The sequence below is a fragment of the Sorex fumeus genome, unplaced genomic scaffold (genome assembly GCF_029834395.1).
Source record: "Sorex fumeus unplaced genomic scaffold, SorFum_2.1 ptg000151l, whole genome shotgun sequence".
In the NCBI taxonomy this organism is placed as follows: Eukaryota; Metazoa; Chordata; class Mammalia; order Eulipotyphla; family Soricidae; genus Sorex; species Sorex fumeus.
The window spans coordinates 3,379,243-3,665,905 of NW_026606208.1; the positions used below are offsets into that span (position 1 = coordinate 3,379,243).

Consider the following 286,663-nt stretch of genomic DNA (forward strand, 5'->3'; position numbering starts at 1 on the left):
TAAGCCTTAACTCACCCCACAGACTTCTGAAATCAATTACGCGTCTCCAAAATCGTGCATTTCATCGGGAAATTTAAATTATGCCTAGGATGGGTGTGGTTTTAATTACATGGAAAATGTTTAGGGTAGGGTTGTTAGTGAAAAAAAGCGAATTAGAAAGCTGGAACCCTTTATGAGTTCTGCTAATACGCTCAGGAGAAATCTGGCTGGACAAAATGATTGTGGATTGAGTTGGGGCCCTATCCTGATATCTTTGTCGTTTCCAACAGAGTCCAAACTCTCTCCAACAAGCCTGCTTTTTCTTAGACTGAAAGTAATCTTTCAAGTCTTCTCAGACATTATGTTAGATTTATAAATTAGTGATGCTTTCCTTTTTTGGCTTTTGGGTCACTCCCAGTGAGACTCAGGGGTTACTCTGGCTCTCCACTCAGGAATTACTCCTGGCAGTGCTCAGGGATGCTGCTGGGAATCGAACCTGGATTGGCCGAGTGCAAGGCAAATGCCCTTGCCCGCTGTGCTATCGCTCCAGCCCCTCAGTTCGTCTTTAAATGTCATACAACCCATCTTTTCAAAATGCCTTTGCTGAAGAACAGAACTGGAGCAGGACTGCATTGAGCACCCACGGGCCCACTGGATATGTTGTTTAAAGACAAATAGCCAGGCAGTCACCTGGTCAAGATACCCCTCCGGCTGCGGGGTCTTCCCGAGTCATCGCCTGTGCACTTCCTCCCCACGAGTCACTTCGTGCTCTTGCCTTTCTTCTCCTGTCATTTCAGCTCGCCCCCTCATTCGCAGCCTGGAAAACTAAAGATGGATCTGACTGGGTCATGCACTTAACATGAATGGAATAAAATTCTTTTTCTTCCAATTTAAGAATTGAGATTTACAAAATTATTGATAGCTGTGCTTTAAGGCATAGGATATTTCAACACGAATTCCACCACCAGTGTCAACCTCCCTCCACCCGTGTTCCCAGATTTTCTCCCACCCCACCCCACCCCACCCCACCCCCTGCCCCATCCCCGCCTGTCACCTTGACAGACACGTTACAGACTTCCCTTGGCTGCAGCTTAGCCTCATGTTTTCAGTGCTGTCGAGTCTGTGTTTTGGATATGTGGCTGTACTCCTCACCCATATCACCAGTAAAACCGAAGCCCTGATGCCTGTCCACTAACTGGAATAAAATTCCAAATATTCTACTCTATCTGACTTCTTTCTTTGTATTATCACTACACGTCTCACAATGGGGACATTACTGGACCCACTCGAGCAAATCGATGAACAACAGGAGGACAGTGCAACAGTGTTACTATTTGGGAGAGGGATTTGGATATTTAGGCCACCCCTGGCAGTGCCAAAGATTTACTCCTGGCTCTGTGCTTAGAGGTCTCTCATGGTAATTATTGGAGGACTATATGCAGTGCCAGAGATGTAACCAGCTTTTGGCAAGACAACACCTTAGTCCCTGTACTATCTCTCTAGTCCCCATATTTCTTTTTTTTTCTTTTTGGGTCACACCCGGCGATGCACAGGGGTACTCCTGGCTCATGCACTCAGTAATTACTCCTGGCGGTGCTCGGGGGACCATATGGGATGCTGGGAATCGAACCCGGGTCGGCCGCGTGCAAGGCAAACGCTCTACCCGCTGTGCTGTCACTCCAGCCCTATTTTTTCTTTTTTAAATTTTATTTTCCCTTATACTTTATACAAATGCTGTGGTTTACAATTGTTCATGATCATTTGTTAGAGACATTCAATATACCAACACCATTCCCTCCACCACTGCACGGTCCCTCCACCATTATTTCCAATTTTCCCAGCCAACCCTTGAGTCTGCCCCCATAGCAGGCCCTCAGTAATTTATTTTGTATTATTGCTTGTTGTACTTTGCTAAAAGAACGATCAAAAAATATTTCCTTAGAAGAAAGTTAGTGAAGATTGTTGTGTCTTACCATGGAGCTATTAAGCCCTTGCATAAGAGATTACTAAGATGTTGTTACAGGTTATGTCTTCTGTGTTGATATTTTGTTAATCAAGATTAGATTAACATTGCATCCCATCTGATCTGGTGTTAATTTTTAATGAGATGATACAGCTGGAATTAATTTTTTTTTAACCTGATGGCGGCTTTGGGGTAGAGGCATAGACGTGCAGGGCTTCCAGAAGTACAGGGAGATGGAGGGAGGTAGCCCATCCCTGACTCTGTGAGGACCTGGAGATTTCAGTCACAAAACCCTCATACCTAAGTTTCTCAGCAGATTAATTTCTGGACGAGGCTCGTCCCAAGCAGTGGGTCTGACCAGGAGCGTGGTGATGATTGTGGAGTGTGGAGGTTTTAGGCTACAGGGTCTCTGTTTGGCCAAGTGCTGAGTTCACCTGCACCTCCCACCCCCCACACAGAAGTCTCAGCCTTGTGCAGGTCTGGAAGAATCTCTACCACTTGTTGATCTCTTTTGAGATTCATTATGAATCTGTGGATCATGGCTGGTGAATGAGTTTACATGGTGCCAGAACCAGTTCAACCCCAATATTTATTTATTGGTTGATTTTGGGGGGAGTGTCATGCCTGACAGTGCTCAGGGATTACTCTTCACTCTGCTAAGTGATCATTCTTGGCGATGCTTGGTGCATGGGAGACCATCTTCAGTGCCAGAGCTTCAAACCTGGGTTGGCTGCATGTAAGGCAAGTGCCTTACCTTCTGTGCTAGCTCTCTGGCCCCTGTTATTTATTTATTTATTTTTAATGTGCTATTACTTTGTAAAGGACAGCGGTAGGGCGTTCGCCTTGCACGCAGCCAACATGGCCGACCCGAGTTCGATTCCTCCACCCCTCTCGGAGAGCCCGGCAAGCTACCGAGAGTATCTCGCGGGCACGGCAGAGCCTGGCAAGCTCCCCGTGACGTATTCGATATGCCAGGCACGGTAACAACAAAGTCTCCAATGGAGACGTTGCTGGGCCCGCTCGAGCAAATCGACGATCAACGGGAGGGCCTTTACCTTTACTTTACTTTTTAAAACTGCCCCATCCCTTTTTGGGTTGCTGGTGCAAGGACCAAAGGAAGCACACACGACCACAGAGTTGGTTGTGGTACCTCAGATCCCAAAGAGCAGAGCCACTGCAATTGCACTCACGCCTGTGGAGTGGTGCTGGGAATTGAACCTGTGACTTCACAGACTTCACACTTATAAGACAGGTGCTAGGTCACTGAGTCTGGCTTCTTAGATGAACAGGTTCCTAAGCTACATTGCTTAGCATTGTAGTTACTTACTCGTTTTGTTGCTATGTGGGAATTTCAACATAGGACTCGGCTAGTTTTTATTTATGCATTCTGCTGTGAAGGATGTTTGGGCTGATTCCAGATGCTGTCATTGTGAACTGTGTCTGCTTTCAACACCCCTGTCTGTGTCTCCTGGGGCACATGCTCTCCTTGGAACTGATGTTCTAGCTTCTAGGAGCTGTCCTCTTTGTGCTAATGAGGTGTCTGCCCATCCATGGCCATCAAAGGGGAAGATAATAAAGGCCCTGGGGTTTGAGTCTCTGAACTGTGCATCTATCTTGTCATGGATTGGATCCTATTTGTCACAAATTCAGATTTCAAAGGACTGAAACCCTAGCAATTTTCTTAAATGTCAGAATAAACCTGCTGTTATTTTAAGAGCATTAAAATTCTTTTAAATGGCAAGCATTCATCTTAAAAGACTTTCTTTCCTCAAATTATTAGCATCTAAATGTGAAGGTCTTTGTGACTAATGAAAACACTTGCCAATATTCCAAATTAGACACTTTTGCTTTCCGCCAGAATCAGACACAGTGAGTGGGGCTGGGGGCTACTCCTGAGGACCCAGGGGAGACCTACATGATGCCCGGGATCATTTAAAAATATTTATTGGTCACTATGAAATTATAAAACAAAACAAACACTGTCCTCCCGTTGTTCATCGATTTGCTCCAGCGGGCCCAGTAACGTCTCCATTTTTTTGAAACTTGTTGTTACTGTGTTTGGCATATTGAATACGTCACGGGTAGCTTGCCAGGCTTTGCCGTGCAGGCGAGATACTCTAGGTAGCTTGCCGGGCTCTCCGAGAGGGGCGGAGGAATCGAACCTGGTTTGGCCAGGTTGGCTGCGCGCAAGGCAAACGCCCTACCGCTGTAGGATTGGATTTCAGGCATACATTGTTTCAGCACCAATCCCTTCACCAGTACTCACTTCCCTCCATCAAGTTCCCCCCTGCTGCCTTGGCATCCCACCTGCCAGTCTGCCTCTAGAAGGGAAACTTTTAAAAACATTTGTAAGGTTTTCAGTTATACAATGATCAAGTACCCATCCCTCCACCAGCGCCCATCCTCTACTACCACAGGTCCCAGCATCCCTCCCCCCATCCCCCCCATCCCCCCCTGCCTCTGTGGCAGGGCATTCCCTTTTGTTCTCTCTCTCTCTCTCTCTCTCTCTCTCTCTCTCTCTCTCTCTCTCTCTCTCTCTCTCTCTCTCCCCCCTTTTGGGTCCTGTGGTTTGCAAGAGAGGCATAGAGTGGCAATCATGTTTGGTCTATAGTCTACTTTCAGCATGTTTCTCCCTTCCTGGGAAGATCTTCCCAACACCCTTTATTTGGTGCTCCCTTCTCTATCTGAGCTTCCTTTTCCCCTAGCACGTGTGAAAGTCTAAAAAAAAAAGTAATTTGACTGAAATGATGAAATAGATGTTATACTACTGGAAAAAAAATAAAGAGAAAATCTTGAAATCAAAAAATAAAATAAAACAAAATGAAGCTCCTACTTCATTTAATTATCTTATTCTAGATAAATAGGAAAATAAACTGAAGGGATTTGTTGAAAATTGTAAACAAAACAAAACAAAACATTTGTAAGGTTTTGCACTGCGGCTTACTGTATTGTTGCCAATAGGGTTTTGTACATACACCTTACCAGCTTTCAGCACTCCCTCCTCCTCCTCCTCTTCCTCCTCCTCCTCCTCCTCCTCCTCCTGCTTCCCTCCACCATAGTCATTGTCCCCTCCCTGTTCTATTCCCCGGTCTCTCCCATGGCATGTTTCCTACTGAATCATACCAGTTCTCATGTTCTTTGTTTCCTCTGGCTTTGGACATTTATTATTTCACCATTGTGTTTCTTCACTCCCCACGTAATGAGAGAGATGGCTCCGTGTCGCTCTCTCTCCCTCTGACTAACTGCATCAGCATGATACTCTCCAGGTACCCCAGATGCCAGCCTCTACCCTGGACCCCTTTGCCTACCAGGCATGTGTTCCCATCCTTCAAGCTCTCTCCAGCCCAAAACAGGCACATCTTGGAGCTGGAAGAATCCTCCTCCCAGGCACCCTCTAGTTCAATCCCTTCGTTTCTGCAAATGAAGTCTTTTTTTTTTTTTTTTTTAAGGCTAAATGTTTTTCCAAGGTCATGATGCGCTAGTCAGTATCAAACAAGGACTAGAACGAGGACTTCTGTTTTCTGACCGTTTACATTCTGAACTGCCCTGCCCTGCCCCACATTACACAGGCCCTTCTTTCAAACAGTGGCGTGTGTAGAAGACCGAGGATGCTTAGCTGCCCAGATCACCATCTTCCTAGTGAGGGCGTTGGTGCACACACCTGCACAGGGTCCACTGTTGATTTTCCTGAATCCTGTTTTGACCATGGAGGGGAGGCAAGCTGGCGTGTGGCATGTCACATGGGTGAACGGTCATGTTTTAATCCACTGGCCACAGACAGCTGTAAATTGTTCAAGTACTTAGAAGTTGCAGTTCTGAATGGACCTGGCCCATTACTCTTTTTGGAACAGAAAAGCTCCCGAGAGAGCAGTCATTTGGAACCGTGTGCCCTGGTAGCCCAGTGCCAGCCTGAGACCGGGTACTGATTTTGGGTGGTCATTTTCTCAATCAGTGGGAATGCGAGGGGAAAAAGGAAAAGGTAAACTTACATTGTTCAGCTTAAAGGGACTGTCTTAGGTACTAAGATACGTCATCTCTATTTTTTTGTGTGTGCATTGAAATGTGCTTACATGAGTAATGTTCTGTTGCATTTATACTTTAAAATACTTTTGGTCACTAAACCTGAAAGCTTTGTAACTTTTCCCACAGTGATTCAATAAATAAATATAAGAAGAAAAAAAAATAAAATTATGAAAAAAGGTGGAGTTCATGCCCAGTTCAATCAGCTAATCAGTGGCTGAATAAATAGCAGTACTCCTACATAAAATAAATAAATAAATAAAATACAATACTTTTGGTCACAGTTGTATCTCAGTGTAATGCCTAATATATAACAGAGACTAACAGTATCTCAAGGAACAGGTGAAAGAGATAGTAATCCTAATTTGGCCACCAATGTGTGTGTGTGTGTGTGTGTGTGTGTGTGTGTGTGGTGGAGGTGCTGTTGACTAATGCCTGAAGTCCAGTTGCTTGTCTAGATCCAATTGCCCCTCCTGAGTTTCCATCCCGAATGCCTAGGGAGTAGGTTTGGGGTACTCCCCACTGAATTTGCACCTACTTGGAACATCAGAATATGACCGTTTTGGGAAATGAGATTTTGGCTTGATACAACCTAGTGCAGATGAGATCGTAATGGATGAGGGAGGGCCCGGCCCCGGTGACTGGTATCCTTGTTGGAAGAGGGATATGTGGTTCCAGAGGCAGAGAGGAGGCTGTGGGGTGAGACTGGAGGGCCGTGCAACTCCACCGCCAGGAAACTGGGTGAGGGATGAAGGGATTGACGGGATCCCATCCTTGGCCAGGGAGCTAGCTGTGCTGAACATGCAGAAGGGCTTGAGCATGTGCTGTCCATGCAGGAGGCCCCAGGTCTATCCCCCGCTGGATGTGTCTCTAAGCACGCTGAGGTATGAGACCCCAAAATAAATTTTTGAAAAAAGGACCCACACTCTAGATGACTCAGATGAGCACAGTCCCATGAACACTTTGAGTTTTCCCTTGTAACTCCAGAATTATGAAATAAATTTTGCTGTTTTGAATCTCCCCATTCATGCTATAGCAGCTCCTTAAAAAAATAATCTTTTGAGGGTTGACAAGAGAGGACAAGGGTTAAGGCATTTGCACGCAGTTGACCCTGGTTCGATCCCTGGTATCATGTATGGTTCCCTGAGCACCAACAGGAGTGAGCCATAAGCAAAGGGCCAGGAATAAACTCTCAGCGCTGCTGGGGTGGCCCAACACCCTGTCCCCACTAGTAATCTCACGAGGAGTCCAGGGGAGGAATTGTGGGGAGAAGGGTGAGTTTCCTAGGGGTCGCTGATGTCTTCTATAACCATGCTACGGCATTTGGGGGCATAAAGCAGCTACTCTTGCTGCTGTTTCAGGGTAGAATTCACGACTTTACATCTGGGGAGGTGGGATCATGATTCTGGATGGTTACTTTTCTATTTTCACTTGTGGAGGATTTCAGGCGTCTGCTTTTGGCATGATGTGGGAAACGCTCTTTTTAGTTACAAATTTTGACCAGAAGAGACTTCATGCAGTTGGTTTCGGCAACCGAGAAACCAACTATGTTGTCTAAAACGTTGGGTGTTTTAGAGAGATAGTATAGGAGTTAAGGCACTTGCCTTGCATGTGGCTGATTTTCGTTCCACTCTCCACTCTCCCCCGCCCACCCATCCCCCACTCCCGCACTGAATATAGTCCCCTGAGCACTGCCAGGAGTGATCCATGAGTCCAGTTGGGTATAGCTAACTGTTACCTTGGTCCACCCAACACCACTCAAGAGTTGGGGATAGATTTCATTTTTAAAGTCTTGCTTTCTTGCTCATTTCTTTCAAGCCTTTTTGGGCGGCAACTGGTGGTGCTGGGGCTGAGGGCATGTGATGGCAAGAAGGAACCCGGGACTTTCACACATGACGTCTGTACTCTGCACTTAAGGCACCAGCTCAGTGCCTCAGTGTGGTATTTCAGATTTATGAATACCATAGGACCCCAGCGTTTAAAACACTTATATGAGAAATTCATGTGTGAAAGAATAGGGAATACTTTGGGAAAAAATAAGCTAATTATAACTTATGTATCTGGACTTTCATGCATCCTACCCGCCAAAACAAGAACCATCTCTACTGCTCCACCAAAAATAGAACCTACTATTTTTTTGGGGGGTGGGTGGGAGTGGGACTGTAGTTTGGGCTACACTTGGCAATGCTCATGGGCTCACACCTGGCTCTGCACTCAGGAATCACCACCCCCAGGGGGTGCACGGAGGACATATGGGAGACTGGGGATTAAACCCATGTGCAAGGCAAGTGCCCTATTCATACTATCACCCCAGCCCCAGTAGGTTGTGATTTTAACTAAAGATTTCAAAAATAGTAACGCCTATGCATAACTTTCTTCGAGTATGGGGGATAAATGGTGCCTACACACAAAAATTCAATAAATACTTGTTGAATGAATATTTGAGGTAACTTACGTTATGATAAGAAGTAGGTGAGATGGTGTGGACCTTTTCTTGCTCTAGCACTTCACAACTGCATAAACTTTTCTGTATATTTCTGTGAGGCATGATGTAAGAAATTTAAACAAAAGAAAGATTGACAGAATTAAAAAGTGGGCTCAAATCTGAAGAGCTACCAAGCTATTATATTTATATGGTGTGATACAGAAAAGGCCAGTGGCTGGCGCCTGAGTGATAGCACAGAAGGTAAGGCATGTGCCTTGCACGTGGCCAACCTGGGTTTGATCCCTGGCAACCTATATGGTGCCCTGACACTGCCAGGAGGGATTCCTGATGCAGAGCTGGGAGTGAGCCCTGAGCATTACTGGATATGGTCCCCAAACAAAACAAAACAAAACAAAAATGACAGTGGTAATGTAAACTCTTCAAACTGTGGGAATGGTGTGTTTTGGGAGGGCGGGGCAAGGCTTAGAGATCCCAAAAGGCTTCAGCTTGCCAGTGAGCAGGGATCAGAGAATTTAGTTTGGCCTCCAGGGGCCTGTTGCATGCACTAGACCAGTAATTTGCTAAAAGGGCTACTTGTAGTTAAGAAAAAAAATAGTGAACAACTTAGACATCTTAAACCACCAGTAGCTCAAGGGATATAAAAATGTATGACTATGATTAGATCCCTGGTTGATCATGGAAGAACTACATGTATTCCATTATATATATCGCATCTTTGATTTTATTTCTGGACACAGGAGAGCCCTTAAACAATTTGGATCAAAATCAAGCTAGTTATCAGCTCATGGCTCCATTAAAATTCCATCTGCTTATATTAGAAAAAAAAATTCTGAAGGTGGTTTTTTTAATCTTAGATCTAAGGTTGCAAACAGCATTAACCTGAATGCAGAACATGGTCAGTCAGTTATAAATCACATGGCATTAAACAAACCGTGGCAGTAATTGAAAATTATGTTCTCCTTTCCTATACTTAGCTGTGAAAATATTTTAACAAGTTGGCATTGCTACTTGCAACTTTTACATCTGTTGTTTCTTTTCAGGATTATTTTTTAGTATTTAAAGACGGGATTCTTTGAAAAGCATGGCGAGTCAGAAACGTGGTGTTAGATAGTACATGTGGAGCACTTTACAGATGGGGACGTTCGTGAATCGCATGGCTTCAGGAGACTGGCTTATTCCCCATTCTGCTGTTAAGTAGGAGAGGCTGCTATTTCCTGGGTGTCTGGAAAACATTTGTCCTTTACTGAAATCCTTTCCTCATTCTGTGAAATTGTGTCGCGTGGATCGGCTTTGCTGGTGTGGCTGACGGCAGGCTCTCAGTGCGACTCTCACTGTACTCAAATTTATCAGCATCTTTATCAGCATCTGTCATTTGAGCCTTGAGGCTCCAGCTGTTCTCCCTCCTGCTCCTCTCTCCTGCCTTGAGTCATTTTCATGGAAGCTTTGGAGGTGGAACGAGAGATGGGACGCATTGCTTTTTCTGCTTCCCTTTTGACTGATTTTCGGGGACAGGCAGTGAAATGTGCTTTCTTTTCAGATCATGGACATTATGCCTGAACCAAGTTTTCTATGCAGAAGTTATATTCTGCATTCTTCCCCACTGCTCCCACTTCCGATACTTTCTGATTTTTTTTTTCCAAAAACAGACACCACACCATGCTTCTCCCATCCTCATGGTGTTTCACTAACAAAAATTTAAAAAAATGTAAATGATGGAGAATGGGCACTGGTGGAGGGACGGGTACTGGATCATTGTATAACTGAAACCCAAACACAAAAATTTTTAAGTCTACAACTGTACCTCATGGTGTTTCACTAATAAAAATTAAAAAAAAAAGTGAAGGATGGTTACATAGAGGCTGAAATTAAAAAAAAAAAAAACAAACAGGGACCTCACCCAAGGAGCCTGGGAACCGGATGTGCTGGGGATTGAACCCAGAGCACTGCTATTTGTGCTCTACTGTATGTTATCTCCCAGGCCCAACAGACAGTGTTTTCGAGGCTAGAGCGTATTCCATTGCCTTCGTGTTGTGGTAATTTAACGTTGTCCACTATTCCCCTCCTCCTATTTCAGCAATCCCTCATACCCAGTTTGGAGCATATAACTTTCCATCCTGCTTTATCCCTAGATTCTGGGTACTAAATTCTCTGAGGAATGTTCTTTTTTTCTTAAAAATTTTGTTCCTCAGAGGGAGGTGTTTTGGTTATAAATACCTTTAAAGAATAAACAAAATTCCCAGAGGATAAAAAAAGGCAGAGCCGTGGTAACTGCGTAAAGCCTAAATGACAGGGTCTAGTTAGATGAAGTGCAGTACTGTAATGTCTTAGAGATGATGCAAATGGACAGTGGGCTAATGGTGATTCTGATCAGAATGAACTTAAGTTTGTTAGATTAGTTAAGGAAACATGCCCCATAGGAAGCAGCTATGTGGGTGTTAATATATGTTTATGACCATAGCCAAAATTAAAGAGGTTTGTAGGAAATCAACTATAAAGCAATGAATATAAAGACATACGGGCTGGAGCGATAGCACAGTGGTAGGGCGTTTGCCTTGCACGCAGCCAACATGGCCGACCCGAGTTCGATTCCTCCGCCCCTCTCGGAGAGCCCGGCAAGCTACCGAGAGTATCTCACCCGCACGGCAAAGCCTGGCAAGCTTCCTGTGACGTATTCGCTATGCCAAACACAGTAACAACAAGTCTCACGATGGAGATGTTACTGGGCCCGCTCGAGCAAATCGATGAATAACGGGAAGACCGTGACCGTGATGAAGACATACAAATAGCTCATGGTTTTATACTGAAATTCAGCATTTTAGATTTTTTTAAAATTCAAACATAACTTTGAAATTCAATTTGAAATTCAAATTTAAACATAAAATGACTTTTGCCATTTTTCTTTTGAAGCCTTAACCCCTTGGTCTCATGAAACATTTTCTTAATTTTCAATTCAACACTTACATATTTTTATTTATTTATTTTTATGGCACATATTTTTAATTAGGTAAAATTAAAGTACATTTTTTTATTAGGTGAAAATTAAAACACATTCCTCAGGAAATATTCAGTTTTCTTTCTTTTAGAAAATTTCACCCCAAGCCAGTCTCTATTGTCTGACTTCCTAGATTAGGGAAGTTCCCTTATTGACCTTCCCATGACACCTTCCATATTCCCCTTCCTTACGTCTCTCTCTTGTTGACTGTCATGTTTCCTAATCTAGCTCCACCTAGATGGAGAAATGCCTATGTGTTTATTCAAGTGCTGAAACAGTGACTAGCATGAAATGTTCATAATTGTTGCGTTAATTGACTAAATCCTACCTATCTAGTACTCTCTCTCCTGGGAGAATGGACACTCCACCTAATTAAAAAAATGTCTGCCTGTTGAATTGAAAATTAAGAGAACATTAGTTTCATGAGACCAAGGGGTTAAGACTTTCAAAGAAAAATAAGGAAAGTCAGTTTCAGGTGTTTTGTGAACTAAGAGAAATACTTGTTACATTTTTCTCCTGGAAGCCTCCACCACTCCTCTTCAATGACATTGTGCCCATCACACAAAAACAACTTTCCTTGCCTTAGATATTTCTGTTGTAATGGTGCTCTGGGACCATACGCAGGGCTGGGGATCAAACCCAGGTACACCGGGTAAAGACAAGTGCCTTACCTGCCATCCTCTCTCTCCAGCCCCGCCCTTGCAAACATGATTTCTTTTTATCTCTAAGTTCCAGTCGCCCCCTCCTCCCTCCCTGCTATCTCTTCGGTGCGACTTTAAGTTCCGGCAAGTTCCTGGATAGTTGGTAATTGAAAAAGTTTCACATGTGCAAATCCAGACTTATGAAACGATCTGGAGGACCGGCAAGGGTCACTAAATTCTTTAAAATCGTAAGCAATCTAGTCCAGCCTGCAAGAGAAACTGCAGTTTATCAAACCACACGGAAACACGGTGGCGGAACACCTCTGCTTTCTGAATGTTGAAGGAAAAGAATAAGGAGAATGTCAGGCAGGACGAGCTCATGTCCTATGCCACCAGGCCTCTGTTCCAGCTTTTCTTCTTAACTTCCCACTGCTTTCTCTGCACCCAAACTACCTCCAACCTTAAGAGCAGGCGAGGGAACCGAGACCTCAGACCTTTGTCTTTTTCCTTCTCAAACTCAGCAGCAGGGGAAGATCGTTTCCGGGGTCAGAGGATTTCCACCAATTACATGCTGCAGCTTTACAAGTTAGAATTTCCAGACACTGCCGGTCTTCCCTGGCTTTGGGGAAAAAAGAAAAAAAAAAACGGGGAAAAGGTGAAACCGGCGCAGTGGCCCGCCGGCTGCTATTCTGTGGGTACGGGGCGTGCATTTGTGCCCGGTCCCAGCAGGTGAGGACCGGGATCGTCCTCCGTCTGGAAGTTCTTCAAGCGGGAACTTCCCAGAAGCAAGGGCAAAGAAAGTTTCTTTTTTTTTTTTTTTGACAAGCCCGGGAATCGGGCGGGCTCGGCAGAAAGTTAAAAGGAGAAGAACTTTCCTCGGGACGGAGTTCAACAGCAGAGGGCATAATCCCTTCGGTTCTGGGCCAGCGGTGGGCGGCAGGGAGAGGGGCGGGGAGGGTGGAGGGGGAGGGCCTCGGGGCGTGTCTGGGATTCGTAGTTCCTTCCCGGCCAGCCTGGCCGGGTCCGCACGCGCGCGGAACTACAACTCCCAGCAGCCCTCGCGCGGCGGCCCTCCGCGCCCCGCCCTCCCGGTCTGCGGCGGGCGCCGGAGCCCCCTCCCTTTCCCCCTCCCCTCCCCGGGGGCCCGGGCCGGGCCCCGCGCCGCCCTCGCACGCACGCGTCACGTTTGTTTACCCCGGAGCCCCGCCTCCCCGGGCGCCCCTCCCCGCCCCCACCCCCCACCCCCGGGTGCCCGCGCTCCCCGCGCCGCCTCCCGAGCCCGCCGCCGCCGCCGATGCATATGCATGAGGCCCGCGAGGCGGTCCCGGCGCGCCGGCGGCGGGTGATTAATATGCAATAAGCCGGGCTGCGCGGCGGGTCCGCCCGCGCGAGGCAGGGGGTGGGGAGGCCGCGGGCGGGAGGGCGTGTGAGCGCGCGCGAGTGTGTGAGTGTGGGAGCGTGCGGGAGGAGGGAGGGAAGGAGGGAGCGCGCGGCGGCGGCGGCGGCGGCGGCGGCCGGGCGTTGCGGGATGGAACCCCGGGCCGGCGGCCGAACGCGCCGAAGCGCCACATAATCCCCCTCGGAACGGCCGCGCCGAACGCCCTTGGCTTCCCCGCGCCGCCCCCCGCCGCCCCCGGAGCCGGGGGCGCCGCGCGCAGCCCCCCGGCCATGGAGCCCGTCGCCGCCGCCGCCGCCGCCCCGGCCGCGCCGATCGCCGAGCCCGGCCGCGAGCCCCGGGCGGCGGCCCCCGCGGCGGCCGGGGCGCGGGCACAGGCCCCCGGAGAGGCGCCGGCGGGAGGCGCGGGGCGCCGGCGGCGGCCGCGCGGCGGCGGCGGCGGCGGCGGGGCGGCCCCGGGCCCGGGCCCCGGCGGCGGCGCCAACTCGCTGCTGCTGCGGCGCGGGCGGCTGAAGCGGAATCTGTCGGCGGCCGCCACCGCCGTGTCGTCCTCGTCGTCGGCGGCGGCGGCGGCCGCCTCGCGCTCGCCCTCGGCCGGCCTCGCGGCGTCCGGCCCGGCCTCGGCGGCGGCGCTGTGCACCCGCAGCCTGGACAGGAAGACGCTGCTGCTCAAGCCCCGGCAGATGCTGCCGCTGCAGCCGTCGGACCGCGACTGGGTGCGGCACCAGCTCCGGCGCGGCTGCGTGCACGTCTGCGACCGCCACCTGGCCGCCACGCACCTGCGCCCGGTGCTCTGCACGCTGGACACCACGGCCGCCGAGGTGGCGGCGCGCCTGCTGCAGGCCGGACCCCGGGGAGGCGGCGGCGGCGGCGCGCTCAAGGTGCCCGGCCGCGGCGCCCCCGACGTCGACGTCGGGGTCCCCCCGCGCGCGCCGCCCAACGACCTGCCGCTGCCCGGCTGGCCGCCCCGCGCCCCCCGCGCCGGCCCCGCCGCGCCCTCGGACTCTAGCCCCGGCCAGGCGGGCGCCCCGCGGCCCCCCGGCCCGGCCTCCGACGCCGAGAGCTTCAGCCCGAGCCCCGGCGCCGAGAGCGCGTCCGAGCGCCTGGACCCCTGCAGCGGCGGCGGCGGCGGCGGCGGCTCCTCCTCCGCCTCTTCCTCCTCCTCCTCCTCCTCCTCTTCGTCTTCGTCGTCCGAGGAGCTCGAGGCCGAGGCTGCCCCGACGGCGGCGGCGGCGGCGGCGGCGACGGCCCCGAGCCCGGCGCGCCCGGACGGTCGCTGCGCGCATCCTCGGTCCCCCGGAGCGGCCGCGCCAACGCCAACGCCAACGCCAACGCCAACAACGCCGCCGCAGCCCCGAGCCCCGGGGGGCGCCGACGGCCCGGCCGGGGCCGCGCGGGAGGAAAAGGGGGCGGCGGCCGAGAGGGCGCCCCCGCCGCCCACCCTGTACGTGCAGCTGCACGGAGAGACCACCCGGCGCCTGGAGGCGGACGAGAAGCCACTGCAGATCCAAAACGACTACCTCTTCCAGCTGGGCTTCGGGGAGCTGTGGCGGGTGCAGGAGGAGGGCATGGACTCGGAGATCGGCTGCCTCATCCGCTTCTACGCAGGTAAGGACCTGCCCCCCGCCACGGGTGCGCCGCGCCCTGCATCCCAGGGGCGACCCCCTCGCTTCTCGCCCCCGTCGCCCAGCCCGCGAGGAAACGCGGGGCCCCGACGGGCTTTGTTACTTCTTTGCAGCTTCCAGGAGCGCCCAGCCCGAGGGACCCCCCCCCCCCCCCCCCGGCCTGCATCCTCCCCAGTGGTCCTCCAGGGCTCAGGGGGGTGGGGAGCGGGGTGCTGGAGGTGGCAGGGACCCCCGGGAGGCTCGGGCGCCTGGGAGCAAGAGGGAGCTCCCCTTTCAGGCCTCTCCTCGCGGGCAAGCTGGGCTGGCTTGGCACAGACACGCAGGGATTTCAGGAAAACCCTCTCCGTCCTGGGAAAGGGACCGAGGCAGAGAGGCCCCTTGAGGTGGCCCCTCGTGGCTTACTGATGCTCTCCTTCAGCTTGTCCTGCTCACCCCCGGGCTCTCGGCCGAGCTCTCTTGCAGTTTTCTCCGCAAGTTTCATTCTTGCAGCAAAAGTGATTTTGTGTCTTTTCGCCCCACTTCCTCCCAGCCGGTATAGCCAGCACTGGGCGTTTTGCAGTGCGATTTGTGTGCTCACAGTGATTTCAAAGGGTCACTCTCAGAGGTGTGATCTGAAACCCTACACACACTCGTTCTTGGTTCTAGCTTGACGTGGTAAAAAAATTTTCATGCGACACATTCATCCTTTCCAGTTTTATTAATAGGCAAGGGGAGATTCTTAAGTGGCGTTGACTGATGTTATTCTTTGCACTCAAAATGTAGCCGATAGTATATTCGGGGCTCCATTTCCTGATTGTCCTCAGCGATTGCAATTTTGTTTAAAATAAAGTGGAGTTTATCCAAATAAAGTCAGGAGTAGTTTCCCCAGCTTCCCTGTCCTAGGTTGCCGGTGCTGGAGAAACACTTAATTGCCCTTGTTAATTCCATTCACGTATAACCTGCCACATTGTAGCTTAGTGGTTTGGTCCCATTTGTGTCTTAGTTACAATTTACTCTGCCAGGGAAAGAGAATCTTGACTCCCTCACTGAAATGTGCAAGACTAGGAAGCGTTCCTCGGAAGAAGTCCCTTAAAGTTTCACTGGTGATTTTCTCTTAAGTCTTTCAGTGGATTTTTTGTTGTTTCTGGCCACACCCATGTGTGCCCTGTGGCTACTCCCGGCCTGGTGGAGAAGGACTGTTTCAGGCCTGGGCATTGAACCCGGCTCCCACATGGCAAAGTGTGAGCCATTTCCCTGGCTCTTCGAGCCATTATTTCCCTGGCCCTTTAAAGTAAAATTTAAATTAATTTTTCGCCTATAAGGAAAGCCGGATAGTAATAGAACTGCATATGCGGTATCTGAAGGTAATAGTCTGGCTGGGTGACATGCCTTTGAAAGTTTTTGATGTTAGGAAATACGTGATTGTGTGTGTGTGTGTGTGTGTGTGTGTTTGTTTTTGGGTCACACCCAGTGGTGCTCTGTACTTAGTCCTGGCTCTGCACTGAGAGGCACTCCTGGCGGGGCCCAGGGATTGAGCTCAGGTGAGCCTTGCGCAAAGTGAGTGCCCTACCTGCTGTATGTTGCCCTGGCCCCTCGGAAGTAATTGATTTAAAAAAAAAATGTCAGCGCAACAACTGTATCCTCCCTTACAGCTCATTAATTTCTAAAATAGTGTTTTACAGAAGCATGGAATGGTAATCACAGTTGGATTATGTAATTATATGAAACTGAATGTAAGAATGATTAAATGCTATTTAACCAACCTTATTTTATTGAAAGAAAAAATTATATATTTAAGAAGGGATATATTAAATAAGGAACCTTGAATATACTCTTTACAAAAAGAACTTTACATTCCTTTTGGCATGATTGATGATGTAGTTAATGATAAATGTCATGAGAAAACACTTGGGGTGTCAGTCATGAAATCTGAATCTTTGATTTCCTCAAAGTGTTATTTCAAGAGTGTCTGAAAATTCTAAGTGGGTGATAGGCAGTTAAAAACTGATATTAATACAGAAGTTATAAATTCTCTTGTTAAATCTTAATATCTTTTTTTTTAAACAGTGGGAGTTGTGTCTTTTTGGACTTAGTTGATGTATTTTTGTATGCACAAGATAAAAATCCATAGGCCTCAGTATATGTGCGCAAAAAGTAGCTGAAAATGTGGGGAGCCACATGGACAGCCCAGTCTCTTCTCGAATTGGAAGCGCCTGTACAGGTGTCCGGCAAGGGGCCCTTGGCTTTGTGCCTGTTTACTTTGATTTTTTTACCAATTGAGCCTAAGTTACTACACCAGACATCTCATTGGCCGTAGAGCAAAATTCAGCATATGGCAAATCCACTTGAACTGCAAGGAAGTTTAGTTGCTAATCAACAGAAAGGCATTGTTATAAGGTGCTCCGACTTCAGGGACGTGGTGAGGATGTGATATATAGTGAAGAAGCTCAGTACCAAGTTAGAGCTTCCTACAGATTATTTTTATGCCTAGTGGAGGGACCACTTTGGTGTTAACTTTTTTCCTTATGAAGGACTCTTTGTTTGAAATTACCCTTTAAGTGTATGTTGTGTTTATACACACATAATAATTTCGCATTTACGTTTAAGTGTATTGCTGCGTTTTGCATTTCTTTTTATGTTGGCTTGGGAGTTGCTGTTGAATTTCCAGTGTTTAACTTGAATTTATGCACAGTGCTGTTTTTCTAGCCAGCTTTTCTTTTCTTTTCTTTTCTTTTCTTTTCTTTTTCCGACATGTTCTTAATCAACAGAGAACTTGAACTGTCTTGAGGGTCACCTTTCTATTAAATTTCACTATTGATAGCCTGATTCTAGATACTATTTAAAGGCTTTGAGTGCTATTTGTGATTGCTCTGAATATTTATATATTAAGCTGGGTGAAGTAAAATGAAAGTCTCCAGTGAACTAGAAGGAGTTGGACAAAGGCGATCTCTGATTACAGAGCTATTAATGAAAACTTGGTCTGAGACTGGCTGGAGCACCTGTCTGAGACAGCCATTCTCTGAGCTGACTTAAACTACGAAAACATTCACTGACTTCCTCTGAAGTTACTGATGTTAAGGATGGTCAGCACTTCTGCTGTTAGTTTTCTTTAAAAAGAAGCCATGTTAAATCTTATCTGAAGGAGAGTCTTTTTGTCTTTTTCTCTTTTGAAGGATAGTCATTTTGCATGAAAAAAATCAAATAACCTCTAGTGTAGGTTGCCTTATCTTAAGTTCTGGCCAATTACAACAATGAACGTGTGATTTGAACTTTCCATAGGCCATGCCACTGATCATGAACAGTGTTCACCTGCCTCTTTCATGTTTTTGGTTCAGATTCGCCACCTTTGGCGATCTAATTTTCTAGCTGTCCTAGTTCAAACTGCAGTGGGGAGGGGAGGTGTTGGCAGAACCCACTATGCCGAGTGGGTCTTGGACAAGACAATTTCATGTGTGATTTATTGGAATTGCAGAACAATCCCTTGTTCCTCTCAGGCTTCTTCTCTTTCTTTTCTTTTTTTTTTCTTCCAAGAACGATCCAGCTTTGCGTGGTTTCCTCTGTGGAAGCCAAGAGGGGTGGTTCAGCATTAGGCTGTAATATTGACGAGCGGGCTCTTATTACTGTAATTACAGCAGTATTGAGTAACCTGCTCGGGAGTCTGTGACACCAGTCTGTGCTTGAAGAGTCCTTTAATTTTAAAGAACAAAGGTCTTAACGTCATGTTTGCTGGTTGTATATTTAAATTTTATGTTTGTTGTTCTTATTTTAATGCAAGGTACAGGCTGTCTCTCCCTGAGGTGTGATAACATCTATTACTGTGTTGGGTCGTTATTCCCTAGAAATCTTGCAAGGGCTTTCACCTAAGCGGTCTCATCTGTCCCTCACAGCCCTCGCTGCGAGGAGGAGTAGATGTGAGCTGTCTCAGAGGGAGGACTCCCTGCATGGGGCGAGGTCTGACTCTGATGCCGGTGGTTCAGTCCTTGGTTCAGTCTTTGGCGGAACGGAGAACAGAGGGTTCAGACACTCCGTTTTGCAATTCATATCACTTTCCATGAATTCAGGCTGAATTTCATTTGCTCTTGAAATTTTCACTTACTTGCAGGCATTCAGAAAACGTTATTTTTGTTGGTAATGAGGTGCTATTATACTCTTTGTCCAAAGTGATATTCCTTGTGAAGTGTGGCTGGGCCTATTTTTATCTTGCTGCCTTATAATAAAACTTCAAGAACTGGGACCGGCAGATCAGTAACAATGCAAAAAGATTAGTAAGTGTTCAACATATAGCAGTTGTAAGTAATCATAGGAAATAAAGTTTACCTCATGATTTATTCTTTTCTGTAAGCATACCGCTTGTTTGCTGTCAATCTTTGAGTATAGTGATTTAACACTTGATCTGAGAAGTAGATATTTTTCTGAAGGTGGCGATATGATAATTGAAGTTCATTAAAACATAACTTTACATGTGAAGTATTGGAAATCGGCACCATGACTGGAATGCCTATTTTGCTTGCAGGAGGCCTGGATTTGCTCTCTGGTGCTGTGTGGTCCCCAAAACAGCACCATGAGCAACCTTGGCGGCCCAGAGCACCAATGGGTTTGGCCAGGCCCATCCCCCTCTAAAAAATATTCAAAGAAACTATCCACCATGAAAGATTAAAAACATTTAAAATATATAATTATTTGTATTTTGGTAATCAGCAGGGCATAATTGGCATTGGAGTGGTTTTGTCCAATTTTTATAATGTATGTGCCGCCGAGAACCACAGCGTAACCTGGTGTTTCTGGATTTCATGGGCATTTCTAAAATGGTGTGTCTTTTGTGTTTATTAGAATAAACGCAGGGAGAGGAGATGAGTGTAAATGAGTTTGTCAGGTGTTTGGTTAGAAGCCGGATCATTTTCTTGCCGTAGAGTGGTAGGTTCAAAGATTATTATTTTCCATAAGGTTTCAGGGTGTTTGGTTGTCCCTTATCTCTCTTTTCAGAATCTTGAGTTAGCTTTTGGTTTCTCGGGAACACAACATCCATTAATGTTGTAGGTGAAGCCAAGCCTTAGTATAATACTTGGTATTTTGGCTTAAACATTTGTCGAATTGACTTTGTGGAATTTTACGAAGCAGCTGTTGGTGTGTGCTCTGATTCTTTTGCCTTCCATTCTGTTTGGGTCCCAAGGGATGTGCTCGGCACACAAATGCATAGAGGCATTTCTCCTGTGGCGGAGATTGTAGCTGTGCCACATGCTATTAATATCTCCTAATTCGTGTGAGCCAAGATCTCTGTGAAGTTTGGGAGAGCAGTTCTCCAAGTTATCTTCAGTTTAACAGGTGCTCCCCACCCCCATCACTGGCACCTTCAACGTTGAGATTGATTTAATGAGACACCCATCCAATGAAGCATTTAGGTTTAATGATTCTGTTATGTCCCAGGGTTGAACACAGTTCCGTTGATCTGAACTGGAGGATTTTACTGTGAACACTGTGGAAGTGGAGAGATCCCAGAAGCTACTTGAGCAAAGCTTTCCCTTTAAATGTGCTTGACCTTTGCAAAAAAAAAAAAGAGATGTTATCAAAATGTCCAGAACAGCCTGGGAAAAATGAAGCCTTCAAACAAACAAAATCTCTACCTTCTAAAATCCACTTGGGCTCGTTTGTCCCAGGCATCTGGTACCCGAGTGGTTGTGAAGGGTTTTGAGCCTGGCCTTGTGGTACAGTTCTTTGCCCTTGTTCACATGAACCCTTGGTTTCCTAAAGATCTGATGATTAAAACCAAGAAATGAACCACATGGAGTCTTTAGACACGCAAGCCACTCATTTCTGAAGTCTCTGTGATTGCTTGTGTTTGGATTTTTCTGACTGTTAAGCTGAGACTTCAGAAAGTTTTAATAAATTAAGACTCAGGAATCTAGAAAGAATAGACTTTAGTGATACTTGGTTAAAGATCAGTCTTGATTAAGATAATTAGTCAAGGATATCTGAATAGTGTTTTTACAGTTAGGTTTAGAGGCGGAATGATTTTGTGACAATTATACTATACATGCCTATTATATTAGACAAAATGAAACTCCTACTAACACATTCATCCTGGACTCTTATTTCCACCTTATACTTCTATTTTTCATTGAATCACTATGAGCTACAGAGTTATTCATGATTGCGTTTCAGGCATATAATGTTCCAAAACCAGTTTTCATGAGTGTCAACTTTCCTCCACCAACATCTCCCGTTTCCCTCCTGCCCCTGTCATATTTTAATATTTGCGATAGCGTGCTTTAATTCGTTGTGACATGTACTCAGTGATGAAATGTATTGTTGAGGTCCATTGGCCTCTCAGTCAGGGACCTACACGATCTCTGGAAATGGAGTGAAAATATTCTATGTAGGTTGTGTATATTCTGGAAGCTTTTGTAAAAATATTTATACTTTTACAAATGAGACTTGCTTAAATGTGAACTGATCCGTCTTCCAGTTATGAGACAAAAGTCAGTTCGAAGATGAAATGGAATTTCAAAGTTGGTTTTGGACCATTTCAATAAGTGAGTAAAAGTGCTCATTAGAAATTTGAAAGTTGACTTGTATTGATTGCTGTTTCTTCTTTTTTTTTTGTCTGTATTTTTTATGTAGGAAGAATTTGTACTTGTTGCTTTTTCTACTAATTTTCTAATGAAGAGCAGTTGGTTGATTTTCTTTTTCATATACCTGCCTCCATTAATAATATGTCAGAATGTTTAGGCTTTTAAAATATGAGGCATGATGTTTTTAATAAAGTGAAAGAAAGAGCTGTACTTATTTTCAGTGGCCATTTAGTAACTCTGGATTTTATAGTTAATGCACTCCTTTAAAGAACAAAATTTTATGTGCAGAAACCAGTGTTGTTCAATATTGTTCAGTATCATGAGAAATATCTTCCTGGAGAATTTTCTTTTTTCTTTTCCAGATCTTTGAGGCTTGGATTTAGAGAAGTGTTAAATCTGACAGTTTTTGAGTTTGATTGACGTGTCAGGGTAGGTAAAAGGAAATCTTGTTCATGTCAAAAACAACCTTGGACAAATTTTATCTTAGACTCACAGAGAGAATGATCTGCCTTTTAAAAATTTTTGAATTATTTTCCTTCCTTTTTATTTTCTGCTATCAGGGATCAAACTCCAGGCTTGACACATGGAAGTACCATATCCTTGGCACCAGAGTTGGCACCATAGTTGAAAGAAGATAGTCTGAAAGTTGGGGAACTTGGTATGACTTGGGCATTCATTGTAACGTGCCCTGGGCTTTAATTTCCCATCTGTAGAAGTCCAAGCTTGATGTTTGTGGACTCCGTTACTAGCCTGTTCTTCGAGTGGGAAGTACTCAGAGCTGTAGTTTTAAGTTCTGTAGTATATCGCCCATGTCATTAAAAAGTCAGACTCATCGCCTTTTCTCTTTGAGAAACTGGGTTTCCATCGACACCACACAAGCCAGCCAGAGTCTTGCCAACTATTGTATACAACCTTTTGAGTATAGATTAGAACCAACAAGAAGATAGGTATTTGTTCACTTGCTCCTTCAGAATTCTTCAAAATAGACAGTAATCAGCATACTGGAGATGAGTTTCAAGTCTTTCAAAAGTTTGAATTCTTTTTTTCTTTCTTTTTCGGTCATACCCGGTGATGCACAGGGGTTACTCCTGGCTTTGCACTCAGGAATTACTCCTGGTGGTGCTCAGGGGACCATATGGGATGCTGGGAATCGAACCCGAGTTGGCCGCATGCAAGGCAAATAAATACCCTACCCACTGTGCTACTGCTCCCGCCCCCCAAAAGTTAAATTCTTTTCTTAAGTTATAAGGCAAGGCATGTTCAAAATGCAGTTTATAAACTTTTTACTATAATGATAACTATATTTGAGGGAGCCAAATGTGCAAACCATACTTTTTTTTTGGGTGTGGAGAGGGGGAGGTGTGGTTGGGCCACATCCACCAGCTCTCAGAGGCTACTGGGGTGGAGTCTTGGGCCCATGCAGTGTTGACTTAGTATCTGTTTTGATTTGTTGAGGAAAAATAGGGGGAAGGACAAGTACCTTGCTCCATTTTCACATTTCTTTTTGTATTCCGCTTTCCTGGTAACTGTTGCCATTACTTTGAGGGTGGCTCTTCTGCATGTAGCAGATTACTCTTTTGCTCTGGATACTTTGTGGTTTCTACGTAGCAGGGCTAGGAGTGGGATTAGCTATTGGTATAGAACTGCAAGCCCCCTCCCCCTCATTTGCCTTTGAAATTTAGAACAGTGAGGACTCCACTCCCCGCTAAAATTCGTCCTCACTGTTAGGGGTGCTGGTTCACGCACAATCATGATAGGATGATGCCAGTATGATGCTCAGTAGCTCCCTTAGGAGGCAGCAAAAAATGGCCCGACTGGGGGCGGAATGGTATTACTGTTGGGAGTGCATTTGTCTTGCATGAAGCTGACTTTGGGTTCAATCCTCAGCATCCCATATGGACCTCCGAGCACTGCCAGGAGTAATTCCTGAGTGCAGAGGCAGGAATCACCTCTGACGTTAGTGTGACACAACAAACAAAAAATAGAAGAAAGAAGAAAAAGAAAAGAAAAGGTGCTACTGGGCCTGGTGGTCTTATGGTACCTGTGGTGTCCCGTGCTGCTGGTGAATGGATTTCTGGAAAAGATGCATGCAGTCATTGTAGTGGGGGAGGTGACATTACGGAATGTCATTGTCACTGTCCTCCCGTTGTTCATCTATTTGCTCGAGCTTGCCCAGTAACGTCTCCATTGTGAAACTTGTTGTTACTGTGTTTGGCATATCAAATATGTCCTGGGTAGCTTGCCAGGCTTTGCCGTGCGGGTGAGATACTCTCGGGAGCTTGCCCGACTCTCCGAGAGGGGCGGAGGAATCGAACTCGGGTCGGCCGTGTTGGCTGCTTGTAAGGGAAATGCCCTACCCGCTGTGCTATCACTCCAGCTCTAAGAAATGTCATATATGGCAAAGTCAGGTTAGAGTGGATTGCCTTTGGCAAGCAGGTGTCAAGCCAGGGACTAATTCTTTGTCATGGAATAGCCAGAAGACAGGAATGGTACTGTGCTTGGATTTTTGATCGGTTTCAACACATCAGCACCGGGGCAGCAAAGGCTTAGAGATCGCCGGGGTCTGGGCTTGCGTTCTGCCCTGCCTCCTGCCCCCGGCTCTCCTGACACCCACGTGTGTCCAGGGTGAAGGTGCCTCACGGCGGTGCCGGCTGGGCAGAGGGTGGCCAGGGCTCCGGGGAGGAAATGTACCCGGGCACTTGGCTGGGCTGCTACCTTACCTGCCCTGAGATGTGTAAGGAATCTTTAGCCTTTCATCTCCTTTTATTAGAGAGAGGAAGAGAAAGGGTGACAAAAATCTCAGCGCACTTGGTGAACTTCCGATTCGGGGATGTATGTGGAAGTGCTTTGTAAACTGTGAGCTGTTATACAAATGTAGTGCGGCTTGATTATTTTTAGCAATGGTAGATTGCAGGAATGTTAATTGGAGTTCATTAGGGCTCATTAGGGGAGATGGCGTGTTCTGTTTGCTCTGTGACACTGGTGGACCGTGTACTTTCACTCAAGCATCCAGCAATTACCCTGCGGCTCTGTGCTGCCAGAGGTGCTTTTGATTTAAGATTGCTAATTTAAATTTTCGAGGGTCCCTTGAAGTACAGATTTGCGGGCCTGCTTGTGGGAACAAAAGAGCCAGCAGATATGAATACCCTGGAAGTGAAAGGAGTCTTCAAGGCGGGAGGAGGTTTGCCGATGACTGCCGAGCAGAGGAGAGGCTCTGTCGGGCAGTGTGGATTCCCAGGAGACCCTGGGGCCACGTCTGGAAGCTCCAGAGGGAGACTTGGGTTGGAGAGAGCGAAGAGGAAAGGCTGGCGCCGACAGGACTGATGGCGACGTCGACAGGACTGATGGCGACGTCGGCGTCTGCCTTCAGACCTCCCCAGCACCTTCCTAGCTAGCGCTGGGGCCCTCTTGACCCACCTGAACTCTGTGGGCTTCTTTTGGGGTCATAGTTTATAAGAACTGTTGTTTGCTCTCTCTTTTTCTTTTCTTTTTTTTTTGGGGGGGTCACAACTGGTGATGCACAGGGGTTACTCCTGGCTCTGCCCTCAGGAGTTACTCCTGGCAGTGCTCAGGAGGCCATATAGGATGCTGGGAATTGAACCCGGGTCAGCCGCGTGCAAGGCAAATGCCCTATCCGCTGTGCTGTCTCTCCAGCCCCCTGTTGTTTGCTCTCTTGACAAGGGAATGATGCAGATATGCACCTGCTCAGACTGTGCTGAAAGCTGGCCGGACGAAGAGAATATTGAAAGATCCGTCCTTCCTTCCTTCCTTCCTTCCTTCCTTCCTTCCATCCATCCATCCATCCATGAGTGTCTCTTCTGAAGGCAGGAATTTCCTTTGAGATTCGTTACATGTCAAGTGCATGGATGTAAAATTTGAATGAAGATAAATTGGTCTTAGCCTCATCAGATTTTTAGCTTTGCCCGTCTGCTGTTTTGAATCCTCATCTATGGCGGAATTTTAGAAAACATTGTGTGCACCAGGGGGACACACAGCCTTTAAGACAGTATAAGTTGGGGTCTGAGCGGTGGTACAGCTGGGAGGGCATTTGCCTTGCATGCGGCCCACCCATGTTAGATCCACGGCACCAGGTATGGTCCCCGAGCACCGCCAGGAGGGATTCCTGTGTGCAGAGACAGGAGTAACCCCTGAGTATTGCTGTGTGGCCCCCGAATAAAAATAAACACAAAGAAGGACTTAATGTAAGCAAAAACAACCCTTTTAGCTCATACCCATGGTTGTAAAACCTGTACTAGACATATGGCAAGTTAAGTTTTCACTAATGGGTCTTTGCAGTTTTTGTTTGTTTCAAGCAGAGGCAAATTTCTCTGTGAAATATGTTTGTATGTAGAAACGGGAAAGGCGACTTTAGAAAAAAGATCTGTTTTAAAATTGTGACAGATCTGGTGGTTAAAAACAAAGTTGTTCAGATTCTTTCTAAAACCCGTCTTGCCTCTAATTCAGATGGAAATACTTCTAATTCAGTCCAATCAGCATTTAGGTTAATTACCTGCCAATGTGTATTTTCCATGGTTATTAGCACTTTTTTTGTCCGCTGTGACAAATTTTTGCAGAGACCTCAATTAACTCATTAGAGCAGCATCAACAGTAGACGAGCTGATTTTCAGAGAATGTTAATAGGAGTGTGAGCAGAAATATAATTATAAGACAGCTAGGGGCCAGAGCGATTGTAAGGGGATAAGGTGCTTGCCTTGCCTGTGGCCAACGGGGTTCCCTCAGTCACCACTCGGAGTGATCCATGAGCTCAGAGCTAGCAGTAAGCCCTGAGCACTGCTGGGTGTGGATCCCCCTTCTTTCTGCAACCTCCCCCCCCCCCCCGCCCCCACTCCTCCCCCAACAAACAAAGACAGCTGGTTACTGGCCTTTGAGGTTGTAAAGTAGCCTTTAAAATCTCTGACTCCGTAACCCTTACTCTGAATAAGCGGGACTTGGTGTTTTTTTCACCAAAATGTGATGGCAAGTCTCATTGATAAGCAAGTAGGTGATGACAAAAGTTCTAGGAACAGACTCTCCGAATTGCTTAAGTTAGAACAGTGTCATTCTGAAGGTATCACACAAAAATGTGGCCAGTGGGGTTCAGTCGGTGTGAACGCTTCCTCTCAAATGCAAGCAGGCTGGCTGCTGCAAACGGAGCCCTGGGAACTGCCCTTGTTGCCCTTGTGCTTAGAACCCCACATGTGGTTCACCAACCAGCCCCCAACCCTGGTTGATGGCACTCTTGGTTCTCAAAAAATGGCAGGAACCTGAGAAGCATCAATGAGGGAGAGAAGGAAATCTGGGTGTTCATTTATATTCCAGGTACTGTCACAAATACGAATATTCCTTAACTCCTGCACTTCCTTCCTTCCTCCCCTCCCCTTCCTTTACTCCCTCCTCCCCCCACCCCCCACGTCATTGCCAGGGATCACACTTAGGGCCTCATACTTGCAAGGCAAGTACAGCTTACACCCCTGGTAGTATCTTCTCTTTACCTTTTAGAAGTGCTTGAAGTATGGGATCGACTAAGCCAGAGTGGTCTGGATAATGGCTAGGTTAGAGCCTGTTGAATTTGCTAATTGAAATAATATCTGCGGTATATTAAAACTTTGCCATCCTTTACAGGCATAAAAGGGGGTAAAGGTAAAGGTAAAGGCCCTCCCGTTGATCGTCGATTTGCTCGAGCGGGCCCAGTAACGTCTCCATTGGAGACTTTGTTGTTACTGTGTCTGGCATATCGAATACTCTCGGTAGCTTGCCGGGCTCTCCGAGAGGGGTGGAGGAATCGAACTCGGGGCGGCCATGTTGGCCGCTTGTAAGGCGAACGCCCTACCGCTGTGCTATCACAGCCTCATATGTAACCCCTGGAGTGCAGAGAATTCTGTCTCGGAGGGATTAGGGTGCATCTGCTCTAGTTTTTTTTGACTTAGCATTGAAGTCTTTCCTTACCATTCCTCTTAAACCATACTGCTCATCTAATTCTCTGCTTGTCAGCTGGTTGCTGGACGTTTTGTTCCACAACGGCTCTGAGCGGAGCTTTGTACTTTGACATCTGATTTATGGACCTAAGCACCTTCTCGGATTAGGTTGGAAATGCGTAGTCTGGGGCTGGAGCAGTAGTACGGCAGGCAGGGCACTTGCCTTGCAAGCGGGGTCAGTCCCCTACACCCCCTATGTTCTCCCAAGCTTTGCCTGGGGTGATCCCTGCGCTCCAATCCAGGAGTAAGTCCTGAGAACCTCTGGGTGTGGCCCCAATACAGAGAACAAAAGCAAAGAAAAGCAAAAGCCCTTGTGTAGGCCGTGTGGGCAGGCGCTGGGCCCGTGGTCCTTACGGCCATGCCTCGCTGGCTTTTCTGTTTCTTTGCCTCTCCCACTCTGGGGAAGCCCGTGTTTGCACGGTTCAGTGAGCTACTGCCCTGGACCGGAGAGCTGGAGACACACGGAGTGACTCGCTGTCCTGGTGACATCAGTGCCAGGAGGACGCGTTTCCACGGAATGATGGGAGACTTGTGCGGCAGTTCATGAAACTCGGTTGCACAAGGTTTTGCGGAGACCACCGGTGACGGATGGACTCAAGTCAGGCCTGAGGAAGCGTCCTGGCAGTCAGGAGGTGGTGGTGAGAACGGTGATTGGATGCCTCTCACTCTGGGCACTGGCAGGCGGCAGCTCGGGACTGACCTTGCGGAGAGTGGGCTTGTGTGCCCGTGCCCCGTAAGCAGTTCCCCACCCCTGCCCCCGTTCAGAGGGGACAGGAACGGCTCCTCAGCCAGCTTCCCCCTCTCAGCGATGCGGTTCTGCTTTCTTACTGCTGACCCCACGTGCTCTCTCTTCAGGAACGTGTTTTTAAGTGTTACTTGTTTGGTTTTCTTATAACGGCCATTCCCTCCCGACACAAATGATCGTGCCGACTCTGGCTATGGAAAGAAGTGAGGGGTCTAAAAGTATTTACCTTAAATTTCGGAACTCACAGCATCCAAGCCAATTGAATGTAGAGGTTTCCCTGTATGGTGTGTGTGTGTGTGTGGCGGTGGTGGTGGGGTGGTGTGCGATTTAAGTAGACAATTAGAATAAAAATTGAAAGTCAATTATGGTGGCATTTACAGAGTGCGGGGGGAGCTCAGAAATCTGACAGATCAACCAATCCGAAACCATGGAATGTTCTGGAATGGCTGCTGAAGAAGAATCCTCTTAGCGAACGCGGGAGACTGGCCTTGCAGGGAAAGGGTGCGCCGGGAGCTGAGGCATGAACGAGGGAGCAGGATGCTGGTGGGCGACTCGAGTGGAGAAGTGTTGGGCGATGCAAGGCAGAAAGAGATCCGGACCACTTATCACTTGGCCGTGATCTGATGAGCGTGATCTGATGAGCGGTGGGAGTGACTGAGCGTTTCCAGCCAAGCAGGGCGGGGGCGGGGGGGGGTGTGTGTGCCACGATAGGTTTATTCTCCCACATCAGCCAGCAACCTGCACCAGGGTGGATTGGAGAGCGCAGCTTTGAGAGGCTGCCTTTGTGGGGGTCTTGAACAAGATTCAGAGCACTCCGTTGGGAGCTGGGGAGTCAGACCAAACAAAGGTGACCCTGCCTCAGTCACTTCAGCCCAGGCCTGGGAGAAAGAATCCCGGAAAAGAGAGCGGACGGTCTTCCAGGCTCTCCTTCCGAAAAGGGGTTCATCTCACTGGAGTGGGGTTAGCTGGGAGACGGCTGTGAGAATTTGAGGTGACCAGGGCTAGAAGTCGTAGCTGGGAAAGGATGTTTCCATCAGGGCGGAAGGCCTTCTCAGGAGGAGGACCCAGGCCCGGGACGATGCAGTAGGTGGCCAGCTGCGGGCACACTGTAGAATATAGAATTCTTGGGTCTGACCGGATGGTTTCGTAGGGGAAGGAGTAGTCCAGAATTTGTTATTCATCCCCGAACTAATTTGACTGTGTCTGTCATGTCAGGAAGGGTGTCACTATACTCCGAGTCAGGGAGAATAGTGTAAACAAGGCGAACAGGATTTTGTGTGTTGGAACGACTCGGGAGGTTTCTAGTTTGGTTGATTGAAATCTGATTAATCCGGGGCAGGATGTAGGGATTGGCTTTAGGGTGAGGTAGATTTTGGCTCTGCCGAGTTTCAGGACCTGCAAGGATATTCAAGGTTGTCTGAGAGCTGGGAATCACCTGTGTTTAGGTAGTGACTGGGAGTTTGGCTTTTTTAAAAAAGAATTGGTGGTAGTGGGGGACACATCGGCTCAGGGGTTACTCCTGGATCTTCACTGGAAAATTACTCCTTGTGGGGCTCTCGGGACCATATGGGATGCTGGGGATTGAACCTGGGCTGTCTGCGTGCGAGGCCCTCCCTACTGTACTGATGCTCCGGCCCCATGGTTGTTCTGCAGAGCGAAGAAAGCTCTCAGTGTTCCTGTATGAAATATAGGAACTGCTTATATTTAAACAGTGGGATTGGGTTTGTTGCAGCACACAACAAATAGCATGTGCAGATCAGTCTAAACGCACGATTAAATTGTGGTACAGGTCATTTAGGGTTATAACTCTTCAGGGGAATATTGATAACAGGCAGAGTTCTTCGTTTTTTAGTAATGTTCTTTGTATGTGTCTGAGTTTCAGTCCTCTGAGGATGTGCACATACAGAAGTCTGTTGAAAGTTCTCTATGGTTTGTGTGCTTTACTAGGTGTAAAATACACAAGAGCCCTAATTTATATCCCAGCAGATGGGCAGTGATTCTGAAGGAGAAAGCTTCAGAACGTTGTTTCTATTCTGAAAGGAAGGAAAGAGAAGGAGAAGCCAAGGATGACTAAGGCCAGAGCGTAGAAGAATCCACAGGGAAGCCCAGGAGGAAATGAGCGGGGTGGACTCCTGTGTACTCAGGAGGGAGGAGTTCGTCGTGGTGGGAAAACCAGCCTATGTCTCTGGGCTCTCAACGACAAAGATAAAAAGATTTCACAGTTCAGGAAGTCGGGCCTTAATTTTCTTAGAGAAATAGAAGGTAAGGGAATCGTCAACATGGAATAGTTATTGTAATGTGCACAGATTAGCCAACTAATCAGAGTTTTGGCCCTTTTTCAGGGGGCAGGGCAGAATGTGATACTGATTCCAACATCAGCCCGCTTTTTCCTTCCTCCCTTCCCATTTCTCCCCTTCCCTCCAGGAAGTGGCTCGGGCCACTGACCAGGACATCAGGCTAGGATGAATGCACACCCATGGGCTTTGCTGCCGTAGGAACAGCACCACCGCTGAGATGTTTCTCTGGACTGTCTGGAGGCACCTCGCCGCCCTGGATGGGGGAGGGGCGCTTGTCAGCCAGACGCGGTTGGTGGATGCAATGTTTGCTAAACTTGGGTTTACAGGCTGGGCAGTGTTTGTATCAGGCACATTTCTTTGGTAGAACAGTTTTTGTTCCCTTGTCCAGAAATCTTCAGAACTCTTGCAACTAGTGACAGAGCGACAACTGCCACTTCTAGTGTATAGTTTTCTATTTATAACGTTGGAGTAATAAAACTTCTGAGGGTTTGCTGTTTTTCCCTTATGACCCAATTGATTATATTTGCTCGCAGAGATAAGAACTGGTTCTGAAGACTGTTTTTTTCTATTCTTAGGTTCTCAGAGTGACCTGCTGCTTCTGTTTCTAAAATGAGCATAAAAGACAAGTTATTCCATTTTGATAGCTGTATGTTATTGTTACAGACAGCGTACCGAATAGAGATCGTATCGAAACCTACAATTTTTCCTCTCGTTAATCGTATTAAGTATTGAATTTCTGTTTTGTACTTACTCCTGGGCTGGATTTCAAGTCGTGGTTATCAAAACAAATGAAAACCGAGCAGTTCAGTTGTTTTAAGAATAGAATTGCTCAGGTATTTTCCAAAGTCTCTAGCTGATCCGACTTGTAGATTTTGTTGTGTGAATTTTTTTTCGTTTGTTTGTTTGTTTTTTGTTTTTGGGTCATACCCAGCGGTGCTCAGACTTACTCCTGGCTCTGTGCTCTGGGATCATTTCTGGCAGGCTCAAGGAACCATAGGGGATATTGGGGATTGAACCCCAGTACGCTGCATGCACAAGTGCCTTACCCTCTGTACTATTGCGCTGGCCATTTTACTATAAATTCTTCTTCTTTTTTTGTTTTTGGACCATACCTGACGATGCTCAGGGGTGACTCCTAGTAGTGTCCACAGGGGACCGTACAGGACGCCGGGAATGGAACCTGGGTTGGCCACTTGCGATGTGGATGCCCTCCTTGCTGTACTGCCACTCCAGCTCCTGCTGTAAAGTTTTAATAAATATGTTTTGGGGACTAAAAAAGAAAGAACTGTAACTATTTTTTAAATTAATTAATTAATTCATTTAATTTATTTATTTTTGCTTTTTGGGTCACACCCGGCAATACACAGGGGTTACTTCTGGCTCATGCACTCAGTAATTACTCCTGGCGGTGCTCGGGGGACCATATGGGATGCTGGGAATTGAACCCGGTCAGGTACATGCAAGGCAAATGCCCTACCCGCTGTGCTATCGCTCCAGCCCCCAAGAACTGTATCTATTAATGCTTCATATCAAACAAGATGATTTACCAGACAAGATGATTTACCAGTCTAATGTTGGGAGAAATCAAGGACTTTCAAGGAGAGTCTAGTGGAATGGCAGTAGAGTTGTTTCAATGTTTTTTCTTGGTCAGGAATGTTGTGTTTCTCTATGCTGGAAGTTCTGGTATAAAATTCTGCTTATGGGACCAGAGAGATAGTCCAGGGGTAGGCTGCTTGCCTAGCATGTGGCCAACCCTGGCTGGATTTCAGGCACTCTTATATGGTTCCTTGAGCATTGCCAGGAGTAATTCTTATATGCCGAGCGAGGAATGCCCAGTGAATACCGCTGGGTGTGACCCCTCACCCCTAATTTTTTTTTTCTGCTCACGTAAAAAACTTTTTAATTGATATTTGCTTGTTTTGCATTTTCTGTTTGAAACAGAAACTGTATATGGGAGGCGGTCATTTGTTTATTTACTGACTTGCTTGTGGTGCCAGAGTTGAACCCTCACACATACAGGGTACATGCTGTCCTGCCCTATGAGCCCTGGGCGGGGATGCTGTCTCTCACCCACACCGTAAGGAACTGCGAAGGCCGGGAAAAGGCGAACCAGATGCTCTGCCTCCAGGAGCTTCCTTCCCTCTTGGCGCAGAGACACAGAGTCCCGTGTGACAGAGCAGAGTATGACAGTCCAGAGCACGCTGTCCCTTGCTGCACATAGTTTTATACTTTGTGTTTACTCTAGCCAGTCTTGAGCAGAAAACCTGAACAGCTGAGGTCTACCCTTGGCTTCACGGCAAGGAGACTTGTCCAGTGTAGAGAAATCACTGTCATTGTGATTCCGTGCCTCCCGGTTAAAAAATAAATACGTGTGCATATCTGTACATAGAACACAGTGAATTCTTGTTTAAGCTAGAACCTGAGGGATGCTTAGTAGTTTGGTTGATTTTTCCTGGGAAAAGGGGTTCAGATGGGGAACCAGGCGTGTGAGGAGCGAATGCTGGGGACCCAGCGCGTTTGAAGACCTCAGAGCCGAGGTCGTCAAACTTGTTTGGCCTTTTAGTAAAAGTGTCACTCATCGCCCGCCCCTCCTTTATTTCCTCCCTCACTGGAACTTCTCATCGATTGAACAGAAAGTGTCTCCCAGTTGTGTCTGTCACTCCCGGGGGTGGTGTTGCTCACTTTGGGAAACCGAGGAAGAGCCGAGCCCTGTGGGCTGAGCGTGGCGCCAGGTGTGGTCTGGGCCAATCTCTCTGGCCCTGTGCCGGGTCCTGGCCCCGAAGCCAGCACCCATGGGGTCGGGTGCGCCCCCCCCTGCGGCCAGGGTCCCCTCGGCCGCTGCTCTTGGGGCTCGGGATTGCTTTTCAGAACAGGAAACTGCAGTGAGTCAGCAGCGGCTCCCAACTTTGATTCCCCTCTCTCGAGGATAGGTGCCGTGGCTGTCATCTGAGAACTTTCATCTCGCAGGAGGATGGAGGGAAGATGAAAGTAAAGGGCCTTTCAATATTCACCGCCTTCTGCAGGCTGAGAGAATGGCCACTCTGCGGCCCCACTTACGTCTGCTGCTTGCGGACGCTTTCATCCCTCTCGCCTGCCAGCGCCACCCAGTTCCTTGACCTCGCTGTCTTGACCGCCCAAGAACCCAACACGATAGAATAATAGATAAAATAATAGGATGGTCTAGGATAGCATAGTCTGTTTCTGGTTAAGATTCAGGTTGAGTTTTACAGAAAATGTTCTTCCTTTTCCCCACCGCAGCCCACGTATTTCTTTTTCTCATAAAAGAAAAGTGACTGTTCCTTGATCGAGGAGCTAAGTGTTCCCTGTGGTCACTCCAGCTTCCCCGTAACAGACTGAGGAAAGCCAACACTCCAGGTCAGTGTGGCCCATGGGCCCTTTTGCAGCTGACCCTCTGAGTGAAGTGGGGATTCAGGACCACTGTTTTCATGTCTTTATTTGTGGTTGTTGTTTCATTTTTAATTAAAAAAAATTTTTTTATTGAATCACTATGAGCTACATTTACAAAGATTTTATGATTGAGTTTCAGTCATACAGGGACCGAACATCCATCCCTCCACCAGTGCACATTTTCCACACCAGTGCCCCCAGCATCCCTCCCAACCCCCCACCCCTGTCTCACCCTTCCCCCTGCCTCTGTCAGACAATTTTCCCCATACTCTCTCTCTACTTTTGGGCATTATGGTTTGCAATATAGCCACTAAGAGGCCATTATGTTTGGTCCTTTATTTTTTCAGCACACATCTCCCGTCCCGAATGATACCTCCAACCATCATTGACTTAGTGACTCCTCTATTCCAGCTGCCTTCTCCCCGACCTCAGGAGGTGGACGTCCAACTGTGGAGCAGTATTCCTGGCCCTTGTGCCTACTGTCCTTGGGTGTTAGCCTCATGTTAGGTTATTTTATACTCCACAAATGAGTGCAGTCATTCTATGTCTGTCCCTCTCTTTCTGACTTTATGTACTTTTAGGGAAATGTTTGGTGAGATGATGACAGTTTGTGATTTTTCTGTACTTTTTTTTTCCTTCTTAACCCATAAAGGAGAGAGAGCCCCTATAGAATCATGTATGTGTGTCATGCGCCGTTCCCTGTGTGGTTGGCTTTGGGCCACACCCACTCAGCGCTGCTCCAGGCCAGGGGTGTGGGGAAGGATTGCCAACCTCCCACATTGCCCATTATTTTTAAATTAGGGAGAGGTTCATTTGTTTTTTGATGGTTGAAGAGATTACACTCGAAGGTCCCCTTTACCTCTCTTGGTCTTTACCTTTTGCATAATTTTCCAGCTTCTGATGAGTTCAAGTGATGGTGAACTGGAAAGAAAATGTTTCTGAGGGGCTGGAGAGGTAGTACAGCAGGGAGGGGTCTTACCTTACACGTTGCTGATCCAGGTTTGATCCCCGGCATCCCAGATGGTCCCCTGAGCCCACCAGGAAGAATTCCTGAGTGCAAAGCCAGGAGTAAGCCCTGAGCATCTCTGGGTATGGCTTAAAAACAAAACAAAATTGAAAAAAAATTTTTTTTTCTTTAAATTTTGTCATGGAATATTTTCAAACATTTGAAGAAGCAGACAAATAGCATAAGTCCTCGTGGACGCCTTGTCCCACACGAACCAACATTCTGTTGCCTCCGTCTGGCTCCTCCTTCACTCAGGTTATTTTGAAGCAATCCTAGACATAACTTAAGATGGCATGTGGAGCAGGAGAGATGGTCCAACCTGAGGTGCTTGCCTTGTGCGGACTGACCTGGGTTCCATCCCCAGCACTTCTGTGGTCTAACCCGAAACTCTCCAGGAGTAATTTTCTGAGCTCAGAGCTAGGAGTGAGCTCTGGGAATCACAGGTGTAGCTCTAAGACCTAAAAAAGTGTGTGATCTTCTTTAAAAACATCCCCAAGGGACTGGAGAGGTGCACAGTGGGTCAGATGCTTGTCTGGTGGGTGGCAACTTGGTTCTGTCTCTGGCACCACGTAAAGGCCCCAGCACGCAGCCGGGGGTGGCTCCCTCCCAAAGAACCCCAAAACCAATCTAAAACAACAACAGCAGCCACAAGACCTTCATGTTGTTAAATTCCTGTCGTTGTCCTCCCATTGTTCATCGATTCGCTCGAGTGGGCCCAGTAATGTCTCCATTGTGAGACTTGTTACTGTGTTTGGTATATGGAATACGTCACAGGGAGCTTGCCAGGCTTTGCCAGGCTTTGCTGTGTGGGCGAGATACTCTCAGTAGCTTGCCGAGCTCTCTGAGAGGGGCGGAGGAATTGAACCCGGGTCGGTCGGGTTGGCCGCGCGCTAGGTAAATGCCCTACTGCTGTGCTATCCCTCCAGCCTGATTTGTAAACAAATATTGGGGCCTGGATGATAGAACAGCAGGTAGGAATGCTTGCAGCTCACGCTGCTGACCGGGGTTCATTCCCTGGCATCCCATAACATCCCTGAGCTCGCCAGGTGAAATTCCTGAGTGCAGAGCAGGAGTGACCAACCCCGAGCACCTCTGGGTGAGATCTGAGCAGAAAACAAACAGAACCTTCAAAGGATTGAAGCAGTGATATTTTGTCTTATGTCCCTTCCTTCCTCCCTCTGTCCATCTGTCCTTCACTCTCTCCCTCCTCCCTCCCTGGTGCCGGAGATTGAGCCCAAGGGATCCCAGTCAAGGCCAACACTCTCCTTTTGAACACCATCCACACCCGGCTGCATCTTTAGTTTGAGTTATGATCCAAATACGGCCCATGCCTCATGATTGGCTTTCATCGCTTTGCGTTTCTTTTTTTTTTTCGGTTTTCCTTCTGTCTCTTCTTCCCTTCCCTTTTGCTTCCACCCTCCCCTTCTCTTTTCCTAGAAATTTATTTGTTGGAAAAAAAAATACAGGTTATTTGTCCTATAATTTCCCCGAGTTTGGAATTTTGTCACTTCATCCCCGATTTAACAGGATTTCATTGTATTTAAAACTTTGGTATGCATTTTCCCCCCCACTTAAATATTGTGATTTTATTGTTTTGGTTTTTGTTTTGAGCCACACCTGGTGGTGCTCAGGGCTTGCTTCTGGCTCTGCGCTCAGGGATCACTCTCGGTGGGCTTCAGGGACCAGATGGGACACGGGGGATTGAACGTGGGTAAGCTGTGTGCAGGGCAAGTGCCCTCCCCACTATCCTATAGTTCTGTCCCAAATTTTACTCTTAATAAAGAGGGTTAATCTGAATTTTTATTTGAAGGAAGCAGTGCAAATATTCGTAACCAGTCTCATAGACAAATACACAAACCTGTTTTGTTTGGTGAACATGGTTTACAAAAACACACACATACACACATATATATTGGTTTTTGTATTTCTATACCCGGCAAGCTACTGAGAGTATTCCGCCTGCACCATAAAGCCTGGCAAGCTCCTCGTGACGTATTCGATATACCAAACACAGTAACAACAAGTCTTACAACGGAGACGTTACTGGTGCCTGCTCGAGAAAATCAATGAACACTGGGAGGACAGTGACAGTGACTCGATGCTCAGGGGTTACTCCTGGCTCTACACTCAGGAATCATTCCTGGTGGTACTTGAGGGACCATGTGGGACACTGGGGCATCAACTCAGGTCAGCTGCATGCTTGTCTAGGCCCTACCCTCTGTACTATCTCTCCGGCCCCTGGTGTTTGAATTTCCTTGCTAACAACTGGTGTTTATTCAGATAGTGGTCAGTGTATTAGCTGATGTTCCCGTGTGCCATTCGTATGACTTACTACACTGTATGAATTTGTCCTCAGACCCCTGCAAATATGGGTTATGTATAGTTTCAAGACCTAACAGAATACCTGGCACAGAGTAGGCACTCAGTGAATTCTTGTTGAATGCATGAGAGAAGAAAGGAAGCAGAAGAGACAAACAAGATAAAGAAAACATAGGAAGAGAAAAGAAATCCTGTGATACATAGTGATAATGTAATACAAAGAGACAAAACCTGTTTTTTCATACTGCACTATAGAATGTTGGAAATCACTTCTGTTGTAAGTATGCAGATATTTATATGTTATAATTATATGGACATAAAAGACATTTATAAAAACATTTATGTATTATAAATATAATTTGTGTATTCATAAGAGGATGCTAGTTTTGAGTATGCAAGTGTTAATTTTATATATGTGACTTAGGATGAGAATTTTTTTTTCTTTTTGGGGTAACACCCAAAACGCACAGGGGTTACTCCTGGTGGTGCTCAGGGGACCATATGGGATGCTGGGAATCGAACATGGGTTGGCCGCATTCAAGGCAAACGTGCTACCCGCTGTGCTATTAATAGCTCCAGCCCCCAAGGATGGGTTTTGAGGGAGTCACAGGCACTGTGCTGGGGCTCCTCCTGGCTTTGTGGTCCTGAAGTTGCTCCCAGGTAGTGCTGCAGGAACCAGGTGATACCTGGCCCAGTTGCTGGAGCCTGACTCTTGGATGCAAATAGCATCTCCTCCAGCCTTTCTGTTGCTTTGGTTTGGTTTTGGTTCAGGGCCGGCTCTGCGCACAGGGCTCACTCCCTGCGGGCTCTGGCGACCGTATTACCGTATTTTCCAGCATTCCGAGCCGTCTCCCAGCTGGCCCGAGGATCAATTTTTTTTTGTTTATTTTGAAGGGGGTCACAGCAGTGCTGGGGTATGGGGCTTACAATCCGAGGTCCCCACTTGCTCCAGCCCTTTGCAGTATTTCTTGCTCCTCAAGATTTCTTTCTTTTTCTTAGGGGGTGGGGTGGGGTGGGGTGGGGCTGGGGAATAGGAGTCCTCTTGGTGGTGCTTGGGAGGCTGGGGCCCCCTCCTGGTGAATCTGGCCAACCTGACTGTTGATCCAGTGCAGAGAGCCTGATGCTGGGGAATCCGTGGGCCAGCCCAGAGGCCGGGGGCCTGTATCTGTGATGCAGTGAGGACGGAACCAGGGCAGGCAGCACTGCGCTTTCAGCCGGTACCATCCCCTGTGCCCAGGGTACATGGACAGACTCTGTCTCGTGCCTGGATTGGAGCCTGCTTCAGCCTGGGCTGTGGCTCCATCGGCTTGCGGTATATCCGAATGGGAGAATTGCAGAACAGCTTTTCTTGTAGTTTATGGGTCAGCCCCGGTGATGCTCAGGCCTTACTCTTCCCTCTCCACTCAGAGCAAGCACCTCGCCCGCTGTGCAATGATTGCAAAAAGTTTTAAGTTTCTTGTTTCTCTCTTTGGGTCACACCCAGCGATGCTTCAGGCGTCCTCCTGGCTCTGCACTCTGGGATCACTCCTGGTGGGCTTGGGGAGGATCACATGGGATGCGGGGGATTGAACCTGGGTCGGCTGCAGGCAGGGCAAGCATCCTCCCCTCTGTGTAACTATTGCTCTAGCTCCTCCCCCCCCCCCCCCTTTTTGGATCACACTCAGCGATGCTCAGGGATTACTCCTGGCTTTGCACTCAGGAATCACTCCTGGCGGTGCTCGGGGGACCCTATGGGATGCAGGGAATTGAACCCGGGTCGGCCGCGGGCAAGGCAAATGCCCCACCCGCAGTGCTATTGCTCCAGCCTCTGCTCCAGCTCTTTAAATTTGTTTTTAAGTAATTTGTTTCGTAGTCGATTATCAGCATGCCAGTCTTTGTATATCAGCTTGCCTGGGGTCCCGTGGCAGTTTCTCAGGGGTGAAGAAGGGTGAGTAGAAAGTGTTTCAGGAGCCTTGCGGAGGGGACAGGCTAGCTGGCCTCTTCTCTTGCTTCCCAGGCCTGGAGGCCGCTCACACGGATGGAGCCCGCGCACTTGGGGGTAACTCAGAAGGTGTACCCCGTGTTACTGGGGAGGTCTTAAATGGGACATTCGGATATTACTGCAAACAGTAATTTAGAAAAATTATATCTTTGAGTTTAATAATCTTATTTTTGCTGTACCAATATATACTTAAAGGTTATAATTGAAGTTTTCATATTTGCTGTGGGGCAAGCTTGTCTGAACTCTGCTTACCTTTAAAAAAGCCTTTAAAAAAGGGTGAGCGAGGTCAAGTTAGGGACACGGGCTGGCAGGGTTGTATTAAATTTGTCAGGACTCGAAGAGGACAGAAAAATAGAAGCGGTTGGCCAGGAGCATGATTGGAACTGCCGGATTCTTAGTCCTTGGCGGTAAGGTATGAAAAGTAGGTCGAATCATTCAACTATCAGTCAATAAGCTTTCGTTAATTAGGACCACTTCCTGCAGTTTTTAAGGTGAACTGAGAGCAACAAGTGGTGCTCCAGAAGTTTCTATCTGGGGGCTGGAGTGAGAGTGCGGCAGGGGAGGGCGCTTGCCTTGCGCATCGCCAAACCGAGTACGAACCCCGGCACCCCAGATGGTCCTCCTGACGCCGCCAGGAGTAAACCCTGAGTGCTGCTGCGTTGGGGGCCAGTCTCTGTGCCCCGCCCCAAGGTTCTGTTTAAATGGACTTGAACAGTATCGTGCCGAGTGAAATGGGTCAGAAGGAGAGGGACCGACATAGAACGATCCCACTCGTTTGTGGGCTATAAAAACGTAGTATGAAAGTGATACCCAGGGACAAGTAGGAACACGGGCCAGGAGGACCAGCCCGCGGTGGGAAGCCTGCCTCAAGTGCGGGGCCAGAGGGCAGCTGGGATGGAGAAGGGACCACTCTGGCAGCGAGAGTTGGAAATGATCACTCTGGATAAGAACTGTGTGCTGAAAGTCGGGAAAGGAGCAAACATGAGAACCTTCCAGTACCTGTTTTGCAAACCATGATGCCCCAAATGGGTGGGGAAGGCAGAGAGAGCGAATGAGTGGGTGAGAGAGAAAGAGAGAGAGAGAGAGAGAGAGAAGAAAAGTGCCTGCCATGGAGGCAAGCTAGGTGTGGTGGGAGGGAAACTGGGAATACTGGTGGAGGGACCAGTGTTGGAACATTTGTATGACTGAAACCCAGCCACAAACAGCTTTCTAACTGTGTGGCTCACGGTGACTTAATTAAAAAACAAAATTAAAAAAGAAAAGAGTCAGCAGTGGTATTAGTGTGTGGTGAGCTGCTGAGCGCCTGTGCAAGCCGGCGGAGAGGCAGGGAATGGGGAAGTGAGTGCTGGAAAATGTGTGAGCCTTTTTTTTTTGAGTAAATAGTTTGAATCACAGTAATAAGAATGATACCTGGATAAGTGTCTCTGGATAATTACAGAATTTTTATATTTTCAGAGCATTTTCAGTGCTGAAATATGTTACTGTGAGAATTTTATGATGAAAAGAAACATTCTGAATCGATAATGCCATATATCTCGTAACTTCTTGAAATCTTAGTCACCTCTAGTAAATGTTGCTTGGTTAGTGTTTTGTTTCTCCCTAAAGATGCAAAGAAAACTTGTAGGAGAAGAGTCTGTACAATTTGGAAGGAAACAAGTTGAAGTTAAATAAGTTGAAATGCTGTAGCTCCAGCAAATGGGTGTATCGGAGGGCTGGAGAGAGAGCACAGCGGGTAGGGCGTTTGTCTTGCACGTGGCCTACCCGGGTTCGGTTCCCAGCATCCCATAGGGTCCCCTGAGCACCGCCAGGAGTAACTCCTGAGTGCAGAGCCAGGAGTAACCCCTGTGCATCGCCGGGTGTGACCCAAAAAGAAAAAAAAGTGGGTGTATCAGAGGCTGCCAGAGAGGCTAATCCAGGGAGCCGGCCACAGGCTTTCTGTTTGGCTTCCCCAGAGGAAGACGATAATGAATGCCTACCGATTGCTTTCTCGTTTTATGATTTCTAACAGGGAAAGGCAGCTGAAGGGCAACCAGTCATTGTTTTAAAGTGAGGTTTCTTCAGGTGTTCTTTCATGCTGTTGTTAAATAGCCATGTTTTTTGTAATGGATAAGTAACTCATCAATTTGGAAAATTTGACTTTCATTCCCTATATAGTCCTCATATCAGCTTTTTTTTTTTTTTGGTGGTGGTGGGGCGCGGTTCTGAGTCACACCTGGCGGTGTTCAGGGAGCCCTATTGGATGCCGGGGATAGAACCAGCTTGGCCATGTGTACAGTAGTCCCCTCTATACTATAACTCCGGCCCTGCATCAGCCTTTGAAAGCTGTAAGAAAGATGAACAACTAATGGAAAAACGTGCTTATATAGCAATAGGTTTAATTAAGACAAATTGAGAGCAGTATAAAGTATATCTGTGTTAACGACCACCTATTTTCATTAAATCTACTGTTTTGCACTATTTGTTTCAACTGCGATCTTTTTAGCAGACGTCAACTCGTGTGTATCTCATGATCTCAGCATCCTGGCATATGCTTTGTGTGATTCATTTCTCTCTCGTGTAGATTGTTTGAAGTGATGGAGTCAGATTTCGGAATTTGTTTGCTGTGGCATAGCAGTGCGATTCACTTTTGCATTTTGATTCTGAATACAGCATCCATGATGAGCTTTGATTAGTTTGAGTGGCTCTCATGTGTGTTTGCATTTCAGCCATAGACCCGGTAAGTCAACCATGTCTCTAACAAATTGGGAATGTAAGAATCTTGCTGAAATGGCTAATATTTTATTTAGTATTGTTTTATTTCTGCTGTGCCAATGGAACTGGCTTTAGCTCCCCCAGGCAGGGTCTGGTGGTGCCCCAGATTGAGCTCGGTGCTTCTGAACACCCCTCAGCCCGCTGACCTAGCTCTCTCCCCCTGTATTTCAGTCTGGGTTTCTGACTTGCGACGTCTTGTTGGGACTGTGTCTCGTATCCTGTGCTGCCATTGGTGGTGGTGGAAGGCGCTTGCCTCGCACGCTGCTGGCTGGCTTCAACCCCCAGCAGCCCTTAAGTTTCCCCGAGCACCGCCAGGAGGAAGACTGAGTACTGCAAGGGGTGCCCTCAAGAACAAACATGGACAAAGAAAAATATTGTTCCTTGGGAGCTGGAGAGATAGCACAGCGGGTAGGGCGTTTGCCTTGCACGCGGCCAACCCCGGGTTCGATTCCCAGCATCCCATATGGTCCCTTGAGCACCGCCAGGGGTAACTCCTGAGTGCAGAGCCAGGAGTAACCCCTGTGCATTGCTGGGTATTACCCAAAAAGAAAAAAAATTGTTTCTCGACTACCTCTAATTCCTGGGTACCCAAAGCGAGAATGGTCTTTTCTTCTTCACTGAGGATGTTAACTGTCACTTGGTTTCTGAGTTTCTCTGCAACTGAGATTTGGGTAATCCAGGGTGAATCTTGGGTAGATTCTTAGAACAGCTGCATATCATTGGTCTGAAAAGGATTTCTTCTCTCTCCCCCCACCCCCGTGTGTGTGTGTGTGTGTGTGTGTGTGTGTGTGTATTTGCTTTTTGTTTTTGGGCCACACTCAGTATTGCTCAGGGCTTACCCCTGGCTCTGCGCTCAGCCATCACTCCTTGGGGGAGGAGGGGTTCGAGGACCACCTGTGGTAACTGGGGGTCAATCCTGGGTTGGGCACATACAAGTACAAGCAAGCACCCTACCTGCTGTACAACCCTCCCGGCTTTCAGGGATCGTGAAAGATGACTGAATGGAAGTATATAGAGTATTTGTGGGGGAGAGAGGTCGTCTTCTCTGACCTCTTTCACCCGTGCCGTTTCTTTACATGGGAAACCTAAAAAGGAGCAGACTTGAAGGTGCACCAGAATCTGACCTCTTAGTAAGAGATAATTTGTACTTCTTCGGGAGAATGGAGTAAATGACTCTATCTAGTCCGCTTCCTCGCAACGTGTTTGTCTAAGGCTAAGAACGGCACGGGCTCACGAGGAGAAATGCAGGGCATGTAGAGAGGAGTCACCGCTCGTTAGCGCGTCCAGCGCCTTGGGGGAGGCTTTCATTTGTATGCTGTCGAATTAGACTGTAAAATAAAAGGCTGAATGCATTAGAGAGCCAGCCCTTTGTGCTGCTCCTGAATTCCTTTAATTTAGCGGCTGCATAGAAGCCTTATTCAGAGCATTCAGAAGCCTGACTATCTTTCCTGTCGCCTTGCCAGGTCCTATTCAGGGTGTCCTTTCTGCAGGAAGTCCTCACATTCATTGGAGGGGATCTGGGGGTGGGGGTGGGGGGAGATGGGGAGGGGGGAGACGAGGCAGAGGATTATGTGGGTCCCTCCCCCCCATTTCCTGCTCTGCTCCTTAAAAATGAAACAGAATCACAAACAAAAAGTAAACTCAAGAAGATAGCTCTAAAGGGAGTTCTCAAGTGACTCAGTGGATTGATAACTCCGGGTCAGTCACAGAAATGTTGAATTTGCCCCTGATATCTATTCACAGATGGCACTGAAACACCCAGAAGAAGCAATTCAGGTCAGAGGAGGGTAAGGGGCATTGGCAGGGTGGATGGCAGTGCGCTCCAAAGGGGTTGTTTCCTTCTACTGAAAGGATCTTCAAGGACTTCTTTTGCTTTGGGTGGGTGGGTGGGAGGGGTTGGTGCAGACTAGCTCTTAAGCTTGTATTTGCAGGCAAGTGGGGAGTTTGAGTGCACACCCCAAACCCGAATAGATTATATATAAAGAGACCAAGGAAGGCTCGTAGCCCATCCTTCTGGAGTTATGAACAGAACAACCTCAAACCCAAAACAACTACTTTAGGTCTGATTTTGAATGTGACCTTTTTGCCAGTAGCTGCTGACTTGTTGCTCATACCCGTGGCCCCCAGTGGATCTTCACATCAGCAGGAGAACTGGAACAGTCTGAAATGAATAAGGGGGTAGTGAGTGTAGGTAACTCGAGGAACTCATGCAGGGCTTTGGAATGATCAGATGTTCCCTGGTTCATGGTAGACCACTAACTCAAGGGAAGTTGTACCTTGTTCTGTTTTTTTTTTTTTTCTTCTGGGCCACACCAGAGGTGCTCAGAGTTTTCTCCTGACTGCACTCAGAAATCACTGCTGGTGGGTTTGGGGGACCCTATGGGATGCCAGAGATGAATCTGGGGTCTGCCACGTGCAAGCCCACTATCCGCTGAACTCTCTTTCCGACTCCTAGTTGAGGGTTTTGGACTTAGAAATATTGAAAAGTGGAATTGAGATACCATTTATAGTTTCTGATCTGTTGTTATCTCAGTGATCTTTATAGAAGCTGACCTAGTAATTTAAAAAACAAAATCAAATAGCATAAAATTTTTACTAGAAAATACCAGTGATTTATGATGACTAAAGGAAAGTGAAGAATGTGGTTTTATGTTGTGTCTTCAAAACTTTTAAGACAGAAAAATAACAGTTATTTAAGGGATATGATAGAAGAATTCCTCAAGTCTTTGGCTTATCTGCATAGGAAACCAAGTAACAGAGTGGAATAAAGACAGAGAATTGAATATTCAGTAATTTACCTTGAGAGAAATGATTTCATAATTTTTCTTGTTGGTGAAGTGAGAATGATACGGTATTGTCACAGATTATTCCACTTAAGCATGCAATTAAAGTGTCTTTTCTACTCTAAGGAATTGATAACTATGTTTCTAGCTAAATTTGAAATAATTGTTACACCAGGGATTTTCTAACAGGCAACTAAGTATTACAGTAATTTATGAAAGAGAGGGACTGGGGATATCACAAAGGGCTACCAGACATGCTTTGAAGGCTGGAAACCCAGGTGTGACCCCCACTCACCCTGCTGGGAGTAACCCCCAGCACTGCTGCTGTGTCCCCAAAGCACGTAAGTGAGCAGTAACACTCAGGCATGAGAAACAGGCCATATTTTCATGAGCTATTCCAGAGCATTTTTGTTTCTGTGATGAGTGCAGATGACTTGAGAGAACCAGAATTTCTGTTATAAGGTTTAGTTTTCTTCTTTTTTATTACTCCCCCCCCTTATATTTGCTAAAGAGTTTTATGATTAATGAGAAACTAGATTTTTTTTTTTTTTGCTTTTTTTGGGTCACACCTGGCAATGCACAGGGGTTACTCCTGGCTCTGCACTCAGGAATCACCCCTGGCGGTGCTCAGGGGACCATATGGGATGCTGGGAATCGAACCCGGGTTGGCCGCGTGCGAGGCAAACGCCCTACCCGCTGTGCTATCACTCCAGCCCCCCGAGAAACTAGATCTTAACTAATTTGTATCTCTTTTTTGGCTACTCAGAATGTGATTCGTGTCTTCCTGGGGACTTGTACAATGACAAATCTGAGATTGCTGCTTTGTAAAATGTGTCTCTTCTGGTGCTAATTTGAACTAGTAACTCTTTTTAGTTACTTTCTATTCTGAAGATGGTTAAGGAGCTACCGCGGAACCAAAAGGTCTTCCTGCTTTATTTATTGTGCAATGCTCAGAGTAGGTGTTCCTTAGAGAGGAAAGTGATCATTTTCACTCAGCTTGTACTTTTTTTTGTTTGTTTGTTTTGGTGGGGGTTGGGGTAACACACTGTTGTGTTCCGGGCTTATTCCTGACTCTGAGCTCAGGGATCCCTCCTGGCAGTGCTCAGGGGACCATTTATGGTTCCAGGGATCAAACCCACGTGGGCTGTGTGCAAGGCAAGAGCCATACCTCTAATACTATCTTTCCAGTCTCCAATACTCACCTTAGTTTTAAATGTGAAGTGCAATAAACTTAAGTGGGAATAATTATTTTCTTTGGTTTACTCTGAAATTGTTTTTAAAATAATTTTTTTTAGTGGGTCCGTAGCTTTCAAAGATATCTCTAACCTGTTTCGAAGTATTGAGCGTCTGTGAGCCAAGCACGTGGGAAATAGTTAAGAGGAAAAATGGTTTCTACTGATTTCTATGGAATGCTTTTATGTTAATGCCAGAATTATTTTTCTTCATTTCATTTCACTGAAGTTAATGATTTTTTATTACCGTGGATTACAGTATTTAGTTTCAAATGTTAAATGGGCATAGTTAGTTATTTTCAGGAACATTATCTAGAACAGTAGTTCTCAACCAGGGGCCATTTTATCCCCAAGGGCAGGTTGTGCCAGGCCTGGAGATGTTTTGGTGCCCATTGCTGGAGCAGCGCTAAATTACTGGTATTAAATGAGTAAGGCCAGGAGTGCTATTAAAAGCGCCGAACCCAGCAAAAATCACCTGGCTGTAAATGTCAGTAGTGTGGAGGTGCTTAAATCCTGACGTGTAAGTAGAGAAAAATGAAAGTCTTTGATTAAATTCCACAAAAATACGCCTGAGTTTCCAAGAACTTCCAAGTTCTTATTATTCCGGGAAGAACACGAAGGCTACCGAGAATGAAGAGAAAAAAAAGAAAAGAAAGGAAAAGAAATAAGGGCAGGCAGGTAAAGTACCCTGGGCAGGAAGTGTTTACATGATTCGCAAACAGCCGGCCAAGTCGGAGCCTGCCTTTATTTGCTTTTCCCATCTGCGTGTACCGTCTGTGGTCCCGGCAACATTAGATGCAAACCCGTCTGAGACTCGAGACTCTGTTGCACCAAAGCAGACTTCCTAGAGGTGGATGAACCCCTGCAGGCCTCAGTGCCCTGCACAGGTGCCGGGAGGGAGATGAGCCAGGGGAGATCCATTCAGTGAAAGACAGGAAGTCGGACTCTCAGAAGATAGCTCCTTAGGATAGCTGGAAACTCCCAGATGATAGGGAGTCCGCAGGCTTTTCAGGCGGAAGGAGAACTTGCACACAGACCCCGAGGCATAGGAAGGGAAGGTAGAGTGGGGGGAACGGTTGGTTTCGAGGGTGGGACTGTGGACCGCGCTGAGAGAGAAGGAGATGGCAGCTGGGATCAGGCCTGCGAAACCACGTGCGAAGGACCCTTCTCGCGTCTGCTTGGGCCTGGGCTTTGCTCTGAAGGCCTGGGGAAGGCTGTGGTGGGCCATGTGGGATTTGCATGGTGGAACTCGTGTGAGGGCAGTACTTTTGGGGCAGTCCAGCCAGACACAGACCGTGTACCCTCCCCCACGAGCTAGGAGCCAAGTGGGACTGGGAAGGTGAGTGCAAGGGCTGCTTAGAAAAAGCATCAGTGAATTTGGGTGAAGGTAAGCCTGAGACTTGGAAGGAGAGGAAAAACGTTGATTCCAACTCCTACTCGTGGGAAAATAGCAGCTTCCGCAGAAGCAAGTTTTGGGGGAGGCGGTTCTTACTTGACTATGTTTCTATTTAAAGCAGAGGCAGAGGAAGGTCAGGACTTGAATTCAAGATCTCTTGGTTGCTTTGTGGCAGGGTGGGACTGTGGCTCTGATCTTCAGGAAGGTGCTACCGGATGTGGGTTGTGCCCCGCCTCGTGGTAGGGACATAGTTCTGGAGGTGATGATGGAAATCCCAGAGCTGGACCGCATCAGCGTCTCCTCTGTAAGTCTGAATCAGAAGAGGCATAGGTACTTTGAACAATATTTAAATGGGCTTCTTTCGGGGGGGCCACACCTGGTAGTACTCCGGGTTTACTCCTGGCTCTGTGCTCAGAGGTCACTCCTGGGGAGCTCAGAGACCATATGGGGTGCCAGTGGTTGAACCAGGACCAGCCTCTGGCCCTCTAACATGCATTTTAATTTCATCCTTACAGACATATTCTGATTTATTTTTTTCCTTTTGGGTCACACAGGCATTGCACTCAGAAATTACTCCTGGCGGTGCTCGGAGGACCATATGGATGCTGGGAATCGAACCTGGGCTGGCCACGTGCAAGGCAAACGCCCTATGCACTATGCTATCACTCCAACCCCTCAGATGTGTAGTTTAAAAATGTATTCTTGGTTTATTTGAGGGCCACCACGGCAGTGCTCCTGGGTCATGCGGTACCAGAGCTCCAACCTGAAGCTCTCGCATGCAAAGCATGTGCTTTGGCCCCTTGGGCCAGCTCCCCAGCCCGGAGTCTGTATGCTCAGGAGGTTAATGTTCTGTTTGGGTCTGCTGAGCTCGTCAGCCACAACAGTCTGTTTAGAGATGATCTTACAGAAGAGAGGGGAAGAGAAGGCTCACCCGGCACTGTATACAACGTAATCATTATTCGGCCAGTCTCTCTGGATTCCATTTGAGAGCTAAGGAGGAACCACTTTGTTCTCAGATGAAGCATAGTTTGTCTTCCGGTAGAGGTTCCTTTCCTCTCTCCTTTTGTTTGTATTTTAGGCCACTCTTGGCAGGGCTCAGGGACTACATGTGGTGCTGGGGATTGGATCCGTGTTGTCTGCACGCAAGGCAAGCAAGCATCTTGCCCGCTCTACTCACTCTGTCCCCAGAAGTGCTCTAAATCGACTTGACGCTCTTTGTGACATCATCACTTCTCCAAAGCATCTGAGGCTTCCACGCTTTTTGCCGCCGTGGCCAGGATTTGACTTTCCTGCCGCCTCCGCCATCTCTCTCCACGGATTTATTATAATAGTCCATTTCTTGGTTCCAGCCTCCCAATCAAAACAGTTCTGTTAAAAATGAAGCTGGGCTGGAGAGCTAGTCTGGAGGGTCGGGCACTTGCCCTGCGAGCAGTGGCAGTCAGGGCATTGGTTCAAATCCCGGTACTGCGGGCTGCAGTCCCGGAGGACCACTGGGTGTGGCCTCAGCTCCTGTTCCCCCCACCCCCCCACCTCAGAAAAAGGGTTCTTACTGAAAATAAAGTCAGGTCATGTCACTCTTTTTCAAAACCCTCAAGGGTTTCTTAGAGGAGAGCCACAATCCCTGATGGTTACTGGAACAGTGGTGGGCTTATTGGCATTTGTTGAGCAAACTAATGGCTCCCACTTTAAAGAGATACAATGTTTCGGAGTGTTCTTCCAAGTGCAGTTTACATAGAGATCTTGCGGTTCCGGCTGGAGAGACAGTATAGCGGGTCCAAGGCCTGCCTTACATGCTGCTGCCCCAATCTCTAACTCCAACATCCCATATGGTCCCTTGAGAACCACCAGGAGTAATTTCTGAGCACTGCCAGGTGTGGCCCCCAAACTAAAACAAAAGAAATCATGAGTCTATTCTTAGCTGTCATCAAAAGACTGATGAGTACACGTTTATGTTAGAATACAGTTGTTTATCTTTCCCTTATTCTACATTTTTTAAAATCATTTCCATGGACTCTTTTTCAATTATTAGGTCGTTGAATCTTTATATCAGAAGAAGACTAAAATATGGTATATAGAGTTTGATTAGAGGGAAGTAACGAGCTGCTGTGTCTAACAGTGACGAGTGGAGGACTTTATGGAAGCCACACAGTGTTCGCCGAACTCCACAGCCAGTTCGCCATCTGCTCTTACACGCTGACAGATGTGATTCGTCGCTGCTATGAAGAATATGATCAGTTTTTTTTTTTTCGGTCAGGAAATGTTGTGTCATATCCAGGTGACACGTGCCGAAGTGGGACTTCCAGAGATCACTAGTTAGGGACTGAGCCTCCACGCCGAGACGAGATGCCCTTATCATTACCGACTCCTTGGTCTGCCTCACTTCACTCAGGATATGACATGATGCAGCTGTTGTTGATGTCACTTCCCAAAATTATATTAACAAAAGAGTAGTTTCCTCCAGACAATGACTTTAAAAGTTCGACTGTATTTTTTTTGGGGGGGGGGGGGATGGAGGTGTGGGAGGGGCGGGGTGCAGCTTTGCTTAGAAAAATGAAAAAAATGGACTGTTTTGCAAATTTCGCATCCCAGGCAGAGAGGAAACGCCACCCAACTGTGATTTTGATTCCTTGGCTGAAGGCTTTTGCTTTTGAAGTCCGGTCTTCTGGAGTTAAGTGGTTTCCTCGGGTCGCCCCTAAGCTGAGCCCCAGTGAAAGCCGCTAGTTGGCATCCCGTCATCCTTCTGGCCCCCCTGGCCGCAGCTGTCTTCGCACAGTCCCACCCTCCGGGGGAGCTCGCGCATTCTGCTCCGTCTTGCACAGGGGTCCTCACTGGTGCCCGAGTTGCTCCCTCAGCTGTCGCTTCTGCTGCAGAATTCCTTTCCTCGGTGGTGACACGCCTGCCTCGTCACCTGCCTCGTCACTCTGGCAGGCCGTGCTTGAGGCCAGGCCTAGGCGGTTGTTGGGCGCAGATGCTAGGACAGAGTTGGGGCGTGTCCGTGTGTCTGCAGAGGTATGGAAACTGTCCTGCTGCCTCCTGTTTGCTGTTTTTTCCACTAGCGTGTCTGAATAAAGGGTACTTGCCTGCAGGGTGAAGCTTTCTGAGAGGAGGGATGAGTCGATTGTGTTGGGCTGCACTACCATGGAATAGACCAGAAGGTGTTTGGGGAGTCTCTGGACACACAGTACGTGACAGTAGGGCTCCTCAGGTGTCGAGTTGGCGGCAGTGGAAGGCGTCCCTTCGTGATCGGACGGGTCTCCTAGAAGGTATTGTTCTCAGTATGGCCACAGTTCTCTCTTGATTCCTTTTTTTTTTTCAGGTCTGGGTAGGACAAACACAAACATAATTGAAAACTTAAAAAAATTTTGTTTTTATTGTGCTAATCGGAACTCAGTTGATTGCATATTTTAAGGAAATAAAAGATTTTGGAGCTGGGAGAAAGCTCAAGTGATGAAGTCCCCATATCACGCGAAGCCCTGTCTGTACCTGCTGGGCTCAGGCTAAAGGGATAGGGTCTACTCAGCTAAATCAGCAAATCTCAGATAACTTTAGTGCCGTGGAAGGATAAAGCCTTCATTGCTGCGCTGTTTGGATTGACAGGGTGGGGGACCACTGCCCCCTTACCACTCAGGGGGCCAGGCTGTTGAAACAGAGCCTGGAATGTTGCTTGTCGTCAGGCAGAAGGGCCTGGGGATGAGTCCGCCAGCTCACATGGCTGAAGGGACATGTTCCCCCCCCCCCCCCGCCCCCCAAACCTGGACGAAGTCCTAGCAAAAGCATCCAGAAGAGGAAGCTTGCCGTGAGGTGTAGCTCACGGCAGGATGCCTTTGGCTGTAAATAGTGGATGGTCTGATTCAAACAAATCATGAGGGGACTCAGTACGGAGAATGCAGAGGCTGGCAGAGTCCTTAAGCAAAGCTGGGGTTCAGTCAAGAATGGGGGTAGAGAATGAGCCGTCAGCAGTGTCTCCTGCTTTTGTTTGTTTGTTGGGCCATATCTGGCGATGTTCAGGGCTTCCTCCTGGCTCTGCACTCAGAAGTTACTCCTGTGGGTGCCCAGGGGACCCTAGAGCATGTCAGAGTCCATCGGGGATTGACCTAGGTCATCAGACACATATACAATTTTTTTCCCTTTTAGTTTTGTGTGTGTGTGTGTGTGTGTGTGTGTGTGTGTGTGTGTGTGTGCACGCGTGCGCGCTCTGGAAGTACTCCTGGTTCTGTGCTCAGGGATCACTCCTGAAGGGGCTCAGGGGGACCATATGAAGTGCCGGAGATTGAATTCCGGTCAGCAGCCGTATGCCCGAAAGGCAGTGTACCCACTCTCCTGCCTGTGTGGCCTCTGCCCATTCCTCGTAGCGGGTAAACACTTGGTTGAGGCTTCTCGCTGCAGTACCAACCAGGCTGGCAGTCTTGGGGCCGTGTATGTGGTGTGTCCCTGTAGCTTCTGAAACCTTGATCTTCTGTTTAATCTGTTGTGGTAGGAGATGCTGTTTGTTTCATTTCTTCACTTTTTTTTTTTTCCTTTTTGGGCCATACCTGGCAATGCTCAGGGGTAACTCCTGGCTCTGCACTCAGGAATTACTCCTGGTGGTGCTCGGGGGACCATATGGGATGCTGGGAATCAAGCCCGGGTCGGCCACGTGCAAGGCAGACGCTCCTCTACCTGCTATGCTACTGCTCCAGCCCCTCTTCACTTCTTTCATAGGGGTTCCGTGCTGGGGGTCTGGGGCTAGTCCTGGCAGGGCTGGACCCGCGCAGGCTGCTGCTGGGTGGGGAGAGAGCATCCGACTCCACACCTGCTGGCGGGCGCTCCTGGTTGGGCGTGAGCTGCTGGCATCCGACGCAGGGCTCGGCGCGTTCTCTCACCACTTGCACTCCCTCCCTGGCCCCGATGGAAATGGGCATGTAAAAGGTGTTACCTTGGTCAGGAGTAACCTTGACTGGAGAGCTCCGTGTCAGAGCGCTCAGCAAACACAGAACCGGATTGTTTCTGAAGCATCGCCGTCGTACACAGCACCTTGCTGAGGGGGCCAGGTAGGGCACTAGCCGAGAGACGGCTTCAGCTCTGTCACTGTTGGCAGTTGATAGACTCGGACTAAGCAAACAGAAACCTCCATGAACTAACCAGAAATGGCCCATTGCTTTTAGTATCTTGGAAACAGTGTAGTTTTTGCTTGAGTGAGGTTAACCTCTAGTTCAAATTATATACTTTTATATATATATATATACACACACACATATAGCTGAAGACCCTCCCGTTGTTCGTCGATTTGCTCGAGCGGGCCCAGTAACGTCTCCATCATGAGACTTTGTTGTTACTGTGTCTGGCATATCGAATACGTCACGGGGAGCTTGCCAGGCTCTGCCATGCGGGCGAGATACTCTCGGTAGCTTGCCGGGCTCTCTGAGAGGGGCGGAGGAATCGAACTCGGGTCGGTCATGTTGGCTGCGTGCAAGGCAAACGCCCTACCGCTGTGCTATCGCTCCAGCTCACCTTATAAATATACAGCTGATTTATAAGAATTTTTTTGGGGGGACTGGAGCGATAGCACAGTGGGTAGGGTGTTTGCCTTGCACGTGGCTGACCCGGGTTCGATTCCCAGCATCCCGTATGGTCCCCCAAGCATCACCAGGTGTAATTCCTGAGTGCAGAGCCAGGAGTCACCCCTGTGCATTGCCAGGTGTGACCCCAAAAAAGCAAAAAAAAAATGGTTTTTGAATGACACCCAGCAGTACTCAGGGGCTTCCTGGCTGTGGATTTGGGGATCTCTCTGAGCGGCACTGTTGGGAGTTCAACCTGGGCCTCCCGCATACAAAACATATCCTTTAGTCCTTTGAGTTACCTCCCCAGTCCCAGCTTACACCAAAATGTCAGCACTTTCTACCGTTTAACTTTCTGTCCTTTGCTTTCCCTTAGCGACAGATCCATAAGGCAGTGATTGGTCTGCAGGGAAGTCTGAGTCTCTGGTCTGATTTTGTCTTCTCTCTCCAGCCATTCTTAGGGGTGTTGTCCCCTTTTATTCCACTGCTCCTGCCGTCAGCTGACTCCTCCTCTTCTCTCGAGCTGCTGGTGTGCTGGGGGCGCCGTGACCCCTGACCCCAGAGCACCCCGCGGCTCCTCCACCCGCCTTGGTGCTTGGCTCTGGTTTGGAGCCAAGCCTTGAGCCTTTTCCCGCCTGCCCTCTCGCCTGCCAGTAGGGTCCTGCTCACACCTTCCCATCGCGTCTCTCTGGCTCCGGACCCTTCAGGTGTTTGTTTAATTTGAGAAGAAAGACCCCTTACACCTGTATGCTTGGGGCTCGGAAGAACTGCGCTCAGTTGTTTTGATCTGTTTTGAATTCCAGAATATGGGCACGTGTTTGTATTATTATTTTTGTCTATACTTTTTAAATAAAGTAGTTCACAATATTTGATTATATTTAATATTCGAACACCAGTCCCACCACCATGACACCTTCCCGCCACTCTCTTTGGGGTGTTTCCATCCCTAGCCCCAGCCCCTGCCCCAAAGCAGAACCGAAATCATTCATTTTGTGTATTGTTATGAATAATCTGCTGAAAGTGATCCAAAAAAGTTTCCTTAGAGGAAAGTGTGTGAAGATTGTTGTATTTCACCCAGGGCCCATTAAGCCCTGCTGTAAGAGATTTGCTAACATGTTGCTGAAGGTCAAGCCTTGTGTGCTTACATATATTACATATATATATATATTTGTAATAGTATATTTTCCTCTAAGATTGGTTGCCTTCTACTTTTTTTAAAATTTATTTAAAAAAATTTTTTATTAGTGAAACACCATGAGGTACAGTTGTAGACTTACAAATTTTTGTGCTTGGGTTTACGTTGTACAATGATCGAGTACCCATCCCTCCACCAGTGCCCTTTCTCCACCACCACTGATCCCAGTATCCCTCTCACCCCGCAACCCCCTATCCCACGGTTGCCATCTACTTTAAACCACACCAAATATGTGCTCTACCCTTGGAATATTAGTGGTGTCAGGTACGATACGTCACTTGGCCACAAATGTGGCCGTGCATTCTGGGAGAAAGTGGGTGAGTCTTGGCTTGCGTGGTTGGGTTCTGGAGGTTTTTGGGTGCCGGAGCTGGATTCTTTGGGATGGGGAGGGGCCTTACCCGGCCCCCTCCAGTGTGTCCTGAATGAAACAGCCTGGCTCAGGGTCCTGTGGCATGACCCACTATGGTGTAGGTCATTTTATGCTCTCTTACGAGAGAGCTTATATTATTTTTTAAAGAGAATACTGTTTATTGTCATGTATGTAGAACTCAAGAACAGGGAGAAAGTAAATTTTAGTGAACGGAAACCCATCACTACTCTCCCTGTAACTCTATGAGCTGCTTTTCAGAGGTGTAAATGGCATTTTCTCCAAGTGCTTGCAAAGTATTCTACAAATGGAAAGTCTGTTATCAGGAAGTAGAAATCCCCTCCCGTCCCCACCCCCCATGTTCTAAAAATGTTTATTATTCTTTGGATGGTAAAATTACTTGATTACAGTGAACTCTCTTTTGAACCAAAGTAAATTGTACCCTTTTCATCCAGTAATTAATAATGTAGCTTTGCGGAAAGGAAGGGGAAGACCTCCTTCAGGGCCAGCCAAGCCCCGAGAGCCTCCTGGAGGAGGAGGCAGGGGGCGGGTGGCTCTGTGCCCGCCCGTACAGTCTTGGCATCAGCCTCCGGCTCCTGTTAGCTTTCTTGTCCTCTCTTCCCGCCTCCTTCGATACAGTTCTTGCTTAGAAATAGCGAGAGGAGGCCAGAACGAGGCATTTCTCTATCAGAGTCCATATTTTTATTCTTCCAGGCTGGTAAGCAGTTGAACTGTCTTTTACTTTGGTGTTTGAGTCACACCCCGTGGTGGTTAGGGGCTGTTTCTGCCTCTGGCCTTGGGGTCCAGGTTGCTGCCTGCAGAGCGTGTGCCCAAGGCTTATCCTGTGGAGCCTTTTCTCTGGTCCCAGAACTAGTTTTTTTTTTTTGGGGGGGGGTGTCACACCCAACATGTACAGGGGCTCCTCCTGGCTCTGCACACAGGAATTACTCCTGGGGGTGCTCGGGGGACCAAAGGGGATGCTGGGAATCGAACCCCGGGTCAGCTGCATGCAAGGCAAAGGCCCTACTCGCTGTGCTATCGCTCCAGCCCCCAGAACTAGTTATTTTTAAAAATCCAATGAGCCCCGGGTTGCTGGCGTAGCACCCAGACGTGTGCTGGCACTAGGTTTGCTTCCCTGCCCTGGGGCCTGCCAGGGGAGGCTCTGGCGACCACTGGCCATGCCAGATGGCCCAGGCATCCCCAGCACCATCCTCTGGATCTGGGCAGCGTTGCCGCCTGGACTCCTGCACTGACCTGCTGGCCCCCCAGCGCCCCCTATGCCCATCTGAACACTGCTGGGGGCACCCCACCTCCCCAAACAAATAATAACACCAAGATAAAATCAAAGGGAGGCAGCCTGTAGTGCTTCCTGTGCTTTCGCTGCTGTGCTGATGCAAATCCGTAATTACCCAACAAAGAAAACAGTGGTTGCTTTCTGCTGGCATACAGTGCCTCTGGCCTTTCGACTTTCTAGGTATTTGGTGAATTGATCTGCAGAGGAGATGATGCATCTTTTTAAATAGTCATGTCAGATGCGTTTATTTTAGGCGCCATGGAGATGATACTGCTGCTGGCTCTCTTGGCAGTGCTCAGGGGGACCCGAGGCCGTGCTGAGGACTGAACCAGGGCTGGTCTCCTGTAAGGCTGGGAAGAGACTTACATCATCCTCCCCCTCCCCCCATCTATCACCTCCTTCTCCCCCCTGTAAAGGAAAATAAAATCCTTTAAGTTTTACGTGAGAGCCTAGTACAGATGAGCTGCTTTTCACAGGGTGATTTCAGGGACCAGAGGCTCCAAGGTTAAATCCTGTGCCATAGGCAACCACTTGTAGAATCCAAATCTTTCTAAATCAAGACAAATGAAAAATTTAGTGCCTGCGACTCATGTAATCTTTTATAGTTACACATGTTTGTGAGTCAAAAAGGAGAATTCGGGGGGCTGGAGAGAGAGCACAGCAGGGAGGGCGTTTGCCTTGCAGGTGGCTGACTCAGGTTCAATTCCCGCATCCCATGTGGTCCCTCGGGCACCTCCAGGATTGATCCCTGAGTGCAGAGCCAAGAAGAACCCCTGAGCACTGCCGGGTGTGGTCCCCAAACCAAACCAGCAAATGGAAGCAGGACCCATCTGGAAATGTTTACTGGTTGGATTCGTAATTCCTTTGTAGGAAGCACAGAGGAGGGAGAAATAGAATGGCTTTTTTTTTTTCTTTTTGGGTCACACCCGGCAATGCACAAGGATTACCTCCTGGCTCTGCACTCAGGAATTACTCCTGGCGGTGCTCGGGGGACCATATGGTATGCTGGAAATTGAACCAGGGTTGGCCGCATGCAAGGCAAAAGACCTACCCGCTGTACTATCGCTCCAGCCCCCAAAATGGGTATTTAAACATAAACAATAAAAGATCAGGTACAAATAAAAGATCTTAGTGCTTGGAATGGTGTGGAGTCATCAGTGAACAGCACCTCCTGTGAGAGAATTTCAGCAGAAGCTGCAAGGGCAAAAAGAATTGTTCTAGGGGTCGGGAGAGAGCCTGACCCAGTTCCATTCAACTCTGCAGGCCACCAAGCGCCATGGGGTGTTGTCCTGGAGGCCCCTAGTGACCACCTGGGGCAGTGTCAGAGCAGCCCTGCCCCCCAAAATTACCAGTGGGGCTCCCAGACTCCCTGAGCATTGTTTGGGAACTCCCCCCCCCATCTCCCTCCCACAGGAATTGCTCCAAAACCACAAATAAAGTTCTGAAAACATTTTCATTGAAGACTTAAAAAAAATGAGAGCCCGGCAAGCTACCGAGAGTATCTCGCCCGCACGGCAAAGCATGGCAAGCTCCCCATGATGTATTCGATTTGCCAAACACAGTAACAACAAGTCTCACTATGGAGACGTTACTGGGCCCGCTGGAGCAAATCCATGAACAATGGGAGGACAGTGCTACAGTGCTACTTAAAAACCATCCCGTTCACCTGCGAACGGTTCGGTTCATTGTTTCAGAGTCAGGAATTTGCGGATTTTACAACTTGCATTTCCTTTCCTCCGTGCAGTTTTGTCTGGGCATCAGAGGTTTCTCTGCGAAGTAAATTGCCTTTCTGCCCTCGGCAGTTTCTTGGAAACTGAGGCTGTGGGAGAAACAGCCGTTGCTCTCTTCAGCATCCCAGGGATTTTCTTTCCTCGCAGCGCCATAACAAATGGCATTTGAGGTCTGTCCCCAACTCTCCTCCTCAGGACTGACCCGCCCAGCCCGTTCCCAGCCCCGCCCCAGTGGTGCTCTCTGAGCCCGGTGTCACCCCTAATGACCTGTGACCCTATGTCAGTTTCAGCGCTGTACCCAGGGTACCAGTGTTGTTTTGGCCATCACTGGGTGCTGGCGGGTGCGTGGACCCAGGGACTGGGACCGTCTCTTCACGTGCATCTGCACAGTGCACCCTTCACTGTACCCTGGACCCCGGGAACGGAGCGTCAAGCTAATACCTGCCGTGTTTGGAGCAGGTACTTCAGTTGCAGTGACTGTTCTCAGGCCTGTGCCAGCGTTCCCCTGGGGCTTCCCCTGCGACTGCTCCTGCCGTTAGAGACGGTCGTGCCCGCCGGCCGCAGGTCTATGGATTCTGGTTTGAATGGCAGTGCTAATGAAAAGAATTAGTCGTCTGTGTAAAAATTTATTTTCTGGAGGAGGTGCTGGAAGGTGGCAAAATGTTACGTCAAGCGTCCTGTAAATCACCGTGCCTGGAATTAATAGGCCTGCAGCAGGAGTCCGGTGGGGAGGGCGCCTGCCTTGCACGCTGCGGACCTGGGTTCAATTCCTGGCACCCCCCTGTGGTCACCTGAGCACCGCCAGGAGTGTTTCCTGAGCGCTGCAGAGCCAGGAGTAACCGCTGCTTTCGAGGCAGACTGGTGGGTAGGCGGGAGACTGGAGACATCGGTGGAGGGAAGTAGATACCCGTGAGGGAACTGGTGTTGGAATATTACATGCCTGAAACCCCATCATGAAAAACGTTCATAATTTGTGATGACTCAAAAAAAAATTCATGACTCAAAACAAAACCAAGAAACTATTAAAAGGACAGAATTTTTTTTTTTATTTTTTGCTTTTTAATTTTGGAGGCTATCCTGGTTCTGTGCTCAGGAGTGGGTCCGGGTGGTGCTCAGGGGACCACGTGGTGCTGCGGGTCGCACCAGGGTTTGCGTGCTACAAGGCCAGCACGTTTACCCCTGTGCTTTCTCTGTGTGCCTGTCTGGGGTGGGACTGGGCAGAACACTTGCCAGCTTGTTCGAGATCCCATGTCTCGTTCCTGGTGACACAGGCTACCCCTCCCTGCCCCTCTCCCCCACAGTGTGTTATCTCCGTATCTCATCAAAAGAAGCAGAAAATCAGTCGACGTGAGGCACATTGGGGGTGAAATGACTTACAGCCGCCTTCCATGGGTCAGGGTTTCTGGGGGCTGGAGTTAGCGCACCCCAATAGGGCACTTGCCGTGCACACGCTTACATGCTTACACACCCAGCTCCCCGCCTGGCTCCCGAGCTCACCAGGAGTAAGCCCTGAGCACAGACAGATGTGGCCCCCAAACAAGAACTGTCCCTGTCACTGTCTTCCCATTGTTTATCGATTTGCTCGAGTGGGCCCAGTAACTTTGTGAGACTTGTTACTGTGTTTGGCATATTGGATAAGTGGGAGGGGGCCACAGCACAAGACTTGGGGAGGGGGTAACTGGTAGGACACGGTGGGGGACACAGGGAATGAATCTGGGGCCACAGCCGGAAAGGGGACGCACCGGAGCCCACTTGCCCTTCCTTTCGATAGCACGGCGGGTAGGGCGTTCGCCTTACACGCGGCCAACATGGCCGACCCGAGTTCGATTCCTCCGCCCCTCTCGGAGAGCCCGGCAAGCTACCGAGAGTATTCGATATGCCAGACACAGTAACAACAAAGTCTCCAATGGAGACGTTACTGGGCCCGCTCGAGCAAATCGACGATCAACGGGAGGGCCTTTACCTTTATCTTTACCTTCCCTTTCTGCATCTTGTGGGGGATGGGGAGGGGTGGGGGGTGTCCCGCCCTGGGAACATTCCTGCTGCAGATGCTTCTGTTTCTAGGACAATCATTTTCTATCATGTTTTTTGGGGGGAGGTGGTAACATCCTTCGAAGAGATTGAAGTAACCCCATAAAGTGTAGATCGTTGTGAACACTAACGTGATGTCAAGCAGAACCGGTGAAGCCAGAAACACTCCGGTCTGATTTGCAGCTTGTGGTTCATGCCCTGTCTCAGGCCGTTTCACGCCTGCTCGGAGGAGGGTTCTGAATTCCATGGCCTGGGCTGTCTCTCCCGTCTTCTCCTTTTCTCTGTCTTCGCTTCCTCTCTTCCATGGCAGGATGTGTTCATTTGATTTTTCTCTACACTGTAGACTGAGCCACACAGTTTGATTTTGCTGGACATGAAGGTTTCGGGGACAAGCAGGGGGAGAAGAGAATGAGAAGTACCCGTTCGGTAGGTGGGGTTTTGATTTGGGATTAGTGCCCTGCTTGGTGAGATTCGTACTGAGGTGGGTTTTGGAAATGGGTCCCTCTCGTATTTTAAGTTTTATTTCACACACACACAGCCGTGTTTTGTTAGAAACAAGAACAGAGCCTCGTGGTTGAGCCTTATCCAGTGACGCTCAGGGGCTGCCCTGGTTTGGTGCTCGAAGGTCGGACAGTCTCGGGGCCGTGCAGTGTTTGGGGGCCAAGCCTGGCTTCTCTCTCTGGCCACGTCTCTGCAGATTCTCGGGAGATGAGTCTTAAGTGAACACATCACAGCAATACCTATCTTTTAAAATAATCTAACAAGTGGGGTGATGGCTGAATAGTACACTTTTGTAAGCGAGATGCTAAAATAGTACAGTTTGTTGAGAACACAAGGTTATCAAATAACAGAAGACACAGGCGTCCCGCAAGTCTGAAGTTGGGCAACTTGATACGGTACTGTTTTATGAGCATTTTTCAGCTCCAGGCAACGTAACCTAAAGATGTCCTTGACTCTTCTCACTGACAACCAGATGGCCTAAGACCTAATAAAGATCTGATAGTTTTTATGTGGCATGTGATTACTTAAGCGATAAGCATTTATTATCCTTATGAGTATCCTTAGAGTAACCATTGCTATTAATTTTTAATTAATGGCATTTTTGGTTCTTGAGAATATTCTGACTATCCAGGTATATAATAATAATCCATGTTTGATCTCGAAAATTTTAAAGCTCAGGTTTAGCCGTATTTGAATTCAGTCCAAGTCACTTATTTACAGTTGAAGAGACTGAAACTCAGGAGAGGGATGTGATTACCGAGTCGAGTCGGCTGCGCGTAATTAGCGTTGCGCCTGTGACTCAGGCCTCTCCCGTCAGTTTTATTTTCTTTCCATAAACTCCTGGTTGTTTTTGTTCTCTTGATACTCTGTGAATGTCACGGGGTATACTTTGAAGTTCAAGTGTAAACATGAGGGGGGCGGAGAGATGGACAGTGGGTGAGGTACTTGTCTTACACACGCACACGCACGCGCATGCATACACACAGACACACACACACACACACACACACGGCTCAGGTTGGATCTCCATCACCACATGTCCCCCTAAACACCACCAGGAATGATCCCTGAATTCAGAGTCAGGAGGAAGTTCCAGTACTGCCTGGTGTGGCCCCCCAGGCCAAAAAATTATATATAAAAACAAAAAGGCAATGCAAACATGCAAGCATTAGAACAGTTCATTTTATGACTTTCGGTTTTATGATTCAGAGCTAAGGTATAAATTGCTGGAAGGAAGTAGCTATATTGTATCTCTCTAATCTTTTAAAATATTGACTCTTTTTCTAAATTTATCCTAATGGTTGTGGTAGGGATCTCCCTGGTGCTTTTACCCCGAGACGCAGAATTTGTAAGATGATATCTAAAATATAGTTACTTTTTCACATTCTATCATGTCACTTTGTAGCTCAGTCTACACACACACAAAAGTACCAGCCCAAGTTTCTACCCAGTTAATTAAAATTTCCATCCCGAAAGTTTCCCAGTGTGACCTGTTGTGACTCACTTGTTACTCACTTTTGCGTTCTCTGAAGTGCGCTGCTTCCTGGGGGTGGGGAGGCCTTCTCCCGCTGCCATGCCCCCGGGGGAGCAGCAACGGCTCTCTTCCCGTATCCTGAGAGGTGATAGTGTAGTGTAGTGGTCGGCCCACTAACCTGACTGCCTTTGGGATTCAGCTGGAAGATCGGGAGTCATTTCCGCAGAGCTCATGACTGGCGTCCTGGGCATCCACCCTCTTGGCCTTTATCACCTGTCCCTGATACTTCCCTGGGGGAGGTCACAGCACAGCTCTGTCCTCCTGCACTCATGCTGAACCGCAAGCTGGCCGGTCCTTGGGACTGTGTCACTCTTACTTGGTGACACTGTCTCTCATCCTTTCCTGCCCACTACTGGGACCCTTGCCCTGTCCCCTCCAAAGGAGCTCGTCTTCCTCTTGGGCACACCTGGGTCCTGTCACTTCATTTGATACACACTTGAATGTGCATAGAGGCTTCCTCTTGACCATCATGGAGGGGCCACAGACGTGGCCCCCGCCACCCCCAGGCTCCCGAGCATCACCGAGGGCCACCCTGCAGCCAGGTGGCCTTTCTGCTCTCTGCCTTGACCCAGAATCACTTCACAGCAGTGGCCCCTGTGACCCGAGTACCAGTTGGAAGGTCCTTCCCTGCCCCACTTTAAAAAAATGACAGAAAAACTTGTTCACTGCCAACTGCTGTTCTGTCTCCTGTCCCCGTGTTCATCGGCGACCCCTGACATCTCTGTTTGTCTCTCATTGTCCGTGCTCCCTCTCTTCTGGGTTCCGCCTCTGCCCTCTTAAGCGGCAACTTTCTTGACGAGTCCCACAGTGGGAATAGTGATCATCCGGCCCTCGCAGGGTCCCTGGGGGGAGTAAATGGGTTCACACTTGGGGGTTCTTGGCACGGTGTTCCAGGCACACGGCAGGCTCTCAGACGCTGACTTTCACCATTATGGGTCACACCCACAAGTATCTTGTCCCTTCTCTCTGATTACTTGGAGCACTTGTTAGGGAAGATCAACTTGTTCTCCCCCTGGGCTGCCATGGCACTTGACTGTGTCCTTTTTTTCCCCACAGGTCCTGAGTTTGCTCAGCTCTTCATTCATTTCTGTTCCACTTGCCCTCTAAACGTTTCTCAGGGATCCCTCCCCCACCTTTGAAATAACCTGGGCCCAGAGCGATAGGACAGTGGGTAGGCATTTGCCTTGTATGTGGCCAGCCTGGGTTCTGTGCCCAGAATCTATGATCCCCTGAGCCTGCTAGGAGTAAATAAACCTCACTACAGTGCCAGGAGTAATCCCCGATCACTACTGGCTGTGGCCCCAAAACAGAATAAAAGAACACTCCCTCCCCGCCCCCATAGCTTTCCTTAACTTGCTCTCTCGTGCATTATCTTTTTCAGCTAATACTGTTGAATCCTCCAAGTTGTGCAGGATTGTAGCACTGTCCTGTAGCACTGTCCTCCCGTTGTTCATCGATTTGCTCGAGCGGGCCCAGTATGAGACTCCATTGTGAGACTTGCTGTTACTGTGTTTGGCATATCGAATACGTCACGGGAGCTGGCCAGGCTCTGCCTTGCGGGCGAGGTACTCTCGGTAGCTTGCTGGACTCTCCGATAGGGGTGGAGGGATCGAACCCAGGTTGGCCGCGTGCAAGGCAAAAACGCCCTGCCCTTCTGTGCTATCGCTCCTCAGCATTCTAACGTCTTCACCTCCTTTCTTCAGATCACCCTGTGCTGTCTGTCCCCTTTCCCCACGTCCTGTTGCTTGTCGGATTTCTCTCAGAGCACACGGAGCCTGCCCCATCTCCCTGCCTGGTTCTGGGTATCAGATCTTTCATCTTTCCTTCTCCCAGCTCCACACCTGTGTCTTCTTTCTCTACTTCACCTCTGAATCGTTACCCATTTCTTGAAGTGAGGCTCTGCAGAGGGTGAGGGACATTTTCATTAGAGGTGAAAACAAAACATTTGGAGGGGGAAAGAAAAAAAAAATTAAAACTTGGATTTACGCATCCATTAAGCGTTTGTAATATTTTTGTGTTTGTTGACCTCGGTACCTCCCCTGGATCTCTGGATCACTCTGTCCTGTGTCTGGGGAAATCCTAAGGGAGGAGCAAGACAGTTACCAGCTTTCCATTGCTTTTCACTGTACAGCTCATTTCCAGTTCACGGGGGTCTCCCTACAGGAATTTGTAAAAACATCACTTGTAACGTGCTCTGTAAATGGTCTCAGGATAATAAATGAAAGATTCCTATACACAAAAAGGGAAGTTTGAAGATCCTATTAATAGTGCACAAAAAATTGGGACGTATATTTGGGGAAGAGGACAATATTTTTTTTTATCCAGCGAGAGCTCCGTGGGAACTCGTAAGCATCCTGCTGGCTCTGGGGCGGTGTGAGGCCCTGGAGACTGCACCGTGGAGAAGCGTCTCTTCTGCCTTTGCTCATGTGGGAAGGGTACTCTCCGGAGAGTGCTCCTACCTCACGTGACTTCCCTCGGGAAGAAGTAACTGATCACTCTGAAGTATGGAGAAGGGAACAGGGCTTAGATAGCTCAGCACAACATTTCCTGCATAAAAGCCGTCTTCTGCCCTGCCCGTTCCTGCTTTCCGTTTCAGAGAGACGAGCTTCCACAGCACGGCCTCTAACTGCCGAGGTAATTCTACGCCACGACTCACTCTCGGCTGCAGTATTAGCAAGACCACCTGCTTGGCCGGGACCTCCTGGTCTAGGGTCCACTTTCCGAGTGATGTGTGATGCTTTATTTCTGTCTGTTCTCCAGAGCTGTCACTTCCTGGGTGAAATAGAGGGCAGGAGACTTAGAGTTCTAAGTACCCAAACAGTAAAGTATTTCTAAAATCAAATTACTCAGCACTGAGAGATTTTTACGTAATGCTAAAATAACATAGAATGAGGTTTTGGGAAAACTAGACTGTTTACAAATGATTATAGATTTTCAGATCTTCAGATTTATGAATATTCTTGGGAATATAAGGAAGAAATAAGCCATGGCCTGTTATTTTTGTTTGTCTTGTTTTGGGGGCAGACCCGGAAGTGCTCAGGGGTTACTCCTGGCTCTGTGCTCAGGGATTACTCCTACTAGGCTCAGGGGACCATATGGGATGCCGGGAATCCAACCCGGGCCGGCTGTGTGCAAGGCAAGTACCTTACCTGCTGTACTGTCGCTCAGGCCTGACCTGTTATGTTCATAGTTAACTGCCATCTTCAGATGTCCTGCAGCCACCACTGCCAACTCTCTTTGGATTAATAGATGTGGTGGGAGGAGTGGAAATAGCAAATGAAAAAAAGAAAAAATCTCTCTTCAAATGTAACTTGGGTACCGGGGCTGGAGCGATAGCACAGCGGGTAGGGCGTTTGCCTTGCGCTCAGCAACATGGCCAACACAGGTTCGATTCCCAGCACCCCATATGGTCCCCTGAGCACCGCCAGGAGTGCATGAGCCAGGAATAACCCCTGAGCATCGCCAGGTGTGACCAAAAACCAATATATATATATACATATATATATGTTGGGTACCAGTCTCTAAAATTACATTAGTATGATATCACAGATTTTAGAAATCAGGAAGTAATCAGATTGAAAAATTTTTTCCAGTAGGGAAAGTTAAAATACATTTCAAAAGAGACCTTTAAGGCAGAGAGTGTTGCAGCGTCTTACTCATCCCAGAGTGCTCTATGGCCCTCTGAGCTAAGGATCAGTGGAGAATGTGCTGGCTTTGAAGCTCACGGCACCTCTCTATCCCCACGTGAGGGAATTTGGGAGAAGATACCTCGAATTTGGCATCATCCACCTGTTGAGATACACAACTAGAAAGAAAATCATTTGCAGGTCTCTATTGAATTAGTCCTTCCTGCCCTCTGCAAGCAGAGGCCACGCTCAGCAAACCTGGAGTTTGAGGCTGAGGAGACTTAATAGTTTGGAGCTTGAGTTCCTTGTGGTCTAGTAATGAAATCCCAAGTAATGACACAGGATAATTACTGCTGCTGCTGCAAGATTTTAAATGGCAAGGATGGGAGTCTCTTTGAAAATACCGATGTCTCATTGTATTTCTAAGTAGGTAACAGCTGTGTGAAGGGTGTTGGGAAGTCTCCTGGGACAAAGGAAAACAGAGTGCTACTTTTATGTTAGATAAATACTGCCTTCCTCCGGCTCCCATCTGGTTTAATAGAGGACAGGAAAAAAACCGAATCAGTTCAGGGAGTGGCCTACTTACATCTGGCCTTCCGTCCACGGTGGTTTGGGCTGAAGAGATGCAGAAATGAAGGGGCTGTCACTAGCTAACCGCCGCCGAGAATGCAGGAAACACTTGATGTGAGATCCAGGTCGGCCAGATAGCTTCCAGGAGAGGAGAGAGAATCCATTAGCACTTTTGGCTCTGGCGGACTTGCCAAGAAGCCCTGTTCTGTAAGTTTGTTTAACTTTTTTTTTCTGTGACTGAGTTTTTCCATCTCTCTCATCCCGTTTTTGTGGTGGTGCTGCGCCAGGGGTCACTAGTTGTGGCGCCACTGAGCAGCACACAGCCACGCTGGCATTGCCTTGGCAGTGTGCGGGCCGGGCCAGGGATAGGCGTCATGGTCACATGACTGGGGAGCTGTGTCCAACCGCTGGGTCACAACCCCGCTCATATCCCTCTGCTTTTGGTACAGCAGGGTGTCATTGCTGCGTCGCCAAGGTCGTCGCCCATCTCTCACTGTGGCCAATGGGGAAATTGATCATGAGGTGTCTATGGGTGGGGAGAAGAGTCTGTGGTCTGATTAATGTCATCACTTGAATCCACAGTGCAGTGACGGGGGGGTCCCACATTCTCCTGGCTGTGGTGTTGGCACATTTTCTACCAGGCAGTGAGGATGGCCTTCCTTTAGTCGTGGTACCTGCATATGTGTGGTCTCCGGGGACTGCCCCTTTTAGCTGTGCTCACATACATTTGGTTTGCCATTCTTGCCTGGGGTCACTGCAGCATCCACCCGGTGCTTGTGGGGGTCCACACTTCCGTGCCATGGTGCTTATACTTTTCTTAGTGGTGTTCTTGCGGGGTTGGGAGGGGGGAGCTGCACCCTTTGACTTAGAACGCTCAAATGCAGCTGTCTGGGACGTGGGCAGAAATCCCTTGCAGGGCTGGGATCAGTCGGAAAGCTGAGCTGCCAGGCTCGTTCTGGTGTGTTGCATAGCACCAGGAGTTGAACCTGTGACCTCCGGCTCGCGAGGCAGGTGTTCTGAGTCGGTTGTCTTTTATCTTCTGTTTTGCCTAATTTTGACATGTCTTCTTTGTCATTTGCCATGAACGAGCAGAAAATGAAAAGTGATGAAGTTTTGCTTTGTTCAGAGAACGCTAAAAGCAGAGGCAAAGAGTTTCTTTTAAGATTTTCTTGAAAGATCATGTAAATGCTTTGGGCAATGTCACAAGAAAAATGGATGCTGAGACAATAGTAATAGCATTTGTCAGACATCCTTCTCTAGGTGGTTACATCATTCTGTTATTTTTATCTTTTTTTGCAAAAGCATAGTGGGGATAATTGATTAGTAATAATGAAGTATCTGGGTAAATTATGAGGGTGAAACATCTTGCAGAAATCGATAATTGTTTCAAGATGCAGGAAATATAAGATTGCTAAAAGCCTCAAAATATATTTTGAATTTATAAAATGGTGGCTCTGTTGAACTGATCTGGTAACTGCAACAGAATGAGTTTTATTGTTTCTAAGAGGAACAAGTAAAATTTCTTAAAATTTCTCAAAAAATAAAACGGGAAAGTACCATAGAAGCCAACTACACTCAATAAACAAAAACAGTAACACAGAAGGCTCAGCTAGCAACCAGCTTAGTAAAACCTCGGACAATGATTTTAATGACCCCTTGGGGAGATATAATAATTCTCACAAATTTTCTTTTTATTGAAGTATTTTTTGATAATTCCATTAGTCTTTTGTTGTAATAAAATAAATTACTTGGTACCAGCTAAGGGGGCGTGCTTGGGGGTGGGTGGGTGGGTGGGAAACTCATGACAATGTTGGAGGGAAGGTCACACTGGGGGTGGGATTGATGTTGGGACATTGACTGCCCAAAACAACTGTACTATGAATTATGTATTTGGCTTTGTGAACCAAAGTTTAAAAATAAAGTTTGTCTTTGTTCCATATAAATCTCTAAGAAGGAAAAAGTTACAAAATACATTACTTTGAAGTAGAATTGCTCAAAAAAAGATATCCCACCGCCCGAGTTGGGTCCACTGGACCTTGATGGTATGAGGAAAGTAAAGCCACCCCAGAAACTGCCCTCTTTCAAAGTACATCTCCTAGGCGTCAGCTGCTGCCAGCTCCAAGCGTGGCCAAGTCTCGGAGTCAGGTAAAAGGGAGGTGTCAGATTGGTGGAGTTTGGAGCTTTCTACTTCATCGGATTATTTTTGAGAGCTTCCTGTTGACTTTGATTGGATTGGTTTTAGCTGTTTCTCTGTGGCCAGTTTACTCCAGAGGCCACTCAAACTTGGGCTCCGAGCAAAGTCTCTCGCGGTCATTTTGTGTGTCTTCTTTCTACCCTCTGGGTCTCCTCAGGGTGTCAGATTTGGCAGGGGTGGGCGTGGGGGAAGATTAATACGTTGGGGAGAGGGGTGTGGAAGGAGGTGAGTTTTGGGTTTGGTTGTGGCCAAAAATTCAAAGTATTTCACCTCGAGGAAGCTTAAGGAAATAAAAAATTGTTTTCTGATGCTGCAGTTAGTCTGGTAGACAGTGTCACAGGCTTCTTGTGACATGTCTGTTCATTCATTACACCTTCCCACCTAGAGTCACCGACGAATTTTCCTTCCTCCCATCGAGAGCATTGTTTCTCAACCCGGTGCCAAATGGCCTGATGTGGGCCTACTGGTCATTTATTTATTAGATTTTGGGCCACCCCTGGCTGTGCTTGGAACTTTCTCCTAGCTCTGTGCTCATGCGTCCGTCCTGGTGGTGATGGGGTGGGGTGGGGGGTTATTGTACATGGTACCAGGTATTGTACCCAATGTGCTCAAAGGGAGGTGTCTTGCCCACTGGCCCACTGTGTTATTTTTCTGGCCCCCCACACGATTATTCAAAGGGGGGCACAGGCGAAGAGAGCATAAACGGAGGAGGCACAGCACGAGGCCGGGGTGGAGGGGGCAACTATAGGACAGAGGAAGCAAAAAGCTGGAAGGGGACCACGTGCGTGGGAGAATGGCTGAGAAACACTGTTCTGGAATATGGCAGCGGGGAAAGGGAGCAAATCGGTCCGTTTTCTGTGTGAAGGAACAATCCGAGACCGAGATGACTTGACATCGACCACGTTTTGTCGCCACTCTTTCTTTGATTAACCTCAGCTCTTTTTTTCCCCACATTGCCCTGGATATTCTCTTTAGCACCATTGTGACATAGCAAGTATTTGTACTTTTTTTTCCCCCTCCTCTTAAAAACCTTTAGGGATTAAAGAGCCAGTGTTGGAAAGAACCGTCTTGAAGAGAAAAAGAGAAAACCAGGGAGCTATAATTTTTGGATACTGTCACATCTTTTTCTTTTTTTCCCCCAAAGCTTCTGGTTTCTATATTTAGAGGCCCTCACTTTAAGAATGTTCTGTAGGACTTGGGACTGGGAAAATAGTTCAGTGGCCAGGGGCACATGCCCCACATTTGAACCCAGGTGTCTCTCCACAGCACCACTGAGGCCCCAGGTATTGCTTTGAGCAATGGGTAGGACACGATCGCCCCAAAAGATCATGGTCTGAGATTAAATACAGCATCCAAGTAGGATGAAATACAGTCCTTGGTCAGGCGATAACTCGTTGAACTGGTGTTAGACCGTGGGTCGAGGAAAATAGCAAGAGCATCTTGGACTCGTTTTCTGAAACTTGACATGCTCACGACAGTTCTATCAAGTCTTGCTGTTTCGGTTTGAAACGTCGATTTCTAAGTGGTAAGATGATATATTTTTACAAGTGCAGAGAGAAACAGTGTTTAAATTGAGTGTGTCCTTGGGAGGAAAAAGAATTTAACTTACTTAAAGACCATGGCTTCCAAAGTTGTTCACAACCCAGTTTCGGGCTTTCGATGTCCCCACACCAATCTCACCATCTGAGTGACCGTCCGTCCACCATTGTCCTCCTTTTCCCACCACCGCCCAGGCCTGCCTCTTCGCAGCACACAGTACTTTGTTTCATACTCCTTGTTACAAGCACATGGCTAAAGGAAGTTTTAAAAATACTTCAGTAGAAGAAAATTTGTGAAAATTGTTCTCTCTCCTCGATCTCTCCACCGCATTAAGTCCGTGTTTGTTGCCAGTTGAGCTTTCTGTGTTATTGTTTTTGTTTGTTGAGTTTAGTTGGCTTCTGTGTTGTTTTGCTGTCTAATTAGGTGTCCTCCTCTTGGAATTTCACTACTGTGAAAAATTTCTGTGCAGTCCAGAGACTTCAGATCTGTAGAACTGGGCTGATAAGCTGGCAGGGCGGCGGCTGTGGGAGGTGGGTGGGGTGGGGGGAGATGGCCCGTCCCCACTCCAAGAAGACCCCAGAGGTCTCAGCCCCAACACCAGAGTACCTGGATTTTCATGGTTTGGTGTCTCTGCAGAGATTCTTCGTGACGGTGTGGAGTTAGGCTGGAGAATTATTTTTCTGGGGCGTGCGTTAGAGTTCTAAGGCTGCCTGGGTTAGCCCACGCTCTCGGCGTCAGGTGTAACAGGTGTGTGATAGAAAGCGCTTACCTCAGCAGTTCTAGAGGGTACACAAGCTAGGTGTCCGGGAGATAGAATAATGTAGCCGTGAGTAAACTGTGTTAGTATGTTGATCTGATGTTGGTGGTTTGATGATATGGTATAGATTTCAAGTCTTTCCTTAGACTGTTTGCTCAAGCTGTGCTTGGGAAATAATGTGAGCCTTCGAAGTGTGGCCCCGTGGGGTTAGCTGTGGGCCGACACATCTTGAGTTCCCGGAGCTGCTGGGAGCTGCTAGGGTGATAAAGGAGTGTTTAGAATTGGTAATGATTCTGTATTTGTAAATAATCAGGTCCTGTAGTGCTCGTAGTATTAAAAACTTCCAGGGGGCTCTCAGTGCTCTTAGAATGAAATGCAAACAGCATTCCCAGCTTCCTGCCCCTGCCTGCTCTTGGCTTTATCTCCCTCCCTCCTTCCCTCAGTTCATTCCCTTCTTTGGCCTTAGCACTCACAGTCACCTCTGCCTGTCATCTTCCTCCTCCAGCCCTTGGTGTGTCTCTTTCAGGTCTCAGCTCGGGTGTCACCTCCTTAGATAGGGCTCTCCAGCGTCATCCCCTCCACTTCAGCCAGCCTATTGGGTTACACAGTCTGTCTTGTGCTCGGCGGGGTGGCGCTGAAGCCCCTTCTCAGGCCCACCACCTCTGGCGCCCTCCTTTGCATCCCTCGGCGCGGGGAGGAGGCGGCCACAGGGTTTGTGGATGCTCAGGAGGGGGAACGCCACCCACAACATGATCCTCACCACAATCAAGTAATAAATGAAGAGCAGCACGTGACTCGTTTATACAGTTGTCTGTTGAAATGGCTCAATAATTGATTCATCTTTTCATTACGAAGTACAGGATCCAATTATGGGAGAAACAGATACTGTGTCTCGTGGCCGGAGCCAGGGTCCGGATACAAGATCCTGTCGTCCGCTCCCTTTGTCAGGTCACGCTTTTTCTGCCTGCCAGCTCCTCAAGACAGGTAGTAGGTTGGGTTTTTTGGTTTTTCTTTTTTTTTTCTGGGGGGGCCACACTCCGAGGTGCTCAGGGGCCACACCTGGTGGCGGTTGGAGGGACTTTGCGCATGGCTGGGAATGAGACCAGAGGTGCGATCACAGCTCCGTGCTGGGCAAGTGCCTTCCCCTTTGTGCTTGATCTCTGGGTCAGCAATTCATGCCCCTTCCCTGTTTTTCTTCCTTTTATTATATATTTAAAAAAAATTGGGGGGCTGGAGTGATAGCACAGCGGGTAGGGCGTTTGCCTTGCATGCAGCCAACATGGCCAATACAGGTTCGATTCCCAGCATCCCATATGGTCCCCCGAGCACCACCAGGAGTGATTCCTGAGTGCATGAGCCAGGAGTAACCCCTGAGCATCGCTGGGTGTGACCCAAAAAGAAAAAAAAATTGGGTGACACCTGGGGATGCTCAAGGGTTCCTGCTGGCTCTGTGCCCAGGAATGACTCCCGGTGGTGCTTTGGGACCATCTGGTGCCTGTGTAGTCCAGAGACGGCAGGATCTGTGGAGTCCCAAGTCGGCCATGCGCAGGGCAAGCTTCCTCCCCGCTCTACTGTCATACTTGCTCCCTTTTCTTAAAGGTGCATTTTGATGATCTAGAGACTTTCAGAAATGGTTGAGTCGTGAGATGATGTGGTGTTTTCTTTTTGGAACTAACACCGAGATTCAGGGTGTTAGACTAGAGCGTTCTAGGGTAGAAACTCCAGCCCCAGTCTGGTTCTGCCGGTAGCTAAGTCTCCTATGGAACTTGGCTCCGGGTTCCCTAATTTATAAAGCAGTAGAGCGCAATGAAATTATTTTAGGTGTCTTCTTTTAGCAGTCTTTAATTACGTAATTCTAGGCATAAACCAGTTCGTTTTCACTTTTGGAAGTTTTTGTAGGTTGACTGGATATGTGGCATGCACGTACGTATATATCATAGTTTTCAAACATGGAAGGTTAATTTTGTTTAATCTATCTGAATAATAAAACATCTGAAAGATCATTATGGCCGTGGTAAGAAATCCTGTGCATGGTTTATGGAAACACTGAGTTTTGAAGTGACAGGACTCCGAGCGGGTGATAAGGCTTTTCGTTAAGATGCCAGTTTTCGTTTCATCGCCATTTCAAGGATCCCAAGTCGTTTTCTTCTTTTGGAATCATTTAAAAATCTGTAATTGGCTTGTCTTCATATATTCTTCGCTACCCCATCAGTATTATTACTCAGAATACTGATTGATTCTTTGTTGACACAAGGTGTGTAAAGTTTTAACCCACCCTGTGCCATAAGTTCTCTATAGCGTAGAGAATGGAGACTGCTCTGTTTAAGAAACATGAGCTAAATAGGAACTAAAGTTCCTGCATTTTTTAGGATGGGCATCAAAATTTCCTCCAGGACTTGCGAAAAACATAAATTGCTGCCCCGATGCTTGTTTCTGATTGAGTGGGTCAGGGATGGGACCCGAGGACATGATTTTCTAACATGCCCCAAGTTGTCGTGGCGGTTCTGGGGAGAGAACTCAATGTGTGTGCCCTTTATGATGCCAGCATCTAGCTCACCCCTCGGGTTGTGCGGTCCCTGAGCTCAGTGATGCCCCCCACCCCCAGCCCGCTGTACCCCCTTGGCGTTGGAGGCCTTGCTTTTCTGTTCCCCCGACCCTTTCCAGCCTGTGTTCAGCGATACTTAGCAAATAGCTCACCGAAAGCTGCTGCCAGTAACTTAACCTTTTGGGATGGCGTGTTTAAAGGGGGAAACGTGCGTTTGGACGGGCTGGGCAGTTTATTCCTGTCCGTCTGACAATATTGGCTTTGCATGAAAAAGATTCTGGTTTAGGTTGACTCTGCTGTTGGCAGTTTGGGTTTAGTTAAAATTAGGTAAATTTTCTGAATCCTTGTTTCCATATTTCTAAAATGGGTTTGATGACATCTGCCTTGTGGGATTTCCAGTGGGTTTTTGCAAAGACTTAATTAGATAAGGCAAAGGAGTCGCTTCAGTCGGCTCTCAGGAAAGGTGGCGCCACGCCGGGTCACACGCCAGTCTCAGCGGTCTCTGCCTGTTGCTCCGAGAGTGTCCTCAGCACTATGGAACGGGCCCAGGCAGCCACCTCTCTGTGTTCACCGCTTCCTTCCATGGTTCGGGAAATGCCATGCCTTGCCCGGCGAGTCTGGCTCCATCCCCGGGCACTCAGCTCTCAGTTCTGGTGCCCGACAGGCCCCTCCTGCCCTGCAGACCTGTTGCAGCCTGTTCCTTCAGTTCTCATTCTGCAGACGGGATTTTTGGGCTTCTCCAACTCCACGTGAAAACCAGTGTATTTAAGGTCACGTCAGTACACACACACACACACACTCTCTCTCTCTCTCTCTCTCTCTCTCTCTCTCTGTCTCTATTTCTGTCTGTCTGTCTGTATCATGGCACAGTTTTTTTAATCATAAAGTTAACCATTTTACTTTTAAATATCTCTTTTAAATATGAGTGATTTGAATCATCTTTAAGGAACAAACTTCTTTGGCAAATGCTTGTCCAAGGCATCACCAATGAAAAGAACTTTGATTTACTTCCTTGGGTGCCTGTTGAAAAATACCCGCATGCTCTAGGTGTCTCTTTGCTTGCAATACCTTTGGCAAATTTTCTGCTCCGTTCTGCCTATTGGGGTGGAGAACAACCCCCTCCCCCCAGCAGATGTTTTCTGAGAAAGTGTCAGTTGTTCCCAACACAGAATTATTCTTAGTGCCACTAGTGGGGGATGGGTTCAGCCCCTTGTCATTGCTGTTCTCCGTTCCGTTTTGAGATATGACCATTAATTTGGTGTTGTCCTCAGGCTGTTGTAGTGAGGGCTGAAAGTCATCACTAGATAGGCATTGGTACTAATAACATCACGACTGTGATTTTCTGCTTTTTAGAAACAAGAGGCTGTTCAGGCTGACCTTTGGCGTACTTCCTTTGTAGTGTATTGACACCATGTGGCTCCGCGGTGTGTCTTAGCAGATTCCTCTGCAGACCTTGTGCACAAGGGATCAAACAAGACCCGTGGGGAGAGCACAGAAGTACCAGATACACCCTAGCATTTGTTTACGGGATTTGAACAAACGTACGATAGATTTAAGGAAGACTCCAGAAGTAGGGTAGGGCTGCAGTGCATGTGCCCGGCTGTCGTGTGTGAGGTCTAGGGGTCAATCTTGAGCACACCTTCCCACCGCCATCCTAAAAACAATAAGGATATATAATAGCTGTATGTGACTGAATGACGGTATTGGTGGAGTAATTCAGATTTGATCGACAATGTTATTACCTAAAAGGTATGACAGGCTTTGAAGCATTGAATGATAAGTGCTGGGTCTCGCCTTGTCATTTATATATTATTGCCTACCGTTGTTTTATTGGGGCTGGAGAGGTAGCCCAGGATGTAAGGTGCTTGCCTTGTATGTGGCCAAGCCTGGTTTAATCTCCAACACTGAATAAGGTCCCCTGAGCACTGCCAGGGGTCACTCCTGAGCACAGTCAGGAATGGACCTTGAGCACTGCTGGGTGTGTTCCCAAACCCAAATAATATATTTGTTTTATTAGAGTACACAATTAAAGAGGAACAGGTAGCTTTTATCCTGTTTTTCACTGAGTTAAGCATCCTATTCATTTTGCTTGTTTGTTTTGGGGTTAAACCTGGTGGTGCTCAGGCCTTCCTTCCTGGCTCTGTGCTCAGGAATCACTCCTGGCAGTGCTTGGGGGACCATATGGGGTGCTGGGGATTGAATGCAGGTTGACTGGGCGCAAGGCAACTACCTCTCCAGCCTCTCCTATTCTTAAGATGTCGCTTTACATAAATTCTTTGAGGGGAGAAGAATTGTAATAATGAGTAATGGTTTTGTGTTTTCAGGTTTTCTTTTTTTTTTTTTTATTTTTGAGGGGGCACATCTAACTGCTGTCAGGGATTACTTTTGGATTTGAGCTGAGGAACCATTCCTGGCAGGGCTCAGGGGACCATCTATGATTCTGGGGAGCAAACCTGGGTCGGCCACAAGCCGGACAGGCACCCTACCTGCCCTACTGCCTCTTTAGCCCGGCTTAGAACAGCGAGCAAGGTAGTGGTACGTTTTGGCAGGTTGGGATCAGGTGTTTTTCGTTTTTTTCCTTGGTTTTTGGGCCCAACCTGATGGTTGTCAGGGCTTACTGCTATTCCTGTGCTCAGGGACCAAACCCAGGTCAGCTGCGGGCAAGGCAAGTGCCTTATTGCTGTAGGATCTGTCTGGCTTCCAGTCAGATGTTCTCGGAGCAGAGTGCTGTTTGTGTTTTGACTCAAAGAGTGGACTGTGTTTTTGGATATACTACACTGGAACAAAATGATTTTATTTGCTTTTGTTGCCTTTTGAACACCTGTCGTAGTTTGGGTGATGCCCTACCTCACAAGCTAATAGCTTTTGTTTTTGACGTTCATGAAAATCTTTAGTTTCGGAACCAATGAAGCATCATTCTTGCCCTAAGAGTTAAGTTGGGGGCTGGAGAGATAGCACAGCGGGTAGGGCGTTTGCCTTGCATGCGGCCAACCCAGGTTCGATTCCCAGCATCCTATAGGATCCCCTGAGCACCACCAGGAGTAATTCCTGAGTGCAGAGCCAGGAGTAACCCCTGTGCATTGCTGGGTGTGACCCAAAAAGCAAAAAAAAAAAAAAGATTTAAGTTGTATGGAAATTGTACTTATACTGAAACTTGATGAGTTAGATTTCCCCCCCCCCCCCAGAGTTTGGGGGTCAAACAGTGAGTCCCTCACAATAGATTCACAGTAGATGTCGACTGGACTCCCCTGAACTTCGGTGACATGCTGGGTGCACTGGCTCTGCAACGGGAAGCTATTGAGCCGAGCTCCCAAACGAATCTTTTCTTTCTGTGATTCCCCTTCCCACCCATTATCTAGGGGGCTCTGGATGCCCTGAAGGGAAGCTTTGCTGAGCCCCCCACTGACCCTCCAGAACAGTCACTTGTTGACTGTGTAATAACATAAGGATGTCTCAGCCTTATTCCATTATCCTTTGGATGAGTGACAGAAGACCACGGCTTGACAGTTTGTCTGATGGTAAGAAAAATGAAATATCTTACACTTGACTTTCGGAAAACTTGATGGGTCTCAACCATTGGGTTTGTTGGCTCAGCCCAGGGGTCTGGAAGGAGTGAGCTTCAAGGCCGGGATTGGAGGGTGGGGTGGCGGGGTGGTTAGGGGGTGCTAGAGGGAGCAGGCACTCTGGGGGACTTCACATGCAGGCCCCAGGGCGCCTGAGTTTCCCCCTCATTTCCAGCTCATTTCCAATCCTTCCTTATCCTAGAGAAGCCTGCAGGCAGCTCTGGGGCACTGGTTCTCTTTGGGGCACTTCTGTCTTCTTGGGGGCATGTGGCCGCTTGGGAGATGTCCCACGGTCACCAATGGTTTCTTCTGGCTTCTCCTGTTGACAAGAAAATCTCAGTGAAAAAATCAGCCGGCCCCAGGGCCAGGAGTTCCATGCTGCCGAGAAGCCACTAAAGTCAGGCTCCCTGGGGAGGTTCTGGGAAAGGACGCCAGACAGGACTCCAGATTCTGTTCCTGCCTTGGAGCGTGGGGAAGACGTTTATGGGCTGGAGGCCGTGTTGAATTTAAGTGAGCAACCAAATGTAGGGACCCCTGGTCATGCACACACTGGTATGCTGCAGGAGTTAAGTATTGACACCCCCTACCCCCAACCCCCCCCCCAAAAAAAAATAAACGCTTCATTTACTTTGTCAGGTGTTTTATAACTTGTTTCACTCGGTCACTGGACCACACTTTTGTGTTCCTTTAGTCTTAATCGGGGTTTTGCCAAGTGATTGGGAACGGCACACAGATACTCTCATGGCCACTTTAGTCAGCAGGAGACTACAGGCCTCTTTGGGAATTTGGTGATGGCGGTTTCTTTCTTTCTTTCTTTCTTTCTTTCTTTCTTTCTTTCTTTCTTTCTTTCTCTTCTTCAAATATAATTGCCATGATCCAGAAATTGCAGCACGGTCTGCTCAGGGCAAAATGAGTCATGTGTCAGAAAAATACAGATATTGGTGGAAAAAATATTAATACAGTGTAAGTAGAGAAGAGGGTCGCATCATTAGAAAGCTCATTATTTATAACTTGAGGCAAATAAAGCATAGTTCCGAAATTACGTTGTTATCAAACATGGGAAATGGAATAATTGGTATGTTTTTCTGTTTGACTCTTAATTCTCAAGGACTCTAATTGATGTATTGTGGATATTGTTCACTAAATACAGTGTTTGCATGACAGGGAGGCAGTTGGGGATGCATGTGATCGCGGCTCGGAGATGCTCTGTGCTGCTCCCCAAAACAATTGCAGTGCTGCGGCTGCCAATGGTGATGTCAACGCCGTCGGTAAATAAAGAGCCAGTTCAGATGCTTTATCGTCACCATCAGAACGACAGAGAATTTGGGCGGAATCTGTAGTGTTGAAGATTCAGACTGTGTTCATCTGTGTTGTTGCACTAAAGGAGGATTTTTTCCCCCATAATTTTATGTATTTATTTTTCCTTATATTTATTTATCGGGCTGGAGCGATAGCACAGCAGGTAGAGCGTTCGCCTTACACGCGGTCAACATGGCCAACCCGAGTTCGATTCCTCCGCCCCTCTCGGAGAGCCCGGCAAGCTACCGAGAGTATTCGATATGCCAGACACAGTAACAACAAAGTCTCCAATGGAGACGTTACTGGGCCCGCTCGAGCAAATCGACGACCAATGGGAGGGCCTTTACCTTACCTTTACCTATATTTATTTATTGAATCACTGTGGGAAAAGTTACAAAGCTTTCAGGTTTCAGTCTCGGTCATAGAATGATCAAACACCCTTCCCTTCAGCAGTATTCATTCTTCATCACCAAGAACCCCAATATACCCCCCTCCCACCCCTCCCAATGCCTGTGAGGCAGGTGATTTCTACTTAACTTTTCTCTCCATTGATTACATTCATTATTTTGACAAAAGATGCACCATTATTGTTTAGAATTCCCCTTCCCCCAACAATCAGAATTGCTGAAAAGGCATTGTGAAATACTTTGTTTTCTATAGCTGGTTATGAGAATCATATAATGATCTTGGATTTCTGCAAAGAGCCAGATAATTACGAGATTGGTTTCTGTGCGTCTGGTGTTATGGCTGTGCCGGAGAGCCACTCGTTGGGGGCAACTCGTGACCTCAGTAGTCCATGAAGGACAAGCTGGTACCACCCCCCTTCCCATGAGACTGCAGTTGCCCTGTCACCGCTGGCTCATGCCTGGCTTTTAAAGGAGGATTTTACACATGGATTATAGAAAAGTAAACACGTCCAGAATATTCTAGTTCTTTCCTACACATTCTATCTTTCCTCTTACAACCAGTAGATATCATATACAAATATCACACTGTGCAAACTAGTGTTAATTTTGACTTAAAGCTCATCAAAATAGAAATAGATCAAAAAGTAATATTGGGGCCGGAGTGATAGTACAGTAGGTAGGGTGTTTGCCTTGCAAGCAGCCGACCTGGGTTCAATCCTGGGCATCCCATATGGTCCCCCAGGCGCAACCTGGGGTAATTCCTGAGCGCAGAGCCAACCGTAACCCCTGAGCATCACTGGGTGTGATCCCCAAACAAATAATAATAAGAATAATAATAACAAAAATTTTAAAAAGTAATATTTTGGCTGGGAATGTGGTTCAATGGTAAGGTTCTTGCTTGTATCTTTGAGGCCCTGGATTTGATCCCTGGCAACTCCTGTCTACTTTGCCCCCAATACAAGGGAGCACTGCACTGTCCTGTAGCACTGTTCTCCCATTGTTCATCCATTTGCTGGAGTGGGCACCAGTAACGTCTGCATCGTTAGGCTTGTTGTTACTGTGTTTGGCATATCGAATACGCCACAGGGAGCTTGCCAGGCTCTGCCATGTGGGCGGAGATACTCTCAGTAGCTTGCCGGGCTCTCCGAGAGGGACAGAGGAATCGAACCCTGGTCGGCCACGTGCAAGGCAAATATGCAGACATTCTTGCATGCTTGTTTCCAGAGTAGCAAGCTCGCTCTACTCCCTGTCCAGGGGGCTGGCTCTCTGTCCCCTCTCTGGGATAGGAATGTCGTGGTCAAGCAGCCCTGAACTGCTGAATTGCTCGAAGCCACATCCAGGCCTGTGGCGGGCAGTGATCCAGATGCTTGGGCGGCTCTGCCCCCATGTCCGAAGAGCACCCTGCGCTTGGGCAGAGAGGAGCACTCTGGGGACGCGCCGAGCCTGCCCTAGGCCCCTGGTTTCTTCCCTCGGGTGTGTGAGTTGCCACAGCTTGTTTGTTTATTAGCCGTGTGCTTGTCTGTGAGTGACGGTGCCGTCTCTAGAGAATCATTCCTGAAAGCATCCTGTGCTTCTCTGCGTCCACTAATTCAGTCATTTTGAGGGAAAGTCAAACAGTGCCTTTGTTTTTTCGAAGAAATTTAGCACACATGTGGGCTGGAGTGATAGCACAGCAGGTAGGGCGTTGGCCTTGCACGCGGATGACCCGGCCAACCCAGGTTCAATTCCTCCGCCCCTCTCAGAGAGCCCGGCCAGCTACTGAGAGTATCTCGCCTGCACGACAAAGCCTGGCAAGCTCCTCGTGCCGTATTTGATATGCCAAACACAGTAACAAGCGTCACAGTGGAGACGTTACTGGGCCCGCTCGAGCAAATTGATGAAAAACGGGAGGACAGTGTCAGTGACAGTGACATGCACAGTGACACGTATGTATATGTATGTAGATGTAGATGATGCCATAAGATAGTGCTACTTTTATGGGCGCTCAGTGCTTGGGGGTCATTTCTGGCAGTGCCTGGGATTGAACCCAGGCCTCCTGAGTACAGAGCATATGCCCCAGTCCCCCCGAGCCATCCCTCCAGCCCCCAAATACTGCAGACTTTCTCCGGGCTGCTTTTCAAAAGGTCTTATGCAGGGCAGAGCTCTGCTCTTCCTCCCTGTCGTGGGGGGCTGGAGCTTGCCCCCAGCCCGCGACCCCCCCCCCCCCCCCCCCCCCCCGGCAGCCTCGAGACACTTCGCTCACCGAGCTCTTCCTCTGGTCCTCCCACAGGGATGCGCTCTCCCCAAATGACCCGTCATTGCAAGCGATTTATTTATTGACTGACTTTTTACCTGCCAAACACTGTGTTCCTGGTGGCCCGGGGCCACTCCCAGTGGCCTGCCAGGGTACTGGCGTGATGCCAGGGCCAGAGGGTGCGGTGCTGCGTATGCCCTTCGGGGCTGGGAACCCCCAGGGCACTCCAGGACCACGTGGGGGACGCCCGGGAGGCTGTGTGGTGCAGAGGGTAGAACACGTGCCTGAAGAGCGGGACTCTGTCAGCCCAGACTGTAATTTAAGTGATTCAACAGGTAGACTTAAGAAAAGTCAACCCTTAGGGGACCTGGATTAATATCTTAAACAAATGTGTGCCCTCTTATTAATGAGCACAGTTTCTCCCCGCCCCTCCTCCCCCCTTAGGGTGAGACAGTCTTTTCTGAACAAAGAAATTAACCAAAAAAAAATTTTTTTTTCTTTCTTTCAGTCTGGATATAATCAGCTCGGTGGGTTCCTCTAGTTAAGGAGAATTTGTTATGACAAGCTTCAGCATATGTTTTCCTAATCAGGATGATTTAATCAAAACTGTCTCTGCCACGTTACTCCCAATTGTGGGTACAGAAGTCAGAAAGTGAACTCCGAGGCCGAGGCCCGCTCTAGGCTTGGAGACTCTCCCCTCTTTCAAGTGCCGCAGCCTGAAGGCGGTGCAGAAGGAAACAAGGATTTTCTTAGATGTCACAGACGGAACTTCTGGTGATTAGCGCTTAATGTTAGAGCAAACCGTAATTTGCTACCACGTTGATGCCCAAGGACACCACTGGAAAATTTTATTGATTTTATTACTGCAGTCTTTTCCAGCACGAAAGTAAATTTCGAAAGGTTTTCAGGGATTGCTTTTCTCAGTGTGAAAATACTTTTTGAGTTTGCTCTCCATTCCAGTGCATGACTGCTTCTTACCTGCCGTTCGTCTTTTATGAGGTAGCCCGACGAATTCTCAGATATTGAAGAAGTCGGTATACCCTAAGGTGCGAGGAGCATCCTCTGTGGGCGTGTTTTACTGCAGTTGAATTGGAAATTAATAAACAAAGCAGGCCTCTTGGGTCAAGACAGCCTGTTGGTGCCCAGGGTGACAGGGGGTCCCGTGGTGCCGGACTTTGCAGGAGTCCCCCCGTCCTCGTCCCCGTGTCCTTGACCCCTTGAACTATAGCTCAGCCCCTGGCCCACTTTTGTTTTGGGGGAATTACCTGTGGCTCTGTGGACTGTAAGCAGTGCTGCAGACTGAATCTGGGCTGGCCCTATGGGCAGGTAAGGCCAGTTGGCAAGGGTCTTCCCCACTGGACTGTCCCCCTACCCCACCTCTAACGTTGTTTAAAAAAAGCTGTCCTGGAGGGGCTGGAGAGAGAGCACAGCCGGTAGGGCGTTTGCCTTGCACGCAGCCGACCCGGGTCCGATTCCCAGCATCCCATATGGTCCCCTGAGCACTGCCAAGAGTAACTCCTGAGTGCAGAGCCAGGAGTAACCCCTGTGCATTGCCAGGTGTGACCCAAAAAGAAAAAAAAAAGCTGTCCTTATTATCAAGCTCTTGAGGGTTTTTTTTTTTTTTTTTGGGTCACACCCGCAATGCACAGGGGTTACTCCTGGCTCTGCACTCAGGAATTACCCCTGGCGGTGCTCAGGGGACCATGTGGGATCCTGGGAATCAAACCCAGCTTTGCATGTGCAAGGCAAATGCCCTACCCAGCCCTCTCTTGAGTTGTTTTTACAATTCAAAACAGTATCCAGAAAATAGAAAATAGTATCCAATCAAGTTTTAAGTTGTTTTTTTTTTTTTTCCAACCTTTCTCTTGGAAAAGTGGGGGTTTTCTCCGATGCTTTGTTAGCTGCAAATAAAGAATGGGATTTCCCTGTTGGAATATGGAGTCGAGCCCGTCCACTCTTGTTCACTGAAGGTGGCTGGGAGGAGAGCCTTGGCAGGTCTGCAGGGAGCCTTGGAAGCGCATCCGTGTGTGTTGGGGGGGGAGGGGAGGGGCGCTGCGTTTAGTGTGACTAGAGGGATGGAAAGTTCAGGCTATCAGATGGTTCCTTTTCTTTAAAGTTTTAAGAACGTTTTAAGGAACTTCAGTTTCCAGCACCATTCTACGTGGACGGCCTGCACGACACACATGTGTCTTGACCCCGGTGGCTTTTCATTTACTCCCCAAAGCCTCCTGCCTAGTGCTAAGCTGTTCAGGCAGTTTGGGTTTTGGTCCCTCAGTCCTCGAACCCTGGGCCGCCTGCACAAAGGATGTGCTCCGCCCTTGGAGCTAGCTCACCTCCCCCTCCCCCCATTAATTCCATTTGTTCATTGAGAGAGGGCTCCCAAGGAGGTCCGGGGACCCTTTCTAGTGCTTCTTGTCTGACCAGCCCGTGGTTCAGCGTAAGACCCGAGGATGCAGTGCTGGGGACCACTCGGGGGGCCCTAGTGCTTGGATGCCTCTAGGGCTGCAGCTGGTGATGCCAGGGGACCGCGTGGTGCCAGGGATGGAGCCAGGTTGTCCGCGTGTTGCCAAGCACCCCAGCCCTCCTTTCCATTTGAGTGGGAAAAATCGCAACACATTCGTCCTCACCAAGGTATCCAAATAATTAATTGTCCACGTTGAACAATGAAATAGAATCGTCACCCACTGAGAACAAGAATACTTTTTCTGTTTTTAAAGTTTAAATGCTTTTATTTCCCAGTAACTCTGGCAACATATACAAATTTTGGGGATTTTTTAAAAACTTTTTATTGGTCACACCCGGCGATGCTCAGGGGTTATTTCTGGCTCTGCACTCAGGAATTACTCCTGACGGTGCTGGGGGGACCAAATGGGATGCCGGATCGAACCCGGGTCTGCCAAGTGCACAAGGCAAATGCCCTACCCGCTCACTCCGGGCCCACATGATTACTTTCTTGGCTGACCTAAAATTTTCGTCATGATGGATTTTATTTAAGTACATCGCTAAAAATAACCCCCCAGTTGATAAGACTTGAGAGATCTGAAGGGCCGGTTGCTCTGCTTCTTGTATTTGACCCCTTGCTCTCCTCACACGCTAAGGAGAAACGCGGTGGCTTTCACTGGTGTCTGTAGATGGACAGCAAACAGGCCGGGGGAGAAAGGAGAGGAAGAGTCAGGCTCACACCTCGGCTCTCCGGCTCTGGAGCCCGTGTTTTTGAACCGCCCTTCTCTGTTGCGTCCCCAACGAATTAATAGTTAAAAGAAAGACTTTGAACCCAGTAGAGGAAAGGAAGTTTTAACCTTCATCCTTTTTCCTGCCAAGGTCTCAGGTCCCTTTGTATTTTGTTTTCACCAGATAGTTTTTGAACTTGGCTGAACTTTATAGATGAATATTTGAATATCTGAAATAGGGAAGAGTTGAAGGTTATCAGCACCGGAAAGAAATGCAGTTTTTTCCCCAGAGTACGGTTAGGTGCTCGTTTAGATAAAATGACGAGGAATAGTAGGCAAGGAGATTAGAAGCCCTCTGAATATGATTATTCAGTGTGAATATTTATTAAAAGCTCCAACAAAGCACAGTGTTGGCCAGCCGTCTGTCAGCTGAAATGAAGCTAAGAATTTGCAGTCGGTTCAGAAAACTGCTTTCATTATGGATGGGCATATTGTCATCTGGATAATCAGTTGCTCAGCAAAAGAAATGCTATTCTCTCTTTTCATTTTATTAATTATTTTTTAAGTTTAGGCACTGTGATTTGCAAGGTTTCTCAGCGTTGCGTCTCAGGCATACTGTTCTAACACCAGTGTCCCATCACCAGCTCCCTCCACCCTGTCTCATCACCAGCTCCCATCACTGTCCCATCAGCATCCCTCCACCACGTCCCATCACCATCACATCAGCATCCCTCCGCCAGAGTCCCAGATTCCCTCCCACCTCCCTGATTTTATTTTTTGCAGGTCAAGTCCAAAGTACCTCTCAGAATGTTAAATGTGGGTGGGAAGTTTATGAATATTGACCAGGTAAGATAGAGCTATCAAAATAAGGCTAACTTTGCTTACACCTATGGCCATTAATCCTCGGGTTCTAAAGGTAAATCTACCCCCCTCAGCCCTTTCCCTTTTGTTTTTGGTTTTTGGGTCACACCCAGCTGTGCTCAGGGGACACTCTGGCTCTGCACTCAGGGATCACTCCTGGCAGTGCTCAGGGGACCGTTATGGGGTGCTGGGGATCGAACCTGTGTCAGCAAGCAAGCAATGCCACTGCCTTACCCTCTGTACTGTTAATTTGACCCCATAAAGTTTTTAACTTTGACTTGTCTGGTAAAGAATAGACTATTCTTTTGTAACACAATAAAACAAATATGCCTGTTCATTCTTATGTGTGTGTATGTGTGTGTTTGTGTGTGTGTGTAGCACTATATGTTAGGCATTGAACAATTTATCTATGACAGATACTACTGTAGGTACTTAGGATACAGTAAGGAATAAAACCACATATGTTTGGGACTGAAGAGATTGTGCAGTGGCAGGGTGCTTGCCTTGCATGGAGCTGACCCAGGTTTGATCCCTGACAGCCCATATTCTCCCCTGAGCCCCACCAGGAATGATTCCTGAGTAAGCCCTGAGCATCGCTGGGTGTGGTCCCCAAAGAAAAACAGAAAAGAAACAACTACAGTGCCGGATCGATAGTACAGTAGGTAGGGCATTTGCCTTGTGTGCAGTCGACCTGGGTTCCATCTTCGGAACCCCAAGCACTGTCAGGAGTGATTTTCTGAATGCAGAGCCAGGAGTAAGCTCTGAGCATTGCTTGGGTGTGACCTAAAATTCAAAAGCAAAAAACAAACCCCCACAAGAACCCACAACTACCAAAAAGAAAAAAAAGATTTGTGTCCCTATGAAGGGAAATTTAACAAGCACATGTAATACAGAAGTGAAATGGATATTAAGTAATAGGAACTGTGGATAAAATTAAAAGTAGGTCAGGGAAAGGGAGTGCCAGGTCTGGGAGGAGCAGATGATGGTATCAAAGGGCTGGTCAGTGCAGACCTTGTTTAGAGCTGACGTAGAGCAGGGGAGGACAAAGCCAGGGGACCAGCTGTGAGACTTGCCGCCACCTCTTATTTCTGACCCTGCCCAGCTTGGTTCTTCCCTGTTCCTATTTATACTACCAGTTAGAATTTGTGGATCACTTAGTATGAATTGTGGAATTAATTTGGGGGATGGGGGCATGGGGGCACACCCAGCAGCTCAGGGTGTCCTCCTGACCATATCTAGGAGACCACATGTGGTGGTAGGAGACCGGGTGGACTGTGTTCGAGGCAAGTGCTTTACTGTCTCTGGCCACTGCACAAATCGTGAACCTTGAAATATTGTTCTCTTGGCCACCGCGATCAGAGCAAGTAAAACTTCAGAGTTTGTGTTGTTGCCCCAGTGTGACTGATTGGGGCCTATTTGATCACTTTTGTGACTCGGTTGTTTTTAGCAAGCGCAGTCTTGACGTCTTAAAACTTGCCATCAGCTTGTTAATATTTCGCCCGGGTGCACAGCGGTGGCCTCGGTTCTTGTGCCTTGCCACGTGGTGCCACGTGGTGCTTGTGAGTTCTGCTGTATCCTCCTTGTGGGGTGACACTCACCTGGGGAGTGGCCGAGGATAAGGCGCTTTCCCGCTCCAATGGTGGCCCTGCTTCCCGGTACTTCATTTGTCACTGTTGAAGAGACATGACTTAAACCTTCGTTTCTAATGCAGTTCTCCAGAGCCATTCTTCTTCTTTGCGGTGTGATGGGATTGACCCAGGAGCTCCTACTACAGGCACGTGCTGCTCATTGAGCTGCCCTCCTCGCCCGGCTGTCACTTCACTGCTAAGTGAAGTAACATAGTGCTGTGTGACATAGTGAACCACACCAGATGATGCTCAGGGCTTACTCCTGGCTGTGTGCTCAGGGGTCACCCCTGGCCGGCCTAGGAGCCCACATGGAGTACCGGGAGTTGAATCCATTTCCACCGTGTGCACGGCCAGCACCCTACCTGCTGTGCTGTCATTCTAGCCCTCTGACAGGAAGCTTTTATAGAATACCTAATTTCATTACCAGAATCACTTCCTTGTGCCAGCGAGACAGACATGTCAAAATTAAGTATGAAGTGCTTGGGTAAGTTTGAATTTGGGACCAGCTACTTGGGGATATGTGCCAGTGTTTGTCTTAAAATGGGATGTTCGTTCTCTGGACTTGGCTGACTTGGGCAGTTCTTTGCAAATTTGCTGAAGGAGCTTCGAGAAGATTCTATTTAGTTCTCAGTTTTCTAAAACAATTAGTCCAATGGGGTCTGTGGCTCTAAATCAACTGCGATCATAGTCACTAAGCCTAAGGGCATAGCGAAAATATTTGAGTTTTATTGTTAGCGCTGGTCCTTATAGAGTCAAGGTTTTGAAGTTTTTTTTTTTTAATTTATTTACTTTGGATTTGGGGCCATACCCAGTGATGCTCGGAGGCTACTCCTGCCTCTGCATTCAGAAATCACTCCTGACAGTGTTCAGGGGACCATATGGAATGCTGGGTATTGAACTCTGGTCAGCTGCAAGCAAGGCAGATGCTCTACCCACTGTACCAACTCTCCGGCCCTGAAACATTGTTCCTTCTAACTTTGAATCCTGTAGGCAACTGAAAGTGTCTGTTGCTGTGGACATCGTGTTTCTCTCGCGATTCCAGTTCCAAGTCTTGTCAGACCTTACTGAGCCCCTTCTGTGATGCCTCTCCTCAGCACCCTACATGTCCTCTGTCATCCTCAAAACCATCTGAATTTTCATTTTATTCCTAAGAAAGTGGAGTCATCCAGAGGTTACCTGTGTTCATTAATTTATTCATAAACTAGATTTTGTGTTTATATTATATGCGCCATTGTTCTAGGCCCTGGCAAAACATTTACCAAAAGCAGAACCAAAGACATTCTTGGATCCGAGAGTCGTTAAGGAATTGCCCAGTTAGAGTTCCTCAGAGTTAGAGTTCCTCCGTGTCGGAGACTGGGTCCAGAGCCCGCATTCTTCGCTGAGTGGCGGTTTGTTCCTGTGGCCACAGTTTCCTTCCTTTCTGGAGCATGAGACACTAACTCCTCTCTCTTCAGCGTTTTGTTCCATTTCCTCGCCAGTGTCTTTTCTTTCCCATAGCTCATCCTCTGTGCTTGCCTTTGTGCCGTGTTCTCGTTCCTATCTACTGAGGTTTTCATTCTTCATCCTCAGGGGCGCGGTGTCTGGTTCTTTTCTCTGACTTAACCTCCCTTCTTTTCCTTCCCTTTCTTCGTTCTCTCTTTAACTCCTGTCCTGTGAGCTCTTCAGATCCGGAAGGTATGTCTAGGGGGACGAACAGAGGGGCATTTAACTTCTGTTTCTTACTGTGTGTGAGAGTCATCCTGGCTTTCGCGCGAAGGAGTCATTTGCTTTCATTGCCTTGTGTATTACCTGCTGCACTTATTACCACTGTCGATTCGTTCTGCTGCTTATGGAAATTGTTTCTCGTTGCTTCTCCTGATTACTGCTGCCCTGAAAGATCCTGTGCACCTTTTAGTGCACTTACTGCTGTCTTTATAGATGGATCTCTGGGAATGGGACTGATGAGGCCCAGAGTCTTCATGGTGTAGCTGTATAGCGGAGGCCCTGCAAGTAGTAGAGGTCCTCTCAGCAGTCCAGAGCGTTGTGTCCATTAATGTTTCTGCCAGCAGTGTGTGAGTTCATCCATCCTGGCCGGCACTTGTTGTCTTAAATTTGCCTGCCTGAGTCAGTGTACAGAGTGAGCACATGATTTGGTTGTAAGTTTCATTTTAAATTCCCAGCAATTAAGGTTGAATACTTTTTATGTTCATTGACTATATAAATTTTGTGTGTTTGAGAGAAAGGGAGGGAGGGAGGGAGAGAGAAAAAGAGAGAAAGAGAGAGAGAGAGACTTTCTACATGCAGACCATGTGCTCTGCCCATTGAACTATTTTTTCAGCGGTTTAAATTTTAATAGAAGTCATTTTTTTTCTAGTTTGTCATATTTTATACTAAAAACAGCTTTACTTTGCCTGATCATTGACTTTATTTATCTACTGTGAAAACAAAATCTTAAGCTCAAGTGTTTTCCTTATTGTCTTTATCCTCCAAAATCATACAAGAAATATGCCTACCGCTGTGTGTGCTCATACATATGTATGAGTGGGGCATTATGGATACAACTTCGGTAGGTCTGTCAAGAAAAACAGTAATTCCTATTAGCCTGACACCTTTTATTGATTTCTTATATTAATTCCAAAAGGATTCATTTATAATTTAGAAGGAAAATAAATCTATTTTTGCCTTGTAATTTATTATTTATACATTTTCTTTTCTCCTTTTTTCATTCTTAGGACTAGGGCATACATCATTTAAAAATGGATTATAAAAAAATGGATTGTAGCAGTCTAACTGGTGAACAAACTATAATAACTCCAAAATTGCTACTATTTGGTTAATCGGTTCTTCATTATTTTGCTAAATATTGGTCCTAATATTTTGAAATAATCCTTTTCTTCTGGAAATTTGATGATATACCAGTATTTTGCTGTTTTTTAATTTTTTCACTTTTTTGGGTCATGCCCAGCGATGCTCAGGGGTTACTCCTGGTTCTGCACTCAGGAATTGCTCCTAGCGGTGCTTGGGGGACCATATGGGACGCTGGGAATCGAACCCGTGTCAGCCACGTGCAAGGCAAACGCCCCACCTGCTGTGCTATTGCTCTAGCCCCCAATATACAAATATTTTGTAGGAAAAGAGAGTTGAAAAATAAGAATGTTTCTGTGTTGTGTATATGCTGTTTTCTGTAGTTGGACATCTAAGTGGTGATTGCTATGTTAAAAGGAGGATTAGTCTAACATGTTTTGAAATCCCTAATTTCCTATTTTCTAAACAGAACTCTGCTCTCAGATCTTACTATGAGATTATATTCTTTGACTCTGAATCTCATAAGTGTAGTTTTATTTTCCCTCTAAATTTGTTTGGGATTACACGAGCTGAAGCTATCCCAGGCACTCCAAGAACTAAAAATCTCGAGGTAAATTTCAGTTAATCAGGAATTGTTTGAGTCCCTCTTGGTCAGCTTTTAGATCAAAATCTTTAGTTTGGATAAAGTTACCCTTGTAATGAAATATTCTGATCTAGAGAATGTATTTAATTAGGTTTTCTTTTTTCAATTAATAATCCTTATATATTGTTGTAGCGTGCAACCAGAAGATAATATTATATAAAAAGGAAACCTTCACATCTGTAATGCACGGTTCTTTGCAAAACAGAATTGTGTTGAAGGAATATCCTAATATATAATCAGTCTTCATTTTATTACGTTTTCCCATAACCAAAGGACATAAAATGGACTATGCCAGAGTTTTAAGTAAATTTCAATTGTATGTATTAAACATTTAAGACGTATGTATTACGAGCAGGGAACTCCTGTTTAAATGAACTCACATAGCTTATAAACTTCAGTGGCACCACGACGTGAGAATGTGCATTGTTCTGGGATGAGCGTTTAGAAATAACTTGGTTCAGTCACGGGTGGCGGAGTTCTGCCTCTACTCTGTGGGAGCAGAACTGTGGATGAGTCCAGCATGCGATGAGTGTCCAGGTGTCTGAGGGGACAGGTCAGGACAGCCCTGCTGGGATCCATTTCTGAGGGGCCCGTGTTTTGTCTTCATGTCAGAGTCCGGGGATGTCCCACCCAATCCCACCCAGCAAACTCCACTAAGACAGAAAGCCAAGAAATAGGAGCCGCAGAAAGGGAGAACGTCGATTCTTCTAAAGTTGGGCTTGAAAACCTTGATATATGATTTAAAAAAAAAAAATCCCAAAACGCTCGAACCAACTAATAGTGCCCTGTAGGAGTTTATCATCCTTAAGAGTGGTCCAAGTGGAAAATCAAAAGTGCTTTTCAGTTTGTTTTTTTGGACTTGGCCTAGGGAAGATGATTGTTTCTTTTCTTTTCTTTTCTTTTCACTTTTTTTTTTTATCATATTCATAATCTCAGAGAGTTCTATGTTTCATTGCCTTTGATCACCACTGTGTGATCTTGTATCTCTAATATGTTCCAAGTGTCATGTATATGAAGGAAAGTTCTATAGTAGACTCTTACGTGGACTTTTCTGCAGTCTCTTGTTTTCATTTTTGGGCCACACCTGGCAATGCCCAGGGGTTACTCCTGGATAACTTGGGGGGTGGAGGGTATGACCCACCCACCTCACACCACCCCCAAGCCGCCACGGAAAGAGTGTGGTTGACACATGATTGGGCTCTGGGTATTCCTTTAATGTTGGGGCACTGGTGGGGTGTGTGTGGATTTGGGATGAGTGAGAGTGGTAGAGTAAGAGGCCTCTGACCCATAGCATAGACGGCAGAGAGCGAGTGGCCCTTAAGGCTTAGGGGAGTGGACGCGTGCGTTCAAGAAGTGATGTGAAATAAACAGTTGAGCAGAGGAAGCTAGAATCCAGAAGATGGGGTTGCAGTTGTAAACCTGAAAATTTGAAAGTTTCTCTAGCAATACAAACAATCATGTGCATATTGCCATAATCACATACAACTGGTTCTTGTTAAAAATTCATGTATATTCAAATAGCCTGTTAGGTTCTGTTACGCTAAATATTGGTTTAAATCATTGTTTTGTGGGGAGGAAATCAATTCCTCCCTTCCCCCCCTCGATTTCTCAGCAGATTCTATCAGAACATGCTAGAATAGATTGCTTGTCTTACTGGAAACAAGATTGGGGTGTGTGGGGGGGGGGCGGTTAGTGCCAGGGATCAAACCCAAGACCTCACACTTGGAAGGCAACTACTCCATCACTGGCTGCAACCTCGTCCCTAGAATAAGATTTTTAAGTTCTGTTTTAGGCGCTGTGATTTGCAATGCCATTAGTGGTGGGGCTCGTACATAAACCATCCCAGTCCCTTGCCCCCCCCCCCCCCCCACGGTGTCCACTTCTCACTAACACTGACCCCCTCATGCCCCCCCCCCCCCCCCCCCGGCCTTGGGAAGTTTCCTGCTAAGGACCAGTTTTTTAAGTTTCTCTTAAAAATAGAGAAAAACCTAAAGAGAATGTTTCATAGTAACAGTCATCCCTGGGACAAGCTGTAAATCTGAATAACTGAGCCATGCGACTTCAGACATCGTCTCAAATAACCTCAGCTTGAGACAGAGGTTCGGGAGAAAGGGTGTCAGGTGTAGGGCAGGCCGAGGCCAGTTATTAGCAGTGAGTCGGTGTCTCAGGATTGGCTCTGGGCTTGTGTGCTCACAGCCAGCTGTAGAAATGCTCAAGCAAATCATCTAAAACTCAACTTAATATAACTGAAATTCAGAAATTCACTGGCCTGGAACACCAGATGGTAGTGAGATTTTTTTTTTTCCAATTTTAAGTGCTGGGGTTCAAGCTGAGGGCTTCAAGCGTATAAGCGTGTACAGGCATGTACTCCCCCCAGGGCCAGTCACACTCCTTGAGCTTTTCAGATCATCTCCCTTGGTTCAGAGGTAGCACAGCGGGTCAGGCGCTTGCCTGCATGCAGCCGACCTGGGTTCCGCCCGAATTGTCTCGTGAGCCCACCTGAAGTAAGGGCACAGCCAGGCATGTAGCCCCCTAAACAAAAGCATTATATATCTTATGTGAAAGTTAGAAACCGCCATTTCTACTTACAGAAAACTTTATTGCTGTAAGCAAAAAATAACTACATTTCCTCTCTTTTTATTCTCCCCAAGGACTTTGCTTTTGGGGAAATAAGACCTATGTAGTGTCACAGTAAAAGTTACGTGAACATTTATGTTTTATTTTTTAAAATTTCATATTTATTGAACTTTTAAAAAATATTTAAAGGACAGCAGATTATTTAATTGAAAAACACCTTAAAGTTTTTTTTTTTTTAATATACCATATCAGCTAGAGCTGAATATTTCTGAAGACATATATGAGATTAGGTGTAGCTGTAAAAGTGACTACGCCACGGGGAGCTTATTCACTTTTACAGCTTCACCTAATCTCCCCGTGGCGTATTCGATATGCCAAAACCCAGTAACAACGATGGGTCTTATTCCTCTAACCCTGAAAGAGCCTCCAATGTGGCACTTGCTAAAATCGCAGGACTAGGAAGAATGGAGACGTCACTGGTGCCTGCTCGAGGAAATCGATGAACAACCGGATGACAGTGATAGAGTAGTAATACAGTGTAAAAGTGAAAATACCATATTTTTTTCCTTTCAACCATAGCTTCAACTCCTCACTGTTTATCCTTAATGACACAGTTGGAGGATTAGAAAGGAAAGTTCTTCTGATTCTTAAAAACTGACTTGATTTTAACAGATTGCGCACAGGAATGGCTAATATATTAAAACCAAAACCACAACTGGTCAGTCAGTCTGACCTCCTACAGAATGAAATAGCATCAGTGCAAGACTGAAGAAACTGTTTCCGTTGTTTACAAAGGGAAAGAACACTAAGGGCACCCTGAATGTTTGAGAAATGAAACGCTGTGAAGCATGGTTGGTATCTGTCGTTGAAACCTTCAGCGCTGTCCCCAGGAGCACCCCTAGTAGTCATGCCATCAGCGCGGTGGGTGTTTCCCCTCGAGCTTTCTTTAAATGCTGACCCAGCAATACCACCGGTGACACTCTCGGTTGTGGCGTAATACCCTCTGCAGTGCCAGGCCAGTGTGGTCGGGAGACATGGCTCGGCTGGGAGTATGAGTTCAAGCCGCAGGAGTCCTGGGTTCGAGCCCTGGCACCATGTCTTTTCCCCAAGTGATCTCTGAGCACTAGCTGGTGTGGCCCCCAAACCAAACCAACAACCCTCAAAAATACCAGAAAATATTATGGAGATGATTCCTTTTTTTAGAGAGGGGAAAATCTGAACTGCTTTAGCTGCCGAATTACGTGGGGGCGGGGCAGGGTGGTGCTTAAAAACCACAGAGAATACAACTTGAATATATATAGTGTGACTTTGCCATGTTCTGTTTCCGTTTGAGAGACTCCAGCCTAGATAAAGCGACTTCTCTAAAATCACAGAGAACTAATTCGTGGCGAAGGCAGTTCAGCAATTTAGGTTACTTGACTCATCCCAATTCTGCTGCCTTCATTTTTCTTTTAGATTTAAATTTTAATATTTGGAGTTATATTGAACACATTTGACATTCGCCCTTCTTTTCTTCTCTTTTTTTTCCTTTTTGGGTTTCACCCGGCAATGGACAGGGGTTACTCCTGGCTCCTGGCTCTGCACTCAGGAATTACTCCTGCCAGCGCTCAGGGGACCATTTGGGATGCTGGGAATTGAACCCGGGTTGACCGCGTGCAAGGCAAACGCCTTACCCACTGTGCTATCACTCCAGTCCCTCGCCTTTATTTTAAATGTGGAAGGTCCGTTCTGATTTGGGTTGAGCTTTACTGTGTATTTGACTGTGGGCTTGGACCAAGAGACTGGATGGACCAGCACAGACCCCTGGCATGCTGGCATGGGGTGTCTCTCTCTGCATGCCCACTTTCGTGCTGGGGCCCAGAGCCTGGTGTAAGCTGCCTGTCTTTAGACAGCTGTCTGAGGGGGAGGCTGGGAAATAGCTTGGTCAGCATGTGTCTTGCTTGCTGCGACCTCTCAATACTACCCTCCCCGACCTTGGTAACCCATGGACTCATCTGAGCCAGCTCACTGAGCATCACTAGGGGAGGCCCCGGGCGCTGGCAACACTAACAAGTAGCTCCCAGGTCACCTGAATACTACTTGGGTACTACTCTCCCCACCACGCTCCCAACACCCCTTCTCCCCGCAAAAAAATTCAAGAAAGGCTGTGTGATACATTGTGTGATGTATTGCCTCTGAAGATTTATCCTATGGAGAGGAACTCAAAGGGACTGAAATCACTTTTCTTTCCTGTTTGTTTTGTTGGGGCCCATACCTGGTAACGTCCTGGTTCTTTGGGGCTCTCTCTTTGCCCCTTACCTCTTTTTTTCCTTTAAAAATAGCAACTATTGGGGCTGGAGTGATAGTACGTTGGGTAGGGCATTTGTCTTGCATGCGGCCGACCTGGGTTCGATTCCCAACATCCCATATGGTCCCCTGAGCACCACCAGGAGTAATTCCTGAGTGCAGAACCAGGAGTAACCCCTGTGCATCGCTGGGTGTGACCCAAAAAGCAAAATCACTGTCACTGTCCTCCCATTGTTCACTGATTTGCTTGAGCGGGTCCAGTAACATTGTGAGACTTGTTACTGTGTTTAGTATAGCGAATATGTCATGGGTAGCTTGCCAGGCTCTGCCATGCGGGCGAGATACTTTCGGTAGCTTGCCAGGCTCTCTGAGAGGGGTGGAGGAATAATCGAACTCGGATTGGCTGTGTCTGCCGCGTGCAAGGCAAATGCCTTACCCGCTGTGCTATTGCTCCAGCCCCCCTCCCCCCAAAAAGCAAAATAAATAAATTAAATAAATAAACAATCAAACAACTATTGGTGGAATGTCCACCATATTCACCCTGGTAGCTTTGGAAACTTGCTCTATTTTTTTTTTTTATGAGTGAAACACCATGAGGTACAGTTGTAGACTCACAAATTTTTGTGCTTGGGTTTCAGTTATACAATGACCAAATACCCATTCCTCCACCAGTGCCCATTCTCTACCTCCAATGCTCCCAGTATCCCTCCCACCCTCCTACTCCCCCCCCATCCCACCCCAACCCTGTGGCAGGGCATTCCCTTTTGTTCTCTCTCTCCTTTTGGGTGCTGTGGTTTGCATTGAGTGGCAGTCATCTTCAGTCGATAGCCTACTTTCAGTATGCATCTCCCATCCTGGGGGGGATCTCCCCAATACCTTTACTTGGTGCTCCCTTCTCTATCTGAGTTGCCTTTCCCCCTAGCGTGTGCAGCTGGCCTCCAAGCCATGGAGTGAACCTCCTGGTACTTATCTTGGCTATTCTTGGGAGTTAGTCTCCTATTTTGTTACTTTATATTCCCCAGATGAGTGCAGTCTAGTCTGTCCCTCATCTTTCTGACTCATTTCACGTAGCATGATACTTTCCATGTAGTACCACTTGTATGTAAATTTCATGACTTCATCTTTGGAAACTTGCTCTTTTACCGCCTGAGAGAACTTGCATGAAATGCTGAGCTTCAGCTTTGGGGACTTCTGGGAGTAGTGGGGGTAAGGGAGTATTTCCGCACTTGGGTCGCCAGCATTTACCTCTGCTGCCGCCTGGCACAGATGCAGTGTGGCCGTGGCCCCTGGCCCGGTCATCTGCTCCCCCCCTCCTCCTCCAGAACAAAGCGGAGATGTGCAGGGGTCCCCTGGACTAGGTGCAAACCCCTTGGGAACGCTTCTACCTTTTTGGGAAGAGGGGTCTTTGGAGATGGCACTAAGCTAAGGATCCCAACATGGGCTAATTATTCTGAATTGTTTAAATTCAATCACAGATGTTCTGATGAGGGAGACACCTCTCTCTCTCTCTCTCTCTCTCTCTCTCTCTCTCTCTCTCTCTCACACACACACACACACACACACACACAAGCACGATGTGAAGATGTGCTTATAAATCCAGAAGTGCCCTCCTGCAGGAGGCAAGGGCAGGTCCTTGCAGGGGCCACGGGCGTGCATGCCCTGTGGCACAGCTCTTTCCCAGGGCTGCCTCGACAGACCGGCTCTCGCTGGGTGATGCATGACAGGACCGTTGTTCCGCATCCGTGCGGAGCCTGGCTGTGCCCCTGCGGGGGCTCCCAAGGGTGCTCGCTTGCCTTCTCTGTCTTCTGGGGTTCCCGGCAATCTCGGGCAGGCTTTGGCATGACCATGGTGTTCCTGCCCATCTCCATCTGCACTGATGTGTGGTCACGTTCACCTCTGTGACGTGTCCACTTCCCCCTGCTCTGGTAAAGGCTCCGTCGTTGGCTTTGTGTCAGGCGGTGTGACTCTGGCTTCTGTCTGCTGGAGCCAGCTTCACACCTCAGGTTACTAGGAGGGCTTAGGTTCGACTGCTCTTTTGGCCATTTATTGCAGCTCACTGTAAAGGGCGGGAAGGTGGAAGCAGAGCGGCTGATTGGCGTTATGGGTGTTGTTTCCATGGGGGGCTTGGGGGGTCTCCCCAACCGGGGTACACCTGGTGCACCTGGCAGTGTTCGGGTTGCAGGGCCAGGCCCGTTGGGGCCCTGTGCCAGCCAGGATGACACACCAGCCCTTTGAGCTCTTTTCCTGGCCCGCTGGGCACTAAGCCAAGTGTGCTGTTTAGGCAGAACGGGACAGTGTGTGTGTGTTTGTTTTAGGGTTACACCCAGCAGTGCTCAGGACTACCTCCTGGCTCTGAGCTGAGGGATCACTCCTGGCAAGGGTTGAGGGACCATATGGGATGCTGGGTATCGAACTCTCATTGGTGACATACAGGGAAGCGCCCTACCCAGTGCACTATCACTCTGACCCTAAAATCTGCTGAATTTATGAGGGAGAGTTGGAAATTGAGAAGGGTTTCTATTTTAACTGTAGACAGCTATCCATACAAATAGCAAGAGTCAAAGATTTAGTGATCTTGAATAGATTAACGTGATTTAAAAACTTACTAGCAAGCCTCAGCAAATCTTGGAATTTGCAAAAATTATCAATAATTTTTGATAATTTTGAATATATTTTTGTGATTAAAAAACTAGCAGATCTTACAGTTTCTCAGCAGATCTTATAATTTGCTGAAATTATCACTAATTGATAAAGTTTTGGGGGGACTTTTTTGGGTTACACTTGACGGTGTTCAGGGGTTACTCCTGATTCTGCACTCAGGAATTACTCTTGGCAGTACTCAGGGAACCATATGGGATGCTGGGAATCGAACCTGGGTCAGCCATGTGCAAGGCAAATGCCATTCCCGCTGTACTATCTCTCTGGCCCCAATTATTGATAATTTTAAATATTTCTAATCCCTGGGTATTTGTGTAGCAGTGTAAGCTGAATATGTTCTCTTATTGCTTTACAAATTATTTGTTTGTGTGCATTGGCATTTTAGCCCACATGTAGTTGGTTTTTTTAATTGATCAATATGAGCATTATTTTTGGAGTTGGTGAAGTGGTAGAAAAATGATTGAAAAACAGTGTAAGACTGTACAATCAGCCTGTGGGTTTTAAGTTGTTTTTATTTCAGTGCTAAGAGCATCTCTTGAAGACAGTTAAATAAACCATGAGGGTTGTTTAATTTGGAAGTAAAGTGCTCACACTGGTACATTCTACTAGTGTACCAGTTATTGGGTTTTCGCCAAACCATTGCCCTTTTACAAAAAAATCACAGAATGCTCTGTTTATCTTCAGCATTTCAGTATTTGAATTTCCAAGTGTGAGTGCTGAGAGACATGATACTTTCACTTTCTGGAGCATTTACCTTGAATATTCAAAATACTTCCCAATAAAGGACGCGTGACTGCAAGCTTAGTGTGTTCCCTGTTGTTTTGAAGACTCTCTGTGACAATGCTAAACACAGCTACTGCTCTCCGTAATCATGAATTAAAAATGGTCAAGGCAAAGCAAGTTAGACTTTTTTTTCAATCAGCGAATTAGCTGTATAGTTGAGTGGCCTTTCCTCCCCAAATCCATTTCTACTCACAAGTCCCAGAGGGTCACCGTAGGGTTTTCCTAGGTATTATTAGTTGAGGACATACGGGATTAGTGCTGTCCTTTGAAGGAGAAGAAATAACACCCGTTGATGGGCACACATAAGATTGGCAATCTGAAGGTGAGACCAAGAAAGGAATTATGTGTTAACCAAAAAGGGCCTGTCAGGAATTGCATCAGACCAGCAGAGATCAGGAGAACGCCATGTTAGCTTCCAGAAGGAACCAATCCCGGTGATTAGATGGATGTTTGGACTTCTGGGCTCCAGAACCGTGAAGAAATTGTTTTGAGTCATCTTAAGCTACTCCGTTTGTTGCCGTGGTTCTAGTCATCAATACGAATAGTGTAGGGCCTCAGGACCCATTTCCAGTGCAAGAGACACATCCAGTGTGATGCGCAGAGCCATATGACCTGCCCTTTAAGCTGCTGCTCAGTCATGCGGATGGTAAAACTGGTGTCACCGTAGCGTCATGTGCCCAGACCTCTACCTGCCTTTTTTTATATTCCCTGTTCCAGGAGTTTGCTCATGGGAATTGATGATTTTAATTTCAGTGAGGGTGAAGTTTCAACTTGATTCGCTTCTGCTGTTGTTTTGTTTTTACACCCAGCGGTGCTCAGGGGATTACTCCCGACTTTGTGCTCGAGTGTCCTTCCTAGAGGTCCATGGGGGACCTTGTGCTGTGTGGGTGATTGAACACAGACTATGTTTCTGGCTCCTGAATTTTCATCTTGAGTGTGTGTGTGTGTGTGTGTGTGTGTGTGTGTGTGTGTGTGTGTGTTCGGGGTATGTTGGCTTTTGCAGCAGCAGTCAGCCACACCCATCAGTACCTTAATCCAGCCCATGATTTGGTTCTCATGGTCCAGGCCATTGCTAATATCTCACATCATTCTTCATGGCGCAGGAATGTGGGTTCCTCCCGTGTGGGGCCTCTCCCTCCTCAGAGCTCCCAGTGAGTTCTGGACTGTCTGGCAGAACCTGTGAAAGGGTGCTGGTGCTGTTAAACGGGCAGATTGAAGTTGAAGGTAGGGCTAGGAAGATCCCTCAGTAGTTGGGGACACATGCAAAATTTGGGATCCGAGTTCAAAGCCCAGCATCTCATGCCTCTTGGGCACTGTTGGATGTTAAAAAAGCAATATGTTGCTTTTGCATTTAATTACCTATCACATTGAAAATCAAAGTTAGCTTTTAGCTGATAAGAGATTGTATAGTCTCTGGAAATTCAGTTATTTCCAAACATTTTTCTTTTCCTGTTCGCTTTATTTTTGTATTCTGAAAGGGAGTCAACAAATAATGCACCTTGTAATGCCCAATACAAGGTTTGGGAGGTCAATTTTGTACTCCAATTTCCAGGACACTAACTGTGATAAAAGAAGATTGATTCTGTCTGGTAAACGCAATCTCTTCTCTCCTTCCCAGTTCCCCTTGTTGTTGTCTGTTGCTCATCCCTTTGTCACAGATACTTGGAGTGTTTATATAAGTATTTATTTATTATATACTCCTAACAGAGGTACAGCAGAGCTGGCAAGTTCCCCGTGGCATATTCAATATGCCAAAAACAGTAACAACAAATCTCACAATGGAGACGTTACCGGTACCCGCTCAAGCAAATCGATGAACAACAGGAGGACAGTGCTACAGTGCCTAACAGAGGTTATGATGAAAATAGAGACAGGCTATGTTTCAAATGTATATAACGCTGCATTTGATTCTCCTGAATGATCTCATTTGCCCTTTCTTTAAAGAATAAAATTTCCACCACTGGATGTGTCCCTAAAACAAAACAAACAACAGCAACACCCCCCCCCCCCCCCAAAAAAAAAGATTGCTAGGGACTAGAGTTAGTTTTTGAGACCTTTTATTCTTACCGTGTAGCTGGGGATCATAGAGTGTTTCATAGTTTGCCGTCTACACTGGGAAGCAACTTTGACAGAGGTCTCAGTACAGGAGTCCGTCCATTCCGTAGCCAGTATTGGGTGAGCAGCCCTCTGCAGGGACTTCTCTGTAGTCTGGAAGAGCAAAGGCTGCTCTGGAATCTGTAAGCCAGTGACAGGGGGCAGGTGCCTGGGAGAACCACCCGAAGACCAAAACTTAATTTTTTTTTGTGATTTCCAAGGAATTGAATCATTTGGCTCAGAGCTGAAGAGATAGTTATTGATGTTAAATTTGATGCCCAGTCTGTGATTGGCCCCAGTTCAATACCCAGTCTGGCTGCCCCCCCCCCCCCCCCCCCGCCGGGTAATCTCTGGCACCACAGGCCCAGGGCACAGCAGTGCATCCTTAGGGCTGCATCGACGGCCAGTCTGGTTGGCAGAACACTGCTGGGGGAGGCGGGCCCTTCAGTCCTGAATGCCACTTGGGACTCCCTCCCAAATCATTATCCCATATCTGAAAGCAGCATGGTTTTATTACCCATTAATGTTTTTATTAAAACTGTAGCAAAGAAATTAGCAGTTAAGGCTAATCAAATGGTTATATCTTAGACATATTCTAAGTCTACTGAATGGGATATATATGTTATTCACTCATATTTCTTAAGGCTGCCAGCTATGGATTCTGTGAAGTTCAGGACGGTCAACTGCAGCCATTTTCTTTTTCATTGTCGTTATTTAATAGCTGGCGCACAGCTAACCAGGTTCAATCCCTAGCACTGCAGATGGTCCCCTGGGCCCATCAGGGGTGATTCCTGAGCACAGAGCTAGGAATAAGCCATGAACACTGCTGGGTGTGACCCAGAACACAAACAGCCACATGGGAGATGGCTGCACGCACATGCTTTGCATGCAGGGATCCCTGTTTTGCTCCTCAGTACCACATGGTCCTCATCTCCACCAGCCGTGAACCCCGAGCACTGGGCTGGGAGTTGTCCCCAGGCACAGCGGCTAGGTGTGGCCCCCAAGCCAACTGATAGGCTTTCTTGCCGTTTGTGCTGCTGATCATGGTGCTGAGAATGGCTCTTACCAGGACAACCTCTTCCTTCCTTTTCTTTTGTTGAAAACCATCCACGTTCTTGGGGATTTGGGGGCAAAGAGGAAAAACAAATACAGAAGAGCTAGACGAAATTAGAATGCTATTGGCTTTGTATGAATAGAAAATTTTTGCGAGAAATTTTTTTCTTCTATCTTTATTTTATTTTATTTTATATTTTTGTGGTGCCAAGTATTGAACTCAGTTCTTACACAAACAAGACAAGTGTTCCACTACTAAGACATATCCCTGGCCCACATTTTAAGTTTATTTTGGTTTTCTTTTTTTTAGTTTCTTTTCTTTTAATATCTTAAAAAGTAATGACTTCACGTGTCTTATTCAAACACAGTTACTGGTGTCAACAGTTTGAAATCTGTTTCCTTTGTGGGGTGTGGACATAGGTTTGTTTTATTAATAATATGACTGATTTGCTGGTTTTGTTCTGTTACATGTCCTTAGGGTGTTTGGAGGGGGTTACTCATTTCTTTGGAGAAAAGAGGAAATTCTGTAGTGGAACTGTGCTTATTTTTATGCAATTTGATTTATAATTACTGACTGGAAGGAACCAGTATTGTTTAAGAGGAATCAGGAATCATTAAAAAGGTTACGCTGTGCTTTGTCAAATCAAAGAATGAAAATTCAGAAACAATTGTTACTAATGAGGAATGGGTAAAAATGGTAGCGTGTAGAGTATTTTGCAAGTCTCAGATATAAACACTGACCACTTGGAAACGTGTACGATCCAAGTTGAAAAGCGTATAGCAGGAAATCAAAATGGTGTGCTGGTGTCAGTATGAAAATGACTTGCATAGAAGACTTGTCAAAGTGTTGATACTGTTATCAGGAAAGTAGGCTTCTTCCTCCTCTGTGGGGCGGAGAGCCGGCACTGGGAAGGCCCATCGTCTCACACCCGGCTCAGTCCCACCACTTAAGCTCCCTCCCAGGTTACTGAGTCATAAATGAGCTCTGAGCACTGCTGGGTGTGACTCCAAACCTTTATACGGGACAATCATTGATATAGAATAAGCATATAAAAGGGAATGTTGTGGATTTTATATGCGGGTTTTCACTGTCTTAGGAGAGAGGAACCGTGGACTGGATTCTCCAATAGTCGTTCCTGCATTTTGTTTACTTGGGTGTTTCCTTGCGTGTTGAACACCCAACATTCCTCACGAAAGCGTGGCCTGGTGCAGGCCTGCCGTTGCTGGGACCGTGGGGCCGTCTGGCTTCATCTCCCTGATTCCCATACCCAGGACTGTCTCTCTCACCTCTGACACAGTTTGCCTGAAGGAGTGATTATGTTTATTCTTCAGAGCGCAGTGAGAGTGAATCGGGTTACACTGGGCTTAAGGCCTTCTCAGATTGAAGATTTAATCTTCAGCATCGGAGGTTCTATAAAGTCTCGCAATGTCTAGTAACTTGGGATTTTCTTGAAGTTTAAATTTGAAGCTAACCCTTCCCTGCCAAGTCCTGCCCAGTTCTCATCATTTCAGCGGCATTCATTGGTTTCTCCTCTCTTGGGGCAGTTTACGCTTTAGTGCTTATGCCTTGTGACATTAGTCTTTGTAGGCAGGTGCCCCCAGAGCAAAGCCAGCTGAGAAAGTGGGTGATGGTAGATCTCTCAAGTCGCCCAGAGTGGTTCTTCTGCTTGTTTTGGGCCACTCCTGGTGGCTGTGCTCTGGGCTTACTCCTTGTGGGGCTCAGGGGACCACATGCAGTGACAGGAGTACAGCCCAAGTCAGCTGTGAGGCTACCATCACTTTGGTCTGGTGGGCCTTTTGGGTATTTTGTTTTTAACCAGAAAATAGGTGTGCAGTTAAGAACTTTGAATATGGTAGGAACTTCGTGAGCCTGCCTTTCATATAATGGAAGTGACAACAAAAACGTAGTGAAACCATTCTGGTGACTTTTTTTAGCCAAGGGGAAGAAAACTTACTCATCAAATGAGAAAGAACACAAAAGAGGACTTTGAAAAAGCTCTATAAAATATAAATCTGCCTTTATGCTCAGGAAAATAACATCTCCATTTCTGGGAAGTAACAGATGGCAATGACATTGAGCTAACAGGTTAAGGCTGATTTGATGAAAATTTTCAAATGCGTTTTCTTTGCAAAATATGAAGTGACTCAGGGAGACTGCACCAGTTAATCATGTCCTTTCCTGGAACTGAGTGGAAGCGGCTCAGAGCAAGGAGGGTTGTGCTGTCAATGAATTGCAAATTATAATGAAATCCACATGTGGAGAAAATCGCTTTTCTAAAGAGACACCTCAGGAGTAGACAGGAGTCTCCAATATTCAGATGGTTAGGGAGTAATTTTGATCTGTTGGTGGGATGGAGGGAACTTCAAGTTGCCTGAGGGATAAATCTAGGCCCTTGTGAAGAAAGGAGGAAGGAAGAAAGGAAGGAGGAGGAGAGTGTGAAAGGCAAGGCCTGCTCTGTTCATTTACTGTTTCTCTTTCATCTTCTTTTCAGCTTGATTTATTTACTGCTTTGGTTGAGATTATCAACCAAATACTGATAATCGTCCAGGTTTTTTTTTTTTTAACGAAAACTAAAAAAGAATAACCCCAAACTTGTCCAAACCACAATCATTGTTAAAACTGTTATTCAGCAACTTTTAAATTGTAGATTCCAGTGGCTGGAGCAATTGTACAGCAGGTAGGGCACTTGCCTTGCATGTGGCTGAGCTGAGTTTAATCCCCGTCATCCCATAAGGTTCCCCGAGCACTGCCGGGAGTAATTCCTGAGTGCAGAGCCAGGAGTAACCCCTGAGCATCACCTGTATGGCTTCCAAACAAAGAATGTAGTGTAAATTGTAGATTCCAGCAAAATCTCAGTGTCTTCCCATCCCATCACTGAAATTAGAAAGTATTTCGTGGAGTCGTCTGTTTGTTTCTAGCAAGTCTTTCAGTTGATGTTACCCACTAAGGCTCTGGTGCTCTGCTGAACTTGTGATTCAGTTCCTATCGTTACCTTTGTTTCATATATAGTTTGCCACATAGTCTGCATAACATACAGCCACAGACCTCATCTTCACTTTGCTTTTTTGATTTTTGAGAAGTTTGTGGTTACTTTTACCCCAGCTAATATTAGGGTTTGCCATTTTTCTCCTTTTCATGGTCGTTGGCCTTGTGTTTACAGAGCCCTTAAGAGTTTAAAGGGTTATTTTTTTTCCTAGGTACCATTTAATGAATATTACAAGGGAAATTATAAGCTCTAGTGGTATTTAAGAATTTAGTGATTAGAGAAAGGTTCAGGGCATGACATTTCTCAGGGATAAGGTCCGAGGTAACTTGAGAGATATAAATAAACCTAATCAAATTGAGTGGTTGACAGTAAGAAGCGAGATTTACTGGGCATTTGACTTTTTGTTTTTTGATCTGATGCATAAATTAACCGTCCCCAGATTGATTTAGCAGCTGGTTGTCATTTCCATTAGCCAAGGCAACTAGTCTTAAATCTGTTTCCAAGCTCCTGCAGGCTACCTGGCTGAGTTTGTTTAGCCTTTCATCTGCGAGACCAAATTCCCAGGTGTCAGTTCAGTGCTCATGTCTCTAGACCTTATTATGGCGTAGTTTAAAACCTTCTGCCAGCTCTTGAAATGACCCTAGACAGGTAATTTAATTCCGTCTTTCTGTCTCTGGAAGTAGTCAGAAAGGATTTAAGGATTTATATGCAATAAGAAACATGCTTTAGAGTTTTATCACTCTAAGCTCTAAAGATAGAGAAAGTGAGGCGAGAATTAATTGTTTTCACTCTTTGCTGACCATCCTCAGCCCCAGGAACCTGGTGTCTTCTTTCATGGGCTTCTATGCGTTGACCAGCTCTACCTTAGTTTCTGATAACACAGCGTTAGAAATGCTCTTATTTTCGTGTTAGGATTGTCCTAGCTTCATGTGCAGTTTCATTCTTGTTTTTGACTTGGCGTAGACATTCACTAGTTTATACACAGCATTGTTAATTTTGTAGATTGTTTTAGGGGAAATTCTGGCTATTAGAGCTTGAGAGTGTTTAGGTAAGTAGAGTGAAGTGATACAAGGTGGTCAAGTTGCAGTAGTTATTGCCCCCAACGGAACAGACGCCGTGCGTCTGTTTGCTCCTTTCTCGGAATCGGGAATCCAGGCATCCGGCTGGGTTCAGGGTCTAGTGTCATGAATTCTCTTCAGATGTCCAAGAGGCTGGAGAAGGATTTGCTTCCAACATGGCTGCCCAGACGTCATCTCCCTTCTCTCCTGGCTGTTGGCAGGAAGCTTCAATTCCTTACATTGTTGGCCGTTTTATTGCATTCCAAGAATGTCCTCATAACATGGCAGTTGGCGTCCCCAGAGGGAGTGATACTAGAGAGAGCAAGGAAGCTGGTGACCTGGTTTCAAGAATCACACGCCACAGTCACTCTGCCACATTCTCTTGTCAGAAACGCGTCACTAAGTAGAGTCACACGCAAGACACAGCAAATTAAAGCTCCTCCTTTGAAGAGAAGAATTTTTCTTTGTAGCGTAATTTCTTTTTTAGTTTTGTATCCAGTTTAAAAACAGTCTTTTAAATAATAATTGGGTAACGTGGCTCCTTTAGTGTTTTAAGTTTATAGTTTGAAAGGAAGAATTTAAAGGAACTTGTGGGTATATTTTCAAACTACTGCACTAATAACCAGTGGGATATTTTTAGCAAACATCTAATTAACAGTAACCAAATTTGTTCTTATTTTCATGTTGGTTCAGTGGTTTAGTTCTAGTTAAGTGCGTTTCTGATACTATAAATGTATGTTCCTGAAAATTCTCAGGTTCTCTAGAGTTTCAAATTTAAAATGAAAGGATTAAATAGAAAATTAAGTTTGGGGAAGTAGGATTCCTTTTTTTCCCCCTTTCTTTTCTTTTTGGGTCACACCCGGCGATGCTCAGGGGTTATGCTGGCTCATACACTTAGTAATCACTCCTGGTGGTGCTTGGGGGACCATATGGGATGCTGGGAATCGAACCTGGGTCGGCCACGTACAAGGCAAATGACCTACCCACTGTACTATCGCTCCAGCCCCGGGAGTAGGATTCTTAAGTTCATGCGCCTTTATAGTCAAAATGTTAGCAGTAGTGCATTGTACTGTGACTTCCCCCTGTCCCTTTCAAAGTTAATTGTATTGCTAGTCTTCTGATACTCCTTGCCTTGAGTACATCCTAATGAACCAACGCTGTGCATCAACCCCACCACCACTGTCACCGTCCCTCCATCATTGTCCCCATTTTCTCAACTACCCCTCCAGCCTGCCCCCGAGCAGGCCCCGAGCAGTGGTATATTGGATATTACCACTCAGTGGCTAATGGGACAACCAAAAAATATTCCAGTAAAAGAAAATTTGTGAAAATTGTCATACCTCACCTTGGGGATAAGTCTTTGTCTGATAGTTTACTAGGCTGTTTTTGCAAGTTCAGCCGTCTGTGTTTGTGTTTTTGTTAGGTGAGCTTAGCTGGCCTCTCCCTTACATTCTTGCCCAGTCTGGTGGGCTCCTACTGGGATCTAGTATTGTTGAATTTGGAGATGTCACCCACTCCGGAAGCTCTAGAATATTGAATTGTGCAGTTCCGCTGGAGGCAGGGCGGCAGCTGTTTGGGGTTTAAGTGGGGCTCTGGTAGGGGGGCCTCTAGCCCATCCTTGTCCTGAGATGGCCCCAGAGGTCTCAGCTGGGCCTGGGTATTTGAGAAATGTTTTTGCAACTAGTTGATCTCTTGAGATTCATTTATGAGTCTCTAGAACATGGTGGTAGGTGAGCTTCCATGGCCACAGTGGTGGGATGAAGCCACTCTTATTTTAAAAGTGGATGAGTTTATCTAAAATATCACAAGGATCTCTGTCTTTTCTTTGACCCAGACTGGAATTGACATAGGACTTGTTAAAACAGATTGCGGGGTTGTTGGAGGGATAATCCATGGTTAAAATGCTAGCCACTGGATCTGGTTTGAGTCAGTGCCAGCATCACATGGCCTCCTGAACACAGCTAGGAGTCACTCCTGAGCACAGAGCCAGAAGAAGGCTTTGAGCAGACACCTCCAGACATGCTTCCCCCCCGCCCCCGCCCCTCCAAAAAAAACCCTCTGCTGGACTGAACCAGAAATGGGGTTTAGAATGGAGATTAGAATCCCAGAAATGGCGTTTAGAATTTTAAACCCCAGTTTAGAATGTTGAACTTCTTAGATTAACAGTCAAGCAAATCAGGAAATGCCTATGAGTATAGGGAAAGACTTACTACGAAATTCAGTCCTTGACTTGGTAAAAAGTGTAGGGCACTAACTTTGGTTTATTGTTTTACATTAGAATATGTAATAAATTGACTGGAACGATAGCACAGCAGTAGGGCATTTACCCTGCCTGCGGCCGACATGGCCAGCCTGAGTTTGATTCCTCTGCCCCTCTCGGAGAGCCCAGCAAGCTACCGAGAGTATCTCGCCCGGACAGCAAAGCCTGGCAAGCTACCCGTAACGTATTCGATATGCCAGACACAGTAACAAGAAGTCTCATGGTGGAGATGTTACTGGGCCCGCTCGAGCAAATTGATGAACAATGGGAGGACAGTGCAGTGCTATGGAATAAATAAACCAATTTGAAGATGCTCGTTTCTAGTATATAACTGGGAAAAGAAGAGCAGAAGACCTATGTTAATAATGTGAATATTCAAGAAATTGGATCCACCCCACTGTGGACAGCAGAGTTTTCATACAGGTGTCAAGGTAGTTCAGTGGTGATGGAGACTCTTTTTGATCCTAGAATCATTTGGACAACCTTTTGGAAATATATAAATTCCCCTCCGCCCAAATTGATGGAACAAACCCCCCACAGACCTGCTTACTTCTTTATATAGAAATCAACTTGAAATTTATCGTGGACCTGAGAAGAGTTAGAACGATGGGCTTTTCAGGAGAAACGATGTGTTGAGTGTCGGGAATGCTGCTTGTGAAACTGGAGGGGTTGGCTCCTGGGAGTGACTTCCTCATCTCTATCCTCCTGAGGATGCTCAGATGAACTCACTGTCATATTTTGTGTGTGCTTGTTTATTTTCTGCCAGAGATCCATAACATTTGTCAGATTTTAAAAATGACTCTGAGTCAGACATGAAAGTGAGCAACTTCGGGTGAAGGGTGAGGTAGATGTTTTGAATGCATGAATGAATTTGTGAGGAAAGTTTGGGCAGTGCCTTTGATTTCTGGTTTTTTTTTCCCCCCAGATGGATGGCAGCAAAACATCCCTGTCTTTGCTGGTGGTGTAGAATGGAGCTCTTAGTCTCTGAGTAGTTATGGAGGATCCAGGTTGCGGGGGGGGGGTGCTTAGTGAACCTTGGTGGAAAGAAACTAATTCAGATGCAAGTTCTTCAGCCACGTTTCCAAACTCTTGTCTCAGTCATATTTGAAAAACTCAAGAGAATGTTGTCTTGGTATTCTCATTGTGGAGTGCTGAAGACAGCAGGCATTTCAGATTCTTGGCTGGAGTGATAGCACAATGGGTAGGGCATTTGCCTTGCACGTAGCCAAACCCGGGTTCGATTCCTCCATCCCTCTCGGAGAGCCTGGAAAGCTACTGAGAGTATCCCGCCCGCACGGCAGAGCCTCGCAAGCTCCCTGTGACGTATTCGATATGCCAAACACAGTAACAAGTTTCACCATGGAGGCGTTACTGGGCCCACTGGAGCAAATCGATGAACAACGTGAGGACAGTGCGACGGTGCTATTCCCTCTTTAAGCAGTTGTGATATAGGAATTGTCTGTTTCATTTAGTTTTAAGATGTAGCGATGTAGTTTGAAATGCATTTTCTCCAGGTTCACCCTTGGCCTGTTTTCATTCATTTGTGTTTTTTTATTGGGGGGGGGGGCATACCCAGTGGTGCTCTGGAGCTTCTCCCAGCTCAGTGCTCAGGGGGCCATGTGCTTCCAGGGATTGAACCGGGGCCTTGTCTAGCAAAGCATATGCTCAGTTTCTTGAACAGGCACTCTGGCTTCTGTATTTTTCATTGTATTATTTTTATTATTTGTTTGGTTTTTGGACCTCCCCGAGAGATGCTCAAGGGTTACTCTTGGCTCTGTGTTCAGGACCGTATGGAATGCCAGGGATGGAACCTGGGTCGGCTATGTGCAAGGCAAGTGCCCTCCCCCCTGTGCTCTCTCTCTCTGGGCCCTGTCTTCTAGCTTCTGTATTTTAAAAATATCTGTAGAGATATCTGAATAGATCATCTTACCTACTGTTTGTCCAGTAAGAGTCTATGTTTTAAACTACTCTTTCATGGTCCCTTTTTCTTTTTTCTTTTTGGGTCACACCTGGCTCTGCACTCAGGAGTTACTCCTGGTGGTGCTCAGGGGACCATATGGGATGCTGGGACTCGAACCCGGGTCGGCGGCGTGCAGGGCAAACGCCCTACCCGCTGTGCTATCTCTCCAGCTCCCTCATAGTCTCTTGATCTCAGCTTGAAAGACGTTTCTTAGAGCTGTTTTTTACTACTGGGTCACACAGGAAATTTCTTAAGACTTCAAGAAATTAGAGGAGCATTTCTAAGATAAGAGTTAGGACCATTTGGTTCAGCCTTGAGCTGGCAGACATCAGTTACTCTGGTAGCGTTAGTTTTTATTAAACTTAGGACAGGGTTCCTGAGAGAGAGAGAGAGAGAGAGAGAGAGAGAGAGAGAGAGAGAGAGAGAGAGAGACGAGCTCGGAAATTGGATCCCAAGGAGCTTGCCTTGGGAGATTGCCCAGGTACATTGCTTACTCCTGTTCCCCAGAGTGGACTTTGGAGTCCTCAGGGGATGTCTGACCTGGAGCTCCAGGGAGAGCAGACGACAGCGGGTGGAAATTCCCTCAGCAAGACAAGAGGGCCTTGGGGAGGCTGGGAGGAGTGACGCTTTCCGTCCGACTCTTACGCAGGCTCTTGCACCGTTCCGACCGTTTAGGAGTTTTCCGACTGTTTCTTGCTGGGGTGAGGGTGGGGGGCACACCCAGTGTTGTGGTGTGCAGGACTCACCCCTGCTCTGTAGGAGTGCTGTCTCCCTGCTTTCGTCTCCTCTGCTCTTGGCTTGGTCTCTTTGCCGGGACTCTCTAGGGTTTCTGTGGAGCTGGAGCAATGAAGGGCTGTCCCTTACGAGGCCCCCTGCTTGCCTTTTGTCTTTCTCAGCCTCCCAGGTCTGTGTGTGCGTAGCAAGTGTCCTTGGAGCCAGTGTCACGATGCGTCAAGTGCCTGTCTCTTGAGTCCCTAGTATTTATATAAAGGGGTACAGATACGTGTGTGCATTTAGATTATGTGTATGCATTTAGATTAGGTTCCCTGGTAATGAATTCTGGTGTATAGCCATGGGAGTTGAAATTTGGGGATCTGTTCTTTTTAGTCTTGCTCTTACCGTACATTTTTTTTTTCTTGAGTCATTTCTTCTACTCCCAAGTCTGTCCTGTGGAAAGTAGCTCTTCACGGGGGCTGTCTGGGCCTCTTCTCTCTGGGTGGGTCGTGCAGAAGGGGAAAAGAGAGTAGCTCTGGTTCAGTAGGCATGTCTATCCTGAATAGTCTCCTGGGTGTACCCCTTACTGTGGGACTCCACTCACAGTGCTTGCCATTCGGTTCTTTGCTGATCCCCAGGTTCAAATAGCTGGACTACTGTGTTCCCAAACAAAATGACATAGTGTGTAGTATTCATTTTAGAACACATTCTGCTAGAGTAGGCGAAAGAGAAAGGCAGACTCACGCCCTGCAGGTTTGATTGTTTGCCATCAGTCTGCCCCAAGGTGTATAATGGGCGCGTTCAAACATTTTGGTTCTGTTTGAGGTGTGTGTGTGTGTGTGTGTGTGTGTGTGTGTGTGTGTGTGTTTCTGTCCTCGCTATTTCTCTTCCCATAAGTATCTACCAAAATTACTTTGTATTTATGCCAATTTTTAATCTCTATGGTAATAGATTAAAAAATTAAATCTCTTTCTTCTGTTAGCTCTTGGGATTAGGAAGATTTTCAAATAAATATGAGGTAGCAAAACACACACACACACATTAAAAACCAAGCTAGCGCGCGCATGCGCGCACACACACACACACACACACACACGCACCCCCCCCAAAAAAAAAACCAAGCTAGCACTCTGGAATGGGTCCTCCTCCAGGACTTGAATTCCTCATTTATCTCTAAGCATGAACTTGAGCGTTGAGTGTTTGGTGTTACCTACTGGGGATCTGAACTGGAAAGTGCCTTACTCCTCGTCAGTCCCATCACACGTTAATCGCAGCTGTTCTCTTCAGCCTATAAGATTTGTCTGAATATAATTTCATAGTTAATTTTGATCTGAGAAATGAAGACTCTTCAGTCTGTTCTCAGCTTCTCTTTTTGACTAGTTTCTCCCTCTCACAGGTTGTCGCTGTACACCATTCTTCTTAGGCTCATGGTCAGTTCTCTTTACGGACTTAGTCTTTGATTATAGACAGTATTTTCTTACTAGCAAAATATTTCCTCCTTAAAAAAAACGTTTCTTTAGTAGTGATTATTTATTGAATACCAGTTGAAGGAAGAATAACATTAATTCTGATCAGTCTCATTGAATGCTAGATCTTGAATGCTATTTTCTTATTTTAATCTATAATATTTTCTTCTTAGTACACTTAAATTCGCTCTGGCATTCATAAATAGCTTTAATTCATTTTTAATGTAAAATTAAAACATGGAGACACAGAAGAAAATTAAACCTAGATTGCTCCAGAGGATTTTAAGTGGCCTTTTCCTGGGATTTTTAAGGAAAAGACTCTTCTAATATTAAAATATGCATGGGAGATAAAGAAACTCTTACCATAATTACATTACTGCAGCTTTCTTATTTTCTCAATTATAAGTGAGATTATTTCGCACCATTATTCTCTGCTATCCGAGGAATTTATCTGGTGATGCTGATAAGAAGGGCGAGGGAGCCGACCTCATTTCACCGGGGAGATGGTCTAAAGTGCTGTCATGCATATTTTGAATGAGAGAATCCCTGTATTCAGTCCCCAGCCCTGGTCCTTAGCACCGTGTGGTCCCCTGAGCACCACCAGATGTGGCCTCAAATTAAACAAGTTTGAAGGCGCTGGGGGAACGACCCTGAGAGCTGGAGTGCAGGTCCAGGTTTGGTCCTTGACACCTTTGGCTCACTTGAACCCTGGGAGATGCAGGGGGGAAGGATTTGGGCCACATCTGGCAGCGGTGCTCAGGACCAGCTCCTGGCTCTGTGCTCAGGAGTTCCTCCCAGCAGTGCTTGGGGGACCATATGGGGTGCTGGGGATTCAACCTGTTTTTTGGTTTGGTTTCGTTTTATTTTAAAGGCTAACAGGTCTCCTCCCGTTTGTTTCAGGAAAACCTCACAGCAGCAATAGTTCCGAACGGATTCAGCTCTCAGGAATGTACAACGTCCGTAAAGGCAAAATGCAGCTGCCCGTGAACCGGTGGGCCAGGCGCCAAGTGATCCTGTGCGGGACCTGCCTCATCGTCTCCTCAGTGAAGGACAGCGTCACGGGGAAGATGCACGTCCTGCCGCTGATCGGGGGAAAAGTAAGTTGCCAACAGAACAGAAGTTTCCCCCGGCCTCCCTCCCTCTGATTCCTGAGGGCCTCTCCGTCCTGTGGAGATGGTTCCCGCCCGTCTGGGGTCCTCCTCGTCCCCTGGTTCTCCATCCGCGGGGCCCTGGGTGGTGGGATTGTGGACGGCAGTGAACAGTCACCTCAGCTCTCCAGAGACCTGGTGACGCCTGAGCTTGAGTTTTCCGTCGTGGCTCAGAGCGGAGCATCTCGGCTTCTCTGGAGAGGATGTTTTGAGTCGACTCTCTTGCTACCTGGGCGTGTCTTGCGTGTCTAGTAGGCTGGCCCTTCAGTCCCCGGCCCTTGGGTGCATCCTGGATGTCAGACTCCAGAGCAGGACTCAGCCTGTGCACCCCTCCCCGCCCCCCAGCGCCACCTCCTCAGCCTCATCCCCGTCCCTTCGTGCTTCGTGACCTGTGAGATCAGCGTTTTGAATGTATCACTGTAGCTCGTCATGAAGCGTGAAACCGACAAACTGCACATTTGCGAGAGACAAATCTCGGGTAGCCTTTGACCGGTATTTCCTACTTCACCTGCAGTTTCTTTAGGTACAAGAGTCAGTTGATCCTGCTGCTTAAAGAGCAGAAACAGGCGGATTGGGTTGTGGTTACCCCCCTACCCCTGCCCCCATTTTTCTTGCCGAATTCAGTACGGATAAGGGAATATTATTTCCATAATCATACGATCGTGTTTCCTGATGTTTAAAAGCCAGTGATAGGGGCTGGAGCAATAGCACAGTGGGTAGGGCGTTTGCCTTGCACGCAGTCGACCCGGGTTCAATTCCCAGCATCCCATATGGTCCCCCGAGCACCGCCAAGAGTGATTCCTGAGCGCAGAGCCAGGAGGAACTCCTGAGAATCGCCGGGTGTGACCCCCTCCCCCCCAAAAAAGCAAAAACAAAAAGCAAAATAAATAAATAAATAAAAATAAAAGCCAGTGATAATCTGTCAATAAAGGAGAGGGCAAATCAGCATGAAACAATGCGTTTAGAAACCAGAGTCACATCCTGAGTGTTTTTTGGTGGAGTGGGTGGGTGGAATGAGAAATAAGAAGGCTTGAGAGCATGAAGTTCTTGGTGGCAGCCATACAGCTGCCCCCCACCCATTCCCCCAGCACCCGTGTCCACCCCATCGGAGAGTGAACAAGCAAGCCCAAGGCATGGCTCTGGGCCCAAAAGAGGGACACAGCCCTGCGTGGATGCTGCCTGGATCGGGAGGGAAGGGAATCTGCCACCACATGGGAGGTGGGTTTTCCCCTCAAGTGCATTTGGGAACAGAAGAGGGAGAAGGTACGTCAGACAACACTGAAGGAACCAGCCTTTATGGAAGTGAACTGGGCGGGCGCAGCGACCAGTCATTGTGTTGTTACCGGCTTTGTAGCAAGTTCATTTCTTGTAAGTTTAAACACGTCTGTCTTTAGGAACACAAGACCCCCCCCCCCCCCCGCCCATTATATTCTCTCATCCATAGAAGGCTAATACGTGCGTCAGCTTTTAAGTAGATTTAGGCTGCTAGGTTATGTTTAGATCAGTTTCAGTCGCCCATTTTAAAACAATTACTTCTCAGCTTTCATCCAAGCAGTTAAAAGATAGTGATATCTTATTGCTGACGATTTTATCCTTTGAAGGGATTATTTAAAAGGAGCCATCATGATGATTGTGCGCTTAGTCATCATGTAAAAGAAACATTTTAAAAGTCATATTTTACGTTTGAAAACCCAGGGGTCCGACCATCTCTTCTCTAGGATTCAGTTTTCACAGGCAAATTGAATAACTGTTTAACCACACAGCCTCTGTGAAGAAGCCCCTTTGCTTAGTGTCTCAGGATTACCAGGTTGGATAAGTCCTCACCACAGACTTCTAAAAATATTATTTATTTACTGATAAGAGAAAATAAATTTTATTTATTTACAACGTTGTCTGCTCTAAGTAAGGAGGAAAAAAGGTACCAAAGGGAGAATGACAGATGAGATTGCAGTTTGGGGGGCGGGGGGGGGATAGGGAATTTTGTGATTAAAAAAAGCAATGAGAACAGAATTTGAAGGGTTAAAAAAATATCTTCCCCTGAAGGAGATGGTCAGAAAGAGTATTGTGCTCAGAGAACCAGGGGCAAAAAAAAAAAAAAATAGCAGCAGAGTGTTCAGATCAGGTCGGAAGAGCCAGTCTTAATTAGCATTTTCATTCAGAGTTGGAGACTTGTCCTGGTTCCCAGGCCTGTTATTGGATGGTCTTCTGGACGGGGTGGATTGAAAGTTAATAGCTTCCTTTTCTCACAGATAAACCTTGTAAAACCTGTTTGCTCTCCGCCTTTAAAAAATTGAGGAGGTTGAAAAATTGAGTCTTTTAAAACCTGTTGGCCAAGTTAAAGGGGGAAAAAAAATTCACTCTTTGCAATCTGAGTTTTCATATTAATGAGAACGTGTTCCTTTTTAAATTGCTTCCTTAAAGGAAAAACAGTGAACGGAATTATGGGAAAGGTTATTGAAAGAGCAGCCAGCAGCAAGGTGGGGGACAGGTGGGTCTGGTCCTCGCCGTAAATGAAACAGCCGTGAACAAAGCGCCCTCTGCCACGGCTGAATCAGCACTTGGAGGGCGGGACATTTGAAATGGGAAGTTAAATAAGAGTCTTAAAACTTAATTCTTCAAAGGTTTTCCAGTATGTTTATTTGCTGTGCAGTTACTACATTGAACCTCTCTGGAGCGATAGCACAGCGGTAGGGCGTTCGCCTTGCGCGCAGCCAACATGGCCGACCCGAGTTCGATTCCTCCGCCCCTCTCGGAGAGCCCGGCAAGCTACCGAGAGTATCTCGCCCGCACGGCAGAGCGTGGCAAGCTCCCCGTGACGTATTCGATATGCCAGACACAGTAACAACAAGGTCTCCAATGGAGACGTTACTGGGCCCGCTCGAGCAAATTGACGATCAACGGGAGGACCGTGATACTGTGATACATACTGTGGATACTTGACTTGCTTTTTGTTAGATCGTAGCCCTGGAGTTGAGTGAACTGCATCCTCTGTCTCAGTATGCCCCTCACCCCAGACTGTTTTGGTCCTAGCGTATATATCCCTCCCTCCCTCCCTCCCTCCCTCCCTCCCTCCCTTCCTTCCTTCCTTCCTTCCTTCCTCCCTCCCTCCCTCCCTCCTTCCCTCCCTCCCTCTTTCCTTCCTCCCTCCCTCCCTCCCTCCCTCCCTCCCTCTTTCTTTCTTTCTTTCTTTCTTTCTTTCTTTCTTTCTTTCTTTCTTTCTTTCTTTCTTTCTTTCCTCCCTCCCTCTTTCTTTCTTTCTTTCTTTCTTTCTTTCTTTCTTTCTTTCTTTCTTTCTTTCTTTCATCACACCCAGTGATGCACAGGGGTTACTCCTGGCTGCACTCAAGAATTACTCCTGGCAGTGCTTGGGGGACCATATGGGATGCTGGGATTGGCCACGTGCAAGGCAAACGCCCTACCTGCTGTACTATAGCTCCAGCCCCTAATCCATCATTTTCTTATGTGATGAAGTAAGTTTTTATCCTATCACTCTTTTACTTTTTGTTTTGTTTTGTTTTATTTGCTCTGCATAGAAAACGGTATTGTACTGTGTGTGGTCTTCTGTGAATTTTTTTTTCTCCTCAGTACCACATCACATAAGAGTCCACGTTGCTGGTGATCTGTGGCTTCTTATTTCTGTGTGATGTTCCATTGTGTAAATGTTTCAACTTTACATCATTAATTGTCCTGTCTTGAGTTTGGGGTTGCGTCCTATTTTTTGTTATCATGAATGCTGCTGCTGGTGTAGTCTTATGTTGTCATGCACATGGTTTTTCTAGGACAGAAATTCTCAGCTGGAGTTGCTGCGCCTGAAAAACCACTTTTTTTTTTAACTTTTTATTAGTGAAACACCATGAGGTACAGTTGTAGACTTACACATTTTTGTGCTTGGGTTTCAGTTATACGGTGATCGAGCACCCCATCCCTCCACCAGTGCCCGTTCTCCACCACCACTGATCCCAGTATCCCTCCCACCCCCCATTCCTCCCGTCCCACCCTGCCTCTGTGGCAGGGCATTCCCTTTTAGAACCACTTGTTAATATGTGCTAGTGTTTGGCTTGTCAGCATGCCGAGTACCGTGGGCTAAGCTCTGCTGTGGACACCCTGCCTCCCCCCAGAGCTCTTCAAGTCTTTCTTGTTCCTACTCTCTGACCGGTCCGGCTTGGTGGGGATTGATTCCCCCCCTCGCCGCTGAAGGCTCTGTTCTTCTGGGTCTAATTGTGGAGCCCGCAGCTCTTCTTCACTGCCTTGGCAGGGGACAAAGAAACGAAAGGGCAGACGTGGAATTTCATCTATGGGTGATCTTCGCAGAGGTCACACACGCCTCTTCTGCGCACCCTTGACCAAAACTCAGTACATAACTTTGCACCTTAACTGCAAGGGGTCTAAGCAACACGGGGAAGTAAAGAGAGTGGTTACTCTTTTTTTTTTTTGCCTTTTGGGTCACACCTGGCAATGCACAGGGGTTCCTCCTGGCTCTGCACTCAGGAATTACCCCTGGCGGAGCTCAGGGGACCATATGGGATGCTGGGAATCGAACCCGGGTCGGCCGTGTGCAAGGCAAACGCCCTACCCGCTGTGCTATCTCTCCAGCCCTCTGAGAGTGGTTACTCTTGAGGAATATGCACTTACAGGGGAGGGGACTCGGAGTGTGGAACGTAACGCACACTGCTAGATAGCCAGAGACAACACACAGCGGCTTAACTCAAAATCCCTGTAGTGAACTCGAGAGGCATGGCCTTTGGGTGCAGATGCTTAGGACACATACAGTTACTTGTTTCAGAAACGTGCAGATTAAATTAATTTGGGGACCTAGGGGCCACATGAGCCAGTGTGTGGGGGCTTCTCCCAGCTCTGTGCACAGGGTACTTGTAGCAGTGCTCAGGGAACAGTAGAGATGCTGGGGATGGAACCCAGGCGAGCCACGTGCAAGGCAGGCACCCTGCCCACTCTACTCCCCAACCCCTAGGCATGATTTTCCCCCATTTTTTCTTTTTCTTTCTTTTTCTTTTTTTTTTAAATATTTCAGGCCACTCTGGGTGGTACTCAGGGCTTACTCTTGACTCTTGACCCAAAGATCACTACTGGCAGGGTTTGGGGCACCATATGTGGTGCCGGGGATTGAATTCAGCTCAGCTGCATGTACAGCAAGCACTTTGCCCCCAGTTACATGGCTCCAACCCCTAACTATGAATTTTTAATTGCCATTCAATTAGGTCTACATCAGTTTAATTTTGACCTAAGAACACAGATAGTCTATGATTCTGATCTTTTTTTTTTTTTTGAAGGATTTTTTAAAATGTCATGACTTGGTTTGTGCTAATTTTGGTAAGTGAAGTGGGTCTGTGTCGTTATTGTTTGGTAAAGAGTAACATACTGGGAGAGGAGTCCCCCCACCCCCACCCCACCCCGGGGACAGGTGATCCGGGATGACTCCCAGTGTGCCGAGCTCTGTGCTGCCGCTGTTGGGAAACCAGGTGGTGTCCTGGAGTGACTGTGGTCTCGTGGGAGCAGGCGCCTACCCAAGCCTCTGCCCTCCGTAGCCTCCAGGAGTGAAGGTTTGGGTCGGGCTCCGTCACTGCATTGTAGGAGTCTGACAGTTCCGGAGTTGGGCTTTCTGATTTCAGGGACTTACAATTTACAATTTCATAGTAAGTTGTTAAATTCTTACTTAACCTGCTTGAAGACTTCTATTTAAAAAAAAATTCCCAGTTATAATAAATAAGAAGGAGCCCCTATGTACAATATATTGAGCTGAAGTAGAAGTCCTGAAATAAATCTTGGGTGAAAATCCCCTCAAGAGGAACTGAGAATCGTTCTGTTGCTGAGTGTTTAGAGCGGGACGGAAGGGAGTTTGTCCCAGTTTGAAGCAGAGAGAAGAGCATTTCACTGCTGGAAAATCTAAAGCCAATGAACCTCTTTTTTGGAGTTTCTCTGTCATTTCTCTGGTCAGCCTCAGGGAGGGGCATGTCTGGGTCACAGGAGGACAGAAGTGAGTCAGTATGAGCCGGCTGAATCACCTGGACGTTAAGTTCATGAAGGATGTCGATGGTTCTGCTTTCTGACTTGTCATCGTTTGTCTCTTTATAGGTCGAAGAAGTGAAAAAGCACCAACACTGTTTAGCCTTTAGCTCCTCGGGACCCCAGAGCCAGACTTACTACATTTGTTTTGATACCTTCACCGAGTATTTAAGGTGGCTCCGGCAGGTCTCCAAGGTAAGCGCACGGCCCCGCTACTTGCTGTTTTGCCCTGTTCAAAAGATAAGCCTGGACACACTAGAATCTGCCAGAAATTTTTTCATAAAAATGTAAGCTTCGGTTGTAAAATTTAAAAATCTTCATGTTCTCTGCCAGTTTTTGTCTGTGCTTGAAAAGAAGAAAACTCAGCGGGTAGACTAGCCTTATCTAAACGTACACTTGGGTCGGAGGAGATTCCTGGGACTTACCCAGGCTCGGAAAAAAACCACAAAACACCCAGAAAATTGGTACAGAGTTTCCCCTTTCCTCTGCATTTTTTCCTTAAACAGAGCCAGTCTTGTGCTAAAGCCCTTTCACAGTTTTATCTTGTGCCTTTTAAATGATTTTATTTCTTTTATTGTTTGTTTTTTATCGTAGCCCCCTGATTTAGCGAGCCATCGTGATTCACAAAACAATGTGTGTCTCTGTGTGTCTGTGTGCATAGGCTAATTGAAACCAGAATAATGTGACAAATTAGGCAAACAAACGCTGGGATTTTGAGGATGCTTTTGAGGATTTTGTTTTTCTTTTTAATCTCTAGCTTATAGAGTCGATTAGTAAAATTGTGGGGTGGATTGCCTCCTTAGTGCTTCGTTATTGGGTGTTTTTATGAATTGAAGCACTCGGGCACAGAAGTATTACCGTGGAATTTGCTTTCATATTTTAAACATTTCTAATCCAGTTTCTTTTCTGTGTTCATTGTGATTTAGACAGCACTCTGACATAAACATTGGTCAAGTCAGTGAACGGGGATTAATTTTGGCGATAAGTTCATAGGGAATAATGTCTGCAAAGTCTCTTTGAAGTCTTGGTCACATTCCAGTTACCAGGTAAAAGCTCTTCTTAGATGATGCAACACGGTTAGGAGTGGGTTTTCTTTGCTTCCAGAGAAACAGTGGGGGCAAACCTACGTTGTTGGGATCGAGAAGATATTGTGAACCCAGCAGGCAAGTGGAGATGCTATGTGAAAGGAAAGCATCTCTGCAGAGAGATGGGGCAGGGGCCACTCCTGAGAGTTACTGGAGAACTATGGTGCTGGATGGGGAAGTATGTACTATCTGTCTGTCCAGAGTTCGCTCCAAGTTTGCAGATGTGAGACGAAAAGTCTTAAACATAACCGTTGGGCTCGATATCTGAGGGGGTATGTGGCTTCAGAGCAAAATGTCAATGGCTCACACTGTTTTTCTCATAATTAAATACCCAACTACGGTTAAAGTGTATGTTGAGTTTTTAAAAACTTGATTTTGGTCAATTTTCTATTTACAGAGAAGTCACAGATAGTTGAAGGAGTTTCCATGTCTTCTTCAGCTGATTTCCCAAACATATAACCACAGCGCATCTATTAAAACTAAGAAACCAATAAATATTAGTACATCACTTGGAATTAAACTCTGGTTTCCTTAGATTTTGCTCTTTTTTCCCCTGTGAATGCTCTCTCGTCTCTAGGGTCTATAGGTACCATAATGCATTTGGCTGTCTGTGAGAATTTTTAAATGTTTTAACAGTATTTTTCATGTCCTTGACAGTGTTGAGGACATATACTATTTAAGGTTTTGATGAAATGTCTCATGAAGCTGTTTGAATCTGTTAGATCAAATGCAATGTAATTGTAGGCTGTCTTACATTCCTTTCGGAACTAGTCAGAGGTTTAAACTATTAACAATGATAAGGATGTAATTTCAAGCATATGTAAACTATCTTGACTACTAATGACAGATTGTTTTGAGACAATAACAAAAAAAAGATTAATAGGTACTGGCTTTAATAGTCTTGTGCAGTAACATTTGCGCAGAGATAGGTCTCTGTTCTGAGGCCAGCTTTCTCTCGGCTGCTCTGTGGAAGGTCTGTGTCTCGGCTCTTGGGTGTAACAAGGTCCTGTTTTGCTCTCTGGGGAAGGACTTCCAGGGATGTAATTCTGGTTAGACAAGCAATAAAATTTCAGGTAATCACAGCGCCGTCTGAACAAGGTCAGAGTGAGATGGCCCTTTCTGAGGCGGGAACTTAAGGGGTGCTTTGGGAAATCCAGGGGGACAGGCTCTCCAGTCAGCAGGAGGGCAGGTGGGGCTCTGATGTCACAGTGACATCACATCCCAGGGGTCTGCCACTTCCTGTGAGCTTACACATCCCAGGGGTCAGCCACTTCCCGTGAGGTTACTGACCAGCCAGGGGCGCACATACTCCAGGAAGTTTTGTACTGCCAGTATTGGTTGTTGTGTGGAAAGTGGATTGTTAAGTGCAAGACATAGACGGCTGGAGGGGGTGCTTGGGGCGGGGGGGGGGGGGGTGGAGCCTTGTGTTCTAGATGAGAGGCAAAGGGGGGAGCTAGAGAGTAGAGGGGGAAAGGGGAATGATGGGTTTCGCAAACGGACAGGATTAGTCTCCAAATTACGGAGCATGAGGAAACGGGAGAAATAAAGGCTCCAGGTGGATGATAAGCGTCAGTCAGAAACCATAACACCAATGAGACTCACCGTCACAAGCATGGCAAAATAGGGTTTTTTTTTTAGCTTTTTGGGTCATACCCAGTGATGCACAGGAGTTACTCCTGGCTCTGCACTCAGGGATTACTCCTGACGGTGCTCGGGGGACCTTATGGGATGCTGGGGATTGAACCCAGGTCAGCCGCGTGCAAGGCGAAAATGCCCTACTCGCTGTGCCATCGCTCCAGCCCCAGAATACAGTTTTTGATTACAAGCAGCTCCAGTGCTGAGAAATAGCAGAGTGGAGTATGAGATGTGGGTCACGTGCAAGCGTTACTAGTAGGGGCTGGCAAGTGTTGCCTTCTGCTTGCTCAGTTGCTGGTGATTGTGACATGAACTTGGCCGCTAATTTAGTCCTGTTCCATCTGCTTTTCTGGTCTAGAGTCCAGAGGATCTGGACTGAAGCTCAAGGGATTAGACCCGTTTCCCTTGCCGCCATGCGTCTTGGCACATTGCCGTGCGATGGCCAGGAGGGTGCGATGGCCAGGAGGAAGCGCTGGCTAGGTGTGTGCCGAGTGCAGGGTATGTCGTTCTGTGCCCCAGGTAATCCCCACATCGACACCCACACCAGGCGGTGGCAGCCTTTTCTCTCTGAGGGGAAGTGGGGGGATGAGGCTTCCAGGAGGAAGGTGTGGTGGGGAGTTAGTCACCTTGCGAGGCTCCTGTCGTTCACTAGTGATTTGGAACTCAGCCTCCTCCCCATTCAGGAATCCCTGCGCAGACACTGGCAGGATAACAGAGCATTTGGGATGCAGAGGCAGAGCCGGAGGGCCCTATTACTCACTGCGATACAAAGTTTCCCAGTGCCTCACTGCGATACAAAGTTTCCAAGTGCCCCAGGTCCTTCCTACCGGTCCTCGCCTCAGAACCACACCAACTGCAGATGCCTGAAGGCGTCTGGCGGCCTGCACTTGTGACGTCCATCATTTTATCACCGTCCTGCCTGTGGTTTATCACTGTGTGTTTGACTGTGTATTGTAATACAAGTTTTTATGTTTATTTGATGTGCTTTCAGTTTATCTGAGCAGATTCTTCTTGGCTGCTCTTAGCCAGAGTAGCCTTTGAAGGGGAGTCTGTAAGGATGGATGGCAGGCACTGTGGAGATTTGGGCCTGAATAGTCGGGGTTCAGAGGGCAAGATATCAGACGCGATGATTTTTGATACAGTCTTTCCCTTCTCTAATCTTGAAACTTAGATGCATGTTTTAAAAAAAATTGATAAGTTTATATGGCTAGCGAATCAAATAGGAAGTGAGTTATAATGGGCTATTGAAAGAGGGTAGAGTTAGAAAAAAAATGAGTGAGCGCCAGATTTGAATATGACTCCTATAAGATTGGGCTATAGTCTTCTTTAAACTTTGTCCAGTATATTCCTGTGACACCTTATGGAATGTATATAGTATGTATGGAATCTTGATATGTCTCTGTAAAAATACATATGTGTGTTTTACAATATGTCTTGTAAAATATATATTGTAATATATATCTATATATCTCACAAGGCTGTGATCTTGTGATAATAATGTTTTACTGCTGCAGTTTGGGAAAATAATGGCGGGGGGGTAGCTACTAATAAAGGAAGAAGAGACATTTACCCATTTGGGTATTTGTGCTTCTGGGAAATTTGGAGTGGCTGAGCCAGTTATCAACCGCTTCTACTTCCTGCTTCCCCCTTGCTTTGTCGTCTGCTCTTCCTCATTTGGAGGTATTAGGAAGTGATACAGGTTAGTCACTTTGAGGCTTGGTTCCTGTGTTTCTTTCCTTATAAAGAAATAAAGTGTTCACAGATTGGATTGTCTTTAGGTTCTGATATTTATTTATTTATTTTATTTATTTATTTTTTGCTTTTTGGGTCACGCCCAGCAATGCAAGGGGTTACTCCTGGCTCTGCAGTCAGGAGTTACTCCTGGCGATGCTCAGGGGACCCTATGGGATGCTGGGAATTGAACCCAGGTTGGCCGCGTGCAAGGCAAACGCCCTACCTGCTGTGCTATCTCTCCAGCCCCCTAGGTCCTGATATTTAAAGCAGGATTCATTTTGATTAGGTTCTAGCACAGTGGTAGGGCGTTTGCCTTGCGTACTGCTGGCCTGGCTTAGCCAGGTTCAATTCCTCCGCCCTCTTGGAGAGCCCGGCAAGCTACCGAGAGTATTCCTTCCGCACGGCAGAGCCTGGCAAGCTACCCTTGATGTATTCAATATGCCAAACACAGTAACAAGTCTCAAAATGGAGACGTTACTGAACCCACTTGAGCAAATCGATGAACAATGGGAGGACAGTGATACAGTGCTACAGTTCTATCCTCATCCTGATCAGAGGAATACAGAAAGAAACAAATTCTCATGGATTTTAAAGTAAAATGAATGAGATAATTGTAAAATTAAATTTATTTCATTTTTAGTTTTAGTTTCAGTCTTAGCTATAGTAGAAATGTTCTTCTTTGTTCTAGGTTATGTCATTTCACTTGAATGAAAGTATAGGTATGAAAGGTTATTAATTACAAATGATTTGTTTTTCGGGAAGGCAGTGCTCAGGGGTGGCCCACCCCTGGTGGTGCTCTGGGGATCATATGTAGTGCCAGGGATCAAACTGGGGCCAGCTGGTTGCAAGGCAAGTGCCATATCATTCCTATACTTATTTCTCAAACTTAATTTTAGCATTAATATTGCTAGTTTAATTTCTAAGGCATTCGTTTCCAAGTTTTTAGTTTGGGTGGGTGTTGGTGGAAGAAATAGCTCCTTTGGGGAGGATGACAATATGATTGCAAAGTCATCTTTAAAATATTAACTCATAACATGCTTTAAGAATTCAGGGACCATCCAGTTTATGTGCTGTAAAACAGGACCGAGTCTGTTTGACCTGGGCGTGTGGGTCCAGCCTGTTTTCAAAGTGGTTTTCAGGGCCAGGGGTGACTAGCTGAGGGGAGAGAGGGATCGCAGAGGAACAGGGGTTCTGGTGTTTATTGGCAAAAGAAGAAAAGAAAAGGAATGACATCCTAGAAAAGGGGACCTAGCTATCTCTTTGTGGTCCTGTTTGGAGTTGGTCATTTAAGGCATGTTTATTGATTCTTTGAATTCCTTCAAAATTGATTTTTCATGTGGGTCTTCAGCTTTAGTCTTAGTTTCAGATTTTAACTCTGTCCCTTCTGAGACTTTGTCTCATCTCTAAGGTGTGTTTGGGGCTGGGGTGGTAGCTGGAGGGTCCTGAAACACTGTGGAGTGTGGCCACAAAACAAAGCCACAGAACAATGAAACGTGCTTTTCTGTATTTTAAGGTAGATTGTAAAGGATGTATGTTACCCGTTCCTGGTTGTGCATGCATGTGTTTTTCACTCTTTTATGGCAAATGAAATATTCAGCTATCTGCAGAGTAGCTCCAGACCCTGACCCCACAGATACCCACTCACGGCCAGTTGTATTTCACCTGCACGCTTAGCGTCTCTCCAGATTCTTGAGCAAATCTGTGTTTGTTTCACACACTCCTCTCATATATGGGTATTCATGGATACACCAGTGCACATAAGTCTACGTGTGTATGCATCCAAATACAGTATGTAGGTGTGTAGTCACACATATGTTCTGAGCTAGAATTCCTTTGAAAAACCTACTTCTATCGTTATCTTTGTTTTCAAAAGAAAGGCCAGTTCAGATTATTAGGACTCACACATCTGTCCAGATGACCGAGAGGAGAGAACTGACCAAGGTGACTTTGTTTCTGAAATAATGAAGCAGGTATTTTTTTTCTTTTTTGGGGGGGGGGGTCACACCCGACGATGCACAGGGGTTACTCCTGGCTAATACATTCAGGAATTACCCCTGGTGGTGCTCAGGGGACCATATGGGATGCTGGGAATCGAACCCGGGTCGGCCACATGCAAGGCAAACACCCTACCCACTGTGCTATTGCTCCAGCCTCATGAAGCAGGTCTTGCTAGAGAGAATACACAGTCGATGTAAGAAAGGGGCAGATTGTGAATTTCTGTTTCACCTTTTGGTTTGGGGGCCATACCCGGCAGTGCTCAGGGGTTACTCCTAGCAGTGCTTGAGCCTGGGTCAGGTGCGCGCATGGCAAGTGTCCTACCCGCTGTGCTAGGATTCCAGTTCCTGGCACTTTTCTCCTTTGCACATGGTCTAGTTCTCTCCTGTATAGGAAAAGGAGGAGACATAGCACGAGCTGTTCCGAGAACCTTCAGCCAGAGCAGATGCTCGACCATGAAGATCATGAACCGTGATGGGCGTTGTGGATCCACGGGAGGGAGTGTCCGTCTCTCTCCTTGACAATTAGTGGCTGACATCTGGGCGGCTGTCAGCTCTTTGGGTATCACCATCATATTTTCACGCTGGGTCATGTGGTTCGTGGGGACTGGGGGGAGTTGGACCGTACCTGATTGTGTTCAGAACTGAGTCTGGTGCTCGCTTGACTGTCTGCGGTGTCAGGGCATGGGGCAGGGGCCGGCACGTGCCTAGCTCTCTGGGTCTTCTCGGTCATCTTAAAATTTCTTTATCTTTTAGTCGCTGCAGCGAAATGCTGGTTATCATGATATATCAGGTTCCTCCTTCATAAGCACAGCACAGGCAAGTGGTAACTGCATGTCAGGCTGAGTGAAAGATCACATGAACTGCTGAATAAACATCACTCTTTGAACGAGAGTGAGATGATGCATTACAGTGAAGATTTGCTTTTCAAGTCCTTAAATAGAGTGGTTTGTCGTCCATTCTGTGCTTAGAACATTTCACTCACTGCTTGGGCCCAGTCATTCTCATGTGGGAAGGTTGAAGTTTTCCGACAGGCTTGTGTCATTAGAGGAAGCGGCGTGAAACCTTTCCAGAGTAGTCAGGGCCTGGGAGTGGCTCCCAGGGCTGGCGGGCCCAGTGCGGTTTCCATTCCCTGCACCCTGAGGTCCCCGGCCGAGTTCCCCTGAGCACTTACCCCCAAGCGCTGCTGGGTGTGACCTGTCAAATTAAAGTGATAAGACTTTTTTTTTTGAGATTACTTAGTCATCTCACATGCATGCTTTGTTTCTTTATTTGAAATAAGTTTAGGGAGTGTGTTACTTTGTTGTTAGCAAGTCTTGACACTGTTTCATGATGATGTTGGTGTTTTGATGGTATGAAGCTTTTCTCTCAGCACCGGGCTGCACAGGTAGACAGGTCTTTCATGAAAATTCACTTTGCGTTTTAGTTTTTATTTATTTATTTTTAAGAAGTCCTTGCTTCTTTATTTTTGGATTGGGGGACACACCTGTCTGTGCTCAGAGTTTCCTCCTGGCTCTGTGCTCAGTGATCACTCCTGCTGGTGCTCGGGGAACTGCATATGGTGCCAGGAATTGACCCTGTGTCAGCCTCTTGCAAGGCCAGTGTCCTACCCACTGCACTGTCTCTCCAGTCCACACTTCATATTTTATACCACTGTTCGGATAAAGAATCCAGGTCGAACTGACCAAAGACGGCCTAGCAGGCCGACCGTAGAGCCTCAGCGGGATCTGATGGACATGGCTTTTAGCTGACAAAATAGGCCCCTGCTCCTTTCAGATCCTCTCTGTCCCTTAAATCAACTCCATAGTGAGTTATTTGGCTTTATTTGGCATTTTGAATACCTTTGAAGGTATTTTTTCAATTTTCATCACGGTCACATGGCTCTTAGTTTAGGGATTTAGAATTGCACATTTCAGAAGGACCTTGTAGGGACCCCCTTCCCCCTGCGCGCGCGCACACACACACACACACACACACACACATACACACACACCACCACCACCACCACCACCACCATCACCACCATTTGATCACCTCCTGTAAATATCCGTTGTTTTCCAGACCCCTGCAGTGTCTGACAAGACAGTTCTTACTAGTAAGGGAACTGAAACCTGGAGCCCTGTGACTTTGCTCATTGATCTCTATTGTGCTGTTCGGTAGAAGACAGAACTCAACCACTGAATATTGACTCCACGTCATTTCCGTGCTCGCCCCACCCCCTCACTGAGTTGTGCTCAGAAGTTCTTCTGGGAATTCCAGCAGTTCCTGCTGCCACTCCCTCCAGGGCCCTTGTCTGCTGTCTGCTTTCCCTCCTGCGTGCTCTCCAGCTTCTCCATACGCTGGCGGAGTGTGTGGCTGCTGCTTCCTTTGCTCCAAACATTATGTCCAGAGTGAATCAATATTCCTTGGCGAGGGCATCTCTAAGGTCTCTAGGTGTTTTCGTTGACTGCCATGTTTGGCCTGCTCAGTGGCTCGAGTCGTGGCCCCCGTCACGTTAGTGGCAGTAACTCGAGGCTTGGACTCTTTCTCGGGACCAGGAACATTGGTTTAGATGCTTTACAGTAGCCGTGTGAGTTTAGTACCGAGAACAACTTAGGTCAGATTTGGCCACCACTGAGACAGTTGACTCCAGTTTGCAGATGAGAGCTGAGGTAGGAGGCGTTTCGCTCTGTCGTGTTGGGTCTTCTCTGCTGTGTTGCTCCTTCGCCTGAATTGTACTTACTGTGCTCTGACCCAGAGGGACAAAGTGAGCCAGGTTTCAAGAAATAACACGAGGGCCGGAGCGATAGCACAGCGGTAGGGCATTTGCCTTGCGCGCAGCCAGCCTGGCTGAGCCGGGTTTGATTCCTCCGCCCCTCTCGGAGACCCCGGCAAGCCACCCGTGATGTATTTGATACGCCAAACACAGTAACAACAAGTCTCAAAATGGAGACGTTACTGGGCCCGCTCAAGCAAATCCATGAACAATGGGAGGACAGTGACAGTGACAGATCCTCATGTATTATTTGACTTAATAAAACAAAAATTGTTAAAAAAAAAAAAAAGAACACTTGAGACTGACCGAGCCTCCAGAGGAAGATGCCAGTCCAGGGAGTCATTTGACCATGATTAGAATTGAAACACACCTTAATAAGTCTGGGCAGCTCTTGGCAGAATGCCCGGTGATCTCTTAGGCAGTCAGTCGACTGGGGTCTGCAGCTAAGTGGACATAAGCAAAGCCCCTGGGCACTGACCACTGATCGTCTCAAATGATGACCAGAGGCTTTAAAGAAGTCTGGGGCCAGCGTGAAAAAACAGCAGGTAAGGTGCTTGCCTTGCATGCGGCCAAACGGGGTTCGATCCACGGCACCACATGGGGTCCCATGAGCCTGGCAGGAGTCACCCCGAGTGCACAGGCAGGAGTCAGCCCCGAACACGGCCGACTGTGGCCGTCCCCCCCAGACAAAACAGAGAAGTCTGAGGTGCCTTCCGAGCCATCCAGGGCAGGCGACACAGTCGTTTCAGGTGGAGGGCTGCTGTGGAGATAATTTGCAGAGGGTGATGGAGCACTGACTTTCAGGGACTGAGCAAGCACAACTGACCAGATGGCCGTCGCTGGTGTGTTGGATTTGGAAATCAAATAACTATAATATGAATATTCGAACCAACATAAAAATTTGTATTCTTTTGGGGGGGGTGGTGTGGGGGACTGGAGCACTTCTGGGTGGATGTGTGCTCACGGCTTCCTCCTCACTCTGCATTCGGGGATCTCTCCCGGGTGGCTCAGGGGGCTGTATGGCGTGCCGGGGATTGAACCCGGGTCTGCTGTGTGCACAGCAGGGGAATACTCTGCTCACTGTCCTGTTGCGCCGGCCCAGACCGCGTTCCCTTTAAAGTGGAAGTCCCAGTATGTATTTACGCAATTACAATATTGGTAACCCAAGTGTATGGAATTTTCTGGAACTACTCTGAAGAGTTAAATTCTTCTACCTGCTGGTCTCATTTATAATTTCTTAAAGTAACAGAGAGTAATTGCCAAAATACAAATGAACTCATCATGTTAAACGTTCCGGAGCTGGGGCCAGAGACAGTGCGGAGGCTAAGGCGCTTGCCTTGCATGTATGCGGCTTCCCCTGGTTCGATCTCTGGCATCCCATATGGTCCCCTGAACCCCACCAGGAGTGATCCCTGAGCACAGAGCCAGGAGTAATCCCTGAGCATCACTGGGTGTGATCCAGAGAGGAAAAGCAAAACAACAAAATAAACATGCCTGATCTTATATGTTCCTCTTGGAATTTAGACTCCCGGGGAGTCTGCATTTTCAGTACAAAACATAAAAGCTTGCTTCTTCTGGTGGAGTTACTTAAATGCGAATTTATGTTCCATTAGTAGAAAATCCGAGGCTCTGTCCGGAGGAGGCTGCCACCTCTGGGGCCTGCGGTCAGGAGGGACCACGGATATTTGTAGGTTGTCACATTCTTAAGCTCTTGTTTACCCGTGTTTTGCCAATAAGGAAATGAGGAAGGAACTCTGAGTTCAGATTTGGTCTCCACCCAAGCCGCGCTTTGTGTTTTCTGTTGTTTCTGAGGAACACAATGGGGCTTGTGTGTGCGAGGGGAGATAGTCGTCAGAGTGACAGGGGGAGTGACAGACCGGGGGGGGGGGGGGGGGGGGGGGCTGTCGGACCGTCTCAGCCGGTCCCCGGCTCTGACTCAGGATCCCAGGAACTGGCCCTGTTCCTCCAGCTCAGCCGCCCCGCCAGCCCCACGTCCTGGCCGGTGACACGCAGGTTCTCTGCTCAGGTGCCGAAATGCTCGTCCCTGTGCTGCTGAGGTGCCGAGCCGTGAGGTTTGTAGTGCTCCTCCGTGCTCTCCCCCTTGCCTTCTGCCGTCTTGATTCGGGCCTTTATGCATCTGTGTCCTCAAGAGACCAAGCGTTTGAGTGACCGACTTCTCCAGTGACCAGTGCAGCGCCCAGTTGCTGGAGAGAAAGTCCAGGCCTGATGTTTCTTGTCTTGCATGTGGCCGACCCCGGCTTCATCCTCAACCCCACACGGTCTCCTGAGCACTGTTGGGGAGTGAGTCCCGAGGACCGTCGGGTATGTCCCAGAAGCGCCCCCTCTAGAAATAGAGCTCCAAGTAGAGTGCCCAGTTTATAACGACAAAGGGTAAATTACATGCTGGAAGAATGATTCTTCCTCTAGCAAGGAGAGGCCAGGTACCTCTCTCTGTTGCCTAGATTTCTCTGGATTGATCATTGCTGCTGTGGGCTGGAGCGACAGCACAGCGGTAGGGCGTTTGCCTTGCAAGCAGCCAACACGGCCCACCTGAGTTCGATTCCTCCGCCCCTCTCTGAGAGCCCAACAAGCTACCAAGAGTATCTCGCCCGCATGGCAAAGCCTGGCAAGCTCCCTGTGACGTATTCCATATGCCAAACACAGTAACAGTTGTCACAATGGAGACGTTACTGGGCCCACTCGAGTAAATTGATGAACAACGGGAGGACAGTGACAGTGGCAGTGATCATTTGATCATTGATCACTGCTGCAGTCTGGTGATCTGACAGTGAGCCTAGTATTTTGTGGTTGTCTTCTTCCCCCCTTGAGCATGCATCTCTCTTGTATTTTTTCTTTTTTTTTTTTAATCCTTGGGTCCCTTATCTGTATTAACTGGTGCCTTCAAGCCTTAGAATCCTGACCCTAAATCATCAGTTACCCGTTGCTGCCTTTGCCTGCATAGAGCGGCATCAGTTTGGCCAGATCTTTGTACTGTTCGTCATCATTGGTTTGCCATCTCATTCCCCTCTCGTGATTTAGAATGGCATGGAAATTTGTCTGTCTCTTGGGTTTCCCACCTCCTACATCGTCTCGGGCCCAGGAATGGCAAGATCTTCTGCTTCCGAGTAGAATTTGCTAAGTGGAAAGCTGTCGTCTGGGCGTGCTCCTGTTAGGGCCTTATCACTGTCTATATTCTAATCAGTCTTGCAGGCGCTTTGCTGCATCTGTTTGAAACATCAGATTTTGAAAATAGCAGCTAAGTCAGACCAAGAAATGAGATGATGTTGTGAAAAGTTTAGGGGTCACGTCAAGGCATTTGTTGTCTTTGTGGATTTTTCTGTATCTTTTGGCAGTGCAGTGCTCAGGGATCCCCAGGGCCATACATCTGTACCTTCTCCTCAGCCCTAAGATTCCTTTATAAGAAAATGCATGTGGGGCCGGGTAGCACAAGGGTTAAGGTGCCTTGTTGGCCGCTGGCCCCACGATCACAGATGGTCCCCCAGGTATCACTTGGACAGATACTTGAGCATAGACCCAGGAGTGAGCCATGAAAATAGCCAGGGGAGGCCCAGAACTCCTCCAGAATAGAAGTGCTCAGGTCACAGAGATAGGAGAGGGGTTAAGGCGTTTGCCTGGCCTGCATCGGACCCATGTTCCGCCGCACCCACCACAGGAGTGGCCCCTGAGCACAGAGCCAGGATTGGCCCCCGAGCACTGCCAGGGAAACCCTCCCACCCTCCACCCCTAACCCCAAATAAAGAAACGCATGCTGTGGTACAGAAACATTTACTTTTATTAAATCGGAAAGTTTTGTCTGATGTCCATTAGTAAGTTAAAATTATTGGTAAGGATGAACTTAAAAATAGGCAAAGTTGTTGGAGTGCTTCCTTAATAAAGATTCATGAGAGTTTATTCTAAATTTACATTCCCCCATCTCTTGGGTGGTGGTGAGAATCGAAACTAGGTCAACTGAGGTTAAGGATTTTTCACCAAAGGCCCGGCAGCTCCTAGGCGACTGACTGTCCCCGCAGCCAGGGGCATAATTGCCCAGACCGCCTCGGGCTGGGTCAGAGCGGCCGGCCATGACTCAGAGGCCCTTCTCGGCGGCTTTCATTTCACACACGCCCAATTATCTCTGCGATTCCGGCTGCTCGGAGCAATCCTTTCAGAGTCATCGTGCTCACTTTGAACATGCTCTGCGTCTAACAGAGATAATTCTGCTTCGCTGACGTACGCTGGGGCACAGAAGGCGTCACGTTATTTGGAGTTGACTCTGGACTGTGGAAGAGGCTGTCGCAAAGGGAGCATCCGGCCTGAGTCGTGTGCACAGTATAGGGCAGGGGCGCCCCCAGAGTAAGGGCCCCTGACTCCACATCTGGTCTCCTGAGCACAGAGTCCGGAGTAAGCCCTGGGTGTGACCCCGGAACAAGCAAAGCAGAAGCCCCCAAAGTGTGAAAACCGATAAGGAATCTGGAAAGGTCAGATGACAGTCTTTACCTGTGCTTGGAGGTGTTCTGGGGAAACTGTCCCAGAGCCACGAGGACCGTTTTTTTTTTTTTTCCATGCCTGTTTCTGAGGGGACAGAAGGCAACCAGAGCGGGTGACTGGGACGCACATCCTCCGTGACGAACCTCCCGGACTCCGGAGGTTCCTTGGAGGAGACGTGTTTAATTCGCCAGCTGAATCACAGCGTTGAAAAGGAGCGTTTGGTCCACAGGAGGCTGACCACCCGGAGGGAGGGGGAGGGCAGTCAGGTCAGAACACGGGCCACTGTGACAATGCTGGTTGGAAACGGTCACTCTGGGCGAGAACTGAGTGCTGAAGGGGGAAAGGGATGTCCATGGTGCCCTTTCTGTGACAGTGTTGCCAACCACATGGCCCAAGAGGAAAATGTGGGGGTGGGGCATGGGGAGGGGGGCGGGAATGGGAACATTAGTGGCAGGAAATGTACAACTGGCGAATGGACCAGTGTTGGAACATTGTATGACTAAAAATCATGAACAACGTTGCAACTATATAGCTCATGGTGATTCTAGTAAAAGTTATTTTTATTATTATTTTTTTTAAAGGTGGGGGCTGGAGCGATAGCACAGTGGATTTGCCTTGCATGTGGCCGACCTGGGTTCGATTCCCAGCATCCCATATGGTCCCCCGAGCACCACCAGGAGTAATTCCTGAGTGCAGAGCCAGGAGTAACCCCTGAGCATCACTGGGTATGACCCAAAAAAGCAAAAAAAGGGGGGGTGGGGGGGGAAGAATCACTGATTTACTGGGCTGATTCCCCCCACCCCCCAATGGCTTTGGGGCCACACCCGAAGATGCTCAGGGCTTGCTCCTCCTGACTCTGCATTCAGGGATCTCTCTTGGCAGGCGCGGGGGACCATGTGGGATGCCGGGAATCGAAGCCGGGTCAGCGGTGTGCAAGGCAAACGCCCGCTGTACCATCGCTCCGGCCCCTGCACTGATTTCCGTAGTCTTAGTTTTGAACGGATCTTTTAGAACTTATTAGTTCTTTGCACAGTTCTCCTTTCAATGGTCTCCGGACTGCAGGAGAAGCTGAGGTTCAACTCCTCACGATGTCTTAAGTACGATGGAGCTGTTCAGGGCGTCAGGACAGTGGCCCAGACCCTGATTCTGGCTTGCTCCGCTCAGAGCTGTGAGCTGTCTCCCGGATTCTGAGCCGTGAGCCTCTCTCGTGCATTTTTGGCAAGGCAGGCTTGCTGCGAGCAGGCTGTTGGGCTCTTGCCCGAGTTTAGAGACGCCAGAGCGAAGGTGAGGTGACCGACTCCTGGCAGATGGTGTTGGCCCTGTGCCTGCCTGTGGCCCTGGGTCGCTCAGCCGATGCCCTTTGGTCTCTGTGGGCCAGGTTGCCTGTGCTTCAGATGTTCCAAAATCTTGATCTTCAGGGGTAAAATACAAGCACAGTCACTCTCGCCAAAAGGATTTTTATTTTATTTTTCTCTTCTTATATTTATTTATTGAATCACTGTGGGAAAAGTTACAAAGCTTTCAAGATTAAGTCTTGGTCATACAGTGATCAAGCACCTTTCCCTTCGCCAGTACTTGATTTTCACCACCAATATACCCCCCCTCCCACCCCTCCCAATGCCTGTGAGGTAGATGATTTCTACTTAACTCTCTCTACTTTGATTACATTCATTATTTCAACAAAAGGTGCACCATTATTGTTTAGAATTTCCCCCCAACGATCAGAATTGCTGAAAAGGCATTGCGAAATAATTTGTTATCTATAGCTGGTTATGAGAACCATATGATGTTGGATTTCTGATATTTTACTAGGTAAGTCTGGAGGGATTTCTACAAAGAGCCAGATAATTAAGAGATTGGTTTCTGTGCGTCTGGTGTTATGGCCATGCCGGAGAGCCGCTCGTGGGGTGCAACTCGTGACTTCGGTAGGGCGTGAAGGACAAGCCAGTATTGCCCCCCTTCCCATGAGACTGCAGTTGCCCCGTCACGGCCAGCTCATACCTGGCTTTCCAATAAGCTCTAGGCAGCAGCCACCTTGCTGCCGGGGGGGGGGGGGGGGGGGGGAGGGGGGAAGAAAGGCGGAAGGGAGCAACACCCTTTCCCTCCTGGGGAAGCATGGCACCATAGTTGAACGCATGGTCCATTCATTTTTCTGCCAGGCTCTGGATTAAGTCCTTTTGCCTCTGGAGCCAGGTCATGCCAGAGAGCCGCTCATGGGGGGCAACTTGTGATCTTGGTACGCGTGAAGGACGAGCCGGTACCGCCCCCCTTCCCATGAGACTGCAGTTGCCCCGTCACCGCTGGCTCATACCTGGCTTTCCAATAAGCTCTGAGACGGCGGCCACCTTGCTGCTCGGGGGAGGAAGGCAGAAGGGAGCAACACCCTTTCCCCCCTGGGGAGGCATGGTGCCATAGTTTAAGGCATTCACTTTTCTGCCACAAGCTGCCCGGCTCTGGATTAAGTCCTTTTGGCCCTGGAGCCATGGCCGTGCTGGAGAGCTGCTTGTGGGGGGCAACTCGTGACCTCCGTAGGGCGTGAAGGACCAAGGATTTTTATTTAAAAAAAAAATCCATTTTTCAGGTCTCACCCCTTCCCTAGATGAGTGTGTGGTCAGCAGACTGCCCCTTGCCAGGGACATGCACCCGTTACTGCCTGGTCTCCTCCCCGAGTCGCACACCGGGCCCTGAGCTGACGCCCAGTCACCAGGAACAGCTGAATAGGAAAGAGGGGTTTTTCCTTGGCGTGAGGAAAAACACACCAGGAAGGAGGGCCCCAGCCCGGGCCGAGAGAAGCTTCCAGGAGAGGGAGACAGCAACGAACCACTTGGACGTGTTCTGCTCACTTCTCAGGGAACTCATACTCAGGAGAGGACCGGGGGCGCACATATTTGCTGAATATGCAGTGAAGATTTTTCAGACGTCCAGAGAATGGTGGAGAAGCCATCGGGGGGACAGACGAGAGGCCGAGGAGCGCCCACTGGCTGGTCTCGTCCGGCCAGCCGGGGCCTGGGGGACTCCCCAGCACAGAGCGTTTGTGCCTTGGCACAGTCAGAGCCCAGGAGAGGCCGTCACGCCCTCCCACCTCCACGCCTCAGGTCGGCGTCTTGTAGCTCTTCCGATCCTCAGAGTCCTCCTGATTTGGGGGACCGGGGGTTCAGACAAGTGGTGAGGTGGCGACAAGCCCGGACAGGGGTCTGTCTCTCTCCTGCGGTGGGAGTCGGGACGCTGAGCACCGACGTGACTTCGGCCTCCATTCTGCCTCGGCTGGCGCTGGCCCCTTGACTCAGTGGAACTGTCTTTCATTTTAAAGCAAGGCTAAATTCTTCTTAGCGTGGATCGTGACCCTCACACCAACTGTTCGGTTGAAAGCATGATATTTTGACTTAGTACAGTGGCCCTCACCGGTACCAGACCCGCTAAAGCATCGGTCACGGTTCTGTCATTGCTGTTTGAGAGAATGACAGTGAGTGGGCCATGAGTGACTTGGCGGCTGTGCAGGGGGGTCGAAGTCTTGACTTTTTCCCTTGCTTGGGTCTTACTTGGAGAAGGCTCTTTAGTTGTGGCTTTTTGGTCACACCCGGCGATGCTTGGGGGTTACTCCTGGCTCCGCACTCAGGAATCCCTCCTGGTGGTGCTCGGGGGACCATATGGAATGCTGGGAATCGAACCCGGGTTGGTTGAGTGCAAGGCAAACGCCCTACCCGCTGTGCTATGGCTCCAGCCCCAGCTCTTCAGTTGTGATGGGTGCTACAAGGGCATGTTGGGCTGCTCTGGAGGACGCAGACTGTTTTGTGTGTGTGTGTGTGTGTGTGTGTATGTGTGTGTGTGTTTGTTTCATCCAGGACTCAGATGTCACCTCTTGGTGGTGGGACCCTGTATTTTGCAGGGTGGGCGGCCAGGCAGTGCTCACGGCTCCCTGGGGATGAAGTGACCGGATTAGGGTGGCGAGAGCAGTCGTGCTGCTTTTGCCGTCACCTGGCAGCCTGTGGCCTGTGCCCACGTGGCCCGTCCCATCACTGACCTGGGGCTGTTCCATTCCTCCCGTCTCCCCTCAAGCTGCTCTGCTGGGCCCCCAGGTGCTTCCCTCGCCCTCCTGCCTCAAGAACAGCCTGTGACCCAGAGTGAGGAAGAGAAACAGATGCCACTTGACATTTAGTCATTATCCGATGGGCGCCCAAGGAACCGTTAGCGTGACACTGCGGCCGAAAGAGAGTCTGACTTCTTTGAGATCGTTGGCAGGTGTGAGAGTGCCGTCAGAGGGCTTGGTGCAGACTGGGAGGACGGGGAGGCCTGAGGTGGCCCAGTGGCCATTCTTCCTGCAAATACTTGGAAGCGTTGCACCAGGTTCTGAGCGAGCAAAGCAGGCAAGAACCCGGGCCTTTGCGGCGCTTCCCAGAACCTCTCTCGGCTCCATTCCCAAGTGCCTGTTGTGGCCACAGGGCAGCCCCTGGCCTCTCCCCTCATCCCATCTCTCTGGCAGGACCCGAGGTCCCGCCCTTTATCTTCCTGTCTCCTCACGGCTTCCTGGTCATGCCAGGTGCTGTTCTTCTTCGGGGCTTTCACACTGGTGACTGACCTCCACTGCCCGGAGAAACCCTGGCAGCTGCCTGCCCTGCGGCTTTTGCTGTCCCCTGTCCCCCCCTCAGCGGGACTGGCCCTGACCAGACTCTGTTGGTGGCAACCCTCACCTTCGAGTTAATCCTGTCCCCCTTTTCCTTGCCTCCCCTCACCCTAGGGCTTAATCAGGTTTTGCATATAATTCCCTTGTTTCCGAGGTCAGTGTAATGAAGGCAGACTTCTTTTATTTTTTTTTTTAATTTTTATTAGTGAGACACCATGAGATACAGTTGCAGACTTACAAATTTTTGTGCTTGGGTTTCAATTATACAATGATCATGTACCCATTCCTCCACCAGTGCCCATTCTCCACCACCTCGGATCCCAGTAACCCTACCACCCCCCATCCCACCCTGCCTCTGTGGCAGGGCATTCCCTTTTGTTCTCTCTCTCTCCTTTTGGGTACTGTGGTTTGCAAAAGAGGCATTGAGTGGCAATCATGTTTGGTCTATAGTCTACTTTCAGCATGCTTCTCCCACCCTGGGAGGATCCTCCCAACACCCTCTATTTGGTGCTCCCTTCTCTATCTGAGCTCCCTTTTCCCCTAGCATGTGCGGCTGGCCTCCAAGCCATGGAGCAAAATTCCTGGTACTAATCTCGGCCATTCTTGGGTGTTAGTCTCCTATTTTGTTACTTTATGTTCCCCAGATGAACGCAATCTTTCTATGTCTGTCCCTCTCTTTTGAAGGCAGACTTAATTTTGTTTCACGATGCTCTGGAGTACCCCGGAGCGAATATCCACTCTTCTGCTGTGCAGGGTGAGTGTAGGGATAGTGGGGGTCGAGGCTGAGCGTATGGCTCCGGCCTTTGGTTTAAGGAGGAAGCATCAATTTCTGGGGGGCACCAAGGAGGACACGAGGGGAGCCACAAGATTGGTTCCTCTCCACCCCCATTCGATCCTGGATGGACATTTTCATGGAGCTTTCTTTGTTTTTAGCGTGACCCAGTTTAAGAGCACCAAGGATGGCAGCACAGCATCCATGCCTGGCTCCTGCCCATTCCTCAGGACACAGGGCCTTCCTGCCTTCGGTTAGCCCTCTCTGAGAAATTGGATCCCCCCGCTTATATGCCCGGTCCCCATCTTCCCCTTCCCATGCCGTTTCCTTTCCTGCCTGCGCAGCGGTGATCTCTGTCACTAGTTTGGTGTATGACCGACATCCAGGCGTCTTAATTTGGCTGCATTGATAAGGCTTATAGCGTTTCTGCATTTGCAAGTATTCCACTACAGCAGGTGGATTTGTGCACGTTTGTTTTCAGGTGCCTTTCACAGATGGCGCTGGGCTCTCGGTGCTGTTCTGTAGCTGTTTTAATAAAAGCAGGTTTGTTTCATGCCCTTAAACGGCAGCACTTGATGTCATGGAGGCTTTTGCCAACATTTTCTTTAATGTACCTTATGGAATCCGGTCTGATGTTGAGGTCTTCAATCCACTTTGATCTTACTTTTGTACATGGCGTTAGGCAGAGATCTGAGCCCACATTTTTGCATGTAGCCATCCAGTTTTGCCACTCCTGGGAATATATCCCAGAGAGGCAAAAAAAAAGTATAGTCGAAGTGACATCTGCACTTGTTTGTTCATTGCAGCACTCTTTACAATAGCCAGAATCTGGAAAAAACCTGAGTGCCCAAGAACAGATGACTGGTTAAAGAAACTTTGGTACATCTACACAATGGAGTCCTATGTAGCTGTTAGAAAAGATGAAATCATAAAATTTACATACAAGTGGTACTACGTGGAAAGTATCATGCTAAGCGAAATGAGTCAGAAAGAGAGGGACAGACATAGAAAGATTGCGTTCATCTGGGGAACATAAAGTAACAAAATAGGAGACTAACACCCAAGAATGGCCGAGATTAGTACCAGGAATTTTGCTCCATGGCCTGGAGGCCAGCCACACATGCTAGGGGAAAAGGGAGCTCAGATAGAGAAGGGAGCACCAAATAGAGGGTGTTGGGAGGATCCTCCCAGGATGGGAGATGCATGCTGAAAGTAGACTATAGACCAAACATGATTGCCACTCAATGCCTCTTTTGCAAACCACAGCACCCAAAAGGAGAGAGAGAACAAAAGGGAATGCCCTGCCACAGAGGAAGGGTGGGAGGGGGGAATGGGAGGTGGGAGGGATACTGGGATCCGTGGTGGTGGAAATGGGCACTGGTGGAGGAATGGGTATTTGATCATTGTATAACTGAAACCCAAGCACAAAAATTTGTAAGTCTACAACTGTACCTCATGGTGTCTCACTAATAAAAATTAAAAAAAAAATGGCAGCGCTCGGGTGCACCAGGTTCTCCTTCTCCTGACTTCAGGAGAATGGAAATGCCAGAGCCAGCCTCTGGGTGCCTGCATGGGTCCCTGGCCAGTGTGTGTCTGTGTGTGTGTGTCGGGGGGGGGGGGGGGGGTGTCCTGGAGGCCACTCTTGTCCCTGGGCTCATGTTGTTACAGGGAGCAGCAGCCTATAGCCGTGTCTACTCCAGTTTCAACCTGGAGTGGGGCCTTTAGTCCCCGGGACCTCCAGGATCCCACACACACTTAGCAGAGGTCTCACCTCCTGCCCTTGGGCGCCCCCACATCTTTTGGGGTGCAGTGCTCTCCCAGTGCCTGGTACGGACACAGCCAGGCTGTGGCATGGCCCCAAAGTCTCCTGCGGTGCCGGGGGTCACAGACTGCAGAGCTGTCAGCGTCACACTCAGCGTTTGTGAGACGCCAGGGGTTTATACTTGGGACCATACACTGGTAAAGGCGTGTGCCCTAAACCCCAGGCCCCTAAACACACTTGGCATCATTTTACCCGCTGGTGTGGTTCTCAGTCTCACTTCCTGTGTGTGGGTTCCTGGCCCAGCGTCTTGTGGACGAGTGGCATGTTGAGGTTCCCTTTCAGGCCCGGCAAGTTCTGCTTTCTTCGCATCTTTCAGTCTGTCCGGGTGATTTGGCTTGGAGAGGCCTTTTTCTTTTGTCCGTATGTACAGAATAAAGGGAAGATTAATTTGCTGAAGTGCAAACTCAGGTTTCCCCCATGAAATCACTTGAGTTGATTCTTCCGAGCTTTTTTTTTAGGCCGATCTTCCCCTGGTTTCTCACCTCGTACATGCCAGCAACAGGATGTCTTACGGAAAGTTACTCTTGGATGCCCTTTAGGCATCAGGAACATTTCGATGTCAGGGGATGTCAAATGTGAGTTCTGCCGTTTGGGAGAGCTGGACCGTTACACTGGCCCCAACGCCCACCCTTCATCCACTGTGTTTTTCTGTGTGAGACACAGAATTGTCGCCTTCATGTTTGTCAAGAATGCGAACCCCCAGGCAGTGAGGACTCCATGATTTACTGTCCCTGCCCTCTGCTCATGGGGCCTCCGGATGTGACCCCACACAGTGACCCCACACTCTGTCACTGGAGAAAGGGAAAGCAAACGGATCACAGATAAGGAGTGGTGTCTTCCAGAAAGCTTTGGCAGAGAGAAAGGCATGAGTGAGAAAGTTAGCGTTGACCTGAGCAGAGCGCCCCCAAGACTCTTCGAGGAAGGGGCCTTTAGGGGCAGGGTCAGTGGGTCCCAGCCGCTCTCCCACCCGAACTGGCACCACATGGCCTGGCATACCGGAGAGAGCGTTTGAGAGGGAGGACGGCTGCCTCTTGCATTTCTGTCCTCAGCACGCCAGTTGACGCCGCCCAGGACTCTGACCATGGTAGCAGACGTTCAAACAGAAGGTCACGGATATGTGGGTAAACATTGAGATGTAAAATAAATTCTGCTAGAACATGTACATAACTCAGAGTGCAGTAAATATATAAACACGTCCTCTTAGCCTGGGTGCGGGCTGAGCTGAGAGTGGCTGGCGGCGGGCTCACGGTCTGGGGGGAGGCTGGCGTTTCTGTGGGTCAGGTGCCAGACGTGGGCCCCCCTCGTTGGTACTGTTCCATCATAGCGTCCACCTCCCTGCCCCACACAAGCTCCAGAGTCTTCCGGGGTTTAAGCTCCGACTCCTCTTGCCTGGCATGTTTTCGGGACATAAATGTTGGCGGTTACTTCTCACTGCCCTTCGTCGGATAATCTGTGACCTCTGTCACCAGCCTCCCGGCCTCCGTTACACGCACCTTCTGGCCAGCCATTCTGTTCTCTACTTGGGACAGTGGCTAATTCTGTTTTATATGAATTATTGTCTGTCTCGTTTGTTTGTTTTGGATCGATAGTGCTCCTTGAACAGGGTGTCTGCATTTCTGGTGTTTTATTTTTTTTCCCCGATAGCAGCAGCCTGAGGGCGCACGGCGGGCACTGAACTCAGATGTGTGTTTCTGCCCCCGTAGGTCGCGTCCCAGCGGATCAGCTCCGTGGACCTGTCGTGCTGCAGCCTGGAGCACCTGCCTGCCAACCTCTTCTACAGCCAAGACCTCACTCATCTCAACTTAAAGCAGAACTTCCTAAGGCAGAACCCCAGCGTGCCGTCGGCCCGGGGGCTCAGTGAACTGCAGAGGTAAGTGGCCTAACCAGGGCGGGCACCTGCCTTCGAGAGGGGGGCCTGGGGCAGCTTAGGACCCTTTCAGTTGTTTCATTGTTCTTTGAGAGAAAGGGGTGTTTTGGGAAAGTAGTGACTAGCTTGACTGACAAGTCACATAATTGTGCAGGTGTTTTCCTTGAGATAACATCACATATTAGTTAGAAGGATTTTAAGTGAACTTACCATTTTATCAGCAGAAATTTTGTGTTGTTCAGAGATCCTTTCCTTGGGGACTGGAGCAGTAGTATAGCGGGTAGGGCACAGCCAACCTGGGTTCAATTCCCGGCATCACATAATGGTTCCCCGACCCCCATCAAAAGTGATCCCTGAACACCAAGTAAACGATGTTTGTTGGGAGGACCTGTTCGGGTTGAAAGTTGTGTGCCGAAAAGTAGACTATAGATTGAACACGATGGCCGCTCAATACCTCTTGCAAACCACAACACCCAAAAGAAGAGAGAACAAAAAGGAATGCCTGTCGCAGAGGTGGTGTGGGGTGGTTGTGGATGGGGTGGGGTGGTAGGAGGGATACTGGGAACATTGGTAGGGGAGAATGGGCACTGGTGGAGGGATGGGTAAATGACCATTGTATGACTGTAATGCAAACACAAAAGTTTGAAAGTATGTAACTGTGCCCCACGGTGATTTCACTAATAAAAAAAATGTGATCCCTGAGCCAGGAGTAAGCAGACCCACTGGGTATGATGGAGTAACAAGCAAATAGACTTTCTCTTACCATGAGGGACCCCCCGTGCTCCCCCCCCCCCCCCAGTTTTATTTGGGCAGCGGGATGTCCAGTACTGTCCATGGTAGGATTTGCACCTCACCCTTCCAGAGCATCTGCTTCCCTCCACCATTCCCTGGGTGCCCTGCCGTGTCCTCAGTGTCTGGAGCCTTGGGGCGTTGATTTCCTTCCCATGTTTCTCTGGCTCCTACGTGTGAATGGTGCCATTCTGTGACACGTGCTCGCTCTCCTTCTGAGAGCCCGTTGCCCGATTGTGTCTTTTCTCATTGTGTATAGGATCCAGTTTCTTTCCCGTGTCACCTGCTCCTGGACGCCTGGGCTGTTTCCAGATTTGGGCTCTTGTCATGAATAGTGCGACAGTGAACATAGGAGTGCGGGTGTCTTTTCGCAGTAGACTTTTGGAAAAGACCCTTGGGGTAGATGGCAAGAAGTGTAATTGCCAACTTGTATGGAAGCTCAGTTCCTAATTTGGGGGATGTTTGTGTTGTTTTCTATAAAGGTTGGGCCAGTCAACATCCCCATCAGCAGTGATATTTTGGGGCCGCATTTGGCAATGCTCAGGGGTTACTCCTGGCTTTGCATTCAGGAATTGCTCCTGGCGGTGCTTGGAGGACCCTATGGGATGCCGGGGATTGAACCTGGGTCTGCCTTGTGCAAAGGAGGCACCCTACCCGCTGTACTATCTTTCGGCCCCACATCAGGGACATTTTCTTTTTCTTTTTGGGTCACACCCGGCGATGCACAGGGGTTACTCCTGGCTCTGCACTTGGGAATTATCCCTGGCGGTGCTCAGGGGACCATATGGGATGCTGGGAATCGAACTTGGGTCTGCCACGTGCAAGGCAGACGCCCTCCCCGCTGTGCTATTGCTCCAGCCCCCATCAGGGACATTTTAAAGTAAAACATTTCATTTTTATGAGACCCCCTCCAGCAGAGTTTCCTCTGCAGTAATAGGGCCCAACATGCTCAGCCACTGGTGCTGGGTGTGGTGCCAGAAACCCAAAATATAGAAATAAAATAAGAATTGAGAGAGGCATTAGAAGTCAGAGAGATTCTAGTCCCAAATCCTTCCATTTTAGAGAAGAGATCTATGGAGATGCTAAGTGCTTGCATTCTAGGATGGAGGTAAATTGGGTGGGGGTCTGGTTTGCCTATGAGAAAGCGGTCTTGGCTATACGCATAATGTTTACTGACTTAGAATGAAGGAGGCTCCGGGCCAGAGGATGTGGCTCTGTGATGGGGCCTGGGGAGACCCTCAGTTGGGTCGCCAGCACAGTTGTCACAGAGAAAAAGAAAGTCAGAGGCAAAAGTGTTCCGACTGGAATAGAAAAATGTGGGTACGAAGATGAACATTGGTATTCGAGTCATTTTCTATCGGATTACTTTATGATCAGAAATTTAAGCCTAGACAAGAGACCTAAAATGCTCATCAGGACATAGGGAAATCAAAGAACCGGGCGCCGTGGCCTCAGTTAATCAAATGGACCCGAGGCATTGCCTGGCATAGGAGGCCCCAGCGGTGGCCCCAACTGTTGGTTCTTGGTCTGTGATTCTCCTTCAACCCAGACCCCATCCCCTCTGGCTCGCAGTCTCAGCACACGACCTCTCCCTTCGCTGTCAGGGGGAGCACTTGTTGGCCTTCACCAGTCCACACCAGGTGCCTTCACGCTGGTCGACTGTGGTTGTTTTTCCCCACTGCAGTTCATTGTCTGTATTTTTCTGCTTTTTTTTTTTTTTAATATTTTTTAACTAAGCTGTCACTCCAGCGATAGCACAGTGGTAGGGCATTTGCCTTGCACGTGGCCAGCCTGGCCAAGCCAGGTTCGATTCCTCTGCCCCTCTCAGAGAGCGGGGGAAGAATATCTGGCCCACACGGCAGAGCCTGGCAAGCTCCCCATGACGTATTCAATATGCCAAGCACAGTAACAACAAGTCTCACAATAGAGACGTTACTGGGCTCGCTTAATCAAATCGATGAACAACGGGAGGATAGTGCTACAGTGCTACTGTTTCCAGGAGTTGGGGTATAGGTGTGTGTGTGTGTGTGTGTGTGTGTGTGTGTATGTGTGTAACTTGTGTTTTACTGTGTGTGTGTGTGTGTGTGTGTGTGTGTAACTTGTGTTTTACTGTGATCTGTTCTTTTCATGGACCATCTTTTCTCCTGCTGAGGATGGGATTTCCCCCCCATCTCGTCTGCCTGATTCCCCCAACTTATGTGGGCCAGACATTTGTGTCCCCGTTGACTCACCTGTGTGGTGCTTCCTTCTCTCTGTTTCCCATTCAGTGGTGCGTCACTGGCAGGCGAACCGGCCCCCGTGGTCTGTGGCAGGACTCTCCACCGTCATGACGGCCGCAGTGGCCCTGTGGTTTCTCTGGGCGGCCTCCAAAGGCAGGCGCTGTCTGTGGGCCCTTCTCCCGGGGGCGTGCCCAGCTGGCTTGCGAGGAACCCCCGGTCTTCTGTTTGCGTGGCGTGTGCCAGGATTTGGGGACCGAGCGGGGGAGAGAGCTGGAATGTCAAGGCCTCGTGTGAATTTTTATTGGATCCCTGTTTTCAAAACATGTTCTTCGCTCCGTCCAGTGTCCTTGAAGCCGGCGACTCTGTGGTCAGTCGCTTCCAGGGAATAATCTGTCTTGTTGGGATGAGGAGAGGGCCCCGTGCCGGATGCTCCTTTTGCAAGGCTGTCTGTAGAAGCCTGGCAAGGCTAGGAAGGACATACCTGTGAGTGTACGCCTGGGTGCGTTTCTGCCAAGAGAACACGTCCTAGTGAGCCAGCAACACGTGGGGGACGGCCGAGCACACCTCTGCCCCCCTTTCATGACCAGATGCTGACTTGTCTTTATCATCCCTGAGCGGCACCTCTTGGTGCTGGCCCCCAGGGGCCAGACTGTGTCCAACTGCTGTCACCTGTGTGTTTTTTTTATTTGTTTTTTGCTTTTTTGGGTCACACCCAGCGATGCACAGGGGTTGCGCCTGGCTCATGCATTCAGGATTTAGTCCTGGCCGTGTTTGGGCGACCATCTGGGATGCTGGGAATTGAACCCGGGTCGGGCTGCGTGCAAGGCAAACGCCCTACCTGCTGTGCTATGGCTCCAGTCCCTCATCTGTGTGTTTGTAACCCTCCAAACAGAGACTGCCAGGCTGTTTCATCAGCTTGGATTGCGTCGCGTGGAACCCAGCACTGAGGTTTTGGTTTAAGACGGAGGATTTTTAAATTCTTTGCATTGTAATACCAGGTCTCTGTTCTGGCCCCATTGTGTGGAGTCCGTGGGAGGTGGCCAGGGCCCGGGCTGGCATGTGGTGTTGGAGTAACAGGGAAGCCGCTCTGCTCTGTCCTTTCAGGAAAAAAACTTGCCTTTGTACTAGCTTCTTTTTATTCAACACTACTATGAAATTTTTGGCCTTCCCACTCCTCTCGATCATTCATCCAAGAGAGATTTTATAGGAGTTGAAATTACAAGATGTGCCCTAACAACTCACGTTTACACTTCAGGATATATTAAAGTAGCTTTTAAAAATGGTATGGGGTGTGTGTGTGGGGGGGGGGGGGGTATCTGCATGTGTGTGTGGTGTGTATGTGTGTATTTGTGTGTGTCTGTGTGTGTATCTGCACGCATGTGTGCGCACGTGTATATGTATAGAGGGGAGGGTGTGTGGAGGGGTGTATCTGTGTGGGTGTGGTGTGTGTGTATCTGCATGTATGTGTATGTATGTGTGTGGTGTGTATCTGTGCGCGTGTGTGTGTGGGGGGTGTCACTGGGGCATACCCAGGGCTTCCTTCACACACACAAGGCAGGTGCTCTACTGCTGAGCTACACTCCCAATCCGTAATAGAGTTTTTTTGTGTTTTTTTTAAAGTATATTAAAGGAATGTGTGCTAATCTCACAACTGCGTTTCAGAGGGAACTTGGTGGGGAGGTATCAAAGAGTAATTTGTTTTTATATTTTTTACCAAAGTCTTCAAAATGAATTTTAGATGATCGTATTAAGGCAGATTCCAAAAGAAAGTGTAAGAACGATGCATTTCTGATAGGTAGGAATTCGGAGACTTTTTCTTTCGACTTGGTATTTCCTGGCTTTATCTTGTGGCAAGTTTTCACCTTAAACAAACGCGCTGTCCCGGAACCTTGACAGCGATGTTTGAGGGCTGCTTCTAAATGCGGATGCGCCAAAAGACTGGCAGTGCTGGAGGGAAGACGTTGTTCTTGGAACCGCCACTGTTTGTTTTTCCTTTATTGGCATTGGAACTCTTAAAGGTAGTTTTGAAAATACAGAGGGAAGGCCGACCCAGAAATTGTTGGAACTCTTGATCATTCTTGCCACTAATCACTGTTCGTTACATGCCTTTCATCAACAGTGCTCTGCTCAAATGAACTCTCTTCATTTATAGGACTCAGTGATAGGACGGACATTGTTATTTGTAGTAGAGAATTGTTCTTGAATAAACTGCGGTCTTTCTGTAGAGTCTGTGATAATTGGAGTTGTTGGAATATAATTTGCTATGTCTTCCCCCCCACCCCGCCCCCAAATACTGTGTGTCAAAGTTGTATGAACTAATTTTACTTATTTACAAATTTACTAATTTGTGTTCAAACGATGTATGGATAAATTGAAATTTTTCATTTATTCAAGTTACATGGGCAGTAATGTATAGAAGGATCTAGAATTTGTAGGGGGTGGTAGGTCAGAAGATTCTTTTCTGGTGATACCGATTGCGAAGTTCGCAGAGAGGAATGCAGAGAGCAAACTCATAAGCACTTTGGTTGTAGTTTGTATGTGTTGATTTCTAGGGACTCCACAGGACTTGGAAAGTTTGTCACTGACCTTGCTCTTAGATCATTTCAATTTTATAATCATTGCTGCTTACTGCTTTTAGAGATAAGCCTGTGTTATAGCAAGTACTTGAAAACTTGATCACAATGTAAATAAGTAAACTTAAATTGCATTATTCTATGTGTTGGGAATGACAAATTATAAATTAATAGAAATTGATTATGTTTCAGTTGTTTTTGATGGTCAGTGAATTATCACTATTGTAAGTTAATAAGGAAAGTAAGTCTTCTTTCTTTTTCTTACTATTTGTAGGTGGAAAAAGCTTACACAATTAAAGTCCTAGTTGATTTCCTTTTTAAATTATTCATTTATTTTTATAAAACTGCTCTTGACATAACTAAGGGCTTATGCCTGGCTCTGTGCTCAGGGATCACTCCTGGCAGGGTTTGGGGACAATATAGGGTGACAGGGATCAGACCTAGGTGGGCCACATGCAAGGCAAAGTGCCGACCCCTCTGCACTAACTCTCCAGCTCCTAAAGTTCTTTACTTTAGGAAGTTCTTTAATTTGGGCTGGAGTGATAGCACAGCGGTAGGGCGTTTGCCTTGCACGCAGCCAACATGGCCGACCCGAGTTCGATTCCTCCGCCCCTCTCGGAGAGCCCGGCAAGCTACCGAGAGTATCTCGCCCGCACGCAGAGCCTGGCAAGCTACCCGTGATGTATTCGATACGCCAAACACAGTAACAACAAAGTCTCCAATGGAGACGTTACTGGGCCCGCTCAAGCAAATCGATGAACAACAGGAGGACAGTGACAGTGACAGTTCTTTAATTTAGGAAATTATATTTTTTGGTTTGTTTGTTTTTGAGCTTGTTTGGAGGTTGCTCATAGCTTCCTTCTGGCTCTGAGCTCAGGGATGGCCCCTGAAGGAGCCCCAGGGACTATATGTGATCCAGGAGATCAAACCCTGCTTTGCTATAAATCCTGCAGCTTGGAGTCATACTTTTTTTTTTTAATAAAATGATTACTAACTTGAATTTTAGGAGACGCTGGCATTTCAAAGAATGTCTGTATGTTCATAGAATTATTAACGTGTTTTTTAGCATTACATAATTTTGAAGTTGGGGGAAAAGAATAGATGTCCTGCCGTCAGTATTTTTCACTTTTTAAAATTAGTCTCCTCTGAATACTGATTTTTTTTTTTGTTGTTGTTGTTATTATTTTTCATGAGACTTGTTGTCACTGTGTTTGGCATATCGAATACGTCACAGGTAACTTACCAGGCTTTGCCATGTGGTCAAGATACTCTTGGTAGCTTGCCGGGCTCTCTGAGAGGGGGAGGAATCGAACCCGGGTCAACAAGCCTCATAATGGAGACGTTACTGGGCCCGCTCGAGCAAGTCTATGAACAACGGGAGGTCAGTGCTACGGTGCTGAAGTGCAGTTCTTACTGTCCACTCACAATTCCACAGTATTTTATTCTATAACTTTAAAAGATCGCTCCCTTCCTCCATCCCTCCCTCGCTCTCTCCCTCCTTCCCTAATCTACTTTCCGTCCCTCCACCCCTCCGTTCTGTCCTTCCTTGCTTCCTTTCTTCCCAGTAGTGTCAATATGAATGTGTCAGGAGTTGCTCCCTGCACACCGCCAGCACCCTGCTCGCTCCAGATAACCCCCAACCCTCCGGCCCCTCGCACCCAGCCCCCGCTCTCGGCTTCAGGGTCAGTTATCATTGGCCATTGTTTATCCCCTCACTGTGCTTTGAAATCGCTTCTGCATTTGAGCCTCTGTTCCACTCACTTTTGCTGAGCACAATACCCAATACCTTCCGGTCTCACCCAAGCTTCGACAAGCTAGAAGATCTCACCCAAAGGACCGTTTTCATAAGATACTACAGTGTGCTGGAATAGAAGTATTGCCCCGTTTTTTTGTTTGTTTGTTTGTTTTGCTTTTTGGGTCACACCCAGCATTGCTCAGGGATTACTCCTGGTGCATGCACTCAGGAATCACTCCTGGTGATGCTTGGGGGACCGTATAGGATGCTGGGAATCGAACCCAGGTTGGCTGCGTGCAAGGCAAACACCCTACCCGCTGTGCTATTGCTCCAGCACCTGCCTCAGCTTTTAAACATTGACATTTCATTTCATTTCTGCCCAGTTTAGTAGAGATATCAGGAGGAAAAAAATGATTTCAGTTGTTCATACCTATTGCTTAATTCTTCCTTTGGCTTGCTGTGTTTGCTCTGCTTGGTTTTGGATTTCTGCCGAGCAGGAATCAAGTGTCCCTCAAAGGTCAGGGCCAGGTGGGCCCTTCCTACATGGCCAGTGAATGGTGGGAGGAATTGTCTTGAGTCACTCAACTGTGTGGTAAGTAGATTCCCCACTCCTACCTCCTTGCAAAAGGGATTTGTAGCTAGTGCAAAAGGAAGTGAAACTGAAAATTGGGCATTATTATTTCTCTTGGGTTGAAGGTAAGATGAGAAGACATTCTGTACAGTACAGGATTCAGAAAGCATTCAAAAGGAAAGATTGGAAATTGGAAAAGGAGAGGGTTAGGTTTGAAAGGGACAGTTGTAATGAACTTGCTCAGAAAGAACCCTGGGGTCACTTTGCCATTCTCTGAGTATAGCTCACATTTTCTGACCGGCCCTTGCATAGACTCTGCCACTTCTTTTAACTCTTCATCACCCACCAGACACAGGTGCGGCCAAATGCAGCCTCCCCGCTCTGAGGCCCGAACCCCAAGGCAGGTTGTAATGACATGTTTCTTGAGGCTTTTGGTTATTTCCCAAGTCCGTGTGAACTTTCCTCTCCCGAATTATTAGTTCTTTTTGTGCTAAATGCACATATCAGTGATGCCTTTCATGAGACATCTGAGAACTTCTAAAATTGTCTTTCATCCCAAAGCATTCTACACATTCATTGCGATCCCTATAACGATACCCATGACATTCTTCAAAGAAATGGAGCAAACACTCCTGAAATTCATATGGTACAATAAGTCAATTAGACATCGAGCTCCCATTTGACCCAGCAATAATACTCCTGGGAATATATCCCAGAGCGGCAAAAAAGTATAGTCGAAGTGACATCTGCACTTGATTGTTCATTGCAGCACTGTTTACAACAGCTAGAATCTGGAAAAAACCTGAGTGCCTGAGAACAGATGACTGGTTAAAGAAACTTTGGTACATCTACATAGTAGAGTACTATGTAGCTGTTAGAAAAGATGAAGTCATGAAATTTACATACAAGTGGCATTACATGAAAAGTATCATGCTAAGCAAAATGAGTCAGAAAGAGAGGGACAGACATAGAAAGATTGCATTCATCTGGGGAACATAAAATAACAAAATAGGAGACTTAACACCCAAGAATAGCCCAGATAAGTACCAGGAGGTTTACTCCATGGCTTGGAGGCCAGCCACACACACTAGGGAAAAGGCAGCTCAGATAGAGAAGGGAGCACCAAATAAAGGGTGTTGGGAGGATCCTCCCAAGATGAAAGATGCATGCTGAAAGGAGACTAGAGACCGAACATAATTTCCACTCAGTGCCTCTTTTGCAAACCACAGCACCCAAAAGGAGAGAGAGAACAAAAGGGAATTCCCTGCCATAGAGGCAGGATGGGATGGGGGGATAGGGGGTGGGAGGGATACTGGGATCAGTGGTGGTGGAGGCACTGGTCGGGGGATGGGTACTTGGTCATTGTATAACTGAAACCCAGCACAAAAATTTGTAAGTCTACAACTGTTACCTCATGGTGTTTCACTAATAAAAATTTAAAAATAAAAATAAAAATAAAATTGTCTTTCATGTAAAGCCCTTGAGAACAGATAGGGTTTTTTTTTTTAATCTTTGTATTCCTTCTCCCCTTTTCAACATATATTACATATAGAATATATATAAACTCTTACACATGCACTCACACACACACAGACCCATACACCCTACAATCTGTGGACTTGTTTTTCCCACCACAAAGAATGACCAGAAGTATGTGACAGTGAGGGGCCAGAGAGATAGTCCAGCGGGCAGGGTGCTTGCTTTGCGTGCGACCAACCAGTTTTGATCCCCTTCTGGTTCCTCGAGCCTGCCAGGAGTGATCCCTGAGCACAGAGCCAGAAGTAAGCCCAGAGCACAGCCTGGTGGGGCCCCCAAACAAAAACAAAAGAAACCAAAAAAAAAAATGTGTAGCTATGGAAGTTTCAGAAGAGAATTGACAAAAATTCTTGGGAACCCTGGAACCATTTTGTGCATTAAGTGCCCAAGGTGACTTTTAAGAGAACAGTGGTTATTTACAGTGGCTGTCAGTGGTATTATGGTTTCAAGGAACTTGGAAGCATGTGTGTGTGTGTCTTCAGAGGCTGCGCTAGCTAGTCACTTAGTACAATGTGACCTAAAATAAGGTGGAGTTATCTTTAGGTCAAGGAGAGAGTGAAGCAGCCGCTTGGAAAAAAGAAATAATCTTTAACTCTGATCAGATGGAAGTTTGGTTTAACTGAGCAGGAGGTGTTTCAAATGCGAGTACCGTGGGAGCGAAGGAATGGAGCTGGGTGTGCGTGTCTGTGGGTGCAGCAGAATGAAAGTCATGAAGAAATAAGCTCCAAGAACCTCCGAATTATGCCTGGTATTTATCAAGAACCTTTCTTCTTAGAAAGCTGAATTTTCTACATTCTTAATCTCCATGGAGTAGAAAACAAATGACCTTATATTCTCCACTCTCCTTTTGAGAGTTGGGCATTTGAGAGCTATCCAGTTGTTCGTATGAATTATCCCTGCCAAGAGTTCACACGACCAGGCTTGCATTGAAATCTGTAATTTTTGTGTTTCTCAATAATTCCTGCTCTTCATAGGAGCAGCGGTAATTCAGTTACCCAGAAGGATGGAATAGTAGAATTTCGGGGCTTGCTAATGAATTTTTTGCAGCTTATCTGCCAGACCTGAACGGTAGTACTTTGAAGATGTTCAACTTCTTTGACGATGCAGTGTCATAGGAAAAATATTCCGGGCCAGCAAGTGGCGGCTCATGAAGACAGGGCTTAGCCATTGTGCGGGAAACACTTCGCACAAGTGCAGCTCCCAGACCGAGATAACCTCGCGGAAGGAATTTCCAGAGCTGGGCCTGGCTCGGCCGGCCACATGCTGCAGGAATTCCCAGCTCTGGGAATGCCTTTCTTCCCGGGCAGTGGGCTGGCAGGGAGCTTCTGGCCCGGCTTTGCCTCGCAGATGGAATGTTGATCCTCTCGGGAAGCCTTCCATTCCGCCAGCTTCCCATTCGTTCGCCTCTCCTGCCTTGAGGATCAAAGGAGAGCCCCATGCGGTGCTCGGGCGCTGCCCCTGGCCTTGGCCCTGGCTCCCAGCCTCGTTTCCGGCAAGAAGAGCCCATTCTCCTCCCCTCTGCCACATGGCACTCCGGAGAGTAAAGTTCAACAGAAACAGGAGATGTGTTTCCCAGCCAGCCTGTGTTCAATTACAGTTATCCCTGCTGACACCTTGGGACCCTTTATGATGGTCTCTACTCCCTCCCCCCCTCCCACTACCACCACACACACCCTCCTGGTGCTTGAGTAGAAAGGGAGTCGGGGAGGCTGGGCCCTCAGGAGCCTTGGCCCGGCTCAGCTCCGCCTGTTGGACTCTGCCAGGCTCGTTCTTCTGTTTGTTCTAGCCAAACTCTTTGCTGTACTTGCCGAGCTGTGGCCTCTCCGGGAGAGTTGACTGTGAGGGCCTGGTGTTTGTCGGCATTTGCGGTGCCGAGTGCTAGCTCTGAACTCTGCACTCATCCCAGACACAGAGCTCAGCATGGGACAAGGGGACCATCGGCTGCTTCTGTCATGGTGGTTGATGGCGAAGCGTCCCAGAGCTGGGACTTGGGGGCGGGGTTCCTGCCCGCTTTCTGTGCTTGCTCCCTCGAGGGTGTGGAAGTGGCCCTTTGCTCATCTGGCTCGTCAGCCCTGCCTCCCGTCACACAGGCTGAGCTGACTCTGCACTCACGCCTAACCTTTGGGAACCAAAGGCCTCCCAGTGGTACCTGGAATTTTTATTTTGTAGGGAGTGGGGAGTGTGTAGCCACACCCAGCCGATTGCAGAACTGTTCTCCTGGCTGTGTGCTCGGGGGTCACTCCTGGCAGTGCTCAGCGCGCCCTCAGGCAGTGCCGGGGGTGCAGCTGAGGTAGACCGCATGCAAGGCAAGTGCATCCACCCCTGTGCTCTCTCTCCGAACCTGTGCCTGCAGTGTTGATGCCCCTCACGCTGCTCTTTGTAGTAAGGGAGCTTTGACCGGAAGGAGTTGCCCATCTGTTGTCATTTTCCAGGCTGAGTTAGGGACCTTATGTCAGGGGCCTTTTCCAAAGTACACCACACCCTTGCCAGGTCTTTGGGACTTAGAAATAACAAGCGAATCACAAGCAGAGTCTAAATTTCCAAGTAATTGCCCTTTCCTTTGTTTTTTTAAATTTGTGTTCAAATGTGCACTTTTGGCCCTGACTTATATGATGGACGTGTGTGTGTGTGTGCGTGTGTGTGTGTGTGTGTGTGTGTGTGTGTGTGGATAGATAGGTAGGCAGGTAGGTAGGAGAAGCCCAGCCACAGCCATGGGAGAGAGATGGAATCCAGTTCTGTGACCTGCACATCTCTGCATGTCTGGGCTGGGCTGTTCTGTGCCTTGGTCAGAAGTGTCCTAGGCAAGTCGTCCCCTCCTCCCCTGGAACTCAGTGCCTGTGAATACTCCGGGAGCATGCCTTACCATGACTGGCGTCTTCCTGCCGAAGAACAAACGTGTGCTTTGGTTTAACGTTTCTCGAGTATACCTTGTGGTTTTTGCCCTCCAAATCAGAGTATCTGTAAGTATGATTGTGAAATACCTACATCAGAGTCACCTGGAGTGCTGACTGGAGACAGAGCCATTCCTGGTTCTCATCCCAGACCAGCTCAAGCGGAATCCCTTGGTGACCAGCCCAAGAATCTGCATTTTGGCAACTCAGGCTCATGTCTGAGGATCCTTGTTCTTTTTCCATTTACTATTTGCCTTTGATATTTTGGCTCATGTCTTTATAGATAAAAGTGAGTTTTCTGCAAGCACTCATGATTTTTTTTTTTAGTCAAGTTTTCATCTTCTGCTTTATATTATAGCAGCTTTGCTCCAAAACTGTCTCAAGTTCCCAGAGGGTGAAAACCATGCCTAATTCACATTTGTATGCTTCACACACCTTTTTGTAAATAATAAGAATTCAGAAATCCTTTAGTATAATAATGGTGGAGTCCTAGAATCAGACTTTTTATTATACTTGGTAAACTTTCGAGTATTGATTTTTTTTCTCTTATTAGCTTCCAGATATGCCTCGTTTATTTGTAATGTGAGCTTACACGCTCACGTCTGAGCACATTTTCATGACATAATTATCCTCTCTGGCTCAGTTTATGCTTTTTCTCCCTTGGAAATCTGATATCCTCGATAAAAGAGATATCTGTTTTTCATTTTTATCTATCCTTGTATGATTTGACTGGGATTTTGTCCAAGAACAGTGCATGGCTCTTTTCTCCCTCTGAGAAGTGAACATAGTGGTCTGCTTTCCACCTTTTACACAAATCATTATTTTTCACATTTTTGTCATTGCACTAGTGGGGTGGTTAATGTTAAATATCTTGAGTGTTGCATTAGCCAAAGTGGTAAACTGTAGGCAGATATATTGGGTGGGTGGGGTTTGGTTGTTGTTTCTTTGGGGGTACATTGGGTGATGCTCAGGGGTTCCTCCTGGCTCTGCACTCAGGAATCACTCCTGACGGTACTCAGGGTCCATTATGGGCTGCTGGGATCAAACCCAGGTCGGCTGTGTGCAAGGCAAACACCCTACTGTCTCTCTGGGTCCTAGGACAGTCTGTTGGTGAAAAAATGAATACGGTTGTTCATGACGCAGTTGAACAGTGAAATCATTTCATAAGCACTACATTTGATCATTACTTTTGTCTTTCCAATCATTCTGTGGCTAGTTTATAAGGAATCAGAAAATGACGTGCTGCTCATCATCTTTGGGCCATGTCCTCAGTGCAGGATGCTGGAGGCCGAGTGACCAGCAGAGGTTCCGTGTGTGACAGACCGAGTGGACTTCACGGGAGCCTGTCCCGGCCTTCGCTCTCCCTGCAGCGGTCGGGAGCTTTGTCTTGGCTTTTGCATCTATAGGGTTAACTTAAGCATCTGGCACAGAGTCAGTGGCCAATTAAGAGCCTACTGTTTGAGTGATTTCAGAGGAGGGAGAGAGAGAGCAAAATGAACACTCCTCTCTGGGGGATTGTTTAATTTGCCTTTACTGCAATATGTCCGTTATAATTATTGCCGATCGTATGCGATCTCTATTGCCTTGATTATTATTTGGGAAAAATCGTGTCTGCGCGGTACCTCTGGTGTGCTTACTCCGCTTTATAACATCTGCGAGAGTTCGGTAGAAAATTTCGCTTCAAATCCTGTTGTGGCTTGTAAACCTTGTCTTTTTACCCAGTTAAAACACACACACACACACACACACACACACACACACACACACGCACGCTTCCTTTTGTTTCCTAGTCATTATGAGATGGTGATATGCGTGTGTTTGTACGGAGATACACTTAGGGTGACTTTAAGATTGAGAGGGGAGGGGTTCTGCGTATTTTGGCTTACGTGTTGTGAGGCGACTCGCGTTCCTGGTAGCAAGCGTGCACCCCGTGTCCCCCCAGAGACCCCGTGTGTCCCCAGGGGGAAGAGGCCAGGGGAGACCCTGCAGCGGGATGCACTCACGAAGTCACAAGCATTCGTTTCAGAAGTTAGAACTTGGGCGGTGAGCCCTGCAGCAAGAAAGAGGGAAGTCGCGCAGAGGGTTCATTTGCTGCGATGTAGGGCTGGGTGCTGAGCGCAGGAGCGATGTCTCCCAGCACCCTGAGGAGCGGATGACACGGTTGTTTCTCAGGCTTCTGCAGCCACTAGGAGCCCCCCGGGAGCAGGGGGCCAAAGGCACCTTGGCTTCCCTCCATGCAGGAGAACGCCGCGCTAGTGCGTTTTCTAGGAGTGTTTTTTTTTTTTTATTTTTTATGTGTAATGAGGTGGCCTGGGTCATTCCTGAACTGAGATTAGACTATTAACATGTGACTTCAATTCACGAATCAGTGAAGTTCGAAAGTCAAGAACCAGAATTTGAGGAGTGGAAGGAAGATGAGCCCAGGGCATTTGTGATCTATGGCTCTCTTTGTTTAACTTATTGGCCTACCCAGTGTTTCTCGAGAGGAAGTGGATTCAGTGCATATTAAAAAACAACAGACAAACAAAACTTTGATGTCCTTCCCGAGATTCGCCCTTCTAGAGACTTGAGAAAGGTTGCGCTAATAATTTTATGAGAGCATGTTGCTAGCTCAAACCCCACGGTGGCCTCTTAGGAAGAACAAATACCCAGGCGCACTACTTTAGAAATTCTCTTAGGAATGAAAGGGAAGGGAAACAAGTAGTCAATGGAACTTGCTTTTATCTCGGCTCTGTCTTTGTTGTAGTGGCACTGAGGCTTCTTTTTTTTCAGCTTTCTCTTCCCCTACTACGGTATGAAATTTATTTAAATCGAATGGATATTAAAACAGTTTATTTTTAAAAATGGCATCGACTTAAGAAAGTTGTAGAAAAACAGACCTCTTCCTAACATTGCATATAAACAAAAAACTATTAAAGAGGAAAAAATATAAATACTGGAAGGAAATTCAAGAGAACAATTGTACCACTCTGGAGCCGAGTGGGAGAACCTTCTCAAGCTCGGTGAAAAACATGGACGTCAGAGAGGAAATTATTTCTAAATTTGTAGGCCAGGAAACCAGAGCTTGATAGTTGCCGCAAAAAAGAATGTTTGTTCTGAGCTTAGTACTACAATCTGGGAAACACGGACCTGAATATATTTGAGTTGTATGCCTAAATTGCCTGGTGTTGGGAACATTGATAATGTGCAAAAAAAAAAAATTAATTAAAACTGAACTGGTTCACATGTAGGGACCATTCTATGCCAATTAAATCTTCAGTCGGTCAGCACAGTTTCTCAAGAAAAATTCAACTAGTGTTTGGTCAGTTTCCAACCCTAGGTGACATAGACAAGCCAGTTTTTTGTTTTGTTTTTTGTTTTTGCTTTTTGGGTCACACCCGGCGATGCTCAGGGGTTACTCCTGGCTCTGCATTCAGGAACCACCCCTGGCGGTGCTCAGGGGACCATATGGGATGCCGGGAATCAAATCCCGGTCAGTTGCATGCAAGGCAAACGCCCTACCCGCTGTGCTATCGCTCCAGCCCCAGACAAGCCAGTTTTATTGCAGCTTTTCTCTATTTTTTAAACATTAAAATATATATATATTGGTGGGGTTGTCACTCCAGAAGGCCCGCCCAACACCCCCATGCCACACTCTTCCCGAGAATGGTGCTGGGGGTGGGGGGCAGGGAGTGCGGGGACCCAACTCGGGGGCTGCTACATGCGCTCTGACCTTGGAATTTGCTCTCAGACCCAAAACAGGAGAACGTTTTCATTGCACAAAGAATTCAACTGAGTAGGCGAGAGTAATGAGAGAGAACCTGGGGACATCAGTGAGCTCGCTGTAAATCTTCCCCCAGCTGTGTGCTGTGATGGGACAGGCTCACTCTCTCCGTCTGTCTGTCTGTCTGTCTGGGGCATAGTAGCCAGAGCAGAGGCTACTCATGGGCACTGGTCCCCCAGCCTGCTTGCAGCAGGTCCAGTAAGATCAGAATTCAGAAGCCGGCCACCTCCGCACAGCCAAGTGGCCGTTGGTGGCAGGAGATTCTGCAGCGTCTTGAGATGTGTGTGTCTTCCAAACCCTCAGTCCTGTGGGGTCCCCACCTGCAGCAGCCCCCTGGCACTGTTTCACATACCCAGACTTAAAGGACTCCCAACTCTTGCCTGATTTTTTGTCAGACAAAATGCAAATAAAAATAAAAACGTTAGCGTGTGTCAGAAGTCTCCCCTGACTTCTAGGGGGGGGCGGGTGAACTGCCCAGGAGATGGGGCTTGTCATGTGACACACACACCACATGATGCGGTGAGTGGTACCTGGTGGTGGGGCGCCCACCGACTGAGGCGCGCAAGACAACACCCCAGTCGGAAATGGGTGGAGGTTGGGGCTGTGTGTTAAAGGAGGTGCATGTGCCCACGAGCTGAAATGGCCCTGTGGCTTCGTGGGGTTTTTTATTTGTTGATTGTTTTTGCCTGCAGATCAGAAGCAGTGGAAAGGATATTAATTTTAAATGGTTAGGCACATGGCATGGAAAGAAAGCCTCCCTACATGGCCCATGGGACAATATGCATTTCTACAGCTTTTTGATAATTTTTATAGTACACACTAAAATTTAGACTGGACTTACTCTTGGACCTCCCAGTTTTACTTTTCACTATATCATTGTATCACTGTCATCCCATTCATCGATTTACTTGAGTGGGCACCAGTAACATCTCCATTCGTCTGAGCCCTGAGATTTTAGCAGCCTCTCCTTACTCGTCTTTCTCAACCTATTAGAGGCTCTTTCGGGGTCAGGGGAGTGAGACCCGTTATTGTGACTGTTTTTGGCATATCGCATACACCACGGCTAGCTTGCCATACTTACAGCATAGTTCCAGTTTTACCATCCCTTGCTTTTGGGTTTCAGATTTCAGAGATTTTCGAGATTATAAAAAATAATAGGGTCCATAGACTCTAATATAATTTAATGCCTTCACAGTTCTATTAGTAAGACACACGTTATGTTTCTAACGAGAACAAATGAATATCCACATCCCTTCTGGTCAGTTCTTGCCACCATGTGAGTTAATGGAAAAACATCTTCGCATTTTCAGAGACTTTTGGATTTTCTTTCTTTCTTGAAGCAAAAGCAAATTTTATTTGGAGGTTTTTTTTTTTTATGAAGGGGAGGGAGGGGAGGGTGGAGAGAGAGAGAGAGAGAGAGAGAGAGAGAGAGAGAGAGAGAGAGAGAGAGAGAAACACGCTCAAGAGCGAATGCAGACTTCTCCAAAGGCAGAGAGCCTTTGCTGCACACATAGCAGCATTCGACACGAAAGTTCCCATTTCTCAGGGAGATGCGTGTGACACATTGCCGTGCGAACAGGGCAGCACCCGGACTCAACCCTCTAAGGATAAGGCGTTGGACTCCTCTACGGCACTTCAAAAGAAAGTCTCTGATGCACAGAAAAACTTGCATCAGTTAGTTTAATAGCAGAAGTCCTAGGAGTTGCCCTGTCAAGTCAACGGGAAGGGTGAGATCCGTTGTGCAGGTGGGCTCATGTATAAAGGGGGGGGGGGGGGGAGTTAAAGTTTAACAGGCAGATGCAGAAAGAGGTTTGGTTGGTATCAGCTGAGAAGACAGGTCGCATGAGTAAACAGACTGTGGGACATAATCCCACTCAGAAGATCGGGAGGCAGGCTGTTGCCTACTTAGGCCTCTGGGTGTCTTCTGAGGAGAAAAAGGTTTTAGAGGATCACTACCACTCTTGACAAGAGCCATTTTAGGAGAACAGGATTGGAAAAAGCAGGAGGCTTCTCGTGGGATTTGGTCCAATGAGCACGTGTTATATTGATGTTCCGGGCTAAGCGCACTTTGCCTTGAAAGCAAACAGAGTCGACTGTGATGAGCGCTGACAGGCTGGCCCCTCTCCCTTGGGAGCCGCTGGGGACTGGCTTGTCAGGACGAGGGACGCAGGGCGACGCTCGGAGCGAGGGTTCCCACTCCGACCTTCAAGCTGCTCTCCTAGTGCTTAATACTGAGGCCTAATGATTTCCAGAATATTCGCCTGCCCCGCTTCCCCCGCCCTCCACTCCAGGGAACAAACAAGTTAAACTTGAGCTGTTACTTTGACACAGAAATCCAATCACTCAGGGAATCTCTTTTTAATTGACCCGCTTGTGGTGAGTAATAACTCCAGAAAATGATATTGATTTTTCTCTGTGAGCCTCCGTGCGTCAAACACGTACTATTTTCTCGTGGGGCATCGAGTTTGCGGCTCTCATTTGAGCACGTTTGGCGTGTGCTTCTACTATCCCGTTATTTCTTGCTTAGACTCAAGTTTTCCTAGGAAATTTTTAGTTCGTACAGGGGAAATGAATTGTACAGATGAAAATGAGGATTTTCATCCACCTGAAATGAGTGAGTGTTATCTCTTCAAACAATGTTGGTGCTAATTATGTGGTTTTGTTTCCTCTGTTTGTTTTGATTTTTGATTTGTTTATTTGTCTGTTTGTTTGGGTCACATCCGGCAATGCACAGGGGTTACTCCTGGCTCTGCACTCAAGAGTTACTCCTGGCGGTGTTCAGGAGACCATATGGGATGCTGAAAATCGAGCCTGGGTTGGCCGCGTGCAAGGCAAACGCCCTACTGGCTATGCTATCTCTCCAGCCCCTGATTTTTGATTTTTTAAAAATTTTATATCATGGACCACCTGTCAATGCTTGGGGGCTGCTCCCTACTCTGTGCTGGGGGTGGGGGGTTATTCCCAGCAGTGTTTGCGGTCCTTGCCCAGTGAAGGACTGAAGAAGAACCTTCAGCATGCGGAACACAGGCTCTACCCAGTGAGCTGCCTTTCCAGCCCGTTTCCTGAACTTATGCAGGGTTATATGTCGGCATCCCACTTAACTCACTTGCAGGAAGAACTTTGTAGACAAATCTCTGTGTCTGGATGAAGATGGGATAAAGAGAGGATGAGCAGATGACGTATGTCTGTGCCGCCAACACCACAGTCGAGGCAGGGGGAGGGAAGGTCATGGTTGTTGGCGGCATTTTCCTTGTGTGTCTTCTCATGTTTCTTGGGCAACCTTAGCATTTTCTTTCCTGCCTTTGGGAAAACATGACTCTGCTTCACGCCCTTAGTATTTTGGGGGAGGCCAGATAAAATAAGCTTGGAGAGCTATGGTTGGTCTGTTTTGGACACAAAGAAGTACCTGCCTTGTTCGTATTCAATATGCCAAAAACAGTAACAAGACTCACAGTTTGTTGTGAGACGTTACTGGTGCCCGCTCGAGCAAATTGATGAACAAGGGAAGGTCAGTGACAGTGATCTGCCTAGTTAAAGGTGGTAGGAATATTAGAATGAAGCGTTGGATGCATTTTAACTTTGGGGTTTAACGAAAGTAATTCTTCTTCCCTAATTGTAGAGTTTAAGTGTGCTGGAGGAACTTGTTTGCAGGAAGATGTTTTGAAGTTCAGTGGCTTCTTGGAAAGAGATCTGTGTACTCCTAAATGGATGAAAATACATTAGCCTGGTGTGCTATTGTCTGGAGAGAAGGGAAGCCAGGCAGTGCAGGGCTCACGCCAATGACTGTCCTGTCCCCCGCCAGCAGCAGGTGAAGGTGTGTGCCAGTCCCACTTTCCTGTTAATTAGTCTTGTGAAGTTGGAGAGAAAAAGAAACACTCAATAGAAGACTATTGATAGATCAATCTCTTGGGGAGCTGAAACACATTTGTGTGTGTAGCCATAGTGTTGTAGCTACACCACACTTTTGTTTCACAGCGTAAAACAATCTAAGATATGAATGAAGGGAAGGACATTGACGTGGGTGTACAATTTCGTTCATCAGCTCTTTACTGTAGACTTGTCCCATCTGCCCATTGCCTGCCTGTCACCTCACAACCCCACCCTCTTCCAGTAGTTACACAGTTGGACCCTGAGTGACCTTTAGGTTAGCGTTCGGGCTAGGGCTAGGGGGTTAGGGCTAGGCTTCCCTAGTTTAAAGGCAACTTTGAGTTTTCTTTGGAAACACAGAATTAGAGTTTTCTCCCTCAGAAGACCAGTAACTAAATGTGTCGTTGAGTTGGTTGTCCTTTTCCATGGCATGTAGTATTGAGAATTGGAAGTGTGCTCTGAGCTTGGGGCTAAATAAGGCTGATTCTCTCTGCCTGCAATGCCCATTGTTGTCTGCTAAATGTAATATTCTATTATGAGGCTTTATTTTAGGAATCAACAGAGATTTCTTTTTTTTCTTTCAAAACTCCAGAGATGTTGACTTGATTTCTTTGTTCTGAGTGCTGTTTATTATATGGACACGGGTTTATCTTGAAGCAAATAGCCTTCTCTGGAAATTGTTTTTGGATTGTTGGTTAGGGGGACATATTGAGCTTTCTCAATGAATTTGGATACGGATATATAAAATATTTAAAAAGGTTCATCAGCCCTCATTGCTGATAATACCAACCTTTGGGGTGTGGGATGATAAAGGTGAAAAATGCTTTTCACACCCCCCCCCCCACCCCTCCAGGTCTGTCCATTCTTTGACCCAGGACACAGAGGCTCTGGTGATGAGAGTGTGTGTATTTGTGCCTCGAAGGGAAGGAAGGACGAGCAGGAGAGGTGTCGAGTTTAGGGCAGTGGGTGCTTGATAGTCACCCACATCTCTGAGCCTGGGAAATGAAAGGAAGGGACCTCAGTGATCGCGGTCACTGTCACGGTCCTCCCATTGTTCATCGATTTGCTCGAGCGGACCCAGTAACATCTCTATCGTGAGATTTTGTTGTTACTGTGTTCAGCATATCGAATACGTCACGGGGAGCTTGCCAGGCTTTGCCATGCGGGCAAGATACTCTCAGTAGATTGCTGGACTCTCCGAGAGGGGCTGAGGAATCCATCTCGGGTCGACCATGTTGGCCGCTTGCAAGGCAAACGCCCTACCGCTGTGCTATCGCTCCAGCCCTACCTCAGTGATAATCTCAGTTTTTGATAACTCTGAGACATCCTGGCAATGTATCTACTTCTATAATTTTCCCTAACCTTAACATTCTGTGTTATATACAGAGATGACAAGTTTTTTTAAAAAAAATACAAACCATAGAATGCCCTGTCTTTTCATTTTTTACAGCCTCAGCAGGGACACTTCCTTGTTACTGCCAAACTGATTGCTGTGGTTATTGTCATAATTAACATCAAGATGATATTTATGTATCTTTAACTCTCATTCACTTCTGCTTAACCAATATTCAATGGCTATTTGATGTCCTTTTTTTTTTTTTTTTTTGGATGAGATGCACAGAGGTTACTCCTGGCTCATGCACTCAGGATTTACTCCCAGCGGTGCTCAGGGGATCATATGGGATCCTGGGAATCGAACCCCGGGTGGGCCACGTGCAAGGCAAGCGCCCTACCCGCTGTGCTATTGCTCCAGCCCCTTGACATCCATTTTGAGAGTTTAAATTCTTAAGTTTCAAGGTTTGAGAGCTGTAATACTGTTTTTTTTATTGTTGTTGTTCAAAGCCAGGTAGCTTTATTTTAGAATCTGGGTCTGCGCACACTGGGCCTGTCAGGCTCATCTGGCCGTGTGACAGCATCTGAAGTCTTTTCAGGAGGCATAGAGATGTCTGGTCCTCTGACAGGATGCCGTCACCTCCCTCACCCCCCCCCCCCGCCCCCCCGCATTCATTCCCTTTAAGTGAAGTTCAGAGGAGGAGGGTCATCACCACCGAATTGATCTATTCACTCTCTTAAGCTTTGCCGTGGTAGCTGTTTCACCCAATTTTAGACTCTCTGGGTCTCTGTGGGGCCGTTTGAATCGTCAGCAGCCCTTAACGCAGCTGCATCCCACAGGCCGGCAGGAAACTGCGAGGCCAAGGGTGAGAGTTTCCCAAATGGATGACTTTTAATTCTGATGGGGAACTTGGGTTGTCAGAAGTAGTTCAGGCTTGGTTTGCCCAAGAAGTTACTGAGCTGTGTGTTCATCTCTTGGAAGAATCAGGAGGGTGGGCTCCCCAGAGGGCGTGGAGAGACATTGGGTTCTCATCCATGGGCACCACTCTTTGCAATGGACAGGTCTCCGGAGGGATAATCGGAAGCCTCAATCATGTTTTGGTTATCGTCGAACTGACAGCTCGTTAAATGGATCTTCTCTCCTCCCCCTCCTCCTCCGGCAAATAACATTTAACCTGCAAACGGTCGATGCAGATGTAAAAGTCGCACAGCCTGGCGAGGAGGTTGCGTCGGGAGGAGGCCGGTAGGACTGCCCCAGTCCACTCTGTCCATTCTCCCGGTCCACACGGGCGCCCGGGAGGGTGGGTCCAGGAGGAATGAGCCCTGCTGTGTCCTGGGGATGGTGCTCGTGCCAGAATGGACAGGAGTTCTCGTCCTGCGACGCTCTTGTCCTGGCGTTGACGCAGAGAGTAACTGCATCTCTGTGTTTCGAGCTCGTGACTTCTTTTAAAATCCCATGCATGCATTCGCGACACCAACGGAGCTGCCAGTGAAAGGGGTTTTTGTGCGGCTTCCTTTTTTCTCTTGCCCTCTGTGGTGCCACCCGCCTTCCACTCATTTCACCCTCTGCTGCATTTCGAGTCTCAGGCGGGTCAGAGCGAATCATGTGGCTTAGACAAATACATGTTCTTCCTTTCACTGACTCTTTTCCAGAGGGCGATACTTCTTCCAGTCTCAGCTTTCTGAAAGTTCTGGAAATATTTATTGTGTTGATTAATGTCTGGTGGATCCTTTTCTCTTCTGTTTTACTAGGCTGGTCTCCCTCCGTTCCTCCCTCCCTCCCTCCCTCCCTCCTGCTCTCCCTTCCTCCATTTCTCCCTCCCTCCCTCCCCCCTCCCTCCTTCCTCCTTCCCTCCCTCTCTTCTTCCTCCTCCTTTCCTCCCTCCCTCCCTCCCTCTCTCCCTCTCTCCCTCCCTCCTTCCCTCCTTCCCTCCCTCTCTTCTTCCTCCTCCTTTCCTTCCTTCCTCTTTTCCTCCCTCCCTCTCCCTCCACTCCCCTTCCCCCCTCCTTCCTGTTCTCAGAGCTCACTCCTAACTTTGCATTCAGGATCACTCCCCTAGGGATTCAGGGAGCCATATGGGGTATCAGAGATGTAACTCGGCCAGCCATGTGTCCCTTGCCCTCTGTACCATCTCTCTGGCCCCGAGAGGAACTTTTCTCTAGAGTTCAGCTGCATGCATCTTTTCTACCTGTAGCCAGTTCTACCAAACGAGGAACCCTGTTGGGAAAGTAGAACCCCGTTTCCCCGTGGACTAGAGCATCAGCTGCGTCTGTTTCAGTGTAGGGTTGTCAGATTTAGAAGAATCGCACTGCACTGGAGCACTGTCCTCCTGTTGTTCATCGATTTGCTCAAGTGGGCACCGGTAACGTCTCCATTGTGAGACTTTTTGGCATACTGAATACGTCACGGGGAGCTTGCCAGGCTTTGCCATGCGGGCGGGATACTCTCGGTAGCTTGCCGGGCTCTCCGAGAGGGGCGGAGGAATCGAACCCAGGTCGGCTGTGTGCTAAGCAAGCACCCCACCTGCTGTGCCATCGCTCCAGCCCTTAGAAGAATTAAAAAAAAATTAGAATTTCAGAAAAATAAAAGATACTTTAAATCTAAATATGCCACATGTAATATTTTTGATATACTTAAACTAAAAATTTACTGTTTATATGAAATGTAAAAATAGCTAATGTTCTATATCTTCTATGGCAGTTTTAAACAAATACTCTAATGTATTCATTTAGGAGATGAATAAACACATTTATAGGAACATATATATTTTTATGAAAAAACTTAATGAAGCAAAATATTTTTGAAAATGTTTGGGGGCTGATGCCTGGCTCCGTGCTCAGTGATCACTCCTGGTGGGGTTCTGGGTCCAGTATAGGTTGCTGGGAATCAAACGTAGTCTGCCATGTATAAGGTAAGTGCCCCGCAAAAGACTGTACTACCTCTCCAGCCCTGATTATTTCTTTTTAATTTCTAATTAAATCGAGTCTATACTCCATCCATGGAAAGTTTTTAAAATGTCATGGTAACACTTTTAACCTGTGAAATTGATACATTGTCAGTTTTCTGTCTAGAATAAACTTCAGCTATTCAGAACAAGGTTTGACATTATTACAGAATTCAACAAAAAGTTCATATATATTTTTTAAATGCCGAATGCATTGAACAGATTTATTTTTAGGATTGTGTGTGTCTGTTCTAAGCATCGTGTCCAGTGCCTGATCTCAGCTTGGGTAGTTTATGAAGGCCTAGCATCGTATCATCATTGACCCTTTCTTATCTTATACATAAGGTATATAGAGATTGGTAGAGGAGAATGAGAAGGAAAAGAGACTTCCATTGCTTGGATGACTAAGACAGTGAAAGGGCCCCTAACAGAAACAGGACGGGGAAAAGGCTGGTCTGGGGTAAAACTGTGGGTTCCGTGTGGGCTGTCCTAGCGTTGCTGGGCAGGAGAGATGGGCAGTGAGCCCGTTACCGCCGGGAGAGAAAGGAAAGGAAACGACAGCTCATGTTAGAGAGGCTTCGCTTTGTGGTGGGGAAGAGGAGTGAAGACGATGGAAACCCACGGGGAGGAGAAAGGGCCATTGGAATGGGAAAGACAAAACGGGGACAACACTGAGGAGAGACGAGCCGAGGAGGAAGAGCCCCGGCTTCCGGCGTTTGGGATGACAGCATCCTGGGCAGAGAGCAGGGTTCTGCTCCGTCTCTGCGGCCTTTGACGGCTTCCGACTCGATTGGAGAGAGGCCACATGGCAGAGGTTTCGAGTGTGTGGCAGGAATTCCCAAGCCCGGGTCAGCCTGGCACTCTCTGCCTCCCCTGTCCTGTTTTCAGGTGTGGTCAGTAGAGTGAGAAAACGTGTCCCAGCAGAACTCGCCCTCTCAGAGGCCAGACTGAGTACAGCAATAGGTGAATTAACACACTCGCTCTTTTGGGGGCAAGTCAGGCCACACCCAGCAGTGCCGGGGGGGTGGGGGTGGGGGGCTGCTCCCTGCTCTGTCAGGGAACCGTGTATGGAGCCAGGGATCAAGGCAGGGTGTCGAGGGCTGGAGAAATAGCACAGTGGGTAGGGCGCTTGCCTCGCACGTGGACGGCTCGGGTTTGATTCTCAGGACTGTCCCTGGTCCCACAAGCTTGCCAGGAGTGATTCCTTGGTGCAGAGCCAGAGCTGAGTGTGGTCCAAAACCAAAACCAACAACTGAATCCCAGGGTTGCAGCCCACGTGGCCACACCAAGCGAATGCCTTATTCCTTTCCTCTCTCTCCAGCCCTCAGCTCTGTTTCAGAGTCATGCTTTTGTTTCATATGTTTTGTTTTGTTTTGTTTGCTTTCAGGGCCATGCCGGGCAATGCTCAGGCATCCTCTTGGCTCTGTGCTCAGGGCTTACTCCTGGCGGTGCTTTGGGGACCTTACAGGATGCTGAGGATTGAGCCTGGGTAGGCCTCTGCAAGGCAAATGCCCTACCCATTGTACTATCTCTCTGGCCCCTAATTTTATTTTTTAAAAAATATAATAGGTCAGAAGAGGCGGTCTGCTACTTGCTAATGTCCAGAAAACCCCGTCCTTCCCCCGCTGGTGTGGAGAGCCGGCTGGATGACCTGGGACTGAGGTGAAATGATGGGCCGTTACTCAGCTGTGACGTTCTCTTTTTCTTTCCTCTTGTTTTATTCGAATAGGTTCACCAAGTTGAAGAGTCTCAACCTTTCCAATAATCGTCTCGGGGACTTCCCGTTAGCCGTCTGCAGTATCCCAACGCTGACGGAGCTGAATGTGTCCTGCAACGCCCTCCAGGCCGTGCCCGCCGCGGTGGGCGTGATGCACAAGTGCGTATAGACATTCACCCCTGGACACTGCCTGGGGCCAGTTCACTTGGTGATCGTGTGACGCACCTGTGCAGTGCTAGCCTCTACACTCTTGGGAGGGTTCTATTTAAATGCATTTACTTTTATTTCAAGGTGACATTGGTATACAAGAGTGCCATGTTTATTTGTTCAGGGGATGCAGTGTCACCCTCCATCACTGCGTATGGATGGGGCCTGTTCAGCAACCCCTCGCTCCTCCCTTTGGTGCCCTCAGACCCCTTCTTAGAACATGCAGTTCTGTGGGTAGAGTCTCAGGGTCTCGTTTTCACTGGACATTGTCTTGGAAAAATTTCACAGAGCTTTGGGTTGGGGAATAAGGCCCGGGCCTCACTCAGCGAGGCCGAGTTAAACCCTGGGTACTGCAAAACACAGCCGGGAAATCAAAAGCTCCTTATCTAGAACCAAAGATCCCCGAGAATGAATGGGACTAAACACAAAGGACAGCTTACATTCTGTTTTGTGAGTTATGTTGAGTTCGAAGTGTGAAAAATTAATTGGGGAAAAAAAGGCCATTTGGGCTGGTTCACACTGCAGCGAGCTCCCGTTATTCCCACTGATAAATTGGAAAAAATGATCATAATTTTTGTTTTCAATAAAGGACTAATTTTTTAAAAAAATTTTTTGGGGGGAGTCACATGTGGCAATGCTCAGGGGTTCCTCCTGGCTCTGCACTCAGGAATTACCCCTGGCGGTGCTCAGGGGACCCTATGGGATGCTGGGAATCGAACCCGGGTTGGCCGCATGCAAGGCAAACGCCCTACCTGCTGTTCTACCACTCCAGTCCCGAGGATTAATATTTGTATCTGATTTTTTCCCTCTCTGATACATTATTGCTGCAAGCCTTACTTTTTTTGTATGCTGATTTTTTAATTATTTTATTAAAAATACCATGATTTGTAAAATTGGTCATTATGCAGTTTTTTTCAAGCATTTGAAGCTAGCAACTTGAAACAAAACATTCAAGTGTTCCAACACCACCAGTGTGACCTTCCCTCCACCAATATCCCATTTCCCTCCCAATCCCAACCTGCCCCGTTAGGCACATAACAAATTTAATTTCTATTGCTTATTCGACAAAACCTTAAGAACTGGCAAATAGAATGATCAGAAAATAAATCAGTAAGAGACAATTAGTGATTACTGATTTTGACTTATGTAAATAAGAAAATTGAAACCATTTAATACAATATGATAAAATGCCTATTCTCGTTTACATATAGACTTTTCAACTCTGGAATCTAAAGTATATTACATTAAATTTTATTTTGGGAGCTGGAGCAATAGCACAGCGGGTAGGGCGTTTGCCTTGCACGCGGCCAACCCGGGTTCGATTCCCAGCATCCCATAGGGTCCCTTGAGCACCGCCAGGGGTGGTTCCTTAGTGCAGAGCCAGGAGTAACCCCTGTGCATCACCAGATGTGACCCAAAAAGCAAAAAAAAAAAAAATTATTTTGTATTTGGATCTTGTCATGGTAATAGTCATGTCTCACCTGTCACTAATAACACTTTTAAAGCTATCTTGTGTTAATATATTTTGGAGTTTACATAGAATAGGTAAGGCCTGCGAATGCAGATTTTCCTCCTTAAACTTTATATAAACTGAGGTGTACAAAGTTGCTTGTGATGATTCATTGCAGGAATCCAGTAGTCCAGCACCAATCCCACCGTCGTTACACCTTCCCTCCACCATTGTTTTCAATTTTCGCAACCACCCCTTCTGCCTGCCCCCATAGCAGGCTCTTAATAATTTATTTTATATTGTTTGTTATCAGTAATTTGCTAATGGAATGATCCAAAAAATGTTGCCTTAGAAGCAAGTTAGTAAAAACTGTTAAATCACACCATCGAGCCATCAGGTCTTTGTATAAGAGATTACTAGGATGTTGTTACAGGGTAAGCCTCCTGTGTTTATGTTTTATTAATCGAGATTGGTTCCCTTCTACGTTACATCCCATCCAACTGGTGTTCTGCTCCTGGTTTATCAGTGTTGTAGAGCTTGAGAGATTACCCCAGGAAGTCAAGAATTTTTTAATAGTAATTTAGTAATACAACTGGGGTTAAATTTTTTTAACTTTATTTTATTTTATATTTTTGGTCACTTCTGGCAATGCACAGAGGTTACTTCTGGCTCTGCACTCAGGAATTACTCCTGGCGTTGCTCGGGGGACCATATAGGATGCTGGGAATCGAACCTGGGTTGGCTGTGTGCAAGGCAAATGCCCTACTTGCTGTACCATCACTCCAGCCCCAAGAGTTAAATTTTTAATGGGTGGTGGCTTTGGGGGTGTGTGTGTGTGTGTGTGTGTGTGTGTGTCTGCTGGGACTTCTGGAAATTCGGTGAGAGGACAAAGCAAAAGCCTGGAGATTTTGGTCAGAAAACCCGCGCACCTGAATATTTCATCAGGTGCATTTCTGGTCCTGAAGCAGTGAAATCCAGCCGGGGACATGACAATGACTGTGGTGTGGGGAGCATTTGGCTGTCTGGGTGGGCACCACAAGCCCTACTCGCACGCCCGGTGTAGTTGGGTTATTTCTCACCAGTAGTATGAACCGTACTTACAGAACTAGTTTGGTGATCGTACCGATCTAAAATTTATCTATTGTCTTTGCATTTCTTTCGCTTCCCAGCTTGCAGACGTTTTTGTTGGATGGAAACTTTCTGCAGACCCTCCCTGCTGAGTTGGAGAACATGCATCAGCTCAGTTACCTCGGTCTTTCGTTCAATGAGTTCACTGACATTCCAGAGGTGCTGGAGAAGCTGACCGCGGTGGAGAAACTTTGTATGTCTGGAAACTGTCTCGAGACCCTGAATCTGCAGGCGTTAAGAAAAATGCCTCACATCAAGCACGTGGATCTAAGGTGAGCACCTGAAACGGAGTCTGTGTGAGGAGTTTCGACGGTAGCCTTTTGGTGGCTTTCCCCCACCGAAGCTAGCTACTTGGCTCTTTGCAGCTTGGCCCGTTTGATTCCATATTAGCAGCAGGGGAGCATAGTGAACCGAAATCGAGTTTACTTGTATCTGGAACTTGTCAGCATTTTTTTCTCACCGATACATTACCACGTATCTTGAAGATTTTACAAGTTTGAGATTTTTTTTTTAATTGAGAAAACTTTAATTTACATACCTATATATATTTAAAGCTATCCCTTGCATTCCTCTTCAAAGTTTCTTCACTGCAGCTACTACCGGAGTACCAGTACCCTTGCACTGCAGTTGCTGGGCCCCTTCCCCTTAGTACCCAGAGCCCCGTGGTCTCAGCTCGTGAGTCTGTGTCTGTCGTAAACCCAGGTTTGGGTTTTATTGGTCGTGCCAGGAATCCTCATGCAATGCAGATGCTCTGCCTCTGAGCTGCAGGTGACTGAATAAGTCAGACCACAAAGGCAGAGAGCGCCTTAGCGTGCATGGGGGCTATGTCATGGAAAACCAGTGGTGCCTTTCTCTCTCAGTCCTTTGCTGTGGCTTGAGAGACAGTTGACATCACGGAGCATCTCCCCTCAAATATTTTTTTTTCTTCCTTGACTCTCAGAATACAACGCATTCATTACATTTACTGATAAATTTATCAGGTTTATTAGTTTACAGGTGGCTCTGCCCAGAGTTTCCCATTCTTTGGAAAACTATAAAGCTTATAATCTCATGTTCAGCCCAAAATTTGACCGACACCTCTTCTCACCCCTTTTGAGAGCCACGGACCCTGCCTTTTGAATTCTGGGCATGTCATACTCCAGCTGGAAGTGACTGCCCGGTCCTCTCTCCATGGAAGATGCTCAGTAACCGTCCTGTCATACATCAGGCTCAGTTGCAGTTTCTAAAGCATGAGGACCCACGGAGAAAGCTATCCTGGGTTTCTTTTATGAGGATGAACTAGAGCAAGTCATGGACTTTGTTCCTGCAAAAGAAAATATTGGTTTTAGACTAACCAGCCCCCTTTGATGCTTTGTCAACCGTTTCTACCTCCACCACTAGCTGGGATTGATGGCCGCATATATACATGCCAGCCACGTTACGGGTGGAACAAGACGTTTCCTCCCTCTGAACCACTGTGCGCTCGTCTAGAAATGACAATTAGTAACAGCACCTAAGCCATCGAGTCTGGGAAGGGATTGACTTTGGTTGCTTCTGTTCCGGGGAAGCTCTCTGTTTCGTTCTCACTGCCCGACGGAGGACACTTCTGGAACCATTCAGCTGTCATTCTTGGCGTCGCTCCACGTCTCGCCGTAGAGGCAGACCCGCCCTGGCTTTCCTGATCGACCCACGCCCTTACTCAGGCCCGTCTGATTTCAGCCGATAGAAAGGAGCATCTTTCGCACCCCTTTTTCATGTGGTTTTTTTGTGGTTAGGTCGAGGAAATCCATTCATTCCATTCCCGCAGCAAGTTGTTTGGTGTACCGTCTCTCATGCCAAAGTGACAGAGCCTGCCACACCTGGGCGGCGTTAGCAGTTTGCAGACCGATGGGTCTCAGTTCGGGAAGTACAAATGGTTATAATTTATCTGGCTTGGAGAGTTTTTTGGAATGTGACAGGACAGGGAACTGAACACTTTGTCTCGTTAACTTTCTAAATTGTTGTCAGCTGAGTTGTTGACATTATTTGCTCCTGAGTCATTTGGGTTTGGAGAACCTTATCGTTGGAGCTCAGCCCTTTTCAAATTCCAGCTCCCTGCTGGATTCCAAGGGCCATACTGGCTTCAGGTAACAAGCACGCGTTCCCTGCATGCACAGAGCATCGTCCTCTGCTCTTAGCCAGGTGATGAATCAGGGAGTCTGGTATGTCAAGAGAACTCCAGGCTTCTCCAGAGTTGGGGGGCAGGGGGAGAGCCTGTTTTTTCCTTCTTCAGATCGAAACGCTACATCAGATTAATAGTGATCTTCTTAACTCTTTTCCTTGAGCTGGCGAATTTTGGTCTGATACATATTTATTATTCTTCTGTTCTTGGTCCATGTTGTGGCTGTTGGCGCCCAAGAGTTCTCCTAAATTGCCTCCTGTCTTGCCCAGTGATTGGCAAAGTAGGAACTGCCTCTTCTTCTCAGTCTCCCTGTTTCTTTTTTGTCTGTTTCTTTTGCTTTTGGGGTCACACCCAGAGACACTCAGGGGTTGCTCCTAGCTCTGCACTCAGGAATTACCTACCTCTGGCAGTGCTTGGGGGACCATATGGGATGCTGGGGATCGAACCCAGGTCCTCTGTATGCAAGGCAAACGTTCTATCCACTGTACTATCAACTCCAGCCCCAAAGTCTCCCTGTTTCTTACCACACAAAAGTTTTCTTATTTTCCTTTGGTTTCCCTTGATTAAAACAGACTTCCATATTTTTTTTATATCTGTGTCATTTACTTATTTTAACATCTTTTTTATAACATCAGTTAAAGCAATGTAATTTTCTCCGTGGCCAAATTGTATCATTAGTCAGAATGAATAGTTCTATAATTATAGTGATGGCGGTATATATATATATATGTATATATATATGTATGTTTTGTGCAGTTTAGTTAACATGGTTATAATAGTGCTAACATTTATGATTTTTCTGTACAAAATTACTGCACCTTCCCTACCCTCAGAGTGTCCCAGATGGTCATCCACTGTCCATGTGTACTTTTTAGTCCATGTTTTCATGCCCTAACCCACTGTCCAGCTTTCTCAACTCTTTTTTGGAATCCAAGGCCAAGGGTCTGTTATTGTCTGACAGTGTCTATTCCTTGGCTTCGTTTGTGTGTATACCACACATGAGTGATGCCATCTGGTATCTGGCTTCTTTATTCAGCCTGTTTTTTACCCCAGATTCCAATTCTTGCTGCACATTGTTGGTTATCCGGACACCAGACTCTTGGGGTGGGGGGGCATGATGGGGAGTATTTGGGTCACGCTCGGCTGTGCTCAGGGATCATTTCTGGGGGTGCTCAGGAGACCATCTGCAGTGCTGGGGATGGAGCCGGGCTTGGCCATGTGCAAGACCGTGTGCAATGCTCTGTTCCCTGTACTATCGCTCTGGCCCTCGGACACCACATTTTAGAAACCACTTCTAATCTACGAGCAGAGCCTCTTGTTTGTTCAAACTCACTTTTCTCCTTATCCTTGCCTCTTCCTTACTACTGTCTCCTTTCTGAGCCTCTGAAAAGCAGTGTGCTGAGAACCTTCAGTTCTCTGGTATGGTGTATGCAAGCTCTCGGGTCTGGCCCTCCAGGCCTGCCAGCACCTTGAGGTCGAGACTGCAGGCAGCCCGCCCGCCCGTTATTGGCTACTTCTTCACAGTGAGACGTCCAGAGGCTCAAACTGTATGTCAGAGGCAGGCACTGATTTGAGGCTGCCCTAGCCTCCAGGTGGATTTCTCAAATCCTACACGTTGAACCAGGGAGTGGACTGAAGACAGGGCTGCAGTGACTGCAAGCCCTTTCAACTGCTGTATGTTGCAATCACAGTAAGGAAGTGTTTTGTTATCTGAAAGTATACATGATTGTCCTTGCTGAATAACTGCATCTGACGGCAGTTTTTTATTCGTCTCTTTCTGACACAGAGTAGTCGTCATCCTCATCACTGTGGCTCTCCCGGGCCAGCATGGGGCCATTTGATTTTGCTCAGCTGCCCGTGGGACTGGGGACGTGTCTTCCCTGCCCTGCAGGTTAGAGCTGGGCGTGCGACAGATGCTGATAGACCTATGCAGGTCACTCTGTCCAGCGCTGGTCCGCTGATCTGCCGGCTGCAACTCAAACCTGACATTCTTCCCCACTTCCTGTCCACAATTTCCCACTACTCAATGTGGATTCAGAAAGCTAAAGGACTTAGAGGATTATTAGGAGAAAGTTTCTTTTATTTGATTGGTTTAGGACCACTCCCAGTGAGTGGTGCTTCGGACCTACTCCTGGACAGTGCTCAGGGGTCACTCCACCCTCTGCTGGTCCACGTGCTGCTGGGGGTCTATCTTATCCCCCACCCCCACCTGCCTCCTGCTTGTGCTCATCCTGTTGATCTAGCTCTCAGCCCTAAGGGTTTGAGTCACAGTGAGATACACAGTGACAGAGTTGTTAGTGACCAGGTTTCAGTCATCAGTCATACAATGTTGCAACAGCCTTAAGTCCACCAGGGTCTGTTTCCCATCAGGAATGTGTGAATTTTCCTACCACCACCATCACCTCCCCTAGCCTGCCTCTATGGCTCTGTGGCCATTACTTTCCTTCTCTGTCTCTGTCTCTCTCTCTCTCTCTGTCTCTCTCTCTGTCTCTCTCTCTGTCTCTCTCTCTCTCTCTCTCTCCCTCTCTCCCTCTCTCCCTCCTTTCAGTTTGCAATACAGATACTGAGAGGTTATCATGTTTGTTCCTTTACCTACTTTCAGCCCTTAGTTCCCATCCAGAATGATCATTTCCAACTGTCTTTGTCACAGTGGTCCCCTCTCCATCGCAGTAGCCTTCTTCCCCAGCTCTTGAGACAGGCTTCCAACCGTGGACTAATCCTCCTTGCCCTTGTTTCTACTCTCCGAAAGGGTATTTCTAAACACATTTCTTCACTTTCAAGTGTTCATCCTAAAGAGCTGTATTACTGAGTAAGTCTAGAACTTTTAATATTTTAAGCTCTGATAGGACTTAAGAGTTACACGCAACTGTGAGAATGATAACTTCCCTTTTTAGATTTTTTCTCATTTTCTCATTAGACCAGCCCTTTAATCATTCAAGTGTCATCACAGTGAAATTGATGGGGCTAGTAAGCATTAGGAAATAGGCAAATTGCCAAGTTTGATATCAGTGTTTTTATATTGTAACATGGAATGAAAATGAAAAAGAAAAGTTGCCCCCCCCCAAAAAAAAAAAAAACAATTCCCTTGTGAGGACTTTTGAAATGAGCATATGTTGAGCGAGCATGTTCCTGGGGCGGCTCTTGGCTCTGGGTCATCCTTGTGCTGGGTGGCCTGGCCGTGTTGCTCTGTGGCTCCCTCAGCTACTGCGCATGTATCTCTCTCACGAGCAGTTCCTCCCGCATCTCTCTCACGAGCAGTTCCTCCCGCATCTCTCTCACGAGCAGTTCCCCCTGACATCTCTCTAACGAGCAGTTTCCCCCAAGGCTGCCTTCTATGCCCCATCTCCCAAACCGTGCTTTTCCAGCCAAGCAGATGCTCTTCTCAATCTCCTGGCTTGTATCAGACACAGAGGACGTTGGTGGTTTAGAAAGGAGCTGGGCAGCGCCTGGCAGAGTAGACCTTGAGATTGTCCCATGTTCTGCCTCCCCTTGCAGTGAACGGTAGCCCTGAGGTATTGGTCCCCAGGCCCCTCGTCCAGGTGCTCCCTGACGGAGTCCTCATCTGCCGGCCACTCTCTTCCTGAGACGGCAGCGTTGCCCTTATCTGGTCTGCACTCGGTGGCAGGTCTCCGTCCTTGGCGGTCATTGTATTCTACTAAGTGAAACCTGGATGACAAGGTCCAGTGTCTTCTGCACTTTTAAGCAGATTTTTTTTTCTTTTGGGGCATGCTCAGTCATGCACAGGGGTTACTCCTGGCTCATGCGCTCAGGAATCACTCCTGGTGGTGCTCGGGGGACCATATGGGATGCTGGGAATCGAACCCGGGTTGGCCATGTGCAAGGCAAATCCCCTGCCCGCTGTGCTATCACTCCAGCGGAATTTTAAGATGAGGCAGTTTGGGTATGAAATCGTGGGCTCTGAGTCAGCCCCAAATCAAGGTATTTATTTGCTTTCCTATATTTGGTATGAATATGACTTTCATTTTCTTCCCCAGTGCTCCTTTGGACTTCCCTCTGTGTGACTGCTCATTCTCTCTCCTTCGGTCACTATGCAGTCTCATGCGACCTGCATAATTGCCCAACATTTTGTTTCTTGTGTTCATTCAGTCAAATTCTTTGGAAATAATGGCGAAATAGATTTTTCCCCCCCTGTCTTGCGGTGGATTAAGTTAAAGTAACTCCGTGTGCTCTTCTTTTATCCATAGAGGTCTCACAGAATATATTTGCGATAACCTTGCGAACCTATCCGGACCCCAGTAACAGCTGAGAATAGCCAGAGAATCTGGCCAGTTTAGTAGCAAGGGCTGAGATTAAAGAAGTAATGGGGAACCGTAACACAGGAATAGAGTGACTGTCATAACCTAGGCTCCTTCTCCTCGCCTCCCCCTCTTGGGGTGTGGCCGTTTATTTCTGGCACGGCCGTTAACCAGAGTTGTGTTTGCACGCTTTCCCCTCCAGACTGAACATAATTAGGAAGCTGGTGGCCGATGAAATAGACTTCCTCCCGCACGTCACTCAGCTTGACCTGCGCGACAATAAGCTGGGAGAACTCAATGCCGTGGTTTTCAACAACATCGAAGTCTTGCACTGTGAAAGGAATCAGCTGGTGACGTTAAACATCTGTGGCTATTTCCTGAAAGCACTCTATGCCTCTTCCAATGGTATGTCCCAGAGACCACATCAAAGTCGCTCCTCGGGTTCCAAGAATTTTTTTTTTTAGCGCCATCAGCTCTAGCTCCCTTTGATTTGCCTTTCTGCAGATTTAGTAAAATAAAAGTGTCAAGTTTTGCTATGATAAAAAAAAAAGTCATAAAAGAAAGAGTGCTGGTTTGGTATTTAAAGGAACCGAAGGGGGTGGGGGGGAGGTTTTCTTGTGTTTCCCATACGGAGATAGGAGAGATCACGCCCCCTTGTGATTCGGCTCCTGGGGATGGGGGTGAGGGGGGTGGGACTGGGCAGGGGATGGTGGGGTGGGAGGGACTCCAGCTCTGGCTGCCTTGTGAAGAGGCAGGTCTGGAGCCTTGATTTCATTTTGGAAAGTGAAAGTAAGAGGAAGACCCGTCCTGCAGTTCATTCAGGGACTCGGGTTTTGTGCTCCCGCTTACAGCGGAACTGACCGCAGAGCCGCCTGCGTGTCCACCCTCATCTCCCATGATGGGATCTCAGACCCTGGACCGGGCAAGTGTTGGCAGCTAGAAGGAAGGAGCTGTCCCCTGGGGCCAAGGAGGAGAGGGTGTGCGCCTCCCCTTGTGTGGCCCTGGGTTCCGTCCCCAGCACCACAAGAGAGCTCAGGAGGGCGCAGGCTTGCAGAAGGCTTGCCCCCCTCGAGCAGGCCCAGTAGCGTCTCCATTGTGAGACTTGTTGTTACTGTGTTTGGCATATCGAATACGTCACGGGGAGCTTGCCAGGCTCTGCCATGAGGGCGAGATACTCTCGGTAGTTTGCCGGGCTCTCTGAGAGGGGTGGAGGAATCGAACCCGGCTCGGCCGGGCTGGCTGCACGCAAGGCAAATGCCCTACCACTGTGCTATTGCTCCAGCCCATTGGTGGTTCAGTGGTAGAATTCTCGCCTGCTAATCCCTCAAATTCAGAAAATTGAATTGAAAAGCAATTACTGCTACTTCTGATACTAATTGAACATCTATCAGATGCTTATGTGTAGTATAGTTGATGGGTCTTAGAAAGGGAGTTTTGGTTTGGTTTAGTTTGGTTTGATTTTTTTAATGAGCTTGCTATTGTATTCAGCAGTAACAAGCCAAATCTCCAAATGGTCCCTGAATGATATGAGGATTTGTGTAGGCAGTGGGCACAAGAGTCAGCCACGGAAAGGAAAGCATTTAAATGTGTTTCACAAGCGGGGAAGGTAGAGAATTCTGGAGAGCATGAGACCGGCCAGAGAGTGGCGAGAAGTAATTCCGGGGCAGGTGAAGTTGCTGGGACAAGCCGGCACAGTTGGCTGGGCAGAACCAAGTTGGTTTTTAGGGCAAGGAGAGGTGTCATGGCTGTGATGCCACAGACTCCTCGGAAAGGAGGCGCAAGGGCAGGTGTGAAGGAGAGTGGAGAAACCGGCACCCTGCTCATCCACGGTCTCCGTGGTCTCCCTGTGAGCTGCTGGCAAGATCTGAGGTAGCGATGTGAGATTCATCTTCTCAGAGGTGGTACCCGAGCCTCGAAGTGACTCACTCGAAGAGAGACGAGAGCTGGTAGCAAAGCAGACTTGCCAACTTCAGCTAGCTGGTGCCACAGGGGCGCCCGGAGGGCCGCTGGGCCCGAGAATTACTTGGCCAGTATTTCAAGCAGCAAGTACTTCTAGAAACAGTTTCACCTAAGAAACAAAGCCCTAGGTAGATGGTAGTAACCCGTTCCATGCAGTTTTGAAGACAGACTTTCTGATTGAAGTAAATGAAGTCATTTGTGACAAACCCTCCCCACCCCCCCGCTCCAAGAAGTTCTCTTTTTTTTTTATAATTTATTTATTTATTGAATCACTGTGGGAAAAGTTACAGAGCTTTTAGGTTTAAAGGTTTCAGTCATGTAAATATCAAACACATTTCCCTTTACCAATACTTATTTTTACCCGCGAACCCCAATAGAACCCCACCTCCCACCCCTCCCAATTCCTGTGAGGCAGATGAGTTCTAGTTAACACTCTATCTACTAGATTTATTGTTACAATAAAAGATGCACCATTATTATTTAGAGTTTACAACCCCCCCCTCCAAATCAGACATGCTGAAAAAGTGTTGTGAAATGATTTGCTCTCTACAGCTGGGTTTAAGAATTAAATGATGTCGTGCGGCCGCTATTGCAGCTGCGCAGTTTTGGATTTCTGCTATTTTACTTATTAACCCTGGAAGTATTTCTATTGAAAGTTAGTTAGTTAAGAGATTGGTTTCTGTGCTCTGGATTCGTGGCCGTGCCGGAGAGCCGCTTGTGGGGGGCAACTGGTGACCTCGGTAGGGCGTGAAGGACGGACCGGAACGCCCCCCCTTCCCATGAGGTCCCTGCCGCCCCCACCCCCGGCTCAAACCTGCTGTCCACAAGGCTCCCGTGTGGCCGCCATCTTTCTTTCCAGAGAGGCCAGGGCGAAGAAGTGCTCTTTCAGTAGAGTGGGAAAGGCCAAAGTCAGAATGCATTTGGCTTTATGGAGGGAGCCCTGAGTGTGTAGAATATGGTATTCATCCAGTCTTCCAGGTAAAATTTAGCAAATGTAAGAGAAAAGCCACCGTTAAGTTGGAAGGGAAGGATGTGGAAATGGAGACCGATAGATTTCAATCTCTGAATAAGGTCTTGTGACTAAATTCAAAGTTTTCTGTACTTTTTTGTAGTTCCAAAGTTGGACAAATGTGTGTATTGTATGTCCTAATCCAAATAAACAATAGAGAATAAAGCCCAGTAATGATACTCTACATACAAAGACAGTCTCTGTCACTTGTTGGGTAATTTTTGTGTGTGAGTGTGTTTTTTTTTTTCCCTCCTTCTAGAACTTGTTCAACTTGATGTTTACCCAGTTCCAAATTACCTGTCTTACATGGATGTTTCCAGGTAAGAATCCTTGTCCTAGGGCAACATTCTTGAGAGTCTCCTTAAAAATAATTTAGGTAATTCTGTCTGAGCTTAAGGTGTTTTTTTTTAATTTTTAATATGATAAAAATTAAATTCAGTAGGTTTTACTTCTTCTCTGAAAGTGCATATAAATATCTGTTAGTTAAAATGCCTCTTTCGTCTGGAGCAGTTCAGACCAGAGTCAGGGCACTTGCTAATTTGAGCTTAAAAGAATTGTGTCTGGGCAGCCGGTTACTTACCTTGATACACTGTGTCTGCCTGTCTTCCTGAGATGTGTGCATTTTAAGTTTTTTTAATATGATACATTAATATTTCTTCTTCCTCTGTTATTTTGTCCATAAATGCACCGAGTTGGACTCTCAGCCAGCCGCTGCCTTTCCTCCGCGTCCTTGCAGTAGACTGACCACCTCACCTTCTTCACACTGTCCCGGGCACCGGGCAGTAGATTTGCTCCAGTTCCCAAAAAGAGGATAGTTGACTTGGCCCTGAAGGCACAAAGGATGGGTCGACCCAAATTAAGCATTAATGATCTTAAATTGCCATAATTGTAGCTTGCTTCAAAAGTGATTCCAAGGAAATGCCCAACTGCTCTGCCTCCCACAGCACGAGCTGCCTGCGGTCCTGCAGGCTGGTACCTGGGCGCTCACCCCAGCCTGTCACACCTCACACTTGAGAGCTCAGGAGAGCCCCCCCTGTGCCGTGTAGGCTCCCCACCCCTCTCCCTCTTCTTTCTCCTCTCTTAAAATATTGTCGGGGCTGGAGCGATAGCACAGCTGGTAGCGCGGTTTGCCTTGCACGTGGCCGACCCGGGTTCGATTCCCAGCATCCCATATGGTCCCCCGAGCATTGCCAGGAGTAACCCCTGTGCATCACCAGGTGTGATTTAAAAAACAAAAAAAGAAAATATTGTCTCGGTTTGGCCACAATTAATCCTGCTGTTTGTTAGCGGTCACCGTTGTTGAGTGCTCTTTCAAAGGCAGAACTTTCTCTTTAGAACTGAATATATGCGAGCCTGCCGTTTTTATAATAGTCTTGATCTTAATTATGTAAGACTATGTCAGAATTTAGCTGTTTCGGGAATCACTAGTTATAATTTGATCCAGAATTCATAGACAATGAGTGCTACTCCATTGGTCACCTTCTAAATTCATGTCAGTTTTGTTCATGAACGTGGAATCACACATAACCTAATTCATTCGCCCTCCCCCCCTTTTTCTTTTAAAGTCACTGCCATCATCCTTTCAGTAAGAGCAGTGCTAGCTGGAGTGGGCTTTGCGTCTGTAGGTGGAAAGAAATATGTTGAACAGATTTCAGAATTGGTCATAAAGTGAATCAGTTTTCCTTGTATTCAGCGAGTGTTCTTGGCAAAAGGTTTTCTTTGAGACCTCGAGTGACTCTGACTTAGAAATAGCCCGTCCCTGAATTCTGGCTCTTAACTACCATTCGTCTTTCTTTTCTCTACTCGGCCAGTCTCCCCTTGGAACAGTGCTCTGTTTCCTCCTGTGTTCCGCCCAGACTGTGGGACTCTCAGAAGCCCTCTGAGTCCCCTCAACTCGGTCCCTGTGGCACCCTTCTGTCTTGGGGTGAGGAATTGTATTTTCTAAGGGGACTGAGCTGTCATCCTTGGCGGTGTTGCCTCGGTCTTCAGCGGTTCTCAAATCCAAAGAGCCAGGCTTGTTTTTATATTTTCTCACTGGAGGAGTTTTAGTCGCTCCATAGTGAGGGATCTTCTGCTGAGGGGTACTTCACTCTCCTCTCTTAGGAGATGTTTTAGAGGTTAACAACTGCAGATGACCAAATGCGTCTAACTGTAAGGCGTCAGAGCACCAAGTGCTTAGGTCTCACTCAGGAAGAGCTAATGCCTGTTCTATGTTTTAGTTGAGAAGTTGATAGAATAATGAAGTTAATGAACTTGATTTTTTAAATCCCATAAGATAACAGCCTTGACGTCAAGATTTTTTTTCACTTTTGCTTTAATTATTCCCAGTTCCAAACATCCTGTTTTCACAAAATTGTTTTAAAAGAATTTTAATCATAAAGTACATATCATTTTAGCTTCTTTGCCCCTGGTCCCACAACTTACTTTAGAAAAAAACTTAATTGGGGTGTCTGTTTTATATCTAGATCAACATGTAAATGTTGGCTTATCTAAGAAATGATCAGTTCATCTACTAATTAAAGGCACTATTATTTCACTTGTGTTTTATAATTATAATCATTTAATAGCTAAATTGTTTCAAGTAATTTTGAGATTAAGTTTAGTGTAACTTTCACAGTTTAGTGTAACTTTCACTGCTGCCATTTTATTTATTGAAAAATAAATTTTTTAAAAAAATTTTTATTAAATCACCATGAGATAAAGAGTTGCAAAGTTGTCCATGATTGGGTTTCAGTTATCCAGTGTTTCAAAACCTGTCCCTTCATCAGTGTACTTTTCCCACCTATTGCTAGCTTTTTTTTTTTTTTTTTTTGCTTTTTTGGGTCACACCCGGCAATGTTCAGGAGTTACTCCTGGCTCTGCACTCAGGAATTACTCCCAGCGGTGCTCGGGGAGACCCTATGGGATGCTGGGAATCAAACCCGGGTCAGCCGCATGCAGGGAAAATGCCCTACCTGCTGTGCTATCACTCCAACCCCCTTGCTGGAATTTTTTAAAACCATTTCTCACTTCTGTTTGTCTATGGCTGTGCCCTCATCAGATTGTCCAGCATTGAAAGTATTTTAATGTTACTAGTTAGAATGAAAATTGGAAAAATAAAACTTTACCCTTTGATTACTTAGTACAAGTAAATTATGAAGTTGTTTGTTTCTTCCAGAATAAGACATCTCCCTAAACTCATACGGTTTATATTTAGAATAGGAATTCTTGGTATCAGATTTTTTTTTTAAATTTAGATTTCAGACCGTATAACTATGTCCTTTTTTCCTTTTTTTCAAGTATTCCTTTCTATAACTTCTCATGCAAAGATTAAAGTGAATATACAAATCTTTCTGATTATACTCATTATTCTTGGTATTTCATTTGATGTTTTATATATTATATATAATTGAGTTTTGAACTGTAATTACATTCAAAGAAACAATTGTATTCTTCCACTTAGGAACCGCTTAGAGAACGTGCCTGAGTGGGTGTGTGAAAGCCGTAAGCTCGAAGTCTTGGATATTGCCCATAATCAAATCTCTGACCTTCCCGCACGGTGAGTCGTTCAGATCAGGTCGGAGACCATTAGCCTGTCTGTTTTCAGAATACTGACTGAATGTCAAACTTGTGTTTGGGAACCCTGAAAGAGTCCCAGCCCTTATTTTCTATCTTACCTCCAATGGATCTTCACGTCCCAGACTTTGTCTCGTGGTGGAGAGTTGAGTGTGGCTTTGGCTCTCTGCCAGACCTTTGGAAGTAGCTGGAGGGGGTCGCGGCATCACTGGCAGACATTTATAAATAAGTCCAAGTGAATCTTCAAAGATCGGGAAACAGGACAGCTAGTTCTCCTCTGTAATTCCAACTCTTTTTTGTTGCTGCTGTTTTGTTTTGGGGGTCTTGCAGGGCTATTCCCAACTCAGTGCTGGGGACCCTGCATGCTCAGGGGTCAACCTGGGGCCTCCTGAACCTACCACCGCCCTTGGAGCCTCTCCTGCCTTTCAATATTCTTTCTGGATTTTTCACTTCTTTTTTTTTTTTTTGACGTTGACTTAATAATCTCTCTATGTGACAAAATGTTTGGATTCCTTCAAATGTCACTTTAAAAAAATTTTGTTTGTCTGTTTTATTTTGTTTGTTTGGTTTGGGACCACACCTTCACCCCCCACTCTGCACTCAGGGATCACTCCTGGCAGTGCTCGGGCGGCCATACGGATGCCAGGGATTGAACCCGAGTCGGCCCTGTGTAAGGCAAGTGCCCTGAAGGAAAAAAAAAAGAAAGAAAATGATTGGATCATTAAGCATTGAAAGGGCAAACTGGATTCTATTTTTCTTGCTGTGAAAGTGGGAGAAGATCCAAGAGCTTGCCTTTTCCTTCTTTTCTCTCACTTGAAAGTGCTGTTATTTTCATTTCATAAATTTTGCCCTAATGGCATTAAAGCAAAGTCAGTAAAGCAGCCTAGTGATGACGTCTAGGGTATAGCCTGCAGAAGGATCGCCATAGTATTTACTTGAGATTAGTGGCAGCCACGGACGGTGTGGCAGCGGTGGGTTTCGAACCCACGCCATCGAAATGACTGGAGCCTAAATCCAGCGCCTTAGGACCACTCAGCCACGCTACCTCCTGGCAAGCTCCCCGTGACGTATTCCATATGCCAAACACAGTAACAAGTGTCTCAATGGGAGATGTTACTGGGCCCGCTCGAGCAAATCGATGAACAACAGGACAGTGACAGTGACAGTGACAGTCGCTGCCACAACTCAGGGGGAGCTCTTTCCACCGCATGGATAAAGAGTTGTTACTTGGTACAATTGAAAATATAAAAGGTAGGGGTGCAAAAATAAAAAGAATTCTCACTCTTTCTCTCTCTGTCTGTCTGTCTGTCTGTCTCTTTCTCTCTCTCTCGACTCTCAGTCTCTCTCTCTCTTTCTGGAAGTATTGTCAAAATAATGTCACTTTTTGGAATGAGTTCTATTTGTTTGGGGCCCACCCGGAAGTGCTCAGGGCTTATTACTCCTGACTGCACTCGGGGATCCTGCAGGTGAGCTCTGGGGACCATACTCGGTGCCAGGGATCTAACCCGGGTGGGCCGTATACAAGGCAAAGGCTGTCTCACTCTGACCCTGGAGCAAGCTTTGACTTTCAGTGAACAATCTTGAAAGGTATTTGATCACTACCTTTGTTTCTTGTAAGAACAGGGGTCCAGAAGTAGATGTGGTTGGCCAGACTCGTAAATCTGTTAGAGGTACGCTTTCTAATCCGGCACACAGCCGTCAGCCAAGGGGTGGCAGGGCACTTCACATAGGAGTAGTTCAGTGAATGCTGAGGTGCAGACGTGGAGGGGCTGGAGAGCTGGTACGGTGGGAGGGCATTTGCCTTTGCACAACTTGCCAGGGCTGATTCCTGAGCACAGAGCTGGAACTAAGACCCAGGCACTATTAACAATGGCCCAGATTCCACAACCCTCCCCCGCCCAAACTAAACAGTGGATGTAAAATATATTCGTAATATATGCGTTAATTGCATGTTAATTTATTGAATATATTGGGTTAAATAAAGCATAAGGACTGTCTGCTTTTCATTTTTCACTTGATTAACACATCGCTATTTTTGTGGGGGAAGGAGGTTGTCCTGGGACGTTCTGGGGGCCTGGCCTGTGCATCAGTTGCTGTTGCCATCTGGCAGAGATGGTGGCGGGGGTCCAGGCAACTCCTGCTGACCGTGCTCAGGAGTCCCCGTGGCGCTGGGGTCTGACTAGGTCTGCCTCGTGCAACCCAGCACCTTGCCTGACTGTCTCGACATTCCCTTTTTGTCTTCTGAAGTGGAGCCGCTAGTAAACTTTTTTTTTTTTTATAAAAGATAGCCTTGCATTTATGTTTTTATTGAGTAACAAGAAACCTGCATTATATTTTTCCATTCCCTGGAAAATTTTATTAATTTTACCTTGTTCCTTAGGCATACACTCACCCTTAGTTCAATTCATGTGGAAATTTCTTCTGCTTTTGAGTTTTGTTGAGTGAGCATTTAGGTGACCCAGATAATGGTCCATCACAGTTATCAAGAGAAGACGTTGATGATGATACGCCCTGTGGACTGTGTGTGTGTGTGTGTGTGTGTGTGTGTGCGTACGTGCGTGTGCATGTTGTGTGCGTCCACACGCTCACGTGCACACATGTATGTATGCAAGCTGAACCCAGCCTCCTGCATGCAAGAGAAAGACCCTTTACAGGGAAGACACCAAAAATAAAAAGGGGCCACTGTAAAAACTTAACTGTAAGTTAAGAGCTTGGGCATGGATAAATGCTGTCATGATCCAAAAGATAATAACTAGATTCGGACCCTGCTAAGGTTAGGAATGATTAATCTGGCCTGAGCACTATAGTCTGAGTCTGTGGCAAGATGTTCCCAGGAGAGCTGCCCTACAAGTCTCAATGGTATCTCTTACTGTGTCCATACAAAAATAGCTAGTATTGATATGTTGATAAGTTATTGGACTGTGGAGAAGAGGAAAACAATATTTACAAGTCAACAGAGCACAAAGAAAGTTACAAATAAACACAGAGGAATGGGAGCACTGTGATGGGAGCAACCCAATAAACCTCAACTACCTGAGGCTATGCAGGAAGGACAAAACAGTGGTATCCTACAGGCCACCACTAGTACGGGAAAGTTTGATTGAACGAAAGAATGAAATCTTTGCTGTTGTCTTTCTTTTTGGTTTCTCTATTCAGTCTCTCTAACCCAACAGTAACACACACACTCACACACACAAAGACACACACATAAACACGCACTATCAATACAAAGTAATATACTTGTCCAACTTGTCCGCAGCACTAAAACTAATCTTTGGTTTGCTTTGCATTGGTAGAGGCTTTTAAAAAAAAAACTAAACAAATACTATGCCAAGCAAACTTTACATGTGCTGTTGTCAAGGAGTTAAAGAGCATTTATCTGTGTATTTTAACAGGTGGGACAAATAACATTCTGCTTTGCTTTCTCATGGTGACATTTCGCTGTAAATTTTGTATCATCCTGTCATGGATCTAATATCTAGACAAGACAGTGATTCATTAGAAGTTGATTTAAAACTGTGTTTAATGTGTGTGAAGAATTTGGCAAAAGAGAATTTAGTAGTTAAAAGTAGAAGCGTATTAAAAGGAAAAGAATAGTATATGAAAGAAAAGTTTGTTTTTTTAAGTGAAGCAAGGTAGCTTTTCCTGAAGCTTACTTAGGAAGTTAGGAGAGGAGAGAAAGAAAATGTGTTCAAGAGTGAAGGCAGAGAGCAAAGAAACAGACAAGCAAGTGAGATACATATTCAAGGGAAAACAGGCTTGAATGGCAAACCATAATAATGAATTTCTGATGAATTATTAGTTATCTCGGGGGGTGAGGGGGAGAGAGAGGCAGAGACAGAGAGAGAAAGAGCATATAAATGATAAATAACCCCATTCTACCCTCCAGGAATTCTAAACTGCAGGCCCAATAAGAGAGAAAAATCGTACAGCAAATCCTGCACTATTGAAGTGACAGGGGAAATAATCTAACTCCCCTGGATTATCCGTCTTCACACATTGGCCTCTCGGCCGGCAAAGCCCAGGGACGGGGGTTATCACTGTGACGGAGCAGATACTCCCTGTGTGTGAGGCCTTGAGCTACCTTCCCAGCACAGAAAGAAGAGGGGATGGTTCGGCCTGCATCCTGCTGGGGCTGGATGCAGAGTGCAGCGGGCAGGGCACCTGCCTCGCACAGGGCTGGCCCTATTGGGTCCCTGGCACAGACTGTCGTCCCCCCCCCCCCCCCGCCCCCTCCGGCACCAGCGGGAGTGATCTCTGAGCACAGAGCCAGGAGTCGGCCCTGAACTCCGCCAGGTGTGGCTCAAACACCAAACGAAAGGTGAATAACTGAACTTGCGAATTCTGTCATGCCAGGATATGGAATAGGTGGCGTGTGGTTTCACACGGGTGAGACTGGGTGCCGGCATCTTCATGAGCAAATAATCTAGTTTTGATAGTTGCAGTAGCACTGCACTGTAGCCCCGTCCTCCCATTGTTCATCGATTTGCTCGAGTGGGCCCAGTAACGTCTCCATCATGAGACTTGATGTTACTGTGTTTGGCATATCGAATACGCCACGGGGAGCTTGCCAGGTTCTGCCCCGTGCGGGCGGGATACTCTCGGTAGCTTGCCGGGCTCTCCGAGAGGCATAAATGGGTAGGAAATGTCTTATAACATGTCGTGCGGCCGCACAGGAAAGCAGCCTGGAGCGTGGCGGTGGTTGGGTAGTGGACTTCAGCTGCCGGGGCCGGGTCCCTTGGGCTGGGGTGGACTCTCACCTGCCCCACAGCCTGGTGCGGAGTCCCTTTCATCAGTGCGAGAGGAACCGCAGGTTCAAACATTTCATAAATATATATATATATTTGTATATATATGGCAAGTACAGAAATTGGGGCCAAAGTCGTTAAAACAAGGTTGCAGATGCTCAGAATGAGTTGACGGTCTGAGGGAGGGAGGATATTAAACGTCTGCCTGCTTCTGATATTTCTGTTGTTTGCTGCAGTGATGTGGGCTGTTCTGATGGCCGGGCAGGAGCAATACAGCAGCCAGCGTCAGGCCCAGGGCCTCCTTCCTCTCCTTCCTCCCTGCCAGGCGTGTTCTCCACCCCGCCCGGCCCGCGTCTGCTTCTGACTCTCCCCTCTGGTTCCCCCAGTAACTCGCCCCCCTGCTGTCTCCCCATGCAGCCTCTTCTGTAACAGCAGCCTCCGGAAGCTCCTGGCGGGCCACAACCAGCTGCAGCGGCTGCCCGAGAGGCTGGAGAGGACGTCGGTGGAGGTGCTGGACGTGCAGCACAACCAGCTCGCGGAGCTGCCGCCCGGCCTGCTGATGAAGGCCGACAGGTACAAGCCCCTCCATCGCGAACGCCTGGTCGGGGATGCCACGCTCAGGAGGGTGCGCCCCGTGGGACTGACCTTTAGTGGGGACCCGGCCCCCAGGAGACGGGGGCGGGGTGATGCTCGCGGCATTGGGCCAGTCCAAGGGGGGTGAGTGTCGTGCCTGCCCAGAGCCCTTGGTGCCGGCTCAGACCCCCTCCCCATCGGGCAGACTCTCACTCAGTTCCTACTCTAGGGTGTTGGTGCCGTAGAGTGAGCCCGGGCACTTTTCCTCACATTTGCACCGTTGTTCTCATGTTTGGTTGGGATTTTTTTTTTTTTTGCTTTTGCTTTTTGGGTCACACCCGGCATTTCACAGGGGTCACTCCTGGCTCTGCACTCAGGAGTTACTCCTGGCGGTGCTCAGGAGACCATATGGGATGCTGGGAATCGAACCCGGGTTGGCCGCGTGCAAGGCAAACGCCCTCGCCGCCGTGCTGTCGCTCCAGCCCCTTGGCTGGGTTTGGAACCCGTCCTTCTCTCGACACAGCTTTCCCCTCACGTGTGAATAAACTTTGCTTTGAAGAAGCAGACAAGCCAGATACTGCTTTCTGAATATGTTCTTGTACTTGGAGCTGGGGGAGGTTATAGTTAAAGCCATCGACGAGTTGTTTTCTAAGAGGAATTACCACATGCAGCGCCTCCTGTTTCAAAGAGCTGCTGGTGACTCTCGGCACTTGCATGCTTTGGGCCATCCGGTCCTCCTCGGAGCCCCTCTGAACCCTGTGTCCGATGCTTCAGCGCCTTCTTACCTGGAGCACCGTCACCTGTGCTGCCAGGGACCGTAACTGAGAGATGGTACGAAGGAGCCGACATTTAGCGCAGCTTAGGATAAAATGGACCTCGCTGACAGTGTCCACTTCCCGCCACCACTGTCCCCAGTTTCCCACCTGCCACCCTGCCCGAAGCCTCTCTCTGTAGCAGGCACTTTCCTTCTCTCTCTCTCTCTTCCTCCATTCCTCCTTCCTCTCCTCCCTCCCTTCCTCCCTCCCTTTCTCTTCCTCCCTTCCTCCTTCCATTCCTCCCTCCCTTCCTCCCTTTCTCTCCTTCTCTCTCTTACTTCCTTCCTCCTTCTCCCTCCCTCCCTCTTTTCCTCCCTCTCTCCTTCCATTTCTCCCTCCCTCCCTCCCTCCCTCCCTTTCTCTCTCTCTCTCTCTCTCTCTCTCTCTCTCTCTCTGAATGACGGATCTTTTAACATAAACTCGAAGGAGCTGGAGAGATGGTGCAGGCACTGAGAGATTGACGGTCTCACATGACTGGCCTCACATCTGTTTCCAGCACCGCATATGGTCTCCGAACCCCGCCAGAAGTTATTCTTGAATCGAGTCGGGAGCAAGCCCTGAACACGGCAGGGTGTGGCCCCAAAACCAAAATAGTAATAAAAAAAAAAAGTACATACAGGCACAAAGCTGAGGACTAGGATGGAGCATGTGCCTGTCAAACTGTCGCTTCATCTGGGTGAGCATTGTTGGGAATAGCCCGTAAAAACGTGTGTATCTAAATATACAATCCTATATAAAATTCCTTTCAGCAACTGTGATTTCAGCAAATGTGTGTAAAATAGGACTGATTCTCCTGCACTACATTAGATACCCCGGTGTCCCCACGTGTCCTCGAATTCCCCGTGCTTATTCCTGTCAGAGTACTCATCACATGCTGCGTTATAATTTCTGGGTTACTTGTCTCTTCCGCTCTTAAGTCAAAATGTTCTGGAGTCCAGTGACTGTTTTTATTTGTTTTGTTTCTATTTGGGGCCACATTAGGCAGTGCTCAGGGCTTATTCCTGGCTCTCACTCAGGAATCACTCCTGGCGGTACTCAGGGGAGCATGTTTGGAGCCGGGGATTGAATCCGGATCGACCGTGTACAAGTCAAGTGCCCTACCTGCTATACTTGCTCCGACCTCGATTTCTCTTTCATTGGTTGCTTTAGTGACTATGTCTTCATCATCGTGTTACCTTCAGCGTCGTGTGCTGTACCTGGAATAAATAAGATACTCCACAAATACCTATCAATGAGTAGTAATTAAGGACCAAGCATGTAGCTCATGGGTGGAACTCTTTCCTTACGAGTATGAAGCTGTTGGTTTGATTCCTTTGGTTCAAAACAAAAAGGAAAAGAAGAGTTGCAATGAATTCTTACTGGAAAATTTTGAGAAATAATTGGGCTGTGAGAAAAAATGGGTGATTTTATAATTGACCAGTGATGTATAATTCCCTGTACCAAAAAAAAAAATCAGTGTTTAAAGGTCACTGGAAGCTGGGGCTGGGAGCAATAACACAGCGGGTAGGGCGTTTGCCTTGCACGCAGCTGACCCGGGTTCAAGTCCCAGCATCCCATATGGTCCCCTGAGCACCACCAGGAGTAATTCCTGAGTACAGAGCCAAGAGTAACCCCTGTGCATCGCTGGGTGTGACCCAAAAAATAAATAAATAAATAAATAAAGGTCACTGAAAGCACCAGCCTTGCCCTGACCATCACATCTGAGTACGATGTGTAGGTTGGGGGAACTTGGCAGGTCCTTTTTGATGTTAGAAATAACATAGAATTGACTTCTTCTCCTGTAGACAGTTGTAAGTTATACTGCAGCCTGGCAGGGGGATTCCCCCCATAAGACTAACGAGGCAAAATTTGAACTCAGTTTTATAACAAACTTTCACTGCATCTTCTCCAGGTCTAGAGAAACAGCTGGATTTAGGTTTCGGGAGTCTGACATCAAGCCATTGTTGAGTCGAGACAAAGCCTTGATAGAGTAGAGCAGGTTATTCATGCTGGGATGCCCAGTGAATAATGCTCATTCTCTGTCCACTTCTGAGGACTTGATCTAAATAAGGTGGTCCTGTAGTTTTCCATCCCCTAGTAAATCAGTCAGGACGTGGGCATTGCCCTCCCTGATGCACGTCAGAACATGCCTCGTGAAGGGCCCACGTTATTGTCGAGGAGACGGTGTTCGGGCTTCAGGTGATTTCTGTGGGCCTCTGTCTTTCAGGCTATTCGCCACGATGCTGACCGGAGCCTTGGTGGTGACATGTGCTGGGCCCAGGGCCCGTCGTTCCCTGCTCTGTATTCTGTGCAGTTCCCAGCTGGGGCCTGTAGGGCAGGAAAGGAAGGATGGCATGAATCTCGTGACGCCACACGGAAAGTGTAGCACCTGTCCGAGGCACTGGGGGATGTCGCCGTTATGGAGAGCACCATCGGCTGGGCCCAGCGTGAGGGTGTGGGGCCCCTTGAGGTAGCAGCTTCTGAGGTCCCCGCAGGTGGGCCTGTGCGGAACCGACCACCCCCGTGGAGCCGGCGCCTATGGCCAGGGAACCCGGCAGCTTCTGCGGCTCTGTGGGCTTTGCCATGTGAGGATTGTGGGGAGCAGAGACGGAGCCAACATCTTTTACTTATCTGCAGTTCCCCTCTTCCTGCTCCGCGTGGCTGCTCTTCCCAGGGGTCGTCCTGAGTGCCAGGAACACACTTAGTCCCACGCTGGAGATGACATATGGCTGTGGTGCCAGGGACCCCCGAGAGTGGGACCAGCAGCTCCCAGAGCAGGGGGCAGGTCTGGGGGTGAAGGGAGCTCGCCCTCCTCCCACCTGCAGAGCGTGGCTCTTACCAGGGAAGAGCGAAGTGCCAGAAAGGTCGAAGGAAGGAACTTTTACAAGAAGGTCTGTTCCAGCGTCTTTATCTTCCCAGTCTAAGAGCCGCATCTCATGGGCCGGAGTGGTAGTACGGGGGCCGGGGGGGGCGGGGAGGGGGGCATTTGCCTTGCATGCAGCTGATGCAGGTTCGATCCTCTGCATCCTCTATGGTACCCCGAGCACTGCCAGGAGTGAGTCCTGAGTGCAGAGCCAGGAGGAGCCCCTGAGCATCACCAGGTGTGACCCAAAGGTGGGGGGGTGGGGGGAGAGAGACAGAGAGACAGAGAGAGATCTTCACAGTGCGGCAGCTGGTCTTATGGTGGGATCAGAGGAAAGAGGTTTGGTTCCCTGGGGCAGGTGAGGTTAGGATGGAGGCCGTGCGGAACCCATCACCTCTGTTGGGTCTCGTTGCCATTCAGGGAAGTGGAGAGTACTGCATGTTTGATTGATGCCTTTCAGAGAAGGAGTGAGCAAATACTGACAGTTGTGCGAGCCATTCTACCCAGCGAGTGTGAAGTTTAGACTATAAAGAAGGCCTCTGGGGATCTGTGACTGCCTTCGGCATCCTGGTTTTCAGGTGTGAGTTGTTTTAGTTCAGTGCCGCCAACACTTACCTGATCTTCATGTGTAAGTCTCTGTGCTGGGAGTGGAAAGGGGTTGAAAGCCGAATAAACATTGCGATTACTCTCAAGAGCATCACAGTCTAATGCAGTTTAAAATAACAAACAGTAATTCATAGTGAAATGTAGGTTTCAGGAAGGAAAAGCAGAAGAGCCATAGGACTGCTTTTCGGTTCTGGTCCTTGTCTGAAGGACTTTCGTACTGTGCTACCGAGGTGTGTGTGTGTGTGTGTGTGTGTGTGTGTGTGTGTGTGTGTGTGTGTATGGCAGACAGCGTCCGGCACTGAGGCTCTGCTCTTCTGTTTAGTTTGATCTGTAATACAGGTTTTTAAAACACATAGATGCTTCATTTTTCAAACACTTTTCGTGTGTGGTAACACATCACTCTTGCCAGTTCTGTGTTGGGTTATGCAACAGAGAAGTCCTGGATACGAGTCTTTGTAGTTAAAAATGTCAGTTCGTTTTATGCTCTAAGTAGCCCTTGTGTTTTGAAGCTGCAAGAGAACTGTCAGAAAAACGAGTTATTGAACAGAGAGCCCTTGACTAGACTTGAATTCTCCCTGGGGATTTTCCTCAGCGCTTAATCTTACCTGCCCAAATCAATGTCATGGTTTTAATGGTATCATACTGGCTCTTATTTATCAGAACTTTAGAATTATACCTAGTAATGGCTTTACCCTATATTAGGAGTTTATTATTTGTTAACCAAATCAAAGCGGGCAGACTGCTGTAAATGAATGACCTTAAGTAATATCATTTATCTTCCTCTGAAAACTTTAGGCTTTATCTAAATTGTCTTTTGGTGGGATGGAGGCGGGGAGGGTGTGCCAGGTGCTCAGGGCCGGCTCCTGACTCTGTGCTCGAGGGGCCTTGTGGGCCAGGGGTCCACCCCACCCCAACCGCTTGGTAGGTACCTTAACCCCCCTGTACTTACTGTCTCTCAGGCCCTAGAGTTCTTATATCTTACGTTAGCAATTTCAGTCTTCACATTTGCCCTCCATGCTCATCTTTGAGACCATTGTTTCATTCTTACCAACTTTCCACTGGAAGCTCGAAAGCTGTGGCCAGTCTGGACACCTGCTGGACCATCTATTTCGAGAGGGCGACTGAGCCGTATCTAGTGCCCAGCGAAGAGTCTGCTTCTCGGGGGGCGGGGGAGGGGGGCGGAATTGTCAGAGACTCACCTGGGTCTTCACCAGCCTCAAGCCCCTACTGTGCTGCTTGTCTTGCTGGGAGTTTGGTGCTTGCTTTCTGGAACCTCCTCCCCCCACCGAAAAGAATTCATCGCCTCATCAGCAGATGGACCAGGGTGGGGGCCACGGTTCTGCACGGAACGGGTCACCTCGGTGGAGGAATGAGGGGGCGCCGTCCTTCTGTTCTTGCCGGGATCTCGGCCCAGCCCACCCTCGGCTGCCTCACATCTGGACACTCAGCACATGCAGCTTCTCCCCATGCAAGGGGGTTGGGGGGTCCCAAAGAACAGAACCCCATGGGCTCGGAAAAGGGACTTCAGGGCTCTGCTCTCGGCGGCCCTGGGGGTCTGTTTCCATCCCAGTGGAGCAGTGCAAGGTCTTTTCAGGGGGCGGAGTTGGGGGGGGTGATGCACGCATGAAGCCCGTGGTAATTATTAAATATCGCCAGAGTCTTAGTCATATCACAGACCAGACGTTTCAGTGACTCAGACGGGACGTGTGTAAATATCAAGGGGACTGGAAGAACAGAAAATTTGGGAGCGTGTCATCAACTGACCCTGACATCTGGCTCGTTCGGCAGGCATGTTTCTGGCATTCTCGAGAGCTAAGTCACCTACAGGACGGATTTTTGTTGTTCCCCCACGAAGGGAAGGAAGGCCGCTGTCTTGTGGTCTTGTGATGCCGGATGTGTCACACTAGAGTGAGAACTGTGTTTCTCAAAGCCATGCGTCCAAAGCACCCAGATCCACTTTGCTACCTACCTTCCCACACCTCAACACCGGCTCCCGACTGCAGCCCAGGCATTGAAAACCCCGTCGGCCTCAGTCCACAGGCAACTGAGAACCACTCTGCCATATTATCTATGGAACTTGGAGACGCCAACCTTTGTCTCAGTTCTATTGATTGAACTTGCCAGTCCTCTGAAATCTTAACTTCTGTAATTTTGTGACCGTACCCATACTGAACTTGGTTTCAGAAAAGCACATCACATCTGTGTGTATGGGACGAGGAAGGGGGAGGGACATGCCTGACTTCGGAGCGCAGGGGCATATGTGAGGCCCCAGGGATCCAACCCCGGTCCTGTGTGCAGAGCCTGTGCTTCAGCCCTTTGAGCTGTCTCTTTCACCCAGCTTCTGTAGATTTCTTCCCAGAAACAATCCCTTCGTGTCAAGGGTGACAAACTGTCAAATGACCTTGTACTGAGAGACCGTCTCAAATAATCATATCTAACACTTCTTAAAAGGTAAGAACATTGAGACTGAAAAAGAATGATCAGGAGGAGTCACAAGATGCATTGCGTTGTTCCTGACCAGAGGGCATTAGTGGAACAATTGATTAAATTTGCATTAGAGTTATATTAGTCTCCTGCCCCTGCCTGACTGTCCTTGCTGCTGGGGCCCCTTGGAGGGGAGCGGGTTGAGCTTTCCTCCCCGCCCCGACCAGGGCTCCGGCAGCCAAAGACCTCCAGGACCAGCCACCACCATGCTGAGACCACTCTCCACAAACATGAAGGTACTGGCAGAGGGACAAAGTCACGCAGGTTCCGGGGCCGAGATCTCCAAGCCTACTCGGATTGGGGCCAAGCATCCTCCACCCAGATCCTCCAAATTCCAGTAGGCGGGGGTCACACCCACCACCTGGCCCCCTGGCGCCGTGTAATCCCATCAATGGCCAAGACTCAGAGACTATAAAAACCAGCTCCCAGAACCGCGCGGCCGCATTCGCAGCTGCGCGACATCCCATTATGACAGCTTATTATCTCATTCCTACTTTGGACAAACTGGCAGGCTACCTACCGAATGTAGCCTGCCCACACGGCAGAGTCTGGCAAACTCCCTGTGTCGTACCCAATATGCCAAATACCAGTAACAATGATGGGTCTCATTCTCCTAAAGAGCCTTGAATATAATCTCAGGGCTAGGATGAAGGAGACGTTACTGGGGCCTGCTCGAGGCAATCGACGATTAATAGGATGATTTGTGATTTGTGAGAGTTATAGATTGAGTATTCTATCGCTGTTAGTTCTTAACTGTATCTTTGGTTTAGGGGGCACATCCAGCTGTGCTCAGGGCTTACTCTCGGCTCGGTGCTCAGGGATCCCTCCTGATGGGGCTCACGGACCATATTCGGTGCTGGGGAACTGCATGCAAGGCGGGGTCCTTCCCAGCTGCACTGTCTCTCCAGCCCCTAGGCTGAGTTTTAAATGTGAGTTCTTTTTTGATTCTTGTTCACCAGTTCTTTTCTCTGTTTACTCTGTAAATGTGGATGAACTTTTTAAATAAGCCAGGAAGGTTTCCAGTTCTTCCAAAATAATCGTTTAGAGGTTTGTTCAGACCAGAGGTTCTTAAGTTCAACACCCCCTTCTTGGGATGAGTAGCATTTTGAAAATAGACCTTCTTTAAGGGAATACACAGAAAATGCCCCCGATGCACCCGAGAATATCGCTGCTTCCAGCGTTCCCGGGGATGGCGTCACCCACTCTGGGAAAGAGTATTAGAGTGTCTGGACTTGAGCTTCCCTTGGAGTCCCCACTGGTAGGTGATTTTACTAGGCAGTAACTGTGATTTTTTTTTTTTTCAGAACTCTTTTTTTTTTTTAACAAACTGGCAGGCTACTGAATGTAACCTGCCCACACGGCAGAGTCTGGCAAACTCCCCGTGGCGTACCCAATGTGCCAAATACCAGTAACATTGATGGGTCTCATTCTCCTAACCCTGAAAGAGCCTTGAATATGGCACTTTTTAAAAAAATCTCAGGGCTAGGACGAAGGAGACATTACTGGGGCCTGCTCAAGGCAATTGATGAAGAACAGGATGGTCGTGATCGTCGTTCAAAACAAATGAAGGATGTATGATAGTGATTCTAGTGGCTTTTGAAAATTAGAAGTGATAGGAAGTCTCAGTGGAAGCAGGTACGGGTAAGTCTGGTTTCGTAAGGCTTTGAATTCAGTTCTTTGTGTTTATGATGCATCTGTCATGGGTGTACCACCAGGCCTGGTGCCTGGCATTGCTTTGGGCTGCTTCTGGCTCTGTGCTCAGGCATCATTCCTGGTGGTACCCGATCTGATGCCAGAGGTGGACCAGGGCTGGCTGACCTTGCACCCGGTGCAAGAGAAATCAGGAAAGAGCGTGTGGCCACCACCTGCTAAGTGGAGGCCTCATCGCGGATGAAGCGTCTTTGCTCTCCGAGCAGGATCTGCTATCTTTCCAGACCCTTCGAGGGAGACGGAGACTAAACGGGTCTCAGGATTTTAGCTTTGGGCGAGGTTTTGAAAGGAATAGACTCAGACGCCCACCCTGTGACTCCGTCCCACTGTTTTCCGTCCTCGAGAATGTTTGCAGTGTTCAAGTAGCCACTGGTACCAGTGGAAGGGTACCACTCACACCACAACGATCAGTTTCTTTTGTCTCCTGAAACATTGTGAAGCCGAGGGCCAAGAGTTTCCCTTTTTTTTTTTTTTCTTTTTTTTTTTGCTTTTTGGGTCACACCCGCAATGCACAGGGGTTATTCCTGGCTCTGCAACTCAGAAGTCACTCCTGGCAGTGCTGGGGGTGGGGGGGACACACATATGGGGTGCTGGGAATCGAACCTGGGTCGGACGCATGCAAGGCAAATGCCCTCCCTGCTGTGTTGTCGCTCTAGCCCCGAGTTTTCTTTGTAAGGGGAGGAGTATTGAATTTACGTTTCCCAGGACCATTCTCAGAATTCTTGATTTCAGCGGTTTACCTTTTTTTTTTGGCTGCTGACCAGGATACCGGGGTTCTCGGTTCGTTCTCAGGAGTTCGGGGGATCCCTCTGGGCCCACCTGTGCTGTCTCCCTGCAGCTTCAGTTACCAGAAGGGCGGCCCTAGGACGTCTTTGTCCCCTTATTCCTCCCAAAGAGTGTCCTCAGCCCAGGGAGCCTCCCCTTATCTTCCTTCATCAGTGGGGGGTGGGCAAGCCCTAGCCGTGGCTCTCCAAGGAGCCAGCCCTTGCCAGTCCGTTTTCCTTTCAAAGCAGCCGTCTGTCTCCCTCGTGCCCCCCAAGCCTGTGCACGCTCCTGAGTTCATTCCTCTCCCCGCTTTCGACTGTCGTCGCGTTTCCTTGAGAATTGGATTTTAATGAGCTTGTCAGTCTTCCAGCCAACCCCAGTTCATGATGTTGTAGGGACATGCATTTCAAGTTTCTCCAATTATCTGCGGAAGAAATGCCTCACAGAGTACTTAAATCGGGTGACACGAGGAAACAGACTCATAAAATAAAGGACGATGGTGCCCAAACTGATTTCCTTCCTGGTTCCAAACCATTTCAGGAGCTGTGTGTAATGCCCTTTATTTTCCTCTCAGCACACGCGACTGTAATTTCCCATGACTATTTATGGTCTGTACGGCTCTTTTCTAACTTCCCTTTTTTTTTTTTAAATGTCAACGGAATACGTGTTTCTTTAATGGAAAATGTTCTATTTTAGGGAAGCACTTTTCCTCAGATAGTAGTGGGGGGGTGGGAGGTGTATAAATAAGTATGGGGGGCCGGGTGGGGGCAGGGTTGAGGAGTACTTACTAAATTAGTGGATTGAGAGCATGAAATGACAATCCTAGTGATAATTCCTGAATACCATCATCTTTTGGTTCCAGATTAAAACTGACTTGTACCTGGCATTCTATATCCGTTCTTTATAAGAAACACTTTATTATTTGTTGTTCCTTGCGTGTGGCATAATAACTCTGGACTGAATGCAGAAAGTAAGTTTCCGACTTGGGGGATTCGGAAAGCCGAGAATGGCAGTTGATCAACAGGGCGTTTCCAGGTGTGGAGAAGAGGCGGCTCTGACGTTGCTAATTTGGCCTTGGGTCGTTGGGTGTTTCGGTTGCTGTGATGCCCTGGTGTAACACGCAGTCTGTGGAGATGCTGTTGGTTCACCCCTCTGATTCGCACACTGTCTCCCTCCCCTCCCCTCCTCTCTCTCCCCTCCCCTGTGAATTGGAACCTGATTGCAGATCTCAGCAGGAGTCCCTTTCAGTTTTCCAGCCTTTTGTATTTATGTATTTATTCACTGTTACACCAAAAGTGTGGGAGGATTACAGGGATTTTGACAGTCTCACTTGCCTGAAGCATAAAAACATCACTGTGTCACTGTTATCACTGTCATCCTGTTGGTCTTCGATTTTACTGGAGCGGGCACCAGTAACGCCTCTATTCCTCCCAGCCTGAGATTTTAGCAGCCTCTCCTTACTCATCTTTCCCAACATATTGGAGGCTCTTTCAGGATCAGGGGAGTGAGACCCGCCATTCTTACTGTTTGGGCACATCGAATACACCACGGCCAGTTTGCCAGGCTCCTCTGCCATGCGGGTGGGATACTTACGGTCTCTGAGAGGCATATTGAGAGGCATTTATATATATATATATATATATATATATATACATATATATATACATATATATATACATATATATATATCTCACTGTATCACTGTCATCCTGTTGTTCATCGATTGCCTCGAGCAGACCCCAGTAACGTCTCCTTTGTCCTAGCCCTGAGATTTTAAAAAGTGCCACATTCGAGTTTCTTTCAGGGTCAGGAGAATGAGACCCATCATTGTTACTGGTTTTTGGCATATTGAATACGCCACGGGGAGTTTGCCAGACTCTGCTGTGTGGGCAGGATACTTCTGGTAACCTGCCAGGTTCTCCAGAGTAAGAACTAGATGATAAGATTTCACGTGGCCGCGTGTGAGGCTGCGTGCTTCCGGGAACAGGGTTTTATAGTTTCTGGGTCTTGGCCGTTGATGGGATTAGACGGCGCCGGGGGCCGTTGGTGGGTGTAATGCTACATACTGGAAGATGGGGGATCTGGGTGGAGGAGGCCCCAGTCCCAATCCGAACAGGCTTGAAGATCTACGCCCTGGGTTCCTCTGCTGGTACCTTCATGCATGAGGCTCTTCCGAACTCTCTCTCTCTCTTTCTCTAACAACAAAGTCTCCAATGGAGACGTTACTGGGCCCGCTCGAGCAAATCGATGATCAACGGGAGGGCCTCTCTCTCTCTCTCTCTCTCTCTATATATATATATATATATTTATCAAATATGGTGTGGTAATTATGGAAAATGAGTAGGGAGTGTGGCGGCGGTTGGGTAGTAGAGGTTGGCTGCCGGGACTGGGTCCCTTGGGGCGGGGAGGGGCTCTCACCTGCACCCCTCTGGGGCACCCCAAGTGAAAATAGCCTGGCACAGACTCCCAGGGGTAAAAACATAATACATTTTATTCATTGACCCTGCGGTTGTTTGAATGGCTAGTAACATACATATCTTATTTTCATTTTAATGTAAGAATTTTCAAAGTTTAATATAAATACAGAAAAGGGGCCAAGATTTTTTATTCTGCAATTATTTAAAGACTTTAATTGGTCTTTTTATCTTTTTTTTTTTAAGGGGCCAAGTTTTACGTGTAGCACTTGTGAATTTTCTCAGAGTCTAGCACTGTCACATGCCCGCTTCTATGTCGCGTAGATCTGCTCTTTCTAAATTTTGTGCACGTGGAGTTCAGTCCCGTTCCTCATGGCCCTGTATCGGGCTTCTGTCGCCCAATACTTGTTAAATTCACGCTGTTAATTAATGAATGTGGATGTGGTTCTTCATTTTCACTGCTGTATAGTGCTTCTTCATTACAGTGTAGACCACATTAGCTCCTGCCGCTCTAACGTATGCCAGGCATTTGGATATTACACCAAAAAAGATTTTGTCACTGAGTGATTTAGGAATGTTGTGATCTCATGCCCACTTGCTTCATCAAAAAATAAGAGCTTTTAGGGGGCTGGAGCGATAGCACAGCAGGTAGGGCGTTTGCCTTGCACTCAGCCAACCCGGGTTTGATTCCCAGCATCGATATGGTCCCCTGAGCACCGCCAGGAGTAATTCCTGAGTTGCATAAACCAGGAGTAACCTCTGTGCATTGCAAGGTGTGACCCAAAAGGCAAAAAAAAAAAAAGCTTTTAAAATTGGCTTTATGGTTCCATACAATTTGAGATCTATCTCTTTGTAATGAACGCATCATCCACAAATTAGGTTCGAGTGCTCCTCGTGGATAGCAGAGTTAGGCTTGAATTTGGCCATTTGGCCAATGCCAGATTTCAGGACTTGGTGGGGGTGTCAGGACTTTGTGGAGGTTTCAGCACTCAAGTTCTGGCTTACCAGCAGGATTTTGTTGGATTTTGTTGTTGTAGCCTGAGATTCCTGAATGCCTCTGCCAACAAACTGGAAACCCTTCCTCCGGCCACGCTCTCGGAGGAGACGAGCAGCATCCTGCAGGAGTTATATCTGACCAACAACCACCTGACGGACAAGTGTGTGCCCTTGCTCACGGGACACCCCCACCTGAAGATCCTGCACATGGCCTTCAACCGCCTCCACAGCTTCCCGGCCAGGTAAGGGAGGCTGAGCGTGGGCGGGTGCTCTGTCTCTCGAGAAACGGCCTCAGCTGACAGCAACCTGTCCTCAGTTATCACTGAACTCAGCCAGAATCACCCTTCCCCTAAGGCAGGATGTATTCGTTCCCCTGAACTCAGGGACACACTCAACTAGGATTTTCTAAGATCTTAAAAATCGGAGTGATAGCACAGCGGTAGGGCGTTTGCCTTGCACGCAGCCAGCCCTGCCGAGCCGGGTTTGATTCCGGGTTTGATTCCTCCGCCCCTCTCAGAGAGCCCGGCAAGCTACCGAGAATATCCCGTCCGCACGGCAAAGCCTGGCAAGCTACCCATGACGTATTCAATATGCCAAACACAGTAACAACAAGTCTCAAAATGGAGACGTTACTGGGCCCTCTCAAGCAAATCGATGAACAACGGGAGGACGGTGACAGTCTGTTACTCTAAAAAAAAACTTGAGGTATCATTAAAAATCAATAAGCTATCTTCTTTTTTTTTTCTTTTGCTTTTTATGGGTCACACCCAGCGATGCTCAGAGGTTACTCCTGGCTTTGCACTCAGGAATAACTCCTGGCGATGCTCGGGGATATGGGATACTGGGAATCAAACCCTGGGTCAGCCACGTGCAAGGCAAATACCCTACCGGCTATACTGTTGCTCCAGCCCCCGATAAACTATGTTATTTGGCCGGTGTGTTTCATTTGGTTTTTCTTTGGGAGGACTACACTCAAGGGTGCTTAAGGGCTACGTCCCGCTTGGTATTTGGGGCTCCCTCCTGGAGGCGGTGGAGGGGGAAGGGCAAACCTATAAGGAGAGGAGAAACACACCTTCAGTGCTGTTTTACCCTCGTGGGGACCCTGCTTTTGGGGATCTAGGAAGTAAGGGCAACTGAGGCTTAAGTCGGGAGAGCAGATGTCCAGGAGGTACTATCATCTGGAGTCAATCAGCTCCCAAGCTACAAAAGTGGGCCCGTGTGGGGCCTCGCATCAAACCCGGCCCTCGCAGCCCTAGATAGACGCAGCAGCTCCTTAGAACTTAGGGAGCGAGAAAGGTTCTATTTTTAATTGTGTTTAAATTTTTTTATGTGGGGGAGTACTGTATGGCCTCGAGCTAAATCTGTGTAGGATTTACGCCAGTGCTGTGTCATTAGCGTTTGTCCTCCTCACTGGGGTCTGATCGAAAGCCCAAGGAAGAAGGTCCACAGCACAGTGACCGCTTGGGGGCGGATCACCCATGGGCAGCCAAGGGAGGAAAAAGACACCCACGCTTTCCGGTATTTTTGTCTTGTCCATTTATTTCCTGTCTTTGTGTGGTTTGGGGGCCACACCTGGGAGTTCCCCTGGTTGCTCTGCTCTCAGGAATCACTCCTGGAGGGCTCAAGGGACCGTATGGGACTTCGGGGATCCAACCCCGGCTGTTTGCAGACAGGGCAGGAACCCTCCCTGCCGTCCTGGCTCTCTGGCTCCATTTCCCTGGGTTGTTTCTTATCAGGGTGAAGAGTAGGAGTTAATTGTATATATTTTGTCATAGGGAAGATATTTGTTTACCTTTTATTTTATTTATTTTATTTTTGCTTTTTGGGTCACACCCAGTGATGCTTGGGGTTTCTTCCTGGCTCTGCACTCAGTAATTACACCTGACAGTGCTCGGGGGACCCTATGGATGCTGAGGATTGAACCCGGGTTGGCCGTGTGCAAGACAAGCACCCTCTTCACTGTACTATGGCTCTGGCCCCAGGAAAGATATTTAAATACTCAGATACTTTTTGGGGGGGGGGGGGTCAGGCTGGAGCAGTAGCACAGCGGGTAGGGCGTTTGCCTTGCACGCAGCCAACATGGCCGACCCGAGTTCGATTCCTCCGCCCCTCTCGGAGAGCCCGGTAAGCTACCAAGAGTATCTCACCTGCATGGCAAAGCCTGGCAAGCTACCCGTGACGTATTCAATATGGCAAACACAGTAACAAGTCTCCAAAAAATGGAGACGTTACTGGGCCCGCTCGAGCAAATTGATGAACAACGGGAGGACCGTGACTTTTTGGGTCACACCCGGTGATGCACATGGGTTACTCCTGGCTCATGCACTCAGGAATTATTCTTGGCGGTGCTTGGGAGACCATATGGGATGCTGGGAATCGAACCTGGCTCGGCTGCATGCAAGGCAAATGCCCTACCCGCTGTGCTATCGCTCCAACCCCGAAATATTCGGATACTTGAAGAAAACAAAAAGTGAGAAGCGTCATGTTAAAAATGACTATTACAAGAGAACCACAGTACATTTCCCTTTTGAGTTTCATGGTGTATTATTTTCTTTAACATTACTTTATAATTATTTTAGGATCATTCCCCCCCACCCCGATTATTTATTTATTTGTTTGTTTTAGTAAAATGGCCAAATTGGAGGAACTGGAAGAGATCGACGTCAGCGGGAACAAGCTGAAGGCCATCCCGACCACCATCATGAACTGCAGGCGCATGCACACGGTCATCGCTCACTCCAACTGCATCGAGGTCTTCCCGGAAGTGATGCAGCTCCCGGAGATCAAGGTAAACTGGCTCACTTCCATCAACACGCGGGTCCCAGGAGAAAGAGGAAAAGTATTTTCTCTCTAGCGCGTTGCCTCATCCCGTTCCTCCTCGTCGCCGGGCTAGACTCTTGGGCCAGCAGAGAATTGGGGGGCAGGGGCAGGGGTGCGGCATCCCGGAGAAGGGAGCCCAAGTCAATCCAGCAGAGAGCACTGGACTCCGAGTTATGCGAAATCGTGTTCTGTATCTTCGCCCCCTACAAGCTCTGTGGCAGGAGACTGCCACGCATCCACTTAGCTCTGTGCCATGTGTGCCATGACACCTGTTCCCTCCAGGGTGGCCGTGAGCCCAGAGACTGAAGGGGAGGTGGCTGCAGTCTGCAGAATTCCCTAATAGCAGCCTCCAGGCTTCTGCCCCAACCTCTTCATTAAACAGCGTCCAGCGGCAGAGCACGCTCAATAACCCCCCACCTAGACGCACCATCATGGCTATCGCCAAACCTTGGGCAGAGCTTCTCTGGTTCCCGTTTCATAGATGGAAAAACTGAGGTGCTGGACATGAAGTCCTGATGGCAGAAACGAGCTGCAGTTTCTGACTCCTCTCGGAGGTGGGGGCAGGGTTGATGGGCTGACGGTGAGTCACTGAGTAAAAACCAGCTAACCACTTTTTATTCATGGGTTTTGGGTGCAAAAGCAGGAAGTTCTTTCTCTGCAATATGCTTTTTCATTTGTATTAAATTCTTAGAATTTATTCACTCTGGGTTTAATTGGAAAAGAGTTTTAAGTGCCTATAGACTGGAAGCACAGTCCAGCCTAGAAAGGAACAAGATCATCCTACTCCGCCATTTTTTTGCTTTTTAGACACCTTCTTTTTTTTTCTTTTCCTTTTTTTTTTTGTTTTCTTTTTGAGTCATACCTGGCAGTGCACAGGGGTTACTCCTGGCTCTGCACTCAGGAATTAGTCCTGGCAGTGCTCAGGGGACCGTATGGGATGCTGGGAATCGAACCCGGGTCGACTGCATGCAAGGCAAGCGCCCTACCCGCCGTACTATCGCTTCGGCCCTTAGGCACCTTCTGAGGGAAACTTCATTTATCAGGTTAAGAAATGGTAGAGAGACTCGAAGATTCTTTAAATAGCGTGCATACGTCTTCTCAGTGATCTCTCAGCATGTGTGTGGTTGCCGTGTGATAAATGCTTCTCTGTGTGCATGTATACTTCAAGCCATAAAGGACTTGACTTTGAATCTGCGGCCGCCTTCTATATCAGCGCGGCATTTCTGAGCACGTGTTCTACGTTTAAGGAAAACTGTCCCCTCGCTGTCTACACGGCAACCTCTCGGGTGGTTAAAGTGGCGCCACAGACTTAACTCGGATCCCAGCTAAGGGTCACGGAACCTCCCCCATTTCCGTAGACAGCAGGAGGGGCACGGAATAGTTCCTTTCTAGGCTTGTCGTGAGGAGAAAATTAAAATTTGACACATAAACCATTCGAAACGAGTGTGGCCCACGGTGAAAAAGCCACAGAACTTAGCTGCATCCTCCATCTAGTCCGCTGCGGCGACGCGTGGAGGGGCTGATTCGACTGATGGTCAATAAAATCTAGGAACCCCCTTGGCCCGGCGAATGCTTCTTGGCCTCAGGGAAGCGGTCAGCTGTGCGGTGTCTCATCTGCCCCTTGCTTGGGCGCAGGGCCTGGACAGGTCTCCCGTCCGGCGCTCACAGGCCAACTGCTTAGACTTTCAGACTTGGTGCTCTGTGCTGCATTAACGCTTCCTTCCACACCAGGTGCTTTTACGTATCCCCGGAAAGTCCGGGTGGAGGAGGAGATGGGCACAGAAACTCCTCAGGTGTGGCCCGTGTCGCCAGAACACGAGTCTTGCCGGGTGAGAAATAGATTCTCTCCCGGAACCCGTCCTGCCCCCGGGCTCTGTGCTCGGCCAGCCTCCCGCTTCCGTGGATTCTTTCTTTGCTCTCCGCTTCACAGGTTCTTTTCGAGTTTCACCCCCTAGTCTTGGGGCTTGAAGAGGGGTGTCACGGTGGGGGCAGGAGCACGCATGCGTACTTGATTGCGTGCGTTGTTTGGGGGCCGCAGCTGACAGCCTAGCAGTGTTCAGGGGACCCTGTGATGCGGAGACTCAAACCCAGGACACCGGCACACAGCGCACATACTCTTGGCCTTCTAAACTCCGTCTGGGATTGATGTTGAGATGTTTGAGAGCGGCTTCCCTTCTTGACTCCCTGACTTTTGTATCCGAGCTCCTCGATCTTCGTATTTTCATTACCAGCGTTCGGTATTTCCTGCCCATCTCCCCCAGTTCCAGTCGATCAGGATTTTATTGGCTCTTTTCTGGGGCGGAGGAGGGGGAGCAGTATCAAGCTCCTCTTACGAACTAAAGTGTAAATGCTGTGTGTGCCCTGGCTGGACTGTTCTCGGCGGTTTAGACTTAGATAAGAAATTTTTGGTGGGGAGGTCTGTGTCATACGTGGCTGTGCTCAGGGCTCACTGCTGACTCTGTGACCAGGATCACTCTGGGCCGTGCTCAGGGTTCAGACCTAGGTTGGCTGCGTGCAAGGCAAGCGCCTTAGCCATTGTACTACCTCTTGGGTCCCATCTAAGGCTCTTTTCGGTTGTGGTATTAGTCCTTTAACACATTTAAACCAACTAACAGATGATTCCTGGTGCCTCTCGTGATAATATGCCTCTGAAAGTTGTTACTGAGAACTGAGTCCTGAACCATGATTTTTAAACTCCTTTTTATGGAAGTACCAGGAGTTATAAAACTGGGAATACTTTAAGTGCATCCATCATTGAACACCCATCACCACTGCCTGCTCCTGACCTGTCCCGGGACCCCCCCCCCCCAAGCTGCCCACTCACCCCCAAGGAAAGCTCAGTTCTGTGACAGTCTCAGGAGATGGTGACTGGCTTTAGGGGCCGGAGCAGTTGAATACTCAGGGCCTTTGCCAAGCAGTTCCAGTGATTGCCAGTTCCCTTACTACCTACAGCATATTTTTATTTTATTTTATTTTTACCTATTTAGTTTGTCTTTTGTTTTGTTTTGGGGCCACACCCGGCAGTGCTCAGGGGTTACTCCTGGCTCTGCACTCAGGAATCACTCCTGGTAGGCTCGGGGGGTCATCTGGGGGTGTTGGGGATTGAACCTCAGTTGGCCGTGTGCAGGACAAGTGCCCTACCCACTGGACTATCGCTCCAGCCCTACTTTATGTTTTAGAAATTTTTGTTTATTGATAAATAAATAAATGACAGTGCTTGAGGCTTACTCCTTCCCCTACATTCAGGGTTTACTCCTGGTGGTGCTCAGGGGACCATGCGAGCTGCCAAGGACCAAACCCAGGCTGGCCAATTGCAAAGCAGATGCCCTCCCTGCTGTACTATTGCCATGACTCCCTTAGAATGTGTTTTTAATGTATTCAAGTAGAAATGCTCAAGCCTCTGTTGAGTTAGTAGTTATAGGTTATATTCACATTGCTTCTTTAAAATAATAATTATAAAGTATTTCATAAGAGGTAATGAGATCATGGCCATTAAAAAACTTAGCAGATAGCATAATTTAAAGAGGGTTAAGATCATGTATATTTAACTAGCTCATTGTCTGCCAGGAGTCTCTTAAGGCATTAAAGAAAAAGGGGCTGGAGCGATAGTACAGCAGGGAGAGAATTTGCCGTAGACATGGCTGACCCAGGTTTGATCCCCGGCATCCATGTGGTCCCCCAAGCACTGCTGGTTGTAATTCCTGAGTGCAGAGCCAGAAGTAATCCCTGAGTATCACTGACTGTGACCCCCCCCCACCCTGCCCAACCCCCATATTAAGGAAAAAAAGATATCATAGAAAAATTCTTACGACTTTGTTATCAAAGCTTTAAAGCCAATCGTTATTTAAAAGGATAAACAGTTACTAAAACACATAAAGCTACAGGTGCTACAGTGTTTTTTTTTTCCTTTTTGGGTCACACCCAGTGTTGCACAGGGTTACTCCTGGCTCTAGACTCAGGAATTACTCCTGGCAGTACTCGGAGGACCATATGGGATGCTGGGAATCGAACCTGGGTCGGCCGCGTGCAGGGCAAAGGCCCTCCCCGCTGTGCTATCGCTCCAGCCCCACACAGTATATTTCTTAACTTGTTTATGTATCTCTGTCTTTTCCCCCACCTATTGGCATGTAGAGCGCCTCTATTGGGCAGGAAGGTGGAACAACATGAAATGGACTTTTCACAGTTTCCCTTGAGCCCCGGTCGGATCAGAGTCCTGATGCTTTTATTCCTTATTATCTGTCTTCACAGTTGTTGAGCGCTTCCAACAACCTCTTATCCCTAGTCCTGTATCTCGGGAGGGGGACGATATTTGATAACAGAACAGACTATTTGATAACAAAGTCTGTTCTGCTTCCAGAATGGGTGGGAGACAGGTAAACTCACGGAGGCTCTAGAGGAAGGTGTCACTGACGAATCCTACAGGAGGGAGCCAGGAGCAAGGCACTCACTCCCTGCCTCGGGCATCTGTCCACTGACCCCCTCGGAAGCCATCACAGTGCTACTGTGCTCCCGGGAGATCCTCACTACAATCCCCAGCTCCCCGTGGGGCCGTTTCCATCTAGTGACTTGTTCGAACATTTTGAATTTTGTACCTTCTCGGAGAACCTCACCCAGCAGTGCTTAGGGGCCCCCTGCCTAGCGCTGGGGGCTCATCCCCAGCACGCTCGGAGGACAGTGTAATATTGGGGAGAGAACCTAGGGCTCTCCTGCGTGCAAAACACACGCTCCAGCCCCTGGGTTCAAGTTCACGCATAGGTTAAGTGTGTGCCATTATGGTGAAAGAAATCTCTTTTCACTTAACACCCTGTTGACAACTTCTTTTTATCAAACTTTCCATGTTCCCGCGGCATCTTGATGCCTGTTTCATTGTTTTCCTACTTTTTGTGTGAATTTATTTCCATGAAGAGCATCTTTTTAAATGTTTTAAAAACTTAAGAAGAATCGTTCCTTGTGTGTGCTCTGCAGCATCAAACTCACCAGGGTCCGCTGGGTCAGTGCGTCTCCAGAATCCATGTTGTTTCCATTGAGCAGTGGAATAAAGTATTTTTACTGTGTCACACTCCTGAGAACAATAGCTGCAAGAGAACAACCATTCCTGGGAGTCCAGCCCGGTGTGTCGTTGTTCCTTAAGTGAGGTGAGAAAGAGACACAGTGATAGGAGCAGGACTAAAGTGCCGGGTGAGAGATGAGGAGAGAAAAGGTTTCATTTCCGCAGATATAGGAAATGAAAATGGAGACAGATCAGCGACCAGTTTGCCTCGGACACTTCAAAGGTCATCTAGGTCCCAGCGCTGGCAAGCCCAGAGTCCAGCCTCCGTCATCACCGTGGTTCTGGGATGAGGACAGTGACTCTGGATTTTCTGACAGTGTTTCCCTGAGGGTCCAGGCCAGCCCCTCAGGGCAGGAGCACAGGCCCGGCTACTCAGTCATGGGGCCTTCCTGCAGGCTGTGCCGAGCCAACTGGATATTGTCAGGAATCGCCCTGGGCATCCTGAGAACTTTAGGGCCAACCCCCATCCCCGCCCCCTGAAAGCGCCAGGGGAAGGAACCCTGGAGACTGGGAGTGATCCCAGAGGGAGGCAGAGGGTGTGGCGGACACAGTGATGTCACCGTCCTGGCCCTGAAGCTGTTTCATCCCACAGGACACAGATTGGTCAGTTCAGACTCGAGGGAATATGACAGGCTGCAGCCTGAACTTCTTTGAGATCCTTTCTCGTGACAGTTACATGCAGTTCTACCCTATATAATTTCTGTTGCTCTGAATGTGAAATCAGAGGTTCCTCCTTTCCATAACCTCGACCAGAACGGGAAGTTCCCAGGAGCATGGGCAGTGCCTGAGACTGGCCACTTACCCTTGAGTCCCTCGGGCGTACACATGAGGCCCAAAGAGGTCGCACGGGGCTTATGGCTGTAGTCGTGAGGGCAGCCTGCACTGTGTGGCCCCCAGAGCACTCGTAGGTGTGGCCCCCAGAACACGGGTAGGTGTGGCAACACTCGTAGGTGTGGTGTGGCCCCCAGCCCACCTGCGTGACTGAGAGGGACCTTCAGCCTCCTGAGCACCACTTTGGGTGTCGCTGTGGGAGCCCCCCTCTCAGCCCCCACCCAGCAGTGTCCAGGGCTACTCCTGGCTCAGTGCTCGGGGGCCCTGGGGTGCTGAGGCCATAAATGCCCCTCCTGCACACTACAGCCCGCGGAGCCTGTCTCGAGCCCCTGTACTAGTCCTCTGAAGCATTTACAAAACTAAATGTCTCCATTTCTTTGAAATGAGATTTAGACAACAGATTTTTGAATAGCCATACATAAATAAGATTTCACATCAAAACATAGAACTTTTAGGGGCCCGAGTGATGGTGCAGCAGGTAGGGCACTTGCCTTGTGTGCAGCTGTTTGAGTTTTGATCCCCAGCATCCCATATGGTCCTTTGAGCCCCACCAGGAGTGATTCCTGAGTGCAGAGCCACGAGTAACCCCTGAGCATCGCTGGGTGTGGCCAAAACCAAAAACCAGCAAAGAAAATCCTAATAAAAATTTCAAAAATTAAACCCTAGAACTTCCACTTTGATTTTGATGTGTGTGAGGTCAAAGGTAGGTCTGTGGAGCAGCAGAGCACCTGCCTCAGATGTGTGAGGCCCTGGGGGCCAGCCCCGGGGTTACCCAGTGGCCCTAGTGGCCCCCGAGCACTGAGCCAGAGCTCCCCACCTGCAGGCTGAGCATCACGGGGAATGGCACCCCACAGGGTCTCCTGGGCCCCTGCCAGGAGTGATCCCTGGATGCAGAGCCAGGAATGACCCCTGAGCACAGCCAGGTGTGTGTGGTCCAAGAACAAACAGTTGCAACAACAACAGAAAGCACAGGGTCCGCTCAGACTGGCTCATGTAGTTCCGAGGTACCTGGGCACCCCACCATGCTCGGTGCCTTCTGCAGCATCACAGATAGTAGCTAGTCAACCATAAGAAGTTCAGGTGTCAGAATAGACAGTAACAAAAGTGTGTCCAGTGAGCCTGACACACCGCCACAGCCTCTTCTCAATGCACTCTCCCCTCCCCACTCCTGCACTCCCTCCAGGGTTCCTTCTCTGGGGGGGTGCCATGTGGCGTCCAGCCCCGAGCAGTTGCTGTGAGCTCTCCCTACAGACCCTCCTTCCTCGTCGGCCTCCTCAGCATCACAGACTTCCTCCTGGACAAGCCTCTGCGAGGCCTCAGCCCTGTGTCCCTTCGCTGTCATTGCTGTACCGAGGACAAACCTCTGTTACCAACACGGCAGGCTCTGTCCTTGATGGCCGCCTCTTGTCTGGGAGTAGCTGCCCGGTCTCAGCCTTCAACTCTGCCCCTGATAAACATTCCTTTGAGTGAGTCCCGGATTTGCTTCCCGGGAATTATGGGTGAATGCATTCAGTAGTGAAGCAGGCTGGGGGCACAGGGCTCTGCGGTGGCAGGCGGGGTCCGCTCTGTGCCACTGTCACAGGTCAGGGGGCACTCCAGGGCGGACCCCAGCTCTGAAGCAGGAACCCAGCAAGGTGTTGCCGTCAATCTGGCGGGCTCAGTTGACATTTGTCGTTTGCTCAGTCAGTGACCGGACAGATAATACGTAACACATTGCTCTGAAAACTGGTACTCAATTGACTGTTTTTTCAGACTTGCCCTGTGAGAAAAGCATCGTTGTAAAGATATGTGAGCTTTTGTGACATTAGACTTTCCCATCATCCTTTATCCTCGATACTCTGGCTATTTTTCCATGCCCTTGTTCAAATGTATCTGCAGTAATTTTCCTCAGTCTTTTTTGTTTTGTTTTTTGTTTGTTTTTTTGGGTCACACCCAGCAATGCTCAGGGGTTACTCTTGGCTCAAGCACTCAGGAATTCTTCCTGGCGGTGCTCGGGGGACCGTATGGGATGCTGCGAATCCAACCCAGGCCGGCCGCATGCAAGGCAAACACCCTACCTGCTGTGCTATCACTCAAGCCCCTTCCTCAAAGTCTCGAGTCCTGTCTCAACAAGGCAGTGAACTTTTTTTCAGTTTCATATATTTGTTTGTTTGGGGGCTACACCCAGCTGTGTTTGTGGCTTTCTCCTGGCTCTGTGCTCGGAAATCACTCCTGGCCGGGCCTAGGTGGCCGTATGCAGCACTGGGGGGTTTGAACCAGGGTTGGCTGCATGTAAGGCAAACACCTTAACCGTGGTACTATTTCCCCAGTTCTGTTTTGTGTTTTCTACCAGAATTTTGTAAAGGCCCTCCCGTTGATCATCGATTTGCTCGAGCGGGCCCAGTAACGTCTCCATTGGAGACTTTGTTGTTACTGTGTCTGGCATATCGAATTTTGTATTACAGTGAAATAATTTTTCTCAGCTGTGTCCTAGAATGGGCCTTAAGGAAAGGTGATTTTTTTTTCCTTAGTGTTTTAATCAGACTTGATGTTCTGTTTGACCAATATAATTTCAAGAAAATTGTAGTGCCTTCAGCCAGGGATACATCCTACAAAGATTATGTTGGTGCAATTTTTTCTTTCCAGCCTCGCCCCAACATTTTTCTGTTTCCTCAGTGCTAACCATTCCAGGTATTTTGTTGAGTCTCTCAATAGTCACCCAGCAGTAAACATGACTCAAAGAATAGGAAATGGTACTTGTAAGTCAAGGGTTCATTATCTACAGTAATGCCATGGGGGCACCAGTTATCAGCGTCACGTAATTGCCGTGAACACGCCTCCTCCGATGTGTAGAAATTAAGAAGGCGGTTCCTCTCTTTTTCTACCAGTTACCAAGCTGGTTGCCTTCTTACGGAAAAGATAATCATATTTTAGAGGTTTCCGAATCCTTGCAGAGCCACTCACTCCACTAGACTCGAGTCAGCCTCGCCTTGTGTTTCCTGGTTCCCACCCAGCAGAATTAGCTGCTGAAGGACCGTCTCAAAAGATTCCATCTAGTAAGCGCCTGGTAAGCTCAGTTGTTGATTCACGCATCCTTCATGGAAGTGTGTGCTGGGCGCCTTCTCCTTACAGTGTAGCGCATTCAGGAGCGGGAAGACGCCATTCCTGCCGGCCAGGAGTGCAGAGGCAAGTAGAAGAACAGATAAGCAGAATCCTTGTGGCCAGAGGTGTCTGGTTGAAATAGGGGATGCAGCGAAGCCATCCTCACTGGGGTCTTGAAAGCATGAGATGGATTTAGCCGGGGAGAAGGGAGCACTTGAAGGCTCCTCCTTCCAGAGCAGCTCGGTGCCAGGCCCCAGAGGACCGCATGACATCCAGAACCCGGGGTTGCCCTTGTCATTGACGACCCTGACGTTTGAGGGAGGGAGTGGCAAAAGGTTGGTGGCAGACTGAATGGCGGTCGGGAGCAACTTTTTTTCCCTACTGGCTGCGTGTAAGGCAAACGCCTTAACCGTGGTGCTGTTTCCCCAGGCCTGTTTTGTGTTTTCTACCAGAATTTTGTATTGTAGTAAAGTACTTTTTCTCAGTTATATCCCAGAAAGGGCCTTAAGGAAAGGCAATTTTTTTTTCTCTTACAGTTTTAGTCGGACTTGATGTTCTGTTTGACCAATATAATTTCAAGAAAATTGTAGTGCATTCAGCCAGGAATAAATTGCCAGAGAACCCCCCAACGGCACAGAGGCCGGAGGGCCGGGGAACTGAGAGTGGGAGCAGTTAGAGGTCCAGCTCTGGTCCCCAGTGGGGTACCCAGGGTCAGGGGCCCAATGGAGCGGAACTGGCTGCAAGAATGGCACCTGCAGACTCAGCAGAGCCACCTGCAAGCCCCGCCTCCCAGACGGTGCATGTTTAGGACTCAGCTGCCCAGTGAACCTGCCCAGAACGCCAGCATCCCAACTGAAGAACTCTGAGACTTTAGACCTTTAAGTCGAATTTTTTTGTTGTTGTTGTTGTTGCCAATTTGACTACCAGCAGCTGCTAGAGCATCACCCTCCTTACAGGGTTTGTTACTGTTGCTCCCCTTACATTTGAGCTCACAGCACCTGTTCAGCCCATAAACTTATGTCTCGCTGGGGGTGTGGATACCTTTGCTTGCCTTGTCTGTGCTGAGGCATGCAGTTACCAACAGGACTGCCCCTTACTGACCGGTGCCCTGGCCCCTTTCATTAAAGCCGCAGTCACTTTCACACAACCGTAGCTTCCAGTTCCCACCAAATCAAAAGGAGAGGACTATTCCCCTCTCCTTATATCTTCATCTTCTAATATTCCTATGTTCTGTTCAGAGTAGTGATCTTCTCCTTACACTTCACGGCTCTACTTACACTGCAATTAGTTTGGAACTCCTAAAGCTGATACAAATGAAGAGACGGGAAATGGTTGTGATAAGGTCATTTGGTGAAATGTAATACAATTTTAAGTGTAATGAAACTTTCATTTAGGATTCGAAGGTTTTATATTAATAATAAGGCTAAGGGGACAGGGAAATTCATAATGTTAATACTGGTAATATTAGGATGGTAAATTTAAGTTGAATTTCTTTTTTAAAAATTTTATTTTATTTTTATAAAGTTCACAATAATATATTACACTCAATATTCCAACGCCAGTCCTACCACCATTATTTCCGATTTTCCCAACCCCCACCCAAGCTTGCCCCAATAGCTGGCCCTAAATTATTTTGTATTGCTTATTATGAATAGCACTGTAGCACTGTCCTCCCGTTGTTCATCGATTTGCTCGAGCAGGCCCAGTAATGTCTCCATCGTGAGACTTGTTATTACTGTGTTTGGCATATCAAATACGTCACGGGGAGCTTGCCAGGCTTTGCCGTGCGGGCGAGATACTCTCAATAGCTTGCCGGGCTCTCCGAGAGGGGCGGAGGAATGGACCCTGAGCTGACCGGGTCGACGGCCATGTGCAAGGCAAACGCCCTACCCACTGGACAGTGCTTATTGTGAATACTTTGCTAAAAATGATCAAAAGAGATTCCCTTAAAAGAAAGTGTGTGCAGATTGTTGTATCTGACCGTGGAGCAATCAAGCCCTTGTATAAGAGATCACTAACGTCTTGTTGTTACAGGTTAAGCCTTGTGCGTTAATATTTTCTTAATCGAGATTGGTTGCCTTCTACTTTATATCCCACCCAATATGCTGTGCTACTCCTGGTACATCAGTGATGGAGAGCATGAGATATCCAGGAATGCCGCCACGCACTCCAGGAGTTGTAAAATTTTGAATGGGTGATACAACTGGGGTTAAATTTTAACTGGGTGATGACCTGGGGGGTCCAGAAACATCTCTGCAGCTTGTTGATCTCTTTCAAGATTTACTTACGAGTCTCTGGAGCCGGAGGTTAATGAGCTTACATGGTGCCAGAGGCAGTTCTTGGGCGTGACTGCCAGCCAGTCTCTCCGAAGAACAAGGGGATGGGAGTAGGTCGCCCATCCCAACTCCATGAGACCCTGGAGATTTGGGTCACCAAACCCTCATACCTGAGTTTTTCCAGCAGATTCATTCCTGGATGAGACTCATCCTGAGTCTGTGGAGTCCGACCTTGAGCATGGCAGTGACTGGGTTATGGAGGTTGTCAACTGCCAGGGTTTTGTGTGGGCAGGTGGTGGGCTCACCCCCCCACTCCCCACCCTGGGGTGCCCCAGATGAGACTCGGCCTAGCACACGGCCTGGAGGCATCTCTCAGTATAGAATAAATTTCTAAGTTTTTCAGTGTACGCAACTTTTTGCAGTGAGCTTGCAATGGACTCCCGGGGAAAAGTATTATTTAAAATTGCAATGTGACTTTATATTGCTGTTGTTGGGAACAACGAATGTGGGACATTTTGTGTACGGGTGTTCGCATAAACCACTGTTTGAAGTGATTTCGGGATATAGTTTTTCAAAAAACTTAGATTTTCATTTTACCCAGTTAAATCAAGTTATTAAGTGAAAATAATTTTGCTCACCTTTTAGACACTAAAATTCTTAGTACGAGTTTGCCTTTCAGACTATTCTAAGTTTTTTAAAGTTCTTTTATGTTTTGGTGTTGTGGGGAGTCGGGTGGGGATTATAGCTTTGGTCCACCCTGGGCAGTGCTGAGGGGCTTCTCTTAGCTCTCCTTAGGGGTGACCTCTGTCACTTAGGGACCATATGCTGTGCCAAGGATCAAACTGGGGGTGCAGGTGAAATGGCCACATGCATGGCAAGAACTCCTGTAGTCTCTCTCCAACCCTTTTAGGTCATTTTTTAAAAAATCACGAGAAAGTTGATTTTTAAGTTGTTGTTATTTTATGATGGGCCTGGAACCAAGGGTCTCATATATTCCATCACGGGCTCTAGCACTCAGCTTCATCTGAAGTATTTAAAAAATATTACAAGATGCCATGGGCCTGGAGTGATAGCACAGTGGCTAGGGCGTTTGCCTTGCACGCAGCCACCCGGGTTCGATTCCCAGCATCCCATATGGTCCCCTGAGCACCGCCAGGACTAATTCCTGAGTGCAGAGCCAGAAGTAACCCTTATGCATCGCCGGGTGTGACCCAAAAAGCCACACACACACACACACACATACACACACACACACATACACACACACATAAAAAAATATTACAAGATGCAAGCTCAAGCCCGGTAATTGAATGTGTCCCAGCTCCAGCTGCCAAGCTACAAAGTGCATGGTGTCTTTTCAAGAAAAGGACGGGTTCTCTCCCTCTCCTCTCCTCTCCTCACCATTCCCCTCCCCTCTCCTCCTCTCCCCACACGCAGCAATGCTCAGGGATCATTCCTGGTGGAGATCTGGGGATCAGGTCCATGTGGGGTGCGGCAAACAGAACCAGGGCAGCTGTGTGCAGGAGCTGGACCTGACCGGAAGAGAGCACAGAGATTCAAGCATGTGCCTTGCATCCTGCTGACCTGGTTGGATTCAAGTCCCCCAAGCATCCCTATGTGTGACCCAAACCCTCCCCCCTGTCAGAATTGCTATTGTAATTCTTGTCCCAGGGCCATAAACGGGTACAGAGATTTTTTTGTGAGCAATTATAAAAACTCCTACCCAAAGGCTTTTCTAGTGAATGCTTAATTTTTTTAATAGAGACAAACTTAAAAGGATAAAGAAATGGAATTCGTGTTCTAGACAAAGAAAGTATAAAATTGAAACTGCATTAGTAGGGGCTGGAACGATAGCACAGCGGGTAGGGCGTTTGCCTTGCATGTGGCTGACCCAGGTTCGATTCCCAGCATCCCATATGGTCCCCTGAGCACTGCCAGGAGTAATTCCTGAGTGAAAAGCCAGGAGTGACCCCTGTGCATCGCCGGATGTGACCCAAAAAGGAAAAAAAAAAAACTTCACTTAGTAAAATCAGTTTTAAATAAATATTTGAGGTTAGGTTTGTGTACAGTGGTGGTGTTCATGGCGCACACACACACACACACACATACGTGCATGTGTGCCTATTCAAACACGTGTGCCTATCCAGATATACATGCACATGTGTGTCCTGCCAAAGCTACTTTTGTGCATGTGGTCAGCATAGTATAATCGCTGGCTTCTCAGAGAGGGGCTGCCCAGCCCAGGGCTTTTTCCATAACTGTATGTGGAAGTTCCCAGAACGGTGGCCGCACTGAAGGTTTCTGCACATGCAGCCCCCAAAAGGGGACTCAGAATCCAACACACAATGACTCGAGGGTGTTGTCATGCAGGCTGCACTGTGCTTCTCGGGGGAGACGGGGCACACAGAAGCAAGCCTGGGAGGCTGGTCGGGTGCACGGCCCGGCACTGTTGTCGACCATGTCTCCTGCTTCTCTCCTGCTGTGCAGTGCGTGGACCTGAGCTGCAATGAGCTCAGCGAGGTCACTTTGCCCGAGAACCTGCCTCCCAAGCTACAGGAGCTGGACCTGACCGGGAACCCCCGCCTGGCCCTCGAGCACAAGGCCCTGGAGCTGCTGAAGTGAGTATCTGGGGATGCCATGGAGGGGGGGTGGGGGGGACTGACCGCCTCGGTGGTGCCGGACGAACCCTGAGCCTTCCTCCACTCACCAGCCCGGTCACCATGACAGATTCCAAAGGCAGCGAGCCGAGGGGCTAGAGTTCACCTCCACGAAGAGCAAATCTATTTTAAACGGTTTATGCTCATATGTCCTTTCAGAGTATTTTTGGTTTTGTGTTTGTGTTCTGGGGGCCACACCTGGCAGTACTCCAGGGGTCGTTCTTGGCTCTCCCTTGGGAATCACTTCAGCACCAACATGATTGGTGGCCGTGAGACCAGGCCCGACATGGCCTGGTTTGTGGTCCTGAAGGTCAGCTCTTCCTGTCAGTCTGTCCTGGTCTGCTGTCAGGTGCCGTCAGGGGCTCGGCCTGGCCGTCCGAGAGCTGGTCAGTGCCCAGGATGTCGTTGGCTCCCTCTCCCCACGCTCATGGCTCTTGGCCTTTGTCGCCATGGGCAGGGAGACAGGATTGGGGGGGGGGGGGGACCTACAGGGATGCCTTTCCCTAAGAAGTAGGTTGGGGAATGGGGTAGCTTCTCAGAGACTGTTCTGGAGGAGGCATCCAAGGCCCTGGGATGCAGCAGACCCAGCTCTGACCACTGGCCCCACGGGGCCCCCTGAGCACCGGGCTGGGAGTGATCCTTCAGCCTTCCCAGAATGAAAACAAGAGTTAAAAGGTTTCTAGGAACGGAATTCCCAGTTTTCTCCCTAATTCAGAAACAGCGTAGACATAGTGGTCGATTTCAGCTACACTTCCAGAACACCCTGGCGTGGCTTGCCAGTTTACCCGGAGCTGTGTGGTCCTGACCTGGTTGCAGAGCAAACAATGGTGGACTGTTTTCTCTGTGTCCCTCTTGCTGGGAGGATAGGACATTTGGAACCCTGCTGGGACATGAAGCCTTGATTTTGTTTTGGATTTTCTATCGGCACCATCGATGAGATTTTTTTTAGCTTTTTTTTTTCTGCCTTTTTTTTGGGTGGGGGTCACACCTGGCTATGCACAGGGGTTACTCCTGGCTCTGCACTCACCAGTTACCCCTGGCGGTGCTCAAGGGACCATATGGGATGCTGGGAATCGAACCCGGGTAGGCCACGTGCAAGGCAAACGTCCTTCCCGCTGTGCTATCTCTCCAGCCCCTTTTTTAGCTTTTTAGGAACAAGGGGAACGTGAATAATTGCTGGAAACCGGGCGTGGAAACTTTTATTTGACCAAATTGTTGGGGTTTTTTGTTTGTTTGTTTTTTATTTTCGTTTTTGTTTTCAAAGAAATCGCCACCAGCTAGGTGTAGAATCAAAGTGAATGCTATTAACTAATTAATCCGTTCTTTTGAGTTGAATGATTCTTTGAAAGGGTACCAGGATTTGTCTCGTTTTGGAGTTAACCGAATGCCAACAAACACATCCTTGTGGTTGTGGCAGAGTTTTAGGCAGGGAGATGAGGAAGCAGCTTTTTCTCCTGTGGGAGGAACCGAGAGGAAAGTGAGTTGAGCACCCGAATCAGCAGGAGTCCTGTCACTGTGGAGGGGGGAATTTCTGAACCACTTCCTGTTGGGGGCGGGGGGGCGCCTGGCTGCTTCTGGTGGGCCCTGTTTTCCTTTAAGAAGACTCACTGGGGAGTTGACCCTTCTACTGTTTCTGGTTTGGGTCCCGGGAGAAGCGGGGGAAATCAGTTGATGGCATATGGGTACCCAGGTGACATAAGAACGTGTCAGGCTTGCAGATGTCATAGCGACTTAATGAGCCCTCACCTGCACAGTGGCTGGATGGCACATCAGCCAGGAACACGCCCTCAGGATAGTGTGTTCGGTGCTGGCAGGGGACGGGCAGCTCACAGGCTGACTGTGGCCCGGCTCCGTTCTTCCCTCCCCAGCCCCGAGCGCTGGCTTTTCCTGCCCCGACAGAGCCCAGAGTGTGTGGGGAGGCCCCCGGCACACACCTCTCCATGTCCAGGCACCCGTCCTCACGCCGCATTTGCCCCCCAGTTTCCGTCCTGACCTGCAGTAGCTGTTGATGTCGCATCCGTGAAGCCCCGTGGAAAGCACTTGGCCTCGCCGCCAGGCCGGTGCTCTCGTTTCTCCCAGAAAGCCGCAATTTACACCTTCGATTCCAATGACTCCCGGCTCCTCTGCTTCTCTCCGCAGCAACATTCGCTGCTTCAAGATCGACCAGCCGTCCGTGGGGGATGCGTCCGGAGCCCCCGCCGTGTGGAGTCATGGCTACACCGAGGCTTCGGGGGTGAAGAACAAGTAAGTGGAGGCAGCTCCCCATGGGAGGGGGGGGCCGCCCACCACCTCCCCCCCTTCTCCCCGGTACCTCCTTCCCTCCCAGCACATCACCCAGGCGAGTGTCCCCACCGTGAGGCCACCCCCTGATTTACATGTGAACCCTAAGCCCAGGCCACGCGTGGCATCTCCGTCTCTCCCTGTTGCTAGGATACGGGGTAACTGACACACTCTGTGTGAGGCTCCAGTGTTTGCTCAGGGCCTAGGGATCGAAATGCATCTGACAAGCCCCTTTATTGTCTTCTGCGGCCCCCGTTGGCCGAGCCAAGCACGGATAGTACGAGAAGAGCGGAGGCCGCGGTTGTTGGGTTTGGCGATCGCTTACGTTTCTTCCTGACCAGTCCGTGTTTCTCTGCGACGCTCGGCCCTCCCGGGACGTCAGCTCCTCGCCAGCCCATCCCCGTCTTCCTTTCTTGGCTTCCCCGTTCTCGCCTTTCCTGTCCTAAATGCACAGGTTGATTTTTTTTTTCCCCCGAGAATCGAATCAAACCCATTTGGGTCGGCTTGCGATCGATGCAGAGACATTAATGATTATTATTAGAAGAACAGCTGATCTGATAAATTAGCAGAGTTCTAATTTAATTAGCCAAGGTGTACAAATTCCAAGAACCGACTGTGGGGGTAGCAAAGAAAGTGGCAGATGATCCGAGAATAGCTGACATTAATATTCAGCCCTGGTGCGCGCTGGAATTAATTGAGTGAGGAACTTCAGAAAAGGAGGAAAAAAAAAAACCACAAAAACCTAGACCCATTAAATGAGCCTCTGGTGACTTCCTTGTTTACCCGCCCCTTGGAGGCATCGACTCGATGAAGACCCTGGAGCATCAGAGTCGGCCCGGGGTGTGCCCGGTGGATTTCTTTTCTCTGGAGCGGAGAAATAGGATCCGCCCACACTTTGGAGCCGGTGCTGTGATCTTTCGCCTCTATCTCGGGCGCAGCCTTGGGTGTCGTGTTTGTTGTCTGAGTAGCGAGTCCTGTTCCTGCGCCTCTTGTGGGTTTGCCCGATAAGGGCAGAGTCGCTTTCTGTGTCTGCAGTGCACATATCGCCTGGCTTAGGCGTGCTCTGCTCCGTCTGTCACTCTCATGGGGTGAAGGGGGAAGAATTCAGTACCTTTGTAAGGGCATCAAAGTCTCTTCAGGGAGAATCTCTCCCTTGTTTAGATTAAAAGGACTTGATCGTTCTCAGAATCATCAGTGTGGCAAGCTGTTTTCTAAAGGCAGAGCAACAGACAGGAAATCCAGGATTGGTTTTCAAACAGGTCTGGATGTGGAAATTTTTTATCTTCACACACACACACACACACACACACACACACACACACACACACTTATGAAGCTGGTGGCCAATTAGATCTGTGTTCCTGTACATACTTACCCTCACCATATTTTTAACTTTTTTGTTGTTGTTATATTGAAATAAATTGTAGATGGTCAGCATCTGACTCATAAATGCCCCTGCAGACCCCCTCTGTGGATAAGAAAGTGGCCCAAGCCCAGCCACCCTGACCCTGACGCTGACCCCGGCCGTCCCTTCTCATCTCCCTGGGCTTTGGTTCTACCCAAAGCGGGAAGTGTGTTGCTTTGTAGAAAAGGTGTAACATAGACCAAGAGCGTCCGCTGCTTCCCATCTCCAAGGAAGGACAGAACCGAAGTTGTCCCTGCCCCCAGGTGTCCGGGATCTCTTCTGTTCTCCTTCCATCTCCTTCCCCTTGGGAAGATGTCTTGCCTTCCTCTTGGGCCGTTACATGGACTGAGGGAGCCCAGGTGACAGCGCTGTGGGACGGGCTAGGAGACCAGGGAGCTGCAAGACAGGACAGACGCCTCTCTCCGCCCACTCTCACTGTTATCATCAGCTAGAGAAGGGAGAGAAAAAAGACGCTTTTGTTTCGTTTATTTCAATGGCATCACTCTTAGTTTTGTCACCTGTTGCCATAGCACTGTATAGCACTGTCCTCCCATTATTCATTTGATTTGTTTGAGCGGGCACCAGTAACATCTCCATTGTGAGACTTGTTAGTTTTTGGCATATCAAATATGCCACGGTTAGCTTGCCACGCTTTGCAGTGCAGGCGTGATGCTCTTGGTAGCTTACTGGGCTCTTGGAGAGGGGTGGAGGAATCAGCCTGGGGTCGCCCCAGGTGAGCCACGTGCAAGGCAAGTTCCCCACATGCTGTTCTATTGCTCCAGCCCAACACAGCGGTGGGGCGTTTGCCTTGCATGTGGCCGACCTGGCCAACATGAGTTTGATTCCTCCGCCCCTCTCGGACAGCCTGGCAAGCTACCTAGAGTATCCCAGCTACACAGCAAAGCCTGGCAAGCTCCCCGTGATGTATTCGATATGCCAAACACAGTAACAACAAGCCTCACAGTGGACACGTTACTGGGCCCACTCGAGCAAATCGATGAACAATGGAAAGACAGTGTTTCACCTCTTGCCATAGAATTCTTAATCAACCAAGGCAGGAATTTCGGGGTGCAGAAATGTGTCAGGCTTTGAGTCGGAGGGCTCTTCTTTCCCCCCGCCCCCCCTCTGCCCTTACCCAGTGGTTTCACCTCTTCTTAATTGAACTCATTGGTGAAGCACTGGGCACCATCTCCAGAGGGTTCCGGTATGGGCCCTGGAGTTACACAGGCCAAAAAACAGCAGGTATTCAGCAAGCCTGCCTGTTTCTGGCTATTCTTATTATCAGTGACAGTGTGTTGCTGTTATTATTGATTCCGTAAGAGTTGAGATGTTACCCATCTCTGTTTTCTCTTTCTGTGGTGCTGGGGATGGAGCCCTGAACCTCACGCCTACAGGGGCCAGATTCTCTTCTCAGCCTTGAATCTCTGGTATCAGTGCATACCAGGTGCCTCAGATTTTTTTCTTTTGATCTATCTGTAGCGGTAGGGTGTTTGCCTTGCACGCAGCCAACATGGCCGACCCGAGTTCGATTCCTCCGCCCCTCTCGGAGAGCCCGGCAAGCTACCGAGAGTATTTTGCCTGCACGGCAGAGCCTGGCAAGCTCCCCATGACATATTCGATATGCCAAAACACAGTAACAACAAGTCTCACGATGGAGACGTTACTGGGCCTGCTCAAGCAAATCGATAACAATGGGGGGACCATGACCGTGACCATGATCTATCTGTAGTTCAGAGGTTTCTACTCAGTAAAATTTCGCTTTTAGCCCCCCAGCTTTATGGATCTTGACAGAAGAACCACTTGTGGAACCACTGCCACAGTCAAGTACAGTTCTGTTCAGGCTCTGTGACCACAGCTTTATCTTTTTATCGGTACATGGGTATTTAGGTTGTATGCAGTCATAGCTGCTGGCAGTAATGCCGCAGTAAACATGGCGGTGTGTATTTCCCTTGGAGCTGATGATTCCCTACCTCTTCCTTGCTTCCTTCCTCCCTTCCTTTTTTGTTTGTTGGGGGTCCGCGCTTGGCAGTGCTTAGGGTGCGATCCTGGCTGTGTGCTCCCAGATTACTCTTGGGGGGTCTCAGTGTTATTCTGCTCTGCTGAGTGTCCAACCCAGATCGTCTGCGTGCGAGGTGAATACCCTGCCTCACTGTCCTCTCACTCTGGCCCATTTTTATTTTACGTAGACAATTACCTAGATGTGGGATTACTAGATCATTCGGAATTTCTGTGTTTAATTTTTGACAAATTTCCGTGATTTTTTTTTTTAGGATAACTTCACCAGTTTACATTCTCATCAGTAGTGCATGGAGGGGTTCACTTTTTCTTCATGTCTCCAATACTTATTTCTTATTTTTGATACTCTCCAGCCTCAGAGGTGTGCAGCGGCATCTCCGTGTTTTGATCGGCATTTCCCTAATGATAATACAGGATAAACATCTTTCCATGTGCCTATCCGCCATCTGTATGTCCTCTTTGCAAAAATCTTCCAACCCCTTTTTTTAATTGCTTGGTAACTCAATCTGTTTTTTTTGTTCCATTAGTTTAGCCTTTTTTAGCCTAGCTTTGAAATTATTCAGATTGTTTCAAGCCTTCAGCAAATACCAGTAAAAATTGTTACAAAAAGTGACATATAAATTGTGTGGATGTAGGTTCTTATGGGCAAATCCCTGAGAGTGGGATTGGTAAGCCTTATGCCAAATAGAGTAGATTTTAGAAGATAGTACCAAAGTCTTACCTACAGTGCACAAAGGGATTCGTACAGACATCCACTATCAATTTAAGAAAATTCCCCTCTCTGTCAAGCTTGCTAAGAGTTTATAATAGACACCGGCTACTGTGGGAGGCATTTTCAGCATGAACCAAGGCTTTTTTACCTGTAGGTCTATTGATAGTAGGAGTGTGTGTGTTTGTGTGTGTGTGTGTGTGTGTGTGTGTGTTTCTAACTTTACAGCATACCTTTAGTTCACTGCAGTTTACTTCCAATCAAATCATTTCGCACATATTTTGAGAACTGTATAATGGACACTTCTTCCCTTTCCTCCCCCAGTCCTGGAGTTATTTTTGTCATGCTTTACTTCTTTGCTCGATAAACACACCACAATCCATTGTTAGAATTTTTTCTTTTGGTTTTGGGGCTTCACCCAGCAGTGCTCAGGGCTTTCTCCTGACTGTGCTCAGGGATCATTCCTGGCGGTGCTCTGAGGACCGTGTGCAGTGCCGGGGATGGAACCCAAGTTGACCCCATACGGCACAAACATCTTGCAGTGCGCTGTCTCTCCCGCTCTGTAATTTTTACTTTGAACCATCGTTTTCTCAATTGCGTCTCTCACCTTCGGTGCGATAGACATTTTGCACTAGACGGAAAAGACACGAGAGATCCGAGACGCTCGGTGTTGATGGCTGCTTGTCAGTGGCCATGCCTTCCTGGCCTTTTGGACACTCATCAGTTGCTGTCCCTTTTGACACCTTCACTCCCTCATCGTGACAGATGCTTCCTGGGGGCCAGTTGCCTTCCCAGACACCCATTTACTCCCCTACTCCACGTCTCAGGTTACTCTTTTCCCCTGCATGGGGCTGCACCCCACCACCCTGCAGGAAACCCTCGGGGCTGTTCCCGGCCTCGCTCTGCCAGCCGGTGTTCTGCGATGGTGCTGGGATGCCTCAGAGCCAGGGGTTCGCAGCGCAGGTGCAGCCAAGCAGGTCTCCGTGCTCTGTGGCTCTTCCGTGGGCCCAGGTGGCCGTCTGGCCCTATTTCCTTCTACCCCAGGTATTTCCCTTTTCATTTCTTCAAGTGCCCATTTTCTGGGTGCTGAGTCTTTTCGTTCATGCATCTGGAGATGCCTGCACTGGACGCTGCGTCCCGGATGTAGCGATCCAAGTTGATGGACTTCTTCTCTTGGTACCTGAAAGACGTCTCTGGCACTGTGCTGACGAGCCTTTGGTGCCTCTGTCCCTCTGTGGGCTGTGTTGTCCCGTGCCCTCCTCTGCCTTTATTCTGTTTAATTGGGAGGGGCTTCTTTACCCCATAATTGAGCTTCATGTGTGCGTGCGTGCGTGTGTGTGTGTGTGTGTGTGTGTGTGATGTTTATGGTTTTCATCAGAATTGAAATATTTTCAACCATAAATCTCTAACATTTCTCTTTCGGAGGAAGGGTGGTGTCTCCGGACGGGGGCACTAACTCAGAGGGATGGATGGAGCACGTCCAGTTTCTGCACTGCCTGGCCCCCGTGTACTGCCCAGTGGAGCCCTCGTGGCCGTTTCATTGCCTCTCTTGGCCCAAGCGTTGCGCTGTCCTGCCCACACCCCTAGGCCAAGTACTGTGAGCAGTAGTGCAGGCCTGGCCAGAAGACTCAGGGCTAAGGGGCTTGCCTTGCTTGCAGCCCGTCCCAGTTGGGTCCATATACACTGCCTGGGGTTCCCTGGGACCTCTAGATGTGACCTCTGTGACCTCTGAGCACAGTGCCAGGAACATCTCCTGAGCACCTCCAGCTGTGGCCCAAGCCCTTCCTTCAGTAATAACCATAATGATGCAGAAAAATGCCAAGTATTGCCAGGAATGGCCCCCGACTTCCTGCGCACCTCCGGGGGCCGGGGACACCTCCGTCCAGAAGCAGACGTGTTCCCGTCTGTCCTTTGAAGATCCTGCTCCTCCTCGAGTATCGGCCTGTTGGAACTTCCCCCGCCACCTCTGGGCGCCCGGCTCCCTCCGCCCCCTCACGTCTCTTTCTTCTGGGTTTTATTTTCTGGCACGCGCTTCAGTTGCTATGAAACAGTTTCCTTCTTACCGCGCCTCGCGGGTGGCTGCAGGCCTCCAGATCTCGCTCCCGGGGCATCTCTCCTTCCCAGCGTCCTCCCGTGAACCCCACCTGCCTGCGTCCCGCCAGGGTCTCCCCTCTCCTGCCCACCCCACCCCCCAGATGCTCCTGCACGTCCTGCTGCCTGTTGTCTGGGTACAGTCGGTTCCTTCAGTCCCGCTGTTAGGAACGCTCTGTGTGTGTAGCTGCTCTCCGTGGATGTACTCTGTGTGCTCCAGTGCTTTCATTGTCATTCTGTATTTGCCAATGCAGAGGCTCGTCACAGTTACACTGTGAATGAATGTGGATAGGGGAGCCTTAGTCTTGGCCTGTCTCCCTTACTTAGCTTCCTTAATGGAGTACTATGTAGCTGTTAGAAAAGATGAAGTCATGAAATTTACATACAAGTGGTACTACATAAAAAGTATCATGTTAAGTGAAATGAGTCAGAAAGAAAGGGATAGACACAGAAAGATTGCATTTATCTGGGGAACGTAAAGTAACAAAATAGGAGACTTAACACCCAAGAGTGACTGAGATTAGTACCAGGAGGTTTGCTCCATGGCTTGGAGGCCAGCCGCACACGCTAGGGGAAAAGGCAGCTCGGATAGAGAAGGGAGCACCAGATAAAGGGTGTTGGGAGGATCCTCCCAGGATGGGAGAAGCATGCTGAAAGTAGACTCTAGACCGAACATGATTGCCACTCAATGCCTCTTTTGCAAACCACAGCACCCAAAAGGAGAGAGAGAACAAAAGGGAATGCCCTGCCACAGAGGCATGGTGGGATGGGGGGGGGATGGGGGGGGGGAAGAGATGCTAGGACCTGTGGTGGGGGAGGATGGGCACTGGTGGAGGGATGGGTACTCGATCATTGTATAACTGACACCCAAGCACCAAAATTTGTAAGTCTACAACTGTACCTCATGGTGTCTCACTAATAAAAATTTTAAAAAATAATAAAACAATAAAATAGTGAAAAGATAAGGGTGGGGGGAACCGGGTGTGAAGCGTGGGTGCGTGTGTGCGCCGTGTGTGTGTGTCCGAGTGCATGTATGTGAATGCGTGTATGTGCGTGTATGTGTGTTCGTGTGTATGTGTGTATGCATGTGTGTGTGTGTGCGCGCGTATGTGTGTGTTACTCTTCCCCCTGTGCTCACTGAAGTTGCTTGAGCCTAATCGGCGGGGTAAGGAGACATCCTTGCACCTCGCGCGTCCAGGGGGGCCCGGCCCAACCGGGCAGGGGCGCTGAGCCCCCTGCCCCCTTGCTTCGCAGGCTGTGTGTGGCAGCCCTGTCGGTGAACAACTTCTGCGACAACCGGGAGGCCCTGTACGGCGTGTTTGACGGCGACCGCAACGTGGAGGTGCCCTACCTGCTGCAGTGCACCATGAGCGACATCCTGGCCGAGGAGCTGCAGAAGACCAAGAACGAGGAGGAGTACATGGTCAACACCTTCATCGTCATGCAGAGGTGAGGCTGCGGCCCGTGTGCCCCCGCGTGGGGGCCCTTTCCAGACCCGGCTCCCAGGCTGGCCTGACTCCAGGTTTTCCCCAGACTGTCAGTAGCCCTCGCTGCCCCCTCACTCCAGATCGCAACGGGACTGGACCCTCTTCAGAGCCCCCCGGGTGCGTGAGGGTTTCCGGCCCCGTTTGTTTCCCTTTAAGAGAGATCCTTCTAGAGTATTTCTGAACTTGAGGCCTCCAGGGAGTTGGCGTGAGACCTTCTCCCCGTGTACTGACGCCCCCTAGTGGAATGCTCCCGACAGTGCCGCTCGCTGAACCCCCAGGTCCCCAAGCAAGGCTGGCAGACTTGGTGACAGGTTGTAATTCTGAGGGCTGAGCGCCGCCAGAGACCTCCTCGTCCTTTTGTCCCTCGTGTGGCCTTCCCGGTCGATCAGGTGTCGCCTTGCTCATTCCGTGTTGTCCCGGGTGCTGGGAAGCGGGGGGATGGGCCCAAGATTCTGATGACCTCGCCTCTTTCTCTGTGTCCACCCCGTTCGTCCCTGCCCCGGGGTGGAGGGAGTCCCCTTGCTGAGGCGTGCTGGTCAGCGCACTGTGGGCAGCTTGTAGGGGGGGCGATCCTGGCGGAGTCAAGCTGCTGGACACCGGTGGCTGCCGCTGCTGACGGAGCCGGGGACAACAGAACATCAGTGGGCCTCAACGGGGTCCCAGTCAGCGTTCTAGGTCCCCCAGGCTGGCAACGTCACCCGGTGACAGTAGCGTGGTGACTGCTCTCATTTTCCCGATGGGAGACCACAATGCAGGGAGGTGAAGGGCAGAGCGGTAGGAGCCAGTCAGCTGATCAGCAGAGTCCCACCATGTCAGACTCCAGGAGGGGTTCCGACTGCCAGAATCTCCGACACCTTATTCTCGAAGAAGCAGATAAGGCAGCCCGTCTGCGGGGAGATGGCAGCCGCTGCCCGGGCGCGCATAGCGCAGAGGACTGGACTAAAGACCAGGAATTCAGGCCTCTGAGACTCGTGGTCCTTTGCCCTGATGCCAGTCCTGGCCTGCTCAGCCCAGCCGACTCTGTGGCCTCTGAGAGGAAGGGGTTCACGCCTGCCCTGTCTCAGGGGCTCTAAAGGCGGCGTGTCCGGACCCAGGTCCTGGCTCCTCTCCCGGTTCTTTGACAGGACAGTCCCCTCCTGTGGCCCAGGCAGACTGTGGGGGGGGGGAGGTGCAGCTCCTCCCTGCTGACGGGCATCTCTGTGGGCCGCCGCCTGGCACTGTCCTTGGCAGGGCCTGTGAGGGAGATCATGGCCCTAGGTGGTTGCTCAGAACATTCCAGGGCTTTGTCTGTTCCCACGGTGGATTCATGATCACGAATGACAGGGGCATCGTAGGCACTTGGGGACTCGATTTCCAGTGCCCCTGCTGAGGGCAGAGTGGACAGAACGGTTCGACGGGTCCGGGTGTCCTTGCCCAGCAGGACAAGGACATGCCTGGCCCAGTACACCCATGTCAGACCTCTCACCAGCACACACCCTCCTGAAAAACAGAACCGAGCCCTCCTGAAACGGGTGTGTCGAGGTGTGGAGTGTCTCTGCGGCTGTCCTCTCCCAGGGCCCAGGGGTGGAGGGGGGGGGCAGGTAGGCAGGGAGAGAAGTGGCCGTTTGGGAGCATGTAGGGCGCAGCATGTGACCCTGGAGCCTCAGGCCAGGCCCAGGGACAGGGTCTGGCCCCTGGATTCCTCCACTCCAGGCCTGGTGCAGCCCACAGGTGCAGCCTTGTGTGCATGCGTGTGTGTGTGTGCGCGCGTGCGTGCGTGTGTGTGTGTAGCAGGCAGGTGACAGCTTCCCGTCCACCCTTCTCTCTGCGTCCCAGGAAACTCGGCACGGCCGGACAGAAGCTGGGCGGCGCTGCCGTCCTCTGCCACATTAAGCACGACCCCGTGGACCCAGGCGGGTCCTTCACCTTGACCTCCGCCAACGTGGGCAAGTGCCAGACGGTCCTGTGCCGCAACGGGAAGCCGCTGCCGCTATCCAGGTCCTACGTCATGAGCTGCGAGGAGGAGCTGAAGCGGATCAAGAGGCACAAGGCCATCATCACCGAGGTGGGTTGCGGCCGGAAGGCATTTCCTTCTGCTAGAGCGCCGGGCGCTCGGGCTGGCCTTCAGCCTCTCCCGGGTCCGAGCCCTTGCCTAGAAATGGCGTTTCCAGGTTGTCACAAACGAGCACCTCACGACGTGCTCAAAGACGGTCCAGTGGCCGGGCGTGGCCAAGGTCGGGCGTGAGGCTGCAGCACTGACCCGGCGGCCCTCGGCACCCACTGGAGCCCCAGGCACTGGTGTCTGCCGGCAGCTGCCCCCGGCTACTGCACGCGGCCCCACGCACCCCCTCGCACGGCTTCAGCTGGCTCATGCGTCCTGAAGAGTCAAGCGGGCCCTGCCCCGTCTCACACTACCACATACCAGGGCAGATGCAGCCACTGGCTGAGGAATAGGTCCTGGCATGAGGAGACGTCCCGCGGGCTTGCCTGTGTGTGGGAGGTGGAGTGGGGTCTGAGTTCTGATGTCCAGGCTCCAGGGAACAGTGCGGAAAGGCCAGTTACCGGTCAGCTTATCCGGCTGGGAGAGGACAGTGGGGACTCGGGCCCCGGACAGTGACAGGACAGAGCCCCCCCCACACACACACACCTGTTGTCGCCACGCTTGGCGGGCGTGCCGGGCTCCTTCCTCCTCTCCCTGCTGCCTCCTCTCTCTTCCTCCTCCTCCTCTCTCCTTCCTCTGCTTCCTGAGCTTCCTTTCTCTTCCATCTCCTTTCTCTCTTCCTCCTCTTTCTCTTTCTCTTCTGCTTCCTCCTCCTCTTTCTTCTCTCTCCCTCTCTTCTTCCACTCCTCTTCTTTCTCTCTTCCTTGTATCTTCCTCCTTCTCTTTCTCTTCTGCTTCCTCTTCCTCTATCTCTTCCTCATCTTTTCCTCTTCTCTTTCTTCCTCTTCTGCTTCCTCTTCCTTTCTTCCTCCATTTCCTCCTCCTCTCTCTCTTCCTCCTCCTTCTCCTCCTCCTCCATCGCTTCGTCCTCCTCTCCCCTCTCCTCCCCCACCCCCTCCAACCAGCTGGTCACCAGAACTTTCCCATCCTTCTCCCTTCTTGGCTTTGAATCTGAGCCGGGCCATCTCTGGAGCCCAGCCAGCCCGCCCTGGGGTGGACGCGCGGATTCTCCGTGCAGCTGGTCTGGAGGCGGCTTCCCCAGCCTGGCTAGGAGGTATCACGTTCCCACCCGGGGACTGTGTCCAGTCCACTTGACACGTGGTGCCCCTGGCTCCTGACATCCACTTGCCATGCCCCTCTCAGGTGGGGACCCTCTCTTCCTGGGGTGGCCCCCTGATGCCTCTTCATCCACCCCCCTCCCCCGCAGGACGGCAAGGTGAACGGCGTGACCGAGTCCACCCGCATCCTGGGCTACACCTTCCTGCACCCGAGCGTGGTACCGCGGCCCCACGTGCAGTCGGTGGCGCTGACCCCGCAGGACGAGTTCTTCATCCTGGGCAGCAAGGGCCTGTGGGACAGCCTGTCGGCCGAGGAGGCGGTGGCCGCTGTGCGCCACGTGCCCGACGCGCTGGCGGCCGCCAAGAAGCTGTGCACGCTGGCGCAGAGCTACGGCTGCCACGACAGCCTGAGCGCCGTGGTGGTACAGCTGAGCGTGCCCGAGGACAGCTTCTGCTGCTGCGAGCTGGGCCCCGGGGGCGCCGGGGGGCCGCCGCCCAGCCCGGGCCTCTTCCCACCAGCCGTGAGCATGGTCATCAAGGAGCGGCCGGCCGACGGGCTGGGCGTGCCGTCGTCCAGCAGCGGCATGGCCTCGGAGATGAGCAGCGAGCTGTCCACGTCGGAGATGAGCAGCGAGGTGGGCTCCACGGCCTCGGACGAGCCGCCGCCTGGCGCGCTGACCGACAGCGGCGTGGCCGGCCCCAGCGAGCCCCGCTGCACCCTGCACCCTGCGGCCGGCCCGGCCCACTCGTTCCAGCGCCAGCTGTCCAGCGCCACCTTCTCCAGCGCCTTCTCCGACAACGGCCTGGACAGCGACGACGAGGAGCCCATCGAGGGCGTGTTCAGCAACGGCAGCCGCGTGGAGGTGGAGGTGGACATCCACTGCGGCCGCGCCAAGGACAGGGACAAGGACCGGGACCGGCCGGCGGCGGCACAGGGCACCGCGCCGCTGCCCCCGCCGCTGCCACCGCCCTTGCCCCTGCCCGCACCCGCGTCCGCGCCCGCGCCCAGCGAGGCCGGCAGCGACGAGGGCAGCATCCCGGGCGCCCCGGAGGACGAGCCGGGGCCAGCCCGGAAGGCGCTGGACGGCGCGGCGGGCACCATCGGGCGGCGGCGGCCCAACGGCTCGGTGGCGCCCCAGGAGAGTAGCCACAACGTCATCGAGGTGGCGGCCGACGCGCCCCTGCGCCGGCCCGGCGGCTACTTCGCGGCGCCCGCGCAGCCCGACCCCGACGACCAGTTCATCATCCCGCCCGAGCTGGAGGAGGAGGTGAAGGAGATGATGAAGCAGCAGCAGCAACAGCAGCAACAGCAGCAACAGCATCAGCCGCCGCCGGGGCCTCCGCCCGCGCACGCGCCCCTGCCCGCGCCGGCCGACTGCTGCGACACGCCGCTCTGAGCGACACGCCGCTCTGAGCGCGCAGCATCAGGACCACTCCCCGCCGCCCGCCCCGCCCCCCACCTGACATCTGTTGTTAACTTCTCCCCCTAACATATCAGATGTGTAAAGACAAAGAACAAAAAAGGTTTAATATATTACAGAGAAACACTTAATGATAATGTAATATTTTTTTAAAAAAAAAAGAGAAAAGATGGCTTTTTTTTTTTTTTTTGCTGTTTGGAAGGCAGGGCCGGTTGCCAGTGCTCAATGATTTAATAATATTGTAATTCTGTATTATTATTTTTTTCTTTAGTGCGGGGAGGGGGGGAAGGCTTTTTTTTTCCCTTTTTTTTTTTTTTGTCTTGAAAATGATAGACATTTGTAGAATACGGAGACTAACTCCTAGGAGTTGCTTTACTCTGTCACGTGACTTAAGTCACTGGGATTCACTAATTTTCTCTGAGAGAACAGTTGATTGAGAAATTTCTATTGTAAATAGCTCAGTGTTGTATAGTGACGCTTCCGACGTTTTGTAGTTTTGACAAAAGGACAACAAGGCCAAAATAACGGACTCCTCCTCCTCCCTGGCGCCCTCCTCACCCCCCTGGGCCACTAACCCAAGAGGCTGAGCAGCTCGGAGCTTTCCTGTCGCCCCATCCCCACCCCAGGGGTCCCGCTGGGGAACCACAAGGCCCCTCCCCTGCCCGCCCTGCTGCCTCGGTCACCGCGACCGTCCAGGCCAGCGTGGCCGGTTCACACACGAGAGTTCTAAGAGAGCAGAGTACACAAATGAACATGTCGTAATTTTTGTTATAATAAATATAAAATTTACAAGTATCGGGGCCCTTCTGCGTCTGTGTCCGCGACCAGCGGTGTCCTGCGGCTCCCCGGCCTGGGGTGGGCAGACGGTGGAAGGCTGGGGTTTTCACGGAGTCCCGAAGCTGCCTGATCTTTCCTTTTTGGGGGGAAAATGCCCTTAGGTCATGTGCATGAGATCATGAGACTGACCCTTGGCCCGGCCACCCGTCACTGGTCTCTCTCTCTCTCTCTCTCTCTCTCTCTCTCTCTCTCTCTCTCTCTCTCTCTCTCTCTCTCTCTCTCTCTCTGTTGCTTGGCGCGGATCGTCAATGCCGTCTGTAGAATCCCAGAGCCTCTGTCCACGCATAGGGTGGGCACAGCCACGGGACATGCCCACTGCCTTTGGTGTGAGCCTCCAGCTTAGCAGGAGGAATTTGGGGGCTGGCAGGGAGGCTGGCTCTCGTGCCCAGTCAGACTGGGCCATCCCCTGAGCTGTGGCCCCCACCAAACAGGCCTGAGTGGAAGATACAGCGTTCTCTGTCTCCCCCTGGGACCCACGCACGCACACAGGCACACCCTGCCTTCCTCTCAGCTCCGCCCCCGTGGTGCCTACCTGGCTGAGTGACAGGCTGCTTCAACTGGCCGGGCACGCTCTCTTGGCCACCTCTGGGCCTCCTTTTCCTGCCAGGCCGCTCTCGTCTGAGTTGAGGGTCGAGAAGGTTGGGGACCACAGCATCCTGCCTGGCCTTCCCCTCCAGGCTGGGACAGCCGGAATGCAGAGCGTAGGCCCCTGGGAGTGGCCTGGAATGAGCTGTCCCCAGGACACCCCAGCAGCCTGTGGCCAGTCAGCTTCTTGGGATTGCTTTAGCGACAGCACCACCTGCTGGGAGGAAACGGTTTTGCACCTTTGAACCACGGTCACTGCTCACTGTCTGGGTCTGGGTCCCTTACCTCTCCCCCTCGCCTGTCCCCCCTTCCCCCACCCCAGCTTTGTTGCAGAAGTCTGCAGGCATTTATGGCCTCCAGGGACCCCTAGGACAGGGCCTGGAGGGGGCTCTCTAGCTTCCCGCAGCCTGGACTAGGCTCCCAGGGGTTTTTTTGTGAGGGGCTGGTCCTCCCTGGGGAATATGGGCAGAGTCCCAGTGTGGACTTGAGGAAGAAGCAGCCGCTCTCCCGGTGCCCGCCACCCAATCCTCCATTCCCCAGGGCGAGCGAAACAGATCCCGAGTGGAGACTTCACCCGCCCGGCGCATCCCCCCCCCCCACCACGCCATCACTAGCCAGCACAGCGGGGGGGCGGGGGAGCCTATGGTCCCTGCCCTCCTGCTCCTGCTTCATCCTGTCTGGTCTGGCATGTGCTGGGGGGTCCTGACTTGGGGGCATCCCTGGGAGAACCCAGGGTGCTGGGAGCAAGTGTCTTTGCCTGAAATCTCAGACACATGTGAGGGTTGTTACAAGAGGGCGGAGAACTCGGGACTTATTCTTGACAGTGCTTGGGGGACCATCCGGGCTGCCAGGGATGGAACCCAGGTCGGCCGCGTGCAAGGCAAATCCCCTCCCTGCTGTACTATCGCTCCGGCCCCTCTGTCACGCGTTTGAGAGCTGCCTCTGCCCTGGGTCGCTGCCACCCAGATACCAGAATTGCCACCCTCGTCAGGTTCCCGGGGACAAGCCAGAGTGTTAGAAGCTGGAGTGACACCTTGCAGGTGAAGCCTTGGGCTGGTGATAGGAAGCGGACCCTGAGGTCTTCCCGCCCCGTTCACCATGGTCACTCGCCCCGCTGGCCTCCCGTCTCCAAGGACACAGTGATGCTGTGTGGGAAGTGCCCACCCGGCAGAGGTCTGGGTGAAAATGCTGAGCCAGCCCGTGTGGGAATGCCAACTCAACCCCCCTTCCCTCTTCTGGAAGATTCCATGTCCACACTCCACAGGAGGGCTGGTGAGGGGTGCTCCAGGCCTCCTGAGATGCCCACCTGGCCATTGTGTCTGGCCTTTCCTCTTGGGATGTGTCATCTGGCCATCGCCCAAACCCTTCCCCACGCGACCACCCCCTCCTCCCAGCCACCTCTTGGCCACCCATGGGCCCCACTGGCTCGCTTTGATGCTGCCAGCCAACCTCTTGACTCTGGGGCAAACAAGGGTCAGTTTCGGTCCCAGTCCCTCCCCCCCATGGCCTCTGTGGAGCAGGTCCGGTGACCCCTCTCTGTTCTCATTGTCCGCCCTGCTGTCAGGTGGGCAGCCTCCTGACAGAAACTGCCCTTCCCAAGACGTCCCAGTGGCCACAAGGACAGGTGGCTGTGCTGGTTTTGTTTTCATTTGGGTTGAGGTTTGGGGGCTTGGGGTTGGGCTTTTTTTTTTTTTTTTTTTTTTGCTTTTTGGGTGCTCTGGGTTACTCCTGGCTCTGCACTCAAGAATTACTCCTGGAGGTGCTCGGGGGACCCTATGGGGTGCTAGAAATTGAGCCCAGGTCGGCCGCATGCAAGGCAAATGCCCTCCCTGCTGTGCTATTGCTCCAGCCACCCTGGCCTTTTTTTTTTAATCTTGTTTTTCAATCTCCATTGATTGCACTGCTCGCAACTTTGATTGGGTGTCATGAAGCCAGAGCCGGAACATGGGCGCGAGCAAGACCCCTTCAGCCAAAGGAGCATCCACCCCACTATGGCAGGCAGCTGCCAGAGCTCACGGGCCCGGGGGCAGGACTGGGCCCCCTAACCTTCCACAGGCCGGCTAGACCCAGCCAAGGCAGGGCATCGAGGCTGCGGCCCGCCCCTGGGTCTGAGGCTGGCCTGACTCTCCTTTCTAGGGCCCACAGGGGGCTTGGGCATCTGTGCGGGCAGCCACTCTGCCCTGGGCAGAACCAAGACAGCAGTCGGAGCACTGCCGTCTGCAGACAGAAATTCATAACGGCCCTTTAGGTTACCAATGTCCATTTAAAATGTACCAAAGTGGGGCTGGAGTGATAGCTTGCACGTGGCCCAACCCGGGTTCGATTCCCAGCATCCCATATGGTCCCCTGAGCAACGCCAGGAGTAATTCCTGAGTGCATGAACCAGGAGTAACCCCTGTGCATCACCAGGTGTGACCCAAAAAGCAAAAAAAAAAAAGTACCAAAGTATTTTCAGCATTCACACATGCACACGCACACACATTCGTGCAGGCACACATGTAGTGGCCATATGCACACATGTAGTGGCCATATGCACGCACACACACACACATACACACACACACACACATACACTCACAATTCCTGTCATAAGTAACCCTAATAGGCACTTGGCCCAGGGGTCCTGGTGGGTCATTGTGCCCACTGGCTGGCCTCCCCTGCCTCCCTGCCTGCCCTTGGTGTGGTCTCAGGGCCTGGGCTTGGTCAGTTCCTCAGGAACCCCTCTCTGCAATGGAATCCAGTTTGGGGTGTGTCTGCATCATGCATCGTTCATGGGTACCACGTCCCCCCCACCCTGAGGTCAGCCCTCACGTTGGCAATGGTGGGCCGGAAGCCCTGGGCGGGGGTGCATAGGCAGCTCCTCTGAGGGGTCTCCTGAGCCCGGGACCACCATCTCTTCATGCACGTGTGAACACAGAGTTCCTACTATGGACACTGCTTGCTTGTCAAATTGCTTACTTCCAAATTCCCCTCCCAGGGCCCCCCAAGCCCAGCTCTCTCCCTCCTGTCCTGTCCCACAAGCACACCCCCACCGAGGCCCTCACGTAAGCCACACAAGCGAATCTAGGGTGCCGAGTCAGTGAGAGCTACAGCCCCCTGAGATGGACTGTCTTCCCTCCGAGTCTGAGCATCTCTGGGCGCTGCCCTGGTTGTTCATGGAGCCTTTGGAAACGATTCCCCGGACCTCACTGACGCCTCCTGCAGCACCCGTGAGCCCCCGGCCATGCATGGCAGGGGCGGGGAGGGGGGAAGAAGAGCAAGCGAACACCAATTCATTTCCCTTCCCCTCCCCTCCCCTTCTCTAAGAGCCACGTCTTCCCGCAGGACCCTAGTGACGACAACTTTTAAAGTGGAATTATTAGCTCACAGCTCACAGGCCTTACATCTCTTCTGGATTTCAGTCGGCCACGTCCGTCATTCTTTTCAATGATGCTCTAGCTTGGATCCGTGGGAGGCTGCCCCTGGGACCAGTTTTCCATCGTTTTGCTTTTCTGGTTTGTCTCGAAGGCCTCGTTGACCAGGTCTGAAGTCAAAATACTGCCCTGAAAAGCCACCCAGAGCCCTTCTGTCTGCCTGTGTGTCTAGAAATCTGGGCAGAGATGTGTCTAGTGGCATCCAGGCAACAGCGTGTTTGGAATGTTCGATTGTTCGCTGCTGCTAAGGAGAGAAGCAGCTGAGCTCCAGGACGTCCTGTGTTCCCTCTGCCCAGCCTCCTGCAGACGCTCGTGGCATCTAAACAAAGGCGGTTTTATCTTGTTCCTTCCCAAACAGTTTGCCTTATTTCCTTTTCCTGTCTTATTGCTTTTTCTGCTGTGTTTTTCCTTTCTTCGGTATTGGGGCCACACCTGGCAGCTTTTCAGGGACTACTCCCAGCTCAGTGCTTGGGGGTTGCTCCCCACAGTGCTCAGGGGACAAGTAGTGCTGGGGATCGAACCAGGGCTCCTCTCTGCAGAGCCTGTGTCCAGCCCTTGGAGCCACCGCTCGCTCCCTTGCCCGTGGGATCATTAAGGCCAAGTTGGCAAGCTCCCGTGAGAAAAGACCCATAGCACACTGCGTTTATTCATAACTTAAGGAGGTGCGCAGTTTTTATGAATGGAGTCTTTCCACCATTCAAGAAAAATATTATCTTTCCAACAATTCTACTTTTGCATCTCTTGAGAGTGCATGACCGTTTACACATTACATGTGAGGGTTCTGTCTTCTTAGTTCATTAATTTTTTGATATCCTGAGTCTCTCCCTAGTTTCTGATTGATCATAAAGGACATTATTTTCTAGATTTCAAGTCTATGCTCTGTATACAGAATTCTCTGTCTCCGTCTCTCTGTGTCTTTCTCTGCCTCTCTGTCTCTATCTGTCTCTGTCTCTGTCTCTCTCTGTCTCTCTGTCTCTCTCTGTCTCTCGCTCTCTCTCTCTCTTATGGATTTGGTCCATACCCAACTGTGCTCAGGGCTTACTCCTGACTCTCTGCTCAGGGATCACTCCTGGTGGGGCTCAGGAGAAGCCTACGGGGCGCTGGGGATCAAACCTGTGTCTGCTATCTGCAAGGTGAGCACCGTACCTGCAGTAGCATCCTGCTGCCCCCAGAATTCTCCTCCTGTGGCGCTGGGTTTCCCACATACACCATCCTCGCGACTGGCCTTGGCCTTTTCTCTTCTCTCTGCTGACCTCTCCAGTGTAGTGCTGAAGAGGAACAGAGCAAGCACCCTTGGAGGGTTTTTCCACTAAGCAAACTGCTGACTTTGGGGTGACTTGTTAAACTATACACTTTTAAAAAAACTAAACTTTTAATGTACACACACCAGGAAAGGACACAGATAATTTCACATGTCAAGGGATGTGCAGGGTGAACACATGCCTGTGGGGCTGGGTAAAGTCCTGGGAATCCCCTTCACATCCTTCACATTCATTCAGTTGTCAGCTCCACTACGGCACCTTGACCCTGCTGACCGCCAGCACTGTAGCAGCACTGCCTCTTGTGCAGACTATATTTACACAGGGTTCATTCTCTGTTTCAACCTTTTCTGCTCACCCTGATGTCCATGAGTCAGCATATTCTACCATACATTGCACCAGTCTGTTCACTGCTGTATAATATTCCATTCATGGATAATGCCACACCTTATGGACCTGGTGTATTGCTGCAGCAGATAAGTGTTCTCTGGTGTGAGGTTATTGAGGACACTGTTGCTTTAAACACTCTCCCTGGACATCCATGGGAGGCAGCCTCCCATCCATGGAATTTCTGGATCGTGAGGTGTGCATCATCTCAGCCTCATGGAAGCAAAGAACTGATTTTCTGTGGCACTTGCACTGAACCATGTTGATTTTAATGCCAGATGGGCATTTTGGCTATTCCCCAGTCTCATGAACCCTTGTTGCTGTCTTAATTTTGTGACTTGATTGAATTGTGTTTTGTGCTCATTATAGTTTGATTTTGATCCTGTGCACTTTCTGATTTGTGTGTCTCTCATTTGAGTTATACTGAGTAAACAACTTGCAGGTCTTTGCTTTTACTTGGGGATACACCTGACAATATTCGGGGGTTCTCCCAGTGGTGCTGAGGGACAGCTGGCACTGGACACCACGAACCCCACCTTTTGAGCTCCTTGGCCCTCTCAGCAGGCCTTTCGTGTGTTTTCTGTTCTGCTGTCTGATGCCCTGATGTCCGTCCGGCTGCTCTGGAGAACGGCCTGTCGGGTCTGAGAGAGATTCTTCTCTGTGCTTTACTTGTCCATGCTCCTTGGCGGGCAGTGGGTGGACTTAGATGTCCCAAGCCTCTAATCCTTTGGTCTTTCCGGCAACCAGCCTGTCCTAAAGCTAACCGCACCCTGTCATATCATCTTAAGCTCTCAGCTGATCCAAAGTGCTTTACGGAGAATAAAAAGACACTCGGATGCCTGGGGAATTCCCAGGGCTTTAGGAGCTCCCCGGGAGCAGAGGCAAACCCATTGCTGCTTCCCCTGGGCTCAGGAGCCGGCCAAGAGGGGACCTCGGTCCCTTCCCTTCTCCAGCCGTCCCCTCCTGTTTCCTGCTCCGCGGGCTGCGTCCGGCTCCCTCCAGATGACCAGGACATCGGGGGCCCCAGTGAACCTCATATTGGACCCCTGCAGGTTCAGCGACACGTGCATGGGGGCAAGAGTCAGGGGGGCGGGGCTACAGAGGAGGGCAGGATGTGGGCTCAGAGTCACCTCCAGCCACCGTGGCTGGTGCGTGTGACCTGGCCTGTGCTTCTCCCTGGGGCCACAGAGCAGGCGGCGACCCAGGGCACGGAGCCCGGCTAGTCGCCCAAGCGCCTGTCCCTCCCCTCCGTCATTCCGTGCAGACGGGCAGCCTCTGAGTGAGTGACCTCTCCTCGGGCAGTTTTGCGAGAGCTGCGGAATGTGCGTTTCTTTGGACCGTTTTGGAATTGCTCGAGGAGTTGCTTTTGGACGTTCCGGAGAGAGAAGGGAGAAGGGCCACTGGGACGGGAGCTAGCGAGACCCCCGGTCCTTGCGGTGGTCCAGGAAGGCCTGCGAGGGGTGCCCTACCACACTGCCCTCAGCCTGCTGGCCAATGACCCGGGAGGACCACGTGAGCAGGGCCACTCTGCAGAGCCAGCAAAGACGAAAGGAGAGAGGGGCTTCATCCAGGAGTCCCGCCGCTGGGCATTCCTGGACGGCAGACACACACAGCTGCAGGCCGGGCAAGGGCCAGTGACGTTTCATGATGGGTCACAGAGCTGTCCATCAAGGGCCCAGCGTGCTGGACACACTGTCTCACTGGGCCTGGAGGAGGAGGGACCTCCCTCCCTGACCTGAGGGTCCCGTGTCCAGGAGGAAGCCCCTTCTCTAGCGCCCCATACCCGAGGGAATCTAAGTGGTGGCGAGTGTAAGAATACACACACACACACACACACACACACACACACACACACACACACCATGCATGCCTCCCGGATGTGAACAGGAATAAAAACAGTAAGAAGGTGACGCTGCCAGGGAAACTATAAAACTATCAGGAGAACTTGGAGGTGCTCTGTCCCCAGGCCACTAGGGGGCAGGGCATGATAGCACTTTGGAACCACTAACCCAGGCCCCCACATCTCTCTCTCTCTCTCTCTCTCTCTCTCTCTCTCTCTCTCTCTCACACACACACACACACACACACACACACACACACACACACACACACACACCAGGTTCTGGGGAGTGTCTCTAACTGTGCTGTGTTCTGAAGGCGGCTGGACCTTTACGGCGAGTCCCTGAGCCCACACACATCTGCTCAGCTCTGCCACTGTGCTTCCGGCTTGGCAGGGGGCAGATACAGGCACAGGTGTGTGGTTGCCCCTACCCTCCGCGTGTTCTGAGGCTGCCATGTCCCGTGGAGGGCTGCTTAGACCCAAGTCCTGCCCACATAGCCCGCCAGCCTCAGGTACTAGCTTCTGAGCTCAGGGAAACAACCTCAGGTGTCAAGACATGACGGATCTTTTTCCTGGCACGGTTCCCGGCCCGCATAGCCCAGAAAGCACAGTCAGGGGTGCCAGGTGTCGCCAGACTGCAGGAAGCGCAGCACTGCTGGCCTGGCTGGGGTCAGCCCAGCCTCTGAGCAGCCCCGAGTTCACAGGCCCTCACTGAACCACTGCTCTGGATGACAGGATCATGGATGAGGTTCTCGGGCCTCCTCAACACTGTTGGGGAGGCATGGCCCTGAATAAATAAAATTTAAAACCAGCAAATAAAGACAATTTCAAGAACCAAACAGAATTTCTGGAAGTCTAAAACAGGACTCTTTCCATCCGACACTTAGCAGATAGGGCTTGGCGGCAGCTTAGACACAGCTGGAGAAAGAATGTGTGAGCTGGAAGGTGGAGAGAGAGAGAGATCATTGAAGGAAACACGAAAGGCTTGGACGACAGAATAACGCTGTAGGAGTTCCAGGCAGGGCTAGCAAGAAAGAGAAAATGGCAATTCTGTGAGAGATAATGGGCTAAAATCTTTTTTGTTTCAGAATTAGTCTAAGATGCAATTCTTCAGATGCAAGTGGCATGGATCCTGGGCAATACCAATTCAAATAAAAACTTAGAGACGTGATAACAAAAGAACGGAACCAGAAAGGAAAAGGCATCAAACGGCTTGGGATTCAAAGCCCCGAGGTTAGAGAACAAACAGGCTGACCTGAAGGTCCATATTCATTCTGATCCGCTTTCTTCCTGATCCGCATTCTTCCGGATCTGCCTTCTTGCTGATCCATGCTCATTCTGAGAGCTGTTCCTGGGATCAGTCAGAGAAGACACCCTCAAGTATGAGAAGGAAGGTAAGTCAGACCCGAGGGCATGAGGAAGAATCGGGCGACTTTCAGCTCTTCCCATTCCCCCTTTTCCTTTGGATTCCTGGTATTCCTGGTGTTCCTGCTATTCCCACACCACCCCCTCAGGAGGCAGGAGAGCACACATGATCCCCGCATCATACATGTGTGTTCTCTGTCCACCCACATGGGCATTCCCCTTCCTGCGTTCCCGTCGGTTTGCTGCTCCCAGGACAGGAGACAGTGATCAGAGGAACTGCAAAGTGTGCTGGAGGAGCCCCAAACTACAGTCTGGGTTCTAGAAGGGGTCACTCTCTCTGGTTTCGTGAGTTGCCCAGATACCCAGCTCCTGTTTTCCCAGCCCCCCAGGACAAATCCTCATGGGTTGGCCTAGGCTGCCACCTTTTTGGGTTCTCTGGAACCCTGAGAGGAAGGTTCCAAAAGGAGCTGCTTCCTTGAGAGGCAATGAGGGGAGATGCAGCAGGTCCAGAGGAAGGAGACAGGGAAGGGGGCTAGCTCAAAAGCCAACCCCCACAGGGGTGCTGCAGGCTTAATTCCACCCAGAAAACTCTGGAAGCCAATGGCGGACACACAACCGTGTTGTTCCACTTGATGGACAGTGAGCTGGGGTGTTGGTACCCAACTGCTGCCCACCTCTGCCAGGAGGCTATTCCCAGGGGCCACTATCCAAAGGCGTTTCGGCTACAGGGAATTGTCCCACCACCCAAGGGGGTCATCCCGCCAAGAGCAAATCTTTGGGCTGCCATGAGGCGTGGCAGCTAGGATCTGAGTCTCCAGAGTTGAAAGGAAGGAGACAAACTGGAGCATCTGAGCCTTAATCCAGCCCAAGACTCCCACAAACTTCAGGTCCCCAGTGGTTGCCTTCTTCTGACATAAAAGGGGCTGGAGAGCTTCCTCTTGCTCGTTGGGTCTTCCAGGAACCCGTGGCCTCCACTCCCAGCGGACATGTGGAGGGGGATCGGGCCACAGACCTGCTGGTTCTGAGGGTCCTGGGGGCAATGACATCATGGCTGGCGTGGCAGGCAGGTGGCCTGCAAGATGGAGTTTGGATGATGATGCCAGTGCCGCTGGCCTGCACATACAGGAGACATGTTCCCGGGGAGCAGGGAATTCAGGGGTGCTTCAACTTAGGGCTGCCTAAAAATAGAAAAAAGGAGGACACCATTTTCTATTGCTGCCATTTGCCCAGATTTGCACACTATAAAAAGCACGAGAGGGAGTAAAATTAGAAACACACCTTTGGCGCTCCGAAAATACATCAGAATAAGGAGCTCGGGTGGAGACAGGAAGGCGGGCAGGGCGGTGGCAGGACAAGAGGCAGTTGAGCCCGGGGGGGTGGCGAGGGCGGCCACCGTGGGTGACCTGGCCTGGCCCTTCCCTGACTTCACTGATCCGGCTCGCTCTTCTCCTGCTCCTCTCTGTGGTCTGCGATTTTATTTTCATTGCCTGGTGTTTTATATGGTCTGTAATGGCCGGGGCCTCCGTCATTTGCAGGGGCGTAGCAGATGGCTCATCTATAAAATACAGGGACAGGGTCTTGTACCTCATCATTCCAGTCTCTCGCTCTCTCGTCCAGACCGGGGTGTGTGGAGGAAGGGTCAGAGTTGGAAGCTCCGCATCTGCCCTGACGGTGGCTAATGGGACTCACGTAAAAACTGTCATTTCTGTCCTCTCCAGAACTGTCTCAACTGCCCCTGACCCGCCATCCTCAAGCTGACAGAGGCCACACTACCTTAATGAGAGTCCCGCTCTCCAGGATCAATAGCAGATTTGTGTCTCCATTCTACCCATCTGTCAATTCATTCTTTCACACATGCATCCCTGACCAGTCATACCACTGACCATCCTTTCTTTCATCTTAATCATTCTCCACCCACCCACCCATCCATCCATCCACCCATCAATGCATCCATCCATCCACCCGCCCATCCATCCATCCATCCATCCATCCACCCACCCACCCACCCACCCACCCATCCATCCATCCATCCATCCATGCATCCATGCATCTATCCATCCATCCATCCAACTAAAACCTTTCCCATTTCCTCTTCTTCTTTCTCTCCTTCCCTCTTCATGCATCTCATAGATCTATTTATTCCATTTATCCTTCCATCCATCCATTCATCCATCTGTCCACCCATTCAGTTATCACAACCATCCAAAAATTGTTGAATAATAGCTAAATGGAAATACAGTGATAATACTACTTTTATAGTCAACAAGTATACCATTTAAGGACATTATACAAATATATCAATGGTGATAATATGTTCCTCTCTCTTTTTTTTCTTTCGGGGACACAATAGGTGATGCACAGGGGAAATTCCTGGCTCTGCACTCAGGAATTACTCCTGGCAGTGCTCGGAGGACCATATGGGATGCTGGGAATTGAACCCAGGTCCACCGTGTGCGAGGTAAACGCCCTACCCACTGTGCTATCACTCCAGCCCCCTGTTCCTTTCTCTTAATAGAAATAGTTTTTTGTAGAAACATTTGTGATTCTACAGAACATGGAAATGGAATGCTCAAGAACTTCATTGCAATTCAACATGAGGTTCAGGGTGTCTTCTAGAGGATGTGTTCTCAGATGCTTAGCCCCTCTGGCTTGCATGTTGGCTTTTCAGATGACCTTGCCCACGACAAGTCTTCCAGATGTCCAGGGGGGTTGGGGAGGTGCAGGGTGGGGGCAGAAGGAGCATCTCCGGACCGTGTGTTGGCCACGTGGTCTGGAGACAAGCTGCTTTACTGCCAGAACAGCTCCTGGCAACCCTCCTAGTCAGTGACCCTCACTCTCTTCACAGCGACTGTAGTCTCCCCTGCTTTGGCTCAAAGCGTGTGCAAAATAGTCTGAACAGGGGTTTAAAAACCGCCAGTTAGCAGACCAATGTGCTTCTTTTCTGAAATGTGCTTCTTTTCATTATCTCAATTTTTTTGAGTGTTGAATGTTGACAGTAGGAAATTCAGAAGATCCAATAGAGACAGACCAGAGAGAAAAGCATCCAGGCCTTGCCCCTACCTTCAGGCTCCCCGACATGATGGGGACACGATGCCCGCCGGGATGCAACGGCAGCTTCTCTGTCACTGGACCTGAAGCTGCGAGTTATGACGTGGGGTAGGATCTTTGTTACTCATGCTGATCCATATATTAGGAAAGCCAGGGAAGTGAGGGACAAGGGCTCGGACCGATGTGACCACTCCCTAACTCCAAACAAGGAGACCTTGGGTGCATTTTCCTTTAGAACTGATTTTTCTTTAGAATCGTTAACTGGCATAATCCCAGGCCAGACACAGGAAGCGGCAACTTTCTTTTCTTTTTATTGTTTTTCTTTTTTCAGGTCACACCCGGCGGTGCACAGGGGTTAATCCTGGCTCTGCGCTCAAGAATTACCCCTGATGGTGCTCGGGGGACCATATGGGATGTTGGGAATCAAACCCAGGTCGGCCGCGTGCAAGGCAAACACTCTACCCGCTGTGCTATTGCTCCAGCCCCAACTTGCTTTCCTAACACAATACAGCATAGCCAAGTTTCCATAAATGTCGGGCTTGGTAGTAGGGGGCGTCACACCTGGCGGTGTTGTGGTTTTTAATGTAGTAGAATATATTCCTCACAGCACTTGTGCTCCTGGATGAGACAGTGTGGAACAGGGAAGTTGGACAAGAGCACCCAACCCAGGGTTTGAGGGTGGGGAGCCCGCGACCCCCAGAGCGGCAGTTTGGGGGTGGTGTGGGGGCTGGCGCTGCCTTTTCCTTCTGTGACATCTTGTTCAGTGAACAGAAGCTGCATCTCGCCACCCCCCTTACAGAGAACAGAGGAGATAGAGTCAGGAGGGGGAGGCAGGCTGGAGAAACCCACAGCCTCACACGTGCAGCTCTGACGCGGTATCTGAGCAAGCCTCCCTGGGCCAGCTCGGCATTCCATGCTCAACCCTTCTCCCCCGCCCTCCCCCCAGTGGAGGCGGGGCTGGTGGGCGATGGTGCAGGCGGTTCCTAGGGCTGCCGCACGCCTTTCCTTTTCCCTTTCTTCCAGCTCCAGGGATCTGCCTCCGAGTCACAGCCCCAGCACCTCATTTTGTTTTTCCTCAGATTTTATTTTCCATCCTCACTCAGGATCCAGGGCGGAGCAACCTCCCACACGGTGCCCGGCCTCTGAGCGGTTCTGCACCTTTTCCTGATTCCTCAGCCCTTCCAGAGCCAGGGCAGTCCAGCCTCACAGAAGCCCCTGTGTGACCCAGATCTATGTCTTTTATCCTTACTTTGGCTCTGCAAGTCCCAGACCCAGGATCTGTGCCTTCCACTGGAAGCACCTCCAGCTCCCCGAGAAAGTTCCCCAACTACTTACTTCTTAGCCAGGATCTCTCTCTGAGACCCCCCCAGTAAGAAGGACCCAGCTTTTACAGAATCTCACAGAACATCACTGAGCCTCACAGAGCCTCGCAGAGACTCACAGAACCTCACAGAGCCTCACAGAGCCTCACAGAGCTTCACAGAGCATCACAGAGCCTCTCAGAACCTCACAGAGCCTCACAGAACACAGAGCATCCCAGAACCTCACAGAGCATTGCAGAACATCGCAGACCTAACAGAAGCTCACAGAGCCTCACAGAGTATCACAGAACACAGAACCTCACAGAGCATCCCAGAGCCTCACAGATCATAGAGCATCCCAGAACATTCCAGAATATCACAGAGAATCACAGTGCCTCAACAGAGCCTCACAGACTATCACAGAACCTCACAGAGCCTCACAGATCACAGAGCCTCACAGAGCCTCACAGAGCCTCACAGAGTAGCACTGGAGCTTGAGATGAATGGAAGTAGCCACCAGACAGAATCCATAACCCCTGGGCTCTGCCCCTCTGCAGGCTCCAGTCTACGGCATCTGGCCACACTCCCTGGTCTGCTGAGGTGGGCAGCTCTCAGCCACCTGCCACCCCAGGCTCTTGTTCACCCCACCTTCGCATGCTCTGGTTGCCATAACCAAGGGCCCAACTGCAGCGCTGGAGCGCCACGACCCCACTCATCTGGGGGCTAGGGGCTGAGGTCAGGGTGTCAGCACCAGCTCCTTCTGAGGCCCCTCTCCTCAGTCTGTCCATGCCTTCTCTCCCACAGCTGTGTCCTGACCTCCTCTTATGAGACACAGCTGGCTGGATTAAGATTCTGGAATCTCCATCTTTTTAAAATTTTTTTGCAGTGCAGGGAGGCTCCCAATATTTTTTGTTTATTTTTGGTTTGAGGGGTCTATCCCTGGCAATGCTCGGGACTTTTACTCCTGACTCTGCACTCAGGGATCACTTCTGCGGTGCTTGGGGAACCATAGGGGGTCCTGGGAATCAAACCCAGGTTGGCTGCCTGGAAGGCAAGTGCCCTCCAGCCCCCTGGAGGGACTAGACTTCCTGCTGGCAGCTCTCAGCCAACATGGCCAGCCGTTCACTGTGCCCGAGGGCACGATCCCCCTATTTTTATTTGATTTGATTTGATGTCACTTCACTTGAGTTTGGCTGTAGGGCCACATCCAGTGGTTCTCGGGACCTACTCCTAGCTCTGTTCTCAGGGATCACTCCTGGCAGTGCCTCTGTGGTGCCAGGAATTGAACCCAGGCCAGCCGTGTGCAAGAAAAGCCCCGGATGTGACCCCTGGGCAGTCCTCAGCAACGTGTCACTGTAGTGTCCTTAGCCCTGTAAAGGTCTGGCTCCAGATATACTTGGGGATGGGGGTGGGGGTTCTGGGCCTAGAGCTCTCACGCGGCACCAGGGAGGGGGTTCACGCTGCCCGACCAGCATGGCCCCGAGCGGAGCTGCCCAGTGCTCCCCGCTGCAGCTCTCGGTGACCACTGCTGTGTCCTCTTCCCAGCGGGGTTCCTCCCTCCAGCCCCTCTGCAGGCAGCGCGGGCTCCCGGGGACCCCAAGATTTCGGGCGGGCGCTTGAGTCCCCAAAGAATGCAACTGGAGGCGGTGCGGAAGGCAGGGTTCAGCGAAGGGGTGCCGGGTCCCACTGTGAGCCTGGAATGCTGTATGCCCCAGGCGCTGCATCCCAGCAGAAGGGGGGGTGGGGGGTGGGAGGGTACTTCTGGGCCCAACGCTCACTGTCCGGCCTTGGTCGAGGTCTACGTGCTGTCAGGACTCTCGCAGCCTTTGTTCAAACCCGCGGGCTCACCCCGCAGCCCAGACGGAGGCACACATCTGGAAGCAATCCCGGGTGTGGTGTGGGCCCAGACGCCCCGACCCAGGAGATGTGTCAGGTACGACCACACCCGCCTGCCAGCTCTGCGCCAGGCCCCCGCAGGGCGGAGCTCGGGCACTGTGGCCGGGTTGGCACAGCGGGTCCAAGCCAGCTTCCTCTGGCAAAGGCTGGCACCAGGCCTGCCCACCTCCCTGCGGCTTGCTGAGGCCCCCCCATGGAGCAGGGGGGTTCTCTGGACCCTCCCCAGGAGGGCTCTCCTGGGGCTGTTTCTAGCTGAGTTTCCTGTGTGGGTGTGAGGGGGGTTGGCACCCGCCTCAGCGCATGTCCAGGGAGCTGGGATGGTGGTTCCGGGCACAGTTGATGGTTTCTGTGCCCTGTGCTCTGGCTCCTTGGGGTCTCTGAAGGAAAATGCCACACTGTGAGGTCAGAGCACGACCCTCGTGGGACCTCGTGGGCCAAGGAAGGAACTGACCCCCAGCTCTGCCCGCCGCGTGTGTGCAGGGCAAAAGGCGAGTTCCTGTGCCCTGCAGCAGCCAACCAGCACCCACAGGCCTCCCGGGTCTTGAAATGAGCGCTCGCCAGCTGGCCACTGAGAAAGGCCCTGCGGGCCAAGGCCACCCCAGGCATATGCACCCCTTGGTGCATATGAACAAATCTTGGCCTTCAAATCAATCCTTAACGGGGGGCTGTGTGAATGGGGGCTACTGCACACGGCGGGTGATCCTGAGAGGCTGGGTGGCAGTGGTGCATCAACTGAGGGGTCCCCTTTATCTTCTGCCACACCACATGCCCACCCAACCCCCGAGGGTTCCCCTGAGGGATGATTCCTGGCTTTGCATCACGCTGACTCTCTTCTGTGTGTTTTTTTCTGAGGCGTTTTCAGCCTCCAGGGGCAACTGTGTCCAGCAAGACTCAGCTCTGCTGCCTCATCTCCCCCACTCCTTCTCCCCGGGTCTCCAGAACTCAGTCAGGCCTTGGCCAGCTGGACAGCAACGAGAGCAGACCCTCCTCTCCTCACCCCTCCCCTCCCTCAGCCCTCAACTCCCTCAGCTTTCATTCCCTCAGCTCTCACTCCCTCAGCCCTCCCCTCCTCAGCCTTCACCTCCTCAGCCCTCCCATCCCTCAGCTCTCACCCACTCAGCCCTGCCCTCTCAGCCCTCACCTCTTCAGTCCTCCCCCCTCAGCCCTCACCTCCCTCAGCCTTAACTCCTCAGCCCTCCCCTCCCTCAGCCCTCACCTCCTCAGCTTTTGCCTCCTTAACCCTCCCCTCCTCAACCCTCCCCTCCCTCAGCCCTCAACTCTCTCAGCCCTCATTTCCTCAGCTCTCACTCCCTTAGCCCTCACTCACTCAGCCCTGCCCTCTCAGCCCTCACCTCCTCAGCCCTCCCCTCCATCAGGTCTCCCCTCCCTCAGCCCTCCCCTCCTCAGCCCTCACCCACTCAGCCCTCCCCTCCCTCAGCCTTAAGCTCCTCATCCCTCCCCCCTCATCCCTCCCCTCCCTCAGCCCTCACCCACTCAGCCTTGCCCTCTCAGCCCTCATCTCCTCATCCTTCCCCCCCTCAGCCCTCCCATCCCTCAGCCCTCACTCCTTCAGCCCTCCCCCCCTCAGTTATCATCTCCTCAGCCCTCCCCTCCCTCAGGTCTCACCTCCCTCAGCCCTCCCCCCGAAGCCCTCACCTCCTCAACCCTCACTCCCTCAGCCCTCAACTCCCTCAGCCCTCAACTCCCTTGGCTCTCACTCCCTCAGCCCTCCCCTCCTCAGCCCTCACCCCCTCAGCCCTCACCCCCCCTCCCTCAGCCCTCACCCCCCCTCCCTCAGCCCTCACTCTCTCAGCCCTCACCCCCTCAGCCCTCAGCCCTCACCCCTCTCAGCAGGCTCAGGAGGCCTCCATGGCAGGTACAAAAACTGAGGGAACAAACCAAAAACAAACTCCAGCTCAGTTTGCTGCCCACCTAGAAGCAAAGACGCCTGCGAGGAAGGACCCGCAGGAGGGTGTGTGTGTGTGCAGGTGTGTGCGTGTGTGCGCATTGGGGAGGTGGGGGTCTCCTGAAGGACCCTCCTGAGGCCACTTGCTCTCTAACAGGAAGATGTTCTTAAGCTTCCCAGCATGGCCGCAGGAGCTCCTGAGGCGCCTCGCGGACGATTCTGGCTCCCCAGTTGAGTCGCCCCCGTGGTCCCGTCCCTCCTGTCCCTCCTCTGACCCCCCTCCAAGAACCCTGCTCATGGCACACCCTTGTGTGGACGTGACCTGCAACACTCAGTGCTCCCAGAGCCCGTCCCGCCGTGGCCTTCCTCAGGCCGGCCTGTGTCTTCCTGCCGCGGCCCGAGGAGGCCCCAACCGGGGAGTGACGTGTGGACAGCAAAGAACCCCCGAGGGAATTTTCCTAGGCCAAGATCAAGTTCAATGTCCTTGACAAGAATCAACTATTCTGAGGCTGGAGCAATAGCACAGCAGGTAGGGTGTTTGCCTTGCATGCAGCTGACCCGGGTTCGATTCCCAGCATGGTCCCCTGAGCATGGCCAGGAGTAATTCCTGAGTGCAGAGCCAGGAGTAACCCCTGTGCATCGCCAGGTGTGACCTCCCCCCACAAAAATCAATTCTTCTTCACCGTCAAGTTTCTCCACCCCTCCCCCAACCTGGTGATTTCACCTGATAGTGACTAGCATCTAATTTGTGAGGCCATTAGGATGAAATTAAGAACACATCAAGTCGACATTGATCCTGCTTAAGAGCTCCTGCTGCTTTATCTTCTTCTTCTTCTTCTTCTTCTTCTTCTTCTTCTTCTTCTTCTTCTTCTTCTTCTTCTTCTTCTTCTTCTTCTTCTTCTTCTTCTTCTGCTGCTGCTGCTGCTGCTGCTGCTGCTGCTGCTGCTGTCTCTTCTTCTGTCTCTTCTTCTTCTGTCTCTTCTTCTTCTTCTTCTTCTGTCTCTTCTTCTTCTTCTTCTTCTTCTTCTGTCTCTTCTTCTTCTTCTTCTGTCTCTTCTTCTGTCTCTTCTTCTTCTGTCTCTTCTTCTTCTTTCTCTTCTTCTTCTTCTGTCTCTTCTTCTTCTTCTTCTTCTTCTTCTGTCTCTTCTTCTTCTTCTTCTGTCTCTTCTTCTGTCTCTTCTTCTTCTGTCTCTTCTTCTTCTTCTTCTGTCTCTTCTTCTTCTGTCTCTTCTTCTGTCTCTTCTTCTTCTGTCTCTTCTTCTTCTTCTTCTGTCTCTTCTTATTCTTCTTCTTCTGTCTCTTCTTCTTCTGTCTCTTCTTCTTCTTCTTCTGTCTCTTCTTCTGTCTCTTCTTCTTCTGTCTCTTCTTCTTCTTTCTCTTCTTCTTCTTCTGTCTCTTCTTCTTCTTCTTCTGTCTCTTCTTCTGTCTCTTCTTCTTCTGTATCTTCTTCTTCTTCTTCTGTCTCTTCTTCTTCTGTCTCTTCTTCTTCTTCTGTCTCTTCTTCTTCTTCTTCTTCTGTCTCTTCTTCTTCTTCTGTCTCTTCTTCTTCTATCTCTTCTTCTTCTTCTTCTGTCTCTTCTTCTTCTGTCTCTTCTTCTTCTGTCTCTTCTTCTTCTTCTGTCTCTTCTTCTTCTGTCTCTTCTTCTTCTTCTTCTTCTGTCTCTTCTTCTTCTGTCTCTTCTTCTTCTTCTTCTTCTGTCTCTTCTTCTTCTTCTGTCTCTTCTTCTTCTTCTGTCTCTTCTTCTTCTTCTTCTGTCTCTTCTTCTTCTGTCTCTTCTTCTTCTTCTGTCTCTTCTTCTTCTTCTTCTTGTTCTTCTTCTTCTTGTTCTTCTTCTCCTTCTCCTTCTCCTTCTACTTCTTCTCTTCCTCTTCCTCTTCTTCTTCTCCTCCTTCACTTTCTCCTCCTCCTCCTCCTCCTCCCCCCTCCCCCTCCCCCCCTCCCCCTCCTCCTCCCCCCCTCCCCCTCCTTAGGCAAGGCAAGTGCCTTACCTGCTGTGCTATCTCTTTAGGCATCACCCCCCACTCTTTCTCTGAGATTGAGTCAGTTGGCTTTTCATTTTATTTTATTGTGTTTTCCAATTCAAAATTTCTGTTTGGAATTTTGTTTTGTAGTTTAATCTCTGTAGTATTCACTCTGCTCCTGCACTTCCTTTAGAAACTCTGAATTTCTTTCTGTATTGGCATAAATTTGATATAGTCCATGCATTTTTTCAAATAGTTGTTTTAAATCAATTGTTTATTAGACTTCCTATTTTCATGTTCCAAGATTGATTTTTTAAAAAATTTTCTTAACTTCATTTCAACACTGTGTGGTTTACAAAGTTATCCGTAATACAGTTGTTCCAGGCATCCAATACTCCAGCACCCATCCCATCATTTTTGTCACCTTCCCTTCACCATTGTCCCCAGTTTCTCACCCATTCCAAGCCTGCCCCCTTGGAAGTCACAAAAGGATTTATTTTATATTGCTTATTACAACAAAATGGTGAGTGGAATGACAAAAATAATAGTTCAGTAAGAGAGCATTTATGAGAATTGTTACGTCTCACAATGGTGTTATTATCTGTGGATTTCCTGGGCTGTCTCTTGCTAGTTGCGCCTTCTGTGTTCCTGTTTTCGCTTACTGAGCCGAGTGGGCGTCTACACTACTTTCCCATCTCATTTGTTGTGCTGCTAATGGGCTGTCAGTGTTGCAGAACTTGGGGGTGTCCAGAAGCTCCAGGATCTGCAGAACTGGGGTGATTCTTGCCTCCCCCCACCCCGGAGTTTTCATCGCGAGGACCAGTGGCCACTATGACTTTGGCCACCTTGGCCTCTCTTCCGGGATGAGTCATGAAGCGGTGAGCCTGTGCCCTTTGTAAGGGTGGGTGCAGCTGCCTGGATTTCAGCAGGGCAGGGACTTGGCGCGCCTGCACCCGAGGGGACCCCAGAGTTTTCAGCCTGAAGACCGTGTACCTGTGTGTTTCATGGGCTCAGCTTGGCGTCTCTTCCAAGATTGTTCGTGAAGCACTGAGCCTGGGCTGGGGACGTGGGTCAAGGCAGGTGTCTCCTAGACATCAGAGAACAGGACGATTGAAGGTCAGATGATGGAAAAGTCCTCAGGGAAGACGAACCCAAAGGGAAATCAAGCAAAACTATGAATCTCATGCCAAGTGATCTTTAGGAAGCATTTCTAGAGAGCAAAGTGTGGCACCAGGAACAACAACAGGTCTACTTCCCTATGCTTTAAGTAACAGCTGAGCCGTGAACATACATAAAACGAAAGTCTTCTATTAGGAGAATTAGGAGAGACTGCCTAATTTGCCATCTCTCTGGGAAATTTCATCACCCCTATTTTAGTAAACATCGCAAAGAGTTGATAGAGACCACAATCGCTAATCACATTTACATTAAACAAAGTGTAAAAATTAACAAAAAAGCTCCATTTAAAGACCAACATTCGCCCGCTCCTCTCTGGAAAGAAAGATGGCGGCCGCACGGGAGCCTTGTGGAAAGCGGGTTTGAGCCGGGCTCGGGGAAGAGGCGGGGACCTCATGGGAAGGGGGGCTTTGTGGGCCGTCCCCCACGCCCCACCGAGGTCGCCAGCTGCCCCCCACGAGCGGCTCTCCGGCACGGCCACGGCCCCGGAGGCACAAGGACTTAGCACAGAGAACCAGCCGCTTGGAGCAGAAAAGCAAATGGACTTGTGTTGATCCGCGCCACCAAGCCTGCCCGGAGGGGGAAGGGCGTTGACCGGCCCGCCCGCTCCTCTCTGGAAAGAAAGATGGCGGCCGCACGGGAGCCTTGTGGAAAGCGGGTTTGAGCCGGGCTCGGGGAAGCGGCGGGGACCTCATGGGAAGGGGGGCTTTGTGGGCCGTCCCCCACGCCCCACCGAGGTCGCCAGCTGCCCCCCACGAGCGGCTCTCCGGCACGGCCACGGCCCCGGAGGCACAAGGACTTAGCACAGAGAACCAGCCGCTTGGAGCAGAAAAGCAAATGGACTTGTGTTGATCCGCGCCACCAAGCCTGCCCGGAGGGGGAAGGGCGTTGACCGGCCCGCCCGCTCCTCTCTGGAAAGAAAGATGGCGGCCGCACGGGAGCCTTGTGGAAAGCGGGTTTGAGCCGGGCTCGGGGAAGCGGCGGGGACCTCATGGGAAGGGGGGCTTTGTGGGCCGTCCCCCACGCCCCACCGAGGTCGCCAGCTGCCCCCCACGAGCGGCTCTCCGGCACGGCCACGGCCCCGGAGGCACAAGGACTTAGCACAGAGAACCAGCCGCTTGGAGCAGAAAAGCAAATGGACTTGTGTTGATCCGCGCCACCAAGCCTGCCCGGAGGGGGAAGGGCGTTGACCGGCCCGCCCGCTCCTCTCTGGAAAGAAAGATGGCGGCCGCACGGGAGCCTTGTGGAAAGCGGGTTTGAGCCGGGCTCGGGGAAGCGGCGGGGACCTCATGGGAAGGGGGGCTTTGTGGGCCGTCCCCCACGCCCCACCGAGGTCGCCAGCTGCCCCCCACGAGCGGCTCTCCGGCACGGCCACGGCCCCGGAGGCACAAGGACTTAGCACAGAGAACCAGCCGCTTGGAGCAGAAAAGCAAATGGACTTGTGTTGATCCGCGCCACCAAGCCTGCCCGGAGGGGGAAGGGCGTTGACCGGCCCGCCCGCTCCTCTCTGGAAAGAAAGATGGCGGCCGCACGGGACTCCAGGGCACAGAAATCAATCTCTTAACTAGCTAACTTTTAATAGAAATTCTTCCAGGGTCAATAAGTAAAATAGCAGAAATTCAAAACCGCGCGGCCGCTATCGCGGCCGCGCGACATCATTTTATTCTTAAACCAAGTTGTAGAAAGCAAATCATTTCACAACGCTGTTTCAGCATGTCTGATTGGGGGGGGGGGGGGGGATGGGTCGTAAACTCTAAACAATAATTGTGCATCTTCTATCGAAATAATCTATCTAGTCAAAGTAGATAGAGTATTAACTAGAACTCATCTGCCTCATAAGAATTGGGAGGGGTGGGAGGTGGGGGTCTATTGGGGTTCGGGGTTAAAAATGAGTATTGGTAAAGGGAAATGTGTTCGGTATCTACATGACTGAGACCTAAACCCGAAAGCTCTGTAACTTTTCCCACAGTGATTCAATAAATAAATAAATTATAAAAAAAATAAAAAAAAAAATAAAAAAATAAAGACCAACATTGAACACTTAAGTTGATCCATATAACAAAAACAAAACCACAGTTGAAGAAAATATTTGGAGGTACTTAGTGCTGAAAAATTACATATCACAATTTGTCAGAGCGGCTGTTCTCAGCGCACAATTTTCTAGCCTTACGTGTTTATATTAGAAAGAAGGAATTAGCAGGCAGGTATATGACTTAGTGGCCGTGCATGCATGAGGCCCTGGTTTCACTACCCATATTGAAAAAAAAAGTGTTTTTTTAAAGAAAAGAAAATATTAAAAGTAATAAACCCCCAAAATATAACAATAAAGCAGACTGAATCCCAAAGAGAATCAATGAAATAAAAAAAAATGTATATGAGAGAATCACAGAACTCTGACTTTGCTTTGGGGCATGGGGTGAAAAAAATAAATATAAGTAATATTAGTGAAGGAGGAAAAAGGAAGGAAGGAAGGAAGGAAGGAAGGAAGGAAGGAAGGAAGGAAGGAGGGAGAGGGAAGGAGGGAGGGGTGGCAGAGAGGGTGAGAAGCTCTGCGCTTTCCAAGGTCATCTTAGCTCCAGGGCAAGTGAAAACTGGGGGAGTTCATTCCTCAGTTTAGACAGCGGGGATGGGGGGATGGGGGTGGGAGGGATATTATCCATGGTGGTGGAAAATGGGCACTGGTGGAGGGATGGGTATCTGATCATTGTATAATTGAAACCAAAGCACAAAAAATTGTAAATCTACAACTTTAAAAAAAAATAAAATAAAATAAAGGGAAAAAAAATAAAAAAAATAAAACCTTTCAATTTGTGGATGCAATGCTGCAGAAAGCGGTCCATTTCACAAACTAACACAGAGTTCCTAAAAATGCAGATTCTATCTCCTGGGGCCGGGTGGGACCTGGAAGTGTGCATTTCTGCCATGCCCTGTGGCCCTGGGGATCTGCCTTGTTTGTGTGGGAGCCTCCTGGCCCGATTTTTGCTTGCAGCCCGCATGCCCATGGCCTGCCTGGGAGCTCAAATCCCTCCCCACGCCTCGCAGAGAGAGTGAAATTACTCAGACTCCTTTGCACAAAAGCCTCGAATAACCTTTCACCAAGCAGGAAGACAATAACGCGGAGCAAGCCCGGTGCCCTCTAATTTGACTCCACTTGGCGACCCAGAGTGGACACCTACAATTACGCACCGCTCCCCTTTACTTTTGTTTGTTTGTTTCCGTTTAGATGAGCTGGTTGGGGACACAGGTGCGTTGTGGAGCGCCGAGGGGGCCGCCGGCACATGGTAAGGGTGGGTTTGGGGCGAGATGCCATCCTGCTCCCTGCTCGCCGACAAGAAGCACCCAGACACGTTTCCTTTCAGCTAGAGGAGTGGAATGTCTGTTTTCCTTCACAGAGCATTGTAGAGGCTTATCTTAATTATCCCACTATCGTGCACGGTTGACTAAAAAGGCAGTTGGGTGTGCGCCGTGGGAGAGAGCGCCTCCTCCGTAATGCCTCCGAAAGCACGAACTTGAACTTCCAATTCCCAGCGAGGAAGTCAAGGAGAAAGCGATGAACTCATTTCGCTTGAGTGAGCAAAACGCGTGTTTTCTTTCCTGTAGAGTTTCTAACAGTGAGAAAGGTTGTTGTTGTTCCCGTGTAAGGTGTGGGCCGGCAGCGAGTGGTAGCGCCTTGGGTGTTGGTGCCGCCTGGCTCATTGGAGTTCTCTGTCCTCAAACCCGGGCAGCAAGCACAGAAATGAAACCGGGGGCTGGCTGGCCTAGCTCAGCTCTTTACCAGGGGCCTGTCACTCGGGGGTTCCTCCTTGCTCTCTCACTTGGCGTGATGGCGAGGTGGAAGGCTATGCACCAGGCCCAAACTGTCACTGGAACAGCTTGAAGAGAGTAGCCATCCGTTCTTTCATCAGCTCAGCCTCACTCTTTTGTTTTGGTTTGGTTTGGTTTGGTTTGGTTTTTGGCAGTGCTGGGGGCTGAACCAGGGCTCCCCGGAGCAAGCAGGCAGCCCGGATCTAATGAATGAAAAGGTCAACACAAAACTCAACCTAGAACCCAACGGTGCACTTCTGAGCCCAAAGCTCAAGTACCCTAGGCAAGCAGGTGACAAGTGATTGTAATCTACAAGCTCAGTGAGTCTGGCTGAAGGAGTCAGCCCCCACTCCAGGTCACAAAACCCCTTGGACAGTGAGAACCAGTTTCCTGGGGGCCCGTTCTTTGACCATGGAACCCCGACAGAGACCCCTGTGACTTGGGGTGTGTAAGAACCAGCTTTTCAGGGAAACTGCCCAATTATTTTGCCTGATGATGTTTTCACAGACTCATTGTGGGCTTCAGACTGCTCAGGACTTTTCCCGAGAAAATTGAACCGAATATCTAACCCGGAGGCTTTCACTGGGTGTGGCCATATTAGACTCTGTTCTCTTAGGGATTGCTCCCACCTTTTGTTCCTGGGGTAAGCCTGACACCAGACAAGTTAGATAAGGGAGCAGAGCCCAGGGAGCGGGTCCATGTAGCTATCCCCCCACCGGGTCCATGAGAGCCCAGGGCTCAGCGTACTTCTGCTTCTCTGCACTGCTCAGACATGGGTCCAGCCTCCTAGCCGTGTAAGTGCACAGCCACGCTTGAGACAAACTGCTTTAGTTGAGTGTACGTTGGAAATAAGTCTGCTTAATCGTGCCCGAAAAGACACACTTGATTTTTATTGGGTTTTTTTTGGGGGGGAGCGGGGAGCACACCTTGTGGTACTCAGAGTTTACTCTATGCTCAGGGACCACTCCTGGTGGTGCTTGGGGGACCATCTACGGTGCCAGGGATCAAACCTGGCTCAGCTATGAACAAGGCAAGTGCCCTACCTGCTGTACTATCTCTCAAGCCCAAGGATGAACTTTTTATACAAAGCCTCACAGAACCGTCTTAGATATCAGCACTCGTTGCTCCTTTGGGGGAAGGTGAAGGAGCTCCCAAATGGTGCTCATGAGACGTGGGATTCCCACCAGCCATTCCTGGCCAAGCAGGCTTGCTGTTCATTGCGGGAAACCTGAATTGTATTGCATCTTGGCCCTTCCTGTGCCATGGGTTACCTCACACCCCCCCGCCCCCCACCCCAGCATCTGTTCCCACCAAATCCCATGGCCAGACAGTTCCTGGCACTAAGTTTGAGCTCAACAAATACCAGTGACTGATTGCTTAAGAGCCACAGCGAGCGAATCAAGGAGACGTCAGGAGCAGGAAGTCAGCTGTGAGGTCATCTGGAGAATCTGGAGGTGACGTCAGCCTCCTTCTTGGACTGCAGTGTCCCAGGAGAAAAGGTAGAGCCTCGCTTGCATTAGTAAGTTCTCAGACAAGCAACTGTGCTTTAAATCAGAACGCAGAATGTGGACGTGTCGGAGCCAGGAGGTCAGTACCCGTTTCCTGCCTGCTTGTTTAAGGAGCTTTCCCAAACCACCCTTCATCCTGGCCATCAGCCTTCCCTTTCTTGGACTTTTGAGTTACGTACTCGCATGACATTTACAGAGCATCATCTAGGGACCAATTCCAGTGATCACAAACGGGGAGTAAACAAAACCACTGGACTGGAAAAAGTGCCCGACGCACAGCCCAGCGAGCTGAGGACTTTGGGAAGGTCGGGTCGGGTAGCAGAGTGAGTGTCAGGGAGCCCCGCGGCTGCCAGTGCTGGAATATATATGTGAACGTACAAAATGTAGCACTGCACTGCACTGTCTTCCCATTGTTCATCGATTTTCTCAAGCGGGCACCAGTAACGTCTCCATTGTGGGACTTGTTGTTACTGGCTTTTTTTTTTTTGGCATATCAAATACGCCATGGGGAGCTTGCCAGGCTCTACTGGGTGGGCAGGATACTCTCGGTAGCTTGCCGGGCTCTCTGAGAGGGGCAGAGGAATCGAACCCGGGTTGGCCACGTGCAAGGCAAACGCCCTACCTGCTGTGCTATCGCTCCAGCCCGAATGTACAAAATAGATGTACAAAATAGTGCAAAATAGACATTCTAGAATACATAATTTTTTTTAACTGGAAGGTGTTGTTTATTGTCTCCTTGTTCTCAAGGCTAGAGGTTGGAAGATCCAGGTGTTGGCTGGGCCAGTTGGTTCTCATGCCCCTTGCTTGAGCCAGAGCTGCCAATCAGCGCCTGGCCTTGGTACAGATAAGCAGAGAGTGTCGGACACAGGAGACGCTGAAGCAACCCCCAGCCAATAGCGTCCCAGAGGAAAATGAAACTCATCAAGAAGAAAACATTTAGACAACCCCGAACTATATCTTTAAGAGCAAGAAAGTACTGCAATTACACAAACAAATTCACTTTGCTTGGCAGCAACCCAACCTTGGTGGGCTCACAGAAGTATAAATGGTGGTACGACTTAGGGGGTACCGTGTCACCACACCGCACCCACATCCCAAGAGGGACTGTCCCCCACCACAGACCCTTGAAGCCACTCCTCCCTCCCTGCCCCTCTTGATAACTCCAGCTCTGTGGGCAGAGATTATGGCTTGGAGAGCAGTGGGACTCTAAAGCAAGGATGAAGGGTTATACATGGGTAACAATTAGGAAGTAAGAGTAAGCTCTTAGGAATGTGAAACTTATACAACTGCCAATGTGGAAATAGGGGTTAGTAGGTAATGTTGAATGTTAATATAAATGATAAAAAGTTGGAAAGTCTGAGAGGAAGAGCAGTAACGAGGGTGATTATTCCCCAGAGGGCCACCTCTGACTAATAGGAGCTTCAGAATGAAAGAACAGAGATGCAGACAGAAAGCAAGCACGGAGCATTGTCCAGAGTCAGGACATAAATGTTCAGAGTGAAAGGGCTGACCGGGGAATGGGCGCCACGGAGGGAGCAGAGCCCCCCAAGGTCAGTGGTTGTGAGCAGCAGGGACCAGGGGCCGTTTCTCCTGGGACAATGGCTTCTAATCTCACCGAAGATGAATCCATGTCGAGCACGATTCGGTTGCATGAAGGAGACCAAACAGATTTTTCGGTGTGCCAGGAGTTCCGAGACTTGGCGTTCATTCTGTGTGAGGGCCTGTGTGGAGTGAATGTTCCAGAAAGACGAAGGAGTTATCTGAGAAGGAAGAACAGACTCTTGGAAAGAGCAGCTATCATGCCAGGAACATGAGTGGGAAGTCAGAGAAGGGTTGGGGGGGGGGGGGGAAGTGCCCAGTGGGCCAGGAGGAGGACGGAGGCTGCAAGGAGAGGAGAGACAGGGGACTCCCTCGAATGTCTGCGATGCTTGGTCATCGACACAAAAGACAGCAGAATTGATGCTGGGCTGGAAGCAAAGTGTTCATCTTGTCATAAAAATGATTTAATTTGAAATGGTGCTCCATCATGACTGATATAGCGACCCTCTAAGACAGATAAATCACGAACTCTGATACAAGCTTGATGCACAGTCCCGTGAAGGCCACTGCCCGGAGCGAGAGGTGGGAGAGCTCTGGGCGTTTGCCCTGTGGAGAGGGTTTGAGAGTGTGTAGGCTGGAGCGTGGGGACCTCTCTTCCCGCTCGCTGCCGGTGGCTCCCTTCCTCAGCGCTGCACACTGAGGACTTAGAGGACCAAGGGACAATGAAGGGTGGCCTGTAGTGATGGCGGCAGCTGAAACTCAGCCTTGAGTCCTTTGTTGAGGGAGCTCCCGTCCCACTCATTCACTCGGGCTCCAGGGAGGATGGAGAAGTCCATCCCCTCTAGGGCCTCCTACAGGCCGGCCTCCGTGCAGCCTGGCCAGGCTTATCCCAATGGCTTATACCAACAAACTACCAGCAAGGGCCTCCTTGCCCCTTTCAGTGGCCACATTGGGCCATTTCCCCCAGGACCCGTCTTCTTTCCTTTATTCCTGCCACCCGGTGAAACGTGACAGAGCTAAGGAGATTGCCCAGGACCTGTCCACACCTGGGCATCCCCTTCTGTCATCAGGGATCCTGGTGATGTGAGTGAGAGCCTGAACGTGTGTTGCCACCTGTGGGGTCCAGTGCCATGGATGCAGGCCAGGAGCTCTGACCAGACAGCGCCCTCTGGACTTGTCAAGTACAACCATTTCTCCCTCACCTCAGAAGGCATCACCTCTAGAGGAAACTCAGGAATCCCAGCTCAGAGAGGGCCTGGGTCACCTTTTAGCCTGAAACTGCCTTGCTTTGCTCTGCTTCTGCCATTGCTTCTGTCTCAGTATTTCAGAAGTCCCATCCTGGGGCTGGAGTGATAGCACAGCGGGTAGGGCACTTGTCTTGCACACGGCCAACCCGGGTTCAATTCCCAGCATCCCATATGGTCCCCCGAGCACAGCCAGGGGTGATTCCTGAGTGCAGAGCCAGGAGTAATCCCTGTGTATTGCCTGGTGGGACCCAAAAAGGGAAAAAAAAGAAGAAGAAGAAGAAGTCCCATCCTTCTGGCAGCAGAGACAAGGTCACTATCATAATAATTAGTAGAATAATAGCATTGCCATGGGAAACAGTGGGATGGGGCTTTGCGGATGACCAGCTTTGCAGACTGGGGTGCAGACTGTCTCTCTTTCTTTCTTTCTTTCTTTCTTTCTTTCTTTCTTTCTTTCCTTTCTTTCTTTCTTTCTTTCTTTTTTTCTTCCTTCCTTCCTTCCTTCCTTCCTTCCTTCCTTCCTTCCTTCCTTCCTTCTTTCTTTCCTTTTTATTGGATCATCCTGAGATACAGTTACAAGTGTTCATGTTTGATTTTTTAATCATACAATGATCTCATCTCTCTCCACCAGTGCACATTCTATACCACCAATGTCCTCAGTATCCCTCCTTTCCTACCCTCCCCCTGCCTCCATGGCAGACAATTCCCCCCATACTCTCTCTCTCTCTACTTTGGGGCATTATGGTTTGCAATACAGAGGCTGAGAGGCCATCACGTTTGGCCCTTTGTCTACTTTCAGCACACATCTCCCATCTTGACCGGTTCCTCCAACCATCATTGACTTAGTGCTCCCTTCTCTATCCCAGCTGCCTTTTCTCCCCGCTCATCTGTCTCTGTTACTTTCAGAATGACGGGGCTTGCTTAGACCTTTGACGTTCAGGGAATCTGCTCTCATTTGCCACAAGAGGAGGCCAGAGTGGGAGAGGGATGCCCCAGACCCCACAGCATGTGATGCTGTGCAGACGCCCCCCGCGGTAATGAACACTCTCTCCTCCCTCAACACAGCTGAATCCAGTTTGTCCTCTTTGGGTCCAGAGAGTTCATTTCAGAAGCTTTGGGGGAGTTCTGTACTTTAAAAGTGAATCCTCTCATTTGAAAGTGAAATGAGTGAAATGAGTCAGAAGGAGAGGAACAGATAGAGAATGTCTGCATTCATTTGTGGGATATCAAAAAAAATAGTTTGAGGCTAATATCCAAGACCAGGAAAAAACAGGGCAGGGGCCAGGAGAACCGGTCAATGGTTGGAAGCGTGCCACAAGTGTGTGTGTGGGGGGGGGGGAAGGGGAGGGCAGAGGGCAATTAGGACAGAGAAGGGACCAGTATGACAGTAACTGTTGGAAATGATCATTTTGGACAGGAACTGAATGTTGAAAGTAGGTAAAGGGAAATACATGATAACATTTCATGATAACATATCTGTATTGCAAACCTTAATGCCAAAGGGGAGAGAGAGGAGAGAGAGAGAGAGAGAGAGAGAGAGAGAGAGAGAGGGAGGGAGAGAGAGAGAGAGAGAGAGAGAGAGAGAGAGAGAGAGAGAGAGAGAGAGAGGTGCCTGTCATAGAGGAGAGTGGAGGTAAACTGGGGACATTGATGGTGGGAAATGTACGCTGGTGGAGCAAAAAGGGGAAAAAAGCGAAATAAGAACTAGCCAAGGGGCCAGAGAGAGAAAGAGAGAGTCTAATGCGTCGCACACTTCTTGGCACATGGCCGACCCCAGTTTGATTCTTGGCACCATAATTACTCCACCTGAAGTGATTCCTGAGCACAGCCAGGTCTAGTCCCTAAACAAACAAAATATCCCAAACAAGAAAACAAACTAGCATGAAAGAATTCCCGATTTTTGCATATCCAAAAGTTCTGAGGCCCACAAGAGGGAGGGAGAGTCCTGGAGACTCCCCAGGGCCGGGAACGGTTCGCGCCAGGCTTCCTCGGAGAGTACGAGCAGCCGTTCCCTCCAGTAAACAGCACCGCGGGGTGAGTAGGAACATGTTCATGGGCTTCTTTTGATGTGCAAGAGTGTTTTTGGAATCGATTGTTGAGGAGTAGGAGGAGAACCGTCACATGTGGGCCTGGGCTATGGTTCTGATGTCACTGGAGCCAGCAATGCGATCCAGCCCACATTTTCCTTGAAAGGGTCCAAATGTTTCTCGGGCTTAGGAACACACAGCGAACGGGTGTGAGGGGCCTCAGCCCAGGCCTCCACCCGCCGCCTCAGACCCCTGGCTCACTGACAGGGCCCACGGGAGAGAGGAAAGGCTGGGCTGACTGACGTCCAGCTGCCGGGGTTCTGGGCAGAGCTTGAGACATGTTCTTTTACGGCTTCTTGGACAATGGCAGGTCAGCACCAGGGACTCAGCACAGCACCATATGTGGCTGTCTTGACCTGATCCTGGCATGGGATAGCATCCCGGAGTACCCCCAGGAGCGATCTCTGAGCACAGCCAGGTGTGTTCCCCACACCAACCGTGATAGTAATGATTAAAGCCGTAGCCAGCCGGGTGCCCGGCTCTCGTGCTGGTTGACACTGAAATGTTTCCTCCTCCTTTGCCACAGCGATGTTCTCTCTCGTGTGCTGTAAATATTGGCATTTAAAAAACAAACGGTTACAGAAGCCTGTTAAATATACAGAATGAAGTGTAAATACGGTAAGAGCTGAAATCCCCCAGTATTTATTTAAAAAGGATGTGAACCACTCTTGTTTAACTCTTGGAACATCTGGCTCATTCCTCTTTCTTCCTGAACCCACATTTCCATTCTTCACCCAATGCAATCTCAGCCGGCCTCACTGTTCCCGGTGGTCACCCTCTTGGGCGTCTCTGCCACATACAAACCACTTACATTTTCAGGGGTCATAAGGCGTTAAGCAGTCATGTGTATCTGGATTGAGTTCTTGCTAGTTATTATTCATTCACAATGGATCGAAACAATGTAAAAAATATTTAAAATGTTGATACATCATGATTACATATAAAAATGACAGCCAGGAAGACTCTCAAAGAGCTGGAGTCATTGACAAACTTATTTCTAGAGTAGGAATCGCCATGTCTGTGTACGTTTCATATTTTCATTTTTTTACACATGTAAATTCTCCTCTCTCTTCCATTAATAAACAGCAGGCAGTTTGCTACAGCCACGGCTCTCGGTTCTTTGAAGTCCTTCCAAGGGATATTTCAAAAATCACATGCTAATCCATCTTCAAAAATTATTTTAATTAATCTCTCAACTGACAACTCAATTAAATCCTTCAATTTTATTAAAGTCAAAATGAGAAAAAAATTTTTTTTAAAAAGCCCGTCTGATTTACAAAAAGATTTGTTATCCAGTCTTCAGATTCAGTTAGTGTCTTAATTTGGGGGAAAATACAACCCAAAAAAAGCTCTGTCCTGACTTAGTAAATGATGATTAATTACACCTATTATTCTTTTTCTGTAGGCATTTTATTTCATCCAGCGATACCCCCAATTTTAGAAAACTCTAACTACTATTCCTTTCGGTAGGTTTTGCCAGTGGAATATTTTCTCAAAAATGTTCAAAACTTGGCCAGGGCAGTGGTTCAGTGGGAGAGTCTGAACTTGGCATGTGGTAGCCCTGGGACCAAACTTGGTACCAAACCAGAGCAACAAAAAACTTGACTCTCATCAAGGGCTTTATGTGTATATTTTATTCAAACATGGGAGCTACGATTTCTGTGACTTTATTCATGGAAACCGGCTTATACCAACAAACTCCCAGCCAGGACCTCCTTGCCCCTCCCGACTGCCAAGTCGGGCCATTTTCCCCAAGACCCGTCTTCTTTCCTCCATTCCTGCCACCCGGTGAAGCTTGACAGAGCTAAGGAGATTGCCGAGGACCTGCCCACGCCTGGGCCTCCCCTCCTGTGCCTCACCCTTATGAGGAAGCTCTATTCCAGTTGTCTTTAGCAGCTTCAAGAAGAGGGGGGGCGCTCTTGAACCCCACTGCACCCCAAGCGGATACTCCCCTGCAGGACAGTGGTGGACCCGAACAGGGAGATTGCCCAGTGGGACCCACTTTCCCCGTGGAGGTACCCCGGGGAGGGGGCTCCTGTCTTCCGTGGCATCTGGGAAAGGGTGGGGGGCGGCGCTGGGCAAGGAGGTGGGTCCTCACAGATTGTCAAGGAAGGTGGCGTCCGGTCTTGAGACTGCTGTGACCTGGCTCTGGCTGTCCTCCCTGCAATTTCCAGAAAGACGGAGCAAGAGTTGGTGAAAATTCATCCCTTCATCTCCCAGGATCCCAAGATCTGCCTAATGCTCCCTAATTACACCCTGCACCCCCAACAAAGGTGGGTAACTGCTTTTCTCCCCAATTTACAGAGCTGATGGGAGCAACTGAGGCATCAGACCTCCCTGTAGGCCCACCCCCAACCCCCTGCCTGGACCCCCTCCAGCCACACACCTGGGCGGGGTTGGGGGCTTCAGGGGGGTGTGACTTCCAGCTTCGGGTCTGTGGGGCCTTGGCAGGTGCCACTTGGAAAGTAGGGAGTGACCAAGCAGGCCTGGGCCGACATGGCTTAAAATACGCCTCAGATCTCAGGGGACCACGATCCTACTGAAAGAGGATTGGAAGTTGTGGTGTAGCCAGACAAAGGCACAAATTAATGATTCCCAAGGTTCCAGCGCAAACAGTGGAGAAGGGCTGGACTCACAGCTGGGAGCAGGAGGACCCAGGAGTCACAAGAAAAAGGTGCCCAGGTGATGCACTGCCCGGAGGCCTCCCCTAATCCCACCTTTTGTTTTATTTTAATTTATTAATTTTATTTTGGTTTATGAATTATTTTATGCATTAATTTTTATGCCAAACACAGTAACAACAAGTCTCACAATGGAGACATTACTGGGCCCGCTCGAGCAAATCAATGAACAACAGGAGGACAGTGACAGTGAATTTTTATAGTACCAATATTTTTGTTTTATCCATGCAGGGGTGTGATACCACATGCACCCCAGAATGCCCAGGTCCTTCTGCCTTTATCCCAAGATTCCCTTGCAACCTCCCGGCACCTCAGATCATGGTTCCTTTTTTCAAAGTGTTTTTTAGTGAATCACAGTGACAAACACAGTTACAAAGTTGTTCATGATTGGGTATCAGTCATATAATGTTACAACACCTGTCCCTTCACCAGTGTCCCCAGTTTTCCTCCTGCCCTCCGTCCCCCTATCCCACTCTGTCTGTCTGTCTCTCACTCTTTCCCTTTGAATCTTATGGTTTGCAATAGAAATATTGAAAGGTTATCATGTACGTCCCTTTACCTACTTTCAACACTCGGTTCCTCTTCAAGATAGATCACGGTTCCTTGACTATCTCAAGGCTTGTCTCCGCCAGGAGTTATCGGGTCTCCTGCTTCATTTCTCTACACTCCACAGATGAGTGAGCTCCTCTGGGCTTTGTCTTTTCTTTCTGACTCACTTTGCTAAGCACCACTTTCACTTTCTCCAGTTCCAACTGCGAGCTCTGGTTATTTCTCATAACTGAGTAGTAGTCATAGATACACAGTTTCTTTTTCCATCCTTCGGGGACTGGGCATTCCGGCTGTTTCCAGATCTTTGCTATTGTCAGTGATGTTGCAAGAACAGAGATATGTGAATTTATTTTTGAACTCATATTTTTGTGTTCCTGGGGGAAAATGCCCAGGAGTGACATTGTAGGGTTACGAGGAAGCTCTATTCCAGTTGTCTTTAGCAGCTTCAAGAAGCTGAGGAAGAGTTCTTGCCCCGCCTCTGTGGGTCCTGGTTTGATCCCCGGAACCACCCCAAACAGTGAATAAATAGCACTGGGGGCAGTGCAGAGCTAGAAAGACTGGAGCACATGCTCCGCGTGTGTGAGCCCCGATTCCATCCCCGACACAGTGTGCTCCCCTGAGCACCTCCAGGGCCACCCCCCAAAAATGAAAAATAAAAACAAACAAGAAGCAAATGACTCACCGAACACCCCTTGCCTCAGGCAAAACTTAGAGTTTACTGGGGGTGTTATTTAGTGGGAGCAGTAGTGCCCGGGTGCCCCTACAATCCCCCTGAGGCGAGAGAGAGGGAGATGAGGGGCGGGGGCTGGCAGGATGGGGTGTGCGAATCTGGAGGCGGCCAGAGAAAAAGAATGTGCTTGTCGAGTCTCCGTGTCTCCGAGCTTCTGGAATCGGGGGAAATTACAGCTCCAGCGCCTTCACCATGGGAACTTGGGGGACAGAGCGCTTTTGCGCATATTAAGAGGCCTATTTATAGTTTTCTACGAATGTTAGGGAAGGCAATTATGCAAAGTACTTCTGTAGGATTGAGTATTCGAGAAGCACCAGGCTGGCACCCCCTGCACGCCAAGGTCTCAAAGCCAGGCCGGCGTCTGCACCCCCACAGCCTCGAACCCTGTGGCAGCATCTCACTCCTGCCAGGGACCGCCGGGTCACCCTGCCCGTGTCAAGCCCTGCTGGTTCTCCACTCCCTGAGCCCAAGGGACAGAGAAATCCCAGTGTGAAAGTGCTGCTATCCCGGAAAGAACCTGGAGGATTGAACACCCTTAGGACAAGCCCCCACGAAAGAGGCTTAGCCTATACCTGCCACCTGGAGGCTGAAGAGCTTCTGAAGTTTACTGGACGTGTCTGACTCGAAAATGTCCACTCTTGACAGACATAGAAGGACTGCACTCATTTGTGGAATATAAACTAACATAATATGAGACTGGCACCCAAGGACAGTAGAGACAAGGGCCAGGAAGATTGCCCCCTAGTTGGAAGCCTGTCTCATGGGCTGGGGGAGAAGGCAGCTGGGCTAGGGAAGGGGTCACTAAGGCAAGGATGGTTGGAGGGATCGCTCGGGAGGGGAGATGTGTGGTCAAAGGAGAGAAAAGACCAAAAGTGATAGCCTCTCAGTATCTGTATTGCAAACCATAATGCCTAAAAGTAGAGAGTATGGGGGAAATTGTCTGCCATAGAGGCAGGGGGAGGAGTGGGATGGCTAGTGGGGGGGGGGGGCGAGGGGATGCTGGGACGTTAGTGGTGGAAAATATGCGTTGGTGGAGGGGTGGGTGTTCGATCATTGTATGAGTGAAACTCAAACATGAAAGCTTGTAACTATATCTCACGGTGATTCAACGCAAAAACTGCCCACTCTTTTATTCCTTGCTTTTTATTATGTCTATTTTTGCGGCGCCCATGATCGAACCCAAGGTCTCACACTGGCGACGCAAATAAATGCTCTCTCCCTGAGCCACACCCCTAGTAAATATTTGCTTTTTCTTCCTGCTTTTTGGGTGACACCCAACAATGCTCAGGGGTTACTCCTGGTTCATGCACTCGGGAATTACTCCTGGTGGTGCTCAGGGGACCATATGGGATGCTGGGAATCGAACCTGGGTTGGCCGCGGGCAAGGCAAACGCCCTACCCGCTGTGCTATTGCTCCAGCCCCTAAATATTTGCTTATTTATCTATTTATTGGGCTTTGGGGGGCCACACCCAGCAGTGCTAGGAGGGGGGCGGCCTACCGGGGTGCTTGGGGGACCACGCAGTGCTGGGGATGGAACCCAGAACTCTTGCATGTAGGGTTGCTCCCCTCCCTTGGAGATGTCTTACACCCCGCAGCTCTGCCATAGTGTGCGGTTGGCGTCTGGGCTTCGGGGCCTGTTTCTGAGGCCAAGACAGCCTGTCGGTTGGTCCAGCAATGAGCCACCGTTGGTTCCCACTGGGGTCGCCTCATAGGCTTTGGTGCAAAGTTCCACAGTGGTTTCTTCTCCTGTCTCCCAGGAATTAGAGCAGAGCAGGGGGAAAGTCAGTCAGCAGAGCTGGGTCCCTCTGCCGTGAATGCCCCGGGTGCTCTTCCTGTGCAGGGCCAGGACTAGAGATCTGGATTTGGGGTACGTGGGGGGTGGATCGGGGTGGAGGCAAGGTAGCAGTGCATTCCTCTTGGCCTTGTCTCATTTTCACGCTGTTCAGGGACATGCACAATCGTCGTTTTAAGCTCCCAACAGCTACTTGCATGCCGTGCTTAGGTCTGCAAGTGTCTGTGCGGTGCTGAAATGAGACCTGTCTGGTGCCCATCACCCACGAAGCTCTGCATGTCCATTTTGCTTTCACGTGATCCTGCCTGCCAAGCTGGGCTCTGAACTCACTCTCTGTGACGCTTTCTGCACGTTTCCTGCCTTCTCTGAGTTTTTGGCTTCCTCGGTGAATCAGTGCCTTCAGTGCCAGGATCTGCAAGTCCACAATGAGTCACTGATGGGGGCATGTGCCACCTCGGTGGCTGACCCAAGCATTGTGGAAAGAGGTGCTTCAGCCCCAAATGTGTAGAAGATGAAGGAGTCAGTACGGCAAGGAAGAGATCAAAGATGCTCGTAGCCTGATTCCACAAAGCGGGACATGCTAACAGGGTTCAATAAATGAGTGGGACTTGTGTAGGACAGGCAGTTGTGTAACTATGAAAAGTTGGGGGGGTTGCTTGTTTGGGGGCAATACCTGGGTTTTTCGGGGCTTACTCCTGGTTCTGTACTCAAGGATCACTCCTGGCAGGCTTATGGAACCACATGGAATGCCGGGGAATGAACCCAGGCTAGACACATGCAAAGCAAGCGCCCTACCCACTGTACTATCGCTCTGGCCCCCTTTTGTACTGTGTTTTTTGGGGGGTGACACCCAACTTTGCTCAGGGATTACTTCTATCTCTGAGCTTAGGGATCACCGCTGGCCATGGCCTATTCAGGGGACCATATAGGGTCCAGGAGGTTGAACCAGAGTTAGCTACATGCAAGACAAATGCTTTGTTCTCTGCGCTATCACTCCGGCCCCACCATGAAATATATTTAATGTGTTGGATAAACATTCATGAGACACAACATTCATCCCTGGTAAATAAAAGAAACAGACTACAAATAATACACACAGTGCATTTCCAGTTTTGAAAAATCAAATGCATATATAATCATATATATAATTATCTGACATAATTATATATAATTTTATATGATACAATCATATAATCAAATGTATGCATACATATACTTTGCTGCTGTATTTTTAGGGCCACACAGGGAGTTTTCAGGGCTTACTCCTGGCTCTGTGTTCTGGGATCACTCCTGGAGTAGCGTGGAGGACCATATATGATGCCAGGAATGGGACCTGGGTCAGCTTTCTGTAAGACAAGTGCCTTAGCCCCTGTACTGTGTCTCTAACTCCTGTATACATACTATTTTGGGGAGGGTTACACCCGGCAATGCACAGGGGTTACTCCTGGCTTTGTGCTCAGGAATTACTCCTGGCAGTGCTCGGGGGACCATATAGGATGCTGGGAATTGAACCCGAGTCGACCATGTGCAAGGCAAATGCCCTGTCTACTGTACTATCGCTCCAGCCCCATACATACTATTTTTAAAGACAAATAAATAAATAAAAGTAATGAATTCTATGAAAACAAACAAAGATGATAAAGCCACATTAAAATGTTGATATTGGTGTGTCTAGATTAAGTGTGACTTTAGAAGTTATTTCCTGGGCCGGAGGAAATCATGCAGTGACCGAACCCTTCCAGACACCATCCCTGAGCTCGGAGCCACTTCCTAAGTGCTGCTGAGTGTGGCATAAGAACAGAAAATCAAACAAGACATTCTTTTCCTTGCACTTATTTGTACTTCCCATATTTTCTACCAGGAAGACGCATCACTTTAAACACTCATTAATTAGTTGGGGGCACTTTCCGGACAGCCTCAGTCAGTGGTGATGCAAGGGTTCAAGGGTTCTGTGCTCAGGCTCAAAAGACTCAGGCCCACAGTGGGATGTTTGCTCCACCAGATCCTCTCGGCCTGGCCTGGGCCTCGCCCCCCCAACCCCCTGCCCTGGGCATCTGGGTGTGGCATTTCTTAATCCCACCTTCCTTGGGCGCTATCTGGCGCCCTGCATTCCTGCTGCTCGGGGGTTTGGGGGCGTGTGTATCTGGGACTGCTCCTACTTTCTGGCTGGCCTCTCCAGACGATGTTCTAGAAGTGGTGCATCTTTTTGTTTGTTTGTTTTGTTTTGCTTTGCTTTTTTTGGTCATACCCAGTGATCCTCAGGGGTTACTACTGCTCGGGGGCTTGGGAGCGTGTGCATCTGGGACTGCTCCTACTTTCTGGTTGGCCTCTCCAGACGATGTTCTAGAAGTGATGCATCTTTTTTGTTTGTTTGTTTGTTTGTTTTCTTGTTCTGTTTTGTTTTGCTTTGCTTTTTTGGGTCATACCCAGCGATCCTAAGGGGTTACTCCTGGCTCTGCACTCTGGAATCACTCCTGGCTGTGCTTGGGGAACCATATGGGATGCCGGGGATCGAACCCAGGTTGGCCACGTGCAAGGCAAACGCCCTGCCTGCTGTACTATCACTCCGGCCCTGAAGTGGTGTGTTGTTTTGCTCATCCAGGCCCAGGCTTAACCAATCCCAAGGGGAGGAGATGGGGCAGAGTCTCCAGGAGGCAGGGGGCAGGGGCTTTCTTCCGACTAGAACTCTTGTTCCTCTTGTAGTTTAAGCCCCAGGACTTCCGTAGGGGAAAGTCAACCTTGCTCTCCCGGGCCATCCCATCATGTGTGCAATCCACATCTCTCTTCCTTTCTGGCCCCTTTGTGCTCGGAATTACGTAAGGAGAAACCAGAGAAGATGAAATTAAATTCACATGTAAAACAACGGCGCAGGGAGAAGAGAAGTGGCCTGGGAAAATGGTTGTCTAAATCCTGTGGACTTAATTGGGAAGCGGAGCAGAGAGCGCGTGAAGGAAGGATTAAGGCGCTCAGCAGAGACCGTCTACTGGGTGGCAGGACCCTGCCTGGGCCGGGAGGGGGGCGGCCTTGCTACAGGAGGGGCCCCGGGACCGGGAAATCTAGAAGCAGCCCCCGCCAGAGAGCAGCCCGCCCAAGCGTGTGATTTAATTTCATCTCGAACCACCCAAAGCCGCGCTTGAATATTAGGTTCCACTGAACGGCTTTGTTTGTGGAATGCTTGTCTTCATCCATGAAAGAGGAAGAAAATTACAAAGGCCAAAAGTAATTACATTTTAAATAAACTTAAGCCACCAATTCGAAAATGGGTCTCCTCCATTTCCACACAAGGTATTATCAATACCCGAGGATTCCCGCCCCACTTCCTCATCGGCCCCATGAACGATGAAGCCATCGCTGGGTTTCTTAAAACGGAGGGGTGCATGGAGCTCGGATTCTCAAAACACAACAGCATCCTACATCAAAACAAAAACGCGCGTGCATTCAACGTCTCAGGGAAACGGTGTTTGTTATTTGTGAACTTCAGAGTGTGAATCTGGACCGTCACATCCTAAGTAGGACTTGCGTGAAATACACAAAATAGCCCCCTACCTCCAAGCCTGTGGGGTCCAGAGGCAGCTCGGATCCTCACGAAGCAGCCCCTCGTCTGTCCCGAGAGAGGACAATGCCTCCTTATGCCAGGAATGCAGGACCGGACTTTCGATCTTGCTACCCTAGAGCTCCAACGTTCCCTTCTTGGAGAAATAAACAAAGGGGACCGTGGCGGGCAGAAACAGGGAGGCGTCTTTATTGTGGCATAATGAATGAGACGCCCAGCGAGCAGAGGATTCCCCGGGAAAGAGTCACCCCAGGGGTCCCACTTAATAGTAAATTATTGCTTTAGTGTACTAGTAAATTGTACCCCGGAGACCCAAAGGAATTATGAAAAACTGCCTGATTTACTTTTGCAAAGTGATTTACACACTGGGGTGTAATCTGCCCCAATAAATCTGGAGCCTGCACAGAACCAGCCCCTCCTTAGGTGAAGCAGAGAAAGAGCATCTCAGGGACAGCCCTGCCCACCGCCACGGCCATGGCCTGGGAGAACAAACTCGGGCCATGGGGCCAGAGGCGGGGTCCCAGTGCGGCCCCTCTCAGGCCCTCCTGGCGCTGCTCTTCAGGTTGGCTTGTGCTCAGGGCGTTTGCAAAGGACTCGAGGCTCTCACGTCACGGGGGAGGAGGAAGCCCTGTGGGGTCCCCATGCCGCCGGCTGCCTGCTTCCTTCTGGCTCTGCCGCAGGGCCCTCGTCGGAAGGTGACTGTCTTCATGGCTTCGGATCTGGAAATGCCAGCTGAAGGGATTTCAAATGAGGTCTGAGCTCTGTGACTTCAAGTTGTGAATCTGAGCTTGCAAAAGAGCCCCCCAGAGTGCAGTTGCTGGTGGGCGGCTGCCGGCCGCGCTGAAAGCAGGCTCCCTTCAAAGCAATTTACACATTTGAAGGAAGCATACTTCTGTAATTGATCCTCCAAGGCTCAGTGTTCTCTCTCTCTCTCTCTCTCTCTCTCTCTCTCTCTCTCTCTCTCTCTCTCTCTTTCTCTCTCTCTCGGCAGTGCTCAGGAATCAGTCCTGGTGGGCTCAGGGAACCTTATAAGATGACGAGATTGAACCCAGGTTGGTCTCGTGCAAGGCAAATGCCCTCGCCACTGTATTATCACTCTGGCCCTGAGCTCATTTTCCTCATCAATAGTGCATCTCTTGAAACAAAACCGGGCAATCAGGAGCTGCATGGACAGGCTGTCCCTATTTGATAGGACTAGTTGGCACTGAAGACAAGCTGCCAGGAAGCTCAGCAGGACAGACCAAGCGTCTCGATGAGAGTCAATCGCCATACAACTCGGGTCAGCAAGGTCACGCACACCTCAGCCTGCTCCACGACTTCTCTTCTGTTAAAAGAATTATGGTTGGGGGCTGGAGCGATAGCACATCGGTAGGGCGCTTGCCTTGCATGCAGCCAACATGGCAGACCCGAGTTCGATTCCTCCGCCCCTCTCGGAGAGCCCGGCAAGCTACCGAGAGTTTCTCGCCTGCACGGCAAAGACTGGCAAGCTGCCCGTGATGTATTCGATATGCCAAACACAGTAACAACAAGTCTCACGATGGAGATGTTACTGGGCCCACTCGAGCAAATCGATGAATAACGGGAGGACCATGACCGTGAACATGATTATAACAGTATTGACATTTATGAGATCCACATGCAGTTACCCCACCAATCCGAGTGCCCAGGATCATCCACCATGTCCCGATGTCGCCCTGGCCCTGTTTTCATTCCTTTCGCCCTTCCCCGACCTCCACAGCTCCATAATCCGGAATGAAGACTTTGTCGTTGTTTATGACCGTCTGGTCCCTTGTTTTGTTTCTCAATGTTCCACAGGTGAGTGAGTCCTTTGGCTGTCCTTCTCCATCTGACTCTCATCCATTTGAGTTCCAGTTCCATTCACATGACAGTGAACTGCATGCAGCATCTCTGTTTACACCTGCATAGCAATCCATTCTGTGGCGAGACTACAGCTTCTTTTTCATTTCTTTTTGAAATTTTGATTTGGGTGGCTATACGCAGTGGTTCTCGGGGGTCACTCCTGGTGATGCCCAGGGGACATGTGCGGTACTGGAGATCCAACTCAGATCGAGTGGGACAGCACCCTGTTTCTGCACTCTCTCTCTCTCTCAGGCCCTATACCACAACTTCTTGGTCCACTGCCATCTATCATGAATATTTGGCCTGTCTCCATGTCCTGGCTATTAGACTAAGTGCTGCGATGAACAGAGGAATGCATATTTCTTTTTGAATTTATGTTTTTGTGTTTGGGGAGTCAATGCCAAAAAAAGAGGAATCACTGAGTTGCGTGAGAATTCTATTCTAGCTTTGGGGGTAAATATCCGTATCTCAGAGGCTGAGCCAGATAATAGCAGGAGTGTCAGGTTTAACACACAGACAGACACACACACACACACACACACACACACACACACCACCACACCACACCACACCACAGAGTCTGGACCACATATCTTGCATATATGTCGCCTTGACTTTGGTCTCAGCACTGCCTGGCCCCCAAAGCACTGTACTTCTACCCCCTCAAAAAACAACATCAGTAGAAAATGTGGCTTGTTGGAGCCTTCACAATCATGCCTGCGTCTGTCCACCATGTCAGTGGTATAGCATTCTGGTGCAAATGCTTAAGATTCACTGGTCCTGGGATTGTAGACATCAACCGGATGTTGAGACAAGTTGTAGAGGAATAAAATGCACTTTAAACCCTGGGTGCAATTGAATATGGACTGCGTTTAGAAGGAACCCCAGGGAGCTGTGCTAATTTTCTTTGGGATGCTGATGGAAGCGCTTTGGGGGAGGTGTTTGTCTAAGCGTTGGGGCTTCCTGTGAGGTAAAACTCACGTCCAGCTCAGCACACCCGCAGCAAGGACCAGGAAGAAACTGGGCCGAACAGGCTGCAGCATCCCTGTGGGACAGGCCCCTACTGAGCAGCGCCCCTGAGCTGCCTCCTCACCTTTGTTCCTGGCCGTCTGTTGAGATCAGGAATTCTGATGCTCTGATTCATACCTGGCAGCAGAATTACTGGAACGCCAGAGAACCAGAGATGCAACTTTAGGTGCCAGACACGCACAAAGCCACCTTGGGAAACGAGCGATCTAAAGAGTCGCTCTCTGGGCAGACACACAGCTGCCCTTGTTTCCTCTCTCTTTGGTAGCCGTGCAGTGCTCAGGGCTTACTCCTGCCTCTGTGCTCACGAGGTCCTCGGGGAGGGACTCAGGGGACCCTATGCAAGGCCTGGAATTGAACTGAAGTCGGCGGCGTGCCAGGCAAGCACCTTCTCCCCTGTGCTCTCTCTGGCCTTGCGGGGTTCGTTTTCTCACCTCCAGTCCAAAGGCACCTCCCTCCTATTTTTGAGCACAGCAGGAAATCAGGTGAATGTGGGTGAGCGCCAAGCCCAGATCCGGAAGTCTCAAAACTGTCTCCTGGTTCCAGAGACCATTTCCACGGGAAACCAAGGACATCTCCTCTTTCTCTTTGGAAGATGGCACCGGGGCAGGAGGGAGTGTCACCTGCAGAGCATTTCTTCACTGGCTACGGCCACTCCACGTCAGCCTGGCCTGCTGGCCTCAGGCCTCTCCTGAGCTATCCTTTTCTGCTTATGTCCCCCTGAGTGAGGCTTGGGGATCACCCCGAGGAGAAAGAACTGCGTTTACCACACAAGAATAGCCGAGATAAGTACCAGGAGGTTTACTCCATGGTTTGGAGGCCAGTCACACAGGCTAGGGGAAAAGGCAGCTCAGATAGAGAAGAGAGCACCAAATAAAGGGTGTTGGGAGGATCCTCCCAGGATGGGAGAAGCATGCTGAAAGGAGACTATAGACCGAATATAATTGCCACTCAGTGCCTCTCTTGCAAACCACAGGACCCAAAAGGAGAGAGAGAGAGAGAGAGAACAAAAGGGAATGCCCTGCCACAGAGGCAGGGGTGGGATGAGGGGGGATGGGGGTTGGGAGGGATACTGGGACCCGTGGTGGTAGAGAATGGGCACTGGTAGAGGGATGGGTACTTAATCATTGTATAATTGAAACCCAAGCACAAAAATTTGTAATTCTACAACTGTACCTCTTGGTTTGTCACTAATAAAAATAAATTTAAAAAAATTAAAAGAACTGCGTTTACTCTACTGCAGCTTGGAAAGCCACAGTCAAACTTTGGGTGTGAGCAGCCGCCAGGGGTTGGAGGGCGTCTACTGGGATGGAGATTTGAAAGCCCTGCCCTGCTCTGGAGGAGATGTCCCGTGAGTGTAGATAAACACCCTCAGGGACACCACGTTGGACCTCGGGTTCCTGAGTGGCCTCAGAAGGTCGCCACGCACACAGGCTTGTTGGCGACAACTTAGCTGAGTTTCTAAAATTGTAATAAGTTATTATTAATCATTTCTAAGTATTATTCTATTGAAAATACTGTATCGCTGTATCACTGTCATCCTGTTGTTCATTGATTTCCTTGAGCAGGCCCCAGTAATGTCTCCTTCGTCCTAGCCCTGACATTTTAGAAAGTGCCACATTCGAGACTCTTTCAGGCTCAGGAGAATGAGATCCATCATTGTTACTGGTTTTTGGATATTGAATACGCCATGGGGAGTTTGCCACACTCTGCCATGTGGGCAGGATACTCTCCGTAGCCTGCCGGGTTCTCCAAGAGTAAGAACTAGATAATAAGACGTCACGCGACCCAGTACCAATCTGAGCAGGCTTGGAGATCTTAGCCCCGGGTCCTGCATGCCTGTGTTCCTCTGCCGGTTCCTTCATGCGTGAGGCTCGTCTGAACGTGTGGAGAGTGGTCTTAAGCATGGCTGTGGCTGGTTCTGGAGGTCTTTGGCTGCCGGGGCTCTGCTCGGGGTGGGGAGGGAAAACTGAAAATTATTGAAAATCAATAATATCCGGTAAATACTGGTTGTTTCTTTGGCCCGGGGGGGAGGGAGGTGTTTGGGCCATATCTAATTGTGCTCAGCGCTTACTCCTGGCTCAGTGCTCAGGGACTCCTCCTGCAGGGATAAAGGGCCATCCAGGGGATCGAAGATGGAATTGGTGTTGACCACATGCAAGGCAAGCGCCCTATTCATTAGAACATCACTCCAATCTATTAGTTGTTTTGTTTCTCCTTTTTCCCTCTCTCCTTTTCTTTTTTCTTTTTCTTTTCTTTTTTTTTTTTTTAAATATTGGCTAACTTTGTGCACCAGGGGGCATTTTTTTAAACCTTTCATGTTGTAAAGCAATTTTGTCTATTTTCCCAGAATTTCTCCAGTTGTTTTCCTCTTTTCTCCCTCCCCTTTATTTGTAATTTATTTTCATCTAGCTCGTCTGGCTTTGTGTTGGTTTGTTAGGGCCAATTTGGAAACAAACAAAATGTCCAATTATAGGCGTTGAGTTGGAAACGACTCAAAATCCAGCCCTCACGGACTGTTTTAAAATTCATAAAAAGGTGTTTTATGTTATGCACGAAATCTTTACAACTGTGAACTGGTAATTTGTAACATTCAATTTGCCTGATTCTAAAATTCGTGACCATGTTGGCAGATGAACCGAGCAGCTTAAAAATAAGTTAGAGGGGCCCAGGGGGTAGCTCAGAGGTCCGGGCGGATGCAAGGTGACCTCAACTGGATCCCCAGAGCCAAGTGGCCCCCCAAGGATCACTGGGTGTAGCCCAGATGTGTCTGCGCACCTGCATGGTAACCCGGGGGGCCCCCCCGACCACAGGGTCCAGCGCTGCTCCACCCTCAGGTCAGGCCTGAACACTGGTCGCGGGCCTGGTTGAAGAGTGTCACCTGCAGTGGCCTGAGACCCTGAGCACTACTGGGAACCCCACAGATAAATGAATAAAATAAAAAATATTTAACCCTTAAAAAAAACACCTAAAAAATCCAGATGAATTTTTTTTTAATGCCATGACCTCTGGCTGAAGACCATTTTCCTTTATTTTCCCCAAGCGGGCTGGTGTTGATTGCATCCAAAGTAGGCACGTGCACGCCAAGAGAAACCATTAACCAGAAATCCTACTCGCCCAGTGAGGCGGGTGCGGTCAGGTTGAGGCCTGAGCCCCAGGGCTGCGGGTGACAAGGAAAGGGGTACATGAAAGGAGGGGGTGGCGTTGCAGAACCACGCAGGGTCCAAGTCCTGCTCGCACCAGAGTGCACCCAGGGCAGGGATCGGGGGGGTGGGGGGGCTCAAGGGGGCTCAGGTTCCTGAGAGTGCCACGTGCCTTGCTCGACCCCTCTGAGCTCTCTCCCCGGGCCCAGTTTTGACACTGGCGAACAAGGGCGCATCCCAGAGATGGAATATCAACCGACATCTGACTTCACTGCGACTTTCTCACCTTCACGCCAAGCAGACAGCAGTACGGCGGGAGAGAAAGTTCCAGAGGGACTTGGAGGGACTGGGAGTAGAAACTGGGAGAGCGGAGAGGCCTCCTCCTCCCGCCAGGAAGGGCAGGCTCTGGGGGTGCTCATTGGCAGGCGGGGTGCAGGGGGCAGTGACCCAGGCTGAGGGAACGTTCCTGGCCGTGGGGGGTCTGGCTGGAGGCCGGGCGGGCTCTGCTGCTGAGAGAACTTGGTCTCTGTCCACCTCTCATGGCTGGCCGCCCCCTGGACCGGCCTTCCTCAGTGTGGTCAGCTCCGCTCCCTGTGGGGTTATCCCCAAAGGTGTGGGCTGTCCCGAGCAGACAGCACTTTCCAGAGGGGGACCCAGGGACGGGCTCGATCGCTTCCAGGGGTTCAGGCCAGGAGTTCAGTCACATCTGCCTGGCTGTCTGTCTGTGTCTTTGTCTGTATATCTATCCATATATCTCTCCGTCTATCTGTCCTGTATATCGCCAGAGACACAAAGTTGTGTGCCCCGAGGATTGGCACGTGACCATTCACAGTCACTTTCTTTTATTTATTATTATTACTATTTGCTTTTGGGGGAGCAATAGCACAGCGGGTAGGGTGTTTGCCTTGCATGCGCCGACCTGGCTGATCCGGGTTCGATTCCTCCTCCCCTCTCTGAGAGCCCGGCAAGCGACCGAGAGTATCCCGCCCGCACGGCAAAGCCTGGCAAGCTACCTCAAGACTCAGAGACTATAAAAACCAGTTCCTGGAACCGCGTGGCCACATTCGCGGCTGCGTGACATCTTATTATGACATCTTATTATCTCATTCCTACTTTGGACAAACTGGCAGGCTACCGAATGTAGCCTGCCCACACGGCAGAGTCTGGCAAACTCCCCGTGACGTACCCAATATGCCAAATACCAGTGACAATGATGGGTCTCATTCTCCTAAAGAGCCTTGAATATAATCTCAGGGCTAGGATGAAGGAGACGTTACTGGGGCCGGCTCGAGGCAATCGACGAATAACAGCTACCTGTGACATATTCAATATGCCAAACATAGTAACAAGTCTCACAATGGAAACGTTATTGGGCCCGCGCGAGCAAATCAATAAACAATGGGAGGACAGTGCTACAGTGCAGTGCTAGCCAGCGATGCTCAGGGGTTCCTGCTGGCTCTGCACTCAGGAATTACTCCTGGCAGTGCTTGGGGACCATATGGGATGCTGGGGATTGAATCCAGGTTGTCCACATGCAAGGCAAAGGCCCTACCTACTGTACTATCACTCTGGCCCAGTGACTTTCTTTTGGAATAGACAAAACCTGGAAACAACTCAAATGGTCATCAGCCGAAGATTGCCTGCATGACTTCTCATTCACTCATACTGTAAAATTCTATTCAATAATAATTATTTTTTAAAAGAACAAACTTCTGGCCTGGGCTCAATAGAGGTGAATGTACCACAGAGCCAGGCCCCCACGCAAATCTCACATGTCCTCTGCCATGCAGTGCCCAGCAGGGTGGTCAGGTGATTTCCAGAGCCAGGGCAAGTTCCGCTCACTGGCTGTGAACCTGGGATGTGCACGGCCCAGTTTCCGTCCCCAACAACACACGGCATGGAGGTGGGGTCCCCACACTGTTGGCGAGACCCCGACATGAAGAACACAAGAGGGCTGGTTCCAGTGGGGAGAGGAGGTGGGGTGAGGCCCCGGGAAACACTGTGGAAGAACCGGAGGTTGCGGGCTCTCCTGAGAGGTCGTGTCATGGGTCCAAATCACTGTCAGAACTTATAGGGCAGGGGTGGAGGGGCGCGAGAGGGAGGAGGCTCTTTTCTTGCATGCAGTAGACCTGGGTCCGACCCCCAGCCCTCATATCGTCCCCCAGGCACCACCAGGAGGGATCCCTGAGTGTAGAGCCAGGAGCAGACCCTTAGCATTGCCGGTGTGCCCCCCCCCCCAAGCAAACCCACTGGGCTGAACCCTGAGAATCTATCCATTTTGCTGTGTTGGTTACACTCACAAACGTAGCAGAACGGCGGCCAGTGGGTGTTTTGGCCTGAGGATGACTAGACTGGTCCTGGCCTCGCTCAGAGTCTGGGATGCAGAGACACAGACAGACCTTGGAAGACGCAGATCCGGAAGGACAGCCAATGACGTGGCCCCACCTCCCAGAGGGGCTATGTGTGCTTTGCTGGTGGGCCATACAAGTGGGGGACAGCAAAAGCATAGGAATGGAGAGCAGATGAGCCATAAAGTGGGGTCAGGAAGTTGGGGGGACGCTGGGCCCTAGACGTGCGGGGGCAGGTGGGCCTTGCATCCTTGGGAACCTGGAGACGAGCGTGAAGAAAGTGGTCCCCCCTCGAACCCACCACCCTTCCTGTGGGCTTGTCCATGGGGACAAGCGGCTGTCCTCTGCACTCTGTGTCCTTCCTTCCAGTGGGGGAGGGGAGCCACACATGTTCCCGTCCCCATCCACTCACCCCACGGGCACAGCAAAGCACCTCATCCTTTGCCTTTCCTCTCCCAACCCCCCTCCATGGGCCATGAGCCCCATCCTCACAAAGGGGATTCCCCGCCCCCTGTGTTTGTCTGACAAGCACTTCTCCAAGAGGGCCCTGAAGGAAGGATCCGGGTCGGGTGAGTCACCCCGCAGGGCCCCGGGAGGGAAGGATGGAGGTGGAGGTCCCCCTCTTCGGCCTGTCCAGTCGGCGCTCGGCCCTTGGCCCTGGGATGTGCTCTGCTGTTTTCCTTTGATAGAACTTGCTGATAACTGTGGAGTTTGGCAGCAGCCTGGAGGGCGTGAGGGCCTTGCTGGAATCGCCAGGGGCTCCCTGGAGGAGAGTGGCCGTAACTCATCACGGCTTTGCCCTCCCCGCGGCCCCACCAGAGAGCTGGAATCAGATCGGAGTCACAGCGTCCATCACCCCCAGCCCTCTCTCTCTCTGCCCATCCTTCCCCCGGTCCTGACTCACATCCCGCCCTCCCCCCCCACCCCCAGATGCCTGCATATGTGCTTGCCAAGGACTCCAAGCAAACACCAGCCTTGGGCATTTTGGCCTTGACCTCCCCGGAACCCCCCTTCATGGAGGCTCCTGACACCCCCTTCCTAGTGAATGCAGCCCTAGGGAGGGTTTCAACTTGGTCCTCTCTTCCACTGACTGATTCAAAGCCGGGCACTTGTGGGGCTGGGGTGATAGCACAGCAGGTAGGGCATTTGCCTTGCATGTGGCCAACCCGGGTTTGATTCCCAGCATCCCATCTGGTCCCCGGAGCACCGCCAGGAGTGATTCCTGAGTGCGAAGTCAGGAGTAACCCCTGAGCACCGCTGGGTGTGACCCCCCCCTGCAAAAAAAAGCCGGGCACATGGACTTTTCCTGCTCATGCACCTGATTTTTTAGTTCCTTCTGTCACCCTCCTGTCCCTCTGCTGGGTGGCCTGGGCTGGACACTGGGCTCACTTCCGCTCTTCCTGCCTCTGCTCAACCCCGTCCACCCCATCACTCACCTGGCCAATGTTCTTGTCTCCCTCTGCTCTGCCTGACGCTCGCCATTCCCTGGAGGGGACATGAGGCCGGGCAAGCGTCACCGTGTTCTCTCTGGACCGCACGCTGAGGCATAGACATCATATTGTGTCATGCGTGACCTCGGTGTTTGTAGACGAAGCCCAGGAACATGGCTGAGAGGTGGAGCCACACCGAAGCCCGAATCACCAGGACAGGTGGCTGGCAGGAAGGGCTGGGAGGAAGAGACCAGTGAGGTTCACCTGAGGGCTTCCGGCCACTGGAGCCCGGGGGACCCTCCGTTGCCCCCCCCCCCACGGCACTCAAGAGCCAAAGTTTCTCCTTCCCAATGCTGTTGTCTTGTCCTTGTCTAGGCTGGTGTAGATCTCCTCCTCCTCCTCCTCCTCCTCCTCCTCCTCCTCCTCTTCCTCTGAGAAATGATGTTTCCTGGCTTCAGTCTGGATTCTCCCCAGCACGGTGCCTCTTTTCTGGCTTTATTCTGTTTCTCTCCTTACTGGAGTCACGTGGCGTTACACGTTGCACAGGTGCTGGGTGTTGGAAAGCAGCCCACGTCCACACTACCTTTAACTGACAGTGACAAGCACTTTTGGGACTCACAAGGAAATGCTTGGAAGGTTCTAGGGCCATGCCCTGTGATTCACAGCCAGATGGCTGGGTGGTTCAGTGGTGGGGGTCCATGATGCCATGCTTGGAGGCCTCAGTTGTATGGGAGACCATGTGGTATTTGGGGACAAATTCGAGTCCCTGTGCATGCAAGGATGAGCTCTGTCCCTGGCTTTCGTGGGCGCTGTTTTGGGCAGGAGCATTCCCAAGAAGCGTTGGGAAGATCAGGAACTCTCCTGGTGGTTCTTGGCCAATCAGCCTGGTGATTCAGTGCTAAGGGCTGAGGTTATGGTGATGCTCGGGGTCCTTCCGTGCTCGGGGTCCCCGGGCCACCCAGCAGTGCTTGGGGGCCTCCAGGGACAGACCCATCCATGTTTGGGGGACCCTAGGGTGCAGAAGGTGGAAACGGGACCAGCCTTGAGCAAGGCCAGCACTTAACCCCTGCACTCGCTCTCCGCTCTCGACGGGTACTTTTTAACAGGATCCATTCTGTTCTGGGAATGCCTTTCTCTGCACTTTATTTATTCTGAAGACAAAAGGAATGCTTCCCTTTAAACATCAGTTTCTCTGGGACCTGTAATTGTTCACTTATAAACCTTTAATTACTTGCTAGGGTTTAGAGCAGGGTCAGAGAGAAATTTTAAAGTGCCATCGTATAACTGTCAGTGTGGTTCAATCAAAAATGTAAATGAGTATCTCAGGGACGTCAAAGAAAAACCATTATTTGATTTTCCTGACACTTTGAAGTCAAAAGTACAAAGGCCCCATTAAAAAATAAACAAGTTAGATGGGTTTAGATACCAGTGAATAAATTACTTGTCAGCTGCAGCAAGTAATCACTCACGGGAACCTCAGAGCCCGGGAAACAGCAACCAGCTTTCCATCCCTGGCCCAGAAACGGCCTCTGAGAATTGGACTCCCAGAGAGTTTTGTTCTAAGCCTTTCTGGGTGCTCACATTGGAAAAACGCACTCTACAATTCATGTGTCTGCGTTCAACTCTGGAATTAATTAATGAAAGACTCACTCCATTGCCACGAGTGAGGTGGAAAATCCAACGTAAAGCGGTCCTCATTCATGAAGCTGGACTCTGAAGTCTTTGTGGCAGACCTGTTTCTGAAAAGGGCCACAAAGAAAGCTCAGTGGGCTGAGCACAGGCTTTGCATTTGGGGGGTTGAGGGGATCTTGGTTTGATGTTGGGCACTGCACAGCTCTCTGAGCACCCTGACAACAACCCCCAAGCCCCCAGCAGGGTGTGACCCGAAAGCCAAAGAAGAAGACAGTGGTTCCGTCCCCTCCTTCCACTCAGCCCAGCTTAGATCCAAATCTCTTCTGGCGAGCGTGAAGAGAAGCATCGGAGAAGCATCCGTTGGCCTGGCAGTGTGCAGTGTGTCGCTGTGTGGCCTCGGAGAGACAGATTCATGGGGATGAAAATGGCAACGGCCAGAGAAAACACACCCACTATTTTTTAAGCCTTAAAAGCATGATAAATGAATCATCTTGGCTTTTATTTTTATTTCATAAGAATAAAGTGCGGTACAATTTTTTTTTGTTTTGGGCCACACCCAAATAAGTACTCAAGGCTTATTCCTGGCTCGCTCAGAAATCACTCCTGGCAGGGCTCAGGGGTCCATATGGGGTGAGAGGGATCGAACCCCCCGGTAGTCTGTGTGCAGAGTTTCCCAGCTGCCCAGCTCCCGTGAAGGTCCCAGCCCACTTCATGTTACTATTTGGCATTTTAAAAAAAATCTTCATGAATACCGTACAGTACTGCTTTGTCTTATTTTTTGATACTTAAAATATAAAAGCTCAAGATACAGTGACGGTAGAACTTTATAGAATATGAATGGCAGAATTCTATTTTTATAATTTATAAATAAGAGAAAAACCCGTAATAAAGTCATTTGAATTTTGTCTTTAGAAAGTTGCTTTTTATCACCTTTTCCTTACGTGTGTGTGTGTGTGTGTGTGTGTGTGTGTGTGTGTGACATCCAGCAGTGCTCAGTTAATCATGTGGTGTCAGGATCAATTTTGGATCTCTAATTGCAAAGCTTGTGTCCCTGCCCATTGAGCTATCTCTCTGGCCCTTTCCTACTTTTGTAGGCTCTTTACAAAATATATATTCCTGATTAAAAAAATTTATATCCATTCCTTTGCAACGTCCTACAAATACCTTTTCCAAGAATGGTTCTTTTGTTTCTTCTTATCTCTAACTTTGACCCCATGTTGCTCTAAAGGTGTTCTTGGGAGCCAGAGGGCGCCCTGAGAGGCTGCCTGGCATGCCTGAGACCCCCCACCCACCCCGACCCCAGCACAGCAGCTGTCACTCGAGAGGGAGTCACATAAATGTTTTCAGTTCTGAGGGATTTGTATGACAATCACTATTGTGACCAGCAGTGATTTCCATTCTGACAGCTTTGAAGACAGTGGGGCTCTCACCCCAAGTTTGGGGGTGACCAGAAAAGGTCTTAGTGAAAGGAACACCAGGACACAGCCACCTCCTTGGCAGCCCTCAGCCGTGTGGCAGAGCCCTCTGATGAGGAAGATTCAGTATTATTTTTTTTATTTTTTTAATTTTTATTAGTGAAACACCATGAGGTACAGTTGTAGACTTACAAATTTTGTGCTTGGGTTTCAATTATACAATGGTCAAATACCCATACCTCCACCAGTGCCCATTTCCCACCACCACGGATCCCAGTATTCCTCCCACCCTCCAGCCCCCCTCCCACCCTGCCTCTGTGGCAAGGCATTCCCTTTTGTTCTCTCTCTCCTATTGGGTGTTGTGGTTTGCAAAAGAGGCATTGAGTGGCAATCATGTTCGGTCTAGAGTCTACTTTCAGCATGCTTCTCCCATCCTGGGAGGATCCTCCCAATACCACGATTTAGGATCCAGCAGCTGGCCTTGGTCTCGGCTCCCTCTGTTTCCTCTACCTTATAGAAATGAGGTTAAAACAGAGTCTCCTCCGGAGACACATGGGCCAGGAATATTGTCCCCCCAGTTGGAAGCCTGTCTCATGAGCTGGGGGAGAAGGCAGCTGGGATAGAGAAGGGGTCACGAAGTCAATGATGGTTGGAGGGATCATTAGGGCTGGGAGATGTGTACTGAAAGTTGATAAAGGATGAAACGTGATAACCTCTCAGTATCTATATTACAAACCATAATGCCCAAGGTAGAGAGAGAATATGGGGAAAATTGTCTGCCATGGAGGCAGGGGGAGGGACAGAAAGGGGGTACACTGGGGACATTGGTGGTGGGGAATGTGCACTGGTGGAGGGATGGGTGTTTGATCATTGTATGATTGAAACTCAAACATGAAAGCTTGTAACTGTATCTCATGGTGATTCAATAAAAAAGAAAAAAGAACAAAACATACTTTTATAGCCCTAACAGAAAAACAGAGTCTCCTTGGGGGGAGCCATCCTCAAAGTGTGGGGGTGGCTCTGGGCAGCCAGGGATCCAGCAGATCCTGCTAGTGTGGGGGCCTTTGTGGGGCAGCCAGG

General features: G+C 49.1%; 1 protein-coding gene and 1 non-coding gene across 2 annotated transcripts; one reads left to right on the plus strand and one right to left on the minus strand.

The window, feature by feature from the left end:
- The first annotated feature begins 13,709 nt into the window (after positions 1 to 13,709).
- PHLPP1 (PH domain and leucine rich repeat protein phosphatase 1) lies at positions 13,710 to 232,242 on the plus strand. The gene is made up of 17 exons (XM_056106973.1): positions 13,710 to 15,045; positions 112,308 to 112,504; positions 118,646 to 118,771; positions 141,186 to 141,352; positions 167,300 to 167,446; positions 170,114 to 170,344; positions 176,671 to 176,873; positions 179,696 to 179,756; positions 182,879 to 182,974; positions 188,157 to 188,312; positions 200,986 to 201,186; positions 203,570 to 203,732; positions 217,490 to 217,620; positions 219,799 to 219,903; positions 227,415 to 227,609; positions 229,463 to 229,691; positions 230,995 to 232,242. The coding sequence occupies exons 1-17, from the start codon at positions 13,710 to 13,712 to the stop codon at positions 232,240 to 232,242; spliced, it is 4,992 nt and encodes a 1,663-aa protein (XP_055962948.1).
- Positions 183,955 to 184,037, minus strand: TRNAL-UAG (transfer RNA leucine (anticodon UAG)). Its single transcript has one exon. It is a non-coding gene; the product is annotated as a tRNA-Leu (tRNA).
- Positions 232,243 to 286,663: the final 54,421 nt, after the last annotated feature.

Excerpts from the sequence above, each read along its gene's own strand:
- PHLPP1 (XM_056106973.1), top strand. The coding sequence starts at position 13,710 with ATGGAGCCCGTCGCCGCCGCCGCCGCCGCCCCGGCCGCGCCGATCGCC. Across the intron at positions 112,505-118,645 it reads TGCCGCTGATCGGGGGAAAA|GTCGAAGAAGTGAAAAAGCA; the intron begins GTAAGTTGCCAA and ends GTCTCTTTATAG. Across the intron at positions 229,692-230,994 it reads ACAAGGCCATCATCACCGAG|GACGGCAAGGTGAACGGCGT; the intron begins GTGGGTTGCGGC and ends CCTCCCCCGCAG.